This window comes from Podarcis filfolensis (genome assembly GCF_964270895.1).
Source record: "Podarcis filfolensis genome assembly, chromosome: 8".
NCBI lineage: Eukaryota > Metazoa > Chordata > Lepidosauria > Squamata > Lacertidae > Podarcis > Podarcis filfolensis.
The window spans coordinates 72541638-72757538 of NC_139611.1; the positions used below are offsets into that span (position 1 = coordinate 72541638).

Sequence of the window (215901 nt, forward strand, 5' to 3'; positions counted from 1 at the left end):
AAAGGCTAGGAGTTCTGTGCCCTGGGCAGTGGGAAGATGGAAGTGCCCTTCTTTGCTGTCCCTGGCACAGGGCGAGAGAGGGCTGTGTCAGTCACCCACCGTGCCATCCCGAGAGCTGGAGACAAAGGCCGCGGTTGTGAGCAGGCATGAGTCAAGCAACGGCTACCGTGCGCACCAGGGTGATTCATTGCGAAGACAAAGGCTGCAGGGACTGTTTGCCCTGGCTACTAAGTCATAGCAGTTGGCAGCAGAGAATTGACCTATTGTCTCTGAGAGAAGAGTGTGGATGTTTTCTGCGCGCTGGAGGGGCCTGATAGTTTAATTGACCCCAAAGGCATTCTGGTTTGAACCAGCTGCCTGGATCGCCCCTGCGTCCACCCCCTGCCACATTATTTGTAAATAAGCACAGACATATAGCGGGGAGCTGGGGAACCTGTGGCCATCCAGGTGTTGTTGGACTACAACTCCCATCAGCCCTGGCCATGATGGCTGGGCATAATGGGAGTCTTGAGTCTACAGCTCCCAAGATGTGTTGGGGGCAGCCGTGTGCTTTCAATGTATAGTACGGATCTGACCTAGTTCTTATTGTCCATGGATCTCAATTCACCTTGCCTCGTCGGCTGCTTGGAAACGTGTTAGTTTTCCTGATAGCTAGTTAATTCTGTGTTTCCCGTGTAGTGTAGTGGTTAAGAGCAGTGGACTCGTAATCTGGTGAACTAGGTTCAATTCCCTGCTCCTCCACATGCAGCTGCTGGGTGACCTTGGGCCAGGCACACTTCTCTGAAGTCTCTCAGCCTCACTCACCTCACAGAGTGTTTGTTGCAGGGGAGGAAGGGAAAGGAGATTGTTAGCTGCTTTGAGACTCCTTAGGGTAGTGATAAAGTGGGATATCAAATCCAGACTCCTCTTCTTCTTCTTTCCGTTTTCTTTTGAAATGCAGTCTCTCATTTTTTGATCTCTCTCTGCTTCGTTCTTAAATTGATGTGCTTAACTGGAACTCTGGAGGTGAAAAATGCCACCCCACAGACTGCGCTGGGCACACATTGGCTGCTGCCAGTCAGAGTAAATGGTAAAAGGCTGTAAATGGTACCAGGCCAGATGGACAAATAGTCTAACCGTGATATAAGACAGCTTCTAATGAACTGAATCTGGTCACCCTAGTTCTGCCCCTTAACCTGAAAGCAGGGATGGAAGGAGCTATCAGTTTCAGTTCTCTCTTTCCCCCATCTAGAGTTAAAATTCTCCCCATTTCTGCAGCATTTTTTTTAAAAACCCTCATGAAAATTCTTTAGCATTTTTATTTTTATTTTGCAAATTTCTCCTAACAAAGCACATTTTGTATGCAGTTTTGACTGGTGTGCACTTTTTTTTGCAAGCAATTTCCCTGACATGCCTTTTAAAATACTATTTTCACTAAAATGTTTGTTCATCTGTACACATCTTATGTAATTCACTTAATGTGTGCATTTTTTTGTAAACATCGTTTGATTGGGAGAACCGCATTGCACGATTTGGGTCAGTGCAGACTTCAAAGGATGGCTGTGACTCATTGTTTTGCAACGTGTGGATTTTATAGATCTGCCTTTAAACGTGAACTGAATTAAATTCGTTCTCTCTTTCCCCCGCCCCTCAATCTCTACCTGGAAGTGCAACCAGTTAAAAAGCAGATAGGAAAGCCCGTCGCACTTGTGGGAGACCTTGTTCAGGGTTCAGCCAGTGCAGCTGATTAGCTGGATCTATTGTCTTCATGAGTTCCTTGGAGATTTCATGGACGGAATGGTCCAATCCTGGGGAAGAATGGGAGGAGCTTGGGGAGTTGATGCCTGACCACCCTGGGGAGGGTCCCAGCGGGTTGCTTGGAGAGGGAGTGTTGGTTGCCACTGAACTCACTGGGTACCTGTACCTGCACCTGCACCCCAATCAAAATCAGTGGATGAGTGCCTTATACCACAGTGCCCTCTTGTGTTGTGTTGGTGTGCTAACATGAACATGAAGCTCCTCATCACAGCCTCCATTGTGGACCAAACTACTTATTCCATCAGTGGGGGGACCTGTGGCTCTCCACATCTTGTGGGACTCCAACTCCCCTCAGTTCCAGCCAGCAGGGACAATGAGAGCTGAGGTCCAACATCATCTTGAAGGCCACAGATTCCCACGTTAATCACACTGCTACGAAACATGCTTAAAATCTCCTATTTCGAAAGGAAAGCAGCCTGATCCCGATTCTGCTGGAATCTTCCCTGCAGATCATTATAAGCAGTAAATAGCAGCTTTAGGGAATAGTAACAGTGGGTAAGCAGGAAAGTGGTGCAGGACCTTGATCTGGAACGTGAATCCTGTGCGGTTTCTTTTCTTTCAAAATTGGCGGTGTTAAGTGCACCTTTTTTAAAATGTGCACAATGTGTAGTTTGGCTCACATACTTGATACAGCACAGCTTCTCCTGGTACCAGAGGAGTAGCGGTCCTTGGTCATGGGTGGTCAAGGACCTGTTACTATTTCTGAAGCAGGGCTCCTGCCTCCAGCATCTTAGACCAGACGTAGGCAAACTCGGCCCTCCAGATGTTTTGGAACTACAGTTCCCATCATCCCTGACCACTGGTCCTGTTAGCTAGGGATGATGGGAGTTGTAGTCCCAAAACATCTAGAGGGCCAAGCTTGCCTATGCCTGTCCTAGACCCTCCCAATCAACATGACAAGGGAACCCCTTGGGTAACTTAAAGAACTCTTCTGGCCCTCTGCTCTGATTGGAGACCATCAATGTGAAAGGAAATCAATGTGAAAGGACATGAGTCAGCCGCTGAAGACTGGCTCCTAGGGTCACTTGGGAGAAGGCGCACAGAAAGTACACGGAAGAGGAGTTCTGTGTGCTCCAAAGCTAAGCATTTAGGGACACTGAAAACGCAAGGTGCTTCAAAAGAAGGACGTGCAAGTTCTGTTACATGCAGTGGAAAACACAGCTCCGAAAGACGATACTGGAGCTTTCCAAACCATTTGCCCATGTATGTGCACAGAAAATAGCTGATCGCTGAAAGACAAGACATGGAGATCTGCATAGATTGTTGCAATGCGTCCCTAATAGTTGTTATTATTATTGCATAATCTTAAGAAGGTTGTATAATCTTAGAAGAGGTGTGTGGCTGTGAGGGGGCATGGCTGTGAACAGCTGAATTTGCCTCTGCATTACTGCCTGGTACTGTCCCAGCTCCTGCCAACCTAGCAGTTTGAAAGTAAGCCAGTGCAAGTAGATAAATAGGTACCACTGCGGCGGGAAGGTAAATGGCCTTTCCTTGTGCTCTGGCTTCTGTCATGGTGTTCCGTTACACCAGAAGCGGTTTAGTCATGCTGGCTACATGACCCAGAAAGCTGTCTTTTGACAAACACTGGCTCCCTTGACCTGAAAGCGGGATGAGTGCCGCAATCCCATAGTTGCCTTTGACTGGACTTAACTGTCCAGGGGTCCTTTACCTTTTTTACTGTACAGCATCACTCCAACCAACACAGATTTCAAGCCCTCCCCTCCCTACACACAGCTCCAGGGTTCAAGACTGACTCCGAATGTATTGCTAGTCAATATTTTTTATTAGTTAGCAATCCATGCCCTGCTTTTCTGGGATGTTTAAGTGGTTGTCTGCATCCCAGTTAGACCATGGTGGTTCCGGGTTTTCTCCGGCAGGACTGGATGATGCTGAGGAACATAAGGAAAACAAGGAACATGGAGAGCCCAACAATCAGCGCCTCGATGATGGAGTAGGTGTGGCCGTGCTCCCCAGAGACTGGCACGACCCCGGAAGAAGCCACAATGAACTTGCCCACCAGGTGCCCGTTGACATAACACTGGTAATAAGCCCCATGCGATTCGTTCTGGAAGGAGAGGCGCAGGATCCCACCGCCGGTGGCCTTGTCGAGGCTCTGGGAGCTATTCTTCTGGAGAAGTTCAAGGCGGGTCAGCATGGTGGGGCCCGCTTGCCAGTACACAGGACTGAAGAAAAGAAGGGGGGGGAGAAATGGGGTTGGCGTTGGATGGAGGGGTGCAGGCAGGCAGACTCTCCCAACATTTTGCAGACAGAAATGCAGGCTGTTACTGTCCAGTTAGCACCCTAGCCAATTAACTACAGATGCCTGAGGTGATTAATTCATTGCCTTACTCAAGGATGCTTTTTTTAAAAAAGTAGGCTGTATTGAACTAAATTACAGCTCTCATTCATGATATACATATACAGTGGTATCTCAGGTTACAGACGCTTCAGGTTACAGATGCTTCAGGTTACAAACTCCGCTAACCCAGAAATAGTACCTCAAGTTAAGAACTTTGCTTCAGGATGAGAACAGAAATCGCGCGGCGGCAGCAGGCCCCATTAGCTAAAGTGGTACCTCAGGTTAAGAACAGTTTCAGGTTAAGAACGGACCTCCAGAACAAATTAAGTTCTTAACCCAAGGTACCACTGTAAAGCACTCTTCTAACACTTTAACAGTCATGGGAAGAAAGGATCCTGGGAACTATAGTTTGCTAAGGGTGTTGGGCATTTATGAGAGGGAATTTCCTAACAACGTTCAACAGCTTTAACAAACTACTGTTCCCAGAATTCTTCCCAGAGGGAAGCCACAACCTTTAAAGTGGTAAAAGAGTGCTTTTAAATGAATTGGTGAACCTCCTTTAGTCATCTCCTTTATTTTCAGTGGGTCTACCCTGAGTAGGACCAACATTAAATACAATCCAGTAATTCCAAGCATAACTTTGTTTCTGACAGGGATAGGGCAACTTCACACACCCCCAACACAACATGGCCCCAAACTGGGAAACCCTATTCGAGGTCTGCAATCCCATGTGAGATCGTAAACCCAGGAAAAGTACTTTGGGGGCAAAGTACACAAAAACACATGTTCTGGGGCACCACACAGACCCCAAAAAATGCTTTGGGGGGCGGGCAAGGTCTTGGCCCGAAATTGCATGAGAGCACGACACCCAACATGGCCATCATACACTTGCAGGAAAAAACAAGTATCTGAAGAAATGTGTATACACACGAAAGCTCATACCTAGAAAGCTTATACTTACAGTGGTACCTCGGGTTACATACGCTTCAGGTTACATATGCTACAGGTTACAGACTCCGCCAACCCAGAAATAGTGCTTCAGGTTAAGAACTTTGCTTCAGGATGAGAACAGAAATCGTGCTCCGGCGGCACAGCGTCAGCAGGAGGCCCCATTAGCTAAAGTGGTACCTCAGGTTAAGAACAGTTTCAGGTTAAGAACGGACCTCCGGAACGAATTAAGTTCTTAACCCGAGGTACCACTGTAGTTGGTCTTTAAGGTGCTACCGGAATTATTAAATTTTTTTTTTTTTTTAAAGATTCTTTTAAAGACTGTCTTAAGACAAAAAGACTTGATTCTCTTAAGGGAGTTCTTTTTGGATCATATATATACTCCCTCTCTCTCTCTCTCTCTCTCCACACACACACACACACACACACACACACACACAGACTTCCATCTTGTTATTTGCTATGACTACAACAGACCAACACGGCTACCTACCTGAATCAGGAAAAAACAAGGTGTTTAGTTTTTCCGGGGCAGTTGACACAGGCATGAACCTTTGGCCTTCCAGATTTTGTGGCTTATAATTCCCCGCCCCCATGTTCGCTAGGGTTGATGGGACCTGGAGTCCCCAGCTGTACCTTACAGATAATATTAAGAAAAACCATGCAGACTATATTCTACCCAAATGCTCAGCAAGAATCGAGACAGCTGCTGCCTCCCAAGTTTCTGGTCTTGTGGAAAGGCACAGGAATGATTGGCAGACAAAGGTAGCAGCAATATTTTGGACTTAGCTATACAGCTGCAAATATAATGTTTTAAGTGCGTTCCAAGTGCATCATACAAACATGACACTAGATGGCGATGGTGGGCTAATGGCAAATTCAATATATATTTTAACACCTTTTTTTAAAAAAAGCATTTTCACAGCGTTTTTTAATATATGTCTAGATTCAGCCCTTGTTTCATTGTCTTGCTTTGCACTGGCTGACTTACTTATAATTATTACAAATGTCTATACCGCCTATCATAAAGAATGCCAAAGCGGTATGCAGCATAATATCACAAAATGCCATAACATGCAAATCAAACATCAGAATAAGTTAATTCAGATTATCTATACAGCAGTTATGTGGTTGGGCTGCATTTCAGGGAATGCCTGAATAAACAAAACAAGAAGTTTAAGCAAGTGCTGAAAACTTTGTACTTTTGACACATGACCTTTTGTTCTAGAAGCAATGGAGACTTGCTAAATTGTCCACATGCTATCTAAATAAACTGCATTTTTTATTTTTTGCCCCTGAAAAGCACTTCTTGAAAAACTGGTTTCATTCATCAAATAGATGCTCGTTGCAGACTGATTCTGCATTGCCCCAGTGTGTGTCTGTTTGAAAACCGGTAAAAACAAATGTGCTTGTGTGTGTATCCATCGCACCTGTCCAATAACACTGTGGGTGAATACATATGCAAAGACTGCAACCACCACTTCCTTCTTCCTTCACCTGGGAGAACGTGCAGGTAGGAAAAGGTGTGGATTACCTTATCAAGGAGAGCCCATCAAGTGACCACATTCCCTATTGCATACAACAGGAGCTAAAATCTATCTAGATCAAAAGCAGCATCTTGAGGATGAGCACAAACAATTTCAGGTTGAGAAAAGACACTGCTGTGCTACAAATGTCCTACACAGCAAGAATGACAGGGCAGGACCGGCTTTTTTCAAATATTCATCAGGATGCAATATAAACAGCAGTCAGGTCGTTATCAGGGCCAGATCCAGTGATCATTAGATTCCCATCTTGCCAAACATAGCAGACTGATGTTAAACTTTCGCTTTAGCCTTGTCTCAAATGTCTTTATTCCTACATAACTTCTTGCTTTTCCTGTGAACTGCTTCCTGCTTCACTAAAGAGTAGGATTCAGTTTGCTGCTACTGATACTTTTCTAGTCCCCTCCCACCCCCCAGCTATTAATCGGCATTTTGGCCTGGCATCCGGAGGTGAAAGTCGAGTCACCTGTCAATCATTAACTGGCTTTTTCTTTTATTTGAGAGAGAGAACATAGACAGGCGAAACTTAAGTGCTATGAGAACACTTATATGGGACAGCCTCTCCCCTTCATTCACACCAACATTTCCTCGTGCTGAAGATTGTGGTGGGTGAGGAGCTAATGGCTAGGATGGTGAAAGAATTGGAACAAACCATATATGGCTGCATACAAACCATGCATAGCTTCTTCCAAAGAATTCTGGGAACGGTAGTTTGTTATGGAAGCTGGGAATTGTAGCTGTGTCAAGCATAAACTACAGTTCCCAGGATTCTTTGTGCAGAAACAACATGCTTTAAATGTACAACGTGTGTGCAGCCGACTTTAATTCTATGCAGACTTACCGTATTTTTCGCCCTATAGGACACACTTTTCCCCCTCCAAAAATGAAGGGGAAATGTGTGTGCATCCTATGGGGCGAATGCAGGCTTTCGCTGAAGCCTGGAGAGCGAGAGGGGTCGGTGCGCACCGACCCCTCTCGCTCTCCAGGCTTCAGGAAGCTCGGCGCAACCCTTGGGAGACCGGCGCAACTTTGCGCCGGTCTCCCAAGGGTTGCGCAGAGCTGCCTGCATTCCGAAGCCTGGGGCGCGCTGAAGAGCGCGCCCGGGCTTCACGCAGCTCTCCCCAAAAAACTAGGTGCACCCTATGGGCTGGTGCGCCCTATGGGGCGAAAAATACGGTTCTTGGGGCGGAAAGCTGTGTACACACTCACAGCTGAGTTGGTAGAGCATGAGACCCCTAATCTCAGGGTTGTGGGTTTGAGCCCCACATTGGGCGAAAGATTCCTGCATTGCAGGGGGCTGGGCAAGATGATCCTCATGGCCCCTTCCAACTCTATGATTCTATGATTTACTCAGCACCCAGGGTGCTCCCACAATCCATATTTACTCTATAGTTTCTTATGAAAGGCTGCATTTTGATGTGTCCTCCACCCCTCAAACCAGTTTTGATCTGGATTGGGAAACATGTACCTAGCTGCGTAATGTTTACACAGCCTACATGGGATCGAATTCAGAGGAACTTACTTCTGAGTAAACACATGTGGGCCTGTGCTACGAGACCCGGTGTCCATTTGACTATTTTATTGGGGTGAAAAGGGGGCAGATTAAAAGAGCAAAGGTTCCTCTGTGCCCTCCTGGCTAGCATGTGGGATGGGTTGCTGGAAGACGTGGATAGCAAAGCCATGCATAGATGGCGTCTTAGGTTCATGGCGTGGACAAGAAAAAGATCAGGTGGAATGCTAAAATAGTCTGACAAATCAAATTTTCAGCCAGGACGAAAGGAGGGTGGATTTCCCCTTTCCCATCTAAGGAAGATGCAATCTGGGTCGGTCTCTCTCTCTCTCTCTCTCTCTCTCTCTCTCTCTCTCTCTCTCTGTGTGTGTGTGTGTGTGTGTAAGAGAGAGAGAGAGGGAGGGAGGGAGAAGGAGAGGGAGAGAGAGAGATCAGCTGTAAGCTCTGGAGACATTTTGGGATTTGTTATGTACTGAGTTGAATAGGATCCAAAATGCAGCAGTCTGATTGGTCCTAGAACAATAGGATTCAGAATGCAGCAGTCTGATTGGTCCGCAGGAGCCACTCAATCCAGCTCCAGATGGAAGTGAATCCAGAACCTGATTGGCTTACAGGAGAATCCCGGAATTAGCCAATCACGTACAGCCCATTGTGTAAATAATGTATATAAAGCAGATACTTTGGGGGAACATTCATTCCGCCTCACCACTATGAGCTGAATAAAGAGCATGAAATCCACGCTCGACTCCGAGTATATTTCAGGATGCTGGCTGCTTTTCTAGAGATCTGGCATGGGGCACATTACCTGCATTGCTGGAAGAGGAATGCTTCTGAATAGCCATTGATGGCAACAACACCAAGGCAAGAATAAGATGCTTTCGGTTCCTTGCAGTCAGCAGCCACCCGCCTGTGTGGCAAACTGAAACCACCGCCTCAGGCGGTGGAATCCAAGGGGGGGGTGCGCCCATTGATGCCCTCCCTCAACAGAGAAGTGAGAAGCGGCTGCGGCTTCTGGTGAGCTCTCTCAGGGCTTTCACTGGGTCTAGCCAAAAGCCACTTCTGCTTCTCCTCGCTTCTCCGCAGCCAACACGGGAACTCCACCCACTGTCACACGAGAAGTGGCTTCAGTGGCAGCTTCTGGGGTTCCAGCCGCCGGCGAGATCTTCCTGTTTTGCCTCAGGCGGCCAAATGGGATGTGCTGCGCCAGAAGGCAGTTGTTCTGTGGAGCACTGAGCTCCACCTATTCACTACACTTTCATCCCACCCTCCCTTTGAAGAGCTCGTGGTGGGATGCCAAGGGCTTCCCCCAATTTTATCGTCACAAAAACCCTGCTAGCCAAGTGTGGGGCTAGAGACACGATGTATCAAGGAGACACAGCATATCAAGCTGCCTTACAGACCATTGGTCCATTTGCATTTGGTATAGTCTTAGTGCAGGGGTCAGCAAACTTTTTCAGGAGGGGTCCGGTCCACTGTCCCTCAGACTTTGTGGGGGGCTGGACCCACCCTCTCCTGAAAGCACCCCCCAAAGGACCCCCCTCCTGAAAAGACCCCCCTACCACTGCCACTCATGCCGCAGCCACCGCCTCGTCTTCGACAGCGTCATCATTGTCCTCTGCCTCAGCCAGGGGCCTGGGTGGCAGAGACAGCCTCCCCACCACCGCTGCTTCCTCCCGCTTGGCTCTTGGCCATATGCGGCCACCTCAGCGGGAAGGAAGGGGCTTTGCCCAGAGGCGTCCATGGCTACGGATTGGCTGCAGGAGCTTCTGGCAGCCAATCCAAAGCTGTGCCAGCGTCGTAGAAGTCAGACCCCGCGTGGCGCGGTCTCCACGCCAGACTGGTTTAGCGGGGGGACTGACCAAGTGGGCGGCAGGGTCCGCAAGGTGGCAGGCCAGATTGAGCCTGGTGGGCCGCATCCAGCCCCCGGGCCTTAGTTTGCTGACCCCTGTCTTAGTGTCTGACTGGCAGTGGCTCTCTCTCCAAGGTCTTAGAGAAAGATGCTGCTGCCTTCTACCTGCTCCTTTTAACTAGGGTTGCCAGGGATTGAGCCAGGGCCCGTGGCTCTACCATAGAGCGAACTTGAGGTCTGTACCTATAGATGGAAGAGGTTGGGCAGCGCAGGTGGGCGACGGTTTTGAGCTGGGGGTGGTAGGTGGTGAAGACGAGGAGTGGAACGGCGCTGGCCTGATCCTGGGACAGCAGGTAAGATGCATCGCAGGGCACCTGGCAGCTTTCCACTCGCAGCTCCGGGCCCCTTCGCGGCAACGCCGGGTGCTTCCTCCTGACCATCCCACAGGGCAGCGGCTCTTCTTCGTGCTGGTCCTCCCGGGTCACCTGGGCATAACAGAAACCCACTCGCTTCCTTTCTCCGGGGTTGCCGCAGCGGTCGCAAGACTGCCAAGGGCTCCAGGAGGTGAACAGCTTGGCCCGCGCTCCGTCTTCTAGCTCGGTGGTGGAATTGCCCAGGGTCATCTCCCCAAGGCCTGCGTGCGAGACGTGGATGCTCCCGGCATCCTGGAAATCCACGTCGTAGTAGGCGATCGTGGCATCGCCTGCCCGGCAGGTGTACAAGCCGGAGTCTTCCACGCTGGGGTTTGGGATATACAGGTTGCCAGCGACTAGCTGGGATTTGAAGCGCAACCTCCTCAACTTGGCATGGCTGAGCAAGGGCCAGATGGGGCCCCCTGAGCGCAGGAAGGTGACAGGCTGCTCCTTCGCCCAGGCTGGGTCCAGGTATTGCCAACTGACGAAAATCTTGAAGTAGACATGGGGGCAGCGTAGGATCACTGGGTTGTCAGAGATGAAGGCTACTGTGCAAGGCTGGCCTGGGACACATGGCGGCCCCAGGGAGTGGCCCTCGTACAGGCTACCATCAGTGAAGGCCAAGGCCAAACCCAGGAGCAGAGCCACAGTAGATGCCCAAGAGGACATGACCAGCTGGGCACTGTCGCACTATGGGCAACTGGAAAGGAAGGTTCTAGCTGACCTCACTATGACATCGTAACTGAGGTGGGCAAGAGGATGATGATGTCATAATGGAGTGTGGGGCTTAGCCAGAGTAATTCTAACTGCTGATGTTCAGCATGACTTTGGTTGTCTGGAGACCCAGACATGCCTCTCTCCACAACTGCTGCCAGGGGGTGGCGAGTCATTACTCATTCTTATTTTTGTTTTATTCCTGATCTGATCTGGGAGGCTTTATCAGCTGAAAAGCTGGACAATTTTATTTTTTACACGAATAAAATGATTAGACGTTTCTTTCTCCAAGGAGTTTAGTGTAACACACATGATTCATCCCTTCCCACGGCCAGTTTTATTTATTGTTATAGATAATAAACATTCTTAACAGCAACCTACTAAAAGGGGGGAAAGATGCAGCCATTGCCTTTATAAATGTATGTAACAACAGAAAATGGTAATGTGGGCAGTACAGATAAGTGCAGAATTATGGTTTATGAAGGTGCTAAGACTTCTTTCCCTTACTGTATATAAATATATTCTTAAAAATATTTTTAATGTTCTTATTTTACAAATATTTTAACTAAAAGACCTAAAATAAAAATTGAAATAAAAAGGGGGGAAGAACATTAGAAAAAAGACAATTTTGTTATGCACCCCCTCAATCTTTGAATGCTGAGAGATTCTGGGAGTTCTGAGAGACTTTGGGATATATTTACACTTACCTACACATACGAGCATAGGATGGAGGGGCTCACAGCACTAACACCCCAACAGGACTCGCTTCCCTTTTAAGTTTTGAGGGGAGCCCCCAAGTTCAGCTCAGAGCAACACAGCGAGCAAGCAATGTCTCTCTGTCTCCAGCTTCCAGCTCCTTCACAATCCAACTGCGGCTATTGTTCTCCTACATACTGTTCAGGTGAAGGGGGTGGGGGGAAAGGCCCACCCTGATGTTCTTAGATGCAGAGCGACCTCTTTGGATATGCTAAATTGTGGTACTAGCCACGTAAACAAAGGAACTGGTTTGGCAAGCCTCCTTTTATACATTCTGCTCTCAGAGACAGAGGATCAAAAGTTTGGAAAGGTTTTCATCCAAACTGAACTCCCCCCCCCCCAATTCATAACAATATAAAGGGAAAGAATACAGAAGTGGGAGAGAAGCAAGAAGGGAATGGAAGCAAAGGATGCTGTTTTAATCCTGTACTCACATTACCAACAATCTGCTATGAGATTCCATTTAAGGGAGTTGGGCCTTAGTGGAGGGGCCAATGTGTTTGCCACTTAAATTGGGGAAGGATGGGAAGAAATGTCAAGGGGGGGGGGAGAGAGAGGCTGCAGCCAAAGGGTCAGGAAAAAAGTGGGGCTTAAAACTGCGGGATCTACATGCACACCATAAAATGGTAGAGAACTTCCTTATAACAGGATGTTGTATTTGTTTACACTAGCCTTCACCAACATGGTGCGCTCTCTCACTCGCACTGTTCAGGACTACAACTCCCATCAGCTGGCTGTGGCTGATGGGAATTGTAGTCCAAAACATGAGGGCAGGGCTCAGGTTGGTGGCTGGCCTGCACTCTGACTGGCAGCAGCTCTCAGGGTGTTAGGCAGGGGCTCTACGTATCCTGATCCTCCTAAGTACGGCCTCATGTTTCTATTCACCAGTATTTTTTAACACACACACACACACACACACACACACACACAAAAGACCAGTTGACACGAAAGATCTCTCTAACCATAAAAGGTCTCTCTTGTGAATAGAAAACATACACCGCTCATTCAGCAAACAGTGATGAAAAAGAAAATAAATAATGACTAATTCTTCTTTTTACTAAAGGAAACAAAGAGTGTTTTAAACAAAGTATGATGTGGTACAACAGGAATGCAACTGTAAGTTCAAAGTCTTTTTTTTTTTTAAGCTCTTATTAATCTTCTGGAATAATAATCAAATTGAGGTTTCCGACCCAGGGATGGGCTGTCTGTGTTGGGGTTGGCTCATCTGTGATGATGGGAGCTGGAGCTCAACAACAGGTTCCCCATTCTGGCTATGTATATTTATTCAGACATAAGTAGCACTGAATTCAGTGGGGTTTGCACCCAGAGTTCCCTGTGAAGAGAAATTGATGGTTAAACCACTCTGCTTATAGCAGTTTCCCAAACTGCAGATCAGTGCCAACATGAAACTCTGCAATCACAAGATTGTAGGAATGACCCCTGTGCCATTTGCTATATGTATGGGAAAACATCTGCCTCTGACTTTTATCTTTTGGCTTATGTTTTCCTTCCCTTTCCTTTCTCCTTTTATCCCAAGTGGCAGAATTTTAAAACAACAAGAACAGAAGTTATTTCTGGCAAGTAGCAAGCAAAGCCTTTCTTCTTCTTCTTTGCTTGCTTATGTTGGAAAGGGCCACATATATTGATGGTGCTGTAAAAAAAATAAATCAAAATACTCCTTTTGTTTATTCGCTTTTAGCATTTCTCCCCCAACTTTCAGAAAACTCATTTATCACAAGTTGCACCGGCTAGTTCCTGAAGGGGAAACAATTCAGTATATAGGAAGATTGTGATTGAAAGATTGTGCCATCATACAACAGCAGAAGGGGAAAGATACGTAGGTCTCCTGCCCCAAAGAATTTACAATCAAAACTTCAACAGAATCAGAGAATTGTTGTGTTAGAAGGGACCACAAGGTTCATCTAGGAAAACCCTCTGCAATGCAGGAATCTCAACTAACACACACCTGACAGGTGGTCATCCAGCCTCTGCTTAAATACCTCCAGGGGAGTCCACAACCTCCCAAGGGAGTCTGTTCCACTGTTGAATAGCTCTTACTGTCAGAAAATCATTCCTGATGTTTACACCTTTCTTGTAATTTGAATCTGTAGGTTTGGGCCCTAGCCTTCAGAGCAGGAGAAAACAAACTTGCTCCATCTTCCGTGTGACAGCCCCAGAGATATTTGAAGATGGCTATCATATCTCCTCTCAGTCTCCTCTTTTCCAGGCTAAACATACCCCTCTCCTTCAAGCACTCTTCATAAGGCTTGCTTTCCAGACCCCTGGTCATCTTGGTTGCCTTCCTCTGCACATGTTCCAGCTTGTCAATATCTTTCTTAAATTGTGGCACCCCGAGGGAGGATTCTGAACATTTTTTCACCTTTGCAAAAGCAAAAAACAACCCCCCCACATTTTTATCCTTCTCTTTCTCAAAGAGCCTCATACATGGCTCTCCCCTTACACATTGTAACTTCACAAAAACCCTGCAAGGTAGGCCAGGCTGAGAGATGGCAATTTCCCAAAGTAAGCTTCATGGATGAGTGGGGGTTTAAACCCTAGTTTTCCTTGCCCTTGTCTGATACTCTAACCACTTTCCCATGCTGCCACACATTAACATACACTAGTCCTATTTTCTAAACAGCTCAAAACTGGGAATGTTGGAAAGAAAAGGGTGTTGACAGTAAGATGCCAAACCATTAATATTTTAAAAATTCACTGGGGGTGTAAAAGACCCAATCCAGCTCTGGAGGGCTTGCCTCATAGCCCCAGCGTAGTTCCTGAACTCAGGGCCAGCTTAAGGTTTCATGGAGACCTGAATATGGTAGCCACTGTAATTGATTGCACAAATCTAACAAACACATTTGCTGTTCTAACTACTTCTTACAACTGAGCCTACCCACTGCTAGCAAGTTCCTTCCAGAAGGTAGTCTACTCCTGCCTTAAAAGCAGGAAAGGCTGAGAGATAATGAATTGCTGAAAGGCACCTAGTGGGCTTTGTGCCTAACTGGGCATTTTTATTTATTTATCTACATATTTACAGCCCACGCGTAAATAAAAATACATCAAGGTGGTATACAGCACATAAGAATAAAATCGTCAAAAAGCATCCATAAAAATATCGTTGAATGCTGACTTGAACTCTGTTCTCCCACGTCCTGGTCCAGCAATTTAACCACTAGGTGAAAGGTACAAAAGGTAAAGGACCCCTGGACGGTTAAGTCCAGTCAAAGGCGACTATGGGGTTGTGGCGCTCATCTTGCTTTCAGGCTGAAGGAGCCGGCCTTTGTCCACAGACAGCTTTCTGGGTCATGTGGCCAGCATGATTAAACTGCTTCTGGCAGAACGGGACACCGTGACAGAACCCACTATACCACACTCGCAGGAAAAGGAAATTATCTCTCAGTTTAACTCATAGGGTTATTTATTATGAGGATAAAATGGTATGGGAGGAGAAGCCCATACACTGCCTTGAGTTCTCCTTGGAAGAGAGGTGGGATATAAATATTAAAAAATGGCAATAATAGTAGGCATTAACAGCTGGTGAAATATCTCTCACAAACCTAGCGCACAGAGATTGTATCAAGCAGTCCTTCAGCTCTTGCTCAGTAAAAGGCACTCACAACTTATGCACATTTAACTTGTGTGCATTCAGCTGAGCTTTAGATGCTTGACTAAAAATTAAGTAATTAATTAATAAAAGAGGGCAGAAATCTAGGGGGCGGGATTATTTGGCCATTGCACCCTATGTCTTTTGACAATACTGTACACAAGTTTGGCTTTGTGCACTTATCCCCGCAATATAAGCCCGTGTAAGTTGAGTCTCATCTGTACCTGTAAAGTATGTTCTTTCCCTCAAAGAACCCTGGGCACTGTAGTTTGTTAAGGGTTGCTGGGAACTGTACTTCTGCGATGGGGGAACTACAGCGCCCAGGATTCTTTGAGGGAATAACGCGCTTCAAATGTGCTTTACAGGTACAGTAAAGTGGCTGAAACCCGCTCCCTACCCTCTTGGGCCAACCCGTCCTCCACCAATCACGTTCTTTGCGCTTTTGAAATCTGCCCTCTGTATCCCTCCGCTTGCCAAGGCAGCACCTGGGCAAGTTCACTTCCATATAAAGGGTGGGGGGAGGCGGACGCCGCAAAGTTTAATAGCTGGACCCTTCCTCTCCCACCCCTTTTCCTTTAAGTTGGCCGGCCCGTCCTTAATACGGCCTCGGGGGGGCTGAACCACCTACTAAAAGGGTTGGGGGGGGTCGGGTCGGGAAGGTACAGGTGAGCTTTACTTTTTGCCTTCCGTACCAATGACCTCGATGTAAAAGAGGCTCCCAAAGGCGACAAACGGACGGGCTTCCACACCACACCGAAAGCCTTTCCGTGGCCGGAAAGCGCCTCAGCAGGTTCGCGTCTCTCCTCCATGCCACCCCCCTTTCTCCTCCTTTATGGGAGTTGGTAGTTTCCGTCGTTCGGGCGAGGCACCCACAGCGAGCGCTGCACCTGAGGCGCGCGGAGAGAGCGAGAGCCCTGAGAGGGGCTTGGCAGTCGGACGTAACTCGGGGAGCTTTGCGCGGGGCGCGGCTGTTCCTGAAGGATTCGGCTGAAGAGTCCGCGGAGGGAAGAAGGGGCCGAAGTAGTGAAGGATCCGACGGAGTTCTCGCTTCCCGCTCCTTTGCCTGCGGACCACCCCCCCTCCCCGCGTCTCTCAAGCCCGCGGGGTGGGAAATGGAGACTCGGCCGGCCATGCTGCCCTTGCTGTGGCTCTTGGGGAGCGCCTGGATCTTAGGTAAAAAGAACTTTTAAAAGTTTTTTTTTTTAAACAGCGCGAGCGGCGGGACCCCCTTCTGCCTTGCCCCTCCACCCTCCTCTGGGGGAAACTCGTCCGGGGTCTTCTGTTTTTTTGGCGGGGGGGGGGAAGAGAACTCGAGAGCTGATTGGGCGAAGGGCTCGCGCTCCTTTCTCCTTTTTTGTTTTGTTTTGTTTGGAGAGCTCAAAGGGGGTTTCTGTCTTCCAAAGGGTATGGGGATATTTCGCAACTTGGGAAACCCACCTGTTCCAAGGTGTGGGCTTCCTGGTGAGGAAAGGGTATATGACTGCTGTTTTCTCTGCGCCCACCCGCCTTTCACAAAAAAGAAAATAGGGTTTCCGACAGGCAGAAATGAACAGAGTGAAGCCTTTTTCTTATTATGGAAGTGATGAGGGAAATCAGCACCTGTTAGCTTTCTAGCTGTTTCGTAGTTGTCGAAAGATAAGGAAGTTGGCAACTGAGATGATTTATCTATTGTATTTGGCTCCCATCTTTTTCTCCAAAGGATTGCAGGCGGCGTACAGAGTTTTCTCTCTTTCTCTCACTTCCCCACATTTAATTGCCACAACAACCCTGTGAGGTACGTTAGGCTTAGGGGCAGTGACCAGCCCAGGGTCTCCCACTGATTTGAAACTTGGTTCTGTAGGGAGGCCAAGAAGCTTCAGTTTTCCCTAATCTGCTCCCTGTACCTCTGGGATGTAAAATACATGCCTTTTCTCTTCAGTTCCTGGGCCAACCTTCTTGGATTGAAAAACAAAGTTGTCTTGTTGGCTCCCTTCCCGCAAGGCAACAACCTTTCTCAGCTTGAGGGATTGTCTGTGTCTTTCTTTGCATATAGGTTTGTCTGGTTACAGCGCAATGATCTGCCTTGTTGACTTTGACTCCCTCAGTTTGTTGGGAGAGAAGGCTCATTGGGAGATTTAAAGGAACAGGGGCCAAAATAAGACCTAGTAACCCCATCTACGTGTTGTAGAAAGTGCCTGTGTTTTCAAGGATATAAGGAAAGGTAGTAATGGGAATCTTATGAAAGCCTCATTGGAATTTCAACAGCATTTAATAGTTGGTGGAACTAAGAAATCCTTGCTTGCTGAGAAAAGTACATTAACAAGTTTCCAGCCCCATGGGAGATAAAAACATTTGCTCCAGGGGAAAAGATTGGGATCAACCCATTGGTGGCTTAAATTTAGGCATGCTTTTATACCCCTTCCCCCACTATTGGCTGGGATTAGGTCTACCACATGGCAGGGTGTGTGCTTTGCATTTAATGGCCTTCCTCCAAAGTAAACACCCAGGAAAGGACTGATAATTGTTTTCGCTCAAACCTGAACCCTTTTCTGTAATCCTAGTTTCATGACCTAGAGAGAGGGATGGTTCTTCTGCAGCAGGTGATGTCACTTTTGTGGTGGGTGTCTTGCTTAGAAGCCTGGAGTCTACTCAGACCCAGCTTGTGGGAAATGTGGTCATCTCCGTTCCTCTCTTTTTCTCGGGTGATGTCTCATCTTGGCTGCTGTGGAAGCCATGACACGCCTGCTGAAACTGATCTCTGTACCAACCCACCCCCCTTCAGGCGAAACCACGGGAGCAAATAAAAGGAAGAAAGTTGATGCAAGCAGTGGACAGGGGTTTGTTTTTTTCGGTGAAAAGGATATTTGGATTGAAAATACTAGTGCAGTGGACAATGTAAATATCCTTCAGGCACCTAATAAAAACCACCTTGATCTGTCAGGGTTTTTTGTGTGTGAATATTGCTGGTTTGCGGGAACTCTGTGCTTTTCTAGACTGTTTGCTACCTGAGAAGCTAAACAGAAAGCAAATGACTGAAAGTGTAATACGTAAACAAAAATCTGCCCTTATTTCCTTATGGGGGACACAAGAGCCCTTATAGAGTCCTTTGTAGGTTCTCCATCGGTTGGAGAAAATAACAGAGGCCAACCAGAGAATATTGAGAAGCAAAGCAGCTTGTAAGCCTGATCTTTATTGAACTGTTGCAACAGGGTGCTCCCCTCACACGCAGGAGAAGGAGGAGGACCCAGAACCAAGGTGTGCCTGCCCTTATATAGACATTTTAAATTCCCTGCCCTGGAGCTCAAGACCACCCCCCACAAACATCATACCTACATCACAGAAAAGGTGGTCTACAACAGGAATTTGAATGTTGTTGTTTTTCCTATCTGCCAGGTTATCTGATAATGCCTTATCTGATTGCCTTTCCTGGTAGTCTGCCCATTCCTTTGAGATGGTGATTACCCACTTCCTGAGAATTGTGTGCGCCTTCCTCTCTCCCCCCCCAACCCCCCCACTCAAGTTGAATTCAGTACAGTGGTACCTCTGGTTGCGAACGGGATCTGTTCCGGAGGCCCGTTTGCAACATGAAAAGAGCACAACCCGCAGTGGCGTGTCTGCGCACGCGCAGGTTGCGATTGGCCCTTCTGCTCATTACATCATTTTGTGTGTCTGTGCATGTGCGAGCAGCGAAACCTGGAAGTAACCCTTTCCGGTACTTCCGGGTCGCCGCGGGACATAACCTGAAAGAACGTAACAGGAAGCAAACGTAGCATGAGGTATGACTGTAAATAAAGTGGTTCCTCTTGCAATTGTATTATTGTTTCATGAGTATCCCCCCCCCCTGCAAATATGGTGCTTTTGGAGCTGCCATGGCACAGACACATAACTCTGAGGTACATTTCCTCATGGATCCTCAATTTTTTTTTATAAGGGGTCCCCTCAAACCACCATCACATCAGAGGTCACCTCTTTTTACACAGATATATTTGTTCTGTGATTTTCAACTGACTATATGTAAAAATCATGAGGATCTGTGACTTGAGCCAATGTTCTTTGGTACTGACAGGCACCAGAACCCCTAGTTTATTGTGACAGGACCAGGTATGGCCTTCCCTATCCTTCCCTGGTTGGGCTCTGAAGAAGAGGTTAAAAACTTTTGCTCCTATTTTTGGTTGATGTCTGAACCGAACATAATATGTTTAACTTACTAGGATTTGTTTACAATAAACTAATTTTACTTTACTACACAAACAAACTGGCTTCTTTTAACAAACCATAGTTAACATTAAGCATATTTCAGAGTTCATATGTAACCATAATTGACTACCATGATGTCTGAGCGCAGCCAGTACATGAAGTATTTATGCATGCCAGCTTGGCTGCATATGTGGAAAGGTGAAATACTTGGGGCGGGAGACTCCTATTGGAGTTTTGAGTTTCAGGGTTGATTATGAACAGTGGTTGTTGCATGACTTGGTAATCAGATCAGAAGAATTTTATTTGCATCAGCCACTAGCCATAGCAATAAAATGTACTGAAGACAGAGGTAAAAACTTAACTATACAGAATACATTTTGGAGCTTTACATCAATAAATAATAGGTAGCAATTGGTGTTGACAAGTGTTATGAATAGATTAAGAAGTAGCTGTGGCCCATCACTTCATTTAAGTGCTAGAATGTTGACTGGTTTGATTGGAAGAAAATGCAAAAAGTTAATTAATTGCAAAATTAATGAACTTTGAAAGATGCTGGATTGAATTCATGTGGTCTCTAGCTGTTATGATAAAAAGAAATGGGATAAATACTGTTTAAGTTATAAAATTTAAAAAAGTTGATTGGAAAATAAGGTGTTAGTTAAAAGGAATGTTAAGAGATTAGGATTTGCTGGATAATTATTTTGAACTAGAAAACAAGAAGGGGAGGTATGAGGAAGTCAAAGAAACATGTTATTGAAAAATTGATATCGAAATTGATTTGTTTTTAATATTTTTCTTTTTCTTTTTCTTTATTGTTTGTATAAAATTGGAAAACTGAATAAATATTTATAAAAAAAGAAAAGAAAATGGAAGGTGTGTTTATGTAGTATTGCAAATAGCTGCTCACCTAAATTAGCTGCAAGTATGAATGCTCTGCTGAACTGGAAAAACTGTTGTGTGGCTAATGTACTGCAAGAATGTCTTTGTGGATTCGCAAGTTCTATGTAGGCTTATTTACAAGGCTTGGCTAATGAGTCAGTTGGATTACTGGGGAAGATGAGAATAACATAGGCTGGGGTTAGCAGCCCATCGATAGGAAGTCATTTGTTCCTTTCAGAATGGGAAACGATTTTCTGTAACCCAGAAGCTGCTGCAAGTTTCCCCTTCTTCAGGCTGCTTTTCAGTTACTGATTAACCCTCCTGGTTTAGCATGTATAGCTCTAGTTCTGTGTTTAGAGCAGAGTGAGGAACTGGCTGGCGGTGGACTAAATTGCCCCCACCCCTTGCAGGCTGACTGCTGGGAAAGACCTCTGGCTATCTTAATGATGCAGTTGTGATGCATGTCAAAGTTCACTGGAGGTTGCCTAGAAGGCTGATCAGTAGTGACTGCAACCTCCTTTGAAGAGGTACTTTCAGCACCATTCAGCTGATTGGTGCTGAGAGTGCATCTTCAGAGAGGCTTGGTGTAGCCACCAATCAGCTGATTTAAAAATGGAGCATTTCCCGCTCTCTGCAGAGGAAGCAGTTTGGATTCAGAGTGCTTCCTCCAGTGTTTTGAATCAAAAGTGTTTCCTTTGGAGAAGGAAAAAAAAGCTCCAGACATCAGGTGTAGAGCAGGTGGGGATGATTTGTGGGAAATGTTTTTGCAAGTCAAATTGAGTCCTGTGGCAGGCCAGATTAGTGCTGGAGGTCTCCCACCTCTGGTTTAGAGAAAGAAGGCAGCTGGATTGTGGAAGTGTCTAAAATGCAGAGCTGGAGAAAATGTTACTCTCAAACCTTTGTGCTTGTTTTTTGTGAAATGTAGAGTATATAAATATTGGAGATAAAATAAAGCCTGGTGAGTCAAGGAAAGAGATCGTCTTGAGAAAGATTCCTTGAAGACAGACTAGAAACAAAGGCTCATGGGGTTCATGTCTCTCTCTTTTACCCCACAATCCTGCATTATTTTTTGTTTGAAAGATGCCGATAACAGCTCTCTGGCTTTCTTTTCTGCCTGTTAGCCAGAAACAGGTTAAGGGTATGAATGAAATTAAATGCATAATGGTTCTCTTGCCTGTGAGAGTGCATTTCCTCACTCTGTGCTAATGCCAGTTCTTGTTCCCTGTTGAAGTAGTGATAAAAACCTTTGGCTTAATAAATTTGCTTCTGTATTTGTGACAGCAAAGCTCTCTAGCTCACCTCACATGTAGAAAGATATATCAGATTCACAGGAGGCTAGACTGTGGGATATTTCCTGCCTTGTCCATCAACATTTGACAGGTTTAGATGGCCAGCATTTAGTTACAGAAAATGCTGTGTTTTCACTGAGCTTGCAAACACCATGTCTGATTTCCACACTTGAGACTTAAATGTTTATTTCCTCTTGGAAGATGAAGCAGAGAAGCCAAACTGGCTAAACTAGGTGGTAGGGCTGACTGCATGCCCCTGAAATGAATTTGTTAAAAAGCGTAAGGGGCGTTTGCTAAGAGGATAAGGCAGGAGTATTCACAGTCCTGGATTCTAGTGTGCAATGGTCGTAGTAATTGACTGTGGTGGAGAAACATTCCAGGAGGGAGCTCTGTGGCATTTTCTACTACTTTTCTGCTCATTACGATGTCGTCCTATCTGACTGTCTGCTCTTATCTCCAGATCCTGCCTCTGCGATGCAAGTCACAGTGCAGAACCCATTCAACGTGGTCATCCTATTTCAACCTGTCACTCTCCAGTGCAACTACCAGACTTCGGCCACCACGCCACCGATTGTCACGTGGAAGTACAAGTCTTACTGCCGGAGCCGCCTGGCAGATGCCTTTAACCCCAGCAGCCAGGACAGCCAGATCACCAACCAGCTGCAGCAGAACAACCCCGGGTACAACCCATATGTGGAGTGTCAGGACAACTCCAGGACAGTGCGGGTTGTAGCTACCAAGCAAGGCAATGCAGTGACCCTTGGGGACTTCTACCAGGGCCGGCGCATCACCATCACCAATAGTAAGTAAATAGCAACAGGAGCGGTGGCTGTTCTCCAAGAACCCTAATAGCAGCTGCTCTGTGAGGTAGGTTAGGTTGGGAATGTTGGGGCCAAAGTCACCCAGAAAACTTGTTTGGGCAGGGATCTGAACCTAGATCAAAGTCCCATAGGCTAACTGTGGCATCAGATTGGCTTTCTCAAAGAAGGTATGTATGTATGAAGAGAAAGCAATGTTCTAGGTGGGCACAGGATGATATAAGTTAAGAATGTAGACAGGTCAGGATTATGGAATAGAAGCCAAGATCTGGAAGCTGGACAAATGGAAGATGTTTTTTTGGAAGTGTATTTCAGTCAGATCTGGCTTATCTTGGAGACAAAGGCCGTGATCCTAAAACACTGTCGCTTATTTGTGGCTACAGATTCACAGCTTGATACAGCTTCCCAGTGGCTTTATTCTGCTGTTTGTCTTGATTTTTTTCGCACCCAGTTCCTGCTGTCCTGTGATTCTGTCAGTTTCACTCGTGCAGGCTGTTGTATTTGCGGTCTTCTTGCTGTGGCTCAGATTGCTAGGTGCCATAGGTTCCTTTGGTGAGAACAGCAGGATATGCATTCTAAAGACAAAATAACTGTTGTGCCAGAGAGGAGCATGGCCTGAGGGTTGAAGGACTGCATTTGGCCTGAGGTTCGCCACCCCTGGTCAAATGTTTAGCTGTCTTCAGTGGTGCATAATCCCTAGAAGGATGGGGTGTAAATTTTCATGTAAAATAAAAATATCACAGGGCTCTTGTAATGATTACTGGGTAACATTATGTGAAGTGCTTTGAACACATAAAGCACTGTCTCACTTCTAAAGTATTCTTTCCCCAGGCTTTCTGTTTTGAGTTTCATGGGGCTTTTTTAAACCTACGTCTTATCTGTAGCACAAGGAAGAAGAAAGGCAAAGTGCCAGGATTACAACTGGGTGCGACCAGATTCCACACCTTCCTGTGCCCCAGTTTCTCTGTTGGCTGGAGCTAGAGAACAATAAGTTTACAAGTGCTGGAATGATTAGCTGTGCTTCCTGGCTAGGCAACTCCTCCCCTAGCCTAACATACAACCGCTTAATGTGCAGAGAGCATTTCGGTTCTGCGAGAAAACTTAATCCTTTGGAAAATTGAATTTTTGATTATTTGGCCTCAAGCTACAAAAGCTGAATTTGCAGGCAGTGCAGTCCCCAGAGTTCTGTGTAGCAGCACTCTACAGGCTATACTTGACAAGAGACTGATTTTGTCATGTAAACTCAGTAAACTCAGTGCACGAGTTCCCAGTAATCCATGTTAAAGCCAAAACCAATAGCCTAGATAGTTAAGTTTTTGTCAACTCTTGTTGGTAACAGCCTCCCCTTCCTGGGTCTTTCTCAGCCCAGATACTTGAGATTAAATGGAGGTGCCAAGAATTCAGTGTGAGAGCATACAGGCAAAGAATGCTATGCCTCTAAGCTTCTAAAGAGAAATTGTGGTGTTGCAACAGTATTCACATTATTGTATGTATTAGGAGTCTTCTGTGGTGGAGAGAGAGACTGAGTGATAGGTGCTTGAGTCACTTAACAGTTTGACAAATCACAGGCTTCAGTGAAAAATGTTTTGCCTGGGCTGGTAGATTTGAACCACAAACTGCAAGCAGCAGGTACTTGATATGGCAGGATTGGGGAGGGTCAGAAATCTGATTGTAATTCAGGGGTCGGCAAACTAAGGTCTGCAGGCCGGATCAGGCCCAATCAGGATCCGGCCTGCAGACTGTCTGTGGATCGGCTTGGGGATTCTGCTTGTTCGGGCTGCACCATTTCTCCCCGTGCCATTCTATTCCCCCCTCCACACACACCGTGGTGGCGCCTCCTCCCTCCCTCCTCCTGGTTTCTCCCTGCCCTACCTAGAGGAGGAAGGGAGCTGGCTCAGCACCATTTTAAGCAGCCCCTCCGGAGTCAGCCCTTTCGTGCCGCTCATCTTCCCTCCGCCGCCACCCTGGTGCTCCTGTGGACCAGGGAACGGAGCGGATGGGCTCGCTCTGCCTACCCACGGGAAAAAGCAGTGGTGGTGGTTGTGGCAGCCCCAGGGAAGGTAAGCGCAGCGGCTGGGGGCTGGGGTGGTGGGGAGGAGGACTACTTGCCCCCCTCGCCTCTTCGTCCAGCTCCTCCTCCCTGGTGCTGCTTCTCTGGCCCGCCACAAGGTCTGAGGGACAGTGGACCAGCCTGCGGCTAAAAAAATTTGCTGATCCCTGTTGTAATTGATGGAGCATGGCATTGAGATGTGTAGGGCCAAATCTTCTATTTCAAACCCACCACCCTCGGTTGCACAAACCCTGGAGTACTTAAGCAATGTACTTTCTTTATGTTTCGCTTGCATTCACTCTATGTAGGTTTTGAGTTGTTGCTTCTGTATGGATTGAGTGTTGTTGTTTTTTTAACACCCTAAAGTATTCTTGCAACCAGCAAATGAACTGCTTGGGGCTCACTACGAACTACATCTTATCAATCGTAAAACAAATCTTATCAACCCTGAAAGGGCTTTGAATCCGGTTCTACTTCTAAACCCCAACAACCCTGTTAACTGCTTTTTGATGATATTGGTAGGTATTGCACAACTGGAGAACAGCACAGTTCACTGGTTGATAGCATGACTTCTGAAAGCAGCAAAACACTATTCCAGGGGCAGGGAACATGCTGGACTGCCAACTTGCATCTTCCGTGAGCATTGCCCACATTCGCTGAGGCTGCCAGGAGTTGGAATCCTGCAGCATCTGGAGGGCCCAGGTTCCCACATTTCTGCTCTAAGGAGATAGAATGGAAGAGAGAATGGAAGATTGTTTTTGAAGGGGAAAAGAATCATACTTGATTTTATACCTGTCTTTTCCAGCAAGTAAAATCTTAGAGCCATTTTCCCTTTCTCTCTTGCAGAGAGGAGAATGCCTTCTGTTGTTTTTTTTTTTAATTGTCTCAAAATGACTTCCAACAGATTAATCAGACACCTTTTTAGTCTGATTTAAGGTTGTAGTCCTAAACACACTTAGTTGAGAGTGAACGCTATTGGTCGTGGTGAGGCTTGGTTCACACATAACACTGAGCCAGACTATGACTCTGCAAGAGAATCCATGTTTGTGGGTAACTGGAATGAAAATGGCAGCTGCTTTGCTCCAGCGCCATTCCTGCTGTTGCCACGCTGGCCAGAACTAAGCCAGCTTAATGGTTTGTCTCCTAGCAAATTGAGAGCTGTAACCAAGGTTTGCACTTTGTATACTGCTTATGGTTTGCCTGAGGTTTACAGACCATAAGCCTGGGATTGCACGTTATTCTAAAGCAAACCATGAACTAGCTCTGGGAAGGAGGAGAGGAGTTTGGATTTAATATTCTGCTTTATCACTACCCTAAGGAGTCTCAAAGCGGCTTAACATTCTCCTTTCCCTTCCTCCCCCACAACAAACACTCTGTGAGGTGAGTGGGGCTGAGAGACTTCAGAGAAGTGTGACTTGCCCAAGGTCACCCAGCAACTGCATGTGGAAGAGCGGGACGCGAACCCGATTCACCAGATTACGAGTCCACCACTCTTAACTACTACACCACACTGGCTCTGGAGTAGGGAAGAAGCAAAGTTTCTGCTCTGGGTATCTGCACTTTTGCTCTTTCCCTCTAAGCCAAAGATTGTCTTATTATTGGGACTGTTTTCCCAGTAAGCATGCATAGGATTAAGCTGTATATATTGCAGCCCTAGTTCGTTTAAAATAAAATAAACCAAATAAAAATAATTACAAATTGGGACCAAGAACAGCAACCATTTTGCAATCTTTTCACTGTCTCATTCCTGCTGTTGTGCATCACAAAATCGACCCCTGCTAAATTCTGGCAAGTACTGCTGCTTTCTTTTTCTCTCTCTTATGAACTCTGACATCAGCAAAGACTTGAGAGGAGAGGCAAAACAGGAATAAACAGCATTTACTGTTCCAGCAGGTCAAAAGTCCATGGCAAAAACCTACGGCTTGTGATAACAAGTTTCAAAACAAGTGTCGATCGCCAGATTTGGAGTCATCACAGACATGTTCTCTTTCTTGCCTCCCTGCAAACCCATGGAAAATATTGCAGTGTGATAACAGGGGTTTTTTCTCTCCTGCTACACTAAGGTCTGACTCACATTGCAGAAAACCAAAACAACCCTTTTGGACACCTGTGCTGTTTCCCGCCCCCCCCTGCTGCTTAAGCTCTGCATAGTTCTCGTCTTAGTAATGGGCAGAGTGAATTTAGTTGTGAAACCTTCAGCAGCACCATAACCAGCAGTTAAAAAAAATAATTGCAATGCACTTTCCATCCTCGCAGCACTTTCTAAGCACCTAATTGCAGTTATTTCAGGAAGCACAGAAGGTCTACTTAAAAACTTGGTGCAGCTTAGGCTGATGTTCAGGTTCTGGAAACAATTGGTTTGTAGAATATGCTGATATTCCGCTGATTTGCAAGTGTTGGTGCACTCGAAACAGGGATGGTGAAGTGGTGGCTCAAGACCTTGGTGTGGTCCTGGCCTTTGTACAGAATTTTAATCTTAAGAGTGATGCAACATTTGCTCAGTAAGGAACAGGAGAGGGTGGGGAAAGAATACACATGTGTATTTGCAAAACCCATCTATATAGGTTTTTAATGGTCCCGTTCAACTCTACAATTCTAAGATTCTATGTTGCTGTGCTTGAGCATGTCCCTAGTATCTCCTGGGCTTATGCAGGTGGCGCTGTGGTCTAAACCGCTGAGCCTCTTGGGCTTGCCGATCAGAAGGTCGGCGGTTTGAATCCCCATGATGCAGTGATCTCCCGTTGCTCTGTCCCAGCTCCTGCCAACCTAGCAGTTGAAAAGCATGCCAGTGCAAGTACCACTGCGGCAGGAAGGTAAATGGCTTTTCCGTGCACTCTGGTACTCTTCACAGTGTCCTGTTGCATCAGAAGCAGTTTAGTCATGACCTGGAAAGCAGTTCTGTAAAAGTGAGGCCAACCCCATCAACTCTTGTATTGCCACTGCCGGTGTATCTGATATTTGCACATATATTGGTTTGCTATGGGGAAACATTCCTGAGTGCTGTTGCAGAACAAACCCTATTTTATTTATGCAGCTGTGAACCCCTATAGCAAGGCTGCGGGTTCCCTGCCTGAAAAGACCCAGTTTCTCATTCCTGCCAAACAGCAGAGATGCTGTTTGTACCAGGGTTAGTTGACATGGTGCCCTCAGGATGTTCTTGGACTACAGCTCCCATCATCCCTGACTGTCGGGCATCTTCACTGTGGCTGATGGGAGAGACCATCTAGAGGGCACCATGTTGGCTATCCCTGGTTTTTACAATCAGAGATAGGGAGCTGTACTTGTTGCTTCAGCAACTGTGCTAGAATGTGTATGTGACCAATTTCCTTCTCCCTCACCCAATGCTGCCTCTGTGGACTTGTTAAAGTGGAAGAAGTTGAAGGCATAAATTGCCACCAGGTGAGTTAGCACGTGGGGAATAATTGCATGTTATTTTGGGCTGTATAAGGAAGTGAGGAAGTGGTTTCCCTGTGATCTTAGGTGTTGATGGCTTGATCTACCCAACTAATTGTTGTTAACCTGGCCCAGCCAGAAGCCTTGGAGCAAATGAGTACCAGAATCCAAACCAGCTGAGAGAAAACCCTTTTCCCTGCACTTCCTTGTCTCTCGCCCTATTTCATGCCTCCTATATTTTCCAGGATTGAGTCATTCATTCTCCACACTGCCTTTTCCCTTGGAGAGCCTTGATGGGCCAAAGCTGTCTACTTTCCAGAGAAGGGAGAATAACTGGCCCATGAATTGCCACACAACAGCAGTGCAGAGTTGTGTAGATGAGGAAAAAATAAATACTTGGGAGATTCAATACATCCTGTGGGCTGGTCCTTGCCTGCTTGCGATTTAATTCTACTTCACGTTCAACCATTTCTGCATCCTGGTATGACTCAAAGAAGGAAAAAAAAGAGCATCTGCTAATAGCCCTTACCTAACCATAGCGAGAGCATCCAATGCAATGTGTTAAAATTGTAATTTCCCTTTTAAGAAGGGAAGTATCACTGTTGATGGATGGAATTTTGTACAGGGAATACTTTTTTCCTTGAGACTTTGGGCAGAGAATCCGGTAAAAGTCTCAAAACAACCTTTCCCCCATGTGATTTAACAAGAATCCCCTCCCCTAATGAGTCAGAAACTAAGGACTTAAGCTGTGGATTTAAGGCTGTGTGGAGATAAACTTTCGAACCAAAGCAATGTTTCAAGATGAAGCTGGAAAGCTAAGAGTTTTGGAATGACGCAGTTAAAAATGCCGTCGCCATTTTGGGAGGCATTGTTGGAGCTCTTGGGTCTGGGAGGAGAAAGAGAGAAATAGAGTTGTTTACATATCGTGGATCAACTTCTCAGTGGGACTTAAGAGCGACAAATGCCAAATTTATGATGGAAAGAGCGATGTTATCTACGAAGGAGATATATGGAAACCATCTGGACTTAGTGGAGGAACGGGAAATCCACACAGGATTATTATTTTGCTTATCAGCTTAAGGAGACTAACAGAAGAGATCGTAAAGGAAAAATAGAAATTATATGAACAAGATATGATGTGGAAACACCAAGATAAGACTGGATAGAATTATGAATTTTGTCTGGACTGATTGGGACTGATTTGGACATTAACGCAGTAATAAGAAGATGATCTGAATCCCCCTTTGGATCTTGAAGTATGGGTTCCCCCAACAAAATTTAAAAATTTGGCTTTGTAATTTGGAATTTATGTGATGTGATTTAATTTGATGTGATTGGCCAGTTAATAAAAATTATTAAAAAAAACACCTTTCCCCCCTCCTACTGCTGGTGAGTGGTCCCAGCGTGAACTACCACTGCACTGGATACTCCCTTCTTGTACCCTCCTACTAAATAGAAGTGCTTACCTGCAGAACTCGTCATCTTTGCAGACCTCCATCTTCAGTCAGGCACAGAGATTGGGCAGTAGTGTAGCATATTCAGAAGTGCAGGGTCCCTTCATCATGGTCACAAGCCACACCCCTTCTAAGATTATACAAGTTTACAATAATAATAATAATAATAATCATCAGAGGTACATTGCAACAATCAATGCCAATCTCCATGTGCTCCCTTCCTGTTAGATCTATTTTCTATGCACACACATGGGCAAATGATTTGGTGTGCTCCAGTATAGTGGCTTGTCCTCTACACGAAGTTCAATTGTGTGTAGAAGAACTTGCACACCATTTAAAAAAAAAACTGAATAGCCTTGTGTTTTCGGTTTTCATAAATGTTTGGCTTTCGAGCATACAGTGGCTAAGAAGCTTCCTTTTTGTCTGATTGGGCTGTTCTTGGATGCTGGAGACAGGGACACTGCTGCAGAAATAGTAATGGGTGTTCGACCCTTTGCGACCTTGGACTGCTGCTTCACTGAGTGCAAGGAGGAGAGCCGCCTTATATTGTGTCTCTTGTCTGTAAAAGAAGGTGTAGCAGGGACTCCCCCCTCCCCCCAAAAAACAAATCAAGCCCTCTTGCAAGAGGTTGCATGGCTGAGCACTCAAGGGCAGTTTAATTGTAAATTTGGAATGTGTTTCCTGGAGAAGCCCCTCTGTCAGTTTCTGGCTTAATCCCAGGACTTTTTCCCCTGGCAGGGTGGGGTGGCTCGCCTCTGCAGGAGATTTCCTTTTTTACTTTTCGCGTTCCTCTTGAACAATGAGTCTTCCACCAATTGAGAGAGGCCCAGTATGGTTGCCTATTTCTGATCTCCTTGCAGCAGAAAAGCTAGGTTAAACTTTTGAAAACAATTCAGGCTGAAATTGGGGCACTGATTCTCTCTAGGGTCCAGAGCTCGCTTTCAGAGACAGGTGCTATTCAAGACTTGTGCACAAAATACTCCACCTCCCTGCAGTTTCCAGTTCTTACATATAGGTAAATTTCCTTAAATGAATGGTTGGAAAGGTAGGTATCCGTATGGTTTCTCGTCATGAGCAATGGTTTGCAGCTTCCTGTGATGCTCATAGATTCCCAAGACAAAAACCAAACTGATGGTAGAGTTTATAATAACCAGCGGAAGAATATTATTTTTCTTTAGAACAATATTATGGTTTCATATGTAGGAATATACAAGGTTTCCCTACAGAGGCGCAGCCTTGAGAGAAGATGCTGTGACTCTGCTTAACATTCATCTATCCAAGGAGCTGACTTTTAGCATCTGGGTTGATACCCTTTTCTTCTTCTCTGCCTTCTTTTTCATCCTTCTCTAGATGCTGACCTTAGCATTGACCAGACAGCTTGGGGAGACAGTGGGGTGTACTACTGCACAGTGACTTCCAGTCAAGACTTGCAAGGCAACAACGAGGCCTACGCTGAGCTCATTGTTTTGGGTAAGTGACAAGGCTGCTGTTGAGCACACAGGAATCTCTCAGGACAGATCACGGCAGCTTAATTGCATGCTGTGGGAGGCTTCGTAGGAGAGGATGCTCTCGCACAAGTCTAGCTGGCCTACTGGGTAAATCCCCAGGAGGAAAGGAAGACCTGGATGGCTGTCAAGCTTAGTTTGCCCTGCAAAACTGGTGCGTGTACCTTTGCTTTCCAAGTCCCACGCACTTTGGGTTCATCCACAGAAGAATGAGGTGATGTAGTTCATATTGCAGGTGGTAGCTTTTATTTTTTACTGCTTGCCCAGATTTGTTGGGTTACAAAAATACACCAAGGAGAAAAACAACACAGGAGAGAAGAGAGGTGCTGTGCTAGTTTTCACTCAGACTTTTTAAGTGTAAGGAAGCATCCAAAATGTTTCTCTCCCCACCTCAATAACTCAGGGTCTGAACTGGTGCAGTCCATTCTGTTGCCCAGGCTCTACTGCAGGGGTCGGCAACCTAAGGCCCATGGGCCACAAGCGGCCCATGGGGGTTGTTTAACTGGCCCATGGACCCCCGCCGCCCACTCGGTCAGCTCCCATGTGCCACGCTACGGCCCGGAGCAGAGTAGGGACTGCCTTCCGCAACACTGGCTGGCTTCCCATTGGCTGCAGGAAGCTCCTGCAGCCAATGGGAAGCTGTGCATGCCTCCTCCATGCTGGAAGGAGTGCCGGAAATAGCGTTTGCGCGTGCGTGCGTGCACACTCTGGCCCACAGCGGTGTCTGCGGGACTGTGATACGGCCCAAGCCACGAAAACTTTGCCGACCTTCTCTACTGCCTTAGCCTGCTTTGTGCACTGCACTAGCAGCCTAAGAAACAGCTTCTGGGACCCCAGCACTGTGCTTCCTGTCCTAGCACCAGCTGCATCCAGGCTGGCATATAATTCCTTCTGTTTGATTGCCTGCCATATCAGCCCCACTGCTTTATGCCCAGCTTTGTTACAGCACTGGATCCCTCGCACTCCCAACCTATGCCACACCCTATCTGGGACACCCATTCGTAGACACACAAAAATTTGCTACTCAGGTGTCCTCTTGTAGTCATATGTAAATACTCTCCAATGTGTGTGTGTGTGTGTGTGTGTGTGTGTGTGTTCTGGGAACAAAGCAGGGTCTCTGGACTGGAGCCAAGGTGCAGGTTGATCTTTGTTTGCTATGCACACAGGCCTCTTTCTTTGCAAAACCTCTGTGTGTGCGTGTGCACGTCTGTGATACTGTACTGGAGGAACCAGTTCTAAGTGCGGGTGGAGACTGGCATTCTGAAGTGTCCCTTTATCGTGGGCAGTGCCGTGTCACCCTGCCCTGTAACATTGGCCCCTGTCATGAGGAATTTTGTGTCCTCTGTGGAGCTTAAAAAAATACTGTTCTTGTATATTGTTACTTAAGCAAAATGCATGGAATTTTGCTTATTCTACATGTTTCTGCCTTTCTGAGTGATTGTGTGCTACGAAGGGCACACAAGCCTTAATGCTACCTGCTGGAAATATTATTGCTTGAGTTGTCCGAGATTGATTTTGGGACCTTGTGCATATGCAGTAGTAGTTGCAGTTAAGACTGTCTTGGGTAGCAGAGCTGGTAACAACCCTTTTGTTTTGTTTGAGGACTTGGGGAATTGTTGACAGTCGAAAATGGATCAGTGGTCTAACTGGGTGAAAGGCCTTTTAATATGTTGCTTGGCCTAATTCCACTCACCATCTTCCTTCCAGTTCCATTGTAGTTGGATTAATTTCATAAGGCTTTGCCTGTGTACTTTTCAGGCTCCTTGTTGCATACATTAGGACTAGAAGCTCGTTTTGTTCTTAAAAGAACAAAACCAAACACAGATCCTTAGTGTTGAATTTTGTGCACCAACACGCTGCTTGTGGTTGTGTGCTGTGAGCAGATCTTCCACTATGAGAAGCAGAGAGGAAATGAACATGAATGGACTTTCCTGCAGTGGCAGGGATTAAGGGTGTGGAGCATCATATCTTATCTGTTTTGTTTATTAACATCTTTTGTATACCAAGGGGGCAACGTGCCCTTGGGACCCAGTTTGAGTTGGTTTTCAAACTGCTCCTGTTCTTTGTTCGTGTGACTGCGTTCTTTAATTTGTATTTTGCAATTTGTGCTGTGATTTTTACTTAACTTTTGCACTCATGGCTCTTGACTAAATGGAACCTCCATGTCCAGAGCAAGTATATCTCTGTGTACTGTACGTCTAGGGCAAAAAACAACAACATGCGAGGGCTACTGGCCCTGGTGAGCTTCTCAAAGTCATCTGTGTGGCCACTATTAGAATCCAAGATTTCAACTAGGCAGATCGTTGGTCCTATCCTGCAGGCTCCTGAGCAACTTTCTGGCATTGCCTGACTGCCAAGTTAACTAATGTTCAGATCTGTGACCTGGTTCTCGTCCCACGCAATTATGTTGTTTACATCAATCCATTCCTCTGGGGGGCTCTAGGAGTTCTCCCCCCAGAGGGAGCAGAGCAGGCAGGGAATATATTGGGACGCCTCTGTGCAGGCAGCTATTTCATACTGTGTGTAGTATTGTCTTGAGGTTTTCTACTCCCAAGTTGGCTAAAACTGGGAGACCTGCTTTCTTCCAGATAGTACCCTCTCTGTGGAACGTGTCTGCTTCCTGTCAGTTCCTGTACTCTTATTTTTCCTCTATTTTTTTTATGTCAGAAACTATATTCCGCCCCCATGCTCAGGAACTGCAGCAGGGTGATGTGCCTGGCTGTGCCAGGGTTGCATGTTCTGAAAAAATGCCGGTTGCTTACAGCAGGGCCTGGGAAAGGAAATATTTTCCCAAACATTCCACTCTGTAGGTGAGAGTGCGTGCCTGGCTTGCAGTTGCTCCATCAGGGGGACGGATGGGGACACACACACAAACACCCACCCACCCAGGAATGTTAGTCCTTACCTCTCTGCCTTCTCCATTTCCTTAAGACAAAAGCAATGGGCTTATCTTAGGACAAGGTAACAATTGCAGGCTCATCACTTCTTGACTGCAGCATTTAAATAAGGACTTCTGTGCATCACAGATAAATCACTGCAGATGGAATTTCTGATATTACCATTTGCCCCTCTAGGGTTCCTTTTCAGTCTGAGGGCCGCATTTCCTCATAAACAGCCTTCCAGGGGCCACATGCCAGCACGGCATGCCGGATGGGTTAGCCTTTGTACAGTGGGCTTCGTTCCAGTTGTGCAGAAGTCTCTTGTTTTCCACACACACACCTCTCCCGTCATTCGTGCAAGCTCAGGGCATTATGATAGTCGGAGGAGACATTCTAGCCAACCAAAGCTGTTGAGGAAAGCGCAGAGCAGGGACGGCATGGGTCTGGGGTGAGTCCCAAGGACAGAGGCCTGGAGGGGGCTGCATTTGGCCCTAGGTTCCAAACCACCGCTTTAGCTGGCCCAGAAGTGCCTGCCTCCAGGAGCAGCCAGCTGTATTTAGTAACTTTCTTTTCCCTGTGTTTTTGTTTGTTCTGTAGGCAAATCCTCCGGTGTCTCAGAGCTTTTGCCAGGCTTTCAGATAGGGCATATGGAAGGTACTGGCTTTGCTTCTTTTTCCATGCTGTCTTTCCTGGGGTTGTGAGGGGTGGGTGGATAATACTCCTTTGTTCTTTAATATGTCCTATCCTTGAATCTGTCGGGGTAGCAGTAGGCGTGCCTGGGTTTGGAAAGGAGTCGAAAATGTCTGTCTCTTAGGGTACTTCTTTTGTTAACTTGCTAACACTGCAGAACTCTGTAGGCTTCTTTTACGTTTCTTCCAACCTCCCCACCCACCCACCCACCCACCCACCCACCCACCTCTAACTGTGATGTATAAGAGAACCTGTCTTTTCATGTCCCTGCTGTAGAGATGCAGGCTTAAGTGCAGTGTGCGATTCAGGGTCCCTTGAGCCTGTAACTGAATTAGGAGTGGTTCACACACATTGGGGGGGTGTTCACCTAAAAAAAAAAAGGTCAAGTGTGAAGACATCTGAAGGCAGCCCTATTTAGAGAAGTTATTAATGACTGATGTTTTAATGTATTTTTAATCTTTTGTTGGAAACCGCCCAGAGTGGCTGGGGAAACCCAGCCAGATGGGTGGAGTATAAATAATGTATTATTATTATTATTATTATTATTATTATTATTATTATTATTTAATGTTACCAGCATCTGGATTGTGCAGAAAACACATTTGGGCAAGCTGGAACTGGCTGCAGTTTACTTGCCAAGTGTAACTTCATAGCAAACCTTGGTGTTCATTTGCACATGATATTGTTATGATGGTGGTATGCACAGGGGTTGCTGTTGTGTCTTAACACTAGCCCCCTCGATAAACTTTGTATTGGAGTTCCCTGTTGTCCCTGATCACTGGCCATACTGGCTGGGGTGCTGGGAATTGTAGGGCAAAACATTGGGAGGGTGCCAGGTTGGTGAAGGCTGGGTTATGCATTGTTCTGATATTCTTTAGCTGGAGGGCATAAGCAAAGGGTCCCCAGCTTTGGTTTGTCAGGACTTGCTATGGGGCTGCTGCTATGCAAGTCCTTTCTGCCCCAGCAGCTAATGAGAGGGAAGGGTGAACCACACTGGTGTCCCACGCAGAACGCAACTGATTGTGAAGCAGAAAGGCAGTCCCCTAACACTCCATTAGAAGTTGGTGGGAGAGCTATACTTAAAACCATGCTCTAGCCAGCTGAACACAACCAACTCATCTTGGAAAACTATCCTTAGATGACGAGGACTTCTGAGGCTGGCTTCAAAGCATGAATGATGGACACCAGCACTTGAGAGCTTGCTGCATTTGACAGACCTAGGTGGAGAGATCTGTGCCGTGAGGCCTTGTCCCTCTTTGAGTTGTGGTGTGTATGAGTTCGAAAGAGAACACGATCCATACTGCAAGTTCTGTGGTCTTCATCTGTTGGGCTAATCCCAGAACCTGTGTTGGTAATATATGGAAATTGGTCTTCCAGTCTAGGATCATATTTCATTTTGCAGCTGTAGGGCCCTTGACTTTAAAGAACCATGTATAAAAGCAGTGGATAAAGCACCCTATAGAAAGAGAAGGAATGAGAGGAGCAAAAAATGTGGCACGCTGAAAGCTTTTGCTTCCCTGGGCGACTTGTTAGGTGTAGGTTCAGCATTGACACTGGACTTGCACATTACTGACACATGGGAGGGATTTTGCCTCTGCAAAGCAATCTTGGTGCAGCAGTTCTTTTGCTTAGGAACAGCAAGAGGGGGATGAAGGCCTGATCCTGATTCTATAGGAGACAGAACAGCGCAATGAATGGGATAGATGTAGAATGAATGTCTAGAGATTTATCAGCCCTTTGGGATTCAGGATTCAAGAGGATCTGTTGGCATGCACTCAGCATGCAACAGGATCAGTTAGGGTTTGAGAGGAGGGACTTCCAGGCCTGGGCAATGCAGGATCTTGTGTGAGGAGGGGGCAGAAATTGTCAGTTTGCTAAGGCTGTCACACTGAGAGCTGTATATTAGGGCAAGGAGTGCCTGGTATCACAACTAGCATTCTCCTCCTCAATTGAAGCTTGTTGACTCCTTGTAGAAGCTGCCAAGATGGCCTAGCCCTTCTCTCTAGATGGAACTTGATTCATAGGCTCTGTCTCAAAAGGACTTTTCCCTCCCCACCCCCCTTTCTTCCCAGACTGGCTCTTTGTCGTCCTGGTGGTGTTAGGGTTCTTTCTGGTCTTAATACTCTTTGGGATCTGCTGGTGTCAGTGCTGCCCTCACACCTGCTGCTGCTACGTCCGATGCCCCTGCTGCTCTGAGAAGTGCTGCTGCCCTGAAGCACGTAAGTCTTGATCTTCTCTTTCCCTGAACTGCGAGAGCAGGCAGAGCAGCTTCTGTTCTCAGATCTGCCATGAACCTTCTGCCTGACCCTAGGACAAGTTCTCCCATCTTTGTGTGACTGCCCATAGGCTTATTAGTAAAACACCCTTGGCTCTGTGTCGGAGCAGTCCCTAACTTTTCCCAAGCTACCTAATGCTGCATTATATCAGCATATTTCTGTAAGGGAAACATGGGCAATATGGAAGCCATCTGCCTACATTTGCACTGATGAAAAGCGGAGCAGGGCAAATGTTATCACTGACCCTGAATTTGTGATTCCCCTGAATGTTGCTGGAGGAATGCCCTGAACATTTGGCTTAGAATTCCTCTTTTCCAGCATTAATATATTGTAATCCCTAACACAAGCATGTCTTCAGTCTACCTTGCAGGGAAAGCTGCAACTTCAGGGGCCCCCAGTGTTTATGCACCCACCCTCTATGCATCCAGTAACCATCTGAAGCAGGGGCCCCCAGCCACTGTGATCCCCATGGGTCCAATGCCTGCCATGTACAATGGTTATGGAGTGGATTACGACAGAGCCAGTTCAGGTAAGTGGCTTCTCCTAGCCAAATCCTTGCTGTCCCAGAGCTAGTTCCCTGCTGGACTGAATTGATAGTTCTAAAAGGCTTTGTGCTAGCCTAGAGCCTGACTCTTGTGAGCTCTCATTTGGGCTTAACCCTGGTCTGCTGGGTGATAGAGCTGGTTCCTCACTTCTTGTAACTGTTGGGCAGCTGCTGTCTTGCTGAACACAGTGATAAGCACATTCGGCTTTGGAAACAATCATGTAGAGGGGATGGAGTTCTTCTTCTTAGCTGGAGTTCTTCAGGCAGAGCAGGTGGTGAGGATCCTTTGGCTTGCAGGTCAGATGTGGCCTTTGAGGCTGTTTTCCCCCAGACCACACCCACCTCCCCACACCTGATGTGTGATGTCAGGGGTCAGGCAAGTAGAGAAGTGCTGCCAGTGCACAACCAGGGGCTTTAAAGTGATTTACTCCAGCTACAAAATATGAGGCTAATGAAGAGGCCTGAGACCATCTGGGCTGTGAGTCCTCGTTCCTGCCTACAGGCCTTCCCCTGTCCCTGGCCTGGGAAGGCACAGCCCTGACTGACTCCAGCTACAAAAGCTGAGGCTGCTGAATAGACAGCTGAGTAGGGTTTATTGAGGGGAACTTATTTTATTTTGGAACTTACTATGATTTATCTGGAAATTGTCCAATTTGTGTACTTCTTGATGTTTTATTTGTTTATGCCTACTTTTGCCATGTTTGTAATTATCTGATTTTTTTTTTTATAAGCTGCCTTGCACATTGTTTGAACCTATGGAAAGGCAGCATACAAATAAAATTATGAATGAATTAATGATTGTGCATTGGCAAAAGAAGGCAGGCTTCACCTCTGCCACCCAGTGACTAATGGGAAGTAGAGCTGAAGCCTCCAGAATTGGCTGTACACAGTGCTTTGAAGGCCCAGCTTTTGGGACTTCAAAGTGCCGAATCACCTGGCATCAGGTGCTTGACAGGCAACACTAAGTAAAAGGGGTCTTGTTTACAGGGTACAACAGTGAGCCCCAGAACTGCAAGAATGACCTGATACTGCTTGTACAAGTTTGCAGGATTGAGGAGCGTAGGGATGATCAGTCATTCTCATGGCTGAATACCAAAGTTCTTTGACAATCCTTGCTGTCTCTTTATTTCATTGCAGTTGGTGCGAACAGCTCCCAGGTGCCCCTCCTGAGGGATACAGATAGTATTGCAAATGCTGGTAAGAAACATGTGTATTGGGGATAGAAGCAGAACTGTCTGCTTGGACCTTCATTGAGGGGCATATAAAAATGAAGTCGTGACAGCAGGCAACCTTTTGGGTGGACAAGTGCTTCACCATTGGCTGAACTAACTTGCTTCATTGTGGGAGAGCTGCCTATGAGCTCACATGGGGAATTGTGCTTTTGGGTGATCCAGCTGTTTGTATTTGCAAGCAACTGAGGTTGAAAGCTTATGGGGTGTGGAGAGAGAGATATTGAGGGCTAATGCTTCCCTCTGCTGCACAGAAGCAGAATTGCTTGCTAATTAATAAAGATAGAGCAGGAAATTGCTCATGTAGTGAGTTTGCTTAGGATTTCCTTCTCACCTTCCAGATGCACACTTTTTAGGATAGTATGAGAGGATACCACATAGGCTTCTGAGATATTGTCCTGTTTAGTGCCCAGGAATGGCACTTGCAAGATCCTGGGCAGCTCCTCGCCACCTCTTCTATGCTGAGCAGGGCCAGTAATGGTGCCACTTGGAGGAATAGCACCCCACGCCCACCAAAGTATCTTAACTGGGAAGAGTTCAATTCCCCCAGTGGGCCATTGCTGACCATATTGGGTGGACAAGTTCCTATATAGAACCCTCAAGCTCCTGGAATGCAAGTATGTGGCCGGAAAAAAAAGCTAAAAATGCAGCAGCAGCAAAAACAAGCCAGAAAATGTACAGACTGGCAGAAAGTGGACAGATTTAAAAAACTCCTGCTTGGAACAGAGGTGGCAAAAGAACATAGGCAGGGTGCTGTTGCCCTCTTTGTACCGATACTCAGTAGCACACCTAGTTTGAGCCGTTGCTTGGACTCTGTGTTCCAAACATAGCTGTGCTGAATACTTGCCGCTACATGGTTTAGGGCCATAGTGCCACAGATATATGAATGCTATCCTGCCATTTGAACTTAGAAAGCCTTGGAAAGGGATTCATGGAGACAACGACTGCCTCTTGGGGAGAAACATCATGCTCAGCAGAGGAGAGAATTTTCCAGGCTGTGTTGGGAGGACCTTTCCCAACATGCAGAGAAATGTGCCCTTGTTCACAGAGTGCCTGTTGCATCCTGGAGATTCCCCCTTTATTTTTAAATCTGCTGAAGCAGGCGATGAGGTTGCCGTTTATTCTCCCACTTTTCTGCAGCCAGACCCTTCATCTGCTGTAGGCTGTGCAGGCAGGTTGGGGGGCAGCTGTAGACCAAAAGACTGGGAGAGGCAGGGTGCAGGAGAAGGGACAGCTGTTGCCTCTTTCCAGTTCAGCGCTGCATTTAAAGATCTTGGTGGTGGGCAAATCCCTTGGTTGTAGCCCTGTTTGCTGCGTTTTGTCCCGTGGAAGACATTTGGCTCCCTGCAAATAGGGAAATGGGCCTCTGTCCTAAAGCCTGCTCCTGATGTCTCTTCCCCAGCTGTGCGCAGCGGCTACCGCATCCAAGCCAACCAGCAGGATGACTCCATGCGGGTGCTCTACTATATGGAGAAGGAGCTGGCCAACTTTGACCCCACCCGCCCGGGCCAGCCTAATGGGAGGCTTGAGAAAGGTACTTTGGTTGGGTCCTTCTTTGTGTGTGGAAGCACACCACGGGGCTCCCCAAGAACAGCCCTCAGGGACAGCTGTTTTTTAGGAGAGCATGATAACTAGCTGATGACTCATTTGCAGCCTAGAAGCTTTTGACCCCCTCTTGCACTTACTTTCCAGCCTCCGTGATGAGCGAACTGAGCTCTCTGCATGAGGACGATCGGCGCTACGAACTGCGGCAGGGGCTGGGCCGTCTGCGCGGCCAGGCCATGTCTCCCATCAGCGACGTGGAAGAGGAGAGCATGCGGAGCAGCGAGACCAGGCGCTTGCTACCTCCCTTGCAGCGCGGCCACTACGAGGACCCTCCGTCGCGAGGCTATGGCCGGCGGCCCCGATCCCGCTCGGTGGACGCTCTGGATGATCTGGACCGGGACCCTTATCCAGACCGACCCAGGAGCCGCGGCCGACGTGGCTCCGATGATGACGAGTGGCACCGCCGCGACTATTCCCCAGACTCCCGCGACGACTATGACCGCTACGGCGGACGGCGCAGCCGGAGCAGGGATGACCTGAGGGACCTGGACCGATCGCACTACGATGACCGGATCTTGCAGGAAGCGCTGCGGCGGAAGCAGAAGGCGGCCGGCCGTGAGGACCGGGATCATGCCAGTACATCAAGTGGGAGGCCCGGCAACAGGAGAAACGGAGATGACGATAGCAATGGGTTCCCCCCGCCGCCGCCACCACCTCCGTACACAGAGACAGAGTCTGTTTCTTCCCGTGGCAAGAATGACCGCAAGCTCCGGAGGGTGAGTAGGGGGGTAGGGAGAGAACACTGCCAACATGGTGCATGATAGAATTGCCTTGGAGTTTCAGATGAAACATGGCCTTCAGTTGACTGCTGGATCCTTTTACGTTGCTAGCGAAGTGGAGGAATGAGGCCCTCAAGGGCGATTCGTTTCTTTCTCCTGAGGAGATTGAGCTGCTGTTGGTTCAACAGAGGAGATGTTCCAGGGTAGGAGTGGGTACTTTCAGGTGTTGTGGGACTCCCAGTTTCCATCCACACCAGCCGGCATAGCCGGTCTTCAGGGATGATGGGAATTGGAGTCTAGTAATGTCTAGGGAGGCCACATTCTCCCCACCCCTGTTCTTGGGGCTGACCCAAATGAAAGACCCAGCGTTGTACTGATAAGAGTAACTGAAGTGATTGGAGTGGTTCAGTCAGCTTTATAAAGGTAAAGGGACCCCTGACCATTAGGTCCAGTCGTGGCCGACTCTGGGGTTGCGGTGCTCATCTCGCTTTATTGGCTGAGGGAGCTTCCAGGTCATGTGGCCAGCATGACTAAGCCGCTTCTGGCAAACCAGGGCAGCACACGGAAACGCCTTTACCTTCCCGCCGGAGTGGTGCCTATTTATCTACTTGCACTTCATGCTTTCGAACTGCTAGGTTGGCAGGAGCAGGGACCAAGCAAAGGGAGCTCACCCCGTTGCGGGGATTCGAACTGCCGACCTTCGGCAAGTCCTAGGCTCTGTGGTTTAACCCACAGCGCCACCTGTGTCCCAGTCAGCTTTATAGGGGAAGATTATCCAGCAGCTAGGGCTTTTTAGGATCTGCTATGGGAATGTTGCTTAAAGGAAGACCAAAACTAGCTTTCTGGTTAGTGGCTCCAAGATAGTAGAATTGGAGACCCACCAGTATCTGTCTTTATTACTGAAGCTCAGGAAGCTGTGCGAAGGTGTTTTAGGGGGCCCGTGTTTGGATCTTGGTCAATAAAAGCATGTGTGTCTTCTATTTGTGGTGTTTTTGTTACATCTTGTGGTGTTAACAGCCTTGGGTTGTTCTAAAAATCTGGTGAGATATAAACGTCTTAAATTGTATTACTGAACCTTGACTTTTTTTTTGCCCTACAGAATCATGCTGTCAGCAGGGAAAGTTTGGTGGTTTAACCCTTTCCATACCTTTGCCTTGGGTGGATGAGAGAAGTCCTGTGCCTTGGACAGCTACAACAACTGCGTCTTGGCTTGTTGATATGAGCTTTATTCACCTGGAGTCTATAAAGTGGAGCAAGTGGAGCTTTCGTGTATGCCCAGCTGACAACAGGGACTAGTCGACTGGACCAAACTTGAGAAATGGACCTCATGGTGCCTTAGGTTTAACTTCATTGCATATCAGCTGAGAATCTTAAGGAGTTTGCACTGCAGGAGAACTTTTAAGATCCTTTTTTGGTGCTCCTTTTAAATTTCAGGCCTAGTTTTATTTTTTACGTAGTGTTCAGGAGGGCACTTGAACGCGATCCTACAGTACTGTACTGGAAACAGAAACCAGTGGTCTTATTCTGCCAAAAGGAGATCTTCCTCTCCCTTTACCTTTTTGAATAATTTTGAAGATGATTCCAAAGAGAATCTACCGGAACTACATTTTCCGCATAGGTTTTTGAAGTGCTTCAAACACATTTTTTTTCTTTTCATTTTATTTTTTATTCCGTAAAATTTATGTACCGCTTGATTGTAAAAAACAAACAAACTCAAAAGCGGTTTATGAAAGTGGTTTATACATGAGTTGTGTGATTTTGTGCGTGCAAGATTTTTTCCCTTTGTAAACAAAGTATAGACTGCCAGTGCTGTAAATATTCTAAGGCAGGCGTGGGAAACCTGTGGCCTTGCAGATGTTGCTGGACTACAAATTCCATCACCCCTGACCCCATTTTCTGGGGCTGATAGGAGTCTTAACAACAGCGGCATCACTACAGGCTCCCAACCCTTGTTTCTAGAGCGCAAAGAGTTTATAATTTTGTTGAGATTGCTGTTTTATAGAAATGAAAATAAAACAAGTAGGATTGAATTCTTGACTAGGATGTGATGTTGGAAAAGGGTGGGTGAAAAACATCCCTCTTACTAGCTTTTGTGTATTTTTTTAAAAAAAATAATTATTATTCTGAGGTGGGTTTCTTTTTTAAAAAAAGCACATGTAGAGCATTTTAGAGAGGAGTTAAAGCAACTCTGAAGTTAGTTGCGTAAATGTTCATGTTTGTGCACGTAGGCCACCACTAATTAAAGGCTGAACATAACAGCATAAATAAAGGGTCATGCAATGTTGAATACTACAGATTTCTCCCCCTCCCCCCAACAAAATGGTGAGTTCTATGCCTGTAGTGCTGAGAATTATATCTTTTGCATTGACATTTTCCATTTTAGAGACCACAGTATTAAGTTGTTCTAAGGCAACTGTTTGCTGCAAACTGTGTTTCCAAACTTCCTATGGAAGATCCTCTGCCAGTGGTAGCAGTGATATTTAAGCTGGTTTGAGGATGGTGTAAAGTTTGTAATGGACACCCATTTTAGGAACTTGTAAAAATTTGCCATAGGAGAAGCCTTGAGAGGAGGAAAGGCTTGCAGGGGGAGGAGAGAGGTTATTATTAAGGCCTTCCTCCTGTGCCTTTTTTCCCACTCAAAATCTACGACTCACAGCTGCTTATCCACTCCTGGAGAAAATACTTTGACTAGAGCAGAAAAGACTCCGTTTCCTTTCTTCCTCTCCCTTCCACTCATATCTGGAGCCTCTTGCAAGCGCTTTTCATTTAAAAACAAAACGCCATCTTCCATGTCTAGTTTGAATCCCTTGTGATGGTTGCAGAGCGGTGGGGGAAAGAAGCAGAGGAGCTTTGATGTTCTCAAACTGTCCAGCAGGTGGCAAATCAACAGCAGCAACCACTGGGCTTACTATATTGGAAGTGATGGTTGTGCAATGTGTGCTTGCTGGGGTGGCGTCGTGAAATGCTGAAGCTTGCAGTTTTCCAGGCTGGCCATGAGAGGGACAACTTTTGGGCTGGCACATTCACATGTCGTGTTGCGTGACCAGGCACTGCAAAGAGATGCATGCAGCCCAAAGCCTCCGCTCCCGGAGACAACAGAGGCCACAGATGCCCTCTCAATCCAGGATGTGTGATTTTGGTTGGGTTACTTTTTTGAATGAAGAGTATTAAATACTAGGATGTGCATTGTTAGCAGTATTAGCCCACAGAAGCGCACAGCCCTTCCGATATTTCGGTGTGTCTCTGCACACAAACGCCTGCTTCATAATAAAACCTTTACGACCAAAACCCTTACGCAACTAAGCAGCAGCTGGTTGCAGCAGGGCTGTCCTTGCAACGTAGTCTCCCCTCAAAAAGGATATTGGATAGTTGGAAAAGATTCAGAAACAGGTTGTAGGGATGGGGAGTCTCCCCTATGTGGAATGGTATGGAGCTTGCTTTTTTTAGAGAAAAAGTATGTAAGAGGCAGGATAGGTAAAGGTAAAGGGACCCCTGAACGTTAGGTCCAGTCGTGGCCGACTCTGGGGTTGCGCCGCTCATCTCGCTTTATTGGCCGAGGGAGCCAGCATGACTAAGCCGCTTCTGGCGAACCAGAGCAGCGCACGGAAATGCCATTTGCCTTCTGGAGCGGTATCTATTTATCTACTTGCACTTTGACGTGCTTTCGAACTGCTAGGTTGGCAGGAGCAGTGACCGAGCAACGGGAGCTCACCCCGTCACGGGGATTCAAACCGCCGATGTTCTGATCAGCAAGTCCTAGGCTCTGTGGTTTAACCCACAGCGCCACCCACATGATGCGGAGAATGTGAGTAGAGGGAAGTTTACTTTCCCTTGCATAATACTAGAACATGGGGCCGTCCACTAATGAAGCTGAATATTGGGAGATTCAGGACAGACAAAATTACTGATTTATATGGTGCATAGTTAAAGTATGGAATTCACTCCCACAAGAGGTATGGTCACCAACTTGGCTGGCTTTAAAAGAGGATTAGAAAAATTCAAGGAGGCTAGGGTGATGTTTTACCTGTCCTCTTGGGAGGCACTAAGCCTCTAAATGCAAGTTGTTAGGAATCACAGGTGGGAGAGGGCTGTTGCACCCAGGGCCTGCTTCCCATAGGCACCTGGCCATTGTGAGAACAGGATGCTGGACTAGATGGGCCTTTACCCTTGTATTCTTAAGCAGAGCTGTGTCCAGTATTTGGCATGCAGTAGTGCTTTAATATATCAATATATCTGATTGCACGTCAGCCAGGATTATATCTGACAGTTTTCGATTGCTTTGCATGCCATGGAACCTAATAGCTGGCAATATTTGATTGATAGCGTGCCACAAAATATGGATGTGACGAAAGGTTCAGATTTATTTATTTGGTTTTATTTTGGTTTGTCTCAGTCATACAGTGGCTACAAGTCCTAACAATATAGGAAGCCAGCAGCACTTAAGGTGGTGCAAGCTACCCCTATTCCAAACTTTGTTCAGGAGTGGGGTTACTGCTGGTTAAGCCAGCCTGAGCCTAGCGCAGGGAAAACAAGCCTTTAAAATAAGAGTTTGACCAGCTTTGAGCAACCTGAGATGTGCTTGTGCCAAGCTTGCTCTTCCCAGCAGATCTTGGGCTTGGATTGCACAGTTAGACTGCAATCCTATACACGTTGTAACTTTCTTCATTGCACAGATGAGGAAGCTTGACACGAGCAGCTTGCTCTGCTTTAATGGAGGAGAAATATTTTTTTGATTGTATGGTTTTGTGTATGTATTTTTGAAATGGTGCAGGAATTTGACTGCTCAAAGTAAACCAGTAGCAACTCTTGCAAGGGAGGGGATACTAAGATTACTGACCACAGCCCTTAAACCCTTACTGGCTTCCACTGCCGCACAATGCTCAAGATAGTGGAAAAGGGCTGTGTTGTACTCTCCACTTTATATTGCACAAACCAACATTGCAATGAAGATCATAGGCACCAGTAGTTGTATACTTGTGGAGGCTGCTGTGGCATTTGGGTTTGGATTGAAAAATGAAACAATCAGAAATGCCAACAGCCACTCCCAGTGGAGTATTTCTATTCTTAGTCTTGCTTTTCTAGAACAAATTATCCTAAATCCCCAAGTGCACTCCAGCATCCTTCCTCTGCCTGATGCTCACCAAGCTGAATTATTTAAAATGCTGAGTCACTAAACTCCAGGTCAAGAAGAAGATGGGCCGCTGTCAGGCCCTTTGCTTGCAGATATCAGTGTGTCTTTGTTTTAAAACTTTGCAAGAGGGACTGCTAGGGAGAACATAAAAAGGCTTTCACTACTTCACTCCAAAACAGAAAAGGCCTCGGGAGGTATATTTACTAATGGTTACATTTTAAACTTTTTATATGCTGCTTTCAGGTGTACTGTCAATATGGTTGATGAAATTTGGAAACTCTACAAATGCAACCAACACAACCCCCCCCCCCCAGAAAAGGCTCTGATCCCACTCGAAAAATAATGTTGTACCTGATGCTGAAAGGATAATAAAAATGGTACAACCATTAGTAGAGAGAGTGGTGTGTTGACCTCTACCACATATCACCCATTAGCAGACATACAGAAACAGAGTCTTACTGAGTTGCTGCTGGGAAAAGGCCTAGCCATAACAAAGATGTTTCCACCGTTTTAAAGATTGCAGTAGAACTATGCAATGTGCATAGATATGCCCAGGTTTCGATTGTGAAGGGTGAAAGCCATGCGTTGCATGAAAGATCTTGCTGCTTTTGCCTTGGTCATTTTCAGATTCATTATTATTATTAGTTTCATTTCTATAACGCTTTATATTTTAAAGAAAAACATCTCAACCTTCATTTAAGTTTAAAACATCCTGCTGCAGCCTCGGGTCCTAGCCTACTTCTGCCCTAGGCTTCCATTGTCTTCTAATGCTCCATGAATGACGGAACATATGGCTTTCCAGATGTTGTTGGACTTCAACTCCCATAATGCCCCTACCCAGCTTTGCCGATAGTGAGGGAAGATGAGCACTGTAGTCCAACATTGGCAGGTCCCTTGCCCCTGTTGTAGGCTATCGGCAGCTCAAGCCAGAGCACTATCTGTTTAATAATTTGAATAATAATAATTTTATTATTTATATCCTGACCATCTGGCTGGGTTTACCCAGCCACTCTGGGTGACTTCCAGCAAAATATAAAAGCACAATAAAACGTCAAACCTTGACTTGTCCTGTCCTTTTGTGACATCTGGGAAGCTCAGCACATGAGTTGCCTATGGCTTCATCACCACTTCCCCACAAAAAATAGCTATAGAGTGAGAATTAAATCAAGAATGGTTTGTGTTACCTTTTATGAAAAAAATATACTGAAGCCTAAAGTAGCTATGAAGTAAGCCCACTGAGCAAAAAAGCAAACTGGTGTTATTATTTTGAGTGCATCAAACTTACTTTGTTGTAAAATGTGGTTTTCTTTGGATGCTTTTGATGTTGAATGCCTAGCACAAGTTATAAATTTAGATGGTACCTTTCCCCAATCTATATGTTTGCATTCATTTTATGCTAATGCCCCAGTTAACCCAGAATATTGCATGTGTACCCTCCACCATCAGACTGCTTTCTGCCATCACCTCTTTCTCTCTCATGTGATTCCTTCTTTCTCCATTGCCTTTTCTCTCTCTCGCACGCTCCACTGGAGCTCCTGATGAGTTATTTTTAGTGCTGCTCTACTACTGCCCCGGGCCTCCTGACCAATCTGCAGCAAAGAAGCTGCAGAGTTGAAACGCATCGAGAGACTCCAGCTGCGCCCACCCCTTTCTCGACGGCACCAGGGTGTCTTTGAAGAGGACTAGGGTGGGCAAAAGGGCACTGCATGGCATTTCCCAAAGTTGGCAGTTTTGAAGGAAAGTGGTTAAGGCAGGGTGGGATGGGGGATTGTGCAACACCTCAAGGGGTGATGGTGGCCTTGGCAGAGGAGTTCTTGCAAGCACAGTTATTGATTCTGACACCACAACCTCTCTTCTTCCTTTTGCACCCCAATCACTGGGGGAAGGAAGGAATGGTACTTTTAATTCAAGGAGGAGGTAGATACAGTACTTGACACCTGCTGGAGGTTCTGGTTAAAAAAGCAACAAAACCCTGTTCAGCCACAAAACATGCATGCATACATACATACATAAATACATTTTATTTGTATGCCACCCTTCCATAGTTAAAACCATGCTCAATTAAATAATTACAAACATAACAAAAATAGTAATAAATAATTAAAAAACACATCAGAAAGTACACAACCAAGTCAACAATTTCCACATTAGATCATAAGAACTAAAAATTTAAAAAAACAAAGATACAGAAAGATAAGTAACAGCAACAAGCACTTTAAACAATACCCTAGCCCAAGGGTCTGTTCAGCAGCCTGTTTTTGTAGCTGGAGTCAGTTCAGGCCCTGCCCTCCTAGGTCAGGTGGAAAAAGCCTGCAAGGCAGGGAGCTGGTCTTCCAGGAGTCACAGCCAAGACTTACTCCTAGGTAAGAGGGAATAGGATGCTACTTGTCTTATTTATCAAAGTTACGTAATTGAGTCTGATTTTGTCTGTCATGGGAAACAGCAAGAGATACGGACCTCATTCCAGCATCCCAAATTGCATAAGACAAAGATTGATTGACTGATTGATTGGACTATATGCTCAATATATATTCCATATATTTACTGGAATATATGTTCTGCCAAGGAACTCTGTGGTGGCTTAAAATTAAAAATTACCTATGATAAAGATGCAAAAGACAACAATAAAACAGAAGCAGACTCCTTTGTCTGTTGATGCTTTGTTTTCTAGGAGCTGATGGCATGAGGACACAAGCCTAGCCAACTCTCTCGCATTCCCCTTGGGAAAGGGCCTGGAAAGGGACTGGTTAGGGCCTGGGAAAGAGACTGTCCCAACCAATTGAAACCTGAGCTTTCGAAAAGGACAAATGGGGTAGTTTTCTGTCTGTAGTAAAATTCCCTACAGACCCTCTTGTGAGTGGTTCCACAGTTCTCAGAAGCTTGGGTGGTGGTGACCTGGGAGAGGGCATTATATGTGGCATGGAACCCCCTTTCCACAGAGGTGTGCCTGGTACAGTTTTTGTCGTACGCTGAAGATGCTCTCCTTTAAATAAATCACATTCTTCACCATCACCATCGGTTGTGTCTCCATACTGGTTGCATGGAGGCAGACGTCTCCTTGAGGCCTTTTCAAAGACATGGAGGCAGGCAGCTGCTTCTGCGGTCCTCCCCCCTCCCACCCTGTTGCTCCCGTCTTCTCAATTATTAATGGCTCAATAGTGCTGGCTCATCCTGCCGAAGGAGACGTCAGCACGGATGCGGTGCTCCGCCTCTGTTGCTCCCTTGTGGCTGACTGAATGGAGGAAAGCAACTTAAAACAGGGAAGCAATAGCAGCCTGAAAGAACTCCTGCAGCTTTCATCTGCTTCTGTGGCTTCCACCACCACCCCTGTGGGTCTGCCTCCCGCTGTTGCTGTTTTCATCCCTTTTACCCAGTATGTCTCTCTGTTCCATTTAATCAAACTCAGTGTCTGCATTTATTTGTCCCTTCCCTCTTTCGAGTGTGATGGTAATCTTTTAGGTAAAATACTTAATTTGCCATTAATATTTCTGCCTCTTCCTCCATCTTCCTGCGTTCTTTTTTAAAATTATTCTGCAATTGCAGTACAATCATAGAACTGCAATGGTTGCCTAGTCCAACCTCCTGCAATGAAGGACTCTCAGCTAAAGCATCCATGACAGATGGCCATCCGACCTCTGCTTAAAAACCTTAAAGGAAGGAGAGTCCACAACCTCCTGAGGGAGACTGTTCCACTGTCAAACAGATCTTACATTTAGAGCAGTCTATTTATTATAATTACTTTATTATTTCTTAAATTTGTATACTGAAGACAGCAGGGCAGTTCACAACATAAATATTCAAAATGAGAACACAAAATACGTATTGGAGCAAAAACAAACCAATAAGCCCCCTCCCACAAACACATTTAAAAGGCCATAGAATGTTAATCAGCCAAAGGCCTGGTAATAGAGAAATGTTTTCACCTGGCACCTGAAGATATGTTATGAAGGTGCCAGGTGAGCCTCCCTGGGGAGAGCATTCTACAAATGGGAAGCTGCTGCAGAAAAGTACCCATTTTCATGTTGCCACTGTATGGACTTCTGGTGGAGGAGACACATGAAGAAGGGCCTCAGAGTCTGGGTCAGTTCATATGGAGAGAGACAGTCCTGAAGGTATTGTAATCCTGAGCCATTTAAGGCTTTATAGGTGTAATCCAGCACTTTGAATTGGGCCTGGAAGTTAATTGGCAGCCAGTGCAGTTGGGCCAGGATTAGTGTAATATTCTCAAATCGTCTTGCCCCAGTGAGCAACCTGGCCACCGAATTCTGCACTAGCTGAAGTTGCCGAACCATGTTCAGAGGTACCCTACGTATAACATATTGCAGCAGTGTAACCTAGAGTTTACATAGACGACAGAACTTAAGCTATCTCTGCCCAAGTAGGAATGCAGCTGGACCACTAATCAAAGCTGATGGAATGCAGTCCGCACCATCTGAGCCTCAATGAAGCAAAGGATCCAGAAATACCCTGAAGCTATGTACCTGCTCCTTCGAAGGACTGTAACCCCAGCAACAGCAGGCCACACACCCAGCCATCTGGTCAAGGGAACTGTCCACTAACAATGTCTCAGTCTTGCTTGGATTGAGCTTCAATTTACTGGCGCTCATCCAGTCCATTACCAAGACAAGACAACGGTCCAAACACATCCATTGCCACACCTGCAGATGTAATGGAGAAGCAGAGCTGTATGTCATCAGCATATATCTGACAATGTACTCCAAAACTCAATAACCCCACTCAGGTTTCATGTAGATGTTAAACTGCATAGGGGATAAAACTGAACCACGAGGAACCCCACAATGAAGGCTCTATGGGGCTGAGGAACACCGCCCAAGCAACACCCTCTGCAAACAGCCATCCAAGTAGGACAGGAACCACTGCAAAGTGATGCCACCCACCCCTAACTTGGATAGCTGCTCCAGAAGGAAACCATGGTTGGTGTTCTCAAAAGCAACTGAGAAATTAGCCCACAAAAGCTACCAGCCTTCCATTTTTATTTATTTTATTTTTTCAGAAAGCTGCTGGGAGCTGGCAGAGGGTTTCTGTCCCTCCTCCGGCAACCTGCTGCATCTGCCTCTGCATGGTGCAGAAGAGGGAGTTTTCGTCATCTGGCAGGCTGTATGGTTTCAGCACTGTTGGCAGAGGATGATGAATCACTTCATTCTTCTTCTGCCAGTCCACTTACTCACCTTTCTGGCATTCCATGTATTTGCCTACATGCAATTCCTGGTTGACTATAGCTATCAGACTACTGCTTAAACAAGAATGTTTATTCTGCATGACTACTGTTAATAATGTAATCAGGTAGTGGAGCAGCAGGCCAGGTTCTAAGTACTTGATTTATTTCACAGCAGGGGTGATGTCATCTCCTGGGACACTTTTTGCCAATCCTCTGCATGCCAGTAAGCTTTTCTCAGAGAAAAACCCACCAATTAAGCTAAGCAGAGGAAGGGAGAGGTTACATTAGCACACATGGCTAAGGGTTAAATTGCTACTTTTATTATGCAATATCTCCCAAGTTCCTTTATTATGACCAAAGTGTTGCAAAGCAAGCTTTTGAGTTCATCAGAACTTTTCTTGAGGCTAGCTGTTAAGCGAAGGGTTAATAATGAAAGTGTTGACGAGGAACACCTGCACTTCAGAACGCACCAGTGCAATAATTATCACCACCTGTGCTTCTGCATTGCCTTTCCTTCTGACCTCATTGTCTGCTTCTTTCTTCTTTGGCAATCACTCGTAGCCGAGTAAGATTGTCTTCCATAAACACGGTTTTAACAATGCACACACAGAGCATCTGTGTATACTATAATCCAGGCCAAGACTTTAACACAGGCTATAGGCCACAAAAGCCCATGCCATAATAATTTGCAATCAAGCCACATATAACTGCTGCTAAATCATCTTCCTTGAGGATTTGGCAAGCAAATATTTCAAACAGCTATGATTGTGATGCTCGTGACTTTATAGCATTCTCAGAAACTTCTGCCCTGAGGTACGTTTTGAAAGAAGACACGAACACAAGGCTTCCAGATGCCAGCCAGTTCCACCCCACCCTTTCCAACATCTTTCATTGACTACACCCTTTGATTTTCTTATCTCCAACCCACAAAAAAGTTTGGAACTGCATAGGAATTATTTTTAGACGTTTTAATTCCTTTATCACTTGTGTGTTTGCGCTCCTCTGGCTGGAAAGGCGGGGTCATAAATTTAATAATATGCAATATATTCGTTGCTAAGCCTTCAAGGTGCCCACATATTTTTCTTCCACGCGACAGAGCACACCTGCTGCATTCCTACAGGTAAAGGGTAGCTTTTCCTTTTAAAAAAGGAAACACGTCACGTGTAAAAGCGCCTCAAAGATGCGCAAGGCGAGGAGGCCACAGAAAACATAGAATGCCCAGCGGCCCTGGTTTCCTTCCTACCTCCCTGCTCTCTCTTCCCCTCACCTGGGCAGCAAATAAAACCCCGAGCCGCGAAAGATGCCCAAGAGGGCAGAACTACGCATGCGGGAAGGAGGGAAGCGCGCGCCGCGGCCGTTGTGCGCGGATGGGGCCGGGTACCAATCGGCTTCGAGCGAGAGGGCGCGCGAGCGCACGCGCCGCCTCTGGCTGACTTGCTAAGTAGAACAAGCGCAGGCGCGTGCGCGCAGGTGCCGCAAGAGCGCGTTCGGGGAGGGGGGAGGAGGAGGCGGGGGCGGGGGCTTAGGCGTTGCCTGGCAGCGGAGGGTATATAAGCTGCAACCCGGCCGTTGCTTTCGCTTGTTCGATGCCATCTGGTCTGTCGCTTGGATAGACTTGTGAGTGGGGCGGGGTGGGGGGATGCTGCGGTTGGAGAGGGAGCTTTAAGCTGGGCCTTAGGGGGTCTGGAGGGTGGTCTGGGTTGTCCAGTCGACCACGGTGGGGTGGGGTAAGGTGGGGGGTGTCGTATAGAGGATGCTGGGAGGGAGAAAGGGGGCGCCCTATAGAAGATGCTAGCTGGGTGGGTGGGGGCTGCAAGGCTGGGCGAATGGGGATTATTGTTTAATTTAAAAATCGATGGTCTTGACATTTATTTGCCTGTTAATGCATTATATCCTCCGTATTTAGTGCTTTTAAATTGCTCGTTGCCTTCTGATGACTTTTATTCATTCTTTTCTTACGTGTGTGGGTTTTTTGCACTCCTATTTCTTCCTCAAGGTGCACATGGTTCTTCTTTGGCACCTCACAAACAACTCTGTGAGGTAGGTTGCTGGGGGGGGGAAGAGTCCCCCCCCCTAAAGTGAGCAGCTGAACCGCCACTGGGACGCCTGCTCTCTTAGGTCCCTAATCTGGCACTCTAACCCCTGAAAACCACACTAGTGGGCTGAGGTATTGAAAAGGTGGCTTAGGGATCTTTCCAGTTAAGAAATAGGTTGTGGCTGGGTAACTAAAATGGAGGCGGAAGGAGAGAAGATGTCTGAGAGGACTGCGCTGTGTTGGGGGTTGACCCCAGAAGACCACCGTGAGCTTGGCTCTGTACAGTTTTGAGAAGGGATGCATGAGGGGGCAAGAGAGGCATGGGGCAAAGTGGATGTGTGTCGTCTTCAGAGAAGGGGTGATGTTTTGGGGTGGGGTGGATTGTACGTGTGGTTGTTGCGGGGAGTAGCCTTCAAGAGCTAGAGCATTAGGAGAGCTCAGAAGCATGAGTCAACCACATAGCAACATGGTGCTTCTTTCTACAGTGCCATGAAGCAGATAGCAGGAGGCTTGTGGTCGGGGGGGGGGGCAGGCCTGCGGACAGGAACAGTCCCTAAATGGCTTTAGGGAATAGATGGTGGAGGGTGCTGTTGTAGTGGACTGGTTTGGGGACTTGGAGGATAGGAGGTGTGGGGCAAGGGGAAGCTCAGCTAGCGTGCTGTAGCGGTGAGAGTGGCAGGAACCAGGTTCAAACCCGCACTCAGTCCACTGTATTGGGTGACCTTGGGCCAGTCACCACTTCTCAGGCTAAGCCTACCTCACAGGGTTGTTGTGAGGATGAAATGGGGAAGGAGGACCATGCACACCACCTTGAGCTCCTTGGAAGAAACAGTAGTATTTAAACATAATAAACACAAACACACCTACCTCACAAGGTGGTTTCAGGGCTTAAATTTGGATGGAGTGGGAGGAGAAGGGGAGCCGTGTGTGCCACTTCGATCTCCTTGGAGGAAAGGTTGGGGTGTAAAGGCGAATAAATTACAGGATTGCAGGTTTGCTTGATGCTACAATGCAGCAGTTTGGAGAGAGAATGTTGCCCTTGATGGGTGCATGGCAAGAGTTCTGTAAGGAAGCTTTAGGGCTTGCTTTGAAAATATTTGCAGTGACACGAATGCTGGATACCAAGGAAGCTTCCCCCATAGTGAGGGGCCGGGGCGGGGGGGGGGGAGCTTCAGCTACTGCTAGAGAAGGCACTAAACAACTGAGAGTAGGAGATGATGATGCAGATTCATCTGGTAGTGCTCTTCCTCTGTACCATGGATCTCTCTAGAAATGCAACTGCGTCAGAAAAACCACTGAAGAGTCAAGCCTGGACCATTCCATTTTGAGGACTGTTAGATGAGCAGTTCCTGCCTTTTTACTTTTCTTCATCAATGGAAGAAGAATCTCCTTTACTGTGTTTTTTTTAAAAAAACAGGAAATTAATGAAAGATTCTGTCCCACCTACTCCCTTCTGTAGAAATAAGCCCAGGTTTCTATCTTTTTTTTTTAACTGCTCATCCCCTTTGAGGAATAATATCACATCATTTTTATTGTATATATTTTGCATAAATCAAAATATAAGAAGTTGTAAAGATTTGTTCTGTATCAGTTCCAGGTGAGAGAAGGAACTGGCTGTTGTTTATATACGTTGCCTTTACCCTGGCTGGGTAGTTTTCAATACCTAGGGATTTTTGCAGAGGTAGGGAAGCAAAGACCCCTGTTACCTAGCGATCGAGTTGGTTTCTTCCAGATCAACTGCTAATTGTATGGATCCGTCCTGTTCATGTGACTGTCGCATCACATCGGTGAGATTAGGAAGCAGTGATGTCTGCGTGCAGCCAGGCACGCTCCAAAGAGCAGCAGTTGAAAGATGGCCAGGATTCTCCCTCAGGGATTTCAGAAACTGAAAAGCTACTTCCTCACAAATAATGCCATTGTTAGAAGAGAAATTAATCTGACTTATTTTTGGTAGAAACTAGGCTGCAGAACCGTGTGCTCATTGCAAGAATGAGACTCTTCAAATATGCTGCACCATTATAAATTCATCCAGTGACCTGTTGACAGAATATAAAGCATTTTTTTTTAATTCTACACTTTTTATACGTTGATAGCCTGTTTGAAAAAATCTACTTTCTTGGAGCTGTAGCTCAAAATTTAAGTGCACACAATGTCTACTTAAAACTGCAATCATAATGAAATATTGAGACATTGGAAATGAGACCATGAATATGCTGCAAGCCTGCATTATTGACTACAGCAGGAGAATAGAGGTGATCTACAGATCAAGTATATAGTCTTTCTGTGAAGGAGGTTGTAAGTCTCAGTTGCTAATATGAGCAGACAGCTAACTGTTATCTTGCTTCAGGCTCCCCACAAACAATAAGGAGGGAAACATGCCTTAGACTAAAGGCTAAATAAAACAGACTTCCTGTCTCTGGTCAATGGAGGTCAAATGCAAACTGTTTGTTCCAGGAATGCAGGAGGGAGATAAGAGCCCATTTTCTAACTGAAAATATGGATCCCGGTTGTTAGCAAGGGTACACTGCAATGGGTGCCATAGGTTTATACTGAGAAATGTTTAGCATGATTAGAACTGTGCAGATAGCTCAAGGTCTGACTAAGACCATTGGCATCTATGAGCTTTGGCACATCTAACTGCATAGGAGTAGGGTATGGGCAGACTTTTCTGCTGCACCAATACAGTCTCAAGGTCACAGCATCTGCAGCCAGGACGTGATGGTTGTAAAATGCTCTGGGGCTGTGAGTATGCGCCTGCCGAGGCTGCTCTGTCTGGGCTGTGGTTGCTGCTTAATGTACACTTGGATGGGTTTGGGACTCTGCTGTTGGCCACAGAGCGTCACTGCAGCATTTAGATGCCTGCAGAAGGATGGGAATGTACTCCTGTGACGGACTGTTGCTTCTGTCATGATGTACTAGGTACATATATGGAAGGCCAAAATGGTAATGAAGCAATAGAAGAAAATATATCTGATTAATACTCATTTTGTCAAACTTCTGTGGCTGTCATACAGTTCTAAGCTGTTGCATTCATGGAAGCTGCGTAAACCGGAAGATCCAAGAACACCAAATAACGGTGGTAAAATTATTGAAGCTTTGGCCAATGTCGTTTTCACAGCAATGCTGCAAAATTGCTATTGCTAAGTTCCCCATTTTACCGTACACTGTTGTGCAAATGCATTGGCAAATCTGCAGTGGGTTGCAAAATTCCATGGGGCTGTCTGCCAAGGAATCGAAAGGTGTTTCTGTACCGAGCAATTTAGAAATAATATGCTTGAGAGGCTGCAGACCTGAGCTGTTCTGAAACAAAATGGCTTCTGTTCTTCCAGTTGCGGTTGCCAAGATATTTATTGTTTGGCATGCAACATTTTAACAAAATCAGGGGAAATGCAGGATTTCTAAATAAAAGATCAATTGACTAAGATCTTTGCTTCTTTCTTTCCTTGGTTTGATTCATTTTAATATCTCCTTGTATGGGAAGTACTTGGTTGGCAAAAGAGGTACCATTTCCAAAGCATGGCTCCACTAGTATCACTAGTGGAGCTGAAAGTCCGGCAAGCAGTGTTGCTAGAAATAATTGATGGTGGCTGGAGCAGGGAAGGTTGGAAAACCCCCACCGTAACGTGTTACTGGCATCACCTGCAGTTTTGAAAAGTCATCCAGTATCTTTATACAAGTGAGAGATAATATATGACTAAGGTGATCCTGCTCAAGGTTGAAGTGGTGAGATACACAAATGTGATACTGGTTTTGTATTACAAAGCCACTATAACTCAGCGGGAGAAATTAATACTGGAACCTCAGGATGGTAAGAGAATGTATTTATTCTTTTCTCTGCCTTTTTGTATTTTATGAGTATTTTCCTACTTGCCGTTGGCAGAAGCCTAGGTTAAAATGACCAGGGGAAGCAACTTGTTCTGCTTGTAGCAAACCATATAATCATGGTTATATAAACCTGTAGCTTAGACTCAATACAAATGGGGCCAACAGGACATAAAGCAAACTTGCATAGTCATCCTGCTGAATGCAAACGAAGGGGCTCAGGAACACAAATGTAGATAGTCATGCTTATGTAACTGTCTTCAAATGTGAAGCTGTGCTCTCTTGATTCATATATAACCTTGGCTATCATCTGCTTTCTGGTCTGGGCAGGAGCGCTGTGCAAATAGCTGTCCTTGTTGGTCTAGCATTCTGCTATGCCTTCCAGGGCAAAAGTTTCTCCACTTATTCTTGGGTTCTGCACAGGCTGCTGTAGCAAAAAAGTAGATTAAAAGCTGAGAAGGCCTTGATAGGCAACTGATAAAATCACCTCTGTGTCGTATTGCTATTGCCATTTTGGCATACAAGCAGTATATACATAACAATATATATGTTGCATTGTTGAAGTTATAACAAAAAGAGCCATTTCACAATCTTTGGAACTATCAGTGAGCTGCTGTAATAAGGCATTTTTCCATTGTTACTCTTCATCTTCAGGGATGTGTTTGACAATGTTTTCCTAATATCTGCTCAGTAGGGTAGAACTGGACTGTGGTTCTTCTGAAGATGGCTCCAGAAATCTATTGTTTCAATCTGAATTTTGGTAATCCCTCTAAATAACATTTTTTTTTGCTACCAGTGTGGGAACTAGTCTTTCAGAATAAGATTTCCAGGAAAGCAAGTTACTTGGAGAACATTTGGAGGTGCACTTCTAAAAATTGCCAGACCTTCTTATCTCCCTACTACCCAAATGCTCTTTGTTCTTATAACCACTTTTGGGCCAGCGGTCCCTGATTCTTATTAAGAACACAGTTTTGAATGGGTGGTGAAAAAACAGAAATGTTGGGAAGCAAAGGAATCTTTGATAATAGGTGCAGCAAGCTTAGCCGAGCAGAAGTTAACCAGCCTCCTGAAATCCTCTTTCAGTATTTCTAGGTAGAGAAACGGTAGATAGGTCAGCCAGCAGAATGAATCGCAGTTGCTCACCGCCACCGGATTGTGGCGGCACATCAGTTAGTGTCAAAGTTTTCAGGTAAGCAAATTTCTTGAGGGGGTTCCGATGAACGTTTAAATACCGGCAGCCTTCTCCGTGAGTTGGTAAAGCCAATGTAACTAGAGGTAAGATATATTTTGGTAAAAATAACAGTAAAACCTGCAGGTTCACAATATATGGTTTGAAAGCCACCCTGTTCTAGGTCTGTTAAACTTCATTTGTAAATGAGGTTCAACAGTGGGTAAGGCAAACTCCAGAACCTCAGTGAAACCCATTTAAGAGAACTTTTCTCCAAGTGAGATTCTCCCAAGCAGATGTAAGTTATTTAGGAACTTCCTTTAGCTTGTAGTGTGTGCTTACTGAAATTTGGTTAAGCAAGCATGTTCTATCTGGATATGAAAATAATTTTTATTAAACCTTTTCACTGTTCTCCATATTGAAGGCTTGTTTACATGTTCAGAAGCACCCAAAGTTGTCGTTTGGGTTAGTGATCCTAGTGATCTTTAGCGTGGCCAGGAATACTGGAATGTTTTGGAATTGCCATTTATCCTTGCTTGCCTCAGTGTATTGTGTGATGGAGTCTTCAACTCTTGGATGAGACTACAGAAAACAACTATGCTCTCATGTATCCTGGCTTTTGCTATGGCATGGATTCATCTACTTTACATAGAAGCATAGCAAAGTGAATCTCACTCCGGAGAAAACTGTGTGTTCTGGTTAACCTTGACTTGGAGGCTCCCTTCAGTCTTAAAATATTTGGCCTCCCTCCAGGTTTTCAGTCTACAAGGCTATTTTGCCTTGTGATGGTATGTATTGTTACTTACTGGGGTTCCCCACTTGGCTGTCCTGTGTAATGTGGTCTTACAGGAGCTGCATCATGACACAATTAGTGAAGCTGTTTGCCATTTCCAAGCCTTTGGGGCATGTGGCCTGTCAGAAGTAGCTTAGCAGGCAGCAATTTTAAGATCTTATTCCGGGATGCTTGGTTTATTCCAAGAACAAAACAAAGCTACTGGCAAATTAAGGAGTGGACAGTCTCTCAGAGATATGTACAGTCATACATTGGATCTTGAACGCCTTGCGACTCAAACATTTTGGCTCCCAAATGCCGCAAACCGAAAGTGAGTGTTCCTGTTTGCAAACGTTTTTTGGAAGCCAAACGTCTGAGGCAACTTCCGCGGCTTCCGATTGAGTGCAGGAAGCTCCTGCAGCCAATCAGAAGCCGCACCTTGGTTGTCGAACATTTTCGTAAATCAAACGGACTTCCAGAATGGATTCTGTTCAACAACCAAGGTATGACTGTATACTAAATCGGAAGTTTACATTAATTTCGTTGTTTTGCCCTGGAATGAGCAAACAAGCTTCCTAATTACACAGTAAATCCCATTTTGAAACTCAAGTTGCCTGGCCCAATGCAAACCATGTAATATGCATTGCTCACCAGAAATAATTCCTGTAATGTGTGTTGTAGCTGTGCATTTTATCCAGAGTTAGACCCATTGAAAGTAATGAACCCAGGTTACTTAAACTTAGTTTGATACAACACATTAGTTCTTACAGTCAAGTGAAGGGATTGGATCTGCAAAGTTAGGGTCTGAATAAATATAATGGAAGTGATAGGAGCTCATTTTTCCTGCGTGGTAAGCCAAGCTTTCTCCTATCTTTGTAATAAAGGAATACTAGTAGTGTGAATGTTGATTAGTCATGAGTCTTCCCCCTGTGCTTTAGGTGGCTATCTTTTTGAAGCATCACATGTAGGGCTTAAAAAATATCAATATGAGCAACTGCTAAGCTGACTCTGGAATTAATGGAAGTGAAGGGGGTTCATGATGTCACAGGAGCCTTCAAAGCATTGCTGTGTACAGCCAGCCTCTGGTCCAAAGTTGAAGCTCAAGTTCCTGAACTCAACCCTGGAGCAGAAATTACCATAGAATAAAATGCTTGTGGCATACTCCATTTGCCCCACTGCTTTTCCCCTTGGGAAACCCAGTCTTTAGTGGTGAATTGCAACAATCGGCAATTGAGGTTTCTGCAGATTGCCATTTGTTCCACTGTATTGCTAAAGAGCGAATTTTCTGGGGGAAACTGGTGGGGCAAGGCAAAACCACTCAGACCCATGTCTGGAAAGTGTGGGACAAGTGGAAGACCACTCAGACCCCCCGGCACAGGATGAGTAGAAATGTGCACAAGCCTAGAGTTTGTATGTAGACCAGTACAGTATCAGGAAATTCTCTTTGAGTAAGTAGCGGGTCTCTTCCTTCTTTTGTTGCAAATGGATTTGAGTCACATGTCACAGTGTAGATCTTTGTAAACCAAGGTTGCTGGGAAGGAGAGAGATACATAGGACAATATGAAGTCCATCCTTGTTATAAAAGTCCTGAAGTGAAATCTTCGTGGCTTGTATAAATGATCTAACCGTTGAATAAAGAATGTTGGGAGGCGGGGGAGCAGGAATACAGTGGTGCCCCGCAAGACGAATGCCTTGCAAGACGGAAAACCCGCTAGACGAAAGGGTTTTCCGTTTTGGAGGTGCTTCGCAAAACGAATTTCCTATGGGCTTGCTTCGCAAGACGAAAATGTCTTGCGAGTTCCTGCAGGGTTTTTTTCCTCCCCCCCCCCCTTTTCCCCAAGCCGCTAAGCCGCTTAACAGCTGATCCGCTAAGCCGCTTAACAGCTGATCCACTAAGCCCGCTAAGCTGCTAATAGCGCTAAGCCGCTAATTGGCTTGCTTCGCAAGACGAAAACACCGGAAGACGAAGAGACTCGCAGAACTGATTGTTTTCGTCTTGTGAGGCACCACTGTAATGAATATCCTTGGGTTAACCCACATGGGAGTGTGATGACCCCTTAAAGAATCTTGGAAATGGTAGTTTAGGGAGGCGGCTGATTATTACTGGCATCCCCTACTGTAGACTTCTAGTTCTGGGGAGTGAGAATGACTTAAACCAATTAAAATCTGTTTAGCCAATATGATCTTTAGTTGCCTCTGTCCAAGCCAGCATGCTTACTCCTTTCTGATGCTTCCAGGCTCGAGATAAGTGAAGGGTCTCCTCCAAAAATCTCTCCAGAGCCGGCTTCTACCCCCGAGGCAGAACCACCTACCCCCGAGGCAGAACCGCCTACCCCAGAGCCAGAACCAGAAGCTCCACCACCTCCTCCTCCTCCACCTCCACCACCTCCGAAACGTATGGCGGAATTTCATGTTGGGATCAATGGGTAAGGATTTTTCAAAAGAAGTATTTGCCTGCTGGTTTGTTTGTTGTAACACAGTATAATACAGTGGGCAGCTAGCTCAGTGAAGAAACTGGCAGGAGTTCCTTACCAGGGATTGTTAGGAAAGGGATTGAAGATAAAACTGCCAACATCCTAGTGCTGTTAGAATAATCTGTGATGAGGCTGCACCGTACTGTGTACAGTTCTGCTTGCTGTACCTCAAAAAGGATATTGTAGAGATGGGAAAGGGCCACCAAAATAATATAGACTGGAACAACTCCCCTGTGAGGAAAGGTTACAAAATCTGGAGGGGTTTTTCAGTGTGGAAAAAAGGCAAGTAAGCAGAGGGACATGATGGAAATTATAAAATTATGCCTGGTGGGGGGGAAAGTGGATAGAGATAAGGTGTTTTTTTTTTAACCCTCTCTCATAATAACCAAACCCAGGAACATTTAATGAGCCTGAATGTTTGATGATTCAGGACAGATCAAAGGAAGTCATTCACACAGTACAATATGTGTCAATGCATAGTTATAAATTATGAAGCCTGCTGCCACAAAAATGTAATAATGGCCACCAATTTCAATGGGGATTTAGACTTAATTCATGGGCTAGAAAGCTATCGGTGGCTATTAGTCAGTGGTGCAGTCCATTACCTCCAATATTAAAGGTGATAGGTCTCTGAATACCATTTTCAGGGAGTTGGAAGGATTGGGTCATAATTATGATTTCCAAACTTTGTGCTTTCAAGGAATCTTTTTTCTACACTAGTTGTCTAGTTGAGGAGCTTCGTCCATGTCCACCACAGAACCCTTGCATGTTGCAGAGGATTTTTGGGCCTGTTCTTGGACAAGTGTGATCAAACATCAGGCTTGTTGGACCCACTACAATGATGAGGTTCACTGTGCAGAACCATGTGCAAAATGGTGGCTCTAAAGCAGAGCCAGCTCCCTTTTGTGCCCCATGAGCAATACTCTAGGATGACCAGCACATAGAAGTACTAGTCTGTATTTGAGTTGCTACAGATTAGGGTTTCTTAACAGCTTAATTTGTGTGGGTGTTCATTGTTGTAGTGAAACAATGGGGGCATCTGGAATTCTCACCACTCCATTGTAAATCTTCCAGTAATCTGCCAGTAGATCCAGATCTACCTTCTGACGACCCCTGTTCCAGGCAACATGGAAAAAGGCTTTTTAATGTTGTGGAAGCCTTAATTGCTGCCTATAAGAAGGTCTATTCTAGTAACATATTCTGCTTGCTTTAGTTATGTAGAAAGGGCTGAGGGGCATTTGCAACTCTAATGGATTGGCTTTTGTCTTTTTGCAGATTCGGGCGTATCGGGCGCTTGGTCCTCCGAGCCTGTGTGGAGAAGGGGGTCAAAGTTGTGGCTATCAATGATCCTTTCATTGACGTCAAATACATGGTAATGGCTTAATGGTGTCTGACTGAACTCCAAATGTACAGTGGCCCTTAGTTTGTTTCCTTGGTAGACTGAAAAGGAAGGTTTTAGGGAGTGGTGGTGGTGGTGAATGGTCAAGATTATGCTGGTTGGTCCTTGGCATCCTGGCACCATCTCAAGTGAAATGTACACAGACGCATTTATACCCCATTTGCATGTTAGTTTACATAAGTAAATCCCAGTGCACATAGAGGTGAAGTGTGTGAAACTGCAATCAGAAAATTGGAAATGTACAGATTTCTGCACTTTATGTAAGGCCCTGTTCAAGCATGATATTAACATATGGATACCATAGGGGGTATTGGGTTGGGGTGATCTGTACCATCCTCATGCTTTCTGCATAAGCTTTTATTTCTAGCCAAGAAAGCAAAAATAAGTAAATAAATCCAGTGCCCTCTGTCTGGCACAATATGGTTGCGGTTGACACTTCTCTTCCTCCTTTAGGTCTACATGTTCAAGTATGATTCTACACATGGGCGCTTCAAGGGAGAAGTGAAGGCTGAGGATGGCAAGCTGGTAGTGAATGGCTCAAAAATCTCTGTATTCCAGAGGTAAGTGGGAATAAAAGTCAGGGTCTTGACTAGAGGCGTACCCACTCTTGGCAATAATCTGCAGCAGGCTTCTGAGATTTTTGTCCAAGGTTTGTGTAACTGATGACTGGCCCAAAGACTGCACCAAACATGTGACAGATGCATTTTAAAGGATTGTGCGTGTACCTGTGCACCATCCCTATTCTCACAGAAGACTACATCTCTTTCTCACTGGCACGTTGATAAAATGCATATCATCCTACAGCAGGCTGTGATAGAGTTGAATGCAGAGAGCCAGTGTGCTGTAACAGATGGACTGGAGAAAACCAGATTCAAATCAACCTTGTGGCCACATGATACTGAACTAGTCACTATTTTTGAAACCTAACCCACCTCACGGGGTTGTTAGAAAAACTTGGGGGTGGAAAACCACATACAATGCCCTGACCTCTTTGGAGAAGGCCAGGATAAAATGTTACGGATATCCTGTTTTGGTTCCCACCCCCCTTGGGTCCTCCTATGTACATAGATGTGAACCTGTCTGGGACTGACTTTGCCATTAGCCGGTTGATTGTACCAGGGATTGTAAAAAGCAACACTCTACCATTTAGTCCTCACTGGAATATTTTAAAGCATCCATTCGTTACACTTTACAGTTATATATAGACTCTAAAAGCATTTCGTCAGTGCAGAGAGTATCAGTTTATTCATACCTCAATTTTACTAAGCTCTTGATGAATAGTTTTAAAGATGGTTAATCAACAGCCCAGTTCCGCAGGTACATGACTGCTAACCTGCCTGTGTCCTCTGGCAGCTAATACTTTTGTGAGAGATTTCTTCGCACCTCCACATACTAAAACAGCTACTAACAAAAGGCCTTGCAATCTTGTATTTTGCAGCATGAAACCAAATGAAATCCCATGGGGCGAGGCAGGAGCTTTGTATGTAGTAGAATCCACTGGAGTCTTCCTCTCCGTTGAGAAAGCTTCGGTAAGTACCTGTGTAGCTTGCTCGGAAAAGGGTAGCAATTCTTGGGCCTTTCCGTGACTCTATGCTGGACTCCCTCCATGGATGCTTGGTTTCTAAATGCACAGGGGCAGATGTCTGTGCTGGAGCACGCTCCCCTTTGTGTGCTGTGTTTCCATCCTACTTACAATGCTTTCTGCATGGCCTGAGTTTGATCTTCAGTGACTGACCAAAAAAACCCCCTGCCGCTTTCCACAGGCTCATCTCCATGGTGGAGCCAAGCGAGTAGTGGTGAGTGCGCCGTCTCCTGACGCGCCAATGTTTGTTATGGGAGTCAACCATGAGAAGTACGATCCCTCCAGCATGAAGATTGTGAGGTAAGGCTCCTCTCCACCCCAGCGTTTCGTCTTCTGAGAAGTCGTTTGCTGCATGGCCACTCCAGGGATGGGTCTCTGTGGATGCTTTCCAGCGAAAGAACAATCATGTAGGCAGGGGGCTCAGGTCCTCCCTGGGGTAGAGGAGTTTGGGTTGGCAGGGTGGTGACAAGAAGGCCTTGCTTTCTCTCTTTTTCTGCAGAATAGCTGAGCTTGTGTTGCAAAGCAAGGTGCTAATGGGGGAGGTGTAGTAATTCATAGCATACCCCCTGATGGTTGTGGGAGCTTCTAGCCTACCCGGAAAGCTGATGATTTACACAAACTCGTTCAAGATACCCAGATTAAGAGAAAAGCCTGGAAAATGGGACACGACAATCAGAGCTTGGGGCATGAACTTTACCTAGCTTTGGAGACAACCCACAGGTCTTTGCCTGCAATGCAGGCTCCTGGGTGTGTTACACACACAAAGGTTGTGCTTTTTGCCTTGGCTGGTTGTCAGGTCAGCTTAATGTATCCCTCTTGCTTTTCAGCAATGCTTCCTGCACCACCAACTGCCTGGCACCTTTGGCCAAGGTCATTAACGACAACTTTGGCATTTTGGAGGGCCTTATGGTAAGAGCAACACAGGATTGCCTTTGAGAATGGAGCTTGCATTCAAGAGCAGGACTTCTGACAAAACCTTTTATCACCCTGGTGTCTTTATTTATTTATTTACGGCTATTAGCCCATAAAATATGTACAAACATAAAAACACGGGGACATAAAAACAGATATATCCGACAACAGAAGGTGAACACCACGATGCAAGGGTGGGTCATTGAGCAGAGCCAAGTGACGGCTTGGGGCCAGGAGAGCTCCAAGGGATGGAACACAGAAAAGGAAAACTAAAGACGAACTCCGACGTGCACTCTCAACGTAACAGTCCAATTAGTTTTGATGTTGTTGTTGTTTTTTGGTGGTTTTTGAGTGTGAGATAACCGCATTCAGAAATCTCGCCACCTGCAAAGTTACAGAAGGATCTGTATCCTGCAAAAGCAGTGCGGCGTGTGACTCAACAGGCCTGCCAACCAAGCGCAGTAAAGCAGGGCCCAGGAATTTAGCCCTGGCTATGCTATGTAGGGGACAGTTGAACATTATATGTGAATCCCTGGTGTCTTCCTATAGATAGTGTGGTCTAGAAGAAACTGAACTTCCTACGCAGTGCACAACTCCTATAGCTTTCAGTTACTGACTATAAAAAAGCATTTATCCAAATTGGTGGCTGTTTGAGGATTCAAAACAATATTCTAACAGTGCCATCCAGTCCTTAGAGGCCAGGCTTCCAGATAAAATGATTGGGAAGTTGAATCCTGTCTGCAGCTGTTGTGTGATCATGTATTGATTCTTTGTGGGTTATAGAAGTGTTGACACTCTTGTGAATCACTTTTGCTTTCACAAACTGCCTGCTGAGAGGCAAAAAGGGCATTTTTACTATAAATGTGCAGCTTAGTTTTTAGGACTCTGAATCCTGTCACCAGTCAAGATTAGAGTTGCTCTCCCATAAAGTTAACAAATGTGCATCTTGTGTGAGTCAATCCCATGTTTCTACATGTAAAGCAAAAGTTTAGGTTTCCAAGAAAACCTCAGATATTGCTTGTTAGACCAGAATCTACTCTAAAATGTCTTGCATGTCTCCTTAACTGGCCTCTTCTGTTTGCAGACCACAGTTCATGCTTATACTGCCACTCAGAAGACTGTGGATGGTCCCTCAGCCAAGGCTTGGCGTGATGGCAGGGGTGCCCACCAAAATATCATTCCAGCTTCTACTGGTGCTGCAAAAGCTGTGGGCAAGGTCATTCCAGAGCTTAATGGGTATGGAATATATCTTATTCTCAGAGGCTTCTAGTTCCTGTGTCTTTGTAGTTATTGCAGCTGTTCGTTGACTACAAAACAGGTTAAGCAGTATTGGCAAGGTATGTTAATTGTGCTCATGCAGAAGAGAGAAACAGGACATTGCCCAGCATTATTTTCTTAGGGTAGTTGCTTGAGGTCTCTCAACATTTCTTCCCCATACCTTCTGCCCTGGCTTTCTGATGAGAGCCCAAACACTTGGCCCATACATTAGATTGCCATGGAATGGATTAGCAGCCTTTAGCAGAACAATTGTGGCACTTTTTTCATGACTTACAACAGCAACAAAACAACAACAACAACCATTTATCATCATCATCATTATTATTATTATTATTATTATTATTATTATTATTATTATTATTATTACCCTGCCCATCTGGCTGGGTTTCCCCAGCCACTCTGGGCACCTCCCAACAGAATATTAAAAACACGATAAAAGATCAAACACTAAAAACTTCCCTAAACAGGGCTGCTTTCAGATGTCTTCTAAAAGTCAGATAGTCGGTTATTTCCTTAACATCTGATGGGAGGGCGTTCCACAGGGCGGGCACCACTTCCGAGAAAGCCCTCTACCATGTTTTCCCAAGAGCAGTGCATAGAATCCAGGTGGTGCTAAGAATTTAATGTGCAGAACCACTCTCCTAAAGTGTATATAATTTTGGCTCCTATTTAGTAGTAATCCTCCAGGATAATTCCGCCCCCCCTCCCGTTAATGACTAACCTCCTCTTTTAACAGGAAGCTCACTGGCATGGCGTTCCGTGTGCCAGTATGTGATGTCTCAGTTGTTGACCTGACCTGCCGCCTTTCCAAGCCAGCCTCCTATGCTCAGATCAAAGAAGCTGTCAAGAAGGCAGCTAAAGGGCCAATGGCAGGAATCCTGGGGTATACAGAAGATGAGGTGAGTATGGATAGTTTTCTCAGTTGAACAAGCTGTGGAGGGAGAGAAATCCCAAGGCACACCATTGAGCCACTTACAGGCAATACAGTTCATCAGAACAATAATAATGCCTGCTTTGATTTACGCTGCTGGGGGATGCGGTTACATTCTAAGTTTGTTTTTAGCAAAAAGCTTCTTTTATTCTACACCAGGTGTGGCATTTAAAGCTGTAATATATTTTTGACTGTGGAATCCAACATCCAAACTTTTAATCACTTAGCCAAAAGTTGCTGCCATTCATTCACTAGTAAAATAAAATGTGGGATGCTCTGCTTAAAGTATAAATAAAGCATAACCTGAGGGACTGGGCAAACAGTCTTTACATGCTGGAGCATCTTACCAACATCTCACAATGCTGGAATCCCAGGGTACCAGGTTGACATCTGTGATGAACCAGTCTTTTTTGTTTTTCTTTTCTATATAATTTAATTCTCACACTTCTTTTGCAGGTTGTTTCTACTGATTTCATTGGTGATAATCGTTCCTCTATCTTTGATGCTGGAGCAGGGATCTCCCTCAATGATAACTTTGTGAAGCTCATCTCCTGGTAAGAATGAGCAGGTGTTTTTCCACACTGGAGCATAGTTGGTGCGTTGCCTGATAATCCCTTCTCAGAAGGAGAATTTGCCACCCTGACTTGGCCTTGCTAGCAAGGAACACCCAATTTTGACCAAGCAGGGATGACTTGAGGCAATTGGAACATTTTGGTTTTGTCATCTCTGAACAACTTACCAACTAGGCTCAATATTTGTATAACCAGAGTTATATTGTGTCTACGTGAGAGAGGGAGTTGTATGTGTCATAGGCATTAGGGCTGGTTTTCAACAATGGAATATACTGATATGCTACAATGTCTGAAATAAGGATAGAGCTATGTAGAGGCATTGGCTGACTTCAAGGTTTGGCCCACAATGTGATTTTTGCAAAGCAAACCCACCCACCCACATCTCATGATTCGTGATATATTACCAGATCAAAAACTATGAAACCAGTATCACAATATGGGCTTCAAACCAGTTTGGGACACTGTATTGCCCGGCCCTAGTAAGTGCTTCTATAATTGAAAACTGGGGTACTGATTATCTCCTGGCTCACTATCAGAGGCACCTGGGAACTGTGGATTTGTGTGATTAGTCATTTGGGCTATGAACATTACTTAGATGCAGTTTTCTTTCCGTTCTGTAGGTATGATAACGAATATGGCTACAGCTGCCGTGTAGTAGATCTCCTGAAGCACATGTACAGCAAGGAGCACGAATGAGCACTGCCCACACTCTGCATTCCAGGCTATCCAACAGAGTGGCCTCTCACCCCTTTAGTCAATAGGTTTGATCTCCTGGCCAGTTCTTCGCTTCGACCACAGAACCCTGAACACTGCACCTTTTGTCACTGTGTAAAGCTTTGTGTGTATGTGTGTACATGTGAGTGTGAATCCTGCTTTCCACAGCAGCTTGTATGAGCTTTAAAAACGTAGTGAAGACAAATGCACCGAATTTCCCCCTGGAGAAAGAGTCTAGCTTTTGGGGTTACACATTGGTTTGTGTGGCTGTAGTGTCCTTGAGATCTCGTAAGCATTGAAATAAAACCACTGAAGTTATGTGAACCTGGAAACGTTTTCCTGGGCTTTTATTTTAGCTCCCTGTAAGTCTGCTGAAATGTGCATTTTGACCACACCTGTGTATCAACTTGGACACCTTTTGAGCATTCCTAAATGTCTCTATCGAAGGAGCATTCTGATTAAAATGCTCATTTTTTGCGAAGATCAGAATCCTGGTTGCCATTAATCTATGTGCAGGACTTGTGTGAAATCTGTCTCCTCAGCTATAGTTTGCTGAGAAACTTAGGGAAGACAGGAAGCTGCCTTTTATATTGAGCTTTTATATAGTCCCTCTAGCTCAAACATGGGCAGACTTAAAGCTTGTGAGATCTACTTGGTCTCTATTCAAATCCTGAGGTCCACCAGTCAGAGCCAAGTGCAAAATAGTGGCTGGATGGTTGGAGGACAGCCCAAGTGACTGCTGGAAGAGCTGTAAGATGATCTAAATATATATATATATACACACACACACACACACCCATCTGAATTGCTACCAATTGGGAGGGAAAAAATGTTTTATTACTGTGGTTGAACAGGAGCTGATCTGCAAATCATCCAGCTATCATTTAAGCAGGGCCAGGTCTACCTGCAGCCTGCCTCTGCTGTAGCCTGGTGCATTCTGTTTCGTGGCAGTGGCTCTCTGGTGATGCTGCAAACTGATCGTGGGACCTTTCTGCATGCAAGCACAAGCTCCACCACTGAGCTTTTTAACTTTTTTTCGCTACCACCATGAGAATGTAAAAAGTACTGCTGTTCAGAGTATCTGCCTGGTAGAAAGTCCAGATACCTCCCTCAAGGAGGCTGTCAAACTCCTAACTTGGGCTTTTCTATAAACCTCTGTAGCCATAACTTATGATCTTTTCCTAGCATAAGAATCACAAGCCTTTCAGAATGCTATAACACTTTTGATGGTTCATACCATTTTGCAATACACCCCTCAATCCTTATAACCCCACAATGTAGATACTGCAGGAGAGCAGCTAAGACCAAAAGAGTGCACCCAGGAATTTGAACCTAGCTCATAGCTGCACCAGATTTCAAAGTATGCCAAGTTTATTTGAAAGGCTGCATGGCTTATGGAGGTAATGACTCCCTGGCTCTACATAAGGTGGATTCCATTCTTCCATATTGTAAAAACTGTTGCCATTGTTTCTGCAGGGGGGCGGGGAGAAATCTTTGGTGTGGGGCCTACCGATAGCATTGAGTTGTCTTCCCCCAACATCTAAAGAGCCAAGATGGATTCACAATATAACATGGCAGCAGCAAAAAAAGGGAAGAGTGACTAGGGACAGTTTGCCACTTCAGAAAAGCTCACTCAGGGACAATTTCAGCATGTCCTGGGCGTATAGATTGCCTGCAACAGATGTCATGAGATTTGGGTGCTTCTGACCAGGCAACAGATGCATGAACATCCACAGGATGCAGAGCTGTGGAACAGGAATAGCCAGCAATATGATCCTCCAGATGTTGGACTCTAGTCCAGCAACATCCAGAGGGTACTCTGGCCAGCCACAAAGTAGGGAAGCAGGCAAGTGCAGAGCTGACCTTCCACATGCCCTGCTTATAATCTTCCAGAGGCAGCTGGCTGGTTACTGTTGTATCCAGTGCTGTGTTTCACTCTAGCAAAAAGTGCTTCCTTTTGTGTAAGGGAGGACCCTGACCCTCTGCTAATCCATATTGCCTGCCCATGGTAGCCTTCTGAAAATTTCCTCATGAGGACTGGGATCTTGTGTTAGCAGGAACAACCCTTGGATTCCACCCAGTGTTGAGAGCAGAGCAAGCAGGTAGGGAGCCCCTCTCCAAGTTTCTTACATTGCCCGTGAGGCTCTCCCCAAGCCCCACCCCTCACTGGTTCTACTTTGCATTTTCCAAGTGTTTTTGCCTTGCTGAGATGAGTTCTTGAGCTGTGGTGAAGCTTCTTGCCTGCCTGGATGGAGAGTTAGGGATGTGTATGTGAATTAGGGGTGCGGCCTGGCTTTTGCAGAACTGTAATGTAGCCTGTGGTACAAAGAGGAAAATCTTGTGTGTGACCCTTGGAAGATTTCCCACAAAGGAATGCTGAAAAAGATACCTGACACCTGGACTAGAGGAGCACTTTCAAATATGTTGAGCAGCTGCCTTCAGGTATTTTCTGCATGGCAGGCAAAGACTCATGCTGCACTTATTGTGTATATGAATGGACATACATCTAGTTCTAGTTCTGCAGTTTTGTAACCTTTTAAAGGTTGTTAACTGGCTATGCAAGCATTGGCGTCCTAAACAACCTTGTCAGTAGTTTCAGATGAAGTCCTGCCTGCTGCAGGTTAGTTTTTTGAACAGAGCTATCCAGTGTCTGCAGAGAGCTTGCCTCCAAACGCAAAGTCATGTCAATGACAGAGGCTCTCAGTTCTTGGCTTGGCAAGGAGCACATTCCCAAGTCAAATGCCTCAACGCAGCCCATTGTTACAGCTCTGTCTTTGTGAGCTGGAAGTCCTGGCAAATATTTCCTGCCTCCAGCATGGGATGGAATTCTCTGAAAACTGTGGCCTTATTAACACATTGTGCACTGCTTGCACAGTCCAATGCTAAAGCGAGAGCAGACAGTTTTCTCTATTGTGCATCTTGTGTGAACTCGCTTGCATTTAAGTTTCAGCATCCAAACCAAATTAGGTGGGAAGGGTAAGAAGGATAAGATCATGTCTGGGTTTTTTGGGGGGTTGATGCTATTGTGCTCTCGGAAGATTTTGCATGGGTGGCCCTCCATATGTTGTTGGACTACAGCACCCATAATCCCTGACCAAAGGTCATGCTGGCTGGAGCTGATGGCAGCTGGAGTCCAACATCATCAGCAAGGCCACAAGTTCCCTATCCCTGCAGTAAAAATAAGACTAGAATGGAGTAAAGTGATAGCAGGGAGAAGACGTGGGTGGTGCTGTGGCTTAAACCACAGAGCCTAGGACTTGCCAATCAGAAGGTCAGCGGTTCGAATCCCTGCGACGGGATGAGCTCCTGTTGTTCGGTCCCTGCTCCTGCCAACCTAGCAGTTCGAAAGCATGAAGTGCAAGTAGATAAATAGGTACCGCTCTGGCGGGAAGGTAACGGCGTTTCTGTGCTCTGCTCTGGTTCGCCAGAAGCGGCTTAGTCCTGCTGGCCACACGACCTGGAAGCTGTACGCCGGCTCCCTCGGCCAATAAAGCGAGATGAGCGCCGCAACCCCAGAGTCGGCCACGACTGGACCTAATGGTCAGGGGTCCCTTTACCTTTACCTTTTAGGGAGAAGCACTTAGAGCTTAGGGCATGAGGGCCATGGCCTCCCCTTGATGTATGTTTTGGGGGCCTAATCCGGCCCCTGTGGCAGTTTATCTCCACTTCATCAAATCTGGCCCTCTTTGAAAAAAGTTTGGGTACCCCCTGTCATCAGCATCTCTTATTCTCAGGTGATGCTTCCTCCCAATCTGACGGGAGATATTGCCCTCCAGATATTTTGCACTACAACAGGAATAGGTATCTGCCTTCCAGCCTGAGGGCCTCATACTCTTCTCAGCAACCTTCTGAGGGACACAATCTATCAGTGAGTGGGGCCAGAGGCAGCAATGGGCAGAGCAGCAGCTGTAGATTTTACTTTGTACTGTGGGCTTGTTTCTACATGCACACACACTACCCTACCACCCATGGAAGCAAGAGGCATTGCCAGAATTCAAGGACACCTTTCAGCTAGGCAAAAACACTTGGGGCAGAGCGTAAAGCAAGTCCCATGAGGGCAAAGTCCCTGGGCCGGAGGTTCCCCACAGGTTGTGGGAGGCTGATAACAGATAACACTAAGGCAGATGGACCAGTAGTCTGATTTAAATGTAAGGTCACTGCCTATGTCCCTCTCCAGATGGGAGACAAAATCTGTCCTATTCTCTTTGGCTTTTAATAGTATTTGGCTGTTTGCATGCTATCTGACCCCCCTCCTGCCCAGCTTGGGAAGCGTACCTGTTGTATGATTTCTAGTTGCTGCCTTGTTTTCACTATTTTGTCTGCTGCTTGTTTGCTTTTATGATCTTCATTTTTGTGATTTTTTTGGGCACCTTTCAGCTTTCACAAAGGATAACTAGCTGTGAACCAAGTAGGACAGTTCCATTTCCCCTTGATATTCTTCAAGTAGGGAGTCAAAGATTTGCCACAACCGAAGGAATATACACAACCGAAGGAATATATCCCGGCCCAGTGGCTTCTAGTTTTCACTTTGGTCAGAGGGGCAAACCTGTATGCTGCGTTGATCAACCAAGGGCAGAAGATGGTGCTTGTACCATCTTGTTCTGATCTTAATCCTGCTTGAGCGCTTCTCATTAGGCTTCGTGATTCATTTGAACTTGTGTGGAATGCTCTCAGATCTGATGCTCCCTTTCGAGTTGTTTCCTCCGCTCAGTCAATTGTGGCTGAAAACTGCTGTGACAGATCAAAGGCAGGATTCTATGGCTACCTTGTTGTGATTAAGGGAATTGCTGGAGGATGAAGCCAGAGACCTGTCCAGAATGCCTGCAAAGCCAGGTCTTCCCAACTGCACAATCCCCGCTCTTGCATGCATTTCATGCAAATGTGTTTGGATTAAGCCATAGGCAACTAACGTCCTTGCAAGGAACATGCCTCCCTCTTTCCTTTTCTAGAGAAACCCACAGACCTGTTGCAACTCCTCCTCCCCGTCATAATGCAAGATCTCTTAATGTGCAGGTGAATGCCTGTGTTTTCATGTGATCCATTCTTGAATTTGCAGAACAAATGCAAAACAGCAGCCTGGAAGAAATCCCAGCACTGTATCTTCCCCCCCGAAAGGGTTTGTGGTCTTCCAGGCTCCTGGTGAAAACTGGTGATCAAGGTTGAAATCCCTGTCCAGGTACCCTCTTTGCAGTTGGAAAACATGGGCTCCTCAGTATGATTTAGTATACAGTCTAATATTTGTGATGGAATCATATCGCCCAAATGTGGATGCCGAAACTCTTCATCCATAGTGCCACCTGGAGGCATCTCCTCTCACTGCACTCAAGCCAACCCTTTCTGTTCTGTTCAAGGTCATCCTGTATCATTGGGTGCCGCTGCCTAGGAGTGGGAGGAGGAGGAGGGCGGTGCCTCATCCACTTACGAGATCACGTCAGCTGGAGGATGATGAGGTCCTTTAGCAGAGAGATAAAATCACTAAAGTGGAGCAGCTGATTTAGGAGCTGAACGTGTTCCTGATCCATGATCACAAGAGCAAATCTCTTGCTACATCCCCATTGACCAAAACTGCCTCCAGTTGGGCTCATGGAGCAGATTAGAGGATTAACAACCTAATTAAACTGCATTCTCCTACCCTGTTGGTAACCAAAGGCCTGTAGTGCTTGAGATCACATACCTGCCAACATTTCACAAATGATAATGGGGAGATGCTTGCAGTGCCTTTAATTCTTGTCCTTCTCCAAGCATGTCCTACTGCTACCACTATCACAGATTGGTGAAGCCTGTAAGTTTGCTCTGCACAAATTCTAGGAGCAAAGAAGGTATTTGTTCTTTGAGGATACAGTGGTACCTTGGGTTACATACGCTTCAGGTTACATACGCTTCAGGTTACAGACTCCACTAACCCAGAAATATTACCTCGGGTTAAGAACTTTGCTTCAGGATGAGAACAGAAATCGTGCCAGCAGAAGGCCCCATTAGCTAAAGTGGTGCTTCAGGTTAAGAACAGTTTCAGGTTAAGAATGGACCTCCAGAACAAATTAAGTACTTAGCACGAGGTACCACTGTAGTTTTAATGTCAGGCCCCTGACCTTTAAAAAAGAAAGAAAGAAAAAGCTTTCCCAGTGAATCAGAATCACATCATTTTATATTCTGGAATGCTCAGTCCCTGCTTCTAATTTAATTATTCATTTAATGATAGTTTTATTATTAAGTTTATATCCCACCTTTCTGTATACTGGGAGATTTTATTAACCAACAGAGTTGCTAGCAGTTTGAAATGCACCACGTTTTGGGAAGGGCTGTAGCTCTGTGGCAGAGCATCTGCTTTGCATGCAGAAGGCCCTGCGTTCAATCCCCGGCATCGCCAGGTGGGACTGGGAAAGTACATCATCTTTGAAATCCTGGAGATCTGCTGCCAGTCAGCATGCCTGCTGCTGAGCTGGATAGAGCAATGGGCTAACTCTATCTAAGGAAGTGTCCTATGTTTCTAACTTCCAGATGCTGTTGGAGCCTGACTCCTATCTGCCCCAGCCAGCAGGGCCATTGGTCACAGGTGATGGGAATTCTAGCTCAGTTGAAAGAACCAACAGGTAATGGAAATAACTCTAACTGAAACTCTAGCAGAAACCTAACCTCTTGAGAGCCAGTGTGGTGTAGCAGTTAAAGTGTGTGGGGTTATGACCTGAGAGACCAGGGTTCAAAGCCTCACTTAGCCATGAAGCGACTTTGGGCCATTCACTGCCTCTTAGCCTAACCTACCTCACAGGGTTGCTGTGAGGAAGGGGAGGACCATGTTATGCTACCTTGAACTCCTTGGTGCAAAAGGTGGCACATAAATGCAGTAAATAAATAAAAGGTCTACCTGAATTACAGCAATTATATCGAATGAATGAATGAATTTTATTATTTCGGTCACAGACCGGTTCCAGCCCACACACAGTATCAAGGAAGTCATAAAACATGATAGGGATACATTTAAATTTGCAATTAGGTATAACAGGGACAATACAGATATAGCAACAGTTAAAAAATATATAAATTAAAACTTAGTCACTAACATATAACCTAAAATTATCATTTAAGGCCTTAATCATTATGATTGCACAGCTTGTTCCCTATGTTTTATGGCAATCACACAGAATTTGGCTACCCTTAACGTGATCTCAGGAGCCTTGTCCTCTACCAGGGATTTAGCAATTATATTTAAACCTGCATCAGCCCAGATTAGATTAGAATATGCAATTTGGACATACTTTTGTGTGTGTGATACATTTCCTCTTGTTTGGCCATCCCTAAGCGGCAACCTTCGAAACAGCTACAGGCCCAGCCCTTCATCACTCAGCTGATTTGCAGTTTAGGAGGGTTGAATTGAATCTCCTTTCCGGATGTTTTGCAAACAAAGCAGCACCTTGCCCTCAAAGGACACTTTTGTTTGTGTTGGGTGGCTGGTGGTTTAGTTCAACAGGAAATCAAGCAATCTGTTCCAAGGGGATGAAGGGATCCCAGCATGGACACGGCAAAACTGTCTGGTAAAAGCAGAAAGAGAAGGGTCCATCTTTGCGCCAGTGTATTCTCTGACCCCACCCTTCCAATCCTTCCATCTCCGCCTTAATAAAAGGGTCAGAGATAATCTCTGTTTATGCAAGGGGATTAGGCATAAGGAAGAGAGCGAATCCCGCACAGCTCCTGCGGCATCAGCAGGGAACATCTGGCCACGCAGGGATGGATTTAGTTGTCTTTGGCTTTGGAAGGGCTGAGGGCAAGAGGAAATGGGGAATGCTGCAGCCACAAACCTGGCAAGTTCCATTCCTTGCCATCATAAATTCGTAGGCTTGATTCTTGAAAAGCTTTCCACTTTTTAAACTGGCTGGCCCTCACTCTGCGGCTGTTCTCACGCACCATTTCTCACCCCCATGGTAAGCTGCAGCAAAAGCTTAAAAAGCACTACTATCATTAATTGCATTTATATCTCACCTTTTTATCCAAAGAGCTCAAGGTGTGGTGTACATGGTTCTTTCCCTCCACATTTAATCCCCACAGGAACCCCATGAGGTAGGTTAGGCTGAGAGAGGCTGGATGGCCCAAGGTCACCCAGTGACCTTCATGGCCCAGTGGATATTTATTGCAGCAAATTATTATTATTATTTATTGAATTTATATACCGCCCTATACCCGGTCTCAGGGCGGTTCACAAATGCTTTTATGAACAAAGAAGAGGTCATTGTTATGTGTGCTATACAGAAGAGAGAGGAGGAAAATGTAAGCATTTGACCACTGAGGCCGAAGTGCAAGAAATATAATATGTGGCGTTTTTGCACAAAGGACACGCATGCAAACAGGGACAGTCTCTGTAGCAGCAGGAACTCTCTGGTTTTGCCAAGTGAATTGCGCCCGTAGTTCCAGAAAGGGCGGCGGAGAACTACCATTTCCAGCACGCAACTGTCGCCTCAGTGAATCTATCGAGCCTTTCTGTTGATTCCAGCGACAGTTCACGGATGTCGCCGCAAGGCGCCGCTCGCCGCCCTTCTTTGCGCAACAACACGCTTTTAAAGGCGTGCGATCGCCTTGCGAATGAAGAACTACGACGCCCGCCATGCCCTTGGGGCGCCGCTCGCGCGGTGCACCTTGGGAGTTGTATTGCGCCCGTTCCGTACGCAGGATAGGCAGGGACTCGAAAGAACTACAAACCCCATGATGCAAATGAAGTTCAAGGAAGGGAGGGAGAGGGACGCGAAGCTGCACGCATGCGCAGATGCAGAGGGGGAAAGAAGGGAAGACGTGAGATCAGTGAGTACCGGGGGGTCAACGGGAGTGGAGGGCGGTTCAAGCCTCTAGACCCGTCTACTCAGGAGTAAGTCCCGCTCAGTTCCATGGGGCTTGCTCCCGGGTAAATGCTCGCTTTCCCGTAGCAGAAGCCGAAGCTTCCTTGTAGGCTTTTAAGCAGAGGCTGAATGGCCACCTGTCATGGGTGATCTCGCTGGGATCCCTGAACTAGATCACCGTGAGGGTCCCTTCCAACCCGACAATTCTGTGATAGGTCCCCCTTTCCCCGACCCCGAGGTTACTTGCAATCCTGGCAGGGGAACCTGCGGCTCTCCGGGGGTCGCTGGACTTGCAACTCCCATCATTATCCCTGGACAGGAGGTGGGCGCGAGTTGGAGCCCAGCAACCCCCAGATGGGTTTCGCGAGTGGGGGAGTCGGGACCCCTTGGCTCCGTGCTGGGTCAGGATGTGGGGGAGGCTGCGCCTGGTTCTTTGCTGTGCTTCTCATCCTCCCCTTTCCTTCCTTCCGGAGGCGGCAGGTGGGACGACCTCGAGTCTCGACCCGCCAGGCTGGCTGCGAGATGACCCTCTTCCACTTTGGGAATTGCTTTGCCCTCGCCTATTTCCCCTATTTCATCACCTACAAGTGCAGTGGCCTGTAAGTGTTGTGTGTGTGTGTGTGTGTTTGAGGGGTGGTGGGAATGTGAGGTGCATTGTTGGGGGTGATGTGGGGAGGTTCTGGTCGAGCTGGGATGGATTTGCTTCACCCTTTATGGTAAAGGTAAAGGGACCCCTGACCATTAGGTCCAGTCGTGGCTGACTCTGGGGTTGCGGTGCTCATCTCACTTTATTGGCCGAGGGAGCCGGCGTACAGCTTCCAGGTCATGTGGCCAACATGACTAAGCCGCTTCTGGCGAATCAGAGCAGCGCATGGAAACGCTGTTTACCTTCCCACCGGAGCGGTACCTATTTATCTACTTGCACTTTGATGTGCTTTCGAACTGCTAGGTTGGCAGGAACAGGGACCAAGCAATGGGAGCTCACCCCGTCGCGGGGATTCGAACCACCAACCTTCTGATCAGCAAGTCCTAGGCTCTGTGGTTTAACCCACAGCGCCACCCGCGTCACCCTTTATGAGCAGTGCATTAAAGCAGTAGCCTTTCGAGGGGCACATAACGGATGGCAAGCTAGAATGGGAGCAGGCTTTACATGGGATGGTGTGGCCTCATTTGTTTAGCAGGGGTTGTGGGGTATACAAAACAGACTGGTTGGGGGCATGCTGGCAGGCCAGACTTTGTGCGTTTCAAGGCCAGCCTCAGCAAAACTCTCCCACGCAGGTTGATCTGGCAGTTCCACCTCTGAAGGTGATACTCGTGCCTTTTAATGTGTAGGGACACAGGAAGCTGCCTTATATGTCCATCCATTTTAGTATTGCCCACACTGACTGGCAGCAGCTTCCCAGTGTTTTGGGAAGTGTTCTCTCTCTCTCTCTCTCCCGTTCCTACCTGGAAATTCCAGGGATTGAACTTGGGATCTTCTGCATGCGCTCCTTTTGTAAACCACTGGCAGCCTCAAGCTTGTTGTTGCTTGGGAATTCTAAGAAGCAGAAATATCAGTGCAGTTCCAAAGGCTCAGCCCACTCTCTTGATTTGAGAGAGTGTCCAAACGCAGAGGAGCACTTGGTGTTTGATCTCAGGCACTGCATGCAAAATTTGGTTATGATACCTTCAGAGGTGCCCAAATGCGTAGCAAGTAAACAAACCAAATTTCCAAAATATAAAGGGTGGTAAATAAAGTGCTGGTCCGACTCAAATTACACCCACTGAAACTAATAGACATGGCTAACAGAGGTCCATTAATTTCAATTCGGAGCAGGGCTTAGCTTATTATGGGCTGCATGCAGTTATGTGAACCGTCCCCACTCTGATGCCCTCCAGCTGTTTCGGATTACAGCCCCCCTCATCAGGCTGGGAACTGGAGTCCAAAACATCTGGACACAGTACTGTCCTTTCATCTCATTCTGTGGGGCCAGGGACCAAGAAATAAAAGCTCTGGAGGGGAAAAACAGTCATTAACAAGAGAGCTCCTTCCGCTTCAGTAGTATCCCATCCCACAAAGGGCTGTCTTTTTTATTTCTCCCCCTTTCAGGTCAGAGTATAATGCCTTCTGGAGGTGCGTCCAAGCCGGAGCTACCTACCTCTTTGTCCAGCTTTGCAAGGTATTGCCCGACCTCTTCGCTCTCTTGAAGTTTTAAGGAAGTAGCACATGAGAATCTGGATGCCGAGAATGCGAAGTCCATTGCAAAGGAGGCACACAGCTCTCTCGGCAACACCCTTGCGCTGGTGCATAGTTTGATGGGTTGTGCCACGGACTTTCTGAGTTTGATTCCTGTGTGGTGTCCAGCAAGGCAGGACTGGGGAATATGGGTCTTTCTCAGTGTTGCTGTACTCTTAACTCCCTTTGGCACCGGGCAGCATGGCAAATGGTGGGGGATGATGGGAGATGAAGTTCAGCAACATTTAGGAGGCCTGTCACTGCAGCGGTGAGAATATTTGTTCTTGTTTGGGCCATAATTCTGTATCCACTAAGCTGGGTGTAAGTGCCATTGTAGTCTGTCGGACTTCACTCTAAACTGGGCAGTCCTATATATTTGTTAAGAGCCTGATTCTGATGATCACCTGCAGAAGCTCAGAAAGTGAGCAGAGAAATTGTTACTTCCCTCTCTCAAAGCGCTAGAACCCCCGAGTTTGTCAGTGAAGCTGGATGTTGGAAGATTCAAGGCAGACAGAAGAAAAATGCTTCTTCACACAGCACAGAGTTAAACTGTGGAACTCTCTTCCACAGGAGGCAGGAATGGCCACCAATCTGGATGGCTTTAAAAGAAGATTATAGACAGATCTGTGGAGGATAAGGCTATCAATGGCTACTAGCTGCCATGCGCTTCTGAATGCCAGTTACTGGGGAAAACAGTGGGACAGAGTGTTTTCATGCTCAGGTCTTACTTTGGGGGCTTGTCACAGGCACCTGGTTGGCCACTGTGAGAACAGAATGCCGGTCTAGGTGAGCCATTAGCCTGATCCAGCAGGACTCTTTGCATATTAGAATCTGGGCACATGAAGCCAGCTAACAATGGGTACTCAATGGCCAGTCCTGTACCTGTGATTTCAGTAGCCTTTCTAAAAAAAAATGCTGTGCTGTGCTAACTTTTTTGCTCTTCCCAAAAGGGACAGAGCCTTTTCAGTGGTGGCCCCTGTACTTGTTATGACATGCCCTTCCTGGGAATAGTGCCCCCCCCCCCGACTGTTGCCTTTCACCACAATCCTTAAAATGTTAATCGTGAAATTTTGCTGCTCATTCTCATGGGCTGTAATGAAGGCTTGAATTGGAGAGTGTTCTATATTTTCAGGATTCTGGTAGAACATAGCTATGTCCACTTGTCCACTATACATTTCCCTCCCTGTTTTTATAAATGTTTTCATTCATAAATGTTGGTTGCTGCCTTCCCTCTCTTACAGATGCTGTTCTTAGCCACCTTCTTCCCGACTTGGGAGGGCGGCGCAGGCGCTTACGACTTCATTGGAGTAAGTCTGGCACTTGGGCAAGCAGGGCAGGGTGGGAGCCTACAAGGTTGGAGGTACAACTACCTGTATCACATACTACTGACTGTCCTACATAATTGGGAGCGTCCATGCTTGCATAACTTGAGGGATGTGGATTCAGGAGGACGGGGGGAATTGGGGTTTTCCTGTCTGCTGCTCTGAAACCTTTCCTCTTGTACCAGGAATTCATGAAAGCCACCGTGGACTTGGCCGACCTGGTAGGCTTGCACCTGGTCATGTCGCGGAACGCAGGGAAAGGGGAGTACAAGATCATGGTGGCTGCCATGGGATGGGCCACAGCGGAGCTCATCATGTCCCGGTGAGTTGGGCCTTAGCCCCGCCTCAGGGGGCGGAGCCCAAAGCTAGTGGAGGAGGTATGTGGGCGGAGCTCAGTTGGAGCCACTTATCCCAGGTGAATGCAAGGTTCTGGTGTGGGTTTTTATGCCTCTCCCTCCTCCATCAGCAAGGTTGCGTGCTTTTATTTTATTTTTTTACGTACTATTAATCCACATTTATTCATCTGGAGTAACTATTAAACCCCTCGTTCAAATGAACGTAGCAGGCACTAGTATTCTGACTTTACCCACAAAATGCCCCCAACAACTAAAAATGAATAGTACCTATTTGATCATCAATTGCATGGTTTGTTAAAAAAGCCCTATTTTTGTTTCTTTTTTCATCATCCCCTTACAGCTGCTGAACTCTGCCTTCCTCCTCTCTTTCAGCCCAATTCTTTGCACTTTCAATTTTTTGTAAATTTCCCCACAAGCCTGATATGTTTCTGCAACCAGCTGGAATAAATATTCTCTTTCCTTTCTCTTCCCCCCAATGATTTAAATAACTCTTTTAAGTTGTTTAAAGGGTGTCAAGGGGTGCGAGTTCATTCTCATGAAGGTATGGTTCATTTCTAAAATGATAGGCACTGGGACTTGAATCTGCCTGGAGGGGCTAATCCTTACGCTGCCGCATAGCGTGGATTGTTGTTGCTTCATTACTGAGGCAGACACACTCTGCACATGCCTGTGGAAACTTTAGTGTGTTGGATGTCCCCATGCTGAACTTTGACACAGAATAAATAAATAAAATTGTCCAGTAGCATCTTAGAGACCAACTAAGTTTGTTCTGGGTATAAGCTTTCGTGTGCATTCAGACTTCTTCAGATACCTTGGTATCTGAAATTTAGTTGGTCTCTAAGGTGCTACTGGACAATTTTTAAATTTTATTTTTACACAGAATATTAGGCTCTGGTGCTACATTCTAGGGAGCCTTTGTGATGAGCAACTCTGAGTGTGCAGCCCTAGGTTTCATTTTGAATTTGGAAAGACTTTCATGGCTCATAATTACAGGCTGATCCCTGGTTGTGCAAGAGCTTTTGGAAGGTTGCTCTTTTTTTCTTTTTCTTTTTGCAACCAGTGTGTCTGTGTGTGCATGTGTAATGTCTGGTTTTGAGATCCTTGGATGTAGCTGCATGCAATCAGCTGTGACAGACCAGCTCCATCAGGTCTGCTTCTGTCACCTTGGAGCAGCCATTCCATCAGGCTGCCTCTGTGGGAGAGACAGGAAGCAGAAGGCCCATTCCATTCCCTCTGCCAAAAGCCCAGCTCCATCATTGTAAGAACAGCTGTTTAAAAATTGGTGCCTGAGTTTGACTTTCCCCTCTTCCCTCCTTGTCCCTTTCCTTTGTGTGCCATGCTTTTTTAGATTGCAAGCCTGAGGGTAGGGATTGTCTTGTTTTAACTGATTGCCCATGGGGCACTCTGGGGGTCCTTTTGACTGAAGGGTGGGTACCAACTACTCTGAAGAAATGAATAAATAAATGTGTGAACTGTGCCTGACTCTGCTGTGCTTTTGACAGATGCATCCCGCTCTGGGTGGGAGCTCGTGGAATTGAGTTTGACTGGAAATACATCCAGATGAGCATCGACTCTAACATCAGTCTGGTAAGTGCTGATTCTGCTGTTGCCTGATGTGAGCTTCTCTAAAGCAGTGCCCCTGCTGGTAGGGAGGAAGCATGACATTTGGATAGTCTTCCCTGCTTTTGTTTTCTTCCCCTGCTGTTCTAGTGGTGGTGTTTGTATAAACACAGCAGTAGAGTTGACAGAAGAAATACACTTTTGTGTGTGTGTCCCTGTGTGTTCCAATGAATCAATCCAATTACAGTGGTGCCTCACAAGATGAAATTAATTCGTTCCGCAAGTTTTTTCTTCTTGCGAGTTTTTCGTCTTGCGAAGCACGGTTTCCCATAGGAATGCATTGAAAATCAATTAATGCGTTCCTATGGAGACCGCTTGCCAGGCTGGCGGTGCGGAGAAGGGCTTTTCTCCCCATCGCAAGCCTTCAGGACAGGTACCGGAACAGAGGGGAAGGCGCGCAGCGCTTCTCCTCTGTTCCCGGGGCTTGCGGTGGGAGGAGGGTTTTTCCTCCCCACCGCCAACATTCAGAACAGCATTCTGAATGTTGGCGGTGGGAAGGAAAACCCTCCTCCCACCGCAAGTCTTCAGGACAGCCATCCGAAGGCTGGCGGTGGGGCGGAGAGACCTCCTCCCGCCGCCAGCCTTCCGAGCAGCCTTCCGAGCAGGTCTCTCCGCCCCACCGCCACCCTTCGGAGGAGCCTTCCGAAGGCTGGCGGCGGGAGGTCTCTCCGCCCCACCGCCAGCCTTTGGAGGAGCCGTCCGAAGGCTGGCGGCGGGAGGAGGTCTCTCCGCCCCACCGCCAGCCTTCGGAGGAGGTCCGAGGACAGTGGGGAAGACGCGCTGCGCTTCCCCGCTGTCCTGCAGATTTCCCTATGTGCTTTCGTCTTGCGAAGGAAGCCCATAGGGAAATTCGTTTTGCGAAGCGCCTCCAAAACGGAAAAACCCTTTTGTCTAGCGGGTTTTTCGTCTTGCGAAGCGTTCGTCTTGCGGGGCACCACTGCAACTGTTTGAGTAAAATTGCAAAACTTTGTATATGGGTCTGAATGCGCGTGAGAATAATAGTTCAAAAGAGACTATAACTCTCAGTGTTAACGTTCCTTCTGAACTGAGCTGTTCTTAAGTGACAGTGGACTAGTTGCATTTTAAAATAATGCATTTTAATAAAATCCATACCTGCTATGAGGCTTGTATAGCAGGCAGCCTGGAAATTTTACAGGTGTATACTTATAGCGAAGTCACTATCTGAGTGTGGATTCATAGGCAACCAAAACACCACTGTCTGTATACAAAAGGAAAGTATTGCATCACATAATTTTGGATTGCCCTCTTCTCGACACCCATCGCAGAATCTCCTAGTGACTCCCTTACAGCTCAAAATACAGTCAAACCTTGGTTGTTGAATGTAATCGGTTCTGGAAGCCTATTCGGCTTCCAAAATGTTCAACAACTGAGGCGCAGCTTCCAATTGGTTGCAGGAGCTTCCTGCACTCAAGCGGAAGCCGCTTCGGATGTTTGGCTTCTGAAAAACGTTCGAAAACCGTAGCATTTACTTCCGGGTTTTCGGCGTTCGAGAACTGAAACGTTCCAAAACGGAGGCGTCCGGGAGCCAATGTTTGACAGTATCAATTTGCAAAGGCTCTGTAATCCAGTATTTGTTGAGGGATGATACTCCTGAAACTACGAATATTGTTTTGTGGTACTTAGCCGAGTTCTTTAAAGCTAAATCTAAAGTTGCCCAATTTATTAAATGGTGGGTATCTAGTCTTTTATATACTGTATTGTCTGTGTTTGGTTTATCAAAGTATTTGGGTGACTTTTTATGATTTTATTGTTTTAACTTATGCCAATAAAGGCCAGTTACAAGTTACAACTATGGATAACAGTGATGTACAGGGTGTATGATGTAGCCTGTCTAGGAGAAGAAAAACTCTGGTCCTAAACCTCTGCTGCCTTGCGGGATGTGCCACAGAAAGGATTTGGAATCATACCTCTCTGTTTGCTCCCCTCGCCCCCCCCTTTTTCTTTTCCCAGGTCCACTATATTGCCACGGCCGCCCTGGTATGGATGTTTACACGCTACGATTTACCCAAACACTACCGACTGCCCCTCACTTTCCTGCTGGGAGTCAGTGTCTACAAGGCTTTCTTCATGGAGTGAGTCACTGGGTGCTCATAGCTTGGAGGTGGGACTTGGGGCTTGTGCGTTTCAGGCCGTGGCTTCCATTAGCTGATATAAAGCAGCTTTTTCGATTCCTTCAATACCTTGTTCAGTATTTTCTACACCAGCCTTCCAGATAATGTTGGACTGCGACTCCTATTATTTTATTCATTGCATGCACATCCCATCTTTCCTACGAGTTTCTCAACGTGGTGGTTCTCTTTGTCCCCATTTTATCCTTACAACAAACCTGCGAGGGAGGTCAGGCTGAGAGTTGAGGGACTGGCCCAAGCTCACTCAGTGAGCTTTCATGGCCGAGCGGGGATTTGAACCCGGGCCTCCCAGGTCCTAGTCCAACACTCTAACCACTGCACCATATTGGCTCGCTGTTAGCCTTGGTCAATATCATCCCAGTGGTCAGGGATGCACAAGGATGGCGAAAGAGGGGTCTACGCTGACTAGAAGAGGCTCTCCAGGGTTTTAGCTGAGAGTCATGCGGGTGGTGCTGTGGGTTGAACCACAGACCCTAGGACTTGCCGATCAGAAGGTCGGCGGTTCAAATCCCCGTGACGGGATGAGCTCCCGTTGCTCAGTCCCTGCTCCTGCCAACCTAGCAGTTCGAAAGCACGTCACAGTGCAAGTAGATAAATAGGTACCGCTCTGGCGGGAAGGTAAACGGTGTTTCCGTGCGCTGCTCTGGTTCGCCGGAAGCGGCTTAGTCATGCTGGCCACATGACCCGGAAGCTGTATGCTGGCTCCCTCGGCCAATAAAGCGAGATGAGCGCCACAACCCCAGAGTCGGCCACGACTGGACCTAATGGTCAGGGGTCCCTTTACCTTTACCTTTACTTTCCCATTACTACCTCGAGAGCCTAGCGATTAAATCTGGGGACGTTCTGCATGTGGAGCATGTGCTCTGCTGCTGAGCTATGACCCTTCCCCAAATACATAAGCATTAAACATTGCAGGATGTTTTCTTTTAAGCGTGGAAGTTTTAAGCACGGAAGTTAAGTGGGACCTCCTGCTCTCCTGCCCCACTAAATCCTTACAGCCACGGAAGGACTGTAGTTCAGTGGTAGAGCATCTGCCTTGCATGCAGAAGGTCACAGGTTCAATCCCTGGTGTCTCCAGGCAGGGCTGAGGAATGCTTCTATCTCAAACCCTGGAGAGCTGCTGCCAGTCAGAGTGGACAGCACTGCTCTAGATGAACCAGTGCTTTGATTTGGTAGAAGGCAGCTCCCGATGTTCCTTTGCTCCTTACCAACCCTCTCCCTTTTCTTTCCCTTCCCAGGTCTTTCGTCCATGTTTTTCTCCTGGGCAGCTGGACAGCCCTCCTGGTCAAGGCTGTCATCACCGGCCTCCTTTCCCTCAGCTCCCTGACTCTCTTTGTCACTCTGGTACACAGCAACTGAGGGTTCATTCCTTCCCACTCGGGGAAGAGACATTGCCTTTGCATCCCGGCGGGATTGTCCGGCCAAGTCGCTGTCACCAAGTCGAGACACGGTTTGATCCTGCCCGCGGTGAGATCGGCCTCAGCGCAGCCTCTGCTTGCAGGCGAGGGGAATAATAATAATAAACAGGTTTTGGTATTTCTGTGGTTTGCAATGGTTAAGTTCTTTTTGACTTCATTGGAGGTTTTTAAATGGAGGTTGGGTGGCCGTTTGCCAGGGATTCCGTAGCTGCAATTCCTGTGTTGCAGGGGGGTTGGACTAAATGTCCCCTGGGGGTCCCTTCCGGTGCTACAATTTTATGATTCTGTGACTGTTGTCTGAACAGGCCTGTTACGCTGCATGGGAATGGCGTCAAACATGGGTTTTTGTTTTCTCCTTGAAGTAGGCGTGATCAGTGTCAAGTCAGTGGTGGCTTTGCAAGGAGGTGACTTGAGTTGTCACAGAGTAAGGCAGGGTAGGCGTAAATGCATTGTAGCTGCTGAAAAGCATCTGTGTTAGACCCAGGAACCAAATGCCTGCTAGTGTGTCTTCCCATCTGCCTTCTCCTTGTCAATTCGAGGGCCCCACCACCCCAGAATAGGTTTGCTTTGTGTGAAAAGTGTAAATAATTGCTTCCTGCGCATCTCTAAATTTAGGGTGGAATAATAGGAGAGTCTAATAGCAGGAAGTGACAATTACATGGGTGTGTGCACCCAAAAGCTTCCTGGGGAAGTGGGATTCTTTCCATCAGGTTGAAGAGAGTTAAGCAAGCTCTTAGTGATGTATGGAAGTGAGCGCTGGACCATAAAGAAGGCTGATCGCCGAAGAATTGATGCTTTTGAATTATGGTGCTGGAGGAGACTCTTGAGAGTCCCATGGACTGCAAGAAGATCAAACCTATCCATTCTTAAGGAAATCAGCCTTGAGTGCTCACTGGAAGGACAGATCCTGAAGCTGAGGCTCCAATACTTTGGCCACCTCATGAGAAGAGAAGACTCCCTGGAAAAGACCCTGATGCTGGGAAAGATGGAGGGCACAAGGAGAAGGGGACGACAGAGGATGAGATGGTTGGACAGTGTTCTTGAAACTACCAGCATGAGTTTGACCAAACTGCGGGAGGCAGTGGAAGACAGGAGTGCCTGGCGTGCTCTGGTCCATGGGGTCACCAAGAGTCGGACACGGCTAAACAACAACAAGCAAGCTCTCTCTCTACAGTGTGATATTTTCCCTAGTGAGTTGGTTGGAGGTTCTTGAAAATGTACATAGCTATAGCAAAGGGACCCTTTAACTTTCCGTATAAGCTGGTACACAGGGCAGTGGGCGACTCTGCTCCCTGTTGAGGGCGACTGCCATATTTTGATTCATTCAGACCCTGCAGTTCTGCATGATGTTGGAAACATTTTCGATGCACACCACCGAAGGTGTATGAAGAAATAATTGTGCATCTCATGGTTGAGATCTGCTGGGGTGGAGGTAGGACTGGATTTGGCTGACGGGCCAGGTCCTTATCTCTCCCATGGGCCAGGTTTTACAAGTGTCAGATCACTCAGTGCCATCATGAAGCGGTGCTTTGAAGACCCAAGGATCAGCTGGTGCCCGGGGCTTCAAAGCGCTGCTCAGAGCTCTTTGCACAAATGCTCACTTTGACGTTTGGTTGGTTGGCATGCAGGGGGTCTGGAGTGCCCAAGGATTTGCTGGTTGGTGGTGCTTCAGAAGCCCTTTTTGGCCTGGCTCAGCCCCATTCTTGCCTACCGACACTTATATCAGGGATGCCCAACCTGGGGTGCAGACTTACTTCAAAGGAGCAGTGAAGAAGTTATCCCACCCCCCACTGCCTTGCCACCTGCCCCTTTGCTTAAAGGAGCAGGGGAGGATCCTTCAGAGGGTGCCTTTGCCAACATAGCAATTTTAGTCAATTGTACCTTAAGACAAAGAAGGAGAAAAACATCTGCATAGGTGCCTGGTCAGCTGGAGTAGACCCTGCTTCACCATGGGTGAGCAGCAGCATGGATAGCTACAACCCCGTTGACACTCAGTGGGCTACACAGTTGTGCAAATTTTGCTTGAATCAGAAATCCTTCGTATGATGACGGACTGCAGCACACACCATCTGCCATGCTTGCTGGGGTTGATGCCATGCTGTCTGCCATGTTTGCTGGGGTTGATGGGAGTTGTAGTCCAGCAAAATCTGGAAGGCCATGGGCTCCTGGCCTCAGTAAATAATGCTGACCCAACATTACCAAAAACTTGAATGCAGCTCCCATATAAACGAAATGCCAATCTGCATTCATTGGCTTATCTTATGTCATTTTATTTTAATTCTGTTTCTCATGCCTTGCTCGCCCTCCTCTCCTCTGCTCTGTCACATACAGATTTTGTTGGCATGCTGCTTTTACATGTATATTTACAGCCTTCAGAGTTATAAACTTAGTATTTATTTTTTAAAAAATGCACATGAAAACTCATGATCTAGAAATCCTGTGCCAATTTGTTACACGGCTGTGATCTCAGCACCTGCAATCATACATATATAATTTCCCTCCACTCTGCATATCAGCACCCTTAAATCATTTCTTGACGAAGGGCTAGCTATCTTCCCCCAAAGTAGCTGAGTGGGAACTGTGGTAGCTTGAAGTTAAGTTTTGTCTTAAAGGTGTTGTTTGCATCAACAGAAGTATCGTGTCCAGATCAAGGGAAGTAATAGTACCACTCTATTCTGCCTTGGTCAGACCACACCTGGAATACTGTGTCTAATTCTGGGCACCACAATCTAAGAAGAATATTGCCAAGTAGGAACATGTGTGGAGGAGGGCAACCAAGATGGTCAAGGGTCTGGAAACCAAGCCTTATGCTGAATGGTTGGGGGAGTTGTGTATGTTTAGGCTGGAAAAGAGAAGGCTAAGAGGAGATACGACAGCCACTTTCAAATATCTCAAGGGCTGTCATGTGGAATATGGAGCAAGATTGTTTTCTGCTGCTCTAGAAAGTAGAGCCTAAACCATGTATTCAAATGGACAAGAAAGGAGATTCTGACTAAAAATTAGGAAGAACTTTCTACCAGTAAGAGCTGATCAATAGTGGAACAACCTCGGAAGCTGGTGAGCTCTCCTTCCTTGGAGGCTTTTCATCAGAGGTTGGGTGGCCATTTGTCAGGAATTCTTTAGCTGAGATTCTTGTATTGCAGAGGTTTGGACTGGATGGCCCTCGAGTCCCTTCCAACCTTACGATTCTATGATTCTGTGATGTGAAACGTGGCAGGCTTGGCTCAGCAGTACGGTTGTTGATGACAGAAGCAAATCCTTGATTTCCTTGTCTCTGTTGCACAAGCAGGGAAAATGGGGAAAAGCTCCGCCCAAAAGAAGCTTTGCCTTTTAGTAGTAGAGTTCTTTGTCCCACCAACCTGGAGGAAGGGAATTTTTTTACGATTAATTTGCAGAATTTGTATCCCATCCCTTGTCCCCAAAAGGCTCTTGCAGCTGCATACAAAAATCAGTTTCAAAGATGTCCCCTCCCCATAATTTAAGAAAACAAGACAAACGAGGGGAAAAGTAACAGGATGGAGGATAGAGAAAGCAAGCCGAGGAACAAGTCCTTAAAAATTACAGCCAGTGTCAGTGTCGGTTCTGGCTGTCTTGCCCTTCGTTCAGATAAAAGGTGAATAAGAAGTGTAGATTAGTATATAAAATGACACATGCCATGCAGAAGGTGGATAAAGAAAAGTTTAACACTAAAACTCGTGGGTATCCAATGAAGATTTGGGACAAATAAAAGAAAATACTTCATGGAGCACATAGTTAAACTATGGAACTCACTCCCACAAGAGGCAGTGATGGCCACCAACTCGGATGGCTTTAAAAGAGGTTTGGGCAAATTCATGGAGGACAAGGCTGCCAATGGCTTCTGTGTCCTACAGCAGGAATTCAGAAGCAGGCTGCCTCCGACCGTGGAGAGAGACCATTGCAGGCTTTCCTCACAAAGCCCAGGGAGCTGGAGCATCACATTCCTGCCTGCTGTTCTGAGTGCTGCTTTGGCTGCCAGATGCAGGACCAAGACCAGAAGGTTGACCCAAAGGTCAGTAGCCACAACAGGGCAGGAGAGTGTGCCTGAAGACCCACATGTCATTTCTACATTGGCAGATGCAACAGGTGAATTCTCTTCCCCCAGTTACTTACTTCCAGGGTGTCTCCGGACTCCCAGCTTTCGGATTTCATCATAGACAAAGATGAGAAGGCCATAGGGTAGCGGCACCAGCCACCACTGGAATCTAAGCAGGAAAAAGGGTATTTAGTGCTACGTTGCTAAGCCAGCCAGCTGAGCTCAGTTATTGTTTCGTTGAGTTGGCCCAAGGCAAGACAGAAAACCATTCTCAAAAATGTAGCATCACTAGCAGGACAAACAAAGGGAGGGGAGTCCAGGAGCTACATATAAGTGTTTATTTCAATGCATTTCAGAAACAGAATCCTTTCTCAATGATATGCAAATAACCTTGCAAAAAGGATAACTGTTGCAAAATAAAAGCAGAGTGAAATCTCTTCTGTAATCTAAAAATTAACCAGAGATTTACCAGTAGATCTCAATTTGCCCTTTGCTGGCCTAGGAGATGCTTCCACTAACAGAACAAAGCTGCTGGGCTGCTGTCCATGGTGCTGGGCGAAAGAGAGCCCTATCTACTGTATACAGTGGCTGTGCTCATCTGCTTTCCCCCTTTCAGGTTAGCATGGAGAATTAGGAAGCTGAGCTGGATGGGTGAGTTAAGTGGTGGTGTCACAACTCTGTACAAGGTGATATACTAAGTCATACCAAGTCAGGCTACCTTGCTCCATCTATCTGGAGGTGCCATTTGTATACTGATGGACATCTGCTCCAGTTGGCAGAGCAAAATGGTCAGGGGTGATGCTGACCAACAACATCTGGATGGCCCTCCATTGACTGCCTTTTGAGATACATCAGTTCAAATAAGCCTACTAGCTTTATTAGATCCAGCTGCCCTGCTCTCTTCTACAGAGTATCCTCCATTGGTGGTTCGTTTTTTGGAGTGGCGTGGAGGGCTAAATTTGCCCCATGGAGGCATGTGAGGTCTTACCTTATAGGCATAAAGTTGAAGATGTTGGGCATCCCAGGGCAGTAGCAGAGGAAGCAGCCCAGGCAGAGCTGGAACACGATGGCGATCACCAAGACTTTGTTCCTGAAAAGGGAAGAGGGTGTTTCAGGGTGGGTGGCAAATAGGAAGGCATATGGCTGCTCTTGGTTTCAGCAAAATAGGTAGCATGATTGAGGGGAGATGGGGGCAGGGTGCTTCTATCACAATAACTTCTGTTACAAGAATGGAAAATGCAGCATATTGTATAGCACAGAACCATGTTTGGCTTGGAGATTCATTCGGCTCCCACGTACCGGAAGAATCCCTGCTGGAAGACAGAAAGGCGTCGCGTTTTGCGGATGAGCACATCGGCGATCTGGCACATCTCAATGCTGATGAAGAAGACGGTGTAGCAGGTGTACTCCTGGTACAGGCGCTGCCCAAAAGTCTGCAAGTGGGAAGAATCGTGAGGACGGAGTGATGCTTGGCTATCTTCTGCCCTCTCTCCCTGCACCAGCTGCACTCACCAGCCTAGGGGGCCCAGTGGCACCTCCTGCAAGGGAAAGGCTGAGCTTCCCATTCCCTACACAGGATCTGGGCTCTGATGGACAACCTGTTGCCTTCTACGTGCTGTTGGGCTGCAACTCCCTACTGTGGGCTATGCTGGCTCTTTTGTGAGTCATTCCAATAAACGACGGGGAGCACTTCCATTCAGGCAGATGGGGCACTGCCCCATCAACCTCAGTCTGCTTGCCCCACCTGCCTCCCATCTTATGTGCAACCCACCCTGGGTGTTAGTGTGCCTCCTGCTCGGTCTCAGTGCTGCCTCATGTGGAACTGAACAAGGAGTAGGAGGAGGAGGAGGAGGACAAAACCAGAATGAGTTGGCTCTGCCTGCCATTGGATCTCTGGCTCCACCTACTGCTGACCTCCCTGCCTTACACCCTACCAGTCCTCAAGGGCACCAACCACCCCTGATAAAATACTATACAGTCATACCTCTGGTTACAGATGCTTCAGGTTGTGTTTTTTTGGGTTACGGACCTGCCAAAACCCAGAAGTACTGGAATGGGTTACTTCCGGGTTTCGGTGGTTGTGCATGCGCAGAAGTGCTGAATCGCAACCTGCGCATGCGCAGACGCGCCACTGCAGGTTACAAATGCTGCAGGTTGCAAACGTACATCCCATACGGATTATGTTCGCAACCCAAGCGTCCACTGAATATGATTTTATAATAATAATAATAATAATAATAATAATAATAATAATAATAATAATTTATTATTTGTACCCCGCCCATCTGGCTGGGTTTCCCCAGCCACTCTGGGCGGCTTCCAACAAAGATGAAAGATACACTAAAATATCGCATATTAAAAACTTCCCCGAACAGGGCTGCCTTCAGATGTCTTCTGAATGTCAGGTAGATGTTTATCGCTTTGACATCTGATGGGAGGGCGTTCCACAGGGCGGGCGCCACTACTGAGAAGGCCCTCTGCCTGGTTCCCTGTAACTTGGCCTCTCACAGTGAGGGAACCGCTAGTGATTAGCTGCACTGTCCAGGATCTAGGGCAAACCTTCATGTTTTAAACCTACTCTACCTCTCCATACACAGACGCAAAGTTCCTGCCCGATTAGGGCAATTTAAAGTTGTTGCTGTTTTAAATAATAATTTAACGGATAATTCAGTTAAACATTGTGGCCCACATTCATCACACAGTTTGTGATTTCCAGCAGCTGGCATTCAGAGGCTTACTGCCTCTGACAGTGGAGGTATAGAATCATAGAATCATAGAATTCTAGAATTGGAAGATATAGGCCAACCCAAGGTAGAACACAGGCATCATAGGAAATCAACAGTGTTCTTTCTGCCTTCTCAGTAAGCTGGCCAAGTGCTTCAGGACCCATGTTCTCCTCACATTTCTTTGTCTTTAAATGGGCTGCCTTTCAGAGACAGGACTGTTCCCAACAAAGCAGGACATCTGGCCATCCTGCCTGGAGGCCAGAAGCAGCATGTCTCCTCCACTCACCCACTCTTGTCCGTAGCTATCCTGAACATCTTGGATATGGTCATTCTCCCAGGCTGCCCGAAGACCCACACACTTCAGCGGGTACCAGCCTTCCTGGGCCATGGCGGTGAAGTAGTCGGTGAAGCCGGCAAAGGACTGGATGGCTCCTGCGTGGCAGGGAAGAACAAGGGAGTTTGTGTCAGTGGGCGGCCAATCCCAAAGGCTGGTCCATTAGAGCACATGGAGCCACTGCCCCCCTGACCTAAGCTGCCCCAAAACATTCCCAACCTGCCTGCCTGGTGTAGTGGGCCTGGGGTTTTGGGAAGGGCCATGGACCTGCTACCATTTCTGCAGCAGGGTCTTGGCAGCATCCCTTTCTCCAGAGTCCCAGAGCCACCCAAATCAGCATGAAAGGGGAGCTTTTAAGCCACTGGGAAGAAGTGTTACCACCTTTCTTGCTGATTGGAACCAATCAGAGTGAAAGGAGGTGAGTCGGCCACAGAGGATTGGCTCCTCGGGTCTACCCAGAGAAGGTGTGTGGGAAGAACACCAAGGAGGAGAAGTTGTTCCCTTTGCTCCAAAGCTGAGCACTGAAAATAAGGCACATCAGTTTCAAGAGAACAGTGTGCAAGTTCTGTAATGTACAGTTGAGCTTTATGGAAGAAACAACTTTAGTCACTCCGAAAGAAGAAACTGGAGCAGCTTCAGATCATTACCCTGCATGCACTTGCACAGAAAATAGTAGCTCTAGATCAGGGTTCTAGATCATTCCCATCATCTCCTAGCTAGCAGGACCAATGGTCAGAGATGATAGGAATTGTAGTCCAAAAACAGCTGGAGACCCAAATTTGGGAAACTGATCTAGATGAAAGGTGTCCTACGGAGATCTGCATGGATATCTGTAGTGGAACCCTAATTATTATTGCATAATTATATGTTTATTTATGATCTTAGAAGGTTGTATAATCTCAGAAGGGGTGTGGCTGTGAGGGAGCCTGGCTGCGCTCATCATGAACGGATCCTGCACTTCTGAATTTGCCACTGCACAACCGTCCATCACTGCTCAGATGATGTGCCTTTCTCCTCCCCATGTGGTGGCCTCACGGGATAAGGCATGATGGGGCAGGTATCTAAGCCAATTCCTGCCACTCCCTATAGAAACTCCACTCCACATGGAGCCTACCTAGGCTTCCCTGCAACATAGCTTGCTCTCCCCCGCTTTCCAACCTCTAGGCTCCCCCCTTCCAGCTCTAATACGCACCGATCTGGAAGTAGGAATAGACCGCTAGCGCTTCATTGACCAGACGGTCCCGTCGAGGGTTGCGTGGTTTCAGGTGCATGATGTCGCTCTCAGCCCTTTCATAGGCCAGGGAAACTGAGGGGAACTGAGAAGAGAGATGAGAAAGGTTTTGGTTTTGGAGTTGGGGGTCGGAAACAAGACCGAGGAGCCCTGGGAAAGAGCCTCTGCTGGATTAGTGTTGGCCACTCACAATGTCTGTGCACAGCTCGATGAACAGGATGGTGATACAACCCAGAGGGAGTGGGACACTGACAGTGATGTAGATCAGATAGGGCGTCAGCTCTGGGATGTTCTTGGTCAGGGTGTATGCGATGGATTTCTTGAGATTGTCAAAGATCAGGCGCCCTGAAAGGAAGAAAAGAATGAAAGAAAGATGGCGGTGGGTTTAATGGATGACTCCTGTCGTTGAGCTGGGATTCCTTCCATCGAACTTTTCTGGATGTTATCTGCGGGTCCCTTCCAGGCCTGTGGTTCTGTGTCCAGCAAAGTTTGGAATCTAATAGATGAAGCTGTTGAACTTGCTATGTACCCCTAAATGGTACAATCTTCTGCTGTCTTGCATGACACACAGTCAGGGTTCATGCAAACCTAGTAGACCCCTTTAGACATCCCTGGCTAATTGCTAAGATCTCTGGAGGAGGGACTGCTGGCTTTTCCATGAGTAGTGGAATGCCACCTTCTGACACTTAGGAAGTGGGTCTTCTCGGTGGTGGCACCTACCTTCCCACACGAAGTTGCCACCATCAGATGCTGATGGGCACTAACCCGCCCCCTTGTGCCACAGCCTCCCGAGAACAGACCTTGCTCGACGCCAGTGACGATGGAGGCGAAATTGTCATCCAGCAGGATCATGTCAGCAGCGTTCTTGGCTGCGTCGGATCCAGCAATGCCCATTGCCACACCAATGTCAGCTTTCTTCAGCGCTGGGGAATCATTCACCCCATCTCCTGTTACTGCCACAATAGCACCCTGCGAACAAGGAGAGAGAGAGAGAGAGAGAGAGAGAGAGAGAGAGAGAGAGAGAGAGATATGGGCCTCCTGTAGATGGGTGTTTTATTGCAGGTGCATGCTGTTAATACGTCTGCGACACAATCTTAGCGGATCTGTGGTGGATTTACCCCATTCTTGTTGGTTCTTTTATGTTTCCCCAGTGATCCCACATTTACTGCTGTCCTGAGCAGGAACAGTGCAACAAAAGTGGGAGATAAACAAACTGGAACATTTTTGAAATACAGTGGTACCTTGGGTTACAGACGCTTCAGGTTACAGACTCCGCTAACCCAGAAATAGTACCTCGGGTTAAGAACTTTGCTTCAGGGTGAGAATAGAAATCGCGTGGCGGCAGCTGGAGGCCCCATTAGCTAAAGTGGTACCTCAGGTTAAGAACAGGTTCAGGTTAAGAACGGACCTCCAGAACGAATTAAGTTCATAACCCAAGATACCACTGTAAAAGGTTACAGGATTGCAGCAGGAAGTTACAGGATGCACAGCGATTGGGAACAAAGCAGTGTGACCGTCCCCAAAACTTTTGCAGGCACAAACAGTATTGAAAGTGGGATTGTGTGTGACATTATGAGCAGAAATCATTACTAATGTGCAATAGATAGGATGTCTGGATGGGCTCATTCAGGGATCTACAGATGGAACCTGCAACAAAATGTTGCCATATGGAGTTCAGAGTCCCAGCCAGCTAGTCCTGCCCTTTTCCAGGATATTCCATTCCATTCCCCCCATCAAAAGTCAGTTATCATTCCATGTGGACTGAGCATGCTCAGTTCTCATTGGGCTGCCACACACCCTGGACAGCTTAGTTTCCCCTCCTAAAGTTTTTTGTACTTCTGCACACTTTAAGGTTTTCTCAGGTGCTTTGTCTTATTACACAGATAGTGTTATTTTTGATGCACAACCATCAACACTCATGCCTGAAGACTGGAAATGGAGGGAATGGTAATCGTATGAAGCAGATGATCCAAATTCACTGCGCCCACAATACCTTCTGCAGTTAGGGTTTTGTGACCCTTACCAATTTTTGACAGCTTTCCACAATGATGAGCTTCTGTTGTGGGGAGGTGCGAGCAAAGACCATCTCTGGGTGCATTTTGAGGATCTCCACCAACTCCTCGGTCTCCATGTCTTTCAGCTGGCCCCCGTTGACCACACAGGCTCGGGCGTCCCTGGATGCCGAAGCAGAGAAAGGGAGAGCCCCAGGGTCACATACATAGACAGGGCCTTTGTAGTGGCTGCACCAATAATTGTGGAAAAAGTGGCATGGATGAGCCCTTTTCTGATTGCCTTTTTGCTGGCTGGTCAAGACATTCTTATTTCAGCAGCCTACTGCCTGCTAAGTTCATTTTGACATGTGATCAATGCCACTGTTGTATCAGTTGGGTTTTCAATGCGTATTTTATGGATTTGTATAGTTGCAAAACACTTTCCATTTTACATTGTCCTGCAATCTTACATTGTTGAAATCTGCCCTGAGTGATTCATGGGCACTAGAAGGGGTGAGACAAAAGTTTTTTTGTATAAATAAAGAGCCTCAAGTTTTCAAGTGAGAGCCTCTCTTCAGTGACAAACAACACGTAGAGTTGGTGGTTTCAATGCCGGACAAACACAACTCTGCCCTTCCTTTGTTTCAGTGTGGCTGGCTTACCACATTTTGAAGGAAGTGACCCTCTGTAGATGGAGAACTTCCTCCTGTATGGTGACTATTATACCCAGAGTCACCTAACTGCACTTTGGGATGCTTCTGAGCAGGGTGGATAAAAATCAATGATTTTAAAAAATAATTTAAAATATCAGATTTTTTAAAAATAATTTAAAATATCAGATTTTTAAAAATTTAAATCGGATTTTTAAAAATTTAAATCGGATTTTTTAAATAAAATGCTCTTGGATGAAAAAATCTTTCTAAAGATAGTTTTCTGTTTAAGTTACATTATAGTCAAAGGCTATTCATTAGGAAATAAGAATTTGTTTTAAGTTTTTCATGTGTGCTAAAACTCAGTCTAAGTTGTTGGTTTTTTTTAAAAAAATGTTTAACCACATCAGTTAACAAACATGGATACATATGCTATAATGTTATTGTTTGAGTTAAATAAATTGTTTAAATTGTTAATAAGGAAATGATTATTTTTCTCCTCCCAATAAAGTATGGCAGAAAAGTTGTCCCAATATAAACAGTTAACTTATTAAACCTCACAATAATTTTATAATTATCTCTGTCCATGTATTTCTAATAGTATTATTCAAAAAATGAAACCTTCATCTGGTTGTAAATATGAAGGTTATACCAGCAAGAATAAGTCTTTCTGTAAAAAAAGAGATTTAAATCAAGTCTTACTGACTAGTGATTTGAATCGTGATTTAAATTGATTTGATTTAAATCAAAGCCATGCTGCTTCTTTTTAAAATATATATCTTTATTAAGTTAAAATAAATACATTTATGAAAAACAGATGTACATACAAGTAAACAAACATACAATCAAACAAACAAATAACAGAAAAATCAAACAAACCACCACACTATAAGATATAAGAAGATTAATATAATTATCATCATATATATTCCTGGTACAAAGCCATGCTGCTTCTGAGGCAAAGCTCTCTGGGTTTAGATACTCACCGCTTGTTGACCTGCTCCACAGGAATGCGCAGGCGGGTGGCGATATCTTCGACCGTTTCGCTGCCCTCAGAGATGATGCCCACACTGGCAGCAATGGCCTTTGCGGTGATGGGATGGTCTCCTGTCACCATGATCACCTGGAGAAGACAGGGCAGCGGTTCAAAATGGCCGTTCCTGAAGTGATCTTTGGTTGTTGTATCAACACAGATCAAATAAGCCTGACTGGAAAATGCTGATGAGAATGTTGGTCTAGGTTTGGGGAGGCATCTGCACTATACAGTGGTACCTCAGGTTACATACGCTTCAGGTTACAGACTCTGCTAACCCAGAAATAGTGCTTCAGGTTAAGAACTTTGCTTCAGGATGAGAACAGAAATTGGGCTCCCGCGGCGCAGCGGCAGCAGGAGGCCCCATTAGCTAAAGTGGTGCTTCAGGTTAAGAACAGTTTCAGGTTAAGAACAGACCTCCGTAACGAATTAAGTACTTAACCCGAGGTACCACTGTACATATAAAGCACAATGAGACTACATTAAACAGTTACGGCTTCCCCAAAAGAGTCCTGGGAACTGTAGCTGGTTAAGGTGATGCTAGAAGACGCTCCTCCCCACCACAAAGCTACAATTCATAGAGTGCAGTTCTGTGAGGGGAATAGGGGTCGCCTAGCACACCTCAAGACCCTGAACAAGCTACAGTTCCCAAGATTGTTTGGGGGAAGCCAATGAGTGTTTAAAGTGGTATGATATTGTATGTTGCAGATGGGGGTCCTGGGTTCAAATCCTAGCTCAGCCATGAAGCTACTTGGGTAGCTGACCTTGGCTCAGTCATAGTCCCTGAGTTTTTCTCAAGGGAGGGTAGGAAATATATGTAGTTTTAATGTCAGGCCCCTGACCTTAAAAAAAAAGAAAAAAAGCTTTCCCAGTGAATCAGAATTCCATCATTTTATATTCAGGAACGCTCAGTCCCTGCCTCTAATTTAATTATTTATTTAATGATGGTTTGTTTTATTACGGGATGCGGGTGGCGCTGTGAGTTAAAACACTGAGCCTAGGGCTTGCTGATCAGAAGGTCGGCGGTTCGAATCCCTGCGACAGTTCGAAAGCACATCAAAGTGCAAGTGGATAAATAGGTACTGCTCTGGCGGGAAGGTAAACGGCGTTTCCGTGTGCTGCTCTGGTTTGCCAGAAGCAGCTTAGTCATGCTGGCCACATGAACCAGAAGCTGTACGCTGGCTCCCTTGGCCAGTAAAGCGAGATGAGCACCCCAACCCCAGAGTTGGTCACGAGTGGACCTAATGGTCAGGGGTCTCTTTACCTTTACTAGTTTGTTTTATTATTAAGTTTATATCCCACCAAGGTGGCACACACGGTCCCGTCCCTCGTCCCCCCAGTGACGTTCATCATGACTGAGTGAGGATTTGAACTCTGGCCTCCCAAGTCCAAGTCTGACATTCTGACCACTAACCCACACTGGCTACATACCACTGCAACTCTATATATGACTAACGGCCACTAGAGATATCATCCCTATTGCCCATACAAAATGTAAATTATTATTTTTCGCCAAGATGCTTGTTACTAGGGATGACTTAAGACATTTTGCAGCCTGCAGTGAAGAACAAGATGGTGCCCACCCCCAAGCCCTGCATGCCTCCCATTTCCACAATCAGAAGCTGGCTGAACTGGCAGGTGAATCTTATTCCAGTATTCCCTAGTCTTGAATCCTCAGATGTTGGACTACAACTCCCATCATCCCTGACCACCAGTCCATTCTGGCTGAGGCTGATGGGAGTTGTAGTCCAACAACATCCGGGGGACCAAGGCTGTTAATTTTTCCGACGGGGCCAGAAACACCCCGGAACAGCTGGCAGCATACCCGGATGCCAGCAGTGCGGCATTTCATGACGGCGTCAGGCACGGTGGCTCTGGGTGGATCAATCATGGAGATGAGGCCTGCAAAGCAGAGACCACTGGTGGGGAAGTTCATCTCATCGCTGTCGAAGTTGTAGCCGCGTGGGAACTCGCTCTGGGGAAGGTACAGGTGGCAGAAGCCTGTGGGGAAAGAGAATCACAGTAAGGCCTCTACCAAGGGTGGAAGAAGAGAAGAAGAAGAGTTTGGATTTGATATCCTGCTTTATCACTACCCTAAGGAGTCTCAAAGCGGCTAACATTCTACTTTCCCTTCCTCCCCCACAACAAACACTCTGTGAGGTGAGTGGGGCTGAGAGACTTCAGAGAAGTGTGACTGGCCCAAGGTCACCCAGCAGCTGCATGTGGAGGAGCGGGGAATCGAACCCGGTTCACCAGATTACGAGTCCACCGCTCTTAACCACTACACCACACTTAGAGGCATCATCAGAAAAAGAGGAAACATATCACCAAAGAAGAGGACATGAATCTGCATATAATCTGCATATGGTAGTATTTTCCTTTTCAGTATTGTTTTACTACTAGGTTGTGTGCCACCTTTGGAAGGAAGTGGCAAGGTAGAAATGCAATTAATAATGTGTAGAGATGTGCATTTAGAAATAATTGGGCCACATCCACACCATACATTGAAAGCACTATGCACTTTGAAGAGTCATGGCTTCCCCCAAAGAATTCTGGGAGCTGTAGTTTGCTAAGCGTGCTGAGAGTCATTCGGAGACCCCTATATTCCCCCACAGAGCTACAATTCCCAGAGTGGTTTAACAACCAAACACAGAGAATTTGGCTCTGGCTCCACCTACTGCTGACCTCCTGGCCTCCTACCCTTGTGGTCTCGTTGGACACTTGCTTAGGAAGGTCATAGCTCAGTGGCAGAGCACCTGCCTTGCATGCAGAAGGTCCTAGGTTCAATCCCCAGCATCTCCAGGTAGGGCTGCGAGAGATTCTTTATCTAAAACCTTGGACAGCAGTTGCCGGTCAGTGTAGATGATACTAACTTAGATGGGCCAATGGTCCATCTCAGTACAAGGCAACTCCTTGTGTTTCAGCCAGTTGACATGCCAGTTGCCAGGATCAGCACAAGTACCAGGCATCCTCAGGATGCGTGCTGGGCGGTTTGGAGCTGTCATTGACATTTGCCACAATGCCCTTTGAAGTTCCAACACCCCAAGCCGTTGTGGGAGAGTGAAATGGGGACTCCATATCACTCCTGAGAACACTGACACTGAGAAAATCCACGAGAGGGTGAGAGGGTTTTGCTAAGTGTTCCCTCAGATCCGTACAGCTGGCTTTGATAGTACCTCACAATACAAACCTGGCCTTTATCAGGTCCCAAGTTCTACCAACAGCACACCCACCCACACATACACCCACCCACCCACCCACACCTCCCCCTCCTGCCTTACCCAGTACACGCTCGCCCAGCCCGCCAAGGTCCATGTAAGCTGTTTGGAAAGCCTCCTTCCACTGTTCATCGAGGGGCAGCTCTTGACCCTTGATCATGATGGTGGAGCATCGTTCCAGAATGCGCTCAGGAGCTCCTTTCATCACCATCAGGTAGCGCTGGTCTCGAGGGTCGTCGAGCTCATGGATGGACAGCTGGAGCAAAGAGGGGGAGCAGAAGACTCAGGAGGACCCACAAAAAATATGTCCGGCGTTTTAGCCTCCTTTCTTTTGCCCTCTCATTGGGGAGAGCAGGACTGAGGCCTAGTCTGGGCACACGGCAGACAATGGTGCCATCAGGGCAGAACTTTTGGGGGGGGGGGCATTCTGCAGAACATCACCCCCAAAAGAGGGGTGGGCTTACGACATGTTGAAGTAAGTGGTGTCATAGGCACTGCTATTCAAAATCCAGAGTCCAAAATGATCTAATGGTACACACTGACAGTGAAACTGGTAGACTGCACCGCTTCAGGATGTGGGCAGCATGTGAAAAACAAACAACAACAACAACATCTCCCCACAAGTTGAATACAACAACGAGCAAATTAGAGAGAAAGCTTCATCCCCGACCTACTCCTTGCAGTGCTAAACTTCTACTTGCCTGAAGTTTTTCTTTTTAAAAAAGACAAACATCCCCCATAGAGCAGCATTCAAAAATGCGACCTTGCATTCTGAAGCGATGTAGTCCACTCCACCACCTTGGCACTCTAGCACACGGGTGGGGAACCTTTTTATTTTTAGACCGAGGGCCACATTCCCTTCAAAGCAACCTTCTGGAGGCCGCATGCCAGTAGTGGTGGTGGGGGGTCTGAGGCAAAATCAGGAGCAGCAACCCATGTAAATGTTTCCTATATCCTTCATCTACGCCAGCAAGGGGCGTTATCAGGGATGAAGCTTGCTTTGCGGTCAGGGTTGGTGAGTACAGAAGAGAACTGGGCCTTTATGGGCCAATGGGCTGCCTCAGAGTTTTCTGCAGTTCATTCTGAGATAACTGAGGCAAAGGCCTAGTCAGCCCTTCGGAGCAGAGTCAGCAGCTGACCTGGAACTTGTTGGTAGAGTTGAAGGGGATCTCGCAGGCTTTCTTGTAGCGGTCCCGGTACTCCATCACGTTGCCCAGGGTGATCTCGGAGAACTTCAGCAGGGCTGTCTCTGAGGCGTCTCCGATGACGATCCGCTGGGGTCAGATGCCAAAGAGAAAATGGACAGAGGTCAGTACAGCTGAAATGCAGCGCCATTTCGGGGGCGAGGAGAGAAAAGGCACATTTTAGGACCAGCCCTGATGATCTGGAGACACCATCTCCGCAAAAGGGACTGACAAGTTTACATACAGATTGGCTGGAGATGGAAGAGTCTCTGAGCATAAGAAGAAGGCTATTGCCACACATGTAGGATTGGTGGGCAGGGTGCAGGCTCCTCCAGGCTTGATTTGACACAAACAAGCACCAGAGATACAGTCTTCCCCCAACCCTGGATCCTCAGATGCTGTTGGACCACCTCCCATCATCCCTGAGCATTTGCCAAGCAGGTTGTGGACGATGGGCTTTGTAGTGTTTTCCATATATGTTATTATATTGTGAATCGCTTCAGAATGCTTTATGAGAAGCAATTCACAAACAGAACAAAGAATAATAGTTCAACAGTGCCTCTGCTTATCGATGGATTTGGTTGATTCAATAATATATGATTACTCCTTAAGATTCATTCCACCCATGAGAGTAATGGCTTTTATGTTATTCTGTGTTTAAAGGCTTCTATTTTTATTGCATCAGCCTGATGTGTAGTTGTGGTGCTGTTGTTGCTGTTAACCCAAGAATGTGTTTTTTTTAACTCTCTTTTCTTGCTTTAATTAAAAAGTATATTATTATTTTAAGCAAATATTTTTAAAATTACTATTTGAAACATTAGCTTCAGCTAAATTGCTGCATTGTGTACTTTTGGACTCCACATTTACTAGCAGAAACGTATCCCAGCCATATCCCACTGCTCTTCCTTACCTTTGGGACAGGGACGCTATCCTGGCCTGATTTGAAAAAGGCTCGGTTGCAGAGGCTCACCACTTTGCAGAGAGCTCTCCAGGTCTCAGAGGACTGATCAAAACTTTGCCCTGGAAGACACAAAATGAGACAGAGTGAGCGGAGGTGGCAGTAATAGTTTTTTTCTGTATCAAACGGCTTAGGACTGAGTTATCCAAAATATTGCTTTCACCCATATGAACCAGCCTGGGCAATGACATTAGCCTCAGAGGCCTTGCTCACTGCAAGCATTTAATGATTCTAATGAACTGGTATGTTGATGTCCATTATAGTTCAGATATTATTGATTTGTTTGAGGTGCCTGTGGTCCCTACCCTTAGAGTCCCAGGGTGGCCAACCATTACATTAAAATAACAAAAAATTGTCCAGTAGCACCTTAGAGACCAACTAAGTTTTTTCTTGGTATAAGCTTTCATGTGCATGCACACTTCTTCAGATACTCTGAAACAGAAGTCACCAGACCCTTATATATAGAGGGAGGACATAAATCTGACATCAGGAATCACAAGACAGAGAAACCCGTAGGAGAACACTTCAATCTCCCAGGACATTCAATACAAGATATCAAAGCAGCTGTCTTATTACAAAAGAATTTCAGAAACAGACTTGAAAGAGAAGTTGCTGAATTACAACTTATTACTAAACTGAAAACAATGGAGAGACCTGGTCCGAATAGAAATAGTGGATTCTTGTCTCATTATACATGCTAAAGCTATTTTTGGTCATCTGCATACTATCTCTTGCTTTTTCCTTTAGGAATAATAGCAGTAATTAACAGTCGTCAACAGGTTTACCATACCCATTGAGTCAATCACCCATCTCCTACTACCCTTCTGAGAAATGCCCCACCCTCCTCTATATAAGGGTCTGGTGATTTCTGTTTCAGAGTATCTGAAGAAGTGTGCATGCACACAAAAGCTTATACCCAGAACAAATTTAGTTGGTCTCTAAGGAGCTACTGGACAATTTTTTATTTTTATTTATTTATTTTGCCTGTGTCAGACCAACATGGCTACCTACCAGAAATTAAAATAACAATTGACATGGTGACACTGCATGGTGGTTTCTGACATCAAGGAGCAAGTTTCTGGCTGTGTTTGGATATGATTGGTCATGCTGGGTGGCAGGAGGAGGGAGCTGACAGCCATGGTCACCTGCTGGACTGCTTCTAGGTAGGAAGGCAGGCAGGTGGGGGCAGGTGGGAGAAGACTGAAGATGGAGACTGAAAAGCTAAAGCACAGAATGAACTCAGGCTTGCTAGAGAGGTTAAAAGCAACAAAAAAGGCTTTTATGGGTTTGTTCATAGCAAAAGGAAGAACAAAGAAACAGTGGGGTCACTCAGAGGAGAAGATGGTGAAATGCAAACAGGGGACACAGAAAGGGCTGAACTCCTCAATGCCTTCTCTGCCTCAGTCTTCTCCGATAAAGAAAACAATGCCCGACCTGAAGAATTTGGAGCAAATGATTCAGCAGAGGAAACACAGCCCAGAATAACTAAGTACAAGAATACTTGGCTAGTTTAGATGTATTCAAGTCTCCAGGGCCAGATGAACTGCATCCAAGAGTATTAAAAGAACTGGCAGATGTGATCTCAGAACCACTGGCAGTCATCTTTCAGAATTCCTGGAGAACAGGCGAAGTCCCGGCAGACTGGAGGAGGGCAAATGTTGTCCCTATTTTCAAAAAGGGGAAAAGAGAGGACCCAAATAATTACCGCCCAGTCAGTCTGACATCAATACCAGGGAAGATTCTGGAGCAGATCATTAAGCAAACAGTCTGTGAGCACCTAGAAAGGAATGCTGTGATCACCAATAGTCAGCATGGATTTCTGAAAAATAAGTCATGTCAGACGAACCTGATCTCGTTTTTTGACAGAATTACAAGCCTGGTAGATGAAGGGAACGCAGTGGATGTAGCCTACCTTGATTTCAGCAAGGCATTTGACAAGGTGCCCCATGATATTCTTGTAAAGAAGCTGGTAAAATGCAGTCTTGACTATGCTACCACTCAGTGGATTTGTAACTGGCTGACTGACCGAACCCAAAGGGTGCTCATCAATGGTTCCTCTTCATCCTGGAGAAGAGTGACTAGTGGGGTGCCACAGGGTTCTGTCTTGGGCCCGGTCTTATTCAACATCTTTATCAACGACTTGGATGATGGACTCAAGGGCGTCCTGATCAAATTTGCAGATGACACCAAACTGGGAGGGGTGGCTAACACCCCAGAGGACAGGATCACACTTCAAAACGACCTTGACAGATTAGAGAACTGGGCCAAAACAAACAAGATGAATTTTAACAGGGAGAAATGTAAAGTATTGCACTTGGGCAAAAAAAATGAGAGGCACAAATACAAGATGGGTGACACCTGGCTTGAGAGCAGTACATGTGAAAAGGATCTAGGAGTCTTGGTTGACCACAAACTTGACATGAGCCAACAGTGTGACGTGGCAGCTAAAAAAGCCAATGCAATTCTGGGCTGCATCAATAGGAGTATAGCATCTAGATCAAGGGAAGTAATAGTGCCACTGTATTCTGCTCTGGTCAGACCTCACCTGGAGTACTGTGTCTAGTTCTGGGCACCACAGTTCAAGAAGGACACTGACAAACTGGAATGTGTCCAGAGGAGGGCAACCAAAATGGTCAAAGGCCTGGAAACGATGCCTTATGAGGAACGGCTAAGGGAGCTGGGCATGTTTAGCCTGGAGAAGAGGAGGTTAAGGGGTGATATGATAGCCATGTTCAAATATATAAAAGGATGTCACATAGAGGAGGGAGAAAGGTTGTTTTCTGCTGCTCCAGAGAAGCGGACACGAAGCAATGGATCCAAACTACAAGAAAGAAGATTCCACCTAAACATTAGGAAGAACTTCCTGACAGTAAGAGCTGTTCGACAGTGGAATTTGCTGCCAAGGAGTGTGGTGGAGTCTCCTTCTTTGGAGGTCTTTAAGCAGAGGCTTGACAACCATATGTCAGGAGTGTTCTGATGGTGTTTCCTGCTTGGCAGGGGGTTGGACTCGATGGCCCTTGTGGTCTCTTCCAACTCTATGATTCTACGGTGGAACAGTGCCCTATTCGCCCTAATGGAACAGCCTCCACCAATAGCCATGGATGATGGGAACTGTAGTCCAATAACACACATATTCCTCATCCCTGATTTAAATCAATTGACCCTGCCCTTCCTGGCCAACCCTATCCATTAGTCTCTCGGACACAAGTGCCTCTGGCCCAGCATTTGTGAAGCCCAGACTCTGCACCTGACTGATCCTCTGTGGTGTCCGCTGTATGGATCTGGTTGTCAAACCAAAGGTGGGAGACAGTCATGCGGTTCTGAGTGAGAGTCCCTGTTTTATCAGAGCAGATGACGGAAGTTGAGCCCAGCGTCTCGACGGCCTCCAAGTTCTTCACCACACAGTTCTTCCGGGCCAGGCGTTTGGCTGTGAGGGAAAGACAAACCTATGAAGAAAGAGAGAGAGACAAAGACAGAGAGATGGAAATGTAGAAAACTTCAGCTGAAAATACTTATAATGAAGGAAAGGTTACCATGTTTCAGGCTTTGGGGCTGCATACTACAACACTAAATCACATTTGAAACACATTTCTCCCCTCAAAGAATTCTGGGAATTGTAGTGTATCCCTCATAGAGTTGCAATTCCCAGCAACCCTGTACAAACTACAATGCCCAGAATTCCTTGAGGGGCAAAATTTGCTTTGAATGTGCTTCAAAGGAATAGCATGTACACAACATTTGTTAAAAATGAGCAAGAGAGGCATGATAAATCTATGAAGATTATGCATAGTATGAAGAAAGTGGACAGGGGGAATTTAGCTTTCTCTCTTTCTCATAAATCTGTAACTCTGAGGCATCCACTGAAGCTGAATGTTGGAAGATTTGGGACAGACAAAAGAAACATGTCAAGGGCCACAGGCTCCCCACCCCTGCCCTAAAACTGAGGGAGAGCGATACTTACGGTGACAGTTGCCAGAAGGCCCTCGGGGACGTATGCCACCACAATGGCCATGAAGAAGACCATGGCCTTAAGAAAGGGGTATCCAATCACCATGGCGACCACAAAGAAGGTGGCCCCAAAGAAGATGGCCAAGCCGGCAATGATGTCGACAAAGTGCTCTATCTCGATGGCGATGGGTGTCTTCTCATTCTCCACGCCCGAAGCCAGGCTGGCAATGCGCCCAATGATGGTACGGTCCCCAGTGTTAATGATGATACCCGTGGCTGTGCCTGAGAGGACACAGGCAGATAAACAGAGCTGGTATGGGTTCATAAACGTGACCCCCCAAACTTCTTTAGGGAGGGGCATGTCCAGATGGCCAGGCCCCCCAGGGTGCATTCTTCACGATGGGAAACCATTCGTAAAGACTCTGTGTGGATTTGGGCCAGGCCCTGCCAGCTTTGTAGATCACGGGAAGCAGCGATGGTTGAGTAGCTTTTAATGGTCCTCCCACTGCCTCACTCAGGACGAAGACCCTCAAGAAAAGTGGTCAAGGACTGCATACTGGCAGTGGGCAGGGCCAAATCCCAAAGCAGGACCATAATATAGATATATGCACTCCACACACACACACACACACACACACACACTATTCTCTCTCTCTCTCTCTCTCTCTCTCTCTCTCTCTCTCTCTCTCTCTCTCACACACACACACACACACACACACTGCCCACCCATTCACACACACTTTGACACCTTCCTACCTTCTAAGCACATGGTAGAGAAGAAGGCAATGTTTCTAGTTTCCAGGGGGCTCTCGTGGGTGCATTCGGGCGCTCTTGTCTGAGGCTCTGATTCCCCAGTCAGAGAGGAATTATCCACCTGAAAGGGAGAGAGAGAAGCGTGATTCATGCATGTGGCTATTTGCCATGGACTGCCTCTCCCCACATGAACTGACATGGTCCTCACCGAGATAATCATCTGAGGCCCTTCTTTGTGTGCCCTCTCCATGGGACACAAGAAGGAGCCTTTTCAGTGGTGGCCCCCTGCTTGTGGAATGCTCTCCCCATGGAGGCATACCTGACACCATCTTTGTGTACTTTTATGTTACAGGCAAATATTTTTCTCTTTATCTGGGCTTTGGTCCTTAATTTCAAGGGTGGCATGGTGGCCTCTATTAGAGGGGCATATCTGCATAACTGTGTTTTTAGCTTTCCCCCTTGGTTTTATAAATGTAATTTGTTTTGCGCCACTCTGTGAGAAAAGGGACTAATGAATATTGATATTAATATCAAAAGCCCTTGCCTACCCCTCGCTTTCCTCCCTGAAATTTACCCTCCTGCACCAAGATGGCATTCTAGAAAGGTGGGTTTTATCCAATGTTTCTTAGCCTCAGAGTAGACCCTTGGAAATTAAAGGACACCATTACCTTAGGCCCATCAATTTCAGTGGGTGTATTCTGAGCAGAATTGAGTTGGATACAAACTCCTTGCATGTAACGAACAGGTGAGTATGGACGCCTGGATAGGTGAAAATTCGTTGGCAGGGAGGGATTTGTTTAGGTAAAAGCGGCTAGTGGGGGAAGGGTGAAGTACTGTGCTGCAGTTGCATAGGAGAAGGAGAAGGGTGAAGCCCTGTGCTTCTCTGCTGCAACTGCGTAGAAGTGGCTATCAGGATTCACATGCTCCAAGTGACCAAGTAATGCGTCAGCTCCCTTCCCAGTCCCATCTTGTCCAGCACTTTCTTCTCAGAGTGGCCAACCAGATGCTTCTGGGAAGTCCCCAAGCAAGGTTGTAGCCTTCTTGCATTGTCTTTCTCCAACAACAGGCATACTGCCTCAGGTAGTGGAAGTGGTACATAGCCATCATACGTTGTAGCTATTGGTAGCCTTGTCTTCCATGAATTTATCTACTTCTCCCCAGGCAAAAAAAAATCAGACTTTATGGTTTGCTTCATCCAGGAGAGGGCAGCAGAGGCACAAGCTTGTGAGAAGGTAGCATTTGCTTAGAATTTTCCCCATTCCCAAAAAAGGTCTTGTGTACCTTGCAGCCTTGTGAGGTGATAATCCTGATGTCTGCTGGGACTCGGTCTCCCCCTTTGATCTCCACCAGGTCGCCCACCACCAGCTGATTGGCGTTGATCTGGAACTTGTCGCCATCTCGAATCACTGTGGCTTGCTGTGGTCGGGAGGAACAAGAGTCAGACGTTAAAACTTGGAAACCTATAAATCAAACCACACCTCCAGATGGGACTATTGTAATGCGGGGCGCGGTGGCGCTGTGGTCGTGGTCTAAACCACTGTGCCTCTTGGGCTTGCCGATCAGAAGGTTGGCTGTTCGAATCCCCACCACGGGGCGAGCTCCCGTTGCTCTGTCCCAACCTAGCAATTTGAAAGCACGCCAGTGCAAGTAGATAATTAGGTACTGCTGTGGCGGAAAGGTAAATGGCATTTCCGTGCACTCTGGTTTCTGTCGCAGTGTTCCGTTGCGCCAGAAGCAGTTTGGTCATGCTGGCCACATGCCCTGGAAAGCCGCCTGTGGACAAACGTCGGCTCCCTCGGCCTGAAAGTGAGATGAGCGCCATAACCCCACTGGACTTAACCATCCAGGGGTCCTTTACCTTTACCTATTGTAATGCACTGTATTTGAGCCTGCTGCCATGATCATGCCGCACCTCTGCTGAAATAGCAGCACTGGCTGGTAATTTGCTGCCTCGCCATGGCTGTCTACACATTACTGCTTATTCTGGTTCCAGTGTTCTCCCACTGCTGGTGTTTTTGAAGCTGAATAGTCATGACATTAGCCACAGTCCATAGGTGTCTTGTAGCTATCTTGCAGTTTACCCATCAACATCTTCTGCCTCATCCCTTTAACTGAAGATGCTTGGGATGAAACTTATTATTATTATTGTTGTTGTTTAGTCGTTTAGTCGTGTCCGACTCTTTGTGACCCCATGGACCAGAGCACGCCAGGCACTCCTTATTATTATTACTCCTTATTAATAATAATAATTATTAATTAGATTTATATACAGCCCTTCATCATAAGATTTCAGAGTGGTTCGCAGAATAAAATATAGGATAAAAACAAGTTTAAGGTTCCTGCTTGGTGCAATGAATTCTTCCTTCCATATGCTAACAGAAACTCTTCCCCAGAAGATAAAGAGAAGTCAGGGGAACTCTGAATTCCCTCATTTAATTGTTCTTAACAAAATAAGTTACTGACTACAGAAGAAAGCACTCAAAGCATGAGGTCTGCTGCTGACCTATGATTTCTTTCCTTCAACTATTTGGGTGCAGCAGGAGTAGAAAAGATCAAATGCTCCCTCTTACATTCCTTTAGTCTCCTATGGCTATTTTTCATTAAAAGAAAGAAAGAAAGAAAGAAAGAAAGAAAGAAAGAACTTGGAATTGCCAGTTTCACTTCTACAAATTACAGGAGCCTGATCTGTGGTTGTGTGTGCACACCTGCGTGTAAACCTGGCCTGATCCTTCACTGCCTTCAGCCACATTTGCAACAGCAGTCACCCAGGAACTTTCCCCTTACCTGCGGCACTAGATTCTTGAAGCTCGCAATGATGTTGGTGCTTTTGAACTCCTGGTAGTAGCCGAAGCAGCCGGTCACGACCACGACAGCAATGAGAGCAATAGCCAAGTATAGCTATATGGGGAAGAAAGCAAAAAAGAGCCTATGATCTTTGTGTAGTATTTTGTCACTCCAGCAGCTGTTACGCCTTCAGTTTCCACTTTAAAATTCTGCATTTGTTGGAGCATCACTGCTGGGTGACCTGAACCTCACAACCTTTCGCTCACCAGTTTTATTTCTCGCCACTGTGTCCTCCTCATAGCATCTTTTAAGTCAGGGATGCAGAGGGGAATGGACAACAAGGCCCTCCAGGTGTCATAGGACTCCAGCTCCCATCAGCCCCAGCCAGGATGGCCAAAGCTCAGGGATGATGGGAGTTGTAGTCCAGTCACACCTGGAGGGCCTACAGCTTCTCCCAGCCCTGCTTTCGGCACTTACGTTGTCTGCACTGGTGAGGTCACCTTGCCCGAGCTGGATGCCAAAGGCAATGAGGCAGATGGCTGCTGCCACCCACATGAGACACTGCAGCCCCCCGGCCAGCTGGCGGGCAAACTTCACATACTCAGGAGTGCCCTTGGGGGGCTTCAGCTCATTGGGGCCATCACGAAGAAGGATCTCTCCTGCCACAGTGCTGCTCAGGCCCTGGAAGTAGAGAGAAGGGGAGGCAGGACCATTAGAAATACTTCCCCCCAGGACTGGAGTTGGGGAATAGACAATTCTGAGTCCCTAGCTTGTCCTCTGCTTTGACAGTCCCAAATATTTGGGTCCAAGAAGGCTACCTCCCTGAAGTGTAGGTGGGTTCCCACGAGGCAAGACAGAGTGATAACAGGAAGAACCTTTATTGAACTACATCACTGGGAAATAGAGTCAAAACAACTGCTTATACAGTGGTACCTTGGGTTACATACATTTCAGGTTACAGACTCCGCTAACCCAGAAATAGTACCTTGGGTTAAGAACTTTGCTTCAGGATGAGAACAGAAATCGTGCGGCGGCGGCACGGCAGCAGCAGCGGGAAGCCCCATTAGCTAAAGTGGTGCTTCAGGTTAAGAACAGTTTCATGTTAAGAACGGACCTCCGGAACGAATTAAGTACGTAACCAGAGGTACCACTGTATACATTTCTGTAAGTCTGGGCCGCTCCCACTCCACTCCCAACATTTAGACAGTGATTGGCTGTCTAAACTTCCAGACTGCGAATCACGACTCAGAGTTCAGTGGCTAGTGGGAGAGGCCCAAATCCTGAAATGTTCTGTGATTGGACAACATGTATCAAATCAGAACATAGGTCCTCAGAATCCTTAGTCCAGACTCAAGTTTAGGCAAACACAGACCACTGAATACACAACACTCCCCAAAACCCATTTGGTAGCTTGCTATACTTGGAGGCAGTAATGCTTCTCAATCAACAGTTTCTGGAAGCTACAGGAGGGGAGAAGACTCATGTTCTCAGGTCCTGCTGGAGGGTTTTTCCACAGCTATCTGGGTGGCTGCTGTGAGAACAGGATGCAAGATTACATGGGCCATTGGCCTGATCCAGCAGGCTCTTCTTATGTTCTTTTACTCCCAAGACTACGAAGCTCCTTCTAAAGAGAGCATGAAAGCAAATGCGGGTTGTGGTGGGGGGAAAGCTTCTTCAACTTTTCTTTTACAAAAATGCATGGTTGGAAAAAAAATGCACCTTGAGATCAAATCTCGATATGGCAAAAGAACTGATTTCAAACGGATTGTGTTTCTAAAAGTTCTGACACAGTAGCTCAATATTTGCCAGAAAAGCTGGGGCTTTTAGCTAAAAACAAAAACAAAAAACCACAACAATTGAATTCTCTTGGAAATAAAGTTAGTTGGATAGTTTAAGTACTCCTTCTTACCTAAGAAGCATAATATAAGGTCCAGAGGTAGCATTATTATCAATTTAAGGTGGGGTGGAAGGTTCACAGGCTATAAAGGACTTGCTCACTAATTTATTGACTGCTACACGAATTATGATAGCTAGGAAGTGGAAGGGGCAAGCAGAATATAAAATAGGAGAATGTTATAAAGAGGTGTGGGGATATAGCTATTAATGACCAATAAACATGTGCCATTAAGGCAGTGGCGTAGCGTGGGGGGTGCAGGGGGGCCCGGCCGTACCGGGCGCAACATCTGGGGGGGGGGGGCGCGCTCGCATTCGCAGCTCTCTGCCCCTACCGGGTTAGGGGGCGCAAATTACTTGCCTTGCCCCAGGTGCTGACAACCCACGCTACGCCACTGCATTAAGGTAAGATGGGGAATACGCAGGAGAAATGATTTCGAGGATGAAATATACTCAGAGTCGCAAAGTGATTTCATGCTCTTTATTCAGCTCATAGTGGTGAGGAGGAATGAATGAATTTCCCCTCAAAGTATCTGCTTTATATACATTATTTACACAATGGGCTGCACATGATTGGCTAATTCCGGAATTCTACTGTAAGCCAATCAGGTTGTGGATTCACTTTTATCTGGAGCATGATTGGGTGGTTCCTGCCAACCAATCATACTGCTGCATTGTTCTAGGACCAATCAGACTGCTGCCTTTTGGATCCTATTGTTCTAGGACCAATCAGACTGCTGCAGTTTGGATCCTATTCAACTCAGTACATAACAGAGGAAATATGGAAGGTGTTTGTAGAATCTGTACTGTTAAACAGAAAGGGGTCAAACCATCACAAGGGGTATTGAAATTTTGCGAGGTTGGAATGGTTGGGGGTGGGGGTGCACATTTTTATTCTTATTTATTAATTATTATTACTTTGTCAAAAGAAAAAAGAAAAAAGAAAAAGCATAATATGCCACTGACGTTGTGAGGTAATATGTGCTTTGAGTATGAATTTTGACATTTTGGACACATTTTTAAAATCCCTGTAATATTTTGTTTCAACACTAGATGGCGCACAAACATTCAGATCGGGAGGACCCCAGACAAGAATACACCACACTCATATTGTCGCATATCCCCTCTTTAAACCCGTGGGCATCACCTTGGTGACGCTGGTCCGATGCTTGAGCTCCAGGTCTTCTATGGACAACTGGTGATCATCCTAAAAGGGAAAGCAGACCCAAGATGAAGAGAGAGTGGCTTCAGAGGGGGGAGGGAAAGGGATATTGGGTGGCAGGGACTGCCTGCAGCTGCCGCTGCCTCACAACTACCAAATAAAAGGTAAAAAAAGAGAGAAAAGGTAAAGGGCCCCTGGATGGTTAAGTCCAGTCAAAGGCGACTATGGGGTTGCGGCGCTCATTTCACTTTCAGCCCGAGGGACCTGGCGTCTTTCCGGGTCATGTGGCCAGCATGACTAAACAGCTTCTGGTGCAACAGAACACCATGATGGAAACCAGAGCGCATGGAAACGCCGTTTACCTTCCCTATTTATCTACTTGCACTGGTGTGATTTCGAATTGCTAGGTTGGCAGGAGCTGGGACAGAGCAACGGCAGCTCACCCTGTCACGGGGATTCGAACTGCCAACCTTCTGATCGGCAAGCCCAAGAGGCTCAGTGGTAAGCCTACAGGAGCCCCTCAGAGCAGAAGGGACCCCACCTTAAAGCAGCCGCCATCCCTGCCAAGGTCACCCAATGAGCTTGGTGGCTGAACAGAGATTTAAACCTACGCCTTTTGCCAAGTCACCATGTTGTCTTTCCAGATAACAAGTAACACTGGCAGCAGTAGATAGGATGGTAAATATGATAAATAAATATTCTGGAGGTGTGACTGCAAGCAAGGGCCTTTCCTCAGTTGCCTCTTTGAGAACGTCCGAATCAGCATTCAGCTGACTTACCACATCCATCTCTTTCTTCATACTCTCCAACTTCTCTTTCTTCTTTTCCCCTTTCTTCTTCTTCTTGATCTTGACATCCATTTCCCCACCAGGATGTTTCTCCATTTCCACCGAGTACATCTCGTACTTGTCCTGGAGCCAAGAGTGAGGGGAAAATAGAGATTTGTGAACTTGAACTGATGCACCATGGCAATGTAATCAGCTGAAACTTTAGTTTCGGGGAAAGGCACTCTGCACATGCTCAGAAGCACATCCTTTTATTAACCGCAAGGGGAAGGGACTTATGAATAGAGGCATTATCATCTATTAACTGCTGGGAAAGGCACTTCATACATGCTCAGAGGCGCTGTCTTTCATTAAGTGCTGGGGAAAGGGTACTTTGCACATGTGCAGAGGCACTGCCTTTCATGAATGGGGGAATGCAGGTGGCACAAGCTGAGAGGCACTATTAATGGGAAGGAAAGGCACTTCACACATGTTCAGGGGCCCTGTCCTTTATCGTATTTCGGAGCTCAAACCCAACAATCTCCCTTGCAGTAGAGACTGAATTCAAATTCGACAATATAGGAGATTTTCTCAAACTGAGGGTTCTTGTGAGGGCACCCTTTCTTTGTGCCTGAGGAACTGGGTGGTGGTGGTCACGAGCTTGGCTGCATCTGTTCCTCAGCATAAGAAAAAACAACCACAACTCGAGTGGATTAATCTGCCTGCATTTGCGTAGGAGAACAAAATCAGTAGTTCTAAGCGGGGGGGGGGGGGGGGGGAGGGGCATTTTGGTCCTTTCTGTGGGTTGGATGCAGTTTACTCCAGGGATAAGTGGATTTAAGATTGCAACCAAAATTAATTGAACCATGGCCAAACCACAGGTCAGCCCAAATCAGTTTGATTGGTTCAGGATCGAGGATTTTTAAACCCTGCTGATTTCAGTGGGATAGTGTACTTGACCCCCCCCCCCGCCCATTTAACATGTGGGACATCTCTCTTTCTCTCTCTCCTCTCTCCCTACACATAGCAATTCTCTCAAGATTTCTCTTCATATTCTTCTCTCTAGTTGGGAGAGGGGTTGTTCATTGATATTAATTTTTTTGTACCGTATCTTTATTTTTACACTGGTACCTTGGGTTAAGTACTTAATTTGTTCCGGAGGTCCGTTCTTAACCTGAAACTGTTCTTAACCTGAAGCACCACTTTAGCTAATGGGGCCTCCTGCTGCTGCCGCGCCACTGGAGCACAATTTCTGTTCTCATCCTGAAGCAAAGTTCTTAACCTGAAGCACTATTTCTTGGTTAGCCGAGTCTGTAACCTGAAGTGTATGTAACCTGAAGCGTATGTAACCCGAGGTACCACTGTATATCTTTTTAGAGTTATGTGGAAAATGTTCCATTTGGTTGTTTACTTTTTGGTGAGTTTTATTTATTGTTTATGACTACTTTCGTTTTGTTTTTTTTTTTTAAAAAAAATGCACATTTTTTCATGTTGAAAGCCAACATGAGCATGGTTTTAACTATGGAAAGGTGGCATACAAATAAAAAGATTAATTAATTAATAGTTATGAGGTTTAGAAATTTTTTTAACACCCCTGCCGGAAGCTGAGATTCTGCTCAGATGGTTGGATTCCTATTTCTACCCTGTTCTATGTTCTGCTGTGAGTTCACTGCTTGGATAACCCCAGGATATGTGAAATGAAGCCAACTTATGAAATCTTACATCTGTGCAAGACTCAACAACTGGCTCAACTTCCTAAACCCAGAATGACGGAAACTGTATTACAAATTGTTATGATTGTTCTCAGCCTTGCTATGTCCGTCGGCTGCCACTTATTCAACTTATGCAACATCTAATCTTCTATATGGGTGTTGCATTCACAATTAACAAAAAGGACTAGAACCCTCACTTTTCCTAAAAGCATGCATTGAAAGGTGGCAATACCTTGCCCTGTTGGCTCACTTTCACTAGCTAGATGTCGAACACGACAGGGTGATTTATAAGATGCCAAGGGCAGGAAGAAGCAAACCTGCCAATTTCACCTTCTCATTTTCCACTCTTCTTTTCAGCTCTCCACATTCCCACATCACTTTGCCTGTATGCATTTTAATACAAACTGTACCCTAGTACAGTCAAACCTCAGTTGTCGAACGTAATCCATTCCAGAAGCCCTTTCGGCTTCTGAAATGTTTGACAACCGAGGCATGGCTTCCGACTGGCTGCGGGAGCTTCCTGCACTCAAGCGGAAGCCACGTCGAATGTTTGGCTTCTGAAAAGCATTCGAAAACCGGAGTATTTACTTCTGGCATTCGGGAGCCAAAACATTCCAAAATGGAGGTGTTCGGGATCCGAGGTTTGACTGTAAATGCAATTCTGTACACATCACTTGGCTGGAGAACTGCATTGAAAAATTCAGAGCAGTGAGAATTTCAAAGTAATTCCTGTATTTTAATTTTCATTGTGTTGAACGTTAGGAGGATTTCCCTTTAAATATGAACTGGGTAGAATTTCTCCCTCATCTCTTGTCAAGGGGGACCTTTGGAAACCATCATAGCAGAGTGCAGGTTTAACTCTGGTACTGTTGCTTTTCTGCAGATTTGTGCATGAATCGAGTGGGTAGGGTTCAGAAGACTGTGACACCAAGAAATGCAGAACTGTAAGGACCACATAGGACATTTAGTGGAGTCTCCTTCTTTGGAGGTCTTTAAGCAGAGGCTTGACAACCATATGTCAGGAGTGCTCTGATGGTGATTCCTGCTTGGCAGGGGGTTGGACTCGATGGCCCTTGTGGTCTCTTCCAACTCTATGATTCTATGATTCTATGATTCTAGTCCAACCCCTGATCAATGCAGGGATCTTGCAACTGCAGCATCCCTGACTGATGATACTTCCAGTGAAGGAGACCCTGCCATCTTGCAAGGCAATCTGTTCTACTGTCACACAACTCATTCCATTAGGAAGTTTCTCTTAATGTGTAGCACAAAGCTGCTCTGTTGCCTTCCCCATACATTCAGTCTATTCCTGTCTCTTGAAGTAGCAATAAACAAGTCACCCCCCCTTTGGCATGACAGAATTTCAGATATTTGAAGGCAGTTATCCTGTCTCCTCTTTATCTTCTCTTCTCCGAATTAAAAGCAGCCAACTCAATTGTTCTTCATAGAACTTGATTTTCCAGATTCTGCACCATCTTTGCTGGTCTATTTTGCCTGCCCCGTGATATTTATGCAATAATAGTGAATTAGTGGTGGGTTCAGGCTGGGCCATCCACAAACCATTCTGCTTTATTAGCTGTTCTGCAACACCTCTCCAATGTCACTGCCACCAGGAGGGCAGTTCTTGCGCTGTAACAGTGCAACAAAAGTGGAACACCGCCCCCCTACACAACAGAACATTTGTGGTATGAAAAATTACCAGACTTCAGCTGGAAACTACGGGGCTTCAGAATTTGGAAACCAAGTGGTATATCTGCCCTGAAACATCTGCAGCCACAATTAGTATTGGAAGTGGGATCACGTATAGCGTCCCTGGTCCCACCACGGTCACAGATCATCAAGAATTCACAAGAAAAAGGAGGCCAGAGATGGAAACCTAAAACCTCTGTAAAACGGTGGTGTCTAGATGAAAGCAGAAGCTCCTTACCGCCTTCCCCATTTTGATTCCTTTGGGCCTGGTCTTCTCTAAGGCCAACAAGACAGACCTGGGTGGGTCTCGAGTGTCTGAGGCTGCTGCAGGTGCTCTGTGGCTCAGGGAGGGTAAACGGTGACCCCTCTTGGGTGTCCCCCTTTTATCAATTCCTCTGGGTGCCACCTTGTCCCAGGAAGGACAGGGGATGCCAAGCCCTCTTGCGTGCTTTTTTGAAGTCACGCACCAGGAGGCGACAGCCTCGGAAGGGAGAAAACAAACACCCAGGGCAGCAGGCTTCACCTTGGACTCCCCTTTCCACCCATGGCAACTCCCTCTGGAGCAAACACATCCAGGCGTCGAAGGCAAAGACCTTGAAGGTGAGGGGGATGAAGGAACAGGCCATATAAAAGGACGGAGCTGGTGCCATTAAATACAAGGCTCTGGGGGAAAGCGGTGGCACGGCTGTGGCTCAGTGGTAAAAAATCTACTTTGCATGCTGAAAGGTTCCAGGTTCGATCCCTGCCATCTCCCTGTGTGGCTGGAAGAGACCTCTTGATTTCCCCCCAGTATTAGTGGCCACTGAGCATACTCAGTTCTCACCAGGCTGTTTTTGGGTCCCCCCTCCCCAAGATTAGATTATATTTCTGCAAACCTTGTTTATATTCCCCCCCCCCCCCGTGCCATTTTGGCCGGAACATGAGCACACCACACTGCAACATTTTGTTGCAGGCCCCTCAATGTGTTATGATTAATGGATTTGATTTCAAGCTGTGGGGTGCAGTTTATTATTATTTCTACATGTAAGCACCCTTGATCGCTGCAACAGATACCCCAAGAGGGGAGACAGGAATAGTAAGGTCTGGTCGGTAGGCCACTAGTTATGAGCTGTGCAACTGAGCCATGAAGGACCGTCAACAGCGACCCCCCCCCAAAAAAATTCTCTTGGTGATGCCACCGTGGCAATGACACATAAAAAGAAGGCGATGGAAGTATGGCAATTACAATATTTGTTAAGAGCGCTGAGAGTTGTTGGGAGACTCTGATTCCCCTCACGGAGCTGCGGTTCCCAGAGTTCCTCAGGAAGAGACAATGGTTGAGAAACGACTTTGGAAACTGTAGTTCTATGAGGGGACTAGCGGTTGCCATATTTATTTTATTTATCAGATTCATATAGCATCCTTCATCACAAGATCTCAAGGCGGTTCACAAGATAAAAATACAAGGTAACTCTCAGCACCCTTAACAAACATCGGCTCCCAGAATTCTTGGGGGGGGGGCGGGGCGGGGAGCTGCGGTTGTTTAAAGTGCTTTTAATAGTGGTTTTGCGGCATGGTGTGAATGTGACCTAAATGGGAAATGAATCAAATTTCGTCCCCCTTCCTCTGGCACGAAGCTTTGCGAAAGAACCACAGCTGTGGTAGCCACGTCAAGTGGAAACTGATATAGCCTCACAGCAAGGATCCTACGTGGTCAGCCTTTCTGTGGGATTTGGCGTTGATCATGCCTCTCAACGTTGAGCTTTCAGTTTGTGGTTCTTGAGTAGGAGAACAGGAGAAGTTTGAGGGCAAGCGACTTCTGCTAGCATCTGAAGAGATTTCTCATTCCCCTCCCTTTGTTAAACACATTATTTAACCGACAAACAAGAAGCACAAAAAACCCAAAATACCCCCACAGTGCATCAGGTTACACTTCCCTATTTGAAAGAGAGGAAATTCCTTGGAGGCCAGATCTGCTGCCCCTATTGATCCTGTCGCCCGAAGGCCGTTGCCCCAATTTGCCTCATGGTTGGGCTGGGCCTCACTTAGACCATTTTTGCACTGTACAACTCTCCTCATCCTTCCAGGGATTGTTTGTCTTGCAGCTACTAATAAGCTACCAATGTTGATAGAAATATAACAATAATATAATTAAAACCTGTTAGTTATGTCACAGGAATTTATGTAAAGGTTGTGTGTGTGGGGGGGTTGCCCCTCCAGCAGACAACACACACCCCCCTGACTACCAAACTCAACACAATCACTCCTGCATATGTCCCCACAAAACACTTCATCACAGTTTTTCCCTATCTCTATTCAACAAATACAACAATTCACTGATAAATGTACAGTGGTACCTCAGGTTAAGTACTTAATTCGTTCCGGAGGTCCGTTCTTAACCTGAAACTGTTCTTAACCTGAAGCACCACTTTAGCTAATGGGGCCTCCTGCTGCCGCCGTGCCACCGGAGCATGATTTCTGTTCTCATCCTGAAGCAAAGTTTTTAACCCGAGGTACTATTTCTGGGTTAGCAGTGTCTGTAACCTGAAGCGTATGTAACCTGAGGTACCTCTGCATCTATGTACTGGCTCACTGGAAAAACTTTAGAAAGTCATATAAAATCGCTCCAGTATGGATTTGCGCCATTCCAACTTTGTTCTGTTCAGGAAAGGAATGGCTACCAAGGAGGGAGTCTGGGATGTGGGCAGCCACAATCCCTGAAACATGGGATCACATATACAGCAGCCTCTTGCACAAGAGAAGATCACTGGCACCCTGGCAAATGGGTGCCAGACAGGCAGTCGTCTCATGGACAATGGCAAACCATCCAGGAATGGATTAGGTCCTCGGTCAGGACAAAGGAGTGTGATTACCTGATGGGGAAACCAGGAACTTGTAAATATCCCTATCGTATCACTTGGTGGGTGGTGGGCAAGGGAGGTTGGGGGCAAACCTGACGAACTGGTTTCTACCAGAAAACCCGTCCCTGTTTGTAATGTATGCATGATGTATCTGGGATGTATGCATGATGCTTCACATGAGGTGTTTATGGGAAAAGGGGAAACTGATAAAAGAGGAAGCATCCCTTTGTTCGGGGCTTCTCCCTGCTCCTTCTGTGGGGTGGGTGGAAGTTTTGTTGGAACAGTCTTTTAAATAAAGATCAGGCCTACAGGCTGCTGTTTTGCTCCTATTTTCTTGGCTGGTGTCTTTGTTTGGGAATCCAAGTGAGCCCAGGAATTTTCCTTTTACAGTTGCTTTTTATGCAAATAAATAAATAAATAAATAAATAAATAAATAAATAAATAAATAAATAAATAAATAAATCTCCAAGCAATTTACAGCATATTTTAAAACATAAGCAGAAGGCCCACACCACATCCTCTTTTTAGGATTTGTGCTCATAGAATTGCAGAGTTGGAAGGGACCTCAAGGTGGTGGTGTGAATGTGGCTTTTATTTTGTTCATATACAATAACGGAGGCTCCTCACGTCCCACTTTCCTCAGTAACTCTTAGCGGGCTGCCCTTTCCCTCCCGGTTCTTCGCTGTCGTTCCTTTCCCCCCTGAGGGACCTTGACAGGACCTTGCACTAAAATGCCCCAGCCTTGAGTCCAGAGCTGCCTCTGGCATGTTCACAGAGCTTCGCCTTGTCCTGGAGCCAGAAATCTCTGGGGAACAGGGCCCTCCTCCCCGACCCTGGCTTATCAGCTGGTGACCTTACAAAGAGGAAGGAGAGATAGGGAAGCTGAAGGATTAACGTAGGCAAACACAATTCGCGTATGTGAGATGTGAAAGCGTCAGTTTGCCTTCTCCGCTGTTACTCAGTGTGCCGCCTGCCCAATAGCCTTCTATTCCAGGTCACGGGCTACAAATTTGTGTTAGAAGCCCTGCTGGGAGCCATGTAACCAACTGCAAACCACCCCATGTACGCATGTATGACCCCGTTCTAAGATTAGCTGCATTGACTTCCAGTTCATTTCTGGGCCCAGTTCAAGGTGTTCATGTCAGGACTTAAAGCCCTAAATGATTTGGGTCCCACATACCAGAAAACCTGCCTCCTTCCCTCAGAAGTGCTGGGTGGTGGTGACTCAGGAAAGGGCCTTCTCTCTTGGCCAGCCCCTAAACTGTGAAATTCCTTCCCCAAAGACCCTCCAGATGCCCCTGTTTTCCAGGGCAAGTCCCGGATTTACAGAAGCCATGCTGGTTTTTTATTTGATCCCAGAATGTCCCGCTTTTCCTTAGGAAATCCCTATTTTCATTGGAGAAATGGTGGAGATTATGGAGTTATCCAACCTCATCTGAAGGCAGCCCTGTATAGAAAAGCTTTTTAAAAATGTTTAATTTTTTTATATATGTTGGGATTTGTTGTTGTTTAGTCGTTTAGTCGTGTCCGACTCTTCGTGACCCCATGGATCAGAGAACGCAAGGCACTCCTGTCTTCCACTGCCTCCCGCAGTATGGTCAAACGCATGCTGGTAGCTTCGAGAACACTGTCCAACCATCTCGTCCTCTGTCGTCCCCTTCTCCTTGTGCCCTCCATCTTTCCCAACATCAGGGTCTTTTCCAGGGAGTCTTCTCTTCTCATGAGGTGGCCAAAGTATTGGAGCCTCTGCTTCAGGATCTGTCCTTCCAGTGAGCACTCAGGGCTGATTTCCTTCAGAATGGATTGGTTTGATCTTGCAGTCCATGGGACTCTCAAGAGTCTCCTCCAGCACCATAATTCAAAAGCATGCAATAGGGATAATGCTTCTCTAAAACATATGTTTTTTCATTGTCCTATATTGAAAGATTTTTGGCAGAAGGTAAGTGGAACCATCAACAGAACTGTATGGAACAACTGTACATTTGCAGAGCAAAATATCCTCTTGAATTGTATAGCCAGCACATGGAACCTTACAAAGCGACAATATGAGTGGACTCTCCATGCCCTTACCACAGCAAAAAGACTGATCCTGATGAACTGGAAAAATAAAAATGTGGCTCCCTTCTATGATTGGATTGAAGACTTGTACAAACTCGCAACATATGAACGATTTGCATATAGACTTGCCATGGACAAATTCAATGGTATTTGGAATCCAATCTTACAAATACTGTAATAGGTTAAGATCTGGTGAAGTACTATAACAACCTTGTATACAGTTTTGGGTTTTCCCCCTCCCCACTTTGTTTTCCCTTCCTCGTGGGTTCTGTTTCTCTTTCTATTTTTTGTTTGCATCTCACCATGTTTAGTGCACATATAATTATGTACTTTTTGAACTTTCAATAAATATGTTACCAAAAAACCCATAAAACAGCATACAGGGTTTCCTCCCTCCCCATTTTATCTTTACAGCAACCCTGGTTAGGCTGAGAGATGGTGACTGGCTCATGGTTGCCCACTAAACTTTGTTGCTGAGTGGGGATTTGAACCCTGATCTCCTGGATCCAGTCCACTGTATCACAAAGGCTTTCAATCCAGTTTCAAATCACTTCTCTGCCTTGAAGCTCACTCTGTTGTATCATGTGTCAACAGGAAGGCAGATATGAACGCAGCCGTCAGTAGATTTTGACTCTCCTATATTTCATAGGAGCCGCACCCTTGAGCTGAGCAAGTTAATACGCCATACATTGCTATCTTTCCTTCTGGAATTTTGTTTCCTGGCCTTGTGACTTTCCTTGCATTGTACATGGCCAAATTGTTCTCAAGGCGACGAGCTCAAGGCTGCTTATCGAGTCACTGCTTGCATCACTACACAAGGCCAGATCTTCAGTCTGAAGGGAGGACAAATCCACAGCGTGGGTGGCGCTGTGGTCTAAACCACTGAGCTTCTTGGGTTTCCTGCTCAGAAGTTCAGCAGTTCAAATCTGCTTGATGGAGTGAGCTCCCGTCCCAGCTTTTGTCAACCTAGCAGTTCGAAAGCACGCCAGTGTAAGTAGATAAGTCGGTACCTTTGCGGTGGGAAGGTTAACGACATTTCTGTACGCTCTGGTTTCCATCACAGTGTCCCATTGCGCCAGAAGCGGTTTAGTCATGCTGGCCACATGACCTGGAAAGCTGTCTGTGGACAAATGCTGGCTTCCTCAGCCATAGTAGCCTTTGACTGCACTTAACTGTCCAGGGATCATTTACCTATTTACCTTACCAAGCCACATAGTCCCATGGGCTAAGCTGTCAAACCGGTGGTTCAAGTTGGGTTCATCAGCTGCAAGTCCCCATAGCTGCTGATTGTCCAACATTCGTTGGGCTTGCAAAGCCCCAAAGCCACTTCAGCTGATTTAAGGACCTTCTTCTGCGTTGTCCTTCAAAATGAGGACACAGCTCTGCACAAACTTTGCATGTGTTATTTCTAAATGCAAATTGAGAAATATCATTTGTTTTAAATAGAAATGCAATGCATCTCCTCATGGAATCACAGAGTTGTAAGGGACCCCAAGGGCCATCTAGTCTAACCCCCTGCTATGCAGGAATCTCAGCCAAAACATCCATGGCAGGTGGTCATCAGAATGGGGAAGACTGTGATCTGATGACCTGGGAGCCTAGTCCAGGAGCTAACCGTTGATTGGCACCTTCAAGGCCTCTGATCTCCCTCCTTAGGGTCCTTTGGCTGTGTATACACAATACATTTAAAGTACATTTAAAACAGGACCCTCCCAAGAATCCTGGGAACTGTAGTTTATCACACACAGAGCTACAATTCCCAGCACCCATAACAAACTACAGCTTCCAGGGTTCTTTGGAGGGAGGGTTGTGCTTTAACCATGCTCTAAATGTATGGTGCACACACAGTTCTTTATCTTTAAAACCGGACTTGGGCCTAGCACCCCTTAAAATAATTCTACAAATAGAGGATTACCCTCTGTAGGCTGGACACACGGCCAGCCTAATCCTGCTACAAATATAATGACTCGACTTGCACAAAAGCAGAAGATGTTTGCCGAGGTCAAGTTAGCTGTGAGTACAGTGGCAGCTGCAGACGTGCCACTGAGATTGCCACTGCCAAACACTTTAGGGAAATATGGAAGTGATTGTACTGAACGGAGAGCACAGCACAGCATGGGTGTGTAATCAGTTGCTTTCATATTCTCCAAGAAACTTGTGGAAGGCAGCAGTGTACACTATTGGCAAACACGGCTGCTATGTGATTACTGGAGTTTCGCCACTGCTGTGTGGATGACATGTAACAGGGATAGCTGCTGATTGCAACAACAACAACAACTTCTTATTCTTATTCTTATTCTTACCCCACCTATCTGGCTAGGTTTCCCCACCCACTCTGGTCAGCTTCCAACAGAATATTAAAAACACGATAAAATCTCAAACATTAAAAACTTCCCTACACAAAACTGCCTTCAGATGTCTTCTAAAAGTCAGGTAGTTGTTTATTTCCTTGACATATAATGGGAGGGCGTTCCACAGGGCGGGCGCCACTACCGAGAAGGCCCTGTGCTTGGTTCCCTGTAGCTTCACTTTCCACAGTGAGGGAACTGCCAGAAGGCCCTTGCTACCATAGGCACGCCCCTGTCTTTCCACATAGCCTGCCTCACAGGTCTGATGTGAGGCTAAAATGGGGTAGTTTGGTTCCTTGGAGGACGTAAGAGTCTTAAAACAAGGGGCAGGTTTTTTCAGGGAAAGATGCTGATATAACGCCAAGGTTGCATGTTCAATCTCTGGAAGGGACAGCTACATATTCCTGCATTGCAGGGGGTTGGACTAGATGATCCTCAGGGTACAATTCTATGAGTCAAGAGCCCTAGAAAGGAGCGTCCAGATGGAATGAAGCAGGGATGGGGAAGCTTACTAGTCAACAGTAAAACTTACATTGGTTTCCCCACACCCTTTTGCCCCAGGCGCCTCCTGGAGGGGTGTCCAGAAGGGAATGTGACCTTTTGGGCTGAAAAAGGTTTCCCTTCCTTTCCAGAAAGCAAAGAGGAACCAAGGTTCTTGTCTTCGTGGTATTTCCAATCTTGCGGCAGCCCTTACAGCCATGCCTGTAATGCAGACGCAGTGACTAAGTCTAAGAGACCAGAGTGCCTGGAGCTATTGGCAGAGGTGAGGTTTGAACCAGGTGCTCAGTCCCACATTTGCCGAGGTAACAAAGGTGCAGGGTAGCAACAGTCACCACATAGGAGAAGTGAGCAGCGCATAAGACCTATGCTGGTTTGCCAGTTTCCCTGAGCCTGCGGTTCCTCTCTCATTTAGGCTGCACACACCATGCATTTAAAGCCATCCCGAATCCTGGAAGCTGTAGTTTGCTAAGGAAGTGGAAAATGTAAGAAATGCAGTTCCCAGGGTTTTGGGTGAATGTGCTTGAAATATATGGTGTGTACAAAGTCGAAGATGTGTCTACAGGGAGTGGGTTGTTGGGAAACTCTCAGCTTCATCTCCTAGCAGTTGCGGGAAGCAGGAAATGTCAACATTTTAGTTTATCAGATACTGCTTATTGGGAAAGTCCCATCATCTTCCCATGTGCTAACCAGGCTGCGAATGGCAAAATTGTAGCTTGCTCAAATTACTGTTGCACCACATGACTTGAACTGAGTTTGGTTTCAAGGCTGAGCTGTTTCTACGCTCTGGATAACTTGTCCCTTGACCCCTGCACAGGAAGGGGATTTTATGGAAGGGATTTGTGGGCTGGACCCATCTATAATAATGCACATGGAAACGAGCCAATCAATATGGACTCATAGGAGAGGTAGATCTTAGGAACCTAAAAAGGTAAATGTAAAGGACCCCTGACAAGTCCAGTCACAGAAAACTCTGGGTTTGCAGCGCTCATCTCGCTTTACAGGCCAAGGGAGCCAGCGTTTTGTCCACAGTTTTTCCCGGTATGTGGCCAGCATGACTGAGCCACTTCTGGCGAAACCAGAGCAATGCATGGAAACACCGTTTACCTTCCTGCCGGAGCGCCACCTATTTATCTACTTGCATTTTTGGCGTGCTTTCGAACTGCGAGGTTGGCAGGAGCTGGGACCGAGCAACGGGAGCTCACCCCGTCGTGGGGATTTGAACCGCTGACCTTCTGATCGGCAAGCCCAGGAGGATCAGTGGTTTAACCCACAGCGCCACCCACAGGAAACTGCTTTATACCAAGTCAGACCACTGGGCCATAAGGATGCATTCACATGGCCCTGGTGAATATTGTATTAGCCTTTGGGAAGTGGACAAAGTTCATGAATTTCTGCTATATTTCTCTTGCCTTAAAGGGAGGCTGAGGGTTTAAAAATAAAATCCCCAAAGGGTGGGGAAGCTCTGGCCTATGGGTATAATCAGGCTGGGCAGGCCTCCATCTTTGACATTCAAGGCTGTTTTAGCCAAGCTACTTCTGCTATGAAGTTGTAGAGGAAAAGACATGTTTGGGCCATGGGGGGCTTTCAGACATTATCAATCGGCTGATTGGCAACCCCTGCCAAAAGCTGTGCTTTGCACGTGGCAACAATCTGCTGATTGTCACTGGGACTTGCAACATCACCACCATTTCAAGTGTCCGTTTGGTAGCTCCCGACATATTTCTGATCAGAAATGCCCCTGGAATCTGAAGGCACTTTCCAGAGACAACCTGTTTATTGACTCATCCAGATTCGATAGACGACTTAAGATATTCACCCTCATTTGTCTGCCAGGAGGCTAGATGATGCTGTGTCAAAGCAAGTGGTATCCCACACGCTCCACCGCATTTCCTCACCATTTCCCTTATTGTAAAAGTCCGCTATTTGTTTCTCAAATTTGGGTCCCCAGCGGTTTTTAGACTACCACTCCCATCATCCCTAGCTAGCAGGAGCAGTGGTCAGGGATGATGGGAACTGTAGTCCAAAACAGCTGGAGAACTAAGTTTGGGAAACACTAATCTAGATAAACAAGAGGCATCGTCAGAGTTCAAAGACACATAGGAACCAAGCAAAAGTCTTTGAGGAGAGTGTGAAGGAGGACTTGTGAGTTGGGGTCCAGCTAGGGAGCTGGGTGAGGTGTGGGAAGAGCCCCAAGGGCCACCTTGGGAGGTTTAGAGGGCCGCATTTGGTCTATAAGCCTGAGGTTCCTCAGCCCTGGGGCTACAAGATTAGGACAAGAAGATCCCCCGTCCTACTTACAACATTCGTTTGATGTCACTCTGTGTTATTCTTCTGTTCTTTTGTATTTTTATTTTTTAACTTTTACAAAGCCTTAGGAACAAAGCTGAAGACGTGGCCTTGGGAGAGTGGCAATGGTTTATCTCTCACACTTTCAAGATTTATTTACATTGCCCACAGCGGCTCTCAAAGCAGCTTACAAAACATTCTCACAAGACAAATGCATCCAAGGAGAGGAGGATGAGCAGAGCTCACAAGTACAGACATTAAGGCACCTGATTATGTAGTGCACACGGCCTTCCAAGTCACATGCTGGCGACGAGGCTGATCACGAATCATTAAAGCAAATTTGTCCATCTAGCATATATTTTCACCGAAAGCACAACCAGCTTCTACGCATTGAAAACATGCTACAGTAACAGCCTTAATGAACACCGGGGCCGACAAAACAAAGCAAGGGGCTGGTGCCCATTGGGGCTGATAGGGTGGGCGGCAGGGAGTTCAACAGCAGGGGGCACCAGAGGCAATGACAGGCAGAGCCACAGCTAATGCGAGGCAGAGCCAACTAATTCTAGTTTTGCCTGCTCCATCCTCCCCATACAAGAGCAATGCTGAGGTTAATAGGGGAGAGAGCCAATAATAAACCCAACCCCCTTGGCTGGATGTAAGTAGCAAGGCAGGCAGGTGGGTACTGGCCAAGGGCAGACTATGGTTAGAGGGGCACTGCTTCACTCACACCAATGGAGCAGCTGCCGCTGAAACAAAGTCCTGCGTAGCGGGGCAAGAGAGCATCAATTTGTGGTATGAGATTTCAGGTGACGGGCAGCTGCATGTCCCAGCTTTTGCCTGTGAAATACTGGAGAACCTGAATGGGAGATCAATGGGGAGCTTTGGCAGAAGGACTGGGAACAGCCCAGGAGAAAACGAGGAAGACTGGTAGTCCAAAGAAAGAAATCTGAAATGGGAAGGAAATTGGGCGGGAGGGGGGGGAGGGAATGTAGGCTGGAGAGGAGGAGATCTGAACCCATTTCATGGTGTTATCACTGGCAACGGTAGATCAATGCAGTGGTTTTGCAGCATGTGTATTATGTGCTGGTGAGGACTTTAGCAGGGCAAGAGCGGAGGTTGCTCCACACTCCACGGTGAGGGTCTGCTGTCGTGGATCATGGCACTGTCACTGAGATACAGGAGGTGGGTGGGTTTTGCAGGATCCCCCCGTTTCCAAGTCTAGTTAGCATTGGTTTATTTATTTATGTATTCATTTACTACTGTAAATGTATATCCAATATGATTCATTTTGAAGTTTTGCCATTTTATATTGATTCATTTCTGGTATTCATCAATTCACTTAATTTTTTTTTATTGTGTGTGTGTGTGTATGTGTATATATATTCACACACAGCGCTTTTTTCTAAAAAATGTTTAGGGGTACTCTCATTTTGACTCAAGAATATCACAATTTTATAGTTCAAATCCTGTTTTGGTCTGGGATCTTTGTGTTATTGTGCAGCTGGATCACACACAGCACCCATCTCTTGATGCGCAAAGCAGCCCCCCCACCAAATCTACCAGAAAGAACATTCATAGCACCTGATATCACCTCAAATGCAGTCCTATGCAGTTCACATCTTCTGTTGGTCCTTGAGTGAAGTGCATAGACATTTCATGGTGTGTGTGTGTGTGTGTGTGTGTGTGTGTGTGTGTGTGTGTGAACCAGCCTGTAGCACATCTCTTTTTTCCTTTTTGGGGGGACCGATTCAAAAGGGCATGACATCAGAGGAGAATTTCTCTGTGCGTGAGGGTAGGCTGGAGAGAAGGGGAGATCTTTTAGGATATGCACGCTGTGTCACACATCTTCAAGGGTTTTGTAGCTCATAACTTCTTGCCTTAAACATAATCACAGTTAAGATGATATACAGACATATGAATGTGAGCCCCGCCCCGACTGCCAGGTGGGACAAGAGCTGCGCTGTCCGGGAATGCTGCCGAGCGACTGTTCCGTTTCCAGCAAGGTTGGCATCGCGAGTCTGGGGAAGAAGAGAGAAAACCCATGAAAAAAAATGCAACTAGAGACCTTGTCCGGAATGCAGGAATGGCTGGTAGCTAGCAAACAATCCTTTTGTCTCAGGCTGTGAGGCACTAACCAATAGCCAACAGATTATCTTTGTGATTATATGAACTTGCTGTTCCAAAACATATCTTTTGTAATGTTTCCATAAACCTGTAGGCTGGTTTATCGGGTTCCCATATTTCAAAAAGTAAAAACCAGGATACCCCCCAAAATTGCTGAGCCTTTTAAAGGAAATAAATGTGACTGACATACCTAAGATCCCAGGACAAAGCTCTGTATTTCGGAAATCCCCACCCCACCCCACGGGACATCAATTCTGCCTTTGAAATCCTGGTAATGTCCAAACAACTGGCAGCCCTGGTTTATATGTATTCTTTTAGAATTAGTTAGCTTAATCATAGTTACTATCTCGATCCATTCAGATGGCAGTAGCAGATCTGCTTCCCTCACAATTTTTAGCTGTTACAATCTTAGCAGCAGTTATAAGGTGGAACACTATTTTTTGATCATTTCTCAGAATAGCATCATTTAGATAACCAAGCGGGGATGTTTTAGGTTCCAAGGGCACATGATATCCTAACGTATCAGAGATGGATATGGACATGCACGGATTTCCAGAATATTTCTATCTGAGAGCAATTCCAGCAGATATGTATGTGATCTCCTTCATTTAATCTACATCTCCAACAAGAGATGTTGGAGATGTTTTAAACTGTTCTCAACATTGTGCTTTCATTGTTGTAACACATTCCAAGACCTTAGGGTGAAGGGCACATAATAAAATAAATTATAGTTGTAGTCAGTGCTGGATTTACATATAAGCTAAACAAGCTATAGCTTAGGGCCTCACTCTCTTGCCCCCCCCCAAAAAAAATTTAAAGAAAACAATAACCTGGATGTACATTCCCAAAATATAAGATAAAAAATAAATAAAATAAAACCTGCATACAGCAACAGTGTTTTGTTTTGTGTAGACTCCTATGCCTGTCGTGCTCTGGTCCATGGGGTCACGAAGAGTCGGACACGACTAAACGACTAAACAAACAACAAAAATGGGCCCCATCTGCTAGCCTGCTCCCTAAAATATCACTGGTTTGCTCATTTCTATATGTAGGGTACCTACATTCTGCATGGACTGGTTGCATGGCAACATGTGCAAATGGCTTTAGATACCTATTAGGTCCATAAATTACCATATAGCATATATCCAATGCAAAAAACAGCAACAATTTGTTGTTGATAAAGGACAGCTGGACATATAAAGGGCCCCATTATCTTCAGTAGCTTAGGGCCTCATCAAACCTAAATCCGGCCCTGGTAGTAGCAGTAATCACAAACACAATCACAATTAATAATAATTTGCACCTACCAATAATTTAGGGGAAGAGTCATTGCTCCGTGGCAGCGCATCTGCTTGGCATGCAGAAAGTCCCAGCTCCAATCCCTGGCATCTCCAGGTGGGGCTGTGATAGAGCCTGAAACCCTGGAGAGCCTCTGGCAGTCACTATTGGGAATACTGAGCTGGATAAACCAATGGCCTGACTTGGGACAAGGCAGTTTCCTATGTTCCTAACCAGATGGTTTAAGACTGGAACATAGCAGAGCACAACAAGACTCAGAGCTTGGGCTGTATGCTCTGACTGAGTCTCAGAACTGGACACTCCTTTGGGTTTCTGCAAACACAGTCTGCACACTGATGAGATCTATTCATCAGCAATTTGGACATTATTGACTTATTCAGAGTAACGATGTGTTGTAAACAAAATCTGCCCTTCTTTCCTTATGGGGTATCCAAGAGCTTGTATAGAGTCCTTAAGTGAGTTCCCTATCGGTAGGAGAAAATAACAGAGGCCAACCAAAGAATATTGAGAAACAAAGCAGCTAGTAAGCCTGATCTTTATTAAAGCTGTTGCAACAGGGTGCTCCCCTCACACGCAGGAAAGGAGGAGGACCCAGAACAAAGGTGTGCCTGCCCTTATATAGACATTTTAAGTTCTCTGCCCTGGAGCTCAAGACCACCCCTCCATACATCATACATACATCACAGAAGGGGTGTAACCTAAGACCACCCCCCACAAAACTTCATGCCTACATCACAGAAAAAGGCGGTCTACAGCAGAAATTTGAATGTTGTTGTTTTTCCTGTCTGCCTTATCTGATTGCCTTTCCTGGTAGTCTGCCCATTCCTTTGAGGTGGTGATTACCCAATTCCTGAGACAATGGAGAGGCTCCCTCACCCCCTCCCTCCTCGCAGAGAAAACATTTGGTCAGTTTGGGAGTCAAAATGGTTTCAGGTTGGTCTTCATGTGCTGCTCCATACATGTGGTCCACATATCTATGTACGTGCTCGGTTGGTACATTTATGAACATTTATTATATATATAAGACCTTAATTTTTTTATTACACAATGTATGGATTATCTAATTAATTAATCTTCCCCCGAGTCTGCTGTGCCTTTTATTCTCCAAGTATGATATCAACCCACTATTCCAGTTGTAAATGTGGTTACTGAGGTTTGCCAGTTATATAAAAAAGGCTCCTGACTTTGCTTGGCCATGTAATCTGAAAAGGCAACTCCTCCCCCCCCAGTCACATCAGTTTGAAATGGCTGAGATTTATGCTGCCACAAACTTGGTTGCACCATCAGCCACAAGCTTATCTGGATTGCCACAATGATCAAACATACCCATCAGTTGTGCAACAATGCTACTGCCAGTAATATCAGTCAAGGCGCTATGCTTCTACAACCAGTGTTGATTTACCAGTTCAAACAGGCCATCTGCTATCTGTTTCCAAGGACTATCAAGGTAAGGGTCTTGTGATTAAAAGTTCCTTCCATTGTGTCAATCTATTTGCTCTGCAGTGCAGCATAGGTTAAGATTTTGTCCTTCCTATCAGTTGCAATACCCAGCCGCTATTCCTTTTAACCCCAGTAGGGCAACACAGACACCCACATATTAAGTGATAATGTTCCACAGTCTTCATTAGGTTATTTGGTGGTGGCAGTAGTAGTAGTAGTAGTAGTAGTAGTAGTAGTAGTAGTAGCAGCAGCAGCAGTAATAATACCACACCCATCTGGCTGGGCTGCCCCAGCCAACACATATAAAAACATAATAAAAACGCCAAACATTAAAAACCTGCTGATACAGGACTCCTTTCAGATATCTTACGGATCATCTATAACATGATGCTAAGTGGAGAACCAACCAGCCGCTGCTGCAAAGATGGAAGGAAGGGGTGCAATTCTTGTAACTGTTTTGAAAGGATGTTCAGGTTGTGCAATGCAGAGCAGCTGCAATCCACCACCACTTGGGGAAATGGGCATCTGATTTGGCCAGCTGATTCCCAGCTGCAGTAAACGACTCCATGCATATCAGCAAAACTCAGGCAAAGCTACCACCCAAAAGAACACTTAGATGTTAGAATTTAGTGGTGGCCCAGCTTAAACTTGGAATGAGGCTCTAGTTCATTGCTCTTCAACCTTAGGTGCCCATATATTGGTGGATTACAGTTCCCATCATCCTTGACCATTGACTAAGCTGGCTGTGGGTGATGGGAGTTGTAGTCCAATGACATCTGGGGACCCAAGGTTGAAGACTACTGCAGTCTAGTCCACGAAAATGGATGCCACCAACCCATACCCACCTGTTCATCTTTAAGTTGCCAGGAGACTCTCTTTCTGATTTCCTGCCCCTCAGAAGCTACTCTGGAAGAGTAAACATGCACCTTGACAAGCCTGCTCTGTCTGCAAACACCACCCAGTCTGTGCCTTATAGTGCTTTCGCCTTCATTGACTCCCTAGCCTGTAGCACATCACAACAGTCCTTGACATTGTGGGGAAACGGCTCATAGTGAAAGCCACAAGCTTAGACTCTTCCACCCAGAATGCCAGTTTTGGCCCAACCAGTGCCAGCCCTGAAGTCTTCTAAAACACAGTTCTCAAGAGGTAAAAGTTAAGTGGGGCATGCCATCTCTGCCCCCTTGTATTCTAGCACTGCATAATGCCCTCCCACGCTCACTTTCCCTCTCTTGTTTCTCACCTTTATAGAGAAAATCAAGGCAGCGATGCCCAGAGGTAGGCAGCAGCACAGCATGGTGAAGATAGAGTAGTACAGGTGATCGGGCTCATTGGTGGGCTGAGGAGGCACAATGAAGATGGCCTGCGGGGTTTGATCCGAACCTTGGTAGCCTCCTGAATCTGGTGGGCCATAATAAGCTTGGTAAAGAGGTGGCATAGAGGGAGCTGACCCATAGCCCGGGGCGGGTGGAGGCTGACCAGGAGGTGCCAGCGGATCAGCCTCTGACTCAAAGGGCTGGTTTTCAGAGAAGGGTGGTGGAGCCTGAGGGTCAGGCCAGTTGCTGGACTTCTTCTCATAGTTCGGGTCACTCATTTGGCCAGTCTACTGCCCTCTTTCCCCTTCAGCTCTTCCCAGTTCTCCAAGTACAGTTTCTCTGCCTTTCTCAGTTCTTCACGTTCCTCCTTGCTGGCCACCCTGACTTGCTGCTGGGTATCTTCTTCTCTTCTTCTCACCTCCTCCAATCCTCTCTGTGCCTTTTGCCTTCCTCCTCTCGTGGCGCCCAACCAATCCCTCTGAATCTTCTCTATGGCTGGACGCTTGCCTTATAATGCTGGTTGGTCTGCCCGTCTGCTTAATGAACGATTTACTGATTGCCCTGGCTCTCGGACAGGATGACTTCATGATTTCTCGGAGCCTAGGCAGATGTGTGGGTGGAATAAGGCAGAGAACAAGCAACCCAGACAGACAGAGAGACAGACTCACGTACTGTGATATGGGTGAAGACTTATTGATGTAGGGCACTGTGAACGGATGGGCTCTTTCATACATAGATACAAATACACTCTTCCCCATTTTACAGCTGAAAATAAGAACAGGAATCTATTCCTTGAGCTCTTGCAGGTGTTTCTTGAGCATTCATCCTGACTGGGTTATGCAGAGGTTAGTCTATGAGTATTTGTCTTGATTTGTTTGCGGGGAGATTAGACAGCAGTGTGCAGTGATGCTGATTTGCTTGCACAGTGGTTATGCATATTCCTGTTGGTCATTTATTCCCTGGGTAAAACCACTCTTTAGGGCTCAAGGAGAGCACACAGCAAATTCAGGTTTTCTTGTATTGATGTTTGCTCTGATTTAGCGCTAAAGAGGGGGTGGGGTTTGTCTGAAAAGGACGGTGGCAAGGGGGAAGACTGCTCAGACCTTGCTTTCTAGGCACAGGGCAAGTGGAAGCATGGACAAACTCCATAGCTAACAGTCAGAGCCAGTCCTGCTAAGTAGCATCACCACCATCTGAAAGGGAATTGTGTGGCCACATTGACAACTGAAGATGCATCTAGGTGGTGGTGTCTTTTCCCCACCTCAACTGGCTGGAAGTCACATCATCCTAGGGAGAACAATATACCAGTGTTGGGGGCAGGGGCAGATGAAGGCGGGTGCAGTGGGGCTGGTCTGCCCCAGGTGCCTTCACTAAGGGGAGTGACATTTGGCGCATTTTGTTGTTGTTTAGTTGTGTCCGACTCTTTGTGACCCCATGGCCCAGAGCACGCCAGGCACCCCTGTCTTCCACTGCCTCCCGCAGTTTGGTCAAACTCATGTTCGTAGCTTCGAGAACACTGTCCAACCATCTCGTCCTCTCTCGTCCCCTTCTCCTCCATCTTTCCCAACATCAGGGTCTTTTCCAGGGAGTCTTCTCTTCTCATGAAGTGGCCCAAGTATTGGAGCCTCAGCTTCAGGATCTGTCCTTCTAGTGAGCACTCAGGGCTGATTTCCTTAAGAATGGATAGGTTTGATCTTTTTGCAGTCCATGGGACTCTCAAGAGTCTCCTCCAGCTGTCTGCCCGCAACTTCCAAGCCTACATTGAGCCATTGGGCGGGGGAGGGGAGAGCTTTGCTGCTTTGCCATTGGCATTTCCCCATTCCTCCTCTGTTTGGGTGTTGCGGGTGGGTGGCCCGCCGAATGTCCGCCATCGGCGGCTCGCTCTGCCCCCGGCTGCAGGGTGCACGTGCCACTCCATGCATCCAAGCGGCTCTCCTGCCCCTGGGAGGGCACCCTCCACCCCCAGCACCCCTCGGGAGCGCACCCACCCTGGGCAGTGTGGGCATATGCTCCACCACTGGTTAGGGGTTAGTTTCAGGAGTGAGTTGGGCTGATGCTGGGAACTGAAAGCAAACACAGAGGTGCTTGGCCTTCTCTGTAGGCTGAATCCCAAAGTGGTAGCCTGGGGAGTGGGGTTTCCTGGAAAGCGAACAGGGAGGCAAGGCCCATTGGAGTATTAATGAGCTAGTGTGGTGTAGTGGTTAAGAGCAGAAGACTCGTAATCTGGTGAACCGGGTTCGCGTCTCCGCTCCTCCACATGCAGCTGCTGGGTGACCTTGGGCCAGTGACACTTCTTTGAAGTCTCTTAGCCCCACTCACCTCACAGAGTGTTTGTTGTGGGGAGGAAGGGAAAGGAGAATGTTAGCCGCTTTGAGACTCCTTCAGGTAGTGATAAAGCGGGATATCAAATCTAAACTCTTCTTCTTCTCTTCTAATGCTGTGAGCCCTACACACACACACACACACACACACACACACGACTCAATAAAACCATATGTCCTAAAGACACCACAGTCTCCACTGACTGTCATTCCAAGGAAACCAAACCCGGGGAAAAGTGCTTGGAATTCCTGGAATCTCTCACCACTTGGAGACTGGGGTGCATGCAACATCACTGACAGTCTGGAGGAGGCCACTAGAACCCCTTTCAGAGCCTCTGTTTATTCCTGATCATTAGATGTTTCTTAAACCTCTCCAGCGTTTCCTGTATTACCGTAATTGTCTCCGCAATAGAAAACACTGAGAGGACAATCCTTTGGATTAAGCATCTAACAGGATTCAGATTTCAAATGTACTCCTAAGGCAGCCAAATACAGGTTGTGGCCAAACGGAATAACATAGCATAATAATATACATAAGAATTATACATAAAATTAAAAACCTTGCCCTATGCAATATATAAAACAAGCCTGGAAGGGGAATCAAGGCAACAAATATGACAAGCGTTCTCTGTTGTGCTTGCAAACGGCAAATGATATGTAATTGATTACGTTTCCCCCACCCCTCCATTTTCATGGTGTTTTCTTTTGAAACAAATGAAGTGGAATCCAGCCAAAAACCACATTAACCTTCCAAGCCGCATTGCGTTGCTGACTCATGGGCATTTAATTTTTTCTTGATACCTAAATGCATTGGTCTCTGATGAATTTCATTTTAGTTTCTGCCCAGTTTCCCACTCTATCTAGGACATTTGGGATATTATTCCTGTCTTGCTAGCTAGCCTCTCACCTGTTAATTTGAGACAGAGTACCTCCATCCCTTCATTTAAACCAGGGCTAGGAGAGCTGTGGTCCTCCAGATGCTGCTCCCATCAGACCCATGGAGCTGGCAAATTCAGATCTGGGCCACAATACTGGGGAAGGGAAGGAGAGATTAACCATTTGTTCCCTGCACCATTGTCCCGATCTGAGTTTTCCTCCTGGAGCTGCAGAGCGGATGGTTCAGTGTGAACCCACCACTGCTATAGCGTCAGACACATATTGCAAAATATACTCATAAACCCCAGCACCACCACTAGTCTGGAGGGGTTCCCTGAGTTGTTAGAACTGGGTTAGCATATGGTAGAGGCAAGTCTTCCCTTGTTGGCAGTGAAAAATAACAGCATCAAGAAAATGAAAGCAAAGCAAAGAGAGTCGAGCTGTTCAGCTGGTGCAGAATTGGAAATTTACTGGAGCAAATAAAAATGCATTGCACATCTCAGTATGCATCTTGGAGCCAAACTAGACATTTCTTTAATTGAATGGTTTGCAGTCATGTCTGGTTTTTTTTAAAAAAATAAAAATAATAATACAGGGCCTGGGGACAATATCAAGGGTGACAGTACCATGTAGGCAGAAATGGAAGAGGTTGAGCTCTTCCCTTCCCAGGTGTAATCCTGGTGATATTTTGCATTAGGAGAGAGAAAAAAGAAACTTCTAGCTTGAAATTCACTCTCTCTTGACATTTCATGGTGATGAAACTGCAGACAGTGATTGGCTGAAGCTTCTCCAATGATCACAAAGGGTCAAGACACAGCTGGAGAAGAGAAGACTGATAGCCATCTTCAAGTGTCTGAAGGACTGTCATATGGAAAACACAGCAAGATTGTTTTCTGCTCCTCCAGAGGATTCAAATTGCAAGAAAGGATTGAAGTTATAAGAAAGGAGATTCCGACTAAACATTAGGAAGAACTTTCTGACAGTAAGAGCTGTTTGACAGTGGAGTATCTTGGAAGGTGGTGGATTCTCCTTCATTGGAGGTTTTCAGACAGAGGTTAGGTCAGGATCGTTTAGCTGTGGTTCCTGACCTTTGGTCAGCTTTACAATTTGTTTCCCCTGAAGTTGCCTCAAAGACTGTTTTGAAGTTCTTACATTCTACTGCTGTTCATCAAACCTCAGGGTTCCATCCTCCCCTCATGCTTTTTAACATCCACATGCAGCCGCTGGGAGAGATCATCAGGAGGTTTGGGCTGAGTGTCCATCAATATGCGGATGATACATATCTTTCAAATTTGAACCAGTAAAGGTGGTGAAGGTCCTGTGTGAGTGTTTTGAGGCTGTTGGTGGATGGATGGTGGCTAACAGATTGAGGTTGAATCCTGACAAGACAGAAGTACTGTTTTTGGGGGACAGGGAGTGGGTGGGTGTGGAGGACTCCCTGGTCCTGAATGGGGTAAATGTGCCCCTGAAGGACCAGCTGCGCAGCCTGGGAGTCATTTTGGACTCACAGCTGTCCATGGAGGTGCAGGTCCATTCTGTGTCCAGGGCAGCTGTCTACCAGCTCTATCTTATATGCAGGCTGAGACCCTACCTGCCCACAGACTGTCTCGCCAGAGTCGTGCATGCTCTGGTTATCTCCCACTTGGACTACTGCAATGTGCTCTACGTGGGGCTACCTTTGAAGGTGACCCGGAAACTACAACTAATCCATAATGCAGCAGCTAGACTAGTGACTGGGAGTGGCTGCCGAGATCACATAACACTGGTCTTGAAAGACCTACATTGGCTCCCAGTACGTTTCTGAGCACAATTCAAAGGGTTCAGACCCAGTATACCTGAAGGAATGTTTCCCCACCCATCGTTCAGCCTGGACACTGTCCAGCACCAAGGGCCTTCTGGTGGTTCTCTCACTTTGAGAAGCGAAGCCACAGGGAACCAGGCAGAGGGCCTTCTCAGTAGTGGCGCCCACCCTGTGGAATGTCCTCCCATCAGATGTCAAGGAAATAAATAACTATCTGACTTTTAGAAGACATCTGAAGGCAGCCCTGTTTAGGGAAGTTTTAAAAGACTGATATTTTAATGTATTTTTAATGTTATACGGAAATCACAGGGTGAGCATGCAATGTGTACCAGCCTGTACCAACAGAAGGATTCAAAAGGCATGGCGTCAAACCAGGATAACTGGTCCATCTTTTCAGATATTAATGCTGTGCAATGCATCTTCAGGAAATGTCAGCTACTGAGCAAAGATCAGAGAGGAACAGCAAGGAAAGCTACAGAGTTAGGAATCCAATCCCTACCAGGAGAGCTGTTTGAGCCAAGAGGGGTGTCAAGTGAGACTTTTGCTGAGCAGCCAAGCTGTTTTCAGTGATATTTGCTTCGCGTGTCTGTGCAGAAAAAGAGAGAAGCAACGGATTAGTGGAAAAATGCAAAACATTGCGTGCATGCAGAAGTGGGTGGTCCTCTTGAGAAGTTGAGAAACAGTCGCCTCTGTGTTGGCCAACAAAGATTCCTGTTGGATGCCAAAGCCCCATGACCCAGTCACTCCCTATGTGATGAAATAAGCAGGCAAGACAGCAGAAGAAAGGGGGTTTTGGGGGTTGAAATAGGCCACAACTATTTGATACAGTTGTGAAAGTTTTGGCAAAGCTATTGGGTAAAGCCATTTAATTATTTCCAGCCCATCTGCTGGGAGTGTATCTAAGGGGAAACCACAAATGGGGGAGGCCTATGACCTACATCAAATAGGGGAACACCACTCCCCCCAAGAGGTCCCCCTGGAGGAGTTCTATGGCCCTGGCAACTCCTCATGGATTCCTTTAATGAGATACCCATAAGCAAGGAGGGGCAGGCGGAAGCTACGAACTCCTCCAGCAGGGAATCATCATCACTATCACTATCACTATCACTATCACTATCACTATCACTATCATTATGATTATCATTATCATTATCATTATCATTATCATCAGTGGCATTTGGGGTAATGTTGCAGTAGTGGAGACAACATGCACTTCTCAGCTGTGGCTGCTGGCTGGTCGTCTGCTAGCATGGATCCAGCCTGCGGTGGGGAATATTTGGTCCTCCAGCTGCTGCTGAACTCCAATTCCCATCATCCCCAGCCAGCAGAGCCAGTGGCCAGGAATGATGGGATTTGTAGTCCAGCAACAACTGAGTAGCCACAAGTTGCGCACTCCTGATAGAGATAGATGGCTTTCATTCACTCCAACTGCAATGTTTAAAAAATGAAAGAGGGGACACTTGGGTATAACGTTGTCCTGACTCCCGCTTGGACTGTGACAACAGAGGCAAGAGCAAGGAAGAGATCTTTACTGACATAGAGGGTCCGGCTCAGCAATGGTGTTGAGTCAAGGCAGCCTTTACGCTCAGGCTAGGTGACAGGATAGGTGAGATTAGCCAGGTTAGAAGCTGTGATTTCAGGGCAAGATCAGGGCAAGGAGTTCACAACTGTGCAGAAGCAATGGAGTAATCCCAGTGGGTTGACACACCCACCTGCCAAGCTTTTGAAGAAAGGGCAAGGCGAGCCTACTCGTGCAACTCTTGTGCCTTGCAAGACAGATGAGTCATTGCAATGGGTCCTGGGTGACTAGGCTGTGCCCCTCCTCTTCTGACTGTGGTTCTTCCAGCCCTGGTGAGATTGTGTGTAGACAGTGAGATCAGGAGGAAATTAAATGCATACTGTACTATTTGGCAATTGCATCCTTAACGCTGGCAGTTCACTAGTATTGGTTTCAAGGGGCTCTGCTCTTCCTTTTCAGATGCTGTTCTGTGGCTTAATGTTATGTACTGAGTTGAATAGGATCCAAAATGCAGCAGTCTGATTGGTCCTAGAACAATAGGATTCAGAATGCAGCAGTCTGATTGGTCTGCAGGAGCCACCCAATCCAACTCCAGGTGGAAGTGAATCCGCAACCTGATTGGCCTACAGGAGAATCCCAGAATTAGCCAATCACGTGGGGCCCATTGTGTAAATAATGTATATAAAGCAGACATTTTGGGGGAACTTCCATTCCTCACTACTATGAGCTGAATAAAGAGCATGAAATCCACACTCGACTCCGAGTATATTTCACTTAATGTGTCATGTTTAATGACATCACTAGGGTCCATCTCCATGACATCTCCAGGGCCCGCCCTCCAGGTCTCAGCTTTGGGCTGTGAAATCTCAGAGTCTGGAATGTCCCTGGCTTGGCAACCCCACAGTGCAGGTCCCATGTCATCCTCCTGTTCCCGCTCCTCATTCTTCTGAGCTTGCCACTCCATTCCTGAGCCTGGCAATGTCTCGTTGTAGCAGGGGAAAAACATCTGCCCATTAGTGTTGGTGTTACTGGCCTGTTCCCCACTAACAGGGAAAATTTGGGGGTGGGGAACAAATATGCTGTGCAAAGACAAATGTGTTGTCCCTCCCCAGGTCTCTGCAATATGTAGACTCGCCCCACTGATCACAATAGCATACAGTTTGCTCATTTGAAGTAAATACAATATCATTTGGAGGCAGAAGGTATTTCAAATATTTTTAATGAAACTGACCGCTTCTCTTCACTAACACTGAAAATCATCTTAATTCCTGGATTAAGCAATATTAGATGATATACACGATTTGTTAAGCGCACAAAATGTGGTCTGGGGCTACAGGGGGACCATCTTATGCCGTGGTTTAAAGAGCAGCTTGTGCCAACTGATTATTCCTTATTTATTTTTATTTCACAAAATTTATATCCTGCCGGAGCACATAGCAAACAGACAACCCTCAAAGCGGTGTAAAGAAAGAGAAAAGAATAAGAAGTGTGCCCCTTGTTAACAGCTATTTAAAACATTAAAAAATAATTGAATCAACGATAATCTTGAAAGCTGATTAAAACACAACCCGACCTTCTACATGTCTATATAGGCTTGCCTAAATAAAAATGTTTTTAGTGGGCACCAAAAAAGAATACAGGAAAGGCACCTGCCTGGTGTCAATAGGTCGGGAGTTCCAAAGTGTGAGCGTTGCCACACTAAAATATTGATTCCTTACAGAAGCAAAGGGAACATTATGTAGCCCTTGTAACAGTGTCAGTTCCACAGATCAAAATGGTTGAGTTGGCATATATGGGGTAAAGCAACCCCACAAGTAAACATAGATTGGCTTGTTCATTCATAAAAGACAATTTTGAACCGAATACAGACATAGGCAGGGATAAAAGAAAGGCATTCAACAGTGCACTGGAAAGTTAATAAAGACTTTTAAAAGGCAGATATATAATGGGAGGGTGTTTCAAACGTCACTACACTAAAGGCCCAGGGGAGAAACCTGGACCAGAGGTGTCAGATGGAGGAGAGGTACATCTGGGCTCTGGAAGGGATATGGTCTAAACAGGTACCGTAATTCTACTTTAACATTGGCAAGAGCAAGGCAATTGACGCGGGCATTTCCCAAACCATCAGGCAGGACACTGTTTCAGATCCTCAGTGCCCAAATCCATTTGCCTGTCCCTCTTCTGTTGTTTCTGTTCGGGATGCTTGCGTGTTGTAGAGCTGGAGCACAGACAACACTTCTCGTTTAATGTGTTTGGGCTGCAGCAAAGCTCTTGCTAGGTGGAACTTTCAGGTCAGCTAACGCTGGCTCAGATGCAGTGCTCTGCAGCCCTGTGCCCCATTGATGGCGACCAAGTCGACTTTATAGAAATCAAGTGATGCGAGGGCACACACGCATGCCATCTAGCCCATGGCGTATCCTGTTATGGAAGACGATTGTCAAAGGGGGACTTCTCTTGCCTGTCTGCTGGGGTGGGGTGGGGAAGGTCTTTTGGAATCTGAAGGCTGCAGAGGGCATCATCAGGGCTTCTGCGGTGGAAGGTAGGCTGCTGTGGTAGAAACAATCACTACGATGATGATATATATGACAAGGCACCCCAGCCCAATCCCCAGAGCGATGTGACCGAAGAGGCGTGCCATTCGGGAATTTCTCTTGGCGGATGCGGCATTTCCAGCAAAGTTGGCTTCTCTTGTCTGCAGAGAAAGAGAGAGAAGTGAGTGAGAAACCATTCAACTGGAGAACACCTCCAGCATGCAGAAGTGGCAAGCTGAGAAACAGCTGCCTTGGTGTTATCAAATGAAGAATCTTGTTGCTTGAGGCTATCAGTCACTTACCAGTAACCTTGTGGTTTTTAGACTGGAACCTAGCAGAGCAGAGCAAGACTGTAAGCCAGGCATAGGCAAACCCGGCCCTCCGGATGTTTTGGGACAAGTCCCATCATCCCTAGCTAACAGGACCAGTGGTCAGGGATGATGGGAATTGTAGTCTCAAAACATCTGGAGGGCGAGTTTGCCTATGCCTGCTGTAAGCTCACATTGAGGCTCAAGACATCAGTTTGGATGGTTCTCTGAGTTTTCACCAGCACAGATCTGACCAGTGGTGAGGTTTCTCTATGAGCAATTTGCAAATCAGGCTCTCAGCGACCACCAGCAGGCAGGCTGGGACCTGCCCTTAAAGTATCTCATGAGAGACCCTCTCTCCTCCTCCCTTGTCGCAGTTGGTGTAGGCCTGTTGAAACACCCACCCCACAAAAATCCTGGGAGCTGTAGTTTGTTAAGTACCCCTCCTACCCTGTTGGAGGGGAAAGCTACTGTTCCCAGGATTCTTCATGGAGAAATGTGCTTTAAGTGGACTTTTTAAAATGTATGGTGCATATGCAGCTAGAGGTTCTATGGTAAGAGCAGGGGCATGTCTAGCCCAGTATCTTGTGCTCACAGTGTCTGACCAGATGCCTGTGGGAAGCCTGCAAACTGGACAAGAATGCAACAGCAGCCGTCTGTCTACCTGCAATTCTCAGCAATTGGTATTCAGAGGCATAATTCTTCTGACTGTCAAGGTAGAACATCAGCCATTGTGGCTAGTAATCTCTGACAGCCTTCTCTATGAATGTGTTTAATGTGCTTTAAAAGCCGCCCAAATGTTTTGTGAAAAGGGAATTGCATAACAAGGCAGATCAGGAGATTTTTCTGGATCAATGAGGGGCTAGTAAAACTTGAACAGAATGCTAGGGCTAAAGAAGGTACTCTAATTAGTATTATTAATTAGAATGCTGCAAACGCATAAAGGCATGATGGTTAAGTTGCACTGGAGGAAATATTTTTTAGAATTATGATTAATGATTTATATGGACTTTAAGCATGTTTTAATGCTTGAATGTCTATTGAGTCAACACACACACTATTAACCAACAGGAACTGTCCGTTGTAATCCTTGGATTTGACAATCTTTGGACTTGACTATCCTTGGACTTTGCAACAATAAAAACATATAGAAGATTAATAGTAATATGATATGTTATTGCCATGAGGAACAGTGCTTTGCAATTTTTTGATATGATGATTATATTACAGTTTCATTATATATAATGTTATGTTACTTTACAGCCAGTTACGTGTGTGTTGTGGTATTCTGAATGTCTATTGGGTGCATGTACAGATATTTCTGTTGAGAAATACGGAGAGCTCACTTACAATGAGCAGTTGCACAACACATTGCTCAGAGGTGAGGTACAAAGAGGGGGAACGGACACTGAGCCATATCCTGGACCGCATCCTGTTCTAAGATGGGTCACATCAGTGGCTTTCTGCCATTCTCTCTCTCTCTCTTTCTCTCCCTGCCTTTTGGTCATTTCATTTTGCATTGTTCTAAAAGGAAAAAGAGAAGAGGAGAAGGGAGGAGGGAGCAGCAGCAGCAACAGCAGCATGGAACTAGAAGGGTAGAAGGAGAGAATTAAGAAAGAAAGTGAATGTGGGTTAGAGAAAGGTAAATAAAATACACCCTAGAGAAAGATCAGATGAAGGTAGCCTATTCTTTGATGGAAAGGAGATTATGAGCCTCTGCTCCCCACTCCTTGGCGTTGGGGTATCCCAATAAAGAGATCCACAAGGAGGAGCTTCTGTCCATACATCCGGGCTAAGAGCCACAGCACTCCCCAATGCCGCAAGTCTTTGCGGGTTGCATTTATTTGATGTATGTCATGGGTCGACCCCAAATCAGGGTTGGTCCCCAGAATCCCTCCAGTAGGCTGACTGGAGGAGATGGTGGCTGCTTAATGCCAACCCAAAACTCGTAATCAACAAAGTTGTGGCCTAATTGAACCTCACTGAATGTTACCTGTGGTCCTTGTTTTACTGATATGGCCCGATAGGGAGGGGTTCAAGGTCCCTGGGCACACAGTTATGGAGAACTCACTTATGATGAGCATTTGCATAACTCCTTGCTCGGGGGCGATGTACAAAGAAGGGAAATGCACCCATTGACATGAGCCGTATCCTGGATCACATCCTCATTTAAGCTGGGTCACACCAGTGGCTTTCTGCCATACTCTTTATCTCTCTCTGGTAATTTCGTGCACATTGTTTTAAAAGATAGGAGGAGGAGGAGGAGGGGAGAGGAGGAGCGGGGAACTAGAAGGACAAGGAGGAGGAGGAGAGAATAAGGAAGAAAGGGAAAGGATAATAAAACATGTCCCAAGAGAAAGATCAGATGGGTAGCTCAGTCTGCTAGAGCATAGTGCTGATAACGCCAAGGTTGCAGGTTCGACCTCGTATGGGAGAGCTGCATATTTCTGTATTGCAGGGGGTTGGACTAGATGATCCTCAGGGTCCCTTCTGTCTCTACAGTTCTACTATTCTGTGAATGCATGCAGTAAAAGAGGAAGGAAGGAAGACAAAGGTGGATCCCAGTTCTCGAAACACAGAGCACTGAGGCTGGATCCAGCATTAGCTGTGCCATAATCAGGTTGGTACTGTATTGGGGTGGCATAGAGAGCTCTTTGCCCCACAGCTGATCATCTGCAGCATCATGCCCAGTGAAGAATTGGCCCTTGATCTAAGGATATGACGAACAATCTCCTAGCTGTGTGACAAGATGTTCCGGGTGACCATCTCAACAAGTTGCAAACAGATCCATGGTAAGTTAGCCCTTGTCAAACAGTCGGTTTTCCATCCACAATCTTTGCTGCATTAAAATAAAAAAGTTTGATACCACATCACACCCTTAACCATGCCTGGATTCTGCAGCTAAGTGGTGGCATGATATTTTTGTTTCTGGTGCACCAAAACAGATGCCGCAACAATTTGTTCCCTTCAAGGTGCTATGAGGCTCTCCCTTGCTCACACCGCAACAGACTAGCAAGGCTAGCCTCCTCCAGATGTTGCAGTGTAACATGCAGCTAAGTAAACATGTAGTTTAGCAATGTGTGTCTGTTTCTTCTTTATTTACCTAATTCCTTGTAACTGTGTAGGAGGGCTGTGGGATGGCCCCCTCTGTCAGTTTTGGTTTCTCTCCGTTTTTCATTTTCCCAATCTTAATTTCGCTCCTACACTTTTCTGCACCACACTGTCATTTTCTTTTAAAGACCCCATGAAGACCAGATACACATGTTTGCAAAGCAATTTCCCCAAATACAATGCAATCCTTTCTTAGGTGTTGCTTTTACCAGTATATGCATTTTACCCTAGCTTTGCCCTAGCGTATGCATTTTGGTACACACACACTGGGCTGGAGAACTGCATTGCAAAATTCAGAAAAGTGTGAATTTTGGGAGGAGGGCTGTTTTTTGGTTTGTGTATCGTTTCAGAAAGAACAAATTAGGTGGGTTTGCCTTCAATTGAAACTGCATTGGATTTCTCTCCTCACTCCCCTCCCACTCCCATAGTGCCAGTGCTTGAACTTTAAAGGGAAATATTTTCAATGAAAGACAGAAGCCCCACTCCTAATTATAACCAAATTATAGCCAAATTATAGCTTGTGATGCCACCTTCCAAAAACAACACTTAAGCCAATGCCACTCCTACTCAGAGCAGACCCACTGAATTCAATGCCCATTACGAATTTGGACCTGTTACCTGCTATGGGTCTTCTCTGAGTAGAACTTGGTTGGGTGCAACCCCTTGTTACTAAGGAGGAGGGCATGCCTTTTTTGCCTCCTTTGTTTTCTAGCAGAGCCCCACCCCCACCCCCGTTTCTTTGTCTCTCCCTTTCACACATACTTACCTGTATAGAGTAGACCAAGGCAGCAATACCAAGGGGTAAGCAGCAGCAGAGCATGGTGAAGATGGAGTAGATCAAGTAATCGGGTTCATTGGTGGGCTGTACAGGTGTGACATAGACCGCCTGTGGAGGTTGAAGGACTGGGCCTAGGTTAGATCCCGCACCAGGTGGGCCATAGTAAGGCATTGCCCCATAGCCTGCTTGGGGTCCTGGCATTGCCCCATAGCCTGCTTGGGGTGCTGGCCCAGGAGGCTGTTTCAGTGGGTCAGGCTCTGCATAGGCCTCTATTTCAGAGTAGGCAGGGGGGTTCTGAGCGGCAAGTGCCTTCTCACCCAGCTGTTCATAGTTTGGTTTGCTCATGGTGGTGCTTCCTTCTTCCTTCGTCTTCTCAGTTCTGCAACCTCTGCTCAGTTCTTGGCGTTCCTCCTCCTGCCCCGGTTAGCTGCTGGATGTCCTGCTTTTTCTCTCTCTTTCTCTGTTCTCCTACCCTTTCCTCACCTTCTGCCTTTCCTCTGCCTTTAGCGCCCTCTTCCTGTGGTCTGAGTCTTCTTTAAGGCGTGTGTGTTGCCTCTGCAAGGCAGGCCAGGCTTTTGGTCCTTCCTTCAGATACGCAGCTTCTTAGACAGGACAGATTTGCTGCGTCTAGCTTTCCAGAAGAAGAGTGTGTGGAATGAGGGGCAAGCAATGAGCAAGAGACAGTTTTGTCCTGGGTATTGCAACATAGGTCCAGGAAGTGGAGGATATTTCCTAGCCATGTAGTGCTGTAGTGTTTCTTTCGTCATCCTTGCTGTGGAAATGGACACACACGGCAGAGAGATTTTGCAATTCTCAAGTATCTGAGATGTCATCGGGTCTGCGCAGGTTCATAAATTTGGGGAGTCTAGTAGTCTCTCCCAGGCCAGATATATGGCTCCCACGTAGGAGAATCTGAGATGTTTCCTAATAAGGCATCCCTCTCTTTTTCATTATAAACTTTTAGGAAGAATTCAAAAACATTGCTGCTCCCTTAGGCATTTGTTGGCTGAAACTTTTTCTTGGCAGCCCTGAAATTATTTGCTGTGGGAGTAGAGGCTTCTTTTTTTAGAAGGTTTTTAACTGTTTTAAACTGGAGGGTTGTTTTAACCATTTTTTGTAAGACTAAATCGCTTTATTATTGATGTGGTTGCTAATCTTCAGGAGGAAGGATGGGATGTAAGTTTAATAAAATGAATGAATGAATGTACCGTATTTTTCGCCCTATAGGACGCACCATCCCATAAGGCGCACCTAGTTTTTTGGGGGGGAAATAAAGGGGAAAAAATTATTTCCCCCCCCCAGGCGCGGGGCTGCGGCGGGGGAGGCCCGAGCTTCCCCCGACCCCAGCCCCCAAACAGGCAGCTCTCTGCAAGCCGTGGGAGCCCAGCGCTGGCTCCCGCTGCTTGCTGAGAGGTCCGCGAAGCCTGGGCACGCTGATCTTAGTGCGCGCAGGCTTTGGCTTGCAGGCAACTCTCCGCAAGCAGCGGGAGCGCTCCCGCTGCTTGCGGAGAGGTCCGCGAAGCCTGGAGAGCGAGAGGGGTCGTTGTGCACCGACCCCTCTTGCTCTCCAGGCTTCAGCGAAAGCCTGCATTCGCTCCATAGGACACACACACATTTCCCCTTCATTTTTGGAGGGGAAAAATTGCGTCCTATAGGGCGAAAAATACGGTAGTCTATGTCGAATCCTAAATTTGCGTAGAAAGATACTGATCCTTTCATGCCACAAAAGACAGCTGCTGATCACCCTGGGATGGAAAACATACAGATACCATATATTATCTATCTATATCTATCTATCTATCTATCATCTATCTATCTATCTATCTATCTATCTATCTATCTATCTATCTATTTATCTATCATCTATCTATCTATCTATCTATCTATCTATCTAGCTATCTAGCTATCATCTATCTATCTTTGCAGGTAGCTATAATGTATGTATGTATGTATGTATGTATGTATGTATGTATCTAGACACCGGCTGTATTTGAACACCACAGCAATATGCAGATAATGGCTTTCTACAAATGCTCTTATGACGCTGCTGTATTTCTCCTTTTGTGCAAACAGCAGCAAGACACAGTGATTTCTGGCATTACATCCATCATGGGGGGTGTGTGTGTGTGGCTCATTTCACTCCAAACAAACCACAATCTGAAATCATTGGCTTTAGCAATCATGGTTTGTTTGAGTGCCACAAACCCCCACCCTTGGTTTGGATGTGGCGCTAAGCCAGGGGTCATGGTTTTATTGCTCCCACATTAATAATAAGCCATTTGCTGCTGTCATGATTTATCTCCCACCCTTCCTCCTAAAAGCAGCACAGGGCAGCAACCCCCCCCCAGTCAAAACATATACTGTATTAGCCAGAATATAAGCCACACCTGAATATAAGCCATACCTTTAAAATTAGAGGGGGAAAGTGGGGGGGAACCCCAAAACCCAAATATAAGCCTTTCTATTCCTCGCTGCTCCAGGCTGCATTGCCACTGGCCTTTCCCCTTCCTTGATCTCTCCCTTCCTGGCCTTGGGGGAGAGGATGGGGGACTATGCGCGGGGCGGGCACTGCTTTTCCATGCTCCTGGTGCTGTTTGCCCCATGCTCCTGGCTGCATACTGTATGGTCGCGAATATAAGCCACATTTTAACTTTCCACAGTTGGAATGTGGGGAAAAAGTGAGTCTTATATTCAGGTCAATATGGTATTTGCCAAGTGCCCCATTTTCAGTGGGATGGACCTCCTTTCCTTGAGGGTACCCTGCCTTTGTCCCTCAGCTCTTTGGTTTTGTGTCATGGTGTGGAGAAGGGAGGGATGGGCGGCAGTGAGGGGTAGTGGGCGATGTGGTGCTCCGGTGTGAATCAGCTGGGTCATGCGACAACACTGGAATGTTTTTCGGTCTTGCGAGGTCAAAGAATGTGTGTTTTGTTTCTGTGCTCTCGCGCATTCGTAAAGCTTGGAACAAAAAATGGAGCGTTCTAATTTTTGTGGGTAAAATGTCAGACGGTATGAAAACATTCTAAAAACCACGACAGTTAAAAAAAAAAAGTTCTAAAAGCAGTGAAAAATATTATCTCATCCAGTGATCTCATGGTTGTCAAGGACATTGTCTTTCAGCCATCAAACGCCTGGGTCAAATTCCTCCTGAAAAGTCAACAATGACTTTAAAAAGGTGGTGTACACTGAGCCACTCTTTCTGCTGTAAGAAAGCTGAGCACAACTGTTTTGTAAATTGCCCTTCCCCATGGATTTCTTACGAACGGGTTCACCATCTGAATTGCAGTTGGTTAATTACACAGACAGGTAAGCTTGCATAACATGTGTGAATTAAACAGTTTTTCTGAAGGGTGAAAAAAGAGTTCCTTTGTCTTTAAGATGCAAGTGTGGTATCAAACATCTTAGAACAACATGTCCATCTGGTCCCAGATGAAACACACACACACACACACACACACACACACACACACACTGTGTTGCATCAGGAACCATCTTAGAAGAGATACGAGAAGGAACTCTTCTAAAATGGCACCTACTGTTTACATTTTTGTAAGTGTGTGTACACACACACACACACACACACACACACGCAGAGTTGGGAGCACCGGCTGAGTTGATCAATCTGCCTGACTGATTAAATACTGCTGTCCTTATTCGAATCTACAGAATGAAGAATGTAAGCTGATAGTTCTAGGAATGTGAAATGCGTTCCTGGAATGCGAATTGTGCAAACCCATGTAAACTAGTTATGACTAGGCGAGCTCCAAAGTGAAATTACAGGAACTGAGACAAAGACATCTGCCTGTAGTTTGCAAGTCCTTTGTTTAAGGAACCAAAAATAGAGTGTGGTATGCTTTTAGGCAGACAAATCCTCACTGTGGTCAGGAACAGGACCTTTCAGATTTATTCATTTTATTTTAATAGTATTCATCCCATAAAGCATGTAGCCATGGGACTGCTGGGCCGGGAGGCAGTAAGTGGAGCCAGAGCCAATCACAGGCAGAACTGCCCCCTGACTGGCTGTAAGTAAGAAGGCAGGCAGGTGGGGGCTGCCTGAGGTTTGGTGGGCCACTGCCCCATTTGCCCTCATGGACCAGCCTCCACTGAAAACACCTCCATCACATTATGTTGTTGGCACCCGCCTGTCTCAAGAGAATGAGGTGAAGTCAAACAGCTGTGCTAGCAGCACCAAAGTCACCTCCCTGGGGTGCAAGCCTGGGCAGTGTGTAAGGTGGTCCTGGGCTGTTCAGATGACAAGACTTTTGGAAAGCAGAGCAATACATTTGGCACCAGCTTGGCTGCAGGAGTTGCTGGAAGGAGGTGTAAAAGGCGCCACCCAACCGTCTTGGCGACTGCACTCCAGATTTGTGAAGGGGATACTCCTTAGCCTTTCCTTCTCCTGAAGATATCCCGCAAAGCAGCGAAGGTTTAGGATCAGAGTTTTCCTTCTTCTAGGTAGAGTACCTTACAGGTTGACCAGCACCACCTGCCCCTCACTTGCCTCTACAGCACTTGCGGATACCACATGTTGGACCCACTACAGTGGTACCTTGGTTCTCAAACACCTTGCTACTCAAACAACTTGGAATGCAAACACCGCAAGTAAGTGTTCTGGTTTGTGAACTTTTTTTTGGAAGCCGAACATGCTCCATTTTGAGTGTTACACTGAGGTCCATCTGTTTTTGCTATTTAATTTTGCATTTTTGTTTTTGCGGCTCTTTTTGTTTTGTTTTTGTGACTGTTTAGAACCCAGTTCGGCTACTGAATGATTGATTGTGTGACTGTAGTACATTGTTTATTGCTTTCATTTTATGGATCAATGGTCTTGTTAGATAGTAAAATTCATATTAAATTGCTGTTTTAGGGGTTGTTTTTAAAAGTCTGGAACGGATTAATCCATTTTGCATTACTTTCTATGGGAAAGCGTGCCTTATATTTGGAACGCTTTGGTTTTGGAACGGACTTCGGGAAAGGATTAAGTTTGAGAACCCCAAGGTACCACTGTATTGGTCTGAGACCCATCAGCTACCCTCACCTGGTTTAGCCAGCCAATTGAAACCACTCTCAGGGTGTGGCCATTATCACGTGCTGATAGCTTCTAGGAGCCACAGATGAGAGCTGAGTGCAAGGCAGGGAAACCAGCTCCTGGGAGCCGAGCCCATTTGGCCCCCTCAGTATTTTTTGGAGAGTCCGGGCCCTTCATGTCCAAAAAGCATGGAGGTGAAGTGTGGAGCTGAGAGTGGCACAGCTCCAGTGGCTGACTCCTTCTCCTCCACCTCCTGCCATGGAGGGGAAGAAGGATTGAAGCAGTTTCCTGCTGGTGGCTGTTCCAGGAGGAGGTGGAGTCCAAGCCACCGGCCATTGAAGCCACCCAGACTCCATGTTTATATATCCGAGACCTTAAATTCTTATAACAATCCTCCCTCTGTAGCTATAATTTTTACTAAAAAAAATTATAATAACCTGGTATCCACCTTATGATATATTGTAAATAGATGCTTTTGTGTAAATCTGAAGAGAGTTGCATGTCAGGCTTCTTAAGACTATTCACAAGTGTGGCAGTGCAGATAGCTGGACAAAGGATATCACGTAAAAATAACACGTGTTGCATTCTCTTACTAAATCACCTGTGGCATTCTAGCACTTTGGGAGAAACATTTTCTCAATACAGTGGTACTTCGGGTTGCAGACGCTTCAGGTTACAGACGCTTCAGGTTACAGACGCTTCAGGTTACAGACTCCACTAACCCAGAAATAGTACCTCAGGTTAAGAATTTTGCTTCAGGATGAGAACAGAAATCGTGCACCAGCGGCATGCGGGAGGCCCCATTAGCTAAAGTGGTACCTCAGGTTAAGAACAGTTTCAGGTTAAGAATGGACCTCTGAAACGAATTAAGTTCTTAACCCGAGGTACCACTAGTGTTCTATGCTTTTCACTCAGCAGGGTCCAAAAATGATTGAAAAACACAGTTTGTTTCGTTTCTGCCTTTTTTGTGTTCTCAGGAGCCAAAGTTAGCTCTTTCACCTTCATCCTACCACAGTAACGACAAACCTTGGTGTTAGGGGTTTCATGGAGCATGTCACCTTGTACCTGCCACAAGTTTGGACATGTCGTGAGAGAGATGTCTTTGCCTTGAACTTTCTATGGGCTTTTATTATCATAGGCTCTGGTCTTGCACTCTAGGGAAGTTGCTCACTTGCTCTTAAGGACAAAAACAAAACAAACAAAAAAACCCTATTTGCAGCCTGGATACACTTGCCTAATTCAAACTGAGTCCAATTAGAATTTATATAGCCCCATGGTTCTCAACTTTTCAAACCAATCTGTTAAAAACCATTTTTAAAAAAGGGCAGTTGTCCTAGTCTCGTGGGACGGAGCATTCCACCAGGTCGGAGCTGTCACTGAAAAAGCCCTGGCCCTAGTGGAAGATAGTCCTATAGCTTTCTAAGTTCTTTTTCTTCTTAGGTTGTGGTCAGAAAAGAGAAAATGTCCTTAACAATTCAACTATTCAACACCCCTCCCCCACTGCCCTCAAGTCCTTTATGGAGAGAAATTGCTGATGTCCTTTTGGCAGGCAATACTCTTGAGGCAATACAGGCTGGATTCACCATTCAGTTTCCAATAACACCTCCTTTGAAGAGAAAGGCCTGCAGAGGGTTGGGGTCTGAAGACACAATCAGTTAAAAGAAAAAAGGAGTAAGAAAATAAATAGCCAAGGAAGGGGAGAATATCCTTCAAATTTCTTCTTAGGAAGCTGTAAACAATACAAAATTTTAGAGTTAAGCATTTTATTCATTTAATTATTATTATCACCTTTCCATATAATTACTACTGTTATTTTCTGCTCCATCTGTTTACTTTCCTTCACTTAGTTTTTGGGTGTTGTGGGAGAAAAGAAGGAAAAAAACCTACATTTTTACACAAAGCACACAAAGGGGTATTTCTCACTGCAGTTCATTCAATGGTTCCCAATTTTACATTAAGAAATTTGAATAAAGTTTCATGTGCAGGGCATAGCTTTGTCACCTCTTGTTTTAAACCTTCTTTTTATTTTCTTTCTAAGCTGACATAGCCTCTGTACATGTACAGAGTTCATGATTCAGCAAATCTATTATATCATTTAAAGTGTTGCATCTCCTGACTAAATTACTATTTGAATAAAGCCATGACTGGCTTTTCTCACCAGGGACTCATGGAAGGGAAGGGGTAGATTAAAAAAATCTGTAAACAAAGAGCAGAAAAAGGATTGATAGAGGGAGAGTTTTTTTAGTTGCTGGGGTTGGAGAGTCCTGCCCACCTTCTTCCCCATGCACAGTCCCTTATACTCACTTCTGCAAGCGCTGCTCCTGGCAATCCTGGGATCTTTTACTGAATTATTTATGGCTGGCCTGATCAAGTGTTACTTCCTCTGGTTAGCCCCACTGGAACTCCAGTTATTTCCAGACCCTGGGATCGCTGGTGGACTGGTGGCTCCTCCTGGCAAATGGCCTGGTGCGCATTGGATCACCAGTCCTTCCTCACCCCCAGAATTATACATGACAAAGCCATTTTTCACCTTCTCACCCCTTGCTTTTTCCTGTAAGACCTATTGCAGTCGTTAAGAGTCGTCAACAGGCTCATCACAGCTATCTGCCAATCACCCATTCCCACCACCCTTCTGAGTAATACCCCTCCCCACCTTCTCACTATATAGAAGGATCTGGCAACTTCTGTTTCAGTGTATCTGAAGAAGTGTGCATGCACACGAAAGCTCATACCAATAACTAACTTAGTTGGTCTTTAAGGTGCTACTGGAAGAAAAAAAATTTTTGTTTTGACTATGGCAGACCAACACGGCTACCTATCTGTAACTGCCCCAGAATCTGGACAGCCAAAGCTCCTGCCTGGCTCACCATATTGATGTAAACAAAATCTGCTCCTTTCTCCTTATGGGGTATCCAAGGACTTGTATAGAGTCCTTAAGCGAGTTCCTTATCAGTAGGAGAAAATAACAGGCCAACCAGAGAATACTGAGGAGCAAAGCAGCTACTGAGCTTGATCTTTATAAAACTGTTGCAACTGGGTCCTCACTCACCACAAGCAGAAGAGAGGAGGAACCCAGAACAATGGTGTGCAAGCCCTTATATAGACTTTTGAAATTGCCCACCCTGTATCTCAAGATCACCCCCCAAAACATCATACATACATCACAGAAGGAGGCGGTCTACAACAGAAATCCTGTCTGCCAGGATACCTGACAATGGCCAGTGATTGCTTACTTGGGCAGCCTGGCCATTCTTTGGTGATGGTAAATACTTTTATTCCTGAATCCAGGTCACAGGCTCACCCTATTCATACAGAAAGATGCCCTAAAGATAGGTAAGCAAAAGACAATGGAGAGGCTTTCTCATTTCCTTCCTCCTTGCAGAGAAACATTTGAGGTGAATTTGGGAGAGTCAAAATGGTTTCAGGATTGTTCTCCTGTACTATTTCAGACACGTGGTTTACATACTCATGTATATGTTTGCCTTGTAAATTTATGAACATTTTTTATCTATAATTTCTTGTAACAATGATGATATATAAAATAATGAGCCCCAGCCCAAAGCCGAAAGCGAGGTGAGAGAAGAGGCGTGCCATTCGGGAGTTTCTCTCGGCAGACGCGGCATTTCCAGCAAAGTTGGCTTCTCTTGTCTGCAGAGAAAGAGAGAGAAGCGAGTGAGAAACCATGCAACTGGAGAACACCTCCAGCACGCAGAAATGGCAAGCTGAGAAACACCTGCCTGGTGTTAGCCAATGAAGAATCTTGTTGCTTGAGGCTATCAGTCACTTACCAGTAACCTTGTGGTTTTAGACTGGAACCTAGCAGAGCAGAGCAAGACTGTGAGCCAGGCATAGACAAACCTGGCCCCCCAGATGTTTGGGGACTACCAGTCCCATCGGCCCTAGCTAACAGGACCAGTGGTCAGGGATGATGGGAATTGTAGTCTCAAAACATCTGGAGGGCCGGGTTTGCTTATGCCTGCTGTAAGCTCACATTGAGGCTCAAGACATCAGTTTAGATGGTCCTCTGAGTTTTCACCAGCACAGATCTGACCAGTGGTGAGGTTTCTCCATGAGCAATTTGCAAATCAGGCTCTCAGCGACCGCCAGCAGGCAGGCTGGGACCTGCCCTTAAAGTATCTCATGATTAAAGACCCTCTCTCCTCCTCCCTTGTCGCAGTTGGTCCAGGCCTGTTGGTGGCAACTCTGGTTGGGTTCATACCATATGTTTAAAACACCCACCCCACAAAAATCCTGGGAGCTGTAGTTTGTTAAGAGTGGCTGGGACTGCAGCCCTGCTGGAGGGGAAAGCTACTGTTCCCAGGATTCTTCAGGGTGAAATGTGCTTTAAGTTGACTTTTTGAAATGTGTGGTGCATATGTAGCTACAAGTTCTATGGCAAGCCCCACTGCATAAGAGCATGGCAACCCTGATCAGGCCAGTAGCCTGTCGAGCCAAGCATCATGTTCTCACATTATGCATTGTTTCAAAAGGAGGAAGAGAAGAGGAGGAGGGAGGAGGGAGCAGCAGCAGCAGTAGCAAACTAGAAGGGTAGAAGGAGAGAATAAGAAAGAAAGTGAATATGTGGGTTAGAGAAAGGTAAATGAAATATACCCTAGAGAAAGATCAGATGAAGGTGAGAGCTGGACCATAAAGAAGGCTGATCGCCGAAGAATTGATGCTTTTGAATTCTGGTGCTGGAGGAGACTCTTGAGAGTCCCATGGACTGCAAGAAGATCAAACCTATCCATTCTGAAGGAAATCAGCCCTGAGTGCTTACTGGAAGGACAGATCCTGAAGCTGAGGCTCCAATACTTTGGCCACCTCATGAGAAGAGAAGACTCCCTGGAAAAGACCCTGATGTTGGGAAAGATGGAGGGCACAAGGAGAAGGGGACGACAGAGGACGAGATGGTTGGACAGTGTTCTTGAAGCTACCAGCATGAGTCGGACCAAACTGCAGAAGGCAGTGGAATACAGGAATGCCTGGCGTGCTCTGGTGCATGGGGTCACGAAGAGTCGGACACGACTAAACGACTAAACAAAGAAGGAGAGAATAAGAAAGAAAGTGAATATGTGGGTTAGAGAAAGGTAAATGAAATATACTCTAGAGAAAGATCAGATGAAGGTAGCCTATTCTTTGATGGAGAGGAGATTATGAGCCTCTGCTCCCCACTCCTTGGCACTGGGGTGTCCCGATAAAGAGATCCACAAGGAGGAGCTTCTGTCCATTAATCCAGGCTAAGAGCCACAGCACTTCCCAATGCTGTAAGTCTGTGTGGGTTGCATTTATTTAATGTATGTCATGGGTCGACCCCAAATCAGGCTTGGTCCCCAGAATCCCTCCCAGAGGCTGATTGGAGGAGATGGCCCAATGCCAAGCCAAAACTCAGTTACACTTGTAATCAACAAAGTTGTGGCCTAATTGAACCTCACTGAATGTTGCCTGTGGTCCTTGTTTTACTGATATGGTGGGGTTCACGGTGCCTGGGGACACAGTTATGGAGAACTCGCTTACAATGAGCATTTGCACAACTCCTTGCTCGGGGGCGATGTACAAAGAAGGGAAATGAGGCCATTGACGTGAGCCGTATCCTGGATCACATCCACATTTAAGCTGGGTCACACCAGTGGCTTTCTGCCATACTCTCTCTGTCTCTCTGGTAATTTCATGCACATTGTTTTAAAAGGAGGAAGAGAGGAGGAGGTGAAGGGGAGAGGAGGAGGAGAGAATAAGGAAGAAAGAGAAAGGAAAATAAAACATGTCCCAAGAGAAAGATCAGATGGGTAGCTCAGTCTGCTAGAGCATAGTGCTGATAACGCCAAGGTTGCAGGTTTGACCCTCGTATGGGAGAACTGCATATTTCTATATTGCAGGGGCTTGGACTAGATGACCCTCAGGGTCCCTTCTGTCTCTACAGTTCTACGATTCTGTGAATGCATGCAGTAAAAGAGGAAGGAAGGAAGACAAAGGTGGATCCCAGTTCTCGAAACACAGAGCACTGAGGCTGGATCCAGCATTAGCTGTGCCATAATCAGGTTGGTACTGTATTGGGGTGGCATAGAGAGCTCTTTGCCCCGCAGCTGATCATCTGCAGCATCATGCCCAGTGAAGAATTGGCCCTTGATCTAAGGATATGAGGAACAATCTCCTAGCTGTGTGTCAAGATGTTCTGGGTGACCATCTCACCAAGTTGCAAACAGATCCATGGTTAGTTAGCCCTTGCCAAAGAGTCAGTTTTCCAACCACAGTCGTAGTTGCATTAAAATAAAAAAGTTTGATTCCACATCACACCTTTAACCATGCCTGGATTCTGACGCTAAGTGGTGGCATGATATTCATTTTGTTATTATTTATTAAATGCACATACTGCCCTTTATCTGAGGATCACATGGTGGGTACCTACCTATCAAGGTCAAGTCAATGAAAGGGGGCTCAGGTCCACCAAAAGAGATGCTGCAACATTTTTTCCCCTTTAAGGTGCTATGAGACTCTCCCTTGCTCACACCGCAACAGACTAGCAGATAGACACATTTGCAAAGCAATTTCCCGTAATACGATGCAATCCTTTCTTAGATGTTGCTTTTATGAGTGTATGCATTTTACGCACGTTTTGCCCTAGTGTATGCATTTTGGTACACATAAACTTGGACGGAGAACTGTGTTGCAAAATTCAGAGAAGTGTGAATTTAGGGAGGAGGACTGTTTTTCGGTTTGTGTATCATTTCGGAAAGAGCAAATTAGGTAGGTTTGCCTTTCAATTCAAACTGCATCAAGTTTCTCTCCTCACTCCCCTCCCACTCCCATCATGCTGATGCTTGAACTGCAAAGGGAAATATCTTTCAATGAAATCCAGAAGTCCCACTCCCAATTACAGCCAAATTATAGCTTGCGATTCCAAAAACAGCACTTAAGCCAATGCTAGTCCTACTCAGAGCAGACCCACTGAAATCAATGCCCATTACAAACTTGGACCCATTACTTGCAATGGGTCTTCTCTGAGTAGAACTCAGTTGGGTGCAACCCCTTGTTACTAAGGAGGGGTCATGCCTTTTTTGACTCCTTTGTTTTCTAGCAGAGCCCCACCCCCACCCCCACCCCCGTTTCTTTGTCTCTCCCTTTCACACATACTTACCTGTATAGAGTAGACCAAGGCGGCAATACCAAGGGGTAAGCAGCAGCAGAGCATGGTGAACATGGAGTAGATCAGGTAATCGGGTTCATTGGTGGGCTCTACAGGTGTGACGTAGACCGCCTGTGGAGGTTGAAGGACTGGGCCTAGGTGAGATCCCACACCAGGTGGGCCATAGTAAGGCATTGCCCCATAGCCTGCTTGAGGTGCTGGCATTGCCCCATAGCCTGCTTGAGGTGCTGGCATTGCCCCATAGCCTGCTTTGGGTGCTGGCATAGCCCCATAGCCTGCTTGGGGTGCTGGCCCAGGAGGCTGTTTCAGTGGGTCAGGCACTGTATAGGCATCTATTTCAGAGTAGGCAGGGGGGTTCTGAGCGGCAAGTGCCTTCTCACCCAGCTTTTCATGCTTTGGGTTGCTCATTGTGGTGCTTTCTTCTTCTTCCTTCGTCTTCTCAGTTCTGCAACCTCTGCTCAATTCTTGGTGTTCCTCCATTGTGGCTGCCCTGGTTAGCTGCTGGGTGTCCTGCTCTCTCTCTCTCCCCCCCTCTGTTCTCCTACCCTCTGCCTTAAAGCCCTCTTCCTGTGGTCTGGGTCTTCTTTAAGGTTCGTGTGTTGCCTCTGCAAGGCAGGCCAGGCTCTGGGTCCTTCCTTCGGAGACTCCTAGATATGCAGCTTCTTAGACAGGACAGATTTGCTGTGTCTAGCTTTCCAGATGAAGAGCGTGTGGAATGAGGGGCAAGCAATGAGCAAGAGACAGTTTTGTCCTGGGTATTGCAACACAGGTCCAGGAAGTGGAGGATATTTCCTAGCCATGTAGTGCTGTAGTTCTTTTCCGTCATCCTTGCTGTGGACATGGACACACACGGCAGAGAGATTTTGCAATTCTCAAGTATATGAGATGTCATCGGGTCTGCGCAGGTTCATAAATTTGGGGAGTCTAGTAGTCTCTCCCAGGCCAGATATATGGCTCCCACGCAGGAGAATCTGAGATGTTTCCTAATAAGGCATACCTCTCTCTGTCATTATAAACTTTTAGGAAGAATTCAAAAACATTGCTGCTCCCTTAGGCATTTGTTGGCTGAAAGATCTGTTCTTGGCAACCCTGAAATTATTTGCTGTGGCAGTAGAGGCTTTTTAAAAAGATGTTTTTAACTCTTTTAAACTGGAGGGTTGTTTTAACCTGTTTTTGTAAGATTAAATTTCTTCATTATTGATGTGGTTGCTACTCTTTAGGAGGAAGGGCAGGATGTAAGTTTAATAAAATGAATGAATGTAGTCTAGTCTATGTTGAATCCTAAATTTGGGTAGAAATCCAAAGATACTGATCCTTTCATGCTAGAGAAGACAGCTGCTGAATGCCATGGGATGGAAAACATACAAATCCCATATATTATCTATCATCTATCTATCTATCTATCTATCTATCTATCTATCTATCTATCTATCTATCATCTATCTATATCTATCTATCTATCATCTATCTATCTATATCTATCTATATCATCTATCTATCTTTGCAGGTAGCTATGTTGTATGTATGTATGTATGTATGCATGCATGTATCTAGGCACTGGCTGTATTTGAACACCACAGCAATATGCACATAAGGGTTTTCTACAAATGCTCTTATGACTCTGCTGTATTTCTCCTTTTGTGCAAACGGCAGCAAGAAACAGTGATTCCTGGCATTACATCCATGGGGGGGGGGGGGGCGCGACTCCTTCTTCTCCACTTCCTGCCATGGAGTGGAAAGAGGGTCGAAGCAGCTTCCTGCTGGTGGCTGCTCCAGGAGAAGGTGGAGTCTGAACCCCGGCCATTGAAGCCACCTGGCTGCCATGTTTGGCTGGATGTTCCCCTGGCTCTTCCAGATGTCATGAAGTCACATGTGTGGCGTCATGCCTGGCATTGCCCCCCCTTCCATCGCGCTCCCAAGCTGGTGCAGGGTGGGGACCAAAGGTGGGCAAACTACCCCGGAAGGAGCACGGCATGTCCCCCGCCAGAGGTACTGCCCCCTACCCTAACACTGCATAAAACCCCAATCATATAATATGTATATTACATCACATCATTTTTATTTTTATCACTCCGAGAGGCTTCCAAAGCACCATACATGCACATTATTTGCCTATAAAACACCAGACTGGATGAATACAAGAGGTGGCATTTAATTCATGTTCAAGACACATCTTCCTCTTTCATGTTAAGGGAGGGGGACTGAAGCAGTTCAGGACTGGGGGCCAAATGTGCTGCTGTAAGCCTCACTATTTGACCCTCGGCCACACCTTCACTGCACCTCTTCCGCAGAGCTTGGGCTAAAATTTGTGCGATGAGAATACGGGTATTTGAAGCACCGAATGCAACTTAATATTTCCTATTTGGAATTGTATCGTTTGTGTATCAGAAAGGAATCACCCATGATGTCCATCACTTGCTATGTGTAGAGCATATGGATACTTTGATTACTTTCCCTCGGTAGAATAGAGTTTTGGGTCCCCCCCTTTATTTTCCCTTCTACACGGGTTCTGTTTCTCTTTCTCTCTTTTATTTATGTCTTACAATGTTTAGTGCACATAAAATTATGTACTTTTTGAACTTTCAATAAAGATGTCAAGAAAAGAAGAAGTGTAGAGCATTTGAATATTTTAATTACTTTGCTTTGGTAGAATTGGGTTCACATTTTTCTGCCTTGACTTGTTTAACCATTACACCTATGTTATCAACAGTTTGAGTCATTACCTTCAACATATTCACATACCCATGGCTTATTCTGGCTCCCGGCTTTATTTTATGTCTGCAGTTGTTCATCTCTGATCAATAATGATAAGTGGAGTCGGCATCCTGTCATCAGATCCTGTTTGATAACATTGCATTTTTCAGAATCTCTTATAATCCCCCCCCCCTTTTCAAAAATTATATATATACCTAGGAATAGATTTCCAATGTGTATTGGAATATATGACAGGATGTATTACAGAATATATTACAAATTTGCTCCTAGGTATTGCTCCTAGGCATTGCCTCTAAAGTGACAACATCAAGTGCTCTGAAAGTTCATGCACCCCATTGCTCGTCATTGCGTAAATTCAATAGAAATCATGTGATGTGCATGCATGTGTATACCAGCCCTTTAGTTATGGAATGAATCAAAATGCACAGCATCCAACCAGGCCTTCTCTGATTATTGCAGTGGTGGGGAGGTTTTTCAGGGGGTGGAGAATGTGCGGCAAATCCTTAGTTATGCGGATGCTGATTTTTTGCATTTGTATACACAATTGTCATTATTATGACATACACAACAATTAAGACGCATCCCACCCCGAGGGCTGTGTTGGCCAAAATGCGCGCCATCTTGGAGTTTCTCTTGGCAGCTATGACATCTCCATTAAGGTTGGCTTCTCGGGTCTGCGGAGGAAGAGAGAGAGAGAGAGAACTGACGGCAGATGTAAAGGAGAAGTACAGCTGTGCGTCATTGGCCTATTGCTGACAACTGTGCTCCAGAACTCCAGATAACCCCACTCAGTGGTTTCATGTAGATGTTAAACAGCAGAGGGGATAAAATCATATCCCAGCGGAATCCCACATTTCTGAGAAAGTTCATGACTGTGTTTGGGTGAAGGAGGACTAACAGGAAGCAGGAAAGATAAACGAAAGCAAAAGTGACCTTGCTAGAAGAGGTCATAAAGTGAGGAACAGAGGCGACACAGTGTGGTGGGGAAAATAACTACAGGGGAATTTGTATTTTTAATTCAGCCTTTAATATAGCCTATACAAGAGTATGCAGGAAGATGAAAAGAAATGAAAAGAACCACAGAAACACGGGGAAGGGAGTCAAAGTTTGAAATGCTAAAATTATGATGGAATAATTGTTGTAATATATCTAAATGAAAATTATAAAAAAATTAAAAGATAAATAAATAAAGGATCCAGAGTTTTGTCTTCCCCAATGGCCAGAGGCTGTGGCAATGTCATCTTTGGAGTTGGAAGACCCAATGCAAGCAGAGACTCCTTTGCTCCACCGTAACACAGAGGGCTGGGCCCATTTAAGCAAAACAACAACTCACACTGCTGGTAGAGGCAGCTGTGCTGATACTATACAGGGCGGAGGCTGCCTTTATTTCCTGCTGAAGCGTAGGAGATTCAGAGTTGCAGATCTTAGCTTGAACCCCTCCAGCCAGCTGGAACCCTCCTGAACACAGACTTGATTCAGTCCCCTCTCTGAACCTCACCCTGCCTCAGTTTTGCCTTGACTGAGCAAAAGCAACATCTGAGCGATCCCCTTATCCTGCTCTCTTTGAGACCACCACCCACTTTGTGCTCTGCCGTTTCTCCTGTAGCACAACACCGTGGCTTAAATGATGGGTGTTGTAGGAATTCTAAGGTCTCAAATATGGAATAAATGTTGGTAATTGCACACATGCATAAGTCTATATCCCACAATAGTGCAGGAGAGCAATCCAAAAGCCAGCTTGGGTCTCCTAAAGACTCTAAATATTTCCTCTGCTTCCTTAATCCCCCTTGCCTGAGACCACATGGGCAGGTAGCAATGAGGGGAAGTTCCTGAAGGGATTCCTCTCCTATATCTATTGAACCTCCTTTTTATTAAGTGTCACTGTTTGCCCAGATGAGGGATGACTGACAGGCATCCTGATTGTCTTATCCAGGGGTCCGCAAGGTTTACCTTGCCTGGGTTGGTTCACTCCAGCAGAAATCCCTCTGTGGGCCAGATTGTGCGGGTGCCCGTGATTTCCGGCATCTGCGCAGACGCAATTTCTGGCGCTGTGAAAGCGAGTCCCTGTACCAGTTTAGCACAGCACGCGGGGACTCGCCGAGCAGGCGGCTCAGTTTGGGGGTGGCTTGTGGGCTGGTTATACGATCCACGCGGTCCACTTGTGGTCCATGGGCCTTAGGTTGCTGACCCCTGGTCTTATCAAATGCCTTTTCTGCAAACTGTGTCTGGAACTATGTAAATCTTGCCAAATCCTCAGGAATATGAAACCTTGGCCTACCTGAGCCACAGTTACCCCACATTATGTGTGATGTAATTTCTGACTGTTTGTAGAGGGGATGTCCTTCTTCTCCATGCCAAAATGAAAACCCTTAAAAGAGATGTTTTTTCTTGGTTCTGGGTCTCTCTACGCTCCTTGCTAGGTGGGGAGGGAACTCTGTTGCAACAGAAAAATAAAGATCTGCCTTGCTTTCACTGCTTCCTGCCTCCATCCATTTATCTCTGACTGATCATAGACTAAGGGGACTCGGTCCCTTAAGAAGTTGGGCAGCAAAAGTCAACCACCCCTATTTTTCTCTATCAGTTGGGGTGAGGAAAGAGTCCCCAAAGCCTGAATCCAAAATCCCTAGGCTCCCCTGCTTCCTGAATTTCAGCCACACCACAAGCCGCCTTCTACAGACTGTTGCTAAAAGGAAATCAGAAAAGGTCATGGGGCCTTTTGGACCCCCTCTTATTATAGCACTACATCTCCCCCAGCCCAAAGAAAAAGAGGGAGGAGCTCACCTGCATAGAGTAAACTAAGGCAGCAATGCCCAGGGGGAGGCAGCAGCAAAGCATGGTACAGATAGAGTAGGCCAGGTAATCAGGTTCATTGGCAGGTGGACCACGAATGATGACGGTGGCCTGCGGAGGTTGAAGGATCGGAACCTGGTAGGATCCTGCACCAGCTGCACCATAATGTTGGTACTGGGATGGCACAGCGTTAGAGGGCCAGCCCATGTGGCGGGGTTCCGGTCCAATAAGAGGTTTCGTTGGCTCAGGGTTTTCATGGGAGTCTTTGTCAGCGTAAGGAGGTGGATCCTGAGTGGTGGTGGAATCGTCTTTCAGCCTCTCGTAGTTGCTCATGGCGAACGGCCTGCTCTCCTTTTCCTCCCCTTTGCTCCCCGAAGCTGGCAGTCTGTGATTAGCTGCTAGGTGCTCTGCTCTTCCTCTCCTCAGCTGCACCTCTAACTCTTCTCCCCACCTCCTGCTGCCTCCCTCCCTTCCTCTTTCTCTTTCGGTGAACTTTGGTCTTCTTTTGCCTAGGCGTTGGCTTTACATTGCTGGCTGTTCTGCTCAGGTGGCTGCTAGTCCGTGCTCTGTCTCTGGAATTAGAACAGCAGCTCCACTGAGTCTTTCAACCCAGATGTATGAGTGGCTGGGAACGAGAGAATTGGTAATGACTCCTCCCCTAAAACTGCATACACCCCTATCATAAAATATGTACAATCGTACCTTGGTTTTTGAACAGCTTAGTTCCCGAACATTTTGGCTCCTGAACGTCGCAAACCTGGAAGTGACTGTTCTGGTTTGTGAACTGTTTTTGGAAGCCAAACATTCTAAGGGGCTTCCGCGGCTTCTGACTGGCTGGAGCTTCCTGCAGCCAATCAGAAGCCACAATTTGGTTTTCGAATGTTTTGGCAGTTGAACGGACGACCAGAATGGATTCCATTTGACTTCCACGCTGCAACTGTATATTATATCATATCACATATTTATTTATATCACTCTGAGGCTCCCAAAGCAGAAGCAGAAGAAGAAGAAGAAGAAGAAGAAGAAGAAGAGGAGGAGGAGGAGGAGTTTGGATTTGATATCCCGCTTTATCACTACCCTAAGGAGTCCCAAAGTGGCTAACATTCTCCTTTCCCTTCCTCCCCCACAACAAACACTCTGTGAGGTGAGTGGGGCTGAGAGACTTCAGAGAAGTGTGACTATCCCAAGGTCACCCAGCAGCTGCATGTGGAGGAACGGAGACGCGAACCCGGTTCCCCAGATTACGAGACTACTGCTCTTAACCACTACACCACACTGGTATACAATTGCAGTATTGCCACACTGGCATACAATTGCAGTATTTGCCTTTGAAACACAAGACTGCACGAATAGAATAGATGGCATTTACTAATTAACGTTCAAAGCACATCTTTTTCTTTAGCTTTAAGGCAGGGATGGGGTGCTTCGGGACTGGGTGTCCAATGTCCTGCCCCAGGCCTCACTGTTTGGCCCCAGGCCACACCTTCCCTGACTGTGTTCTGCATGGCTTGGGCTGGAATTTGTAGGATGAGAAGACGGGTATGATAGGCATGTATTCCTGTTGGTGAAGTGTTGGGAGAATTTAGGCACCAGGCCCAGCAGTGCTGAGCAGACGTGGCAGGAGGGTTGGAAAAGGGAGTTAATTGCCGGATAACAAGAGGAAGGGAACAAAACTGGAGGATGGAGTCTTATATAGGAAGGTAAAACTGGGCAGGATGGTGGAATAATAATAATAATAATAATAATAGTAATAATAATAATTTATTTATACCCCACCCATCTGGCTGGGTTTCCCCAGTCACTCTGGGCGGCTTCCAACATAATATTAAAATACAATAGTCCATCAAACATTAAAAGCTTCCCTAAACAGGGCTGCCTTCAGATGTCTTCTAAAAGTCTGGTAGTTGTTTTTCTCTTTGACATCTGGTGGGAGGGCGTTCCACAGGGCGGGTGCCACTACCGAGAAGGCCCTCTGCCTGGTTCCCTGTAACTTGGCTTCTCACAGCAAGAGAACTGCCAGAAGGCCCTCGATGCTGGACCTCAGTGTCCGGGCAGAATGATGGGGGTGGAGACGCTCCTTCAGGTATACTGGACCGAGGCCGTTTAGGGCTTTAAAGGTCAGCACCAACACTTTGCATTGTGCTCAGAAGCGTACTGGGAGCCAGTGTAGGTCTTTCAAGACCGGTTTTATGTGGTCCCGGCGGCCATTCCCAGTCACCAGTCTAGCTGCCGCATTCTGGATTAGTTGTAGTTTCCAGGTCACCTTCAAAGGTAGCCCCACATAGAGCACATTGCAGTACTCCAAGTGAGCGATAACTAGAGCATGCACCACTCTGGCGAGACAGTCTGCGGGCAGGTAGGGTCTCAGCCTGCGTACCAGATGGAGCTGATAAACAGCTGCCCTGGACACAGAATTGACCTGCACCTCCATAGACAGCTGTGAGTTCAGAATGACTCCCGGGCTGCACACCTGGTCCTTCAGGGGCACAATTACCCCATTCAGGACCAGGGACTCCTCCACACCTGCCCGCCTCCTGTCCCCCAGTGAGGAGAGTTGCAGCTGGGAGCCAGAAGGTTAAGCCCATATCATGATTTTAAGGCAGGGGCAGACTTTGGTCTTTCAGATTTCAGAGACTCCCTGCCCAAGGCCAACATTTCGTGCCTCCCACCTCTCACTTTCCATTCTGCTCAATTCACCATGCCATAGTTGTGGTGCCCAGTGCAGCAGAAGCAGTCACACTGCCCTAAATCCAACTTTGTTTTAAGGGCATGGATCGTTATATTTTATTGTTGCCAGTTCTGGGGCAAGTAACATGTCCATTGTCCATGGGACTCTGCATGGTATCCAACTGAATTCTACTCAGGGTAGCCCCACTGAACAGAATGGACCTACGTCAGTCATATCCATTAATTTCAATGGGTATACTCTGAGCAGAGGAAGCACTGGATACAACCTAATCATTCCTACTTGGAATGTTTGTGTATCAGAAAGGAATCACCCGTGATGTCCGTCACTTGCTAAGTGTGGAGCATTTGTCCATGACAAGTCTGCGTTTGTAATGCAAGTTGTTCATATGTTGCGAGTTTGCATAAGTCTTCAATCCAATCGTAGAAGGGAGCCGCATTTTTATTTTTCCAATTCATCAGGATCAGTCTTTTTGCTGTGGTAAGGGCACGGAGAGTCCACTCGTATTGTCCTTTTGTAAGGTTCCATGAGCTGGCTATATAATTCGAGAGGCTATTTTTCTGCAAATGTACGGTTGTTCCGTACAGTTCTGTTGATGGTTCCAGTTACCCTCTGCCAAAAATCTTTCAATATAGGACAATGAAAAAACCTATGTTTTAGAGAAGCATTATCCTATTGCATCTCCAACAGTTAGATACATTAGATAGCCCTTTTTTAAACAAATGTAATGGGGTCCAGTATATTCTAAATATTATTTTTTCTTGTATGAGCCTCAATCTAAGGTCCATTGACACCCTTGTTATATCACTTAAAACAGTTGCCCACTGTGTGGTCGAAATGGAGATCTCTGATTCTTCCAATCCTCCCTCAGTACCTGTATATCAAATTGGTTTGCTAATAACAAAGATTCATATATGTTGATGGCTGAGGTTTTCTTTGCTGCGTAAGATTTAATCAATGATATTTGGAATCCATTCTTACAAATACTGTAATAGGTTAAGATCTGGTGAAGTACAATAACAACCTTGTAAAGCATAGAGTTTGGGGTCCCCCCCCTTTATTTTCCCTTCTACACGGGTTCTGTTTCTCTTTTTCTTTCTCTCTCTTTTATTTACGTCTCTCAATGTTTAGTGCACATATAATTATGTACTTTTTGAACTTTCAATAAAGATGCAATAGTAATTTATTATTTGTACCCTGCCCATCTGGTTGGGTTTCCCCAGCCACTGTGGGCAGCTTCCAACAAAGATTAAAAATACATTAAAATCTCACACATTTAAAAACTTCCCTAAACATGTCAAAAGAAGAAGAAGTAGTGTAGAGCATTTGAATATTTTAATTACTTTGCTTTGGTAGGTAAGGGTTCATGTTTTGTAACCTTGCCTTGTTTAACCATTACACCAACATAATAAACAGTTCTCATCACTCACTTCCACACATTCACATACCGATGGTTTATTTTGGCTTTATATTATGTCTGTATTTGTCCATCTCTGATCTATAATTGTAAATGGAGTATGCATATTGTCACCAGATCCTGCTTGATAACATTGTGTTTTTCAGAATCTCTTATAAACCCCATCCCCGTTTTAAAAAATTATTATGTGTACACTGGTACCTCGGGTTACATATGCTTCAGGTTACAGACTCCGCTAACCCAGAAATAGTGCTTCAGGTTAAGAACTTTGCTTCAGGATGAGAACAGAAATCGTGCTCCGGTGCCGCAGCAGCAGCGGGAGGCCCCATTAGCTAAAGTGGTGCTTCAGGTTAAGAACAGTTTCAGGTTAAGAACAGACCTCCAGAACGAATTAAGTACTTAACCTGAGGTGCCACTGTATAGGAATATATGGCAGAGTATAGGATATTATATTTTTTTCCCTAGGTAGAACTTCCAAGAGCACTTGATGTCCCCTTTGGGAGAATGCTTTGAAGTTCACACATCCCATTGTTGGTCATCAAGTAAAATAAACAGAAACCATGTGATGAGCCTGTACGTGCGACTCAGTCTTTTAGCACTTCCTGCTATGGAATGATTCATAAAGCACAGCGTCCAGCCAGGCCTTCTTCTCAGTAGTGCAACGGTGGGGAGGTCTTTCGAAATGTGGAGGCTATGCAGTGAATCCTCAGTCAAGTGGGTGCTGGTTTTGCAGTTGCCAATACAAAGTTGCCATTATGATGATATACATAACGAAGCAGAAGCACCCCACTCCGAGGGCTGTGTGGTTCAAGATGCGAGCCATCCTGGAGTTTCGCTTGGCAGCTATCACATCTCCATTAAAGTTGCCTTCTTGGGTCTGTGGGGAAAGAGAGAGAGAACTGATGGCAGATGTAAAGGAGAAGTAGACCTGTGCGTCATCAGCAAGGTACAGTGATACAGTCGAACGGCTTGGATCCTGAACAAATCGGCTCCCAAACGCCTCAAACCTGGAAGTGTTCTGGTTTGTGAATGTTTTTGGGAAGGCGAACTTCTGACGTGGCTTCTGTGGCTTCCGATTGAGTGCAGGAAGCTCTTGCAGCCAATTGGAAGCTGCACCTTGGTTTTCGAATGGTTCTGGGAGTCGAAGGGACTCCCGGAATGGACTGAGTTTGACAACCAAGGTACTACTGTACTCCAAAACTCCAGATAACCCCACTCAGTTGTTTTATGTCGCTGTTAGACAGCAGAGGGGATAAAATCAAACCCAGAGGAACCCCACACTAAAGGGTCCAGGGGATCAAAGAGCACTCCCTAAGCATCACCTTCTAGAAATGACCATCCGAGTAGGACCTGGGCCACCATGAAACAGGCCACCCACCCCTAACTCAGAAAGCTGCCCAGCAGCTCAGACCAGGCCTAGTTTGTGAAAACAAATGCCCCAAAGAATCCATGCAACTTTAAAGTGGTCATCAGAGACTCTTTCCTGTTTTGCTGCAAGAGGCTAACCCAGCTGCCTCTCTGGATGTTGGCTGCCTGAGAGTCATCCTGCGCCTGCCAGGGAACAGGAGTCAAGTCCTCTTTAGGTGGTGAGGTGCAGGACTCCGAAACAAAAGGAGGAAGGCCACGCAGGAGACAGCCCAGAAACATTGCTACCCAAAGTGCCTGTGGGGCCAGTGTCTGACTCCTCACTGGCCAGAGGCTGTGACAATGTCATACTTAGACTTGGAGGACCCACTACAAGCAGGGAATCCTCTGCTCCACCATAGCAACAAGAGACCAAAGCAAAGGCCTGGGCCCCTTTAAGCAAAACAAAAACTTTCAGCACTGGCAGAGGCAGCTGTGCTGAGGCTCATTTTATTTCCTGCTGAAGCGTAGGAGATTCAGAGTTGCAGATCTTAGCTTCAACCCCTCCAGCCAGCTGGAACCCTCCTGAACACAGACTTGATTCAGCCCCCTCTCTGAACCTCACCCTGCCTCAGTTTTGCCTTGACTAAGCAAAAGCAACATCTGAGCGATCCCCTTATCCTGTTCTCTTTGAAACCACCACCCACTTTGTGTTCTGCCATTTCTCCCTGTCCCTGTAGACAACACAGTGGCTTGAATTATTGGGGTGGAGAAAGGGCCCCCAAACCTTGAAATCCAGAAGCCTTAGGCTCACCTGCCCCCCTGAATTTCAGCTACAACACAACCCACCCTGTAAGCTTCTACAGGCCTCTGCTAAAAGGGCCATCAGTAAAGGTCATGGGGCCTCTTGGACTCCCTGTTATTATAGCACTACATCTCCCTTAGCCCAAAGAAAAAGAGGGAGGGGCTCACTCACCTTTATAGAGTAAACTAAGGCAGCAATGCCCAGGGGGAGGCAGCAGCAAAGCATGGTACAGATAGAGTAGGCCAGGTAATCAGGCTCATTGGCAGGTGGACCACAAATGATGACGGTGGCCTGCGGAGGTTGAAGGATGGGAAACTGGTGGGATCCTGCACCAGCTGCAACATAATGTTGGTACTGGGATGGCACAGAGTTAGAGGGCCAGTCCATGCGACGGGGTTCTGATCCAGAAAGAGATTTAGTTGGCTCATGGTCTTCATGGGAGTCTTTGTCAGAATAAGGAGGTGGATCCTGAGTGATGGTGGAATCGTCTTTCAGCCTCTCGTAGTTGCTCATGGCGAATGGCCTGCTCTCCTTTTCTTTTTTGGTGTTCCCTGAACGCAGCCTCTAAAGTCTTTCGCTCTGCTCCTCCTCAGCTGTCTGTGATTAGCTGCTGGTGCTTTACGCTTCCTCCCCTCGGCTGCCCCTCCAGCCGTTCTCCCCCTCCCCTCCCCTCTTCCTCTCTCTGCAAAGTTCGGTCTTTTTTTTTGCCTGTGAGATGGCTTTACATTGCTGGCTGCTCTGCTCAATTGACCCCTAGTCAGGGCTCTGGCTGTGGAAGAATATAACAGCAGCTCCACCAGGTCTTCCAGCCCAGAAGTATAAGGGGCTAGGAATGAGGAAATTGGTAACCCAAAGCAGTCAGATTAATACTGAGTGTGGCCTTCAATTTCCTCATATTTTCTGTGTGACTGAATGGACATGCATGCACACACCCACACACAGCACACCCCACACCATTTCAAAGCTGCAAATGGGCACATGCTTCCATATTTTATGTTATCGCAAAGTCAGAAACTGAGGCAAAAATTGATTGTTGGAACCAGGTCTGGTGCTGGAAATTGCTTTAGTAGTCCTGGCAGAATTGCCAAAAACCTTCCTTTTGTTTTGGAGACCGGCTGGTCACTCCCAATGAGTAGTTTTTCGAATGGCTAGGAAATGCATGAAATAGGGATGCCTCTCTCTGTCCACCAATCTTTTCTCCAAGTACTCCTGACCGGGAACACGTTGTAGCCCAGGTTTCAGCAAACAAAGGACAGATTGCCTTTTGAGAAAGAGGTAAATGTTGCTTCCAGCTGACTCGCTTATTGGCCACCCATCCTGATTTGTTTGTGCAAAGTTTACGGGGGAAATTAAGATGACAGCAGCTGTTTATTAAGTAATCACTCATCCCGCTTCTTAGATCAGAAAACGTTATCCCAACTCAGTGCCAACTCAGATCTCATTTTCTACCATAGACATTCTCAGATCAGTATGGTACAAAAACCAAAGCAAGGACCCCCAGCACAGGGAAGCTGTCTGCAGCGCCCGGTGCTGGAACTGGGACTGTTGGAGGGGCTGCAGCCGTGGCGGCTGCTCCTGTAGCCCATGCTCTTAGGCATGGGTAGGTAAACTAAGGCCCGGGGGCCGGATACGGCCCAATCACCTTCTAAATCTGGCCGGCGGACAGTCCTGGAATCAGCGTGTTTTTGCATGACTAGAATGTGCCCTTTTATTTAAAATGCATCTCTGGGTTATTTGTGGGGCATAGAAATTTCCCCTCAAAAAATATACTCTGGTCCCTCACAAGGTCTGAGGGACAGTGGACTGGCCCCCTGCTGAAAAAGTTTGCTGACCCCTGCTCTTAGGGCTTATCCGCACTTAACTTTTTCCTAGCTCTTTTCAAATCTTCACATTGAAGTGTGGTTCTCACCCCCCCACCCCAGCAAAAACCCATACTTTAGCGCTCGGTCAGTTCGGATTTTCCATGCTTTGCGGTTTGCTCCGATTGAGCTTCGAACAACGAGTTTTCCAGAGTGTGGATAAACCTTTAGTAAGAACGGATTTAGGGCTGTGCGACACGAACTGAGCGCTGAGCCAGCGGGGAGCCTTTTCAAATCCGGGTGAGGGAGGCTTCAGGACCCTGCCAGAAGCTTGCGCCTCCTTTCCAAAGTTTGGAAAGTCCGCTGGGGGGTGGTGAAGTCCACTGTTGGCCTCGCACAGGGCCCCATGTTACCCGAGTCCGCCACCGCCCTTCCTTTTACGCGTCGTTTTTGCAGAGCCGGAGTCTGAACGGACGGCACCCGCTGCTGCGCTCCCAGCTTCTGCCGGCGCCACGTCGGGTTACGTGAGCAAGAGAGAGAGGAAGCCATGGGTGCGGGGTTTGTGCGGCCCCGTGGCTTCCTGTCGCTGGAGCCCAGGAAGAGAAGCTGGGGAAGGCAGGGCGAGGATGGGGAGAAACAGAGTGGGCATTTAGGGTTGCGGAGGAGAACTGGGGATATCCCTAGGTTAGCTGCATAAATGACTGCCCCGCTGGCCTTTACTGTTTGGCGCAAAGGCGCAGCAGGAGCGGGCGAGGGGGACGGAGGGAGAAAGCGGGGAAAGGCACCGAAACTTCCACTCTTTCCTAGCCTTTTCTCCTACCAGCCCACACTTGGGAGCGGTGGGGATGTTGGGGGGGAGAGGGAGGGTGAGCAGCCAACTGGAGGAGAGGCTCACAGAAGCTGGAGACAGATCGGGTTGCAACGCATGTGGAAATGGGCGCACTGCGCATATTTACATTCGTGTAAGAAGAACGCACAAGCACTCACTACCTCGCTCCCGAGACAGCCCCAGGGAGATTGGCGTGTTGCACGATCTTAATTCAGATCACAGCCGTGCACGTGTCAAGCGGCTCACTCATCCCTCCAACTGTCCCTCCTCACTTTTTGCAACGTTTTGAAAGCTGATCTCTCTTTTCCCCACCCCCGGCACCAGTTCATCCAGAGTGAAGGTAAAACCACCCATAGGATTGCTTTTGATGAGTGGTCTGAATGGCTAGGAAATACATGAAAGTGAGAGACCTCTCCCTCCCCGCCCCCCATTATTCCTGCTCTGAATGGAAGGAGCGTCTCCACCCCCATCCAGTGCCCTGTGAGAAGCCAAGTTACAGGGAACCAGGCAGAGGGCCTTCTCGGTAGTGGCACCTGCCCTGTGGAACGCCCTCCCGCCAGATGTCAAAGAGAAAAACAACTACCAGACTTTTAGAAAACATCTGAAGGCAGCCCTGTTTAGGGAAGCTTTTAATGTTTGATGGACTATTGTATTTTAATATTTTGTTGGAAGCCGTCCAGAGTGACTGGGGAAACCCAGCCAGATGGGCGGGGTATAAATAAATTATTATTATTATTGCCTAGGTTTCAGAAAATGAAGGCCAGATTGCCTTTTTAGATAGAGATAAAGGTTGATTCCTAGCAGAAGAGTAGTGGCAAGTTTGTAAGTGGAGGGTCCTTTCATTGTAGCCTCCCCTCCCAGCCATGCCCCTTCTAAGACTTCTGCAATAATAATAATTAGGGTTGCATTGCCATGATCAATGCAGATCTCCACGTGTTGCCTTTCAGTTAGGGGTCCTATTTCCTGTGTGTGTGTGCATGGGCAGATGATTTGGAATGTTCCAATATCTTCTTTCAGAGCCACTTAAGTTGTCTCTTCCTTGAAGCCCCACTGCATGGAACAAATCTTGCACACTGTTCTCTTGAAGTGAAAGCACGTTGTATTTTCTGTGTCCCTTAAATGTTTCTTCACACACACCTTTTCCAGAGTGACCCTAGGAGCCAATCCTAACTCACCTCTTTCCATTCTGTTTGGTTATAATCAACACAAATGGTGAAAAGAGCTCTTTTCATTGCTTAAACCCTCCCCAACCCCTTCCATGCTGTTTGGGAGGCTCTGGGACACTGGAGACAGAGACTGTGCTGGGACCTTCCTGCAGCAGGGCGTAATGGGTATTTTGGGTATTTGACCTCCTGTGACCCTTGACCACTGCTGCTTCTAGATGACCTGTTTATTGCACCATTCGCCCTGATATATTTGCACAACAATTTCAGGGGAACGTTGATGACATCAGCTGCTAATGGAACATTTATATGGTGCATGCTTTTATTTGTATGGCGAAAGGTTAGGTGACATTGCAGTGCATTGCTTCATTTCTTCCTGTATTGCAAAAAGTCTGATTATTGGGGGAAGTGGGTTCATTGCAGAAGAGAACCAAAACTGCTGCTATGTGATTCATTCCCGCCCCCCGCTCCCAGAATAAGGACAGTCTAGATTGAAGGACAGCCGTTGAAGTTTGGAGGTTTCCCTCTCTCCCATAACACTAGAACTCATGGATCTCCAATAAAGCTGAAAGTTGGATAATTAAGGAGAGATAAACAGAATGTATTTCTTCATGTAGTGCCTAGTCCAACTATGGAACTTGCTCCCCCAGCAGGCAGGGATGGCCACAAACTTGGATAGCTTTAAAGAAGAGGATTAGACAATTTCATGGAGGAGAGGGCTATCAAAGGCTGCTAGGCATGATGGCTTTGTTCTACCTTCACAGCTGGTCAGTGAATCTGCCATGAAGGTGTCATGATTAAGCATGTCAGGGAATTCTGATGAAAACAGAAACGAGAGCAGAAATGGACAATGTTGGCTCATTCGCCCCCATATCTGAAATGGAAACCCCTCTAGCAGGTTAAGTCAGTGTCCCCTGTTGTTGCTGCTTTCAATCTACAAATTATGTCCCCTCTCACCACCCCCCATTTGCGTTGTGTTTTCTTTGCGTCAAAATGAATGGGGTGGAATGACTTAATGACAACGTAACGTAAGTAATTTATGTAATTTCACCACAGTGGACAGTAAGACGAATAACTAGGGTTGCCATACATCTGGGAAAACACAGACATGCCCTCTTTTGGGGGTCAACATGTCCATCAGGACGGATTTATACATTTTAAAGCAAATGTCCAGGATTTTTTTTGTTTTTGGCAGCGGCTTGGGTTGGGGCGGATTGGGCTCAGGCTGCTCTGCATGTCACTGCTGCTGCCAGCCCGAGCCGGGGAAAGAGGCACATGGATGCTCTGCATGCCATGGCTGCTGACAGTCCGAGCTGAGGAAAGAGGTGCACCCACACACCTCTTTCCCCTGCTCAGGCTGTCCTCTTTTTTGCTCTTCAAGATATTGTTGTTGTTGTTTAGTCGTGTCCGACTCTTCGTGACCCCATGGACCAGAGCACGCCAGGCACAAGATATAACAACCCTGGAATAACAGAGTTTGGGGCAGAAGGTGAACTGCAGCAGAATGGAGAAAGAGCTGTGTGTGACAGATAAATAACATTTATCATTTATCCCACTGTCCTTTCTCTATGTGGAACCAATAGCAGTTTTGTGAAAACATTGCACAACACAAAATCATGGTGATTTCAATGTATCTTTTATTTATTTTGCCTCAGATAGCTCTCTAAGCATCTCACAAATGCCTTCTTTGCATTAAAAACACATAGGATAAGTTATCACAGGATCTTCTTCTTTGGTGATCACTCGTAGTCGAGTAAGATTGTCTTCCATAAACACGGTTTTAAGAATGAAGCCGTAGGTGACTGTGGAGGCCAATTCTGCATCCACACGTCTTTCCACAGTGGGGACATTAGTTTCCGGGTGGGAGCTGATCATGGTGTGGATTTGCCAAGCGTGCCTTCCTCTTAGCACATTTCTCCCATACGTCCTGAGTTTGTATCTTCAAAGCCCATGACACCTTTGGTAAAGGCTGTTCTCCAACTGGAGCACTAGCAGGCCAGTGTTTCCCAGTTGTCGGTGTTTATACTACATTTTTTTAGATTTGCCTTGAGACAGTCTTTAAACCTCTTTTGTTGACCACCAGCATTATGCTTTCCATTTTTAAGTTCGGAATAGAGTAGTTGCTTTGGAAGACGATCATCAGGCATCCGCACAACATGACCAGTCCAACGAAGTTTATGTTGAAGAATCATTGTTTCAACACTGGTGATCTTTGCTTCTTCCAGTACACTGATATTAGTTCGCCTGTCTTCCCAAGGGATGTGTACAATTTTTCGGAGACACCTTTGATGGAATCTTTCGAGGAGTTGGAGATGGCATTTATAAGATTCCATCAACGGTGTCTCCGAAATTTTTTACAAATAAGGCCAAAGAAGTAGGACAATGGGGAATGGGATGGGTGTCAAGGATAGGGCTTGGGTAGAAATTTGTGCTCTGACAACTGTTGTGTTACGTGCATGTCCCAATTATTATCTGTGAAATGTTGGAAGAATGGTCAGCAGTGAAGAGGAACAGGACAAGACTAGAAGACTCTCAAAAGCGAAATAACTCTGGGTGGGAGAATGAGAGAGGGGAGAGATACTCCTGGAAGGAGTTTGAGATCTTTGGGTATCACAGAGCTGGCTCACACATGATGTTCATCACTTGACATTGTAAATCTATGCAGTGGCGTAGCGTGGGGGGTGCAGGGGGGGCCGGCCGCACCGGGCGCAACATCTGGGGTTAGGGCAAATCCACGGGTTAGGGGGCGCAAATCCACGGGTTAGGGGGCGCAAATTACTTGCCTTGCCCCGGGTGCTGACAACCCACGCTACGCCACTGAATCTATGCCTAGTTAGAACAACGGTATGGGAGTCAGCTCAGAACATACCACTTTACAGAACGATTCAAAGAGCACGACGTCAATTTAGGAGGACTTCTCAGACTTGGGCATCTTGAGCAGGGAAGGACTTTTAGCATATGAATGTTGTGTATCCTCAGGGGCTGATGGTTGGCACTTCGATTATCTGGTGAGAAATATTCATCCAGAAGATGATGTACATAATCAGGCACCCAAGACCCACTCCGAGTGCTGTGTGAGCCAGTATGAGTGCCAGCCTGGAGTTTCGTCGAGCGCTTATGTAATTTCCATTTTGGTTGGCGTTTTGGGTCTGGGGAGAAAGAGAACAAACTGGATCAGGGGAGGAGCACACTGACCCCCTATCTCTTCCCGAATGTGTGTGGCATAGTGCAAAATCAGACACCCATGTACAAAGTGGTAACTTGTCCTAGTCTGCAGGGGTATAACTGACCACTGTAACATCATGGTAAGTGAAGAACCATCTCTCGAACCAAAGATACAAGGCGGAGGTTCGATTCTCCTTGCTGCTTGACAGGAGGTTCCAGATGATTATCTGGTCCAGTGGTAACATGCAGTACTGTCGTGGTAAACATTGCCTCTTGTCAAAATGCAATGTTTTCTGATTTATCCACACTCCCAGATGCAGTAACTTAACGTATCAGCAAAACCCAGGCAAAAGAAACATTCAGAACAGTGCTGCACACAGCAAATAGTTCCAGCTATGGAATTCACTCCCTCAAGAGGGAGTGATGGCTTGGATGGCTTTAAAAGAGGATTTTAAGGTGGTTAAGACTGAATAGTGGCTACTAGCCACAATAAAAGGGACGCGGGTGGCGCTGTGGGTTAAACCACAGAGCCTAGGACTTGCCAATCAGAAGGTCGGCAGTTCGAATCCCCGCGACGGGGTGAGCTCCCGTTGCTCGGTCCCTGCTCCTGCCAACCTAGCAGTTCGAAAGCACGTCAAAGTGCAAGTAGATAAATAGGTACCGCTCCGGTGGGAAGGTAAACGGCGTTTCCGTGCGCTGCTCTGGTTTGCCAGAAGCGGCTTAGTCATGCTGGCCACATGACCTGGAAGCTGTACGCCTGCTCCCTCGGCCAATAAAGCGAGATGAGCGCCGCAACCCCAGAGTCGGCCACGACTGGACCTAATGGTCGGGGGTCCCTTTACCTTAGTCACTAATTGTTGCTGGGAATTCCAACTGGGGAGGGGGCTGCTATGCTCCTGTCCTGCTTGCAAGCTTCCAGTGCACATCTGGTTGGCCAGTGTGAGAAGAGGATTCTGGACTGGAAGGGCCATTGGCTTGGTCCAGCAGGCTTTTCTTAGGCTGTTATGGATTCATGGGTGGCATGCCACAGCTCAGATAAAACGCAGAGTGGGGCTCTGTTCCATGAAAACAGTTGCCACCATAAGCGTGCTTGCCTTTAAGCTTCCACGAGCTTCTCTCTTTGTTTTGCTGCAACATATTGTCTCAGCTACCAGGGCCGGGCCTAGACATTTTGCTGCCCGTGAACCAGACGGCACCGTCGTATTTCAGTGTATGGAATCCAGCTATACTGGCAACAGCATCTTGCTTTAACACAGGTGATGGTACGGTGTCCTCAGCCTAGATCACGCATAGGCAGACTTGGCCCTCCAGATGTTTTGGGACTACAACTCCCATCATCCCTAGCTAACAAGGCCAGTGGTCAGGGATGATGGGAATTGTAGTCCCAAAACACCTGGAGGGCTGAGTTTGCCTATGCCTGGCCTAGATTGTCTCAGAGGCCTTAACTACAGGGGAGCTAGCTGGGTATTTTGCCCTGTGTGAACCCTTGAGGGGTAAGCCCCCCCCAGTTTCCCTCAGAGTAGCCTAGATTGTCTCAGAGGAAAACTGAGTGGGGGCTTCCCCTTGAGGGTTCACACGGGGCAAAATACCCGGCTGGCTCATCTGTAGCTAAGGCCCTGTTTTAGCTCTAACTAGGGGACTCTCAGCACCAGGGTTTTTTCCACCCCACCTGGATCTCACCAGAACCGAGTTCTGACACCTCTCAGGTGGGTGCCATTGTCATCATAAGAGAACAAGGGAGGCGTTCGTGGTGAGTTCCAGCGCCTCTTTTTCTAGAAAAATAGCACCCTTAAGAAGTTACAGTCCCCGGGATTCTTTGGGGGAGGGGGAAGCCACGACTGTTTAAAGTGGTATGATCCTGTTTTAAGTGTATAGTGCAGTTGGGGCCTTAGATGTCAGCACAGGCAGCTGACCCTGCCCTTTAAGGTCCCCCCAGCCCTCTCTCAAACACTCACTCGGCTCCCACTCACCTGTATTGAGTATGCAAGGGCAGCAACACCCAAGGGAAGGCAACAGCAGAGCATGGTGAAGATGGAGTAGGCCAGGTAATCCGGTTCACGGCTGGGCTGCACGGAACTGATGACGATGGTTTGCGAAGTTTGTGCTATGCTGGCTGGACCATAGTAAGGGGTGTACTGGTGCGGCATAGCGGGAGTTCCTCTGCTGCCCGTGGCGGGTGCCATCCCAGCAGAAGGACCAGGCTCCTCGTTCTTTTCAGAGTAGGGCGGTGGATTATCCATGGGCAGAGCATTTTCGTTCATCCTCTCATATTTGATGTCACTCATGGTGCAGGTCCTGCTCTCCTCCGTTCTCCACTGGCTTGCTGTTCTGCTAGTGAAGTCTCTCTTCCTTTTCTCTCGGTATCCCTGCTTCTTGGGTTGTCTGCTGCGTGACCTGCAGTCCCCGTCTCTCCTCGGTGGGTTGCACCTCCAGCCCTTTCCCCTCCTCTTTCCCCTCCTCCTGCCGTGGTACCAGACCCACTGCTCTGAATATTCTTTCAGAAGAGTCCTTGCTCTATAACCTAGGCTGATCTGCTTGGCTGTCTTGCTTTAGGGGAGCTGTGTGCAATGCTCTGCCCTTGGACAAAACAACTGGGCACCGTGGTCCTCCCGCCCACCCTGCAAAATGTGTGGGTGTTTGGAATGAGGAATTAGATAATGAATAAACCCAGCCGATTGATACCGAATGTAGAAACGCCAGGGAGCATTTGATATCCCCTTATCCTTCCCTAGGAATGGAGCATAAATTAGTTTTTCTCTGCATTTCAATGCAGAACTACCTAAACTGTACTTCTCAAACCAATATACACTTCTCCAGATTTTGCAAAGCAGTTCTACAACCAAACAATATCCATTTATTAGGGTGAGAGGTGCCTAAAAACGCATGCTTCAGTAAAAATGATATACAAAACTGCATTATACATTTTTTTTGGGGGGGAAATTGCAGAAATATGTGCATTAGTCAAAATGTGTTTATTGAGAGAAATTAACACTGAAATGCTGGTGTATATAGATAGGTAGGTAGGTAGGTAGGTAGGTAGGTAGGTAGGTAGATAATTTATTACGGTCGGAGACCAGCTTATAAAACACACTTGGGGGTAAAATCCCAGAAGGAAAACAAGCATTTAAAGCAATGTAGAACAATAAATTTAAAATTTATAAATGTGATAAGCGTATAGACACTTAAAACTTTAAGATAAGCTACTGCAGAGAGATGACTCAGTCACCCATGGAACCGAGTTTGGGGATTTTCTTAACGAACTAGTTTGAGTCAGGGGATGGTCTGCGCCTGCAGATCTGTACACAGAATCTGGCAACCATCCTGGTTGTCTTATGATCTTTGCCTAACAGGAAAAGGTCTAATTTTTGCTTTTCTGGGAGGTCAGCGAGCCTCACCAGCAGGGGATCAATGGTCTCACTACGTGCCTCTTCATAAAAGGGACATCTAAAGAACAAGTGCTCTGGGCTTCCTATATCCCCCAATGAACAGGTGCAAAGTCTCTGAGCATATGGGACTTTTTAAAAGGATCCTTCCAGGACCATCGAGGGCAGAGCATTTTTGGATACGAGAAAGAAGAGATATGCTGCCAGAGTGGCTATATCTCTCTTGATTTCTCATATATATATATGGCATGAGGTTCTGAAAAAAAGAAACTACAAATTGCTGCAGAAATATGGAGAACTGAACTTAAGTTTGGAGAAATGAGAAACTTGGGTCACGGTCACACTATACATGCAAAGCACTACTTTACCACTTTAAACAGTCATTGGTTTCTCCCAAAGGGCCCCCCCCCCGTTTATTAAGGGCATTGAGAGTTCTTTGGAGACGGATTCTCCCCTCCCAGAGCTACAATTCCCAGCAGGGGTGCCAACTTGAATAAAATATGGGGAGGGGGGCAGGTAAGTCCCACTCACATAATCAATCACATGTCATGGCACTCACTCACCATTTGAATGGGAATTCCCTTCAACTTTGGGAGGGGGTGGCCCCCTCAAATATATATATATATATATATATATATATATATATATATATATATATGGGGAGCAAAGGGACTTTGGCCCTTAGGAGTTGGCTCCCGCAATTCCCCCTGACAGGGTCGGCCTGGACTTGCTGCCTCCTCAGCAGTCAATCCCCAATGTTGTCTCCACCTCAGCCTCTTGGCAAATAGGAGCTCCTGCTGGGATCCTCCCAGCCCTTTGTTCCTTCACCCCCAACCCTTCTCAATGTTGATTTGATTCCCTCCCTTATTCCTGGTGCAGATCTTCATCCCCTCTTCCATCCATTTTTGCAGTTTGCCTCAGGTGCCGAAATGTCTTGGGACAGCTCTGTTTACCCCAGGGAAAGGGACTGATTGTTAAACCAGAAGCCAGAGATTTGGGGCTGCCGGTCCTATGCTGTGGGACCTCCTTCCAGCAAAGATTCAGGCATCCCCACTTTTGATTTCAGGTTTCCCTTGGATACTTTTGTTATTTTATGTTGACAGGTCTATGTGCCTGCTTGAAGCTTTTTTCTTTTTTCCTGACTAGCCAGGTATTGCTTTACGTTTTGTTGTCGTGAACCACCCAGAGACTGCAGTATATAAATAAAAGGACATCTGGAGAGCTTTTGAGAACTAATGCTGAGTTTCCCTCCTCCCTCCCCATTGCTTTTCCTTTTGTGCCTTTTAGATCGTAAGCCTGAGAGCTGAGATTGCTTTGTTTGGCTTTTATGAAATTTACCTGTGAGCTGCTCTGGGAGCTGTTTTTGGCTGAAGAACTGGGCAAAGGAATTATAAATCAATGCATGCAGATATAAATTAGCAGCAATGGCAACAAGGAACCTCCATGCTTAGGGGCACAATATCTTAGAAGACCAATTGCAGTGGGGGCGACAGTGAGGGATGGGATTTGTCTTTATGCCCTGCTTGTCACCTTCTAGAAGAAGGGATGGGAAATCCCCAGTGGTCCTCCAGTTGGTGCTGGATTCCACCTCTTATCAGAGATGAGGAGAGTCAGAGTCCAACAACAAGCCAAGGGACAAAAATTCCCCTTCCCTGTCCCAGAAGCTTCTGAGCAACACTTCTGGGAAGAAAGTCTTGTGCTGGACAGCTGTCTGATGCAATAGTTGTGATGCAACAGGGAACTTCTTATCATAGCTATAATGAAACTTGTTTTCCACAAATTCGGTGACATTATATTCAGGGTCATTAACCAGCAGTCCGTTCCTAGTTGCACTTCCCCCTTTATCTCCCCGCAGTTGTGACTTTTGGATTGAACATGGAGGTCTCGGGCTACAGGATCAAGAGAAAAGTCCTGTGAAAACAGGGATGCAGAAAGGGGAGGTATGGGGAAGTCGCTGAAAGAAGGTTTTAGGAAAGAAAGGTCAAGAAATTATACGTGTTTATATGTTTGTCTGTTTATGTATTGTGTTGTATTGTCTTTAATATGTGTTGAAAAACCAATAAAAAATTTATAAAAAAAAAAGTCCTGTGAAAAGACCTCCCCCCCAATACAAACCATTGGTGCCTGCTGTCCAGTGGAACTGGTAGGGCAGAATACAGGGAGACCCTCACTAGGTGGCAGTAGATGACTTATTCCAAGTATGACCATTGATCCATCTAGCTTAGTATTGTCTACACTGATTGGCAGTGACTCTCTAAGGTTTCAGGCAGGATTTTGTCCCAGCCTTACCTGAAGATGCAGCGGATTAAAACTGGGCTCTTCTGAAACAAAGAATTTATTTATGTATGCAGCAATAGTGGCAAGAGTCTTGATAGCACGAGGATGGAAGAATGAGGAAACCCCGACAAAAGAACAGTGGCAAGAGAAATTGATGAACTATGCAGAACTGGCCAAACGGACATACAAACTGCCAGATAAGGACAACTGTGACTTTAAAGAAGAATGGGAACTTTTCACAAATTAGTTAAAAAGACAACAAAATGAATTGGACTCCTTGGCAGGTTTTGAATAAACATACACAAATTTATTGATCGATAACATAGTAGATAATGTGAGGATCTGTATAATTTTATAACATGCAGAGAATAATATGGGTTGAGAAATCAGAGAGAAGAGCTGAGGGAAGTCTCTTGGGGGGGGGAGGAGGGTTTGAGGGGGGGGAATGGGAAAAAAATAATGAATATGATATGTTTTGATATGTTGTTATGTTGAAATTGCTAATAAAAACCTTTTTTAAAAACCTGGGCTCTTCTGCATGTAAGCAGATGCTTTGCCACTGAGTTGCTGTCTTTTCTCTGATCAGATCTCCCTTGCTTTTAAAAAACCAAAAAGTTAGCGCATAAAAAGAGTTTTGTTGGATCAGGCCAATGGTGTTGATGTTTTCTGCCACCTATCGTCAAAGAGTAGGTAGGAATGTAAATAAAGATTGTTTGTGTTACTGTGCGGCTGTGTTTATAGCCCATTGAAATGGCTCCCTCCAGCATGTAGCCTGCAGGATTTATTGCTTCCAAAGGCCTGTATTTAGTTTAATATGATGGTTAAAGTAAGACATAAACAAGCTGTCTTAGGGCTGGGCTGCTTTGCTGTGCAACTGGAGATGAGGAACGGTTTAAACATTCCCGAGATACTGCATTTTGAAGCCAGAGCTGGATTAAGACCTTGAGAGCTTCTCAGCACTGAAGAGATTATAGTGCCCCCTGCAGACAGGTAATCCAAAATAAAAACTAAACACTAAAATAAAAAAGCTTTTTTTCCTAAATGACACAAAATTTACATGTATGCTACAATTAAAATAGCTTCTTTTTTCTCAGTTTTCTGATTTCCAAATTCTGGATAAGTTCATCGAAGTCACTTGACAAAACATGTCTGATTCCATACAGAGTACGGAAAGTGAATTAAGTTGGCCCCGCCACATGGTTGCTCTCTGAGGAGTTTTTTTCCCCCTAGGTGAGGAAAAGAGTGTTCTGATATACAGATCTTAATCATCAACATCAGAAAATGATGACTACTTCTTCTGAAATAACAAATGTCAAATTCTTTCCCCCCCAAAATGGGGTTGCCCTTATTTTGCTGCTGCCCTGAGTGTGTGTTTAATCTGTTTATTGGGTAATCCAGCACCGTTTGAAGCATACCTGAAATGATCCAAGTTCTCTTAGGATAAGGTTACCAGATTTTTTTCAAAGAATCCGAGGACACACTTTTTTTTTAAAAGAGAAAAAAGTTATTTTTAAAAAGTTTTTTTTTTTAAAAAAAATAAAGAAGTAATATCTTCTCTTCTGTGGTCTCCTCTGTTGTGCTGCCTTCCTCTGGGCCCCGGCCTGCTCTCTTGGAGCACTAGCTGCTGTGAAGTAGGCTCGGGTTGGCCCTGGGCTCAGCCATGTGTCCTTGCCCTCCCAGTGCTCTTCTACTTCTCCTCAGTGTCGGTGGCAGCAGCAGCAGCGTGGCAAGGTAATAATAATAATAATAATAATAATTTTTTAAAAATTATATCCCGCCCTCCCCAGCCAAAGCGGGGCTCAGAGCGGCTAACAACAGTAAAAATAACACAGTTTACATAAAATCACAATCAATTAATTGAAATACATTCTAAAATCAATTCATTCTAAAATCAATTCGAAATCAAATTAATGGCAACCATTGGGCTAGAGTGCTATGAGGATTACAGAATGAGGGGGTCAGACTGCACCTTGGCCAAAGGCCTGGTGGAACAGCTCTGTCTTGCAGACCCTGCAGAAAGATGTCAAGTCCCGCAGGGCCCTAGTCTTTTGTGACAGAGCGTTCCACCAGATCAGGGCCACGATCTCCTTCCGCTTTCTCTCTCTTCCTTCTCCTTCTCCTCTCCTCCTTCTCCCTCCATCGGCTCCAGGATTTTCCTGGCCCCGGAGCGCTGCTGGGCAGTTGGCCGGGTGGCTGGGCACTCTCGCTTCCGGCTCGATTTGGGTTGTGTGTGTGTGTGCCTGCCAGTGGTTCCCCCAGTTGATGTGCCAGGCGTCCCTGGTCCTGGTTCCCCCTTGGCAGTGGTGGTGGCATTCTCAACAGCCCGGAGCCAGCCTGGTGGCGCAGTTGGCTCTGGCTGGCTTCAGGAGCTGCTCACTGCCATGGCGCCTGCCATTTTGCCTCGCCGGAAGTCCCCATATGTCTTGTGCTATTGAACCAACCACACAACATTCATCCCCTACTAAAAAATCTACAACACTTAAACTATAAATCTGGGGACATTAAATGAAATCCAGGTACATTCCGGGGATGGATTTTGTCTGGGGACAGATTTGTAAATCCGGGGACTGTCCCCGGGAAATGGGGACATCTGTTAACCATATCTTAGGATTCCCTATGAAATTATCCAAAAGCTTTTGCTGATTCACTGGTAGAGATAGAAAATAAAGCAGGAACCCTGGCCATGCAACCATTTTAAGGGAGCATATTTGCATGCCACATTATATTCAGTTACCTCCACTGTTTCAGCTCTGTCTTAATGAAGCCAATTAGCTTAATGAGATTGTTTTCCAGGAGACAGGGGCTATTTGAAACAATGCAGACTCCCTTGTGCTTCCATATGCCATTTCACCCCTTTGCATTATTTAGATTTAAGAGGCTCCTGAGCCAGGGAATGAAATAGTGACTGGCAGAATCTCTCGTTTTATGTGATTTACTTGGAACCCAGAAGCTGCGTAATAAGCCCCTTGCAAAACTGATAAAGAGGATAACTGGTTCTGTAATGCATAATGTGGTACCATTAGCAAACTGGTTTTTATGGCTTGCTGCCCTTGCCAGCATCACCTTTGTTCTTGTCTTCCTAGCAACACTTGCAGCAAACAGCTTGATGCACAAAGCAATGGGGACAAAGGATAGCCCTGCCACAACTCATGGTGAATGGGAGGAAATCTCTGGAGCTAAACTGGTATTTACCTTATTCTATATGTTAACATATAGAACACATGTTAACATACAGAATAAGAGAACAAGAAGAACGTATGTTTAAAGAAGATTGGAAAATGTTTATGGGGGGAAATGGTGTATATTTGAAAATGTGGGCAGCATTAAGATAAATTCAGCAGTGTAAATAAGTTTTGATGGATGTAATAATGGAATACTCAGTGGTTTAGATTACATAAAATATGCAGGGATTTATGTTATGCAAAATGAACCATGGAAAGAGAAGAAGGGAAGCCATTGATACTTTAAGGATGTAAAAATGAATATTCTAAAATGTAAAACAGAAAATTTAATAAAAACTATGGAAAAATAAACAAAAATAAACTGGTATTTATCAAATGCTTGAGGTGTTCAGTGGAAGGCTCTGCCCCCTGGAGGAAACCCAGGCAGCATCTTCTTTGTCACAATAAGGGATAGCTTCTGTCCTGGCCAGCAGGAGTGCCAACTTGGCCCCGCAACCGTGGGTGCATAGCCCTGGTGCCAAAATTTGTGGGTGGCCAGTCCCTTCATGGGGAATTTTGTGGGTGCTCAAGCACCCAGGGCCTGGATGGAGTTGGTATGAATGCTGGCCAGGAACGGGCAAATTGTCAATTTTGGTTCTCCAGGTTCTGTATTTTTCCAGTCGTAAATTCAGTTCTCCGCATTTCTGCAACAATTTAATTTAATTTTTTTAAATCCTCATGAAATTTCACCCATACTTTACTGTGAAATTTTCCCAAGAAACATAGTTCCATATTCTGTTTGGACTAATGCACACATTTCTGCAAGCAAATTCGCACAATATAATGCATCTTGGTGGTCATTTGGAACTGCCTCCCCCACCCTCCAAGACCTCGGCCCCAAGGTCCTTTCCCTGCAGCACGATTGCTGCCGAAATGATGGCTTCAAGCTGAGCAGTGGGAACTCATTCAGCCTCTTATCGAGGCAAGCAAATCTTCCCTTGCTGGGAGCTGGCTGCCTCCGGAGAACAGGTTTCATCAAGAGGACAGCATTGAGATATATTAAAAGGAAAGCAAAGTATGGGTCAATTTGACACTGGTGCAGAATTAGGAATTCATTAGAGTGAATAAACATGTCTTGCATGTATGCCACTACTGCGGCCCATGTTTCGTTAGCCCCCAAATGGAAAATGAGTGAGGTCCCAACCAACGAAGAGTGGCAACTTTGGTTGACAGAATATGCGCAGCTTGCAGACTTAACGTATAGAATAAGAGAACAAGAAGAACATACGTTTAGAGAAGATTGGAAAACGTTTATTGAATATATGGGAAATAACTGTGCACAGCTGAAAATGCTGGCAGCACTAAGATAAATTCAACTGTGTAAATAAGTTATGATGTACATAATAATGGAATACTGAAAGGTATAGTTTCTGTAAAATATGCAGGGATTTATGATATGTAAAATGAACCACGGAAAGAGAAGAAGGGAAGCCATTGCTATCTTAAGGATGTAAAAATGAATATTCTAAAATGTAAAACAGAAAATTTAATAATTTTATTTTTAAAAAATGCATCTTCAAGGGCTGCTTATATAGCTACAAAGGTTGTGTCCCCCCCCCCCCACTCTGCTGGGCGGTAGCAAGATATCAAGGGTTCCAGCCGCTGAGCCATGGTTGAGAATCAAGATGCAGCAGAGACTATAGTATCTTTAAGAAGTTTGGTTTATTCTACACTGGAAGCTTTCAATGGGGGGAGTGCAGAGTTTATGGCATTTGCACCTTGTCTTGTTCCCCACTGTGGCGCAGCATTGGAGTCCAAGGCATCTTGCATCCCATTCCGGTGCCTCTGTCCCAGATCTCCCATTGAATCCCCACAAAAACCCTGAGCGGTAGGTTAGGCTGAAAAGCAGTGTGTCATGAATAGGTGTGTGTGTGCATGAGTGTGGTGCATTACAAATATGAACGATGCACAGTTTATCTTCAGTTCTTGTCCTGGAAAAACACCAGCCGGACAATGTTCAGAATGAGGAATACAATCCCCAAGCCAACTGCTGAGTGGGCCAACTTCAGTGCCTGCCTGGATTTTTGCTTTGCAACCACGGTCCTTCCCATGCGGTTGGCATCTCGGGTCTGGGGAGAGAGATAAGTGAAAGTGCCTGGGATGAACTGGATAGAAGAAGAAGAGTTTGGATTTGATATCTCGCTTTATCACTACCCGAAGGAGTCTCAAAGCGGCTAACATTCTCCTTTCCCTTCCTCCCCCACAACAAACACTCTGGTGAGGTGAGTGGGGCTGAGAGACTTCAAAGAAGTGTGACTAGCCCAAGGTCACCCAGCAGCTGCATGTGGAGGAGCAGGGAAGCGAACCCAGTTCACCAGATTACAAGTCCACCGCTCTTAACCACTACACCACACTGGCTCTGGATAACCACCACACTGGATAACCTTTCTTCTCTGGCCTGGCCCATTGTCCAAAGCGTACCAAGGGCACTCCAGCCTCACAAGCTCACCTGCCATACCTGCGCCATCTCCAACATCTCCACACCTTCCGTGAGAGACGTGGATCCTAAAGTAATGGTCCTAAAGCTTGCAAGCCCAACCTTGGAGGATGGAGCAAGCTTGCTTTCTCCTGCTCCTGAGGGTACGTCCTGAACCAATGGCTTCACGTTGCAAGAAAGGAGATTCTGACTAAACTTGATGACAGTAAGAGCTGTTTGGCGGTGGGATGGACTCCCACGAGAGGTGGTGAACCTCAATGGAGGTTTTTAAGTAAAGGTTGGATGGCCACCTGTCATGTATGACCTCATTGAGATTTCTGCATTCCAGGTGGTTGGACTCTTGGGGTCCCTTCCAACTTGTCAATTCTATGATTCTATGATTCTCAATAATTTCAGCCCACAGAGTTGCCCCTTCACTCCAGGGCCTGCATACTTTTTTGTGCTATTCAAGAGGCTGTGCCCCACCCCACCCAATCTCCTGATGGCAGTAGGGCTGCTAAGACCAGGAACTGAGGAGTCAGCGTAGACCTCCTGCCTAGCTACTGTATGCCCCTCTTGTCATGGCTGAATCTTGGACATCTGTGTGGGCCCTGTCCCTCTTCCTTCACAATATGGAAGCTGCTGGGTGGGGGGAGCAGCAGCCACAAGAACCCCCTCCCCTGATCAGAGACCCCTTAAGAGGAGTTAGGGCAGAGCAACCAACCACAAGAGGCTCTTCCTTGCGGGGAACCACCAGGGTGCCTTTGAATACTCAGTTCCAAAGCATTTCCACCGCAGAGATTACAGGAGAAAGACAGAGACAGGCTGCAGCTTGAGCCATTGAAGGAGGCTGGACCAGATCCCAACTCCAGGCTTGCTTGCCTGTACCCTCTCATCTGCGGAAGCTGCACAACTCCAGGGGGAAAGCCCCCCATCACAAGGCTGGTGATGGTGGCCCTTCCTGTGGCATCCACACAATAAGCCAGTCAGGCTTTAAGGTGGGGAAGTCTTTGGTTCTGGATCTGTGCAGCTCCTGAGAAGGGCAGATGGATTTTTCATTTTTTGCTGCGATGGTCCATCACAACTTGCCTTGCTGGGTTTGACCCCAGGAAAGGAACCGACCTGGGCTTCTCCTCGCAGTCAAGAAAACCTTGACTACCCCACTCCCAGGGAGGGCCCCAAGGACTCAAGGCAGCCAGACGCTGCTTGAGGCAACTTTTGGGGGAGAAAGAAGGGAGTGGGCAAAAGGAAAATGACCAGGGTGGAGCATCCAAGGTGGGTCTCAAGCATCACCCCTGCTTAGTCACTGCTGAAGGGCAACTTCAACTGCCTCCTCTTCCTTCCTTTATTTTAAAGATGGGACTTGGGATGCAAAGTAGGACATCTGCTCCCTCAGCCAGGGTTCCTTTCATGCTCATGGAGTTGGGCTCCCTTGTAAGCATCCCCATAATTTATGCTTATGGTTATAATTCGGGGGAAATTCAATTGCTGATCTCGAAAAATTAGCTGATTGAAGTCTGGTACACAGCCTCGATGGTGAAAAGGACTAATCTAATTTGGGTGACAGGAGGCAGACAGAACTATGACTACTTTGCTGAAAAATGAGCCTTTTCATTAGGAACTCATATAACAAGGGCAATCAAATCCATATACTTCGAGATCTTTATCTAGAAAAGTTCAACATAGCAAACTTTATTATTATTATTATTATTATTATTATTATTATTATTATTATTATTATTTCATTATTACCTCAATGTTTGCTTTGGCTTTTGTCTTGCATTGTCTCTGCATGATTGGAAAATATAATACAATGCATCATTGTATAATGTCATAAGATGTGTAGATCAGGGGATGGCAAGTGAGGATCTTGGTTCATCAAAGATAATGACCCCTCCCCCTGAGGAATGGACAATTGACTGAGGACAATGTAGGGAGCTTGGCCCCCTCTGGGAATTGAAGGCTCTGACTCACCTAAATGGAAACAAGCTTGAATTTAGTAAAAACTAAAGCTTAACTGTTTGCCTGGATATTTTATCATGAGGGAATCACCTTGTACCCATAACACTGCTTCCCTCCCTCCTTCCCTCCCTCTTTCTTGCACACTCACCTGCAGAGAGTAAACTAAGGCAGCAATACCAAGGGGTAGGCAGCAGCAGAGCATGGTAAAGATGGAGTAGCCCAGGTGATCGGGTTCATTGCAGGGTTGTACAGGTGTGATGGTGATGGTCTGTGGTGGCTGAAGGATGGGATCTACTGTGGACCCTGCACCGGGTGGGGCATAATAAACTGGGTATGGGGGTTGGAAAGGAGGAGGTGCCCCATAGCCCATGGGGGGTGCCCCATAATCCATGGGTGGTGCTGGCCCAGCAGGCGGGATCAGTGGATCGAACACTTGTGAGGGTTCTTCTTCAGATGGGAGAATAGGTGGCTTCTCATTGCTCATAGTGTTCGCCTGCTCTCCTCCTTCTACCCCACTTTGCAGTTCTGCAACAAGAGTTTCTTCTCCTTTCTCCATCCTTCTTCTGTTCTGGCTGCCCCGATGAGCTGATGGGTGACCTGCTGTCTCTCCGTCTCTCTCTCTCTCTCAGGTGGTACCTTCAATTCCTTCCCTGCACTTTGCCTTCCTGCTGTTGTGGTACCTGACCAACCACTCTGAATCTTCTTCCTTCAGGATGCCTGCCTTTTGCAGCGAAGGGCTCCGGGCTCTTCTTCTTCTTTGCTCAACAGACTCTTGGATATCACTCGGGATCTTTGATTCGGTGACTTTCCTGTTTCTCACTATCTGGAAGGGAAGTGGGTAGAATGAGGGGTTAGGTGATGAATAATCCAAGCAAGCCGGCAGCTACCGGGTGTGGTTACTCGGTTAAAACAGGAAAGCAGTTCCCGTCAGTGAGGTGACTTTGGGCCAGCCATTGCCTCTCAGCCTAAGCTACCTCACAGGGTTGTTGTGGGAGGGGGAGGAACATTTCCACCCTCTTGAACTTCTTGGAGGAAAAGGTTGTACAGTGGTACCTCGGGTTAAGTACTTAATTCGTTCCGGAGGTCCATTCTTAACCTGAAACTGTTCTTAACCTGAAGCACCACTTTAGCTAATGGGGCCTCCTGCTGCCACCGCGCCGCCAGAGCCTGATTTCTGTTCTTATCCTGAAGCAAAGTTCTTAACCTGAAGCACTATTTCTTGGTTAGCGGAGTCTGTAACCTGAAGCGTATGTAACCTGAAGCGTATGTAACCCGAGGTACCACTGTATATCTTTCCCCCTCTTTTTTCATTAATTTTTTTATTAGGAATTTAAACAAAACGTATTATCTTAAACACATATCATCCTTAATTTCCCCCCATTTCCCCCCTCCCCTCCTTCCCATAAAACAACCCCCCCTCCCCACCCACCCCCGACTTCCCTCCGTTCCAATCTCTGGTTTCTCTATAAAGATGTTTTTCAACTTCTTTGGCAGGTCTTTCCCTACAATCCCTAACAGAAATGCTTTGGGTTTTTTAAACAAATGTTAGATGGAACATTTTCTTCAATTCATTGTATATCATTTCTCAAATTTTTAAAATTACATTACAGTCCCACCACATATGATAAAATGTCCCCGGAAAAGGTTGTATATCAATGTAATTAATAACAGTAACAATTACTATGATGCTAAAAGAAGACAATTAAAAATAAATAAAAATACATTTCAGAGCAATGAAAGGCTCTTCACCACTTTCTGTATTACTTGATTATTCGACAACCCTGCCCTCCATTGATTGAAAAATACCAAAGGGGAAGCAATTCTTTTCCTAGGAGAAAATAATAATAATTGTCCTACAATATCAACTGCTCAAAATGGTCTTTTATCGAGGTATGAAATAACAGCAGCAGCAGCCACAACAAAAAATTATTTTCTGTACCCCGTCCATCTTATTGGGTTGCCCAGCCACTCTGGGTGGCTTCCAACAAAACATACAAAAACACAACACAACATCACACATAAAAAACTTCCCGATACAAGACTGCCTTCGGATGTCTACAGAAGGCCACATACTTATTTATCTCTTTGACTTCTGATGGGGGGGGGCATTCCGCAGGGTGGGCGCCACTACAGAGAAGGCTCTCTGCCTGGTTCCCTGCAACTTCACTTCTCGCAATGAGGGAACCAGCAGAAGGCCATTGGAGCTGGACCTCAGTGTCTGGGCTGAACGATGGGGATGGAGATGCTTTTTCAGGTATACAGAACCAAAGCTGTTTAGGGCTTTAAAGGTCAATACCAGCATGTTGAATTGTACTGGGAGCCAATGTAGCTCTTTTAGTGTTATATGGTCCTGGCAGCTGCTCCCAGTCACCAGTCTGGCAGCTGAAATCTGAATTAATTGTAGTTTCTGAGTCGCCTTCAAAGGTAGCCCCACATAGAGCGCATTGCAGTAGTCCAAGCAGGAGATGACCAGAGCATGTACCCTCTGGCGAGACAGTGGGCAGGCATTGAGATTAAGGATGAGTGAATCTGTCAGTTGTGTTTTCACTCAGTTTCTCATTTTAGATTTTCTTATGATTTATGTGGAATTGGTTCAGTTTGGTTATGTACTTTTTGATGTCTTTATTGTTTATGGCATATTTTGTTATGTCTATAATTATGTAATTTTTAAATTCATTGTATGCTGCATTGAGCATGGTTTTAACCTTGGAAAGGTGGCATACAAATAACATGACTGATTGGTTATTTCCATATCAATTTACTTAAAAAAAATAAAATCCCCACCAGAATTTTAGTACACACCCCATCTACTTTATTCCATCTCCACTCTGGGAAAGTTCACCCTTGTCTTCATGGCTTGAAGAACCTTTAACCCAGCAATGTAGAGACTGAAGAAAGAACTGCTGTCAAATTTTTCTGTCTTGTATCTGAAACTTTTAGGGTGGACAATAAATGTAGATTGATTACTGCCGTGTGTGTGGCCTGTGTTTCTGGATCATCCAAATGACTTTCTCCTGTGTGTGGCCTTGTAGGTCTGCTTCTTTTAACAAATACTGTTTCATTTGATATGAAGGTTAAAGTAATACATTAACTGTGTGCACTTTAGATTTGTAGGCTCTATGACGTATATACTTTGTTAGCTTATGTCCCATTCGTACTGCCATATAGTGGCTGCAGGTTATATTACTGTTGACATGTTTTAATGACAGACAGTTTGCTTTATGGTGACTTTAAGATGCTATAATCATGGGAGGAGTTCATTGTCATGCTAAGTTAAAGTCCCTTCATGGTGTGCTGGTTGTGCTAGCAGAATGGCTCATGCAAAAGAAGATTCAGGAAGCCACCACAGTTTTTGTGGCTGGTTGCACAGCCGATTGCTGTAACGCCAGTACTTCCTGTGGGACAACCCGCTTCTGCTAGCGCAAATGTTGTGCTGGATTTCACGAATGTTGAATCTGGGCCCCAGGTTCATATAATCCAACCCAACTGGACTGGTCTGTTTGAAATGATTTAGTAAGCAGACCTTATTTGGTCTCCATATTTACAGTGGTTAAAAAATAATAATGAATGGAGATCATACCCTCCAACACTCCTCAGATGAAAGTAGAGACATTTCTCACCCCCCGACCCTCCTTGACACCCCATTTTTGTGTGTGCCCCCCAAGCATTTCCTATTAGAAGGGCAAGTGCCACCCCCCACTTCACCAAGAAGTCACCTGCCCCCCACTGTCCCAAGGAAGCCTCTTAATCCCGATTCGATTTGATTCTTTGGTAGATTTTTTAAAAAGGAAAAACACACACCAATAAATAAATTTTAGAAAGGGGCAAGATTAGACACTGACATACAATGTACAGTCTTGGGTTACAGACGCTTCGGGTTGTGCGATTTCGGGTTGCACACTGCGCCAAACCCAGAAGTACTGGAACTGGTTGCTTCTGGGTTTCGGCGCTTGGGCATGCGCAGAAGTGCTAAATCGTGCTTTGCGCATGCACAGAAGCACCAAATTGCAACCTGCATGTGTGCACACATGGCGCTGCGGGTTGCGAACGTGCTTCCCGCACGGATCACGTTCGCAACCTGAGTGTCCACTGTATGTTTTTGTTTAAATCAAGGCCCCTTGTGCTCTGCTCTACATCCATTTTCTTCCCACCCAGGGCAACCCTGCCCTCTGCCTGCCCCTCAGAGCCAGCACGTAAGGCGGGGCTGGGTCTTGGCAGAGGCCACCTCTCCTCTTCCTCACCTGCTCTCCAGCAGCAACCGCTACAAGCTGCCCCAAGGGAGGAGGCCAGCAATGGTGGCCACAGAGCATCCATGGAGAGGCAACAGGATGCTCATTCACAGATGCCTCTGCTCAGGACAAGTGCCGGCTCACCCTTCTCCCTAAGCTTGGCGGTGGCCAGTGCTGGTGGGAGCATCATGGTTATAAATCTGATACTCTGAAGGAGCTGAATGAGCTGGGTTTTCGCTACCCCTGGATTTGTGTGTACAACAGATGGTCAACGTCCCGACAGAAATCCATCGACATTGCTGTAGTGCTCTCTAGTGAACTTCTGTTAACTATTAACAGGCCCTGTTCCAACTAACTTGATTTCTCAGTATGTTTCCCAAAGCGGTTCAAATTCCAAATGAGGACATCCATCCAATGTCTCCCTCCATCTCAGAGCTGAGACAATTTACTACATGGGTGGGCAGGGACCCTAGAATCATAGAATCATAGAATCATAGAGTTGGAAGAGACCACAAGGGCCATCGAGTCCAACCCCCTGCCAAGCAGGAAACACCATCAGAACACTCCTGACATATGGTTGTCAAGCCTCTGCTTAAAGACCTCCAAAGAAGGAGACTCCACCACACTCCTTGGCAGCAAATTCCACTGTCGAACAGCTCTTACTGTCAGGAAGTTCTTCCTAATGTTTAGGTGGAATCTTCTTTCTTGTAGTTTGGATCCATTGCTCCGTGTCCGCTTCTCTGGAGCAGCAGAAAACAACCTTTCTCCCTCCTCTATGTGACATCCTTTTATATTTTTGAACATGGCTATCATATCACCCCTTAACCTCCTCTTCTCCAGGCTAAACATGCCCAGCTCCCTTAGCCGTTCCTCATAAGGCATCGTTTCCAGGCCTTTGACCATTTTGGTTGCCCTCCTCTGGACACGTTCCAGTTTGTCAGTGTCCTTCTTGAACTGTGGTGCCCAGAACTGGACACAGTACTCCAGGTGAGGTCTGACCAGAGCAGAATACAGTGGCACTATTACTTCCCTTGATCTAGATGCTATACTCCTATTGAGGCAGCCCAGAATTGCATTGGCTTTTTTAGCTGCCGCGTCACACTGTTGGCTCATGTCAAGTTTGTGGTCAACCAAGACTCCTAGATCCTTTTCACATGTACTGCTCTCAAGCCAGGTGTCACCCATCTTGTATTTGTGCCTCTCATTTTTTTTGCCCAAGTGCAATACTTTACATTTCTCCCTGTTAAAATTCATCTTGTTTGTTTTGGCCCAGTTCTCTAATCTGTCAAGGTCGTTTTGAAGTGTGAGCCTGTCCTCTGGGGTGTTAGCCACCCCTCCCAGTTAGGTGTCATCTGCAAATTTGATCAGGATGCCCTTGAGTCCATCATCCAAGTCGTTGATAAAGATGTTGAATAAGACCGGGCCCAAGACAGAACCCTGTGGCACCCCACTAGTCACTCTTCTCCCGGATGAAGAGGAACCATTGATGAGCACCCTTTGGGTTCGGTCAGTCAGCCAGTTACAAATCCACTGAGTGGTAGCATAGTCAAGACCGCATTTTACCAGCTTCTTTACAAGAATATCATGGGGCACCTTGTCAAATTCCTTGCTGAAATCAAGGTAGGCTACATCCACTGCGTTCCCTTCATCTACCAGGCTTGTAATTCTGTCAAAAAATGAGATCAGGTTAGTCTGACATGACTTATTTTTCAGAAATCCATGCTGACTATTGGTGATCACAGCATTCCTTTCTAGGTGCTCACAGACTGTTTGCTTAACGATCTGCTCCAGAATCTTCCCTGGTATTGATGTCAGACTGACTGGGCGGCATGTGGGTCAGTCTTGGCCCATGAGGGGCTCCAACCTGGCAAAAGAGGCTATTTCCCCTCAAACCACACCCACCTGTCCATCATGTGCAGGAGGGCAGGGTTTAGTGCTACTGGGTGTTTTGAAAACCAGAGGTTCAAAGGGCACCAAGAAGCGTTTAAAAGCCCTTTTGCAAACAGACCTGTGCTGTTCTTTAGGCCTCTGAAAACCTGCCATTTAATGAGCTGTTTGCAAAAGGGCTTTCAAAGAGCCCCTCGCTGTGCTTTGAAGTCCTAGCAGTCAGGCCTTCAAAGTGCAGCATCACCTGATGGCTGGGCAAAGATTCAACACCCCACCGCTCCAGTCTGGCACAAAGGGTCCTTGGATTGCCATGGTGGTCTTCTATTTGTATGGAGTTTTTTGCATTGTTTTGTTTCAAAAATATGATCTGTAGACTATAGAGGCACAGTCCATTCTAATATATCTGAATTCTACTATTGCATTCTGGGACCTGGGTAGCTTGAGCCATAGATATATTCTAAAGTCTGGTGGTTGATATTTGAAGACCAAGCCTCTGCTTGCACTTTGAACCTGTTCTCTTTCGAAGCAAAGGATATGGTGTTTGTAAATCGTTTCATCTTCACTTCCATTTTTGTTCCTTTTAATAATCCTTTGATAGTACAGCTCTGCTCACTTTAGACTTCAAGCACCTGCCCTACCCAGAAAACCTTGACCTGTTGCTTGCCAGTTGATAATTTGGAGACATTTGAATTTCATAGGGTAACTGTATGTTTGTGCTTTGAACTGTATGTTCATGCTTTGGTTTGAAAAGTTCAAATCAGATTGTTTCTCATCAAAATACAAACAACCTTGCATTTCTCTCCCTATCTCTTCCCTTTGCATGGAGGCTGAGATAAAAATACAATCATTAAATAAACGTCTTTTGCTAAGAAACCCACACTGCTTTTTGTCCTGCCAAACATAGAGTTCATGGTCCCTTGAGTTCAACCCCACTGTTTATTGTATGTAGGTTCATGCTGTATTTACAAGGTGTGCATCTAGGTTTGAGACTGTTTCTCCAGCACCTGCTCATAACCTACAATGACACATTTCTTTGCAAGGACTAGTGGTTTGTGTGTGTGTGTGTGTGTGTGTGTGTGTCAATTTTAGTAGGGCACCAGGTTGGGGAAGGGTGTTGCAGTTAACGGCCTGGAAGCTGCCTCCATTTCTTCCCCTTCTATTTGCCAGGAGGTGATAGGACCAGTGGCCATGATTTTAGTTTTTTTGATGTTGAGCTTCAGACCATATTTTGCGCTCTCCTCTTTCACCCTCATTAAAAGGTTCTTTAATTCCTCCTCACTTTCTGCCATCAAGGTTCTGCATATCTGAGGTTGTTGATATTTCTTCTGGCAATCTTAATTCCAGTTTGGGATTCATTCAGTCCAGCCTTTGGCATGATGAATTCTGCATACAGTCATACCTCGGGTTACAGATGCTTCAGGTCGCACGTTTTCGGGTTGCACACCGTGCCAAACCCAGATGAGAACCGGAATGGGTTACTTCCAGGTTTCGGCGCTTGCGCATGCGCAGAAACACCGAATCGCAACCCACGTGTGCACAGACATGGCACTGCAGGTTGCAAATGCTGCGGGTTGCGAATGTGCCTCCCGCACAGATCACGTTCGTAACCCGAGCAACCACTGTATAAGTTAAATAACCAGGGAGACAATATACAGCCTTGTCATACTCCTTTCCCAATTTTGAACCAAATCAGTTGTTCCATATCCAGTTCTAACTGTAGCTTCTTGTCCCACATAGAGATTTCTCAGGAGACAGATGAGGTGATCAGGCACTCCCATTTCTTTAAGAACTTGCCATAGTTTGCTGTGGTTGACACAGTCAAATGCTTTTGCATAGTCAATGAAACAGAAGTAGATGTCTTTCTGGAACTCTCTAGCTTTCTCCATAATCCAACGCATGTCTGCAATTTGGTCTCTGGTTCTTCTGCCCCTTCTAAATCCAGCTTGCACTTCTGGGAGTTCTCGGTCCACATACTGCTTGAGTCTGCCTTGTAAAATTTTGAGCATAACCTTGCTAGCGTGTGAAATGAGCGCAATTGTGCGGTAGTTGGAGCATTCTTTGGCACTGCCCTTCTTTGGGATTGGGATGTAGACTGATCTCCTCCAATCCTCTGGCCACTGCTGAGTTTTCCAAACTTGCTGGCATATTGAGTGTAGCACCTTAACAGTATCATCTTTTAAAAATTTAAATACTTCAGCTGGAATATCATCACTTCCACTGGTCTTGTTATTAGCAGTGCTTTCTAAGGCCCATTTGACTTCACTTGTGCGGCAGCGGCGTGGCGGCAGCGGCAGCAGGAGGCCCCATTAGCTAAAGTGGTTTCTCAGGTTAAGAACAGTTTCAGGTTAAGAACGGACCTCCAGAATGAATTAAGTTCTTAACCCAAGGTGCCACTGTATATACAACATGTAGTTATCTTCATTTCAGTCAGTCCAATAAGGATATCTATGCTCACAAAGAAAACTACAGTACATATAATTTCAACTATGTGTTTTCTACCCAAACATAAGACCTCCCATTCTCTCTATGTTTCCCTTTGTAATAAACACATTACTTTAATTTGTCATTATTATTTGGTAAAAATTCTCTTTTCTATTTTGAAGTTATTTTCCTTTATATATATCATTTACAGAAATCATTCAAAGGCAACTACCGTGCTTATATTACAGCTATTTTACAAGTAGTTCTTGAAGTTATCCCATTCTAGAATGAACTCCTGTCTGGGTTTGTCTCTGATTCTTTTGCAACTGTTTCTTTCATTAACTTCGCAACGTATGCATTCAGTCACCCTGAGCCACCACTCATGCAACAAACCAAATCAATAGAAATGGGATGTGGGCTTACAGCACAAAGAGAAAGGCGGCCGGGCTGCGGTGCATGTAGCACAACAGCATGAGGCTAATTAGCACACAAGCTGAAATATCCTCTGATATGGGAATGAAGGGTTATTTGAACCCCTGGACTTGGCAGTGATTATCGAGGGGTTTTAATAGCCTGTGCCAGTGGAGAGTGAGGATTTCCCCCCAATAACAGACCCAAACATATATTTTCATTATTACAGTTACAGATAGGTAGCCGTGTTGGTCTGCCATAGTCAAAACAAAATTTTTTTTTCCTTCCAGTAGCACCTTAAAGACCAACTAAGTTAGTTCTTGGTATGAGCTTTCGTGTGCATGCACACTTCTTCAGATACACACTGAAGAATATACACGCCGCTGCCGCACAAGTGAAGTCAAATGGGCCTTAGAAAGCACTGCTAATAACTAGACCAGTGGAAGTGATGATATTCCAGCTGAAGTATTTAAATTTTTTCAGTGTATCTGAAGAAGTGTGCATGCACACGAAAGCTCATACCAAGAAATAACTTAGTTGGTCTTTAAGGTGCTACTGGAAGGAAAATTTTTTTTTTGTTTTCATTATTATTCAGTGAAATACAGATCTCTTGTGCGTGGCGTCAGTCGGTTTGTCCAGTGCTTTACAGAGAAGACCCGGGTCATACCAGATTTTGAATCTGGCTGATAAATGGACATTTTGCGCAAATGTTTTGCAATTTTCAGTTCCCCTGCCATAAGAAAGGACTTAAAAAAAAATAGTGTATTCATGGGAGAGAACGAAGTACGCATATGCTATCTTCTGGCTGTTGTGGTTTAGAGGATTGTTTCAACTCTCACGCTATGCTAGGGAGGGTTTACCCTAAAGACTTTCCTGCCCTCCTCAAACCCTCTCAAATGCATGCAGAGTTACTGAGAAAGAATATAGTCACTAGAATAAGTTATGCTTGATCCTTAATGCTGTTAGCTCAACATTTCTTTGCAAGGCAGATTGTATATTTATAGCCCAGGGTGATAGGACTGAAGTCTCATCACAGTGAGCTAACCGTTAGGTTAGGAAATGCCTGGTCTCTTCATAGACTGAAATCTCTCTGTGCTTTTGAATGAGATGCCCATTTGGCCAATGGGGGATTCCTGAAAAACAAATATTGGCTCCAGAAGAGGGATTTTGCCCACCCCAACACCCCCATTTGCTGAAGATTTATGGACAGAAGGAAGACCACAGCAGTGTTTGCAAGAGTCACATAAATAATGCTGAGTCCAGAGAGAAAATAAATACTGCTCACATTTTAGGGAGGAAAATGAACAAAAGCAGTGTATGAGGAAAAATAAACAGAGAGGCTTTTTTCTTTCTTATTTCAGGCCTTCTACATAGCAGGGAGACATTGAATCAAACATGCAGAGGAAAACTACCTCCAAACTACACGGCCAATCAGGGTGTGTATTGTCTCAGCAAACATCATGCCATTCGGTCTGGTTGCTAAGCAACATTTCCACCTGTACACTTCTTGGCTAGTTGACTTTAACACTAACCCTTTAGTTACAGATGGAATGATCTCTGCTGTTGGCACTTCCAACAAGCAGAAGTCAAGCATTAGCAGCTGGATCCTGGAGACGTGTGTGTGTGTGTGTGTGTTTCTTTGAGGAGCGTAAAACTGGCCGCAAGCCAGGGAACATAGTCTGTCTGGCTCGGACAGATGCTAGCTGACAACTGTCATGTTTCTGCATGATGCTGGAGCCTGAAATAAAACTTAGGACCCTCCCTGACTCCTAGGCTTCATCGACTTTACTCTCCTTTCCAAGATCAGTATGCAATTCCCTTGCAGATCAGCCCCACCTCACCTCTGACTGCTAGATCCCACTTCCTGATCTGTCAGTCACCTTGTCTCCTCCAAAGAGAGACACTGAAGCTAAACAGTTTACATGACGACCTCGGACTCTGTCTTCTCTTTCCCAGAAGACTTTACTGGCTCACAACAGAGCTATCATTGCAAAGAGGGACGCAGCTTAGAGGAAGGCGCTGCAAAGGGGGTGCAGCTTTGCAGGAAATGGGAAGGCTTCCAGGACTGTTATTTTTAGCTGCAGCACTAAACGGAACTGTGGAAAGAAATCTGACAAACCCCCTCACACAAACATGAGTGTTTTAAGAGCGAGGAAGCTAGACAAAGAGGGGCCAGGGTCGTGGTGGAGGGACGTAAGCCCTGGAATTCAACAGGGGACCAGTTGCAGCAGTTGAACTTCTGCCTCTATTCCAGGGAGAGAAACGTTTGCAAACCTACTGGGGTCAAACTGAATGACCTGACTTGGATCAAGGCAGCTTCTTACCTTCCTATGATATTCTCTGGAGGGAGGTGGAAATCCCCAGCAGTTTGTGGGTGGGCAGGGGAAAAAGAAAATCCCTGGAAAAGTCCCTTCTGGGAAATTTTGGCTCGAATGAAATGTTAGTTCGCCTTAGTTCACAAAGGAAGCAGTGGGCTGAGGGAGAACGGAAAGATGCAAAGGTCATAGCTATTGCTGTCTTCAGCAGGTGATCAAACCGCACTATGTGGGGAGCCTGAGGAAAAAAAGAACTAGCAACAACAGCTTGCCACTAAGTAGGCTTCTAAGTGGTTCGTAAAATACCAAAGCCAATCACACAAACTTTAAAACATGTTGCAGGAACCCCACCCCCAATCATTCAGTTTGTACAAACACGACACACACACACTCACACACAGCATACACGACGCTTCCGTTTTAAATTCATAAAAAATCAGCTATACATCGGATCTGTACCGTTCTACTTTTATTTTACACCATGAAGGAAGGACTATCAAAGGGGGGGGGGGAGACTTGACACAAGGCAGCCATAATCCCCAAGCGTATCAACACATCTGCAGCAAGCCCTAGCCAGTTGGCATGCCAACCTTGATGGCCCTAGACAGATCATTACACTCACAAAGGACCTGCATATGGAAGTGGATTCAGTACGGACTGAAACAAAGGACAGTGATCAGCCCTCCCCTCTGGGGGCAGGAAACAGTGAACTCCTCTTTGTCCTCAGGAATGTAATCATGGGGAGGGGGAAAGGAGGAACCGGACAGGTGACAAGACACTCAGGTTACCACCACAACTCCTCCCTGAACCCCTCCTCTTTGTGATGTGTCAATGATGTAGTCATGATGTAGTTATGATGTAGTCTTAGGGGTGTAGCATGGGGGATTAGTAGCTAATAAAAGTTGGGTCTTCTTTTGTTCAGGGCTTCCATCTTGTTCCACCTTGTGGCAGGTGGGAGTCCTGTCACGACAGTCTTCAATAAAGACCAAGCCTACTGGCTGCTGTTTTGCTCTGGTATTCGTGGCTGGTGTCCTTGTTTTTTTGTCCAAGAGAGCCCTCAGATTTCTCCGTTAACAACATAGACGTTTAAGTTTCGTTTTTTCTGTTAAATTGTGCAGCAACCAGATTTTTGAGAGACTTTTACCTTCCAGGGAGCTGGAATTGTACCACCAAGCTCATGTTATGCCTTTAGTAAACCTTTACTAATAGAGTTTACTGAGGTTGTTGATGTTGTTTTGAATTACGCATCGTCTTGCAAGCTATTCTGCTCTGCTACCAACCAAGCAGGCGTGGCTGGGGTCATTTGAGCACAAACCCTGACATACTGACATGCATTCTACTAATATTTATCCAAAGCACATTCCAATGTATACGTAGCAGAGTAAAAACTTAAACACATTGCAGGATTGCCAATAAAGAGACCAGAGGCAATTAAGATTTCATCCAGCAGAGCTTTACTGCTACAGAAGGCAAATGAGCATAATGGTCACAAATCCAATACATTCAGGATTGGCACTGTCCATAAGAAATCCAGTTGCAGCAGACTTAATTTAAACTTATAATATAATAATATAATAACTTATAATATAATAACTTATAATAAAACTAAAACTAAAACTGTAACACTAAGCATACTATATACAGAACACTACACCAAAAGGACGTGGGTGGCGCTGTGGTTTAAACCACTGAGCCTCTTGGGCTTGCTGATCAGAAGGTCAGCGTTTCGAATCCCCACGACGGGGTGAGCTCCCATTGCTCGGTCCCTGCTCCTGCCAACCTAGCAGTTCAAAAGCACGTCAAAAAGTGCAAGTAGATAAATAGCTACCACTCTGGCGGGAAGGTAAACTGTGCTTCCATGCTCTGTTCTGGTTTCGGTGTTACGTTGCCACAGAAGTGGCTTAGTCATGCTGGCCACATAACCCGGAAAAACTGTCTGCAGACAAACGCTGGCTCCCTCAGCCTGTAAAGCGAGATGAGAGCCGCAACCCCAGAGTCACCTGCGACTGGACTTAACTGTCAGGGGTCCTCTACCTTTATCTTTTTACACCAAAAGGAAAGAGAGACAGAAAGTGAAACCCAGGCTCCTTCTGGCCTTATGATTATAGCCAGCATGACCTTGACAAAAAGAGAGAACAAAACCAACTTAAGCCAGCTGTACTCAGCTTCTCTGAATAAATGACCCAAATATCATGAACCTTCTGCTTGCTTCTAGGCAGAATAGAAACTTACATGTCAACTAGAAATTTCCAGCTTACACCAGTTTCTTTCACACAGAGAAACTTTGAGAACCCTCTTGAATAAATTGGAATAGGAAAGATCAGATCAACACTTTCTGTACCAAGAAATGCAAACTGACGCATACTGCTAGGTCAGCATGAGAAAAAGAGTGTGCTACAATTTCAGAGGAGCTATGTTGATGTACTGGATCACAGACACAGTTTACACTGGGGCAAGCTGGACCTGGAGGAAATGACTATACTTTTGTGATGAAGCTAATACATTATACAATAGCAATGGGGTTAAGGAATAGCAAATTCACAACAAATTGGAAACTGTTAACTGAATACTGAACTTGCCAACTTAATGCCCTCCAAACGCTGTTGTGCTATGTTGCAGGAATTTATGTATAGGTTGGGGGGGGTTGCCCCTCCAGCAGATATCATGCACATGCAGCCCACTACCAAAATCAGCACAATCGCTTTTGTGACTTTTGTGATTTGTCCCCACAAAACACTTCATCACAGTTTCTTCCTATCTATTCAAAGGGCCTTTGCTGCACGATACCAAATGTAACAATTCACTGATAAATGTATCTATGTACTGGCTCACTGGGAAAACTTCAGAAATTCACATAGACATGTGAGCTCAGCTAGTCAGCAGCCCCTCTGCCTGAGTGATAATCCCTGGCATCCTGATACCTGAGTGCCAGACAGGTAGCCATTCCAGAAATAACAAACCCAGATGAAGACAAAAGGGTGTGATTAACTTGGCTGGGAAACAGGGAAATGTAAATATCTTTTTTGTTACACTTGATGGGTGTTTGGTGGAGGGCAAGGAGAACCATGAGGCAGGGTCCAGGATGCTCCGATTACTGCCACCAGACCTCCCCTTTCATGATGTAACCATGATGTATGAGTGATGTAGTTTGGGGGGGTGTAACATGGGGATTAGCAGCTAATAAAAGTTTGGGGGCTCTTTTGTTCAGGGCTTCCATCTTGTTCCACCTTGTGGCAGGTGGGAGTCCTGTCGCGACAGTCTTCAATAAAGACCAAGCCTACTGGCTGCTGTTTTGCTCTGGTATTCCTGGCTGGTGTCCTTGTTTTTTTGTCCAAGGGAGCCCTCAGATTTCTCCGTTTACAAACATAATCATCCATACTTAAAATACACCACAAAACGATCCCATCAAAACATTATCGTATAAGAGATGTTACTAGCCCAGAGATGGAAAGAATACAAAGTCCCTACCGAGAGGAATGGCAAATCAAGCTGATGGACTACGCCAAAATGGCAAATCTGACTCGAAAGCTCAGGAACCAAGAGGACAAATACTTTATAAAAGAATGGGAAAAACTTATAAGTTACTTAGAAGACCACTGTAAACAGATGGAAACATTAGCAGAATTTTGATTTCACTTGTAGTGAAACAATTACCATGGATAAAATGGTTTGATATAAAAACCACCAGTACAGATGGAGCCTCTTGGATTTTATTGTATAGTGGTACCTCGGGTTAAGAACATAATTCATTCCGGAGGTCTGTTCTTAACCTGAAACTGTTCTTTTTTTTTTTTTAAATGATATTTATTCCAAATTTCATCAATACATAAACAAAAACAAGAAAAACAGAAAAATACAGCAAAAAATAAAACAAAAATAAAAAAACCAAAAAAGAAAAAAGAAAAATACAAATCCCAAATTTACAACCTTTCATTTGCTTATTTCTTGAACTTCCTCACACCTCCTTTTTGTATTCTAGTTTAATTCATTATTCCAGCAAATTCTTCCCATGTTTCTCAATTTTAATTTACATAATTAATCTTCACGATCTATCTTGTTTATTAATTCAACATAACCTTTCCCTCTTTTAATTTAATCTGTAATTCAATTTACCTTAATCTCTTTAACCTTATCTTATCTTAAAAATCTTAAAATTTCAAAGTTTACGTCATATTCATTCATATCTCCTTAAATCATTTCTACTAAAGCCAATTTAATTCCTTTCCGGCATATTTGGTGTTTCATTAATGTTACACTGATTCCAAAATTAACAAAAGAATTTTCCTTGATATCTCTAATTTTTATCCAACGTCCCTTCTTCCTGGTTTCGGGTCATGTCAGTCCTTTCAGTCCATTACTTCCAGTCCATCAATCTGGTGTTCTAATATCCGAGGCCCTTAAGTCTCTTCTAGGTCCCTTCTGCACGATTTCTTGTCCTTGTTTGCGCTTACACACTTCTTTGTCTGTTGTTGATTTCTTAGGGAGTGGGTCTCCGGAGGTTTCCATCCAGTAATAGTTTCCCTTTTCCTCTGTCAGACTGGCCCCTTCCCCCCAGTCCCACTCCCTGTCATCTTTGTAGTCCAAAAAATATTTCTCCAAAAGATAGTTATTCACCTGTTTCATAGTCCCTCTAGAGTTAAGAGCTTCATTTACTTCAAACCCATCCCAGCACTCTCCAAGTTCAATCTTCCAGCGCAGTAACTTTTGTTCCTGCAGGACTTTGAATCCCTCCTTTTGTGTTGTTTGAGGAGTAATTACTGCCTCTTCCTTCTTCATCTGCCCTTGGAATTGTCTTGTCAAGCCAGTTTCTTGAATTGGTTGTTGTGTAACTTCTTTATCCTTATTCCCTGTTAAATCATATTCACTGGCGACAGCACTCATCAAATCCAATTTTTCATGCATCAAATTCATTTTGTCCTGCAGCTGCTGCAGCAGGGCATTTGTCATACCAAGGGCAGACACCAAACATTCCTTCCAACTCATTTCTGTTCAAGGTCAGACAGCAAATCCCACGATCCAAAAACTTGCAGCTGTAGATCCCAGGTAAACAGCAATAGCAAACTGACAGGCTCCCTCTAGGGGATACAATTTGTATCCACTTTTTTTTTAAAAAAAGTATCCAACAAAGAAAGTTACTTTCGATTTCAAGTCCTTTCAATTTTCAAATACTTTGTATCTTTAAAATACAGAAATGCAGAAGGTAGCGTTGAAGTTAATTTGTTTCTCTTCTCTTTTTTTTACCTATCTGTCAAAATACTCCACTTTCAATCAATGGACGTCACAAGCAATTTCTGTCCCGACATCCTGTCTCCAGGTTTGGGACGATGGAAACTTAGATTCCTTTACTCTCCTCCTGCAGGATTAGACAGTCAAATTCCCACCCCCTTTTCTCCTGCTTTCCAAGGGGGTTTTATTGGTTGTAAATGCAGGAAATTTCCAACTTTAAAGCAGTTTTCCAGGCTATTAGGTTGCAAGGTCTTTGCTTCAATCTATATACAAAAAGCGGAAGGCAGACTTCCTGTTTAAACCTTCCCGCTTGTGCCAGGGAAGTTTGCCTGGCCCCTTCATTATATACCTTTAGGTGCCAGGCAAAAATGTTCCTTTTTAACCAGGCCTTTGGCTGACCTGATTTACATCCTATACTCTTTTAAAATGTAGCTCTTTTTTGGAGGGGTGTTATTGGGTTATAGTTCTTATTTTGATTTTATATATTGTGATCTTTTCTGTGAACTGCCCTGAGATACTCCGGGTATAGGGCAGTATATAAATTCAATAAATAAAATAAAATAAAAATATATGCTGGAAGTTGCTGAGAGTGGCTGGGGCAACCCAGTCAGATGGATGGGGTATAAATAGTAAAATAGTAAAATAATAATAATAATAATAATTTATTTGTATCCCATCCTCCCCTGCCGGAGCTGGGCTCAGAGCAGCTAACATCATATTAATAACACAATATATATAAAAACAAGCACTCAATTGATTAAAATGCATCCCAAAATTAATTCAAATAAATTATAATTATAATTAAACTAAACAAATGGCAGTCCTCAGGTTAAATTGGAAGCGGTTAATACTCGCCAGGAGCAAATGTTTCCACTGATATTATAAGGACCTGTGAGAGGGCTGGAAAACCTCCTTCATGCTTGTTCTTATACAAAGAAAAAATGAGTCAGACTGAACCCTGGTCAAAGGCCTGGTAGAAAGATGTCAAATCTATTATGGAATAGGTTGTCCCCATTTTCATCAGAGGAATGATGGAGAGCCTCAAGTGACAGCAGAGGATCCAGAAGCTACCAAGCTACCTATCTGCTCCTTCAGAGGGAGGGTAACCCCATCAAGACCAGGCCACCTTCAGTCCATCCAGTCTTGGGAACCACCCACTAACAGGGCCTCCATCTTATCTGGACTGAGCTTCAGCTTCTTGGCCCTGACCCAATCCAGAACTGAGGCAAGACCAGCACATCCATTTCAGTTAACAAGACTTATCTATGGTCAAAAAGGAAAACACTTGAAGCTATTTACATAAAACAATGTAGAATAGCCATAAGAAAATACTAACAGAATAAAACTTCTATTGGGCTGCAGCCAATGTGGGTCCTACTCAGCATAGAAATTAAATGGACATGGCTAACTTTGGTTGATCAGTAAGTCTACTCTTGAGCAAAACTTAGCTAGGTAGAAACCATTATGTCTTTTCGGCAGAACAAAATGTATCAAGATAGGGATAAAACCAGCTGTTTTAAAAGGCATATGTTCATTTTACGAATAATAAGATGTGTTTGTGGAAAGGGAATTATTGGTTTGTTTGTTTTTGTTTACTTTATATTTTGTGTTTTCGTTTTGTATTTTTATGCTGTGAACCACCCTGCAATCTTTGGATGAAGGGCGGTATACAAATTTAATTAACTAATAATAATGTTGACCGCCTGATCCCTTGTATCCCAGCCCAATGACTGAGATCTTTAAGGGATTCTCTGTTGGTGATCCCCTATGGTTTAGATGTACACAAGGCATTACCTCCTTTTCTTTCACATAGGAGGAGATGCCTCTGCTGAGTTGATGCCTGTTGTGACACGTCTAAAAACAAATGAAGTATGCTTCTTGCTTCAGAAACAATGACTCGCACTCTAAGGTAAAGGAGCCCAGGCCAACACTAGTGTTCTGCTGATATATTTGCACACAAAGGGAAAAGTCCCCAGTGCTCCTTGTTCCAAAGGAAACCAACTCTGCGTCTGTTGTGGTAAGCCTGGAATTCTGCAACACTCAGGAGAGTATGGAATGCCCAACTATATTATGGCTATGAGATTTCTGCAGCACTTTCATGCTCTGTCCTCAAGCTCAACCATGTCTCCTGGAAGACATGGCGTGTCTGCTTGGAACTGCTTCAACCCTCCTATGTCAGTCTTCCCCAACCTGCCCCAGCCAGTATGGCCAATGGTCAGGCATGATGGGAGTTGTAGTCCAAAACGTTGAGAGGTCATCACCAAACTGGGGAAGGTTGTCCTAGGTAGAACTAACTGTACGGTTTCAGGGCACAACTTACTTTTCTGTGTGGAAACCAGTGTAGAATCTGGAAGCTGGAGTGCAAAGACCTTTGTAGAGTACCACTGAACACTGGGTGGAAATTGCAGGAGAGGAGAGAGCTGTTGTGTTTGGTTCTTGCTTTCAGGTTTCCCATAAGCATCTGGTTGGCCACTGTGAGAACATGATGCTGGACTAGAAGGGCCACAGGCCTGACCAGCATGTTCTTCTTATGTTCTTAATAATTAAGGGCCTCAAGAGTTTTGAGGAGAAAAGGGGCCCAGAGATTGGGAGCTTGGAAGATGAGGCCTCTCACTTCCACATCTAAACAGCCGGTGCCAAGCTTATTTACAAGGCCACATGTTTTTCCTTGCGTCACCCAGGATCATATTACATTGTCCCCTTACATATCTGGGTGTGGTTTCAGAGATGGGACAATAACCAGGATAGCTGAGGGGAAAACAAGACAGGATGTTTCTGTCTCCCAACAAAGCCCATTGTATGGTGGATGCTTTATTTATCTCTGCTGTCCTCTGCTCTGATGTTTACTGTGCACAGAGATGCAGATAATGGTTTTCCAACCTGTCTTTGCATCCAAGTCTGATAGAGGCCCCTCCTCACCACCTGGGAGGGATGAGACCACAGGCCTGCATCACAGTAATCTCCCATTGTTTTCTGTGCCTTCATTCCAAATTGCACGTTCCCTAAGGGTTCCCTGTGGAATTATCCTGCGTCTATCCCAGCGGGGAGGGAGTTTTACCCCTGAAGCGAAAACACTCGTAAGTTCAGCATGCGGCCCAATCTACGCAAGCAAACCATTCCCACCTTTAAAGCAGGTTTACAGCTACACTTTAAGCAAAAGAACAATAATAGTCCCTATTTAAGCTGGGGGGGGGGGGAAGTGTCCAGACAAAAGAAGGGAGGGCAAGTTGCTAGGCATGTATGCCGAATGGGTTGCATGCCCTCCAACATTTCTCCGATGAAAATAGGGACGTTCCATTCCATAATGATAATTTTATTATTTATACCCCACACATCTTACATAAAAACATAATAAAACATTAAACATTTTTTCTAAAAAAGCTTCCCTTCAGGTGGCTCAGGGGGGTTGCGTAACTCCATAACCTCCAACATTTCCCCAATGAAAACAGGGACATCCTATGATACACTCCAACGTTTCTCTGATGAAAATAGGGACATCCTAAGGAAAAGTGGGACATTCTGGGTTCACATAAGAAACTGGGAAATTTACAGAAACTTCTGTAAAGCTGGGACTGTCCCTGGAAAATACAGTGGTACCTCGGGTTAAGAACTTAATTCGTTCTGGAGGTCCGTTCTTAACCTGAAGCACCACTTTAGCTAATGGGGCCTCCTGCTGCTGCCGTGCCACCGGAGCACGATTTCTGTTCTCATCCTGAAGCAAAGTTCTTAACCCAAGGTACTACTTCCAGGTTAGCGGAGTCTGTAACCTGAAGCGTCTGTAACCCAAGGTACCACTGTAGAGACATCTGGAGGGTATGTAATCTTCAAGTGTCACAATTTTCCTGGACGGCCCTGGAATTCCTAAAGCTGTTATGGCTTCTGGGTTGATTCAGGGCACCCCTATTTCTCCTGGCCAGCTGACAGGGGCCACAGAAGCAGCTGGGGGTCAGCAGCATTGGGAGAGAGGCATGAGGGCTCCTTCCCAAAGCCTAGTTAGTGCTTTCTAGGCAGTGGCGTAGTGTGGGGGGTGCAGGGGGGGCCGGCCGCACCGGCCGCAACATCTGGGGGTTAGGGTTAGGGGGCGCAAATCCACGGGTTAGGGGGCGCAAATTACTTCCCTTGCCCCGGGTGCTGACAACCCACGCTACGCCACTGTTTCTAGGCTAGATGTCTAAGCAAATTAAGATTGCAGCTGTCTGGGTGCCTGCATGTCCCACCAGCACTGCATTTTACAGCATGTTCAAAGTATAGGCAAAGTCTTTTTGTTTTTACAAAATTAAAACTTTTAAGTTTAAAAGCAGGGGACAGGTAGGCGGATCTGGGCCACAGCACACACCCATCCCAGTTCTTGTCCACCTGGGCCACCCCTAACAATGGCATTGTTCCACATGACGCCATGCTGACCTTTCCCATAAGTTCTTCCATCATGTACTTGCCATCACAGGCTGACTAGGTGGGGCACTGTCTCGAAGGAAGAGGAGGGGTGGCAAGGGCTGGGATGGGCAGCGGACGGGGAAGAAGTGAATAGCTTTTCTGAAAAGGAACTCAAACGCCAAACCCTGTCTTTCCTGCTCTCCTCCTCTTCATGTCCCCAAGTCCCCCTGCTTTCCTGAGATGGTGGATCCTTGTGGAGATAAGGAGTTGTCTCTTGTAAACATAATAAGCAAAATGCCCATCATGGTGATGGATGGAGGCAGAGAACAGGACTGTAGATTGCAACTGCAAGGACCTGTTGCGTCTCATCCCCCATGGGGTGGGTGTGGTGGTCTACTGGCTGTGAGGGACAGTGGCATAGGGGTCTAGGGTCTTGGGGGGGGGGAGGGAGAGTCAATGTTTTTGTTTAGCCCAACTGGGTAATGTAGAATGTTACTAGAATCGCTGAATTGTAGAATTGGAAGGGATTCCAAGGGCCATCTGGTCCAGCTCCCTTCAATGCAAGAATGCTGGTGTGTTTTAATCTGGTTTTAGCTGATACAGTGGTACCTCAGGTTAAGAACTTAATTCGTTCTGGAGGTCCGTTCTTAACCTGAAACTGTTCTTAACCTGAGCTACCACTTTAAAAAATATGGTCTGAAGCTCAACATCAAAATAACTAAGATCATGGCCACTGGTCCCATCACCTCCTGGCAAATAGAAGGGGAAGAAATGGAGGCAGTGAGACATTTTACTTTCTTGGGCTCCATGATCACTGCAGATGGAGACAGCAGTCATGAAATTAAAAGATGCCTGCTTCTTGGGAGAAAAGCAATGACAAACCTAGACAGCATCTTAAAAAGCAGAGACATCACCTTGCCAACAAAGGTCCGTATAGTTAAAGCTATGGTTTTCCCAGTAGTGATGTATGGAAGTGAGAGCTGGACCATAAAGAAGGCTGATCGCTGAAGAATTGATGCCTTTGAATTATGGTGCTGGAGAAGACTCTTGAGAGTCCCATGGACTGCAAGAAGATCAAACCAATCCATTCTGAAGGAAATCAGCCCTGAGTGCTCACTGGAAGGACAGATCGTGAAGCTGAGGCTCCAATACTTGGGCCACCTCATGAGAAGAGAAGACTCCCTGGAAAAGACCCTGATGTTGGGAAAGATGGAGGGCACAAGGAGAAGGGGACGATAGAGGATGAGATAGTTGGACAGTGTTCTCAAAGCTACCAGCATGAGTTTGACCAAATTGTGGGAGGCAGTGGAAGACAGGAGTTCCTGGCGTGCTCTGGTCCATGGGGTCACGAAGAGTCGGACACGACTAAATGACTAAACAACAACACCACTTTAGCTAATGGGGCCTCCAGCTGCCACTGCGATGCCGTCAAGCGATTTCTGTTCTCATCCTGAAGCAAAGTTCTTAACCCGAGGTACCATTTCTGGGTTAGTGGAGTCTGTAGCCTGAAGCGTCTGTAACCCGAGGTACCACTGTAGTTGATTCCATTTTTTTTAAAAAATATTTTCAATAGCTGTTTTGGACTGCTTTTACTGATATTTTCATTTTCCTGGTTTTTTTTTGTAAATTGCTTTGAGGTGTGTTTTTTAAAAAAACAATTAAGTGGTAAATAAGTTTAAATAAACCAGTAAATGAAATCTCAGACACTGGAATCGGGTTTGAAGGAAGCATTCGCCAGCCTAATCACAGCATGGGGTTAATTTTGGTGTGCTGGGGAGAGTCACAATGGTTCCTCTACTTTGCAAATGAGCCAAAGGGGCCATGATGGCTCGTGATCCCTGAAGCAATGCAGGAAAAATCACTCAAAAGGGCACAATTCACAAACGTAAAATATACTTTGAAACCCCTGGCAGGAACAAGAACTCCCCCATTCAACATAAACTTGCAATACCACATTCAACTCAGAGTCAGGTTATATTTTTATATATTCATTGTGTCCAGGAAAGGGAAGGGGCTATCCTTTGTTTTATGAGCTGTTCTGCAGGATTAGATATTGGCCCAAGTCAGCTGAGATTGTTGTTGCTTGTTTTAAGTGTCTATATATATATAATGGGGGAAAGGAAATATTTAGATTTACTAGTCTGTCGCATTATTCAGTTGCATAGGAACCTGGCCAAGGGTTTTGTAACTGTAAATTATCTATTTCCTCTCTACCTCAACCCCCCTCCAAGCTTTATAGTCCTATATAAACAATAGTATCAGTGCCCCATGAGATCGAACCCCACACTCTCTGCCAGGTGAGGGGGAAGGAGACTCTGCATCTCTCTCCCACCAACACTTTATGTTTAATTAGTGTTTTAAAATCACACAGTACATAGTTAACCTGTGGAACTCACTTCCACAGGAGGCAGTGACGGGCACGAACTGGGATGGCTTTAAAAGAGGATTGGACAAGTTTGTGGAGGTGCTCTACCTACGCAGTTGGAGGCGGTAAATGCTTCTGAATACCAGTTGTTGGAAGCTGCAGGATGGGGAAAGAGCTCGTGTTT

At 46.0% G+C, this 215901-nt stretch overlaps 7 protein-coding genes and 6 long non-coding RNA genes across 20 annotated transcripts; 3 read left to right on the forward strand and 10 right to left on the reverse strand.

Annotated features, from left to right (window-relative positions):
- Window positions 1-3561: 3561 nt before the first annotated feature.
- Window positions 3562-11076, reverse strand: FAM187B (family with sequence similarity 187 member B). The gene is made up of 2 exons (XM_083627660.1): window positions 10191-11076; window positions 3562-3980 (listed from the first exon to the last, which is right to left on the reverse strand). The coding sequence occupies exons 1-2, from the start codon at window positions 11027-11029 to the stop codon at window positions 3641-3643; spliced, it is 1179 nt and encodes a 392-aa protein (XP_083483786.1). The 5' UTR covers window positions 11030-11076; the 3' UTR covers window positions 3562-3640.
- Window positions 11077-16019: 4943 nt separating this feature from the next.
- On the forward strand, window positions 16020-42973 carry LSR (lipolysis stimulated lipoprotein receptor). Of its 4 annotated transcripts, XM_083627361.1 has the most exons (10): window positions 16153-16610; window positions 22242-22583; window positions 30847-30966; window positions 34478-34534; window positions 36643-36789; window positions 37205-37375; window positions 38528-38587; window positions 40022-40153; window positions 40312-40940; window positions 42043-42973. In XM_083627361.1, exons 1-10 carry the CDS (start codon window positions 16550-16552, stop codon window positions 42076-42078), a joined length of 1755 nt encoding a protein of 584 aa, XP_083483487.1. In that variant the 5' UTR covers window positions 16153-16549; the 3' UTR covers window positions 42079-42973. The 4 variants fall into 4 exon arrangements, with proteins under 4 accessions (XP_083483488.1, XP_083483489.1, XP_083483487.1 ...); XM_083627362.1 differs by lacking the exon at window positions 34478-34534 and having other exon boundaries at window positions 16020-16610; XM_083627363.1 differs by lacking the exon at window positions 40022-40153 and having other exon boundaries at window positions 16151-16610.
- Window positions 42974-43055: 82 nt separating this feature from the next.
- Window positions 43056-49577, reverse strand: LOC310769230. Its single transcript, XR_014551552.1, has 2 exons — window positions 44735-49577; window positions 43056-44435 (listed from the first exon to the last, which is right to left on the reverse strand). It is a non-coding gene; the product is annotated as an uncharacterized lncRNA (long non-coding RNA).
- Window positions 49578-52714: 3137 nt separating this feature from the next.
- Window positions 52715-69244, forward strand: GAPDHS (glyceraldehyde-3-phosphate dehydrogenase, spermatogenic). 2 transcript variants are annotated; one of them, XM_083627606.1, is made up of 12 exons: window positions 52715-52870; window positions 58194-58299; window positions 61288-61476; window positions 62800-62896; window positions 63377-63483; window positions 64362-64452; window positions 64687-64805; window positions 65333-65414; window positions 66502-66653; window positions 67432-67594; window positions 68083-68180; window positions 68819-69244. In XM_083627606.1, the coding sequence occupies exons 2-12, from the start codon at window positions 58235-58237 to the stop codon at window positions 68892-68894; spliced, it is 1239 nt and encodes a 412-aa protein (XP_083483732.1). In that variant the 5' UTR covers window positions 52715-52870; window positions 58194-58234; the 3' UTR covers window positions 68895-69244. The 2 variants fall into 2 exon arrangements, with proteins under 2 accessions (XP_083483732.1, XP_083483733.1); XM_083627607.1 differs by lacking the exon at window positions 58194-58299 and having other exon boundaries at window positions 52723-52870.
- Window positions 69245-77604: 8360 nt separating this feature from the next.
- Window positions 77605-86937, forward strand: TMEM147 (transmembrane protein 147). Of its 2 annotated transcripts, none has more exons than XM_083627887.1 (8): window positions 77605-77699; window positions 78208-78333; window positions 79824-79893; window positions 81191-81256; window positions 81457-81593; window positions 83130-83214; window positions 85219-85340; window positions 86636-86937. In XM_083627887.1, exons 2-8 carry the CDS (start codon window positions 78257-78259, stop codon window positions 86754-86756), a joined length of 678 nt encoding a protein of 225 aa, XP_083484013.1. In that variant the 5' UTR covers window positions 77605-77699; window positions 78208-78256; the 3' UTR covers window positions 86757-86937. The 2 variants fall into 2 exon arrangements, with proteins under 2 accessions (XP_083484013.1, XP_083484012.1); XM_083627886.1 differs by having other exon boundaries at window positions 77681-77763.
- Window positions 86938-89064: 2127 nt separating this feature from the next.
- On the reverse strand, window positions 89065-119320 carry ATP4A (ATPase H+/K+ transporting subunit alpha). Its single transcript, XM_083626954.1, has 23 exons — window positions 119138-119320; window positions 115514-115645; window positions 114720-114779; window positions 112157-112360; window positions 111680-111793; window positions 110177-110311; window positions 108899-109016; window positions 108156-108424; window positions 107442-107640; window positions 104147-104256; window positions 103192-103326; window positions 102116-102308; window positions 100660-100835; window positions 98788-98924; window positions 97184-97334; window positions 95961-96129; window positions 95351-95505; window positions 95122-95245; window positions 93882-94027; window positions 92169-92302; window positions 91858-91959; window positions 90947-91038; window positions 89065-90174 (listed from the first exon to the last, which is right to left on the reverse strand). Exons 1-23 carry the CDS (start codon window positions 119147-119149, stop codon window positions 90146-90148), a joined length of 3096 nt encoding a protein of 1031 aa, XP_083483080.1. The 5' UTR covers window positions 119150-119320; the 3' UTR covers window positions 89065-90145.
- Window positions 119321-130672: 11352 nt separating this feature from the next.
- LOC310769229 lies at window positions 130673-135573 on the reverse strand. The gene is made up of 2 exons (XR_014551551.1): window positions 135036-135573; window positions 130673-130950 (listed from the first exon to the last, which is right to left on the reverse strand). It is a non-coding gene; the product is annotated as an uncharacterized lncRNA (long non-coding RNA).
- A 7254-nt stretch (window positions 135574-142827) lies between these two features.
- On the reverse strand, window positions 142828-149269 carry LOC310769072 (proline-rich transmembrane protein 1-like). Its single transcript, XM_083628155.1, has 2 exons — window positions 148342-149269; window positions 142828-144317 (listed from the first exon to the last, which is right to left on the reverse strand). Exons 1-2 carry the CDS (start codon window positions 148696-148698, stop codon window positions 144144-144146), a joined length of 531 nt encoding a protein of 176 aa, XP_083484281.1. The 5' UTR covers window positions 148699-149269; the 3' UTR covers window positions 142828-144143.
- Window positions 149270-156859: 7590 nt separating this feature from the next.
- On the reverse strand, window positions 156860-160718 carry LOC310769149. The gene is made up of 2 exons (XR_014551447.1): window positions 160509-160718; window positions 156860-157024 (listed from the first exon to the last, which is right to left on the reverse strand). It is a non-coding gene; the product is annotated as an uncharacterized lncRNA (long non-coding RNA).
- Window positions 160719-163127: 2409 nt separating this feature from the next.
- LOC310769141 lies at window positions 163128-166888 on the reverse strand. 3 transcript variants are annotated; one of them, XR_014551434.1, is made up of 3 exons: window positions 166725-166741; window positions 166014-166594; window positions 163128-163906 (listed from the first exon to the last, which is right to left on the reverse strand). It is a non-coding gene; the product is annotated as an uncharacterized lncRNA (long non-coding RNA). The 3 variants fall into 3 exon arrangements; XR_014551435.1 differs by having other exon boundaries at window positions 166014-166647; window positions 166725-166739; XR_014551433.1 differs by having other exon boundaries at window positions 166014-166888.
- A 2750-nt stretch (window positions 166889-169638) lies between these two features.
- On the reverse strand, window positions 169639-172910 carry LOC310769147. The gene is made up of 2 exons (XR_014551445.1): window positions 172446-172910; window positions 169639-171002 (listed from the first exon to the last, which is right to left on the reverse strand). It is a non-coding gene; the product is annotated as an uncharacterized lncRNA (long non-coding RNA).
- A 5963-nt stretch (window positions 172911-178873) lies between these two features.
- Window positions 178874-181809, reverse strand: LOC310769083 (trafficking regulator of GLUT4 1-like). Its single transcript, XM_083628172.1, has 2 exons — window positions 181201-181809; window positions 178874-179214 (listed from the first exon to the last, which is right to left on the reverse strand). The coding sequence occupies exons 1-2, from the start codon at window positions 181513-181515 to the stop codon at window positions 179041-179043; spliced, it is 489 nt and encodes a 162-aa protein (XP_083484298.1). The 5' UTR covers window positions 181516-181809; the 3' UTR covers window positions 178874-179040.
- Window positions 181810-189340: 7531 nt separating this feature from the next.
- On the reverse strand, window positions 189341-205774 carry LOC310769225. The gene is made up of 3 exons (XR_014551546.1): window positions 205581-205774; window positions 192638-193312; window positions 189341-190180 (listed from the first exon to the last, which is right to left on the reverse strand). It is a non-coding gene; the product is annotated as an uncharacterized lncRNA (long non-coding RNA).
- Window positions 205775-215901: the final 10127 nt, after the last annotated feature.

What these genes read in the sequence shown, in the direction of transcription:
- ATP4A (XM_083626954.1), bottom strand. An exon ending in ACCTCACCAGTGCAGACAAC is followed by an intron (nt 111,794 to 112,156) that starts GTAAGTGCCGAA and finishes TTCCCCATATAG; the next exon opens with CTATACTTGGCTATTGCTCT. An exon ending in TTCAACTTTATGCCTATAAG is followed by an intron (nt 91,039 to 91,857) that starts GTAAGACCTCAC and finishes TTTCCTGCTTAG; the next exon opens with ATTCCAGTGGTGGCTGGTGC.
- LSR (XM_083627361.1), top strand. Translation starts at nt 16,550, where the DNA reads ATGGAGACTCGGCCGGCCATGCTGCCCTTGCTGTGGCTCTTGGGGAGC. An exon ending in TCAGATAGGGCATATGGAAG is followed by an intron (nt 34,535 to 36,642) that starts GTACTGGCTTTG and finishes CTTTCTTCCCAG; the next exon opens with ACTGGCTCTTTGTCGTCCTG. An exon ending in TTACGACAGAGCCAGTTCAG is followed by an intron (nt 37,376 to 38,527) that starts GTAAGTGGCTTC and finishes ATTTCATTGCAG; the next exon opens with TTGGTGCGAACAGCTCCCAG.
- FAM187B (XM_083627660.1), bottom strand. Translation starts at nt 11,029, where the DNA reads ATGTCCTCTTGGGCATCTACTGTGGCTCTGCTCCTGGGTTTGGCCTTG. An exon ending in CCAACCTCTTCCATCTATAG is followed by an intron (nt 3,981 to 10,190) that starts GTACAGACCTCA and finishes TCTTTTCTTCAG; the next exon opens with TCCTGTGTACTGGCAAGCGG.
- TMEM147 (XM_083627887.1), top strand. Translation starts at nt 78,257, where the DNA reads ATGACCCTCTTCCACTTTGGGAATTGCTTTGCCCTCGCCTATTTCCCC. An exon ending in ACCTACAAGTGCAGTGGCCT is followed by an intron (nt 78,334 to 79,823) that starts GTAAGTGTTGTG and finishes TCCCCCTTTCAG; the next exon opens with GTCAGAGTATAATGCCTTCT. An exon ending in GCGCTTACGACTTCATTGGA is followed by an intron (nt 81,257 to 81,456) that starts GTAAGTCTGGCA and finishes CTCTTGTACCAG; the next exon opens with GAATTCATGAAAGCCACCGT.
- LOC310769072 (XM_083628155.1), bottom strand. Translation starts at nt 148,698, where the DNA reads ATGAGCAAACCAAACTATGAACAGCTGGGTGAGAAGGCACTTGCCGCT. An exon ending in CCTTGGTCTACTCTATACAG is followed by an intron (nt 144,318 to 148,341) that starts GTAAGTATGTGT and finishes CTTTCTCTGCAG; the next exon opens with ACAAGAGAAGCCAACTTTGC.
- GAPDHS (XM_083627606.1), top strand. Translation starts at nt 58,235, where the DNA reads ATGAATCGCAGTTGCTCACCGCCACCGGATTGTGGCGGCACATCAGTT. An exon ending in TTTCATGTTGGGATCAATGG is followed by an intron (nt 61,477 to 62,799) that starts GTAAGGATTTTT and finishes GTCTTTTTGCAG; the next exon opens with ATTCGGGCGTATCGGGCGCT. An exon ending in TTTGTGAAGCTCATCTCCTG is followed by an intron (nt 68,181 to 68,818) that starts GTAAGAATGAGC and finishes TCCGTTCTGTAG; the next exon opens with GTATGATAACGAATATGGCT.
- LOC310769083 (XM_083628172.1), bottom strand. Translation starts at nt 181,515, where the DNA reads ATGAGTGACATCAAATATGAGAGGATGAACGAAAATGCTCTGCCCATG. An exon ending in CCCTTGCATACTCAATACAG is followed by an intron (nt 179,215 to 181,200) that starts GTGAGTGGGAGC and finishes CTTTCTCCCCAG; the next exon opens with ACCCAAAACGCCAACCAAAA.